Source organism: Talpa occidentalis, unplaced genomic scaffold (genome assembly GCF_014898055.3).
Source record: "Talpa occidentalis isolate TD23 unplaced genomic scaffold, MPIMG_talOcc4v2.1 talOcc4.2, whole genome shotgun sequence".
Classification (NCBI taxonomy): Eukaryota; Metazoa; Chordata; class Mammalia; order Eulipotyphla; family Talpidae; genus Talpa; species Talpa occidentalis.
Genome location: NW_023602073.1, coordinates 89,513,743 through 89,802,100, shown reverse-complemented (window position 1 = coordinate 89,802,100; position 288,358 = coordinate 89,513,743). Strand labels below are relative to the sequence as shown.

General features: G+C 36.5%; 2 protein-coding genes across 2 annotated transcripts; both read right to left on the bottom strand.

Moving 5' to 3' along the window:
• Nucleotides 1-73,677: 73,677 nt before the first annotated feature.
• BCKDHB (branched chain keto acid dehydrogenase E1 subunit beta) lies at nucleotides 73,678-252,166 on the bottom strand. Its single transcript, XM_037520002.2, has 11 exons — nucleotides 251,950-252,166; nucleotides 239,430-239,507; nucleotides 237,967-238,035; nucleotides 207,957-208,090; nucleotides 207,583-207,738; nucleotides 205,324-205,432; nucleotides 187,121-187,218; nucleotides 184,947-185,057; nucleotides 122,732-122,818; nucleotides 75,371-75,519; nucleotides 73,678-73,967 (listed from the first exon to the last, which is right to left on the bottom strand). The coding sequence occupies exons 1-10, from the start codon at nucleotides 252,143-252,145 to the stop codon at nucleotides 75,379-75,381; spliced, it is 1,179 nt and encodes a 392-aa protein (XP_037375899.1). The 5' UTR covers nucleotides 252,146-252,166; the 3' UTR covers nucleotides 73,678-73,967; nucleotides 75,371-75,378.
• Nucleotides 252,167-283,365: 31,199 nt separating this feature from the next.
• On the bottom strand, nucleotides 283,366-283,800 carry LOC119253373 (60S acidic ribosomal protein P1-like). Its single transcript, XM_037520929.2, has one exon. It carries the CDS (start codon nucleotides 283,742-283,744, stop codon nucleotides 283,400-283,402), a length of 345 nt encoding a protein of 114 aa, XP_037376826.1. The 5' UTR covers nucleotides 283,745-283,800; the 3' UTR covers nucleotides 283,366-283,399.
• Between the last annotated feature and the right edge of the window lie 4,558 nt (nucleotides 283,801-288,358).

Sequence of the window (288,358 nt, the reverse complement as noted above, 5' to 3'; positions counted from 1 at the left end):
TAGTAATAAAGAGAATGCAGTTATAATTGAAAATGCAATACGAGGCCAAAGGCTACTGTGTCTAAAATAAGTAATAAAAATGTCATCCACTTCCTCTGGAACTTGTATTCTGTCTATTACTATAAATTTAAGACTTATTCAATTCATAGGCAGTGTCTTATTCATACGAATGAAGAAAAATGAAAACGTATAGTACTCGCTGATGATAAATGGAAGAAATAACAGGTACGCAAAAACAACTCCTTCATAAATAAACAAGATCAAATACAGTATTAGAAGTACCAGATATCAAAGAAGGGATACCAGAAAACTGGCACCAGAAAAGAATTCCCTTTTTTTTTTCCTTCTTATCATACTTATAGGTGAGCTTGCACAACCTATTTAATACTCTGAGCCTTGAGCCTCACTGTCCACTTGTATAAAATGAGAATACTCGTAATACCTATTGATCAGGTTGCATTGAAGATGAAATAGCACCATGCATGGGCAATCACTAAGTTTACAGATCAGTAGTTCTCTTTTGTTCTTTTTTTTTTAAACTGAAATTATTTTTTTAAAGACTTATTTATACATAGATGAACTGGGGTGTAGGCCAGAGGACGGTGGAGGGGCAGGACGGGGGAGGGGGCTATGAAAGTATTCACCAGAGACAGAGTGGGGAGCAGAACAGGCAGACTGACTGAAACACACTGCTGAGGGGAGCAGCTGGTGAGTCAGGAGAGGTCTGCTGAGCCCTGTGGGCAGCTCCCTGGCTGGGGATCGAACTCAGGCCACAGTGGTGATAGCATGATAGTGCTGAGACTTATACCTTATGTCACCAGGAAGCCCCAAGAGATCAGTAGTTCTCAAAGCGGGTCCTTCAGAGCAGCAGTCCCAGCAACATCTTAATAGAAATGCAGGTTCTCAACCCCTGCCCAAGGCATATTAAATGAGAAATTAGGAAAGTGGGGCCCAGAAATCTGCATTTGAAAAAGCCCTCTGCATGTAAGAATCACTGCTTTTTTGATAATAACGATCTTTGTTATTTTCATCACCATGAATGTATATGTGGAATATATACATATATGTATCCATATGCAATTATAAAAATTCTGAAACTTGTAAACTTATATATCATTTTATGAATATGAGAACTAAAACATTTAAGTGGTTTATCCAATTTTATTTAACTTTTTTAAAGACATCAAATTATAAAATTATACACACATGCAAATGCACACATATAATTTTCTCATTGATTTTCTCTGTAACCTTGGAGATGCAGGCCTATAAAAAAAAACAAAAACTTCAACATACTGAGTTAACAAACTTGTGGCAAATCTCATAGCCTGCCAGGCACTATAATCTTGAGCTTGAGCATATCAATTTGGAGATGTCATTCTTTGTTGTGGACATACTATTTTCAAGCCCTAAATTTCCTTCCCTTTCAACAGTCCCGCTTTCCTTCAGTTGATTTAATTTTCTCTTGTTCTCAGTGATCTCTTTGCTTTAGTTTTTAACTGCTATTGGAATGCTCTATATAAAGAGCTAGAGACTCACACTCTTAGTCACCTTTTTTATTCAGACTGAATATTACTAAAACGTAACCTTCAGGTAAAAGAAATAGCACAATTCCTCCACATTACAACTTTATCAGATGATATTCACACTCAACAAAGATTCATTCATTAATTTTGAGTTACTATCTCCATGTAGTGGCCTTTCCCAGCCACGCTTTCTTAGTCTTTCTCAACAAGCATATAAACAATTTTGAGGGGTTTATTTGTAAATATGATTTAACAATTATAGCATGAACTTGAAAAATAATAATTTGGATTCTAAACATAGGAATTATTAAATCAAGTTGAATTCTTTCTCCAAAACCTGGTGAGGACCAGGAAGAATATGAACAGCAAGGGAAAAATCAGAATCCAGATTCAGTTTTCAAGTTTAAGCTTTATTTGCTAATGTAACAAAGAGTTTCCAAATCTTTACATATGCAAGTTAAGAAGAAGGTTAAGAAAATAGAAGGTGAATTCAGAATTAGTATATTGTATATGAAATTTTCTCAGTCTGAGCACTACCGACATTTTGAGCAAGATAAATGTTTATTGCAGGGGCTATTCTGTGCAGTGTAAAATGTTTAGTAGCATCCGTGGTCTCTACCCACTAGATGCCAGTAACATACCCTTCAGATGTGAAAACAGAAATGTCTCCAGACATTGTCAAATGACTCAGCAAACAAAATTGCCCCTAATTAAGAAGCACTCCATTAAATGAATATTTCTTCTCCTAGAAACCAAAAGTCAAGAAGTTAAAGCAAGTTTACAAAAGGCAATACAGAAAGCATACCATACATTTTTGCCTTTATTCTATATAACACAAATTATATACAATGCATAAGGGGGAATCAGTTGAACATAAAACTTTCTTTTATTTCAAAGGACTGGTTGCAATCCAAGTGGATGAGAAATGTGGTTTTGATGGTTCCTCTATAATCTGTATCTCAGAAGCAGAGCCGAGGAATTTTTAGAAATATTTTTTTGTTTTCTGTATTCTGATTCTTTGACATATAGCGCTCTGCCCACTCTCGAGGGACTGTCCCTCCAAGGTTTAGCCAATTCCCAGAGAATGTAAACTATTGACCCACAAGTTAATTTTTTAAATACAAGCCAATTCAAATTTCACACCTAGACCTTTTTTTTTTATTAAGTTCTCATACTCTGGACCGCTATCCTTCTGTCCTAAACATCAGGGTCATGTACCAGATAGTTCAGGACAGTCCCTAAACTCTAAAACCTGCTGATATTATTCAAAGTAGTCAATCCTAAACCTACTTACCCCACCTTGCCTATTCTTCCCACAGAAAACACAGCAAAATTTCTCTCTGCAGTTCTTTTCTCTTTCCTCCTAATAAGCCACCCACTCCAGTATTTCCCATGTGACCCCCTAGAATGATATTCCCTTCCTCTTGGGAACTGTGAGTAGCAACCATCTTTTCAAGAGGAATAATCTCCTGATCTACAGCTAGCCCCTACTATCTCTCAGATATTAATATATAGATTTATTTATTTTTAAATACTGTTTGAATGAACAAAGACTTAACCACTGATGGAGAAATTTTCAACTATATTTTCTTTAAAAATCACCTTAATCCCCTTCCAAATTTCTTTTTTCTTTTACTTTGCTTGATATTGAATTGAAAAAATCTTTCCTTAATAGATTAAATAATTCTCATATCTTGACTTTAAAAAAGATTTTAGTTACAAAACATATATTTGCTAAATGTTTCCAGGCACTTACTAGAGAACAGTATGATTTGTAAAAGACAAAGAAACATTGTTGAAATTATTAAATATATATATTCAGAGCAGACAATTTAATTTTTTAATCTCAATTCTTATTTCAGGAAGAAGAGTAATCCACTAAATAATCTCATACATCTTCCTGTAGGATGAGGAGCAATCTAGGAAAATCTTATTTTTTAAATAATAATTTAAAAATTAACAAATTGAACATATAATAAAATTTACCATGTGCTAGGAAATCTAAGTGGTTAACATTAATTGACCATAAAGTAGGTACTACTATTATCTTCATTTATTAGCTGACAAAATAAACACAGAATAGTAATAATTCACTCAAGTTTACACAGCTAGAAAGTGTTGGAGAAATAATTGAATCAAATCTAGGCTGAGTCCATAAATAATTACCCAATACCAATTTTAAGTCTAGGAGTTACACAAGTCACAGAACTGCTATAACTGGTAATAGTATTTAGACTTTGCTTGAAAAAAACCTCCAAAACAACTAGTTTACTTGCAGTTTATTATTTTCATGGACAAGAAATCAAGTAAAAATAAATGCCCTCGTCCCTCAAAAACATTCATGTGTTGCTTCAGTGTTTTTTGTTTGTCTGTTTCTCTATTACCTTGGCATATGCATAAACGAATTACAAAGCACCATAAATTAATTGCTTGGAATTGTTTGAAAGTAGGCTTTATTAAAAGCATTAAGTAGCTATTTTATTTTTTCTATTAGCTACTCATTTAGGATCACTAGGTTGGGGAGGAAACAAAGATGTAAGATCAAGAGAAATATAACAGAATAGAAATTTACATTAACTAGTGAAGGACAAAACCAGATACCAACTAAATGATGCATAAGAAGGTGGGAGAGCTATTCATGGCAAGTATAGTAGGAGAGAAAAAATATAGAGAAATAATAGAAACTAAGATATCGTTGAAAAAATGTTTTCAAAATATAGTTCACTTTTTTAAGCCAGCACTTGCCATGTTTAATCCTATCTAGCTTCTGGACACTATAGAAATGCATTAATGACTAAGCATGTTTGGTTTTCTCTGCTGCTGACCTCCACCCAGTCATCATGTTTTATGAAACATTGGAATACAAAGTGACAGTGCATCATTTCAAAAATCCCTCTCAGTATTTCTGGGAAAAACAGATATCCTGGTATACTTTGTTAAAATGATAAATTTTTATGAAAGTATTTTAAGGAACAAAATTGGCCCATTTGAAAACATTTCTGCATAAAACAGCAAATTTTTATGTTATGTAAATATCACTGAAAGGAAATATATCTGCTGAAAGTGGAGTGATTCTGATGACTTTGGATAAATTACTTTTAAGAAAGTTACTATGAAGTTAACTATTGGGTCTCACACTGGAGATATTAACTTCCTAATGGTTTGAAGAAATTGCAAGTTTGAAGAAACTTTGGTGAAAATTCCAATTCATTTAGAAGAGAAAAACCTTGAATTGGGGCATGGGGAGGGAAGGGATAGCCCATGTTTCAAAAGAACATTTTCTTCCACGGTTAGTGGCCAAAGCTAATTTAGCTCTAAATATCACTCAGATGTGTGACCTGTGACCTGTGAAACACCTATACATCTTATATTTTCACAGGGTGACAAAAAAGTTTCTAAGTTATGTTAACTATGGACAATCTACAGATGACTGCTTTCCCAAAAGAGCCCCAAACTGACTTTGTAAATATCAGTCCCTAAACTTCTAATTTTTAATTGTTTAAACCTCTCACATATGTATGCATATGTTTGCAATATAAACATACTGCAAAATGTTTATAAAGAATAGAAAAAATATGAAGAAGCAAACAAACATTATCCATAATCCTACCTCCATAGACAACTAAAATGAACTATTTCCCTCCAATAATTGCCCAGTGCATTTGTCCTTACATAACTAAGATCACTGAAATAAAAATTGTGAAAGGACTTTCTTTCTTCATTTAAATCTATTTGTGTTGATGATTTTAATGACGAAATGTCAAATGGCATCTCAGGATCTAGTGAAAAGGAGCCTTTGACTATTTCCAATTTTGCCTACAACACATATTATTAAAATAGTGCCAAGGATGGGGGGAGATCACAGGGTGTGTGTTCTCATCCGTGCACTCACAATCGCAATACACTACTCAGGCTCAGGGTTCAACAGCAATAGGGTTTATTAACAAAATGGCAATTGGCAAAAAGAAAGTGTTTCTAAGGCCACAAATGGCTGGCTACTCTAGCCCAGAGAGTGCCCATCATGTCCACAGTGTCCACTAGTCCACAGCAGATGCTGTTTATACTAAATGGCATTGCTCCTTCAAGAGCCTGGATCTGGTGACACACAAGTAAGTGGTGGACTTTTCTCAGTCTTTGTTAATTCAAAATGTTGCAAGGATGGAATAAAGTCTGTCTTCTTTGATATTTATCCCTGGAATTCAGTATGCCCTTTTAATTTACATCTCTAGGCCACCCCCCCTTTTTTTTTTACACTTAAAAATAAAACTGTCTCAAGAATATCTTTCATTATATTCTCTCTCAATTGAGATTTTTTCCTCAGAAGTACATATCATTCTCAGATAAAATTTCCACTCTCCACTATCACCTTGACCTTTAATCTCTTATTTTTTTTGTTTTGTGGCAATAGTCTCAAAGACCCCTCCACATCACTGCTTCAATTTTGTTTTAACATTTTGCCTTCATTATAAGTGTTAATTCATATAAATCAATTTCACTCTTGTAATTTTATTTATTTATTTATTTATTTATTTTTAGTTTACCAGATCTTGACCTTATGCCACAAATCTCACTATAACGTAGCGGATATGCCTATAGGTACTGAGATCAAAATACGTGTATTCTAATGCCATATCTACCACTTCCTCACTGTGTAATCACTAGAAAAGTTTTTACATTTTTAAGTCTCATTGAAAAGATTATAATGATGGTACCTCCCTAACAAGTTTGTTTGAGGTTTAAATAGTCTATGAAAAGTACTTAATCGATTGCCATCAGCATGTATAATAATAAGCAGTTCCCATATTAACATCTCATGGTGCCCCTATGTCTCAGGGGAGTCACTCCTAATGTTTTCTCCCCTTATAAATCTGCTGAGAACACACATCACAACAGACTGATTCTACAATGCTTCCATTCTTGCTCTTATTCTTCTTGTTTTAAGTGTATTTTGGTTGCAAAATTCAAACAAAAGGTTTGGGTTATAACCTTTCCAAAAACATGCTAAATTTGCAATAATGCTGTTTAGTCACCATAGGGTATAGGCAGAAAATCTCATAAGCATCTGATGAAATATTCCAAGGTCATCTCATGCAGCATCTTTTTTTCTCTGAGTCCAGAGTCAAATCTGTAAATGAGTTTTCTCAATAAGAATTCCTGTGATTAAAGCACATGAAGAAAAACTATTGCTTGCAAGAGCAAAGAAAAATTCTTTATGGAAAATTTGCTGAATTGGTATTATGTTAACAATTTAAAATGTTCCTCAATGAAATCAAGGCAGATGTCATGTAATCATGTAATGTGAGAACCAAAAATATTTTTAAAAAGTCATTTAGTCTAATTCTTTCATTTTTGCATATGGAGATTTGGAAGTAACAGTTATAACAAAGTGCCTTGCTTGAAGTTCCTCACATTTTTAGTGAACCAGAGCACTACACACGGTTTCTGTGACTGCAAAATGCAGACGACACAGCAAGCCATGGCATGTCACTCACTGAGTACATACAAACCTGAGGGCATACAAACTCGCATATATCTAACTGGCTTGTGAGCAAAGCCTCACTGAATAACTACAACCAGTTCAAGAACATATAAAACCCAGTAGAGAAAGAACTTCAGACTAAACTGAAAATTTTGTATTGTTATTCTATAGTTCCAGAATCCTCTTTAAATAAATATAAAATTCTTAAAAACAGAAGACCTCACAGATTTATGTGAGGTATTTTTTTTTAAGATTTTATGAGCTGAGGTGCAGGCAGAGATGCAGGGGTGAGAGGATTCACCAGAGACAGAGTGGGGAGCAGAACAGGTAGATCTACTGAAATACACTGCTGAGGGGAGCAGTGGATGAGTCAGGAGAGGTCTGCTGCATCATGTGGGTCACCTCCCTGGTGGGGAATGGAACTCATGTGCAGTGACTGTAGATAGCTTCATAGTGCTGCATCTTAACCCCTTGCCCCACCAGAGAGACCCTATGTGAGGTATTGCTGATTTAGTTCTCTTCTATGTAATTCAAACTTGCAAATGCTAATTCCTCCTCAACAAATTCTCTTGAATATGTACTCCCTTCCTTCAGGTATTAGCTTGATTGACCCCAACATATTTCCAGTCTCCACTTATTTTCCGTTTCAAATTTATTTTCCTCAAATTGTTCCTCACCATCTAATATACTATATACTTTATTAATTTGCTTATTTCTTACCTGACCTATCTTCTTGTACTTGGTATGGGTTCTGTTGTCAGAATAAAATAGATATTTTTGAATAAACACATACATGAATGAATATCCAAAAGTTTTATGCATTTATGAAAGTCTTATTCTACTATGCTTTAAGAGATTATTTCTGAATATTAGTTGATCTAATTATTTAAAATGCTCCAGAAGGATTTCTTCCTGCTTAACTTCACATAGTACATGACAATCTTTATGATAACATCATGACATTGAGCCCTTAAAGGAAAGGAAAGGGAATCTCTTGATACAGAGCAAGTAAGTTCTAAAAAGAAAGTTCTAGGTCTTTCCTTAGTTGATTTCAATCAAAATTTAAATAATCTGTCCTTGAACTCTGATCCTATTGCCCAGTCTAAGTCTTTATTCTTCCTTTATATACTATAGCTGGGATTATCCTCAGTGGATCATAACATATTCTGAAAAGTGGGCCACATGGAAATCACTTGTGACCCATGATAGTAGCGAGGTTTTCACCCTGGCTTTAAGGACACAACAGGAAAAAAAAGTCCACTTTCTAAAAATAACATCATTTAATCCAAATGTCTACTCATTCTCTTTATTCATGTTTGAATCTATTTCAAAGCACACTTAAATTCTGATTCACAGGAACTTCAGTATATTGGGACTCAAAAGGCTAAATTTGACTTTTCTCAAAGTACTCCACCCCTCACTTCAAGGTTTGGCTTAATAGGCCAAACTAAACTACTAGTTAAACTCCTGACATGAAGTGAGATTGTTGCTTTCAGTCTGGTTGTAAGTGAGCAGTGCCACAATGCAAACCACTGGAGCCATCAGTACTTTTTTTTATGTTGTGAAAAAAAGGTTTGTGAAAAATTTTTCTGTGAATTGAAAAATAACCAGGAAGATACTAAGTATTAATGAAAATGTTCCCTCTAGCACAACTCATTTCTGGATCTTTATTATGAGAAGAGTATTGCTTTTCTTATTTGAAGAGATACATTTAATGTTCCATTAGCATGAAATTGGGATTGAAATTGAAAATTTCTCATATTTGGTCAGTTTCAAAAATTATGGGAAACGCTGAAGGGGTTCATATCTGGGATTATGTGGAAAGACCTGAAAGAGATCTGAATGACGTATATCAGAATCTGCCATAAGTGACACAGATGATGTACTGGAGAAAATATCAGATGTGTGTGTTTTATAGACATTCATGTGTGCGTGTCTGTATGTGCTAAAGGAAAGCATCCAAGACTGTCATAAAGATGAGGCATTTGAAAACAAAATGCAGAAAAGATAGTATTTGTGGAGTACTTATTCTGGACACACGCTCGTTTAATTCTCCTATGTATCTTTGAGTGGATTAGTACTACTCATTTTATGGATGAGGTTTGTATTGGTTTTCTAGGCTGCTGTAACAAAGTGCAACAAACTTGATAGCCTAAAACAATGGGTATTTGTTCTTTCACGTTTCTGTGAGTAAGAAGTCTGAATCAAGTTGTCAGCTGGCAAGTTCTTTCTCTGAAGATTATGGAGGAGGGTGTGTTCCAGGACCCTCTCCTAGTTTCTGGTGGCTGCTGGAAATCCAGGAAATTCCCTGGCTAGAGGAACTCTTCAATATCTTCTTGTGTTTTCTTATAATATTCTCCTCATGTGTCTGTCTTCATGTCTTCTTCTCTTTATACATGAGGCTCTATGTCTCCTGTCTTCTTGTGAAGAGCAGTCGTACTGTACTGAGGACCCATACTACTCTTGGTGACCTCATGCTAGATAATTACATGAAGTGTAATCGAGGTGCCAGGAGCATACGAATTTTAGGGGGACACAATTTAACCCAGTGCAAGATTTGATATATGAACTGAGTACTGAGATTTGATATATGAACTACTGTGCTAGAAATATCCATTAAAAATATAACACATATTGTTTAGGAAAATAAAATGTGGGGTTAATATCTGATTAGGGTATAAATACTAAAGAGCCAATCTTAAAAAATATAAACATAAAACTTCTTTAGAAATAAAAGCTTTAATGACATTCAAAATATACAGTATGTAAAACATTAAGGCAGTCAGAAATGAAATTTATTAACTAAGAACACTTATCATAAAGTGCCTAAGAGACATGGAGAATGAAGTAGGAAGATCCAGCATTCATTTAAATAGAAAAGAAGGAGATAGAAGATTAATCAGAAGAAACATTTGGAGGGGGATGCGTAGTAAATTTACACAACTAATAATTATTTTATAACTACAGGAAGACTAGCAAATCTCAAGGAAAATAAAATGAAAGTTACATTTAGGCACAAGAATGTATGGAAAAAGCATGTAACAGCAAAGACACTTTAAAATCAGTCAGAGAAGAACTGTAGGTATTTAAAAATAATTATATTTAAAATATATTTTAAATATAGATATTTGAAAAAATATTTAAATTATTGACAATTACATTGACAATTGATTTTTAGGAACAATAGTAAAAGTTAAAAGAGAAAAAATAACTTCATTGTGTTCGCAGAAAATAAACGTTAGGCTAGAATAATTAGTGTCTACGTGTTATATCTTTTTCCATTCTTTCATCTTCAAACTTTCTTTGTTTTAATATTTAAGACATTTTTTAAAAATGGAAAATAGTTGGGTTTTGCTTCTTTCTGCAGTATATTATTCATGAGGTAATTGTAGTATTTATGTAAGTACTGACATATCTTATTTTAACACTACCATCTTACTAAATTTTTGTGTGCATTCTGCCTGTTTTGTGTCCCTTTTTCACTTCTTTTTTTTTTTTTTTTTTTTTTTTTTAAATATTAAATTTTATTTTTATATTCCCCCATACAATTGCAAACGCCCCATTCTGACCCCAATCCTTCCCCTCCCGCCCCCCCACCCCCAAAAAGTGTCTCTGGTTCATAGTTTTTTTGTTGATTTTGATTTTCACTTTCTTATATTCATTTTCCTGGTCCCTTATTTAAGTTTTCTAGATTCCTGCTATGAGTGAGACCATCCGGTATTTTTCTTTTTCTTTTTGGCTTATTTCGCTGAGCATGATCCCTTCCAGTGCCATCCATGTTGCTGCAAATTGCATGTGTTTATCTTTTTTGAATGCTGAGTAATATTCCATGGTATATATGTACCACATCTTCTTGATCCAGTCATCTATTTTTGGGCATTTGGGTTGTTTCCAAAGCTTAGCTATTGTAAACAGTGCTGCTATAAACATAGGAGTGCAGGTGCTCTTTGGAATTGATGTTTCTGTGTCCTTTGGGTAAATACCTAGGAGTGGAATTGCTGGATCATATGGAAGCTCTATGCTTAGTAGGTCCAGAAATCTCCACACAGCTCTCCATAGTGGTTGGACCAGTTTGCACTCCCACCAACAGTGCACAAGAGTTCCTTTTTCTCCACATCCTCGCCAACATTTGTTGTTGCTAGTTTTTTTAATATGTGCCATTCTCACTGGTGTGAGATGGTATCTCATGGTAGTTTTGATTTGCATTTCCCTGATTACAAGTGATGTTGAACATTTTTTCATATGTCTGTTGGCCATTTGCATTTCCTCTTCAGAGAAGTTTCTTTTTAGCTCTTCTGCCCATTTTTTGACTGGGTTATTTTCTTTGTTGTTGCTGAGTCTCATCAGCTCTTTGCAGATTTTTGTGATCAGTCCTTTATCATTAGTGTTGGGTGCAAAAATGTTCTCCCAGTTGGTGGGGTTTCTCTTTGTTTTTGTTATTGTCTCTTTTGCTGTGCAGAAGCTCTTTAATTTGATGTAGTCCCAGCTGTTTATCTTTGTCTTCACTATCACTGCTTTGGGTGATGTGTCTGTAAAGATGTCTTTGATGTGCAAATCCCGTAGTGTTTCGCCTATATTTCCTTCTATGTATTTTATGGTTTCAGGTCTTATGTCTAGTTCTTTAATCCATTTTGAGTTGATTTTTGTGTATGGTGTGAGGTGGTGGTCAAGCTTCATTCTTTTGCATGTAGCGACCCAGTTTTCCCAGCACCATTTATTGAACAAACTTTCTTTGCTCCAATGCATAGTCTTTGCTCCTTTGTCAAAGATTAGTTGACCATAAATCTGCGGGTTTATTTCTGGATTTTCTATTCGATTCCATTGGTCTGTATGTCTGTTCTTGTTCCAATACCATGCAGTTTTGATGATTATGGCTTTGTAGTATAGTTTGAAGTCTGGGAGTGTGATGCCTCCATTTCCTTCTTTTTTTTTCAGTAGAGCTTTGGCTATTCGGGGTTTTTGGTGATTCCATATGAATTTCATCAATAATTGTTCTATTTCTTTGAAGAATGCCATTGAGATTTTGATTGGAATAGCATTGAATCTGTATATTGCTTTTGGTAGGATGGCCATTTTAATAATGTTTATTCTTCCAATCCATGAGCAGGGGATGTCTTTCCATTTCTTTGTGTCTTCTTCTATTTCTTTTAACAGTGTTTTATAGTTTTCTTTGTATAGGTCCTTTACCTCTTTTGTTAGATTTATTCCCAAATATTTGATTTTTTTTGTTTCGATAATAAAAGGGGTGGTTTTTTGATTTCTTCTTCTTCAGATTTATTGTTTGTGTATAGGAAGGCCACTGACTTTTGCGTGTTGATTTTGTATCCTGCCACTTTACTGAATTGATTGATGAGTTGAATTAGTTCTTCTGTGGAGATTTTGGGGTTCTCTATGTATATTATCATATCATCTGCAAATAGTGATAGTTTGACTTCTTCTTTTCCTATTTGGATTCCTTGGATGTCTTTCTCTTGTCTTATTGCTCTGGCTAGGACTTCCAGTATTATATTGAAAAGCAGTGGTGAGAGTGGACATCCTTGTCTTGTTCCAGATCTTAATGGAATTGCTTTCAGCTTTTCACCATTGAGAATGATACTGGCTGTTGGCTTGTCATAGATGGCCTTTATGATGTTGAGGTATGTTCCTTGTATCCCAAGAATTTCAAGGGCTTTTATCATGAATGGGTGTTGCACTTTGTCGAAAGCTTTCTCAGCATCTATTGATATTATCATATGGTTTTTATATTTCTTTTTGTTGATGTGTTGGATAACGTTGATTGATTTTCGGATGTTAAACCATCCTTGTGCCCCTGGAATGAATCCAACTTGGTCGTGGTGAATTATCTTATGGATACATTGTTGGATTCTGATAGCTAAAATTTTATTGAGGATTTTTGCATCAGTGTTCATTAGGGAGATTGGCCTATAGTTTTCCTTTTTTGTGTTGTCCTTATTCGGTTTTGGTATTAGTGTAATATTGGCTTCATAGAACGTGTTTGGTATTGTCCCTTCCTTCTCAATTTTTTGGAAGAGTTTGTGAAGGATAGGCACTAATTCGTCTCTGAATGTTTGGTAGAATTCATTTGTAAATCCATCAGGTCCTGGGCTTTTGTTTTTGGGGAGATTTTTAATTACCATTTCAATTTCGCTGCTTGTAATTGGTCTGTTTAGGTGTTCTATTTCTTCTTTATCTAGCTTTGGGTGATTGTAGAGTTGTAGGAATTTGTCCATCTCCTCTAGATTGTTGAACTTGTTTCCATATAACTGTTCATAGTAGTTACTGATTATTCTTTTGATTTCTGCTGTGTCCGTTGTGATTTCTCCTCTTTCATTTATGATTCTGTGTATTTGTGCTTTCTCCCTTTTTCCTTTGTGAGCCTGGCTAGGGGTTTGTCTATTTTATTTATTTTTTCAAAGAACCAGCTCTTGGTTTCATTGATCTTTTGGATTGTTTTTTTAGTTTCAATTTCATTTATTTCTGCTTTTGTTTTTATTATTTCTTTTCTTCTACTGGTTCTGGGGTTTTTTTGTTGTTCTTTTTCTAGATCTTTGAGCTTCGAGATTAGGTTGTTTCTTTGAGTTCTTTCTTGTTTTTTGATGTGAGCTTCTATTGCTATATATTTTCCTCTTATTACTGCTTTTGCTGCATCCCATACATTTAGGATATTGGTGTCCTCCTTGTCATTCAATTCAAAGAATTTTTTAATTTCTTCTTTGATCTCCTCGTTAGTCCAGTGGTCTTCCAGTAGTGTGGCTTTTAATCTCCATGAGGTAGGATAGTTCCTTGCCTTCTTTTTATGATTTATTTCTAGTTTGATGCCTTCGTGGTCAGAAAAGATGGTTGGTATGATTTCAATCTTGGTGTATCTGTTGATGTTTGTCTTGTGCCCCAGTATGTGATCGATCCTGGAGAATGATCCGTGTGCGCTTGAGAAAAATGTGTACTCCGTTTTTTTTGGGTTTAGTGTTCTATAGATGTCTGTTAAGCCCAAATGCTCTAGGTCCTTATTTAGAGCTTTAGTTTCTTTACTTATTTTTGTCTTGTTGATCTATCCATTGTTGATAGTGGTGTGTTGAAGTCTCCCACTACATATGTGTTTTCTCTGATGTCTGTTTTCAGAGAGGACAACAGTTGTCTGATATATTTTGGTGCTCTTTCGTTTGGTGAGTATATGTTAATGAGTGTTATTTCTTCTTGAAGTATTGTCCCCTTAATCATAATGTAGTGACCATTGGGGTCTCTTTTTATTTTTTTGAGTTTGAAGTCTGTTTTATCTGATATAAGTATAGCTGTTCCTGCTTTCTTTTTTGGCCCATTTGCTTGTAGGATTGTTTTCCATCCTTTGACTTTGAGCCTATTTTTATCTTTTGTAGCTAAATGTGTTTCCTGGAGACAGCAAAAGGTTGGGTTTTGTTTCTTAATCCAGGCTGCAACTCTGTGTCTTTTTATTGAAGAGTTTAGTCCATTTACATTTAGAGTTAATATTGATATGTTAGCATCTGTATTTGCCATTATGTTTGTCTTTCCTTTGATTTTATTTATTTATTCTTTTAATAACTTTTTTTTTTTTTTTGGTCTTCTTTCGTTGTTATTCGTCCCTCTGAGGTTCTGGCTTTAGGATTCCTTGTAGTATTTTTTGGAGTGGGGGTTTAGTCGCAATGAAATTCCGGAGTTTCTCTTTGTCTGGGAAGGTCCAGATTCTTTCTTCATGGAGGAAAGAGAGCTTTGCGGGATAGAGTATTCTTGGTTGGCATCTGTTTTCTTGGAGTCTGTTGACTATGTCCCTCCACTCTCTCCTTGCCCGTAGTGTTTCTTCAGAGAAGTCTGATGTCAGCCTGATTGGTTTTCCTTTGAATGTTATCTGTTTCTTCCCTCTTGTCAGCTTCATTATTTTTTCCTTGTCCTGGATTCTTGGGAGCTTTACTATTATGTGTCTTGCTGTGTTTTTCCTTTCGTCGTGGAAGCTTGGTGTTCTTCTTGCTTCTTGTATATCAATTTTCAGCTCCTTCTTCTCATTTGGGAAGTTCTCTTCAATTATATCCATGAATATTTTCTCTGTTCCTACATCTCTCTCCTCTCCTTCTGGAATTCCTATAACTCTTATATTTCCTTTCCTCATGGAGTCAGATAGTTCCCGAAATCTTTCTTCATTCTTTTTCCTTCGTACTTCTCTTTCCTTTTCTGTTTTGGTTCTTTTTATTTCTGTGTCTTCAAGATTACTTATTCGTTCTTCCATTTCATCTATTCTGCTTTCATTGCTTTTCCCAGAGTTCTTTAGTTCCTCCATTAATTCTTTGATCTCCTGCATTTCTCTTACTTCCCTCTTTAGGGACTCAATTTCCTTCTTCTGATCTATCACTTTTTTAATCATGGCAATTTTAAATTCTCTTTCTGGAAGGCTCAGAAGTTCTTCCAAGTTGCTGTCGTTGCAATCTGGGGAGTGGTTTTCTTTTTGTGGTGTGCTTCTTTCCTGAGGAGTTTTTAGGTTGCGTGTGGTTCTTCTACTCCCTACTGTCTGTTTTCTAATTTGTCGTATGCGTTGGGACACTGTGTTGCTCGGACTGACTGACATCTTGGGTGAACTTCTCCGCTCCCCTCTGGCTCTTCCAGGAGCCATCTCTGTCTTCTGGGGGAGCTTTCTGCTGGTTTTAGGCAGTTTTTACTGAAGAAATGTCCCTGTTCTCAAATGGCGAAGCGGGATGCAGTCCCTGCGCCTCCGGTTTCAGGCACACTCTTCTGCGCACCCGGTCTGCCCCGGACGTGGGTGCCTGCTCCCTCTGTGGGCTCAGACTGCTGGTCGGAAGGGGCCTGGCGTGGAATAACTTCCCGGCTGGCCACTGGGTCCTCCAGAAACCTTCTGCCCTTTTCAAGCAGTCTTAAGAAATGTCCTGTTTTATAGGGTGTTAGTGACTTTTTTTTTTCCTGGTCGCTAGGTGGCGCCACAGATCTCTCCTATTGTCCTTGGGGGGCTGTTTTTCGCCTCCCCCCACCCCGTGGGACAGAGAACAGAGCGGGAATGGTAGGGTACACCTCAACAGCTTTGGGGTGCTGTGTCTGCCTTGTGCCCCACCGTCGTGGAGAAACCACGCCCCGAATTTTCGTGCCCCGGGTCTCAGTTCCAAAGCCCTCAGTTCCAGGACGCGGGCTGTAGCCCAGTTCAGTGGCGCGGGAATGGCGCCTTTTGCACCGCTCCCGTGCCTGGGCGCCTGGATCCTGCTTACTCAGGGAGGGACCTTCACCTCAGTGAGGACCTCCGCGCGTCTCCCCGCAAGCCTAGGTCGTCTCCCCGCAAGCCTAGGTCGCAGGCGCGGGGACCTGGGCAGCCGCGATCCTGGTCTGCACTTGCTTTTCAAGCGTGCCGAGCACTCCGCGTTTCCGCGCCAGCTTACCGGCAGCCCGGGCTGTGTGCGCGTCTCCCGGGGTCTTTGTTCTTCTCTAATGGCGCCCGGAGCCGTTCGCTCACCGCCGCGGCGGATCCTGCAGGGTTCGCCTCAGCTCCCGTTCACAGGGTGTGGTGGCTGCAATAGTTCCTTTCCGCTCCCAGTCCCGCTTGCTGCCTCGTTTGTTCTTGTGGGCCGTTTTGGTTTGTTGTTTCCTCCTCTCTGCCGGTCGGAGAGTGCCGCTTCTGTGGGCGGGGGAGGGGAGCAGGGTTCTGCGCTTCCCTCCCTTCTAGTCCTCTTTTATGGCCAGTTTCTTCTTCGGGCAGTTCGCTGGCGTCACCCGTTTATCTTCCGTGGCCCAGTTCTCCCTTTTTCACTTCTTTCTTACATTCTTTGGATTAATAAAATGTTTTTCACTTTCCTTCCTCTATTAGCTCCCTAGTGACACATTAATTTCTTCCTCTATTAATGAGTACCTTAAGGTATACAATTTAATAGAGCTTAACAAAACTGTGATCAATATCTCAGCCTGGCAGTGTAAGTGTCAGCAAATGCTCACAGAAGAAAAGCAGTGAGTAATATTTGCTCCACCTTTTTTCAATTCTTTTCAGAATTGACCATGCACATCCCAGCTGTGCAAATAAATGCTTATCTCATGTATTCACATAGATGCTTCACATGAACACAGCTTTTCCAGATTTTCTCAGAGATGATTGGTCTGTTACAATCTAATCCATAATTGTGCTTCAGTCTAGAATTTTATTCCCAATAAAAGTATACTTTTATACTTTTTTATAAAACCATGATAAAATTAAGGAATTAAACAAGCAAATCCTGACAGCATTGATTTCTAAGAGAACTTCCTTAAAGACAGTTCTAAAGGATGTATAACAGGCAGGATAAAAGTAAAATATTTGTCAAATTCACAAAAATTAAAATACCTTGAGTAAGAAGCAACATTTAATGTGTCTTATAAGGTCAGGAAAATATTTTTAAAACTGAAAAAAAAAGAGAATTACATAAAAAGAAATATTACATCTGTGTTCATCAAGGATATTGGCCTGTTTTTTTCTTTTTCTGTTTTTTTGTGATGACTATGCTTTTTGTATCAGAGTAATATTCACTTCATTAAATGTGTTTGAAAGTATTCTCTCTTCAAGTTTTTCAGAAGAGATTGAGAAAGGTAGGTATCAGTTCCTCTCTTTGAAGTTTTGGTAGAACTCACAAGTAAAACTGTTTAGTGTTGGGCTTTTTGTTTTGGGAGGAGACTTGATTATCAATTTAATTTCCTTGCTTGTAATTGGTCTGTTCAGTTTTTTTATTTCTTCCTGATTTAGTCTTGGAAGGTTGTACGCATTTAAGAATTTGTTAATTTACTTTAGGTTATTCAGTTTACTGTCATAAAGAACTTCATAGTCATCTTCTTTTAATCCTACATATTTCTGCTATATCTGTTATAACATCTCTTTCATTTCTGATTCTATATATTAGAATTTTCTTCCTTTTTCCTTAATGAGTCCAACTAGAGGTTTGTCTATATTAATTTTTTCAAAGAACCAACTTGTTTTCATTGAACTTTAGACATACCTCAACATAATAAATAAATAAATACCATCTACAACAAACCCACAGCCCACATCATACTGAAAGATTTTCCTCTAAGGTCTGGGACAAGAGAAGGCTGTCCACTCTCACCACTACTATTCAACATAATACTAGAATCATAGCTAGAGTGTTTCATTTATTGTAGCATATATAGAATAAAAGAAACTGTCAGATAAAACCAAAGTAATAACAAACTCTGGAAAATAGACTCTGGAATGAGACTACCAGAGGTGGGGGGAAAACAGTGGTGGGAGGGGCACAATGGACTAGGGATGTCTTGGTGGTGGATGCAGTGTGAATGAAGAAACAATGGATATCTTAGCATCCTTGAGAGCAAAATCTGTGCATAATTATCTTTGCAACTGTAGACTTCTTGGAATTGACCCAAATGTTGCATAAATGAATTGAATCCAATAACCTTAATTTTGATTCTAAAGAAAAACTTGGCTAACCCTGACATCTCAGATTCAAAAACAGCTGCTGCATTCAGTTCTAATACTTAAAATTACTACATATTTTTTATTCTCTTTACTTCCCTTAATTCTGCTAGCAAAGTCTTCATAAGGAAAAAGGGAAAAAAATTGCTGCAAAAGGAAAAAAATAAAACATCAAGTCCACTTGATGACAGGTTCACTGAGAACATACATTTAAATGAGGTAATGCTCATGCAAAGTACAATTTCCATGAGGGATCAGAAGCCTAACACCTTCTTCATAGAGAAAATTAGATTTTAATGGGAAGTGAATGTTACATAAAAAGATCATGGAATAAACCTGCCCCTAGAATGCCCTGACCTTTAAAATCTGAGCAAGACATAGCAAAATTAAAAAAAAAATCATTTCTTGGTTCATTAATAGATAAATCCACTTGAAGCACATAAGTTAAGCATACTTCTGAAGCTGATCCATGTATGGAATTAGAATTTCCATAACTACAGAGAGCTTATCAGTAAGATGAAAAGGCCATTAGAGATGATTCAGGCAAAATATCATTTCTAAAGTCTAATTTTCTTTTTTGCTTCACAAAAGGCAGTTTTTCTATAATTGGGAGATTGAATAACAATATGAACAAATGGTGACTAGCTCAGACCAAGTCTCTGATAAGTGTTTTGACAGTTGAAATGGAGAATTGTTACTATTCTGTTAAAGAAAACAACCTTCACTTGCCATTTTTCACATTTCTAAAATTTCCAGACTTCCAATTCTGACAAACTTTTTCTCATAAAATTTCAAAAGTTTACATATATTATTCCTACAGGCTTCAAGAATTCCTTCATTAGTAATATATAAGGAGGAAAAAACAGGTGAGTATTGTGACAAACATACTTGACTTTCTTCTAGAACTTATCTCCTTTGTTGGAAAAGGTAGAAATTATTTAGCAAGAACTTGAGAAATTTTACAAGCCCCAGCACTGGACTGAAGGTTAGAATCAATTTAAGTACTTAAGATTTTGATTAAAAATTATTCTTCTCTATATTTTAAAATCATTGCTTGTTTGCTTCATTTCAGGGCAAATTTTGCCCTCAATCTATTGGTTTCCCTCACATCTACATCAGAAGGAGCACAGCCTGTGTGTAAGCCTGTTTGAGGTCTACCAAGTCATAAGAATCTAACATCCTCGCCACTGCCAATAAAAAAATGTGATGCCAAACCCAAACGCAGCTTGAATTCAGATGGAGTATCCTTTAAATTCTGAGCAGTCTTTCAATTTGGCAAAAAGACTAGAATCCTCTGAAAATTCAGCAAAGCAAGTCTCTTGCTTGCAAGTCTCTTTTTACTTCACACATAAGAAAAAGGCAAAATGGCTATTTAATAACAAAACCATAATTCATACCAGATCATTCAAAATATATTTGCACATATTTATATCTTACAGATAAATCTAATTTAGAAAAATATGTGATTCTCAGTTCCTTACTTACTCATCCTTTTTTGTTTTAATTGTGAGTGTGTGTCATTCCAAGTCCTCAGAAGAGTTTTGTAGAATTCAAAAACTTCTCTGCTGCACATTTGATAAGTTCCACTTCTCATGCAATGACAGCAAGATGGAAACCTGAGAACATGTCCATGGTGACTTGTTCCCAACAAATCACAATCTGAAGAGGCCCCTGGCAAAACTATAGACAAGTAATCCCAAGGTTCATTTGAAAGAAAAAAAACATTAAGGAAATATCAAGCCCTCTTGGCTGTCTTTAGCTATCAACAGCCTTGATTTGACTCACACAACTCATGGAACGTCAGGTCCAAAGTTTGGATTCAACATGAGTTCACAAAAGCCATAATGTGGAGTTTAATATTTCCCTGGCTTCAGAAACCATGAGGCACATAATGTCTTCAAGAAGATCCAGAAGTGAATGGTCTCTCTTTTTTTCCCTTAGAAGGACAAAATTTTGGTTGTAGACTTTCAAAGTCCAGTTTGGGGTATTATAGTCTCAGTTTCGTTGTCAATTACCTCCCTATTACTCTCACATGTAGAATATGAGTAGTGGGTACAAAAGAGCTGCCTAAAGATGAATCAGACACATTTCTAAGGAAGACATATAGATGGCAAACAGGCACATGAAAAAGATTTTCATCACTTATTATCAGGGAAATATAAATCAAGACCACAGTAAGACACCACCTCACAACTGTAATGATGGCCCATCCCCAAAATACAGAAACAAGTGTTGATAAGATTGTGGAGAAATGGAACCCTCTGTTCCATTTCTGTTGGAACATTTCTGGTGTTCCATTTCTCACACTATTGGTGAGAATGCAAACTCATCCAGTCTTTACAGAAAGCTGTATGGAGGTGTTGCTAAGATTAAAAGTGGATCCTCCATAATACCCAGTAATTCCACTCCTATGCATATACTCATAAAATTTAGAAATATTAATTCAAAAGGAGACTTGTGCTACCATGTTTATTGCAGCACTATTTACAATAGCCAAATCATTGAAGCAATTGTCCCTAATGTCTCCAAAACAATCGAATGGGTCAAGAAGATGTGGTCCGTATACACAATGGAATATTATTCAGCAAACAGAAAGGATAAACTCGTAATATTTGCAGCACCATTGATGGAACTAGATGGGATAATGCTGGGTGAAATAAGTTAGAAACAGAAAAATAAATAGTGGTTGCTATTTATCTGTTATGTGGAGTATAGAAAAATATAGAGAAACTAGACCTTTGAATCACAGTCTTCTCCATGAGCTATAATGAACAATTAAGTAGTTCTAAAGAATATCTATTAAAGTCCTCCTGTGTCCCAAGTACTAAGAACCAAGGGACACAATGTTGAAAATATATAGCTCCTGGGCCTCCCCTGGTGGCGCAGGTGGTTGAACGCTGCGCTGTGAAGCTGTCCTCAGCCTCTAAAGCGCGGGTTCAATCCTGCGACTGGCAAAAGTCCCACATGGCGTGGCAGACCTCTCCTGCCGTGCCCGCTGCTCCCCTCAGCAGTGCATTTCATCAGTCTGCCTGTTCTGTTCCCTGCTCTGTCTCTGGTGAATCCTCTCACCCTCCGGCGCATCTGGCCTGTACCCTGGTTCTTGTATAAATAAATAAATAAATCTTAAAAAAAGAAAATATATATCTCCTGACCTCAAAGAGATTTTGAGGTAACAGATAAGTAAATAAGCATTAAAAATACTTTTCTTGGTAAGTGCCATGAAATGAAAACGCATGAGGCATTATAGAGGTAGTATTATAGAGGAACAAGGAGGAGTATCAAACTCAGATCAGGAACTGGAAAAATAGGAGAAGCAGGGAAGAAAATAATGAGTTCTATCTGGATTTACTAAGTATGCGGTATAGTGGAAAATTCTAGCAAGGAAGTGGAAATACAGATTTTGATTCATAAAATAAAAGTATTTGATTCTTTACCCCATGTGTAGTGGTTAATCTCATAAATGAGTAACATCACCAGGAACTCTGTCTGTGATGTGAGAAGTAACAAGATCATGGTAAAAATCACAGGAAGACCAACTCTTAGGGAATCAGTCAAGCAAGAGCCATTCCCAGGCAGAGTGGAGAATATCCTTGACAGTGGAGATCACAGAAGCCAAAGAACAGCATTTCACAAAAGAAAGTCTGATCAACGATGTCAAGTATCATTAAGCGGTTAAGTAAATTAAAGCCTGAAAAGTGTCTGCTTGATTGAGTGTAATTTCAAGCCAAGGGATGGTCTTGGTCCAAAGTAGTATCTCAGCAGAGTTTTGATTCACTCTGGCCTAGAGTTCACCAGCTCTTTACAATAGCAACCGGTGCTTTATGTCTTTAATTCACAGCTGACATATACCACTAAGCCACAGAGTGCCAAGTCCCTTCAGCTTCAGTGTATTTAGAATAAACTTAAAATCTGAACTGTTCATAAACAAAAAGAACTCAGAGTATTTTTGTTTTTCTTCCTCTAGCAAGCAGTGAGCCAATACTTGACGCAGTCTTTGCTTTGGGGATGTAATAAATTCACCCTCTGTTTAGGGTGGGGTATTCCAGACAGTTTCATGCTGTGTGTCCTTGAAGTGAAGGTCAAATAGAGTTCACTGGTAAATATAAATTAAGCAAGTGCTTCAGCATTAGCATTTGTTTTGTTCCAGAAATAGCATTTTTAATGAGGAAAACTGCTCCCCAAGTTTGCTTTTAAAAGACATTGTGGGCAATCTTACTATTCATTATAACATGTGGTCCTTAGTTTATAGTTGTATAAGACATACCCAGTATTATTTATGATGTCTCATTTGGAAAAATACAATGTGAATTTTCCAGACTGTTCAAAGCTCTATCTTTTAGTCAATTTTGAAGAATTAAAATGTCATGATAATTGTATTTCTTACATCTATTGTAATATGGAAGGCATTGGGGTAAATTCTATACCTTCTGATAGTTCAGTATGAATCAGCTTTCGAAAATTGTGGGAGCACATACAAACCATATCTTCATCCAATTTTTTAATCTTAGTCCCAGTTCTATCGACAATTGATCTTTATCTATTTGGGATGGCAAGGGAAATGGCTTATGAGTCCAACTTGTCACAATGAGTTTGAATCACTCAAATCACCAAGTAATTCCATGCAGTTACATAATGTAGAAAATTCAAACTTTGAAAGAGCCAGTAAGAGCACTAGTTACATATTTGGTAATAAAGTGATGGAACAATTCTGTCTTCCACAAGAGCCACATGTAGTCAGTTTTCTATGAAGTGAAGGATTAGCAATAGGCCAATGAGCGTGTACCAAGCATTTCTATTTAGCTTACCTTAGTTTAGTTTTCTTTTTCCTTAGTATTTAGTCATTTTCCTCTTTTCTCTCATACTGAACTATCCAGGAATTTAGATCAACATTAGGAGCAAATCAAAACATGAGTATCAGCCTTAACTTTCCCATTCCTCAAAGTCTGCATTTAATCAAACACCACGAGTAATAACAGCTACCATTTACTGGGTGTTTATTAAACATCTCAGATACCTGGCTAAGTACTTAACATGAATCATTTCACTTAAATCTAACCACAAATCTATGAGGGGATTTCTACATTACCCACATTTGATAAATGAAGCACCCGAAACATAGAGAGTAAGTGATGTCACACATAATCATTCCGCTAGTGTGTGACCTAGAGAGAATTCAGTCTCTGACTCCAAAACCCAAGATCTTAATCACTGCACACAGTGCAGAGGCCCCCGCTGCCTCTTCTGTCCACTAAACAATGAGTGGAAAATTTAGACATTTATACACATGCACAAATTCACAATTATCCAGTCTGTTGAGTGCCCACACTTTTTCTTCAAAAATCCATGCTGGCTACTTGCTTGACCCATGAGGTGAAATTAGGTTACTGCACTTTGATTTATTATGCATTTTTTTCCTATCCAAGAATAAGAGAAGCTTTCCTTTGATGGTGTAGAAAGTTTGTGGAAAAAATTAATATGATTGGCAAAACAGCCTTTCCTTCAACATACTTGGCTTTTCCATGGGAGTTTGCCCCATTCACTCTTTCAGCAAACCTAGTTTCTAAGGCTGCATTGAACTCGACCCAAAACTTGGCTCTGGGGCAGACACAAAAGAGGTTGGTGACTGGATTCCTTTTCCCAGATTATCTAAGAACAGAGTTAACTTGCACGAGATCTATGTCTGAATACAAGTTCCAGATAATGCACTCCAAACTACACATAAATGCCGAAGATAACAGAGAAGGGAGGAAAATTGTCCAAATTTCCAGATATACAAGCCTTTTGTTTCCCATCTTAAAACAGAGATGAAAAGGGATACATTTGCCTTTGATTCCCAGACCAATGGCACTTTCGTGTCTTTTCCATTTGTGAGGTTTCTGTACAGTGGGAAGCCACAAGACAGCGCAAACAGGTTTAGTAAATAAAAACAGGTAGAAAGTAGTAAAGATCCAGGTTACTATCCCCAGAGAGGTGACAGATCCACTGTCTTCAGTCTCATGGTATGTTTTTCTGCAGGAATCTACTCAGTTGCATATCAGTTTGAGTGACTGCATTAACACGGGAGCGCTGAGTCGTTCCACAGAGAAAATAAGTGAGCCAATAGCTACAACTGGCTGCCAGGAAAGAGAAAATGTGCTCTGAACACTCAGTGAGTCACCCAAACAGACAGAGGAGGGTGTGTGCCAATTTAGCCTGATGCGCTGCCAGAGCGCATACACTCAGCAGGGTCAGGATTTGCATAGGAGGTGAGTTCTCCAGAGTCAGGCAGTAGCCCCAGGGGACAGAGATGATAGGGTTATTTCCCACTGATGCTAGTGCTATCTTCCCATTGTTCTGAGGGTGCTGGGTCTTGCATCCAAAAATAAGGCTAAAGTCTGGCAGAGGTCGTGGATCTCGAGGGCCCCACCCTCATGACCTGGGCTCACACTAGGTGTATCATATTCAATACTTCTGGCTGCAAACAACGTTCCAACTGAGGTTGCTTCTTCCTGGATCATTTCCTCCGGTGGTTTAAAATGCCACCAAATTCATCCATAGGCTGCATGTTTGCTCTCCAGCTACTTATTTGAAAAGGTATGTGTTGGAGACAATTACAATGGAAGAGGCAGTGAATTCATGATTAATAAGATTAAATGAATTGTTCTTAATTATTTGTTGTGGGCAACATGGAAACAAAATAGGAAAGCGTATTGCTTTCAACACAGAATAAACATAAATGGGCAGGTGGATCACGATAGACAACCTGCTTGTCCTGACAAGAACTCTCTCTACACACTCCAGCACACACAAGGGTGCAGAATGGACTGACAGCACAGTTTTCACTATTTAAGCACACCCCCACCCCTGCCACATAACTTATTAAGTAAGTAGTAGGAACATTCACAAATTCTGAATCACTAAGATTCTGTATTTTGAACAAGGACCCTAAGAGATGTTGAAAGAGGTCTGAAGACCCACTTGGAAAAATGTTGTCTTACAGTATACTGGGTGAAGGAAATGGCATTTAGGCAAAATTTGGCAGAACCTTCTGTCCTAATACAGTCCTCATACTTAGGCACTTGTCTGCTTGACTTTGCATCATGAAGGCTTTACTGTTTTCTGTTGGGTGATGAAGAAGTAAATGGGGGCAGCATGTGCCTTATGTCATTTCAAGATAGGCTTTTATATCTCAAATTAGGTTTTTAATTGTTTTAAATTAAAGGCTTAAAACGATAACCAACTAACAGGCTACACACAGCAATGTGAAGGCTGAGAAAAACGTGGGGATGAGAGACCCCAAATTTTGTCGGAGCCACAGCTTTTTCCTGAACAGGGCAATACCTTGGGCTTTGTTGTCATTTTGGTCATTCCTTTCTTCAACATAGAGGTGTGAAATATTTACTTTGTGCAAAGCGCTAAGCTTGGTGCGCCAAAAGGATACCAAAACAAATGAACAAAAAAGTTGGATATAGATGGAAAACTTGCTATTTAAAATAACAGCCTGAGCTGCTCTTGTCCCTGAGGGAGTAGACAGCGCACACCTGTTCTCCCATTTAAATGGTCTTTGCTTTTTAGCTTGCCGCCTAGAACAACTGCATTGAGTGTAACAGATGAGGTTCCCAGCATGTGGTTGGATGTGCTAATAATAAAAGAGATGGCTAAATTAGTTTGATAGGAAGGGGAGTTGGGGAGTGAGGATTTCTATGCTGTTGTATACACATGTGGCAAGGAAAAGTATCTGGGTGTACAGGACCCATCCTATTGCACAGGGAAGGTCGAGTGGGGAAATGTTAGCTAGCAAGAAATTCCTGTGTTGAGGGTATTTAAATGACACTGAGGAAAAGCAGTATCAAATGTGCTCTTTTTATTGCGTGGTGCCAAAAGGAGTCGAGGTACTACTGGGACCTCTATATGGTCTGCTACTAAACATGCCTTATATGAGCGATATCATCAGAGAAATCAAAGAAAGGGAATCATTTCCAAATCTAGGTTCATGCAGAGTTGAGATAAGATAGAATCTTTGGGAGATGAGAAGTATTTGAGATTGAGGTGACTAGAAGATAGGAATAAGGATAACTAATTATGGGACTGGACTATCAACCTTCCAGAATTTGTAGAAATCATAGGGGAGGCCCTGAACCTCCCAGAGGATGTGAGATAATTTTATTTATGATTTAGTATTAATAGTAACCTCAGCTGATAGCCATATACATAGAAGAATGCAAGATGTCTTTGCATATGCACATTTTCCCTCCAACTTCCCACACATATAACCCTGGTCTTTTAAGAAAACAACTCTTGGGTGTATGAGACACATTCACAATGTTACGTGTAAGGAGATTTTATGAGCATGAGCATGTAAGATGGTTTTATGAGCATAAATAGGAAGTTGTGAAGAATGAATATTCTGTCAATTATAATGGGGAGAGAGAATGCCCCTTCCAACAAGAGTGATTAGGAAGAATTCATGCACAAAGTGAGGTCTGAACTCAATCTTAAAGAACAGTTAGAATCAGAATGACCATTGAAATTGAGAGGATAATGTACGAGCCAGGCAGGAAAGCTCAAACCACAATGCAGGGTCACTAAATAGGACAATTGGGGCATAAATGAGGACGGATAAACCAGGGCCAGATAGCAAGAGGGACTGCAATTGCTTCTGAAAAGCATGGAAAGATCTTAATCAACCTGGCTGGAGAGAGCTAGATATGTGCAGAGTGGGGCTGCTGACACTGTGTGTGGCCTTGCAGACAAATCCATATACATGTTACAAGGGTCTTCTGGTTTATCTCCTGGGGACCCATCTGGAAAGATAGCTATTCAACCCATGCCTTGCAAGCAATACTCGCTCCATCCAGGTCTTTGTGTAAGATCAGAAGCCAGGAGGTCTGCAGTCTTAACTTCTATTATTTAAGAGAGTTACCAACAGTCTACTATCCACAGTATTTCATGCCTGAGATCTTTCCAGTTCCATTACTTTGTTCAACAGAAAGTATAGGTCTTTACAAGTGGACTGGGTTATATTTGTGAGCAACAGTGACTTCCAGCTCTACAAGTTCACATAACACAGTTTTATATGGCCAATATTTCTCTCTGTCAGGTCACCAAGGAAAAAAGTGTGACTAATTGTAATTGGAAAGAACAATAGTCTAGAAACACCCTTTGTGGGAGGACCAGAGCAGATAATTATATTTTGTTCTCAAGAGACAGAGCTATGTCCAGTCTCTCCACTGTGTGAAGCTTCTATGGGCTCATATCCCAGGGTTCTGCTTCTTGAATTCCTTTCCGAGCTTCCAGAACTGTTTCTTCCCCTTCCAATGTCCACAGTGTTGATTTCTCAGATGCCCCCTGTGCTCAGTTCTGATTTCAAAGTCACCCTTTCCAAAATTAAGAGGAAATGGTTCAGGTAAAAATGGATCAGGTAGAATTTTAAAAGGAGTCCAAATCCTCACATCACAGAAATCAACAGAAAGAAAAAAATGAAATGCTAAGCAGAGCCTTTCTCAGACTTCCACTTGTGAAAAAGCAAGGCCATGGAGTAGAAGGTGAGGAGTCTGTTGACCCAGAGAGCACTGAAAAAAAAAAAGAATGGAAATGGTGGAAAGGGGAATGTGAGGGGCTTGCAGAGCTACTAAGTCTCCAACCAAGTAAAGCAGAAAGAACAGGAAGAAAAGATTTTAATACTCTAAAATCTTCAAAGCTTGAGGGACTTGCTCTTACCCCAAGGAAACCCACACTTACCCACATTGGAAAATGAAGTAAAAAAAAAAAAGAAGAAGAAGCATAGCTTGGTCTGTTCAAACTGATAAACATGTGCATTAAAATAGTGATTTTCCTGAGGATGCCCACATCGAAATACTTCGTACTACTACCTTTTTTCTGCCAAGTCACATCAAACCTCACAAACCCAGTATCACAATCCCATAGTTTTGCACTTTTCTCAGAGCCAGGCAGGATGTCCAATTAAGTTCTGTATTTCCAAGGGCCCCAGACATAGAAGATCATTTCTGTTAGTCATCAACATCCTTCACTAAATATTTCTAATTCTTCCCCTTGGACATAAGGCAGAATTATATTTTCCTGCCCTTGAAGGGTCCTATGTTTTTTCCCTGTTTTCCCCCACCTATTGAAGTGGCCTTGTGATTTGCTTTGGCCGTGAAATGCGGAGAAGTGACATGCAGCATGCCTAGAGTAGAAGCTTCAAGGGCTTGTCCATGATTCATCTTCTACTTTGCCACTTTCATCATGTTCAGCTGAAACATTTACCAGCCAGAAACCATGAGTAACTATGGTAAGCAAACACTCCACCCTCTTAACCATGTTGGAGAAGAATGAAGCATGAAAAAGAAATAAAGCTTTGTTATTTTCATCCACCAACTTTGAAGGAGTTGTTTGTTACTGCAGCATAACTTGGTCTGGCCAGACTGGTATGCTTATGCATTATAATAGTGATTTTCCTGATAACAGGAACTAAATGCATGTGATTTTCACATATAAGGGAGTGTAAATACATGTTTGTGTGATGTCTGTGTTTCTGTCTAGCGGGGAAGGGAAGGCATTGGGAGATACAATGAGAAGACAGCACTGACAGGGACAAAAAAGCTTGATGTGCCCTAAGGAGTGCTAAGTTGCACAAAATTGTTTATCCCTACATCATCCCAAATATCTCTGGCTTCTGAGATTTCATTTGTCCTTGATTTAGTTATTCTATGACTTCCTTTGCTCTTGACAGTCCCTCTTTCTTTTTGTCACTATCTGTCTTTGAAGTGCTCTATGCCCACCATTATCTACAGCTGTCTATTGCTAATCTTCTGAAAATTGTAAATTAAGAGCAATTAGATTTTTAAATGAGAAACTAAGGGATACCTCTTTGATTAATGAAGTGAAATTGACACACAGAGAGAGTCTGAAATAATAATAAAACTAGCATTTCATAATCCTTTTAATGGTGTATTAAAAACTTCTTTATCTGTGACCACTTTTGATTCTTGTATCTCCTGCATCAGTTTTGACTATTTAGAAATTATGTTCTCAGAAGGCCATATTCATGTCTCTGTTCCCATTATGTCATTATCAGATAGTAACAATCTGCAATAGATTGTGTATCTTCCCTACCCTCTGATTCCCTGTAAGAAAACTTTAATTCCCTGAACTTGTGTGATATGCAGTATCTTCTATTGGAGAAATATACATCTCTACCTTACTGAAACTGAGCTTGGTCATAAGACATGTTTTCACCAATGGAGTGTGAGCAGATGTGGTTATACCACGCCTGGAAAATGTAAGAGGCCTATTCATATTCTTCCAGTTCTCTCACTCTTTCGGCTCCACCACCAGACTGGACCAAATAGTGACTAGTCCTGCAGCCTGGCTTCCAGATGAGAAGACACATGGAGCAAAGCTGAGCAGATGTCCAGCAACCGTAGCCAATTCATAGCCTAAGACCATATTTTGAGTAAGGAGTACATGTTTGTTGTTTCAATCCACTAAGAATTGTGTATCATTTGTTAGCACAGCAAAAGCTGAATAATTTACATTTTATGCAGGATATTATTATAGAATTATATGCTTAATATTTAAAGTCCTTTTATTTTCACACTTCACTATAGAAAGAAATAGGAGTTATAGAAGTGTTATCAAGTAGATGAACTGCTTCATCTTGGCAAATATGGAACATGTTCCCATAACAGTTTTTCCTCTACAGCTCTTTCTGTCAGCAGCAATTTTCTCTTTGCAGCCTCCCCATAATCCTATTAACGAACTTGCACTCAAAAAGGCTACTGACTGTAAGAGTTTGAAATAAATACATCATTATACTAAAATTCATTCATTATACTAAAGTTCATTCTAAAAAAAAAGTTTGGGTGAGAGTCAAATATATACTCATGATTGTCAAAATTAAGATAGTTTCGGCACTAATTCTATATGGAAAATTAGTGGGAAAAATAAAAGCTTAAACATTTCAGTACAAACTGTTTTCAATAAAATAATGCTGGCAGATAAGGGAATGTTGTTCTTGACACAAGAATCCCAGATATAAGTGTTAAAGAAATGATGATAACATTATACAATCACAATATTACAACCCCTAATAACATATGGTTTCAAGAAATGATTATCAATAAATTCTAAAACCATTTAGTGAAAGGTTGTTAGGGAGCTGGGGGTATTTGCAAGATGCCAAGTTTTTACTGTATAGATTGGTAGATAGTTAAGAAATGGAAAACAACTTTACACAGCAGGGATCAGGCTGTCCATATCATCACACCTGAAAGTGGGAAAGACAGATTTTATGAGCATCCCTCATGTAAGGTGATACAAATGCCCATAATACCTAGGAAGATTTTTTTTCCAGAAAAAGATGAACCTGAATCTAATCAGGCCTTTAGAGCTAACTTTAATTTTGTAGAAAATATGGGGAGTAGTAACAAGTAGAATCTATTTGAGATAAGCTTATCTTATTTTTCTATATAAATATAAGTCAATATTATTAAATTGTATTTATGTGCTTATTTTTTACTATTCATCTTCCCCTGTGGAATATGAACTCCAGTGGGGATCAGTTGGTTCATGACTCTTTTCTCAGGTTTTATTACCATGTTTGGCACATATTAGGTGTTTCATACAAATGTGTTCAACACGAATGAACAAGTAGTTTTAATACAGTCAAATTTATTTCCCCATCTGTAAAATGAAGATGACAATATTTACCTTAGAGGGCTCTTCTAAGTGTCAAATGAGATAATAAACAGAATGTCTGGTCCAGTTTCTGGGGCACCATAGATGTTGAGTAAATGGTGCCTTTTTTTCCCTACATATGTCAAGCATCTGGTCAGCACAATAAAAGCATGTTATAGAGCAGAAATCATTGCCCCCAGTGGGCAGATGAGAAAATTGAGGCATAAAAATAACAGATCAGAAAGATGACTCTTGCCAGGACTTTCAACACAGTCTACCACAGCCAGAAAAACCTGCCTTTTATTCTTGAACACCTGCAATGATCCCTAGCTGAGTTCTCAAGCTTCATCACCTCTGCTCCTCCGTCCCGCTCCGGATTTGCTCATTACTGTGGTGGAAGCCACTGGACCTGATCGACATCCAACTGGCAGCCTCTCAGTACAGAGTTGGTGGTCCAGGTGCCAAGGGCCCAGCTGAGGCTGCCACTGAGTTCTCCTAAGTCAATAGTAGTCCTGTTGTCTTCGTGTCAATGCACACTGGAAACCATATAAATTGTGTTCTATACCTTCTCAGGAGGTGGTGTGTGGGAGCAACCCAATTATCCCACCACATCAGACAATACCCAGGGGACAGGCTATGGTGCTGTGCACATAAACATGTGCTCACGTGTGTGCACACACATTTCAAAGCTGAGCAGCTAAGTCAAATTCTCATGCAGTTGTGCTACTAATATAATTGTTAAAATCTACTTGGACAGGGGTCTTTTAACTTATATTGGACTTGGGAAGAATGAGTAGATGTTTACTTTCTTTGACAGAGCCACTTTTTGTGCCACTAACTCCAGAGGTTATTTTCATTCCTAGTGTCTCCTTGACACCAATAAGCTCTACAGCCGCCGAAATTCTATTGAATTCGTCTTTCCAAATAAATGTCATTCCTCTGCTCTTTATGCATATTACACTCCAGTCATGCTGCACTGCTCACTGTCTCCTGAACATTCTTCCAAGTATTCCTTTTCCAAACGTTTGTTTCCTTGAAAAATATAGTACAGAAATGACCCTTACTATTTATTTACTTATACGCCCCACCACAGACCCAAAAGCTTAATGTGACTTATTTGCAAAAGGCAATAAAAAACTATGTGTAGAATTTAAAAGAGCATAACTTGTGAAAAGGATGTTTCATTGTGTGGGTATCATCTCAAAGAAAAGTTGAGGGCAGTGGGGTTCACAGGGCCTATTCGATGGTCCCTGCCATTAAGATGTCTCTACAAGTGTCGTGGTCCTATGATACTGCACATGTGCTCTCTTTAAAGTCAGCCACACCAGAACATGCAATCTATCAATACGTAGTGCTGAAATAACCTTAAAATAATTACAGATACAGATATGCTTGCAGTTGTGCTTACTTCTTCTGCCCGCTGCCTTGTCTCCTGCTGTCTTCACACAGATCCTGTGGAATAAGGCACTGTGGGAACAAGCACTCAGCAATATTCTTATCAGCTTTGCAAGCCAATCATCATTGGTTTTTCCCCTTAGGGAAAGAAAATAGCAACAATAAACACAAATCAATTTCAGGCAATGGTTTGCTATATATATATATATATATATATATATATATATATATATATATATATTTATTTATTTATTTATGCAAGCACTGGGTACAGTAAGAAGTGCAGGAGGGTGAGAGAATTCACCAGAGCACACTGCTGAGGGGAGCAGCAGGTGGCAGGAGAGGTCTGCACGCCACGTGGGACCATCCTCTGGTGGCTGGGGAGCACCCGGGGATCGAACCGACGCTGCAGAGGCTGCGGGCAGCTTTGCAACCCAGCGCTCAACTGCTGCGCCACCGGGGAGGCCCCGGTTTGATATATTTTTGATGAACTACAGGTAGGTACATGTTTATTCTTGGCAACTAGAGGTAATCTAAGCAAGAGGCAAGGCATGTTTGCTTCATACTAAAAATGCTTAAATGAAAAACTTACAGTTTAAAAGGACTCGAAAGATAGTTTTAGACTTTTCATTTCTATATATAACAACATTAAAAATTTTGGGTCCTCTTATATTAAGCAAAAGAGGAAAGGAAAACTTGGGCTATATTACAACTCACAGGTTTATTAAAATATAAAAATACAGGCTAACATTTTTGAAAGAAAAATGGAGACATGTGATATGACAAGGAAACATTTGTTCATGAGGACATGGAAAACAAAATTGGAAGCTAATATTTGCCCTAGAAAAGCAGGATGTTTTAGTAGCCATATCTGTATGCAAGATGTGACAAAAGTAAAAAGTTGTTGAATTCCATTCAGTTCACTAGTCATTAAGAAGTTATTATTTCATGTCTGCTGGCACAAAGACAATAAAGGTAATTTTATGTTAATTGCAATTTTAAAAATCTAATAGTCTTGTGGCTTTAGTTATTTAGTTTCAAATAGCAACTATTAGTACTATTTTAAATAATTTTAAACAAAGACTTAAGAGTTTTTATCATTTGTAGCTGATATTTACTATGTTGGATGTTGACAATTTTAGGCAAATATAGATCTAAAGGTTAAATTTTTAAAACAAATACTGATCATTATAGTCCAATCAAGGGAGATTGCATAACTGCATTAGCTTCTTAGTGTTCTAATTGCCACTGTTGTATTTCCTCTCCATTTTTCCTGCTACAAAACTTACCAGAAACAATCTTCCTAAAATTCTAATTTGATATTAATTATCTGTTTGAAACTCTTCCATGAATCCCAATGGCCTAGAAGTCAAAGTACATTTTTAAATCATGGCATACAAGCGCCTTCATTTAATCTTCCTGGCTCATTTTCCTTTGTTCCAACCTCTTCCAACAAAAAATCTATCTTTTTAGCTCACTAAAATTCAAAATTCCTAAGCATTTTGTAATAAGGTCATTAATTTACCCATATCTCAATCTGGAGAGTAATAAAAATGCAATTTATTTATTTTGGCTTTTAATACTGGATAGAGAGGAAAATAAGTTTTAAATCTTTAGCTTGGTTCAATTATTCTTAGATAACTGAGTCTTGGTGTAGAGGACTCCAGCAGACACATTCATCTTTCAGCTATCTCAGTATGTGAGCTTAAGGGAGGATCTAGCACAAATATTCCTTAGGCAGAATCTCAATAACTTTATAGTCAATTGTTAAAATTTTTGATGAATAAAAGGTTGAAAGTTATAGAAAACAAGATTTATTATAGCCTAAAAAAATAGGGATTTGCTTGTTTTACATGACAAAAAAAATCAAAGATTAGCAGATGTTACTAGTTTATATGCCAGTGATAATATGAGAAGATCTTTCTGGTTTTCACACTACACACTTGATATATGGCTCTTCTTCTTCATATTTCTAGTTTCACAGACAAGAAAGGATACTTCAGACATATTTCACATTCAAAGAAAGGAAGGAAAATATGCTCCCAGTCATATCCCTATCTTATCAAGATAAGAAATCATGATACACAAAGCAGCCCCAATAAATCCCACTTGTATCTCATAGACCAATAATTAGCCAAATATTCAACCCCAGTCTGTAGGGGAGATCTAGAAAGAGAGTATCTGGCATTTTCAACCTAACGGCAAGGGAGAAATGAATTGGTATGCGACGTTAGTAGCTTACTCGGGGCTCTTTGGAGTTGGGAAAAGGGATCTTTAGATCAATGGTATTCTTAGCATGTCCTTTGCCTGATTTCTGCTGATTTTACACACATTCCTGGATGACTCAAGCTCATCTTAACTCTGATTAGCCTTTGGGCCCCAACTATACACTGAGGTCTGACTATTATCCTCTTAGCCTTTGTCCAACTGGCTCAATCCCACTACAATAGCTCCCTCTATCCACATCACAAAGGATTCAAAAATATTCTCTAAAGATGAACATCATGGCACCCTGCAGCTTTATACTTTGCTATCATTTTATTTATAATATGGAAATGTCCTGCAATTAGTGTCATCCAACTTTTGTCTCTGTCTTTTATCCATTCATGTTCACAGTGCTGCTCCATATCAAACAAGTTAAGATATTTTTTTCCTTCTTCCAAGCCAGATCCTTTATCTTCCAAACTCCATTCTCAAAGCTAAGCTTTAATAATTGTCAATGTTAATTCTTCTATACAATAAGAGAAAAAGTCATAAAACCCAGCAGGCCTTGTCTTTGATATTCAGTGAGAATTTATAAAATTTTAAAGTTCTTATTCTTTCAAGATTATTGGCTGCTGGCAAAGCATTATTTTGAAGGTCCAAAACTGAATATTAAATTTATTTTATTTTTTCCCTGATGACCTTATTTTTCAAAAAATGATCCTGTTAGAATTTAAGTTCCTACATTTAGGTGTGTATTACATATGTTACATGCCCATGCTGTTGCCTTTGTTTCACTTGTACCTTTCCATATTTGGAAATAATCCTAGGCATCCTTAAAAACTCTTAAATGTCACCTCCTCTGTGAAACCATTAACAACTTAGAGGGTTTTTTTCTGCCTGTACTTGGGAATCCAAAGCATTTTGATGGTATTATTTATAGTACTTTCACATTGTATGTATTTAACTAATACTCTTTTTCCCTTTGAGAGAAATCTATAGTTTATTTAATTTTCTTTCCCTGAGTCCATGTAGTGATCCAGGAATGAGTGTTGAATGAGTGCCAATAGCATGATTGCCTTTTCTAAGAATAAATTTTACTTTTAAGTACTGAGACAATTCAAACTGCAGGTTCATTGTCACCACTTTACTGAATGCTTTGGCAGGGCAGTCCAGAACTACCCATGCCAAGCACTGCTATTTTCCAAAGTAGTCTGTGGAATAACCTTTGGATGTAAGCTTCATTTCAGTTTATTTAAATTATTTTAGCATACTTACCCTTAATATTATTAGATGAGGGGGAAAAATTGGTTATTGTTTTTTTACTTAGTGGTTAAGAGCATTTAAAATACAATTTGGCTTGATACAACTGAATGTGAATTTCTAAACTTTGGAGTTCTACTGTCTCAGAAGTTGAGACCTGTCCTTGTGTTCACATTACAGCTGGTCCTGGATTAAATATTTAAAACAACCACAAATTTCAGTAAAGAAAAATTCCTAGACAGTTAAAGCAATAGTCCGAGGTGTTATGAACTTGAACTTTGTATCTGAAAAGGAAGCTTCAAAGCATTGTCATTAATCCTACCAATACTCATTGATCATTAATCACTAATACTCACTTACCTAATCTTTGAAAGCCTAACAGTTTGGATACTTATCTGTCACCCTTTTTTGTAAAGGACATACTTTTTAAAAGCTACATTTAGGGGGCTCACAAACTTAAAAACCGGGCGTTGTCATCAAGTCCCTTCAGAACAACAGTCTTCCAGCTGCAGATCTACATTCAGCCTGGAATCTCACAGCTCACAAGATTTTTCTCTATTATTCCAAAATTTACTAATAGGGAAGCTACAGTGTTCTCCCATAAAAGGCCAAAATTTGCTTGAAGAGATCCAGTATAAGTCATATTTTCCATTTTTATTTTAATTTCTTTTTGACCCAGAGCCTTCCTTTTATATCAAAACTAATTTCTTTGAAGCTTGTGGTTTTGAGTTATTAAATCCCACCACAGCATTAGCATCTGACACTCTTAAAAAACTCCTATAGTGGATACATTTTCACCAAACACATTAAATACCTTGTGGTTCTTAGTTTTATGCTATATTTGAGTCAAGGAGCCATGGGACACATTTAAAAAGTCAAAGAATAGAGAAGTACATAGAATGGAAAAGTGATAGTCCCCTCTTGTGTTCCAATCTATGCTGTAAATCCCCTTTGCCTTGCCAGAAGTAACCTTGCTGCATTGTCTAGCTATGCTTTTTTCCTCACAAATCTGTTTACTCATGTGGATGCAGCTTTTTATACTTTGGATGATAGGAAGGATGAAACTCGTTATATCTGGGTCAACATCTGGCTTCCATTATATGTTGGATACTGCAAAAAATGAAGGAGAACAAAAGCAAATTGCACTCTTCTCTCAGTCTCAATTTTTTCCTCTGGTCACATACACACTGAGAAACACACAAATGCACACATTCACATGCATTTTTACTTTACAAAATGCAGTGTCCGATGACATTTTTTTCTTACTACTGCCTAGACCTCTTCCCACATCAGAACATATGATCGTTCCTTGTCTTTCTTAACAAGAATCTCATAGCATAGATTTTCCCATAATTTATATAATCATTCCTAATTTGATTGATGTTTGGGTTGTTTACAGTTTTTCCTATAACAAAAATATCTTTGAAAATCTTGGTTTTTTACAGCTATGTTAATGCACACATGCAAGCATTTCTGCAAAGTAGATCTCAAGAAGTGGAACCAAAGGAGATAGGTGCTTTTGTTTTTGGTACCACCAAAAAGCTTCCAAAAAAACCAAAATTTATATTCTGCACTATACATATCTAGATAGATAGATAGATAGATAGATAGATAAATAGATAGACATAGATATCTGTATATATAAGTCCAAGATTCCTCACACTCTCATCAACACTTGATAATAAAGGAAAAATATTCATATATATGTATGAACAATTCATTTATGAAAAATGTACATTGGCTTTTGTATCTCCAACAAGAAAAAAAATGTTCAAAGTCCTTGCTTCTTAAATTTTGAAGCCATACATAAACTTCAACATAATCAGTATACATCATTTCCTAATTAAATGGAGTTACACTGTGTTAATTATATTAAAGCCTGAACTCCTATAGCAAAGAGGATACAAAATATGATGGCTTAAAGAACATGAGCATTTCTTTCTTTCATGTGTAACAGAATTGAACTGAATAGTTCAGATAGATAAGACAGAGTAGCTACAGGCAGTCATTCAGAGACCCAGGTTCCTGCTACCTATTGCTCCTCCATTTTCTGAACCACAGCCAGAAGCAGACAAACACTTGTGATTACATTGGGTTGACTAATCTGTCTGCAAAGAAAGTTGGGAAATGCCATCTAGTTCATAGATTTGGACTCAACTACAACTCTATTTTCATGGAAGAAGGGAAGAACAAATTTGGGAGAATTCAGTCCTGCCACACTTACTAAACTCCCCAAACCATAGTAACTATTCAAAGAACTGAACTAAATTAAGGAAAATACCTTTTCTAAAGTCAAATCTAGGAGAAGATAGAATCGCCATATTCAAAAAACATTTTTAAATATAGGTGCATTAAATTACATAGAAATTTTCTTCCAATCATATATTTTTAAGTGTTTACTACCAGTTGGTCCATCCTGGGTAATTTAAATTAACTAGCTATTTCTTTTCATCTGCAGAAATATCTTATAAATATTATAATGTCTTAGAAGAAAGTTCCCAGGATACCCCACTTGTCACACTTCTTTCTTCAATTTGTAACAGTTTCATCTCATGATTGTTGAACTCTGAAACACTTTTTCAAAAGGCTAACCAAATGAATTTGCAATTAATTAATAGCTTGAAAGCATATATAAACAAAACTAAAAAGAATTTTTTGTCTAAAAACAAAAGTCAGCAAATACATGCTCTTGGGCAAGAAGTCAATTGCAAAGTTGTGCCTGGAACAGACAATAGAGGAAGCTGTAATCCCCTCTTTTTGGATATGAGACTGCACGGGAAGACATGCCTGACTCCTGTCTTGCTGGCACAATGAACACATTTGACTAAAGGCATACGGAGGGACCTTTATTGTTTCCTGGAAGATGATAAGACCAGCTGAATAGTTTAATTCCTTTTTTTTTCCTTTTTGGCAATAAAATATGGAGTTATGAAACTCAGAGGGAACAATAAGATGGCCATGTGGAAAAGGCACTTAAGAAATATAGTTATGAGAGCAATATAAGAGGCATGAATGAGATCAAGATCTACTGCTAGAGAGGTTATGATGGCTTCGGATGTACTGTCATTCTCTACTTAGTCTGGCAGCTTCTTAGAGGAGGAGGGAATCAAAATTAAATACCAATAAAGATAAATTCAGGACTTCAGCCTGCAACCTACTTCATTCTTACCTCATAAACAAGATATTCCGTGGAATGTGCACATGAGCCAAAAATTGCATAAAAGGCCATACAATGACTAAGTACTCAACATAAAACAGAAGAGCAGGTAGTTTACTATTTACCAGATGGTTTCTTTTAACACAGTCATAAATAATGAATGAAAGTCATCTAAAAATAATCCAAGGAAGAGAATGAATGGATGGTTTATTTAGCATGAACATTTTACAAGGTTTCTAAAGAAACTGCTTGTTTCTCTGGAGAAGTTCGCACCTCAATCCTATACCCCTTTTAGATTACACACATTAGATTAGTCCAATTCATGCTCATTAACATCCCACTTGCACATGTTTGTTACCTAAAGATTTGTTTTGCTTCTGGTTTAGCATGGCACATTTTTATTTTTGATAATGTGACTCGAGGACTTCCCTTCATTAGTAACTATTCTGCTTCAAGTTGAATGTAAATTACCCATGGCCAAAGGTTCATTAGCATTTAATGGAAGCATTATATAGAATGGAAACTATGCCCAATGGAAACTCTATTATGTCTGCTCAAGGACCTGGCTTTAATCTTCTTGCCACCCCAACCTTAATCTTCCTTTAGGACACTGATAACAGGGTTAAGAGTGGGCTGTTTGTCTGTTAGCTTCCTGATAGGGAGAGAGTTTGCAGAGAGTCAGAATTGAGAAGGCCAATCTCATGCACACATGTGACCCAAACAAAATTACAGTCCAGATGGCTGGTGGTGACAGGCAACACATTAACCTGCGGTGACACCTGTTCATCTGACACACCTTCCACCAACTCAAAAGGTCTGTTTACTTTGAAATATTTATGGCACTGAAACTAAAGTTTATTCAATTCTCATCTTTAAGTTTACCAGATGATTAAAGCTGACACTTAAAATAATGAAATCACATTCAAAGACAGAAGGCAAACATACAAAGATGTGTCCTTTATGCCATGAGAGAAAGGAAATGTACATAGAGGATCCAGAAAGATACACTTTTACCCAATTTTAAACAGGCATTTTATTCAAATATCCAAATGACAATTTCCATTGGCCCTCTTCAATTAGTTCATGCTAACCAAATCAAACATATTGCCGTATTCTATTATGTGTATGTCCTCTTGACTGTCAGATTCTGGAGAATTCAAAACAAGTGTGCAAGCAAAACTGAAAGAGGTTAATATCACAAGAGAAACTGCCATTTATAAAGGTCTTCTGTGTGCTAATTCTCAGAGACATTAACGGCCAAATTAATAAAAATAATTTTATAATTTTTTACCTGACAGTATAGATTCAAATTTTTTGAAGCTTAAAAAAAATAGTCAAGCATAAAAGGAATTTGTCATTCTGAATTGCAAGTATTTGATTTTTCATTTCTTTTCTGTTTTTTCAACAATTTTTGCCTGTCCACACATTCCTAAGTCTTTTCCTATCAATTCATTGAAATTGCTGTCAATCTGTGTATTAATGACATTATTATTTAATTCAAGTTACATTTTCAGTCCTTAATCTACTTTACCTCTTCCACATTCATCCAAACATTTAAATCCATATTACTTGCCTAATACAGTTTTTTAAGATTTTAGATTTTATTTATTTTACTTTTGTGGAGAAGAACTGGGGTATAGGCCAGAGGTGTGGGAGGTTAGAAAATTCACCAGAAACAGAGTGGGAGAAGAACAGGCAGATCTACTGAAATACACTGCTGAGGGGAGCAGCAGGCAATACGGGTAAAGTCTCCTGTGTCCTGTGGGTATCTCCCTGGACAGGGATCAACTCAGGCAACCTCAGAGGGCCATTTCAGTAGTATTGGCTAATACAGTTTTAATGCTTAGAGTATTTTAGTATTCAAAACTTTTGAAAAAATCTTAATCATATGTAGACTTTATAATCTTAATCATATGTAGACTTTACTTAATCATATGTAGATATTTACATTAATAAGTCTCCCTATTTCTTACATAGGTTGTATAGCAGTATACTTATCAATCACACCAGAGATTTCAAGCAGCAACACGGAGTTTTGTTTTAAACCAAACAGAGCCTAGCAGTCTTCCTGTACTTGAGATTATAGTTCAAAAAGGTCAAGATAGCTAGAATTTATAGGAATAGTACTGGAAAGGAAACAGTTACATGGAGAAAAAGCTCCAAAGATCATTGAGTCTCTAGCTGAGTACACATCTGTGAATGCATGAGAATAAATTACCAAAAACTAAGGAATGAACCACTGAAAAGCAATACAGTGAAAAAGTTGTAGAGATGAAATAGGGTTAGGAATGGTCCATATTCCCACCAGTAGAGTAAAGAGACTAATACACAGGAAATTGGGTGTATCCTGCAGAAGTCTGTTGCCTTAATAGTGAAGCTAAACTAACAAGAGAGTTCTATTGACCTAAGAAAGCTTCAGAAGGATTAAACTGGCTTCAAATAGTTTAACTGTATATCAGAACAAAATTCAACACTCTTAAAAAGAAATTTTAATAAGTAAAGCTCCTCAGAATCTGGGCCTCCCTGGTGCTGCAAGGGGTTATGACGCAACCTATGAAGCTGTACGCAGCCCACTGCAGCATGAGTTCGATCCCCAACCAGGGAGCTACCCACATGGTGCAACAGACCTCTCCTGACTCGCCCATTGAGCCCCTCAGCATTGTACTTTGGCCAATCTGCCTGTTCTGTTCCCCACTCTGTCTCTGGTGAATCCTCTCACCGCCCCCCACCTCTGGCCTGTACCCCAGCTCTTGTATGCATAAATAAATAAATCTTTTAAAAAAGAATAAAGAATACTGGAAATGGGCAAACATAAAATCCTTCAACAATTATTTTTCTTACTTGTATATCTCTTTAAAAGATATTTGTTTAAAGCAAAAATGATAGCAATATATTTTAGAGACAAGGACAAGGAAAAGTAAAATGAAGGACTACAATAGCAAAAGGATCAGAAGAGGGGAAATGAAAGCATACTACTATAAGACTGCTATATCTTATTATATAGTATGTTTACATATTATGTATGTAGTGGTATAGCACTATTATTTGGAAGTGGACTACAACAATAACTTAAAAATGTGTACTGAAAATATTCAAGCAACCACTAAGAAAAATTAAGAGGTAAAGCTAATAAATCAATTAAAAAGAATCATAAAATACTTAATTTAAATGCTGGGGAAAAGTAGGACTAAATTATCAAAGAACAGATGGTACAAATAGAAAACAAATAACAAGATAGTAGATTTAAACCTTAGGTGAATGGCTAAATGCTCTAACTAAAAGTCAGAGACTGTCAGACTGACAGTCTACATTTACCATGCAGACACTAAGCATAAGAAAGCTGGAATAGCTATAGTAATTTCAGCCGAAGTAGAATTTAGAACAAGGACTATTATTACCAGGATTAAAGGGGGATATTTCACTATCAATATATAATCAATTAATCTAGAGATAATAATTCTAAATGTGTGTGTACCCAGGACATATACAAATACATTTTGAAATGTAAATTATATGAACCAAATATTGACTAAACTGTAAAAACAAATATATAATCAAATTTATAGCCCAACTATTTCAAAAAATTTCTGGCAGTAAGATAACCTAAACAGAAAATTGATAGACTAAAAAAATATGTGGAACGCTATCAACCAACTTAGCCTAATTGATATATATAGAATTTTCTCCCAAACAATGGGTGCATAAGGAACATTTACACAATAGTGCATATTTTAGGGCCATAGAAAAGTCTCAATGGGTTGAAAAAATAAAATTCTTTTAGAGTGTATTCTCTGACCACAAGATAATTAATCTAGAAATTAAATAACAGAAAGATAATTGAAAAAGTCCTCAAATCATTGAAAACTAAAAAAAATCATGCTTCTAAATAACTCATTAGTCAAAGATATCCCATGCAAATTAAGAAAATTTTAATAAATGAAAATTAAAAAGCAACATGTTTAACTTGTGAAAGGCAGCTAAAGCAGTGTTTAGAGGAAAATTTTTAGCATTGTATGATTACATCAGAAAAGACATTTTCAAATCAGTGATCTAAATTTTGTCTTAATGAGATGGAAAGAGCAAACTAAACCCATACTACACAGAAGCAAGCAAGCAAGTAATAAAGGCAAGATCAGGTGGAAATAGTTACACAATAGAGAAAATAAATGAAGCTGAGCTCTAGATTTTAGAAATGACCAAACCCTGTCAAGGGCTTCCAATGAGTCAACAGATTACAGGATAGAGTATTAAATCAACTTCATATAAACATTATCACTAATTACAGAGAAATCCTCAGTCTCTGGCAGACAACATTCTTATTACTTTTCCTTGTTACTAGAAAACATTTTTCTTCATGTTTTTCAAAAACTTGGCACAGATGTAAGTAGCCTCGCTTCATCTCGCCTGGTTGCAAAGTGGAAGTTGTATTTATAATACTACTCTGCTAAAATATAATCCAAGAGGAAAATAAAAGCCAATACCAGGTTCATGTCAGCATAAGTCTTTTGCCAGGAAGATCTGAAATGAAACAGAAAAGTAAGTTTTATTTTTCTCAGATACAAATTTGTAGAAAAAGGTTGCTCTTAGCCTTCTGCAGAAAAGAAATCCTCTTGCTCTGAAAACAGCATAGATGTTACATGTCTTATTATTTCTCAAACTAAGAGATAGCAGTTTCATTGCACAGTTATTCCTTTCCCTCTTTATAACACCCACTATTATAGACATTATAAAAGAAGATGTTACTGGAACATGAACACCAGAGATGGTAGTCCGAAGAAACTTGCAGAAGATCAAACTAAAATGATGAGCTTTCTTGGAGTTCATTGTCATCAGCTGTGTGGCGACTAAGTGTCCAAAGCTGTTGGTACTTTCTTACAAATAAAATAAGCCATTCTGCACATGCTATTTTAAGCCCCTCCATTTAATACTGCTTTTGAAAATACTTTATTTTCAGACACTCCAGATGTAATCCCTTCACTGACCACACAGTGGTTTACTATGAAAAGTGCTGTTCAGAGCAAATTCTTTGAATCCCTATTTCTCAGTTGACATGACCATGCTGTTACAATTTCCCAGTGACATGTGGCAGTTGCATCTGTAACAAGTCATAACCAGAGGAGACTCTGGCAACTCAGTGGTTGCACAATTTATACTCGACCATTGGAGAAATTGTGTATTTTGGTCTTGAATTCCAGTGGAGCTTAAGGAATGTTAGCAGTGTCTTTTTCCAAAGCTGTGGTGTACATACAAGCAGTAAGTCCCTGACACAGGGCTTAGTCATTATCCCCTGTATATTTGGAAAATGTTTTGTGTGTGGCATATTAGTGTAAACTCATCTTTGCTTGGCTTCTTTCAAGCTGTAATTCATTAAATTCTCTATCAGTGAGTTGCTCTACTTTTTCAGTCTGAGAAAAGTCTCGTCCAGACAGACAGTCATCTGTAACTTTGACCATTCCTCTTCTTTGCTTAAATACAATATAATTAGTCATAAAACAACACAGAGGGGTCCATTCTGCCTCACTTTGAAGCAGCAATGCCAAGAAGATGATGTAAATCTCTCTCTGTCTCAGGATCCCACATCTCTGAGATCTTCCTGACTCTCAAAGTCTATGATTCTAATTATGCAAAATTTCAAGGAGTTGAATAAGGAGAAAAAGTAATCATTTTTCTTTATTTTTTTTATTGTGGTGAAACATACATAACATAAAATGTACCATTTTAATTAAGTGTACATTTCAATTGTATTAAGAACGTGTATGTTATTTTGTGAACATCACTATTTTCCCATCTCTAGAACTGTTTTCATCTTCACCTAAATTTCTTAAATGGCAACTCTCTTTTCTCTTGTGCCCACTTCCTTAAAACAAACTCTTTACTTTCTATCTCTATAAATTTGACTACTCTATATATCACATATGAGCAAATAATATAGTATTTGCCCTTTTTCAATTGGCTTATTTTTTTAGCATAATGTTTTCAAAGGTCATTCATATTGTAGCATGTGTCAGAAATCTTTTCCTTTTTTAAGACTGAATAATATTTCATTTTATATAAACACCATGTGTTTATTAATTCATCTGTTGTTGAAGCTTGGGTTTTATTTTTTTTTCTTATGTGCTATAATATTAATTTCCTTTCAGACCAATTCTTAAATGCATGACAAACTCCCTAACAGTTTTAAAAACAAAGTTTACTGTGTTTAAACCTAGATGCTAAATCAGGATTTCCATAGTGAGGCCATTTTAAGAAACCAAAGTCTAAGTTCTTATTAAACAGTAATTGTGTAGCTATCCCCCTTCTAAAAGAGGTACTGCTTGTGTGAGCATCAGTTCTATACCACACCTAATATACTATTAACCAGTTCCAACTTAAACAGTGAAACAAATCATGAATAAATGCTCACTGGGCCTCCCCAGTGGAGCAGCGGGTTGAGCCGGCCAGCCAGGGATATTCCCACATGGCATGGTGGACCTCCCCTGTCTGTCCATCTGCCTGTTCTGCTCCCCACTTTATCTCTGGTGAATCCTCTCACCCTCCTGTGCCTCTGGACTGTACCCCAGTTCTTGTATAAATAAATAAATCTTAAAAAAAAAAGAAATGCACATGTGTAGAAGGAGTGAATGAGTGATTATTTCTTCTGTTCTAAGATAAATCATTGGTAATGGAGCAGAAACAGGACAATCCTGGCAGAAGTAAAAGACTAGCTTTTACTGGAATGATTGAGTTCATGATATTGAAGGACCAGGTAGTGAGAATAACATAAAGTTGTACCTTGATACAGCTAAAAGTTCTATATAAAACATAGACCAGATACTAAAAATCTTCCAATAGGTAAGGATCCTAGAAAGTGATTCATTCCCAAAAAGAAGTGCAGAGTTTTCAGATAGCTCGTCTGTCGGCAATATCCATTCTGCAAAAAAAAAAAAAAAAAATCATTATTCTTTAAAAGATGAGTAAAGACATAAAAATTTGCATGGAACTCATAAACAGAATAATACAAAGGAAAGAAAACATTGTACCAAGATTCAAATTATATTCAGAGAAAACTATACAAAGCTGGCATTCTCAAAAGGATATCAAAGATCTGACTTATAAAAAGAAAGGCAAAAAAAAAGTATAATTAACAAACATTAGCCCAAATGACTATTAGTTAATACAGCACTCTCTATTATGTTATATCAACTTCCTGCTTTTCAATGGCTCAAGAAAATAAAATTTATTTCTCTGGAATGTGAGGTCTGTTTTAGACAGATGTTCATGATTAGCAGTGCCATCTGCTCTCTCCTCCAATTGATAATTCAGAGAACCAGGTTCTTTCCATCATGTGGCTCTACTATTTTTAATGGCTTTTTTAAGGTCACCTTAGAATGGGAAATAGCATGGGAGATGGCATGTGAGAGATTTTCTGGAAATAGATTGGGTCAGTTCTTCATTTACTCCATTGGTAAAATTCAATCACATGGATGGACATACCTAACATTGAGAAGGAATAAGAAATGTTATCTAGTGGATATCCAGGAGAGATGTGTAGCAGGTTAGTCTCTCTCTAACATCTTAACTACAAAAGACCTATAGCGTGAAATGTACACATAATAACCAGGGGAGAATAGAAGATGGGGTGAGATAAGGAAGGATCAGATGGAAATAAGATAAAATAATAACAGAAATGAAATACACATGTAACAAACTTATGAGGGCTCCCCATAGTGCAAAGGAAAAGGAAACGGGCCTGGAAATAATAAAAACATATAATAATTACAGAGAAGTGAGAATGGAGCTTTTTATTTAAACTTGGAGATGCTCCAGAAGAAGAACCCAGAACAAAGAATCAGTATGAATAACAAAGACATAACTAAAGGAAATTTTTTCGAAACATGACAGCCAAATATACAGATATGAATGGCCAACTATGGTTCTAGTAAGTGTAGTGAAAAGAAATCCATGCTGAACACATTATGGAAGGATTTTGGAATTAGGAGAATAAGAAAAAGGGAATGCTATAAGCATACTTTGAAGCAAACAAATTAACAATATATTATAAGCAAAGCAACAAAATAAGATTGGCAAACATTTTCCTCCGAAGTTGGCATGCTAAGAGAAAATGTTGTAAAATCTTTTGATTCTAGGGGAAGGCACTTTGATGAAAATTTTCCTTTGAAGAGTCAGTTTATCACTGCTCATATACTACAACAGCAGAATGAAATTCTCAAACACTTTAGAGTCAAGAAAAACTTACTAAGTGCTACCTCAAAAGGAAAAGAATTAAGGAACAAAAATAAACATTTTCACTGAATTGCATGCTCTAACAAAATGGTAATAAATCAAATTAAATGCCTCAGGAATGGACGTTGCCTCAAGAATGGAAGTTTTATGATTAAAAAATAGTATTGAAAGTAAATGCTGTTGTAGCTGAGTCCACAAAGACATCCCTGAAGCCAATGTCATGAGGTGTTTTGCCTGTTTTCTTCTATGTATTGTGGTTTCAAGTCTTACATCCAAGTCTTTGATCCATTTTGAGTTAATTTTTGGGTAAGGTGGAAGAGAGTGGTCTAGTTTCATTTGTTTGCATGTGGATATTCAGTTTTTCCAGGATCATTTGTTGAAGAGATTTTCCTTTCTCTCTTGTGTACTCTTGGCTTCCTTGTCATAAATTAACTGAGACAGATTTTTCGTCATGAACTTAATGTAGTATATACACATGTTGATTTTCAATGATGCACACCTGAGACTAATATAAAGCTATAATGCAGTGCTACTTCAATCAAAAAGAGTCAATAAAGTGATGTTCAGAGAACATTGAAGAAATAAGGTTACAATCCCCACATTTTATTCCCTGCCAATTTTTAGTTCATAAGATAGGACAGAGATATTGTCACTTACAAGTATTCATAAAATACTAACTGAATAATTTTCTAGTACTTCTGTAACAAATTACCACAATCTTTGTGGTTGAAAATATCAAAAATTTATGTTCTCACAATGCTGGAAGCCAAAAATTCAAAATCAAGAAAATAGCTGTATTGTGTGCCCTTAAAGACTCAGAGGAAGAATTCATTGCTTGCCTTAGTGAACTGAGTATTTAAAAGTGAACTTTGAAACTGAAAAACATTTGAATTTACTATAAACAGGGGCATCTGAACTACATAATCGTTTGAAGATAAAGCACTTATCTAATTTATATAATGTGTTAGATGCAAATTAAGTTTTCTGGATCAAATGGCTAAATATGAGGGCCACAGGAAGAAAGGGGATTGTTTTTTAGAAGGAGGGAGGAAATTTTCTCTAAAAATAATCCCTAATTCTGCCTCACACGTGTCATAATCTATAAAATGGGTCTTAGAAGCATCCTAATACAAGTACTGACAAAGGGAATGGGATTATCCCAATTGATTAAGACCAATGAGGGTGAGGGATCACTATCCCCTGAAGCACACATCTATGGAAAGGAAGAGAATGGAAAGTGGGGAGAAGGTTGAGTCACCTAAGGACCTCCTATCTATTGGTCCTCATCCCTTGTGCTTCACCAGAGTTATCCAGTTTCCCAAGAGGACAAACTTTGCACCTCTAACTTATTCTAGGCACCCAACAGAGCTCAACATGATACGCTCCCATCACATATAGATCCTAGCAGCTAATTGACTTAGCAAAAGCAGAGTAGCTGTGAGTTCAGGATGAAGAGGAAAGGAGCTCAAATCACCATGTGTCTAAAACCCCTCTAACAGTAGTCTTAGAAAATAGTCAATGGAACTGTGATTGTTGATTATGTTAAAATTATGTGCAAACTTCCTCTTTGAGAGAATTAAACATTTCCACCCATTGCATTTAACTTGCAGTCATATCTCTAGAGCAGTGTTTACTTCTCCATCTCAGTGGCTCAGCGTTAGCCATGTGATGAGTTTTAGCCAATAATATTCAAATCAAAGTGATGTATGCGCCTTCCAAACAGAAGTTGTAGGAGTCAACACAGTTTTTGCATTGCTAATCTCAAAATAAAGACATGGCATTACAGCTGGCCTTAGCCAACATGTAGAGGAGAGAAACAATGGCTGGTGATTATGGGCCACTGTGATTCCGAAGTCTGACTTAGCAAAAACTAATATACAGTTATCATAAATGCAAAAATAGTGAATGACTGAAACAAATTACATTATCAAAGAATTGGTCAGCTGTTAGATGAGGAAAATATGCAATGTAAATCTATGAAAAATATTATAATTCAATTTTATCAGGAAAAAAATCCTTTGATTACATTACACTGACTGCCACATTGTTTCCTTCAGTTACTTTTTAAAGAAAAGAGCCATTTCAAATTTTAGTGTGTTTGCATTTATCACTTTTAATACAGAAGAGACTTCCAGGAGAGTGGTGGAGAAAAGAGAGAATTGAGAGACTGTAATAAACAAAGAGTAAGATGAACATTTGGGTACAGGTCAGAGCAGGAAGTTGAGTGCAGAACTGGACCGCCTACAGAGATTCCACGTAAACCCGAGGCATGAATATCTCACTGATGCCATGCAAAAAAAATGATTTGCATAGGAATTTTCAGTGAAATGCATTCAGAGAGTAGATGTTAAAAAAATAAAGAAACTATATTTGAAATCTAATGAAGAAAATCTTTTTTTTTAAAGATTTTTTTTAATAGAGGCATGTTTTATTTATTTATTTATTTGTTTTATTTGTTTATACATGCACTGGGTACAGTCAGAAGCGCGGGAGGGTGAGAGAATTCACCAGAGCCAGAGCGGGGAGCAGAGCAGGCAGAAGGACCGAGGTACACTGCTGAGGGGAGCAGCGGGCGGCAGGAGAGGTCTGCGCGCCATGTGGGACCCTCCTCCGGGGGCCGGGGAGCAGCCGGGGATCGAACCGGCACATCAGAGGCGGCGGGCAGCTTCGCAACCCAGCGCTCAACCGCTGCACCACCGGGGAAGCTCTAATGGAGAAAATCTTGGCTCCATACAATTAGAATCACAGTATCTCGAGAAGAGATTTTAAATGCCATTTATTAATCTCAGTGTTACTTCAAAACTTCCTTACTATTTCCTTTGTTCTACAACTTTCTGAGAACCAAAATTGATAAACCACAATTTATGTCTTAATATTTCTTAATACTCTCACCCAAATCCTATTAAACATTTTAGGGCTGAAAGGAGAAAAAGAAGAGATGCTTTCTAGTGTGGGACCAATCGTGAAAAATGCATCCAGGATAAAGGTAAATATTTTCGATATTTGCTTCCTTTTCATGAATATGTTATCATAGTCATCAAAATAAATCTATTGGTCAATGTTCTTTACTGCATGGATTGTAATTTACCACAAATTATACTGCACTTAATAAAAAAACAAATAATATTAGCTATTTATCTTATTTAATCAGGCGTCAGTAATTTCACCAGGTCGCAAAGGACTACATTAAATATGCAAAATATGAAACACCTTTTCTAAGAATAGAACCATTGCTTTTTTAGGGTTGTTAGTAACATAGATACTATGAAAATTATTGGGCTCACCATTTTGTATCTGCATTTTGCATTTCTATGAAATGAAGCATAAATCTTATTACTGATGGTTAGAACACCCTTAATCAAGGACATGAAAATTATTTAAAAATTTTAGTTATCAAAAATAACCATAGATGCATGATTTAGCTTAATATTTTTAGATATAAAACTGGCAATATGCCACTAAAAGAATGACACAGCTCAATGAAAGTTTTAAAAAATGTCTTTGTCAGAAAACCTCTTGACCTCCTCAAGTGGGTTAAATATTTAAATACGATGAAGTAGGAGGAACATGAATGGCAAACATTGTGAATGGTACCATCCAAAAGGTAGACATATAGACCAATGGAATAGAATTGAGTGTCTGAAATTAACCTATACATCTATGGCCAACTGGTTTTTGACAAGGGTATTAAGACCATTCAATAGTGAAAAAAAATCTCATCAAATGGTAGTGAGACACATGGATAACTGCAGGCAAACAAATGACCCAGTACTCTTATCACATACCATATACAAAATTAATGCAAATGGATCAAAGAATTAAATTTAAGAATTAAACTGTAACAATTTTAGAAGAAATCTTAGAAGTAAATCTTCAAAAATGGATTTGTCAAGTCCTATCACAACAAAAGCACAAGCAATAAAAGATAAATGGATAAACTGAACTTCAAAATTAAAAAACATTTTTGTTTTAATGCACACCATGAAGAAAGGGAAAAAGATAAGCCATAGAATGGGAGAATGCTGATTCATAAATCATCTATCTGAAAAAGGACTTTCTTCTAAAATCTGTGAAGAACTCCTACAACTCAATATCAAAAAGACAAACATCCCAATTAAAAAAATAAAGGACCTGAATAATCATATCTTTTCTTTTTCTTTCTTTCTTTCTTTCTTTCTTTCTTTCTTTCTTTCTTTCTTTCTTTCTTTCTTTCTTTCTTTCTTTCTTTCTTTCTTTCTTTCTTTCTTTCTTTCTTTCTTTCTTTCTTTCTTTCTTTCTCTCTCTCTCTTTCTTTCTTTCTCTTTCTCTCTCTCTCTTTCTCTCTTTCTCTCTTTCTCTCTTTCTTTCTTTTATCTTTTTTGCCCTCCAACACCACCACTCCACTCCCTTTACAAAATAACTTTTTACCCTATCAAGAAAGTCACACTTTCAAGTCCTTAAATCCCTCCATAATCCAGGTCACATCCCAACTCTTCACTATTCCACACTATTTAGTCTTTGGAAACAAAATGTCCTTTTACAGCTAGAGAAAGATAAAATGTGGGGCCTCCCTGGTGGTGAAAGGGGTTAAGACACAAGCTATGAAGCTGTCTGCAGCCGCTGCAGCACAAGTCAGATCCCTGGTCAGGGAGATACCCACATGGCACAGCAGATCTCTCCTATCTCGTCCACTGCTCCCCTCAGCAGTGTATTTCAGTCAGTCTGCCTGTTCTTCTCCCCACTCTGTCTCTGGTGAATCCTCTCACCCACCACACCTCTGGCCTGTACCCCAGTTCTTGTACACATAAATAAATAAATAAATCTTTTAAAAAAATCAACATTAAAAAAATAAATATAAAAAAATAAAGAAATATAAAATGTCATGGGACATCTACTAATGTGCAAAATCCCTTAAGCATTAATTTTTCACAAGTCTCCTGAGGATGCCTTCTTCGGTCCGCAACTTTCCAAGGAGAAAAACAGTTTAAGCCTCACTTTCTTCTCCCCAAAGAGATCTGGTTTCATATTCTTCTGACTTCTTTTTAAAAGAGAACTATATACTATACTGTCCTATAACTATTCATATGTCATTATGTTATTGTTACTTCAAAAAGATTCATTTTCTGAATAGAACCCTCTTGTTCTGTTGGTGGGAATATGAAATAGTCCAGGCACTATACCAAATAGTATGGAGGTGTCTCTAAACATTAAAAATAGATCTGCCATATGATCCAGAAGTTCCACTTCTAAGTATCTGCCCAAAGAATTCAAAAACATTAGTCTGAAGGTGTATATGCACTCCTATGTTCGTTGAGCATTATTTACAATAATCAAGCTATTGTAAACAACCTAAGTACCCAATGACACAGGAATGGCTAAAGAAAGTGTGGTTTATATACACAATGGAATACTATTCAGTTATTAAAAGGGAAAACTTACCATTTGTAACAATTTGAATGGAAACAGAGGGGATTATGCTAAGCAAATATATCAGAAGGAGGACAGACAAAACTAAGCCAAAATAAACCCTTGGAATCTGATTGCAGAACTAGTTACCAGAAGATAACCAGTGGGGAGGGTGTGGGTAGCCAAAAGGGGTGTGGGGATTCTCAATGTACTACAGTTGAAGATTATTGGTACTTTGATGGTGGGCATGGTATGACAACATACATTTGAAGTGATGTGAATTTATACCCCTAAGGGATGTATAGTGTTGTAAACCACTACCTCAATAAACATAATTACAAAAAAAAAAGATTCATTTTCTGAAAGTAGGAATTACTAATTTTATTGCTGTTTTATAGTAGTGCTATTGCATCAAAAAGTCAATGTGTTTAGACAGATTGATACCTCACTTTATTGGCTCTGATATTGCATAATGAAATATCACAGAACTGTTAATACTTTTTGAAGGAATAATTTAAAATAGTTTTGGATAGCTCCAAATTATCAGATTACTATTAAGTACCATAAATAAAATATATATTAGAACAGCATAGAAGTATCTTTATTTAAAAAATTGCTTCCAAATTTCACAAATAACTAGTACTTTAATATCTGCCAGATTTGGATGGAGTGGTTGATACTGGAATCTAAGTTGGCTTCCTATTTCTTGTGCCTAACAGCTCTCTGGGCCATTTTTGGAAGCCACATGTTATTCTGGCATTTCTTTGGATTTATTATACACATAGCACATTATTTCCAGTGCCTGGGCCATCTGAAATAAGTAAAAATTCTACCTCGGTGTTGTAGGCAGTTAATGACTAGATGAGCCCTATTCAGGCTAGAAGGCAGTTTATAGTCTTTCCATATGCCAAACCTAAAGCAAAGATGACTAGAAACTGACTTAGAGGGGAGGGTCCCATAAAAACAAGAACTGACTTGAACCTCACTTAAATATAAACCAAATGCCATCATGAGTTTTGAAATAATCCATCCCCCTTCTTTCTTTATTAACCCTGTTTGTCTTTTGCTATTGTTTTTAATACCCTTCAACCTTTCTTGAGTTCTATTCTGAACTGGAAGTAGCAGAAAAACAACACAAAATACTCCATTGTATTTATGGCCTAACCAGAAGTGGGAAGCTCTGGAAATATCAAGACACCATAATTAAAGTCCATCCAATTACAATTTTCGCAACAAAGAATACAAAAAAAACAAGACAGTAGCCAATTTGTCTTTGAAAGGGACGCCGTCTGTCAGCAAAGTTGCTTTTTTTTAAGTTAATATATATATATATATATATATATATTTGGAAATAGAAATGAAGAAATGAAACTGTTTATTTGGGAGTGATTGGAAGGGAAAGTTGTGAACACATGTAAATGAAATCTACTCCAAATCCCAGTGTCTGTTTTAACTATTAATATCCATGTTTTTCCTGCTAGAGGTTTTCCATTAGTCTTAAGTAGAAGCGGATGGTTAAATTTATATTTATTCCCTGCTCCTGTAAAATGCCTTAAAGATATATGTATATATGAATATATGAATAACTTTTGTAGAAAAGAAATAAAGATATGTGTCATCTACCACCAGAGCAACCAATTTCTGAATGATTGAAACTGGACCCCACAAATCTGGAACTGGAGGCAGATTTTCAGTGTGAGCGATAAGCCAGTGGACATTGAGTCACTGCCATATTATCAGCGTTGTGCACACTGTGGATTAAGTGACTGAGAATCTTGGCTGTGGTACTACCAGGGAAGAACCAGGAGAAAATGATGGATTTTATTTTGACACATTATGTGCTAGGATGTGTTTGGAAATCACATGAATATTCAGTTTGAGGTAAAGTTGAGAGTCAAAGACAGAGAGTTGTTAATTGAATCTGCAAGGTTATAATAATAAGGCAGAAAGAATGTGAATAGAATTACACGTGACATTTATGAGGACTGATGATGCAGAGGTCACAGAGAGCATCAGGGTCAGCTTCATGGATACGTGACCTGGGCAGACTCAGAGGCTGCAACGCTCAGAGGTGTTCCAAGTCTATTGAAATGCTCTATTGCCACAGTCTTGACATTTTTCATAGTTTTAGCTTTCAATGTGTGATTTCTAACTCAAGTTGTTTGGGACAGTGAAGCGTGTGCATGGAGAAGAATTATATGCAATACACATGTTCACTGTTCCTCACCTCTCCATCCACATGTGGTATTCACTGTCTGCTGAGCACAGAGTTCCAATCCCCAAGATGTGTGGCAGTTCAGAGGGACTCAAAGTGATAGGAGATGTGTTCCAGCTTTGACTAAGGATATGGGGAGGGGCAGGACGAAGGCTGCAAACTCTGAGAAGTCACAATTACTGCTTAAACCATTATTTTCTGGTTTGAAAGAAATCGATGGCCTTCTAAGAAATACGAATGATCATGAAAGCTTCATGTATTCTTTCTTTGGGATTGCTTCCTTGTATTAGCCAACACTTGCCCTGAAAATGATGACATAGAAGGAACAGTAAAGATAAAGAAATCCCCAATTCCTTTTCATTTTAGTCCTTTCTTACCCACCATTGATCCAAGGTAAGTGTTGGAAGAATGTGTGTATATTAAGACGTAAAATAAAAGCCAGCAGTTTTTTTAGTGCAATGATCCTACTGTTGTGGTAAGAATGAAATGGATACACAATGTATGAGCTACAAAATAGTAATTGCATAATATCAGTGATTCTACATATAAACTAAATGCATTAAATTTACATTTAAAATTGACAATATAGATGTAAGTCCTAACATCACATTAATAATCAAAAATTGTACTTTTTGTTTACTTAGAATGGCATTAAATAGCAAATAAAAAGATACCATCACAAGTGGAGAGAGAAACTGCCAAAGAAATGGATCAACTGTAATCTGTTGTATGTTTAATGGCATTTTTTCATTTTTCAAACAAGGGAACCCATATTTTCATTTTGCACTGGTCCCCACAAATTATGGCACTAACACTGAGAAGGCTATTAGGTTCAAGTGGACCCAGTTATGGCAGTCAAGGAGAAATATTCAGGAGAGAAAGTATTTGGTTATTAGTTCAAGTGCAGCCCTGGAACAGCCCTCTGGTGGAAGGTTGGGAGAGGACAAGACTTTTCAGCTGGCATATGGACAAGGCTCCAGAAAAATATTTCACCTGTTAAGTCAGACTGTTTTTTTTTCTGTCCTCAGGCTAAGGATTGAAAATAGACATTGAAACTGGGGTTAACCTGATAAACTTTGACAGAACAATATGGGAAGTATAGCTAGATTGGAAGCCAGATTTCAAAGGACTAAGCAGTCATTAGAAGAAAACATTAATGCAGCCAGGATAAATTATACTCTCAGGGAGTTTATTGGAAATCTACATGAATGGATGGATGGATAAACTAATATATCTTGCTTTATGTTCTTTATATATTAGATGCTGAGGTGGGAAAATGGAAGATTTTTATAAGCTATATGAAAACCAAGAGAAAGTCAAAGGATTGTATAAGACATCTATGCAAAACAAAATATCACGTTAAGGTTAACAGAACAATTGGGTTGTAAATCAATATTGAACTTGCAAACAGGTAACTTTGTTTTCCTTTAAATTTTTTTTTCTCTTATTATTAAGGGATAATGTTGATTGTGTCTATAAGCAGGATGTTTGTGTTGTGCTATCAAATAGATCATATTTGTGGCTCCCCTGCCCACTTATAGTATGAGCTACAGTACACTGAACATCTCTACTCTTCCTCAAGATCAAATTGTGTTCCATGATAGGCATCTGTCTGATGTTGCTTAGAGTACTGAATTCAATCTAGGCCTTTGAAAATGTTTCTCTCAATAGGAAGCCAACTGGCCCACATGGGACTTGGCTTTACAACTTATGCCTCATTAACAGCTAATGAGTAGAGTTCATTGCCAAATAACAGGGAAATTCCTGCTTCGATTAGTCCAGGTTCAAGGTTATGGTATTGGTCTGGAGACAGCAACTGACTTGCAGAAAAGTGAAATGCATCCACAGTAATAAAAACACAAACTGCATGGCAGAAGACATCTTTGAGTGATTTTACCTGAAAGATTAATAACAGTTGCAGTGAGATTGTTCACTTTTCAAATACTTCCAAGGGTGTCACGTTGTAACCTCCTACTCAGAACGAATTCCTGACCCCAAATTTGCTTTCAACATGTTCACTCATTGTACAGGGGAAGCCAAAGTAGGAGCAAATCTGGTTTTCTATGAATTGCCAACACTTGTTCTTGTGATCATGCGTCTGTTTTTACAGCATGAACAAGTTTGCATTTTAAACTCAGCTGTGAGCCAATGAGTTTGAGGCTCCTGACAAATGATTAGGGACATTCATTTTGGTGTAAGGGACCATAATGAAGAGGCTGGAAAAATTAAGTGAGGACAAAGGGGCTGTACTTACCTCTGAAATGGGTGGATAAATACCTCCTACTAGTTGAATAGTACTTGTCTGAAAATTACTTTAAGAAATCAGAGAAAAGAACTGTCCTCTCACCGCCATGTCAAGACTCATGTCCCCCCCATACTTTGCAAAGACAGAAACAGACCCGCATGTCTTCCCTCCCCTCCATCCATCAAATACCCTCTTTAGAGTCAACAGCAATGTCTAATTCAATAAACTGTGCATCTCTGCAGGCCTTGTAGCTGCCAGTTACCCATATTTCAGAGCTCCTGATCTTGGGGATGCTAGCCAGCTGTTCTTGTTTTCCTCAGTTGTCCTATTCATTTCAAGCTTGGGGTAATTACATTTTTGAGTTCACAGTAAAAATACAAATATGTAAGTGATAAACACTCTAAATCCTAATGCACATGACTCAGACACACACATGAATTTAAACAGAAAGATAGCAGCTGCAGAACATCACTGTAGGACTATTGTTAGTCATTCCAAACTTTGCAAGGAAGAAAGGATGTTGTGTGCTGGTTGGAAGTATTGGAGTTGTTTGCAACTTTTATCTCAACTGTGTGTGTCCGTGGCATAAACAACAGTATGTCTGTTGTCCTTGAAGTAACCCAGGGCTCACTGTGAGGCAGTAAGATTATAAGGAAGCATAGGGTTGCCCAAATGCTAGTCACCTAAAAGCCACCTTCAGAATTTTTGTCCTATTAACTACTCTGTACTCTTAATCTCTTAATATTTTATGTAGACCTCCTTAGACCTTCAGAGAGACAATTTTATCTATTTTAAAAGAAAACTTTAAAAAAAAACTATTGCGCTTCTGCTTAACTGCATTGTATGTTCTGGGGAGCATGGCCTTGATCTTACATTCCTTTTGTAATCTCCTTGGCCCACAGCCCTGGGCTATGCGCATAATATTGTAGTTCTTACAACAATGCTTATAGAATGAGGTAACCTTTTCTAACTTCAAGGAGCTTAGTACATGAATAATTTTCTATACAAAATACCTAGAAAATTCAAAATATGAATTTTCCTTTGTCTTTGTAATGGGATGAGGAAAAAATTGCACATTGGACTTGTAGGACTTCAGACTTTGGCATTCTATGTGATTTTTTTTTAAATGAAATAAGAAAATAAATATTTCCTAAAGATAGGCCTTTGCAAAAATAGGTTATTTTAATCAAAAACATATTAGCCCTTGGAATTGCATGGTAATCTCAGCCTCTTAAAAATGCTCATGTCAATATACTCAATCAAATTCTCGCCAATGAAAAGAATGGAAAAGTGGAAAATGTAGGGCAGAAACAGAAATAAAAGTGACTTTGTGAAACCACTTTTGCCTTCACTGTTTGTGCCCAGATTTGAAGAGCATTTACTATTTACTTTGCTAAAAATTTTCCAAGTATCATCAAACTGAGAACTTGGGGCATCTTGTCTGGTTTTGGGTAAAGAGTAATTACCATCTGCACCCTACAAATGTGGGTAAGCTTGCACTGAAATAAACCATCCAAATCCATGACGAACATCAAAATTGTAGACACAAGGAGCAAAGCAGAAAATTGTAGTATGACAAAATAGTTACATTTAATTATGTAAAATTACATAGAATTTTAGTCTTCTTTAGAGGTGCTTTATTTAAACTTACATATAAAGGCACGTTTGCTTAATGCAACTTTTATTGCAAGTCATGAAGTTGACAGAACATTTATTAAGCTTAAAATTCAAGCAGGTTGCAATTTTATAAAATTTTAGGATCACTATTTGAGAATGTGAGGCCAACTTGCTCTCTGTTTCACCATCAAATCTCACATGTACCTCTAACTGAAAAAGTTTGTTGCTCTCTGCCATAGTATAGTCATTTTAGGTCCTAGTGTCTATTCAAAACTTTCTCTTCTAGGGAGAATTCCAAAAGATGATGTCCTATAATAGCCCTTAGTTTCCCTTATCTCTGGGGCTCCCCAGATAAGCTATAATAGTGACCAGCACTAGGAAGTATTCCACTAGACCAGCACTAGGAGAGGCACTCTGGGAAGCTTACTGGCCAGCTAGAAGACTGAAAAAACCACTATTGACCTCTGATTACACCAGGAAGCCATTAAACATCATCACGCCTATTATTTATCGTGACCTTATAGCCCCTTACAGAATTAACAAATATTGAAAGCATCTGTCTATCTTCCATAAAACTTCCTTCTACCTTAAATATAGGAAATTGATTGAAGGAAGGACTGGGAGCTCAAGACTGCCACTCTGATTCAAAATGGGATCAGATTCCTCTGTTCTGGGAGATTGAAAGTAAGAGAGGTAATAACCAAAGAGCAGGAAAGAAGGATTGAATGAGTCATCATAGAGGAGAAATAGGAATCAGTTTCCTAGTGCTGTTTCGGACCCCTGACAGTCTGCCAGTTTCAGTCTGTGCCTATTCTTGCAATTCATCATTCCTCCTCTGTCTTAAGCTACAGTCAGAGGCTCAACTCAGAAAGCGCCTAGGACACTGACGGTACACCTAAATAGTGATACAGTAAATAAATGAGCTTTCATTGTGCATCTTTCATTTTCTGCAAAACTTGATGTCTGCAACTTGGGGCTCCTTTCTAGCTCTCTGCCACTCTGGTTTCCTTTCTTAGACTCTGCTTCCTCTTCTAGTCTCTTTCCACAGCATGTGACCTCTGTGTGCAAAGTTGGCAAGCACCGAATCAAAAATTTGGGAACTTGCCAGTCCCACCATGACTTAGGGCAACAGAGGCTCCGTTTTCCAAAACTTCTCTTGGCAATTCCTTTACTAGCTGTTCACATCTGCGTGAACCACCTGAGAAATTTGGATGAAGCAGAGAAAAAAAGTATTATTTCTTGTGGGGTGAGTGCTCCTATTTGATCACAGAGAGAGCAGCACCAGACAGGACTACCTGAAAGGAACCTACCTGATCCCCACTCCCAGGGGCTACTCTGCTACACAAAGTACTCTAGAGGAAAACACATTTGTTCATACTTCATTTTAACCTTCATCTACAAAGTTGGTACTTAGGTACTCTGGATGAAGTATCTCACTTAATAAGAAATAACAACTACAACAATAATAATCAACTCCTTCTTGGGCCTCCCCTGGTGGCACAGCGGTTGAATGCTGGGCTGAGAAGCTGCCCGCAGCCTCTGCAGCGCCGGTTGGATCCAACCACCGGTGAGGGTCCCACAAGGCGCGCAGACCTCTCCTGCTTTTCCCCCTGCTCCCCTCAGCAGTGTATTTCGTCAGTCTGCCTATTCTGTTCTCGGCTCTGGCTCTGGTGAATTCTCTCACCATCCCGCACTTCTGACTGTACCCAGTTCTTGTATAAATAATCTTTAAAAAAAAAATAATCAACTCCTTCAGAAAGAGGGGACCTGCCCAGGGCTCCATATTAGAGATGCCACCTCCCCAGCCCTCCATGAGAAATATGCCCACACACCCTGTCCCAGCTGTGCACTGGGAGGGTACATATGCCCAAATGGGCCACTTATATGCCCGGGAACCTGGAATTAGAATTAACAAATATTGACTTTATGAATGATATGTAGCCAAGCCAGAATGTCAGAGAGAGGCGGTCATTTTTAGGTAGAGTAAATTGAGACGGTCAGAAAGAGAAAAATGAACCTGGCATGTAGGAGAATGGAGATGAGAAAAGAGGTCCCAGGAAGAGATAGAAAGGATAGTGGGAGATTTTCTGAAAATACTGTGTGGTAACTTTCTAATCCTTATTAGTCCTGAAGCTCTTCCTGCAATTTGCTTCTATAGAATAAATTCCACTTGCATAATCCAATATGAGTAGATCTATGGTTACTACAATGAAATGCACAAATACCAGAGGATTTCTGAAAACATAAAATAGTCTCAATAAGTAGCAAGCTGTGAACAGAAAGTTCATAATTTTAATTGCAGCTGATACGGAATTCTAAAGATCACTTTACATTTAGTAACCTATTTTCTTCCATTTAAATTATTATGACTTCCTATAGCGGGAGTGCCATATATGGTACAATCTTTAATTGAACTACTTTGTGCATGTGATGAATAATGCAGAATTTCTTCCTGCCGAGGCTGGGCAGGTGAAAGGTATAAACAAATCATGACAACGTCCCCTGTGCTATTTACAATAGAGGCAGTCCTGAGATTCAGAAGACGCGATCTTGTTTAATTTTCACCTACTTCAAAGAGAGTTATAAGAACTGATACTTTGTAAAAACAATCACACAAGACTGGTAATTATCAATTTCTGGAATTTGCACTTGAAGCCTGAGGCAGCAAAGTGTTGTTCTCTTGACACATGGCTGCCATTTAATAAAAAGCTGCCTGTTTTTTCATGTCCTGCCGTGTCTTATGGCCTTCCAATGTTTTAACAATTAGGCACAAGAATAGAGCAGGTAATTTGTAAACTGAGATCACAGCTTACTTTAGAGATGATCCCTGGGCAGTATTCTTTTCATTCTGGGTGAAATTTCCCCTGACAAGTTTTCAAAAGAAATGGCGGATCTTAAGTTAAACCAGTCGATTAAACAACAAAAAGTTTACCTCCTCTCCTTCCTGAGATGACATTAAAATAATGAAGAAAAAATTTAAATATAGAACTCAATGACAAGAAAAATGGAAGAGAGGTGTCAGCACATTATCAGGAGAGTAAGTGAGAGAAACTTACCAAGAGAGGAAGCTCCAGGCCAGTAGAGCAAGGCGTGGAAGAGGGAATGATCACTGGAACAGGCTCCAAGGCCCTGGTGTGGAACACAGCGGGTTGAGACAAGCAGGTTTCCCTTGTCTTGGCCCATGAGGACAGCCAAGTATCTACCTGCCCCATGGAAACCAGAAGTTTATCCTCTGGAAAAGTTGAGAGGGAGAGCATTTTGGCATCAAGAAAATCTAGCTCAGGGCCTCCCTTGGTGGCGCAGCGATTGAGCGCATTGCTGTGAAGCTGTCCACAGCCTCTGCAGCACCAGTTGGATCCCAGCCAGCCGGTGAGGGTCCCTCATGGTGTGGCAGAACTCTCCTGTCTCGCCCGCTGCTCTCCTCAGCAGTGTATTTCATCAGTCTGCCTGTTCTGTTCCCCTCTCACCCTCCCGCGCATCTGGTCTGTACCCCGGTTCTTGTATAAATAAATAAATCTTTAAAAAAAAAAAGAAAGAAAGAAAATCTAGCTCAGAGCAAGAATGAAAAATGCCCCAGGTCAAAAACAGGGAAATTAGTATTATATAAAGGTCCCAGATCCAGACAGCACTTAATGAACTAGGCTGCTACACTTTAGACAGGCGATAAGTATATTTTTCTTGGGAAAAATGTCCAGAGGAAATCTTTGTAAGTACCCAGAAGATTGGGGACCTCTCAATGTAGTGATTTCTTTGCCCGGTGATTCAGAAAGGAAGGCTTCTTGTGTCTCACACATTCATCCACAAAGCTCCCAGTTTTAAAGATTAATAATTTATTGAGGTGATATTCATGTAACATAAAATAAATAGTTTTTAAACCAAACAATTCTGGGCCTCCCCTGGTGGCACGGGCACAGCACTGTGAAGCTGTCTGCAGCATCTGCAGCACGGGTTCGATCCAGGCCAGCGTGGCGAGAATCCCACATGGTGGGGCATATCTATCCTGTCTCTCGCGCTGCTCCCCTCAGCAGCGTATTTCAGTAGATCTGCCTGTTCTGCTCCCCACTCTGTCTCTGGTGAATTCTCTTACCCTCCCGCGCATCGGGCCTATACCCCAGTTCTTGTATGCATAAATAAATCTTTAAGAAAAATTTAAAAAATCAAAAAATTCAGTGACATTCAGTGCATTGGTAACACCATGCAACCATCACCTCCATCTATTCCTAAACAATTCCATCACTTCAAAGTAAAACTGCTTGCCCATTAAGAGGAGTCCTCTGGCGACCACCAATCTGTGTTCTGTCTTATGAAATTATCTGTTCTGGGGGCCTCCCCGGTGGCACGGTGGGTTGAGTGCCATGCTGTGAAGCTGTCCACAGTCTCTGCAGAGTGGGTTCAATCCCTGCCAGCCAGGGAACTATCCACATGACGCAGCAGACCTCTCCTGCCTTGCCCAGTGCTCCCCTGAGCAATGTCTTTGGTCCGTCTGCCTGTTCTGCTCCCCACTCTATCTCTGGTGAATTCTCTCACCCTCTCCAGCCTCTGGTCTGTACCCCAGTTCTTGTATAAATAAATAAATCTTTTAAAAAAAAGAATTTTTTCTATTCTGGATATTTCCTATAAATGGAATCATACAATACGTGACTTTTGTGTCTGGTTTCTCTTTTTGTGTGTGTTTTTAGAGGTTCATTCACGTTGCAGCAAGTAGCAAGATTTCATTTTTTTATTGAGCTTTTTCTTTTGAGTTAGTTTTGGTTTATTGCTGTTTCCAAGTGTAGGGTCCCCCACTGCAGGCACCACTGCCATGGTGTTCCCCCCACGAAAGAACCCAGAGGGCAGCACCCCAGATCCCTGCTCCTTCCCTGCTTTGTCCTCCTCCCCCTCTTATTGTCCACATTCTACAGTCAGCTTTCAAGGGTTGGTTTTTTTAGTTTGGCTTCATCTGACACTTTTTTTGTTTCTATGTTCTACATGTAAGTGACACAATCCAGTATTTGTTTTCTCCTTCTGTCTGATTTCGCATGGCAATATTTCTTCCAGTTCCATGCACGTTGCCATCAATGTCAAGAATTTATCTTTCTTAATAGTCGAGTAGTATTCTATTCATTGTGTATAAATACTTTATCTTCTGGATCTATTCATTAGTTTTTGCACATTTAGGCTGTTTCTTTATCTTGGCTATTGTAAACTGTGCTGCAATGAACATGGGAGTGCAAGTTTCCTTTAGAATTAGTGCTTTTGTGTTCTTCAGGTAGATACCTAGGAGTAGAATTGCTGGGCCATATGGCAGATCCATTTGTAGTCTTTTGAGAAATCTCCATTCTGTTTTCCATAAGGGTTGGGGCAGTTTTCTTCCCACCATTAGTAGAGTAGGATTCCTTTTCCTCCACATTCTCACCAGCATTTATTGTTTCTGATTTTTTGATGTAGGCCATTCTCACAGGTGTGAGGTGGTGTCTCACCGTAGTTTTAATTTGCATTTCTCTGACGATAGTGATAATGGACATTTTTTTTCATGTGCCTGTTGGTCTTGGGTAGGTCTTCTTTGGAGAAGTGCCTACTTAGTTCTTCTGTCCATTTCTTAGTTGTGTTATTTGTTTTCTTTTTGTAGACATTTTTTAGTTCTTTGTAAATCTTTGTTATCAGTCCTTTGTCAGATGTATGGTATGCAACTATATTTTTCCCATTCGGTGGGATATCTTTTTGTTAGTTTCTTTTGTTGTGCAGAAGCTTTTTAGTTTTATGTAGTCCTATTTGTTTATGTTCTCCTTTGTTTTCCTTACTGCTGGAGATGAATCCCCAAAGAAGTTCCTGAAGCATGTGTCGTAAAATGGTTTGCTTATGTTTTCCTCTATATATTTTATGGTTTCAGGTCTTACAAGACTTCATTTTTATGATTGACTAATATGTTATCATAGGAATATATTACAATCCAACTCAGCTTCCGATGACTTAGTCTTGAACATAAACAATTGGGAATCACTGTACATAGACAAAAGAGAAAGCAAAATAAACAAGAAAATGGAAACAATTCAGAGAACACAATAAAACTTCTAAATGAGCAATAGCTCTAATAAATAACTTGATAGATTAAAACACACACACGTGTGCACATATACATACACATATGTATTGCCATTTGTGTATGTATATGTAAACACACTCGCACACATGTACCACAAATGGCAACCTTAAAGTAAGAGGATATTTTGAGGCAGGAACAAAGGTTAAAAAGAAAGTGGCCAGAATAAATATAATATAGTGGAGACAAAACTAAGAAAGTATCCAAAGAAGTCTGACAGAGACAAATTGTGACAGAAAAAAATTAGAGACTTGGGGCCTCCCTGGCAGCGCAGGCGGTTGAGCGCAGCACTGTGAAGCTGTCCGCAGCCTCTGCAGCACTGGTTCAATTCCCACAGGCCGCGGAGCAACACACATGGCGTGATAGACCTCTCCTATCTCGCCCGCTGTTCCCCTTCGCAGTATATTTCAGTCAGTCTGCCTGTTCTGTTCCCTGCTCTGTCTCTGGTGAATCCTTTCACCCTTCTGGCCTGTACCCTGGTTCTTGTATAAATAAATCTTTAAAAAAAAAATTAGAGACTTAATTGTAAGAAGAAATTTCAATAATGCCTTAACTATTCTGAGACTAAAGTGTTTCTTAATGTAAAATTTTACACTCAGCCTAGTTATTTGTTAAGAGTAAGGCCATTTTCTGACATGAAGAGTGTCACAAAATTAGCTTCCCATGAAGACTTTCTAGAAGTCTTCTGGAGAACGTGCTCCAAAAAAATGAAGGATGAGTAAAGTCTGGGCCCAGGAAACAGCAGACATAAGCTGCTGGCAAGCGGCACAGATCTTCAGCATGGCCACTGTGCCCCAGGCTGAGTGTGCAACCAGGTCAGACATCAGCAAGAAGACTCAGGACTCCCGGAGAATCATGGCAAACACAGGGTATAGATATTCTGCTACAAATTTCCACCAGCAGAAAGCAGTCATTAAAAGTCCAGGTCTGCCTAAATAAATAAATAAATAAATAAATCTACATTTTTACTGGTTTCCTAAACAGTAAATTAGTAGTTCAACAGGTATCTACTTGCTATCCACTATGTCATGAAATAGCAGACACTTCTAATGCTGGTTATTCTCCATTTGCCTCTATATCCATTCTCAACTGTCTTTTGCTCTGCTGTTTGTTACTTGAAAGGATGAATTCTAAGGACTCCTTGGCTTGCAATTACATTTGACAATAGGTAGGCCCCAGGTGTAGGAGGGGAAGGAAGCCAAGATACGTAGGACACCCTCCCCTGCCGCAACCGAAGGTGCTTCCGCAGCTGTTCTGTTTCTCTGTGGCCACATCTCTGGTCTGGCAGGCCATGGCTACAGCTCTAGCCAGACTCCAGGACCACACCTTCCCCTTTTCTTTCAGGTGAGGGCTGCTGATGACTTCCCACAGTCACAGTTGCCAGTTCCCAGATTTTTCACTCTTCCCAATTCCCCAATCTGCCCATACCTTTGTAAACAACCCATTAAACTCAATTCAATTTAGGTCTTAGGTCAATCAGATAAATACAAAGTTATTTAGTACTGGTTCTTAGGGACTAAGTTTTAAAGAATAGGAAGGTTATAAGATGCTTATACTCCCTAACAGTTTAAAATGTATGTTCAGTACCGTATTATTTTGTATAATGAACATGCTAAAAAATAAAATCTTTTATTATAACTTGTGGTCTTCACTCTAACACTGCTGATATGCTCTCTATTCCTGTGCAAGTAAAATCAGAATAATAGTTTTAATCATAAGTAATAATACTTGTAATCATAATATACATATAATTTTGTATCCTGATTTTTCCACTTAAAAGTATATAATGAGCATGTTTCCATGTTACTACATAATTTTCATAATCATTACTTGCAAATTCTACATTGTATCTAATCATACAAAGTACCATCAATCACAAACCACTGCTATTCCATTTTCTCCTAGGCAATTTTCCCATAATCTATATGAAAATTGTTACTGTGCACATGACACCACCAAATAAATCTTATAAACATGAGGTCTTTCCATTGAAGACTAAGCCACATGGGGACATAAAGTGTACTTGCTGGAAGACCTAACTGGCAAGTCAGTCAGTGGTCTAGCTACATGTACTGAGAAACCGAAGCTCAAGCTTAAAGAAGAGAGTTGGGGATACACACAGACCCATAACAATGCCTGCACCCCAGAGATGGACAGAGGTTCCAAGAACAACAAGCAGTTTGTTTCACCAAATAACCACGAGATGCAGGGAACACACAACACAATGTGTTGACATCAATGGGAGGTGGGAGATTTTCTGCTTCCAGGGAGAACACAGACACCGCCACTGCTCCAGAAGTCCAAGGAAGAGCATCAACTGCAGCCACACTAATACCTAGTCCTGTGGAGTCTCCCAGGTGAGCTCCAGGGCAGTGGGTGCCAGCTGCTGATGGCCCTATGGCAGCAGCTTTTCTGCAGGTTGCTGAGTCAGAGATGTAGGTGCACGGAACACACATGTTTTCAAATTGCTGTTCAAAAGCAATCATCTAGCAATTCCCAGAAATAATTTGGAAAATGCTTATGAGGCTGTCAGGCAGTTGGAACATTTTTTTTTTTAAATACTGCTTGTTTCTATTAATGACTTTAATGTTTCCTCTGGCGTAGGGCACATTAGGAAAGATGAATTGCACTTTATAGCTTCTACGTCAGGTGGAAGGTATGCAAACATTCATGATAGTGTTCTCACTCCTTTGAAACACTTCACATAAGAGATGAAAAAAGGATGAAGTTAAATGTATGCTTTAATGGGAGAGCAAATATGGGGAATTAATGCAAAGTATTCTCAAAGAAAAATTTGCTCTTACACTGATGATAGGCATATTACGATTCTTTGAAAAAGAAGACTTGCAAGGGCTGTTTTTTGACTATATGGGTAAGTTTAGCAACAGTTGTAAGATTTCATGACTTCAGTAAAAAATACATTTTATGAATAAACGTCCAGATAGTAATGTTTCTAAGACAAATGCTGCTGCGGAGCTTGTTATGTTCCTGACTTAAGAGAAGGTTGCTAGGATTCAAATTTCAGGTTGAAAGTGAACTTTTTTTAAACGGCTAAGACACCTGGCATTAACTCAGCATCTGCAGCTACTTTGTATGTATTAAGTAAGAAAAAACCAAAATAAAACAAAGCATGATACATAAACTAATTCCAAAGGTAGAGGTTTTTCCCTTAGTAAATTTTATTAGGGGCTTTTTTACCTTCCAACTTAAATATATCACAATGCATTAGTCATTGAGTTAGGATGCTTTTGGTTGCAAGCAACAGAAATCCATATTGAACTAAAAAAAATGATGGAAGGATCAAGGTAATTCTTCACAGAATGAAAGAATGTATTAGTCAAGGTTGCCTGTGGCAGCAGTGGAATAACCTTGGGGGTGACTGGCTCCTAGAGTCTGAACCTTGCTGGGACTCAGTCCATCTTGCACTGCACTTTCCACAGCATGTGAATTCTGTTCCTTTTCAGATAAAGATGGCCTTCCTCCATAGGGAAGGTAACCCTAGATACCTCCAGAAAACATCTATGCAGATGTATTTGACTGGAAAAATCCTGAAGTAGGATTCTGATTGGCCCAAATTTGGTCTTGGTCACCTCCATGTCCCTGACCAAACATGTGGCCAAAGATAAGGTATCCTAACACTGGCACAGTCACAAGTCCATGGATGCTACCAACCACAAGGGGAAACATAGATGGTCACTGGAGGATAACTCTGAGGCAGTCTGACTCTCCATTTGGGACTGCAAGAATAATTCAATCAAACCCAGAATAAAGTTTTGAATGATCATTCTAGCTGTTCATTTGCACAAACATTTGAAGGTACAATAGAACCACCAAAAATGAGATGGTTTTGAAATCTATCTGAAGAAGCAGGTCTAAAAATACAGAAACAATGTTCATCTCTGAGGATGGCTGATGTTTAGCCTTACATGAAGAACCGTTCTGTTCCTGAAACCCTTTATGAAATGAAGTAGAATTTTATCTCTAGTAGTGTATCAATTGGTAAAAAAAAAATACCGGTTACCAAAATATGACTTTACATGTGTCATCTACCCACAGAGGGCTCACCTAAGTGCATCTTAGGTTCATGTATGATTCAAGCATAGAGTTGTATTGCTTTTCATTTCAGCCACATATTGAGTCTTCTGTAGATCAGGCAATATCTTCCAAAATGGAAACAAACAAAAAAAGCCCCCTGCCTTTGGAGCCAGTAAAACAATATTGATGCAGAAAAAAAAAAAAAATCCTGTGATAATAAGGAGAGAGATGCTCCAAATGATCAGGAAAACATTTTGAAATTATTTTAATTCTTTTTTTTTTTTTTTTTTTTTTTTTGGTGGGACCCTCACCAGCGGCCCAGGAACGAACCGGCACTGCGGAGGCTGCGGGCAGCCTCACAGCCCAGCGCTCAACCGCTGCGCCACCAGGGGAGGCCTAAATTATTTTAATTCTTCATATAAAGCCACTGCAGTTATGGAAATACACAGTAAATAAATTACTTATAATCACCAAATAGGACTCAGCAAGAAACTGAGACCCTTTAGTAAATCAAGACCTTGGAAATTTGTAATTATTTTTTCAAATTTTTGAATAAAATATCCTAATAACAAGGACCTCTGCTAATCAATATTATGATAAATGATTAGGTTTTGCTCAAGTTTCTTCCCTTCCAACAGTCAACACCTGCAGTGGCAGGCACAATTACCACATTGCTTTTATTTGTTGATATAATATTACATAGCAATGGACCTCCACCCTCACATGGCACAAACATTAAAGGGAAACTTTTATTGTTATGAAATAACATATTTTCAATTTTACAGTTGCATTTCCCCATTTGCAGCTTCCTTCTTTTGTTTTTACATCATTCTTGTGCTTCTTCCTCCTTTATTCTTGCGTTCTTGTATTTTTAGATTTTCTTAAAAAGATTTAAATTCTGCATATCTACCTCTGAATTAAAATCTTGAAACATACCAATGATCTTTTTCTCTAGATATTTTTTTCTAAATAATTTTTCAATTATTTTACATTTTCTCCTTGGTTCCATAGTTACTTATTTAGCTGGATGTTTCTTTTTCATTATTTCTAAGTAGTTAGAATATTTTTTATTTAAAAAAAATTATTTATATATGTTTTACATCATTGTTGATTTTTAAACAATGTTTGCTTTCCCCTCCACTGCAGGTGTAGTCCCCATAGAATTCCCTTCACCAAGGCACCCATGCACCATCACCACAGTCCCCTGTGCTGCTCCCTCCCTCCTCCTCCCCTGCAGGATGTCTCTGATTTATAACTCTCTGTTTGTTTTTGTTTTGTTGTGTTTTGTGTTGTTATTATTTTTTTCCCCTGATGTCTTATTTGGTTCCCCTATATTCCTCCTATAAGTGAAACCATCCGATATTTTTCTTTTTCCTTCTGATTTAGATGAATGGATAAAGAAGATGTGGTATAGGTCCTCCCCCGGTTCATTCCCCGGCCACCGGGATCGGTCCCACAATGGGAGCAGACCTCTCCTGCCACCTGCTACTCCCCTCAGCAGTGTACTTCGTCAGTCTGCCTGCTCTGCTCTCCCCTCTGACTCTGATGAATTCTCTCACCCTCCCATGCTTCTGACTGTACCCAGTGCTTGTATAAATAAATAAATCAATCTTAAAAAAAAAAAAGATGTGGTATATATACGCATTGGAATACTATTCAGCAATCAAAAAAGATAAACACATGTAATTAGCAGCAACATGGATGGAGCTAAAAGGTATTATGCTCAGTGAAATAAGTTAGAATATTTGTTATTAATTTGGGATGTGGTCAAAAGATATGGTGCCTTTTAATATTCTTTGTGGAATTTATTGTTCCTTCAGTCTATGTGATCAATATCATAACCACTTGCGTATACTTTAAAAAGTGATATTCTCTCCTAATAGAGAAACAAAAGTTTAAATATATTTCTATTGAACCAACCCTATTGCTTATTCTTGCCTATTTCACCTGTCAAATTGCAAGTGGGATGACAAGGTCTTGTACAACGTTCTCTCCATACCTTTTGTATTTACAAGTTTTGCTTACATTTTTATACTGTACATTTAGAGCATAAATGAATTGTGATATATTTACTTTGATGTATTCTTTTTATCAAATATGGAACATTTGCTTCACACAAAAAGCACATATAAGAGATTATTTGGATTATCTTACTTAACTTGTATCCATTTTTGCTTGCAGTTCTTTCTAGCTAGGATATCCTCATTTTTGTTCCTATTTTTTTTTCCTGGCAAATACCCTTAATCACAACATTCGAGAAGGTAATAGGTATTAATGAGAAATTCTAAATCTTTGCTCATAAGTGAATATTTTCTATTTCTTTCCAAACTAGATGACTTAAGGGTGCATATCAGAGTATCCAAACCTCACAGCTCTCTAGAAATTCCAACTTGATGGCAGTTTTGATGCCATGTTCCTCAACCCTCAGTTGAATATTTCTGTTAAAGGTAAGAAGCATTGTGTGCACAGTAGGTTAACACCTGCTACCTACAATCTGGGTGTACTAGAAACAGGTAAAAGTTTGAGAACCAGCCTTCTAGAATGTAATGTCAGACAAGGCCAAGGCTAAGCAAATTCTGTCCTATAACCTGACATTCTATTCTGAGGTATGTGACAGGCCTGGGTCAGAGCCATGTCTGCCTGTGGCCGGCACTGGACAGCACTGGGATTGGCAATCCTTCCAGAGCAGCGTGTGGCGGGGAGAGGGAGTTCTCTAAACAAAGGGCAATGCTGTTACTAGAAGGTGGGGGCAGGGGTGCCAGGCAGCCAGAAACCACTGTGTCCTTACAGGCCAGCTGATGGGAAAGAGATTTAAATAAACTGAGTGTGGCCCCTGTAACGGCCGTCTTCTCAGAAGTCTCACCAAGAGTTTGAGATTATGTGCATTAAACTCAAGGAAAGACATTGAAGTAATTTTCTGGGTCCTGAAACTCATTTCTTTTTCTACTGTAGACTGATCTTCTTCTGTAGCTTAGATGATATCTATCAAGTGTATGAAACATGGGTTATGTTCCTAAAAGGTACTAGACTGAGAGTAGTGGGGGATTTTAAATTCAGTGCTCATTTAACAACCCTTTGTATCTTCTCATCACTATTTCCTTATTTCACAACATGGAACATTAGTTTCCTGTAAGAAATAGATGTAAGACAATGACTGAATGTATAAAAACACTTTGTGTCATACATCCATAAGACTGAGCCTAGTTTTAACTGTGACTTGTTTAGTTTTAAAGAAAGGGAGTACTTACTGGCAGGGATCACAGCCTAACCAAAAGAGGAAATGCCTTCAAACTCAGGCTCTGTGTGCAGGTTATCGCCACAGCTGACCTTAGGCTCACAACAGCAAAAACACAGTTAAGAAAATAAAATTAAAAAGCCTAAGGGAAAATTCATACAATGCCAAACGAGTAGAAAACATAGCATTAAAAAGCTATCACTGACCAATATTACTTAAAACAAGTAACACCAACTAAATTCATAAATAATATCAATTAAACAAGTAAGTTCAGGGCCTCCCTGGTGGCATAGGGGTTAAGTCTCAGCTCTATCACATTATTATCACTGGTTGTACCCTGAGTTCGATCCCAGGCTAGGGAGCTAACTGACATGTTTCAGCAGACCCCTCCTGTCTCACCTGCCGCTCCCCTCAGCAGTGTATTTCAGTAGATCTGCCTGTTCTACTTCACTCTGTCTCTGGTGAATCCTCTAACCTCCACACCTCTGGCCTATATCCCGGGAGTTCTTCTATGCATAAATAAATAAATCTTAAAAAAGGATTCCTTAAATCTTTTCTGAACTTGTTAACAAACTTTATCTTTCCTCATCTTATACTACACAGGAATTTTTCATTTTAAACCCAAAAAATGCCCCTAACAAACAATTTAGTTCTTAACTTCAGTCTATACCTACCTACGATCTGTGATAAAGTGCCTTTATTTCCCTCCATGTTTTTGCCGATCTATATATGCTATTTTATCTTCCTTCATACTTTACCTGATAAAAATAAAAAGAGGCACAACTTTTTAAATTGCACTTTTAAAGTAAATTTGTAATCACATAGTTGTAAATATAATCATGCATCTGTAATCATGAGAAAATGTCTATTTTGTCAGTGTTTATAGATGAATGAAAACACTGTGACTCTGATTTGTTTTTTTTTTTGGGGGGGGGGACAGGGGGGTGCAGAGGGTGGATATTTCTGCTCTGAGACCTGGTGAGAAGAAACTCTTCCAGAATCTATGAGAGGGGAGGCAGGTCCAATAGCGCCATCTCAGAGCAAAGGCCCCAGTTGTGGGCCAGCTCTGGGAAAAGGAAGAAGAGGCAGAGGAAGAAATAACTAGAGGCCCTGGCAATATCCCCATCAGGAAGCTTCTTCCTATCAGAATCTTTCGTTGTTGCTGGATACTGTTTTTCTTTTTAGTCACTTAGAACTTTAAAGAACTTCTGGGAAAAAAATATTTGATTTGCAACATCATGACCAAAACAACTACAGGAAAAAGACAGGCTCATGTTTTCCACCTTCCAAAATGAACAAGAGAGGCAGTGAGGACAATCCTGCCCCACAGCTCTGGAGAAAGAGTAACTATATGAACAGGGCACCTTGTTGAGACAAGAACAAAGAACAGGAAAAAGTATTTCAGAGGTTTTACTTACATACAACCATGTGAGCCATAAAAAGTTAAACAAAATATAATAAAGTTGAGAAAGCAGCATTTAAATATTTTGCCTTAACTCAGATTTAATTAACTCTGTGACAAAAAATCTTACACTAAAAAAAAGACACACAACATGAAGACAATCTAATTTTACTTTATTGCCCATACCCAGTATTTACAGATATAATTAAGTGGAATTTATAGGACTGTGACGTAGAACATTTTAAAAAGTTAATCTGAAACAATGGAAATCAATAATTCATGTGTAAATACAATAACTAATTCATAATTTTCCAGCCAATATCCAAGATGTTTCACTTCATAAAAACTCTTTTCAAGAAGAGATAAGTGGGAGGAAATATAAAAAAATTCAGAAAAATATTTCCATGTCTAGTCATAATCTTCCATTTTTCTGTAAAAGAAATCAATTAACGATTATAGACAGTCTCAACTGTACAACTTTAATGTCATATTTAAGCTTTAGCATATAAGGGATATTCTTTCATATTTCTGTGAGAGGTTTAACATATTTTTTTTATGTTTTTTATATTTTTTTATTGTTTAGGAAGAAAAACATCCAAATTTAAAACCAGCATATAAATATTACTTTTAAAATAGCAACAAGGATGGGCCTCCCCAAGCTGTCCGCAGCCCCTGCACCGCTGGTTTGATCCCAGCGGTCAGCCTGCGAGGATCCCACATGGTGCAGCAGACCTCTCATGTCTCGCCCGCTGCTCCCCTCAGCAGTGTATTTCGTTGGTCTGCCTGTTCTGTTCCCTGCTGTCTCTGGTGAATCCTCTCACCCTCCCACACATCTGGCCTGTACCCTGGTTCTTGTATAAATAAATAAATAAATAAATCTTAAAAAAATAATAAAATAAAATAGCAACAAGGTATATGGTCACCACTGTGGCTATGACTGCATTATGGATGGCCCATGGATGGAAACAAGATTGACAATAAAAAAGATAGAAAATAATCAGGTGTGAGTGTGATTTATCATAGAAACAAGTTACTTTCACAGACATTTAAGAGAAATTCAGAATGTGCTGTCTACTTTTGCATGTCTAAGATATCTCTCTGATTTTAACTGATCTAGCATTACTGTCCACACAGAGAATTCAAGATTTAGAGTATTTTTTAACTTTAAAAAGTATGATCTGTGTATATGGTCTATTCTCCCTTTTCTCTAAAAGACATGGTTCTCAAATTTTATTTTTTTTAGACAACCTTGTATACAATGCAAGCATTTAAACCCTTTCTATGCTTTTTGAACCATTTCAAAAATGCCAAAGACAAAATAAATCCATGATTAACTTCTATATTAAAATCCTAAAAACTAGCTTAATAGTTTCCAGTGGTATTCATTTCTGCTTGAATAGCAGGGCTGAAGGGGCAGATAAGCATGACTAATCTTTTTAATAACAGAAATGAATTAGGGCTACTTTTTAATAACAGAAATCACCCCCTACTTACAGACAGTTCAAATAGTTCAAAAATATATTGAAATGAAGGTAAAAGTTGGAACAACAGAATAAGGTATATTTGCAATCAAACCAAGGCAGAGAGCACTTACATCTTGTGATTGTTAAATATCAACATAAGCACCATCTGTTTTATAGAAACTATATAACACATATACTGGTATATGTAAATATACTGATAGAAATTTTCATTTTTTTTCTGAAAAGCACATTATGTTTTAGAAGTTGCCATGTACCAAAACACAACATACTGATGATGACTGCTCTTCAGGAAACACCACATTAAGGTCAAGAATGCATGCCAGCTTTCTCGAAATGCAAGGATGCTTACCTATGTGGTCAATAGTTAATCATTTTTCTTAGTGCATCATAGCACTTCCATTTGTCTGGGATGTAGAATGGCTCAAATATGTGAGGAAATGGTGTGTCATACCCACATACTCTTGATATAGGAGCCTCGAGGTTCAGGAAACATTCTTCCTGCAAAGAAGAAAACAGATGGTCAACTTCAAGAACTTTTTTTTTTGGTCACAGAGATGAAATATTTCAGCTAAAATATAATTGCATCAAAAAAGCATTAAAATAATTAAGTACATTGTAATGTTGGGGGAAAGCAGGTTTTAAAAAAAGCAAAAAACAGCATGCTTGGCAAGATTCTAACTTAAAATATTTTCATATATGAGTATGTATTTTATGCCTATGTAAGTATCCGTTGTGAAAGTCTAACTGGGATCACACCAAATATGCTGTTCTGCAAATACAAATGTAAGGCATGACAAAATCATAACAAAACTTTCACATTAAACTTCTGCAGCTTGAAGTTAGTAATGGGATAAGTTGTATATGCAATAAGCATGTATTACTTTCCTCATAAATGTGTGTAGTTATTCCATTTAGCCAGAGTGAACTTCAACAAATTACTGAAACAGTGTCCTAATGTCTTTTATGACCAGTTTTTTGTAAGTCCTGGCCATTTACAGTCCAAGTCCACTGATGTTTGCCTAATGATGTGTAAGTCTGTCAGATATCAAATTAGGAGTCACCTCTACCAGGAAGTCCGCCTTGGTGGCACCTTCCCAATCCTGCACCACCAAGGAGGGGAGGACTTTTGTCCTGTGCTCTCACAATGAACTCAGCATTATCCCCTATAGTTGCCAAATGATCTGTCTCCTGTGAGAGGATATGAATTTCATGAGGCTAGAGATCTGTTTTAAAATGTAAAATTCAACTATAGATCCCCATAAGAAATTACCTTCAGAAAAACTAAAAGCTATTCCCATGACAAATTCAAATTTGTAAATAAATCTTTTTAGAAAATGAAAAAGAAATCTAAAAAGAGAGGGATGTTGATTAAATATCCTTAGAAAAATGGTATTAATTTTACCACTCATAGTTTTTAAGTGAAATAAGACCTTTGGGTTTTTTATATCCACTTTCTTCACTGCCTTACATCATAAAAGATTTGAGGAGATCCACCATTTCTTATATATTTTACCATATTCTATTTTAAAATTTTCAATTGAGCAGAAATTTTTACATGAAGAAATCCTGATGCCTTATATAAAATTCCTGTCCTCTGTGTATTTTCTTCCAGTGACAAGTGTACCAGGGCAAAAAGGGCACAGGAACAGAACAAATTAGATCCAAAGAGAGCCAGCTGACCATTTATAGATCTCTCTCTCTCTCTCCCCCCAAACCACAGTGATTTACAGGATCAAACACCAAATAAGTGTTAACTTATCCTGGCAACAGGAAATCTTCGTTAACAACTTCAGAACTTCGCACAAAAAAGATTTAAAGAGTCACCTAAGAAATGCCACTACTAATAAATTCAAGAGATGACAGTTTGGGTGGATTGTTGCTTGATTGCAACAAGTAATTTTAAAGGGATTTAAATAGCCAAGTTGGGATTAACTCAGTTTTATTACTTTAGTTGACACGGGATGTTTTTCCATCTTCTCTGAATATTGCACTCTTTGTAAACTAATGATCCATGGACACTGCAAAATACAGAGAATGAGGAGCAAAATATTTCACTAAATGCCTTTGAGTTCATACCTGCTATAAAATACTGCTCTTTTGAACTAGCACCTTGGAGAGCTAGCCCAACAAAATAATCTGTCAGTGTTTGTGAAAATCAGTTTTTAACATAATTACTAACATTATCCCAGTGATTTTTTTCTTTCAGATAGCAATGTTTCTAACTCCTCAAGAACATGAAAATCACTCTTTACAGGAATACATCTATATTTGGAAGGACCTAGAAAAAGGTCTGTGAGGTCACTCTTGAACTGTAAACAATGATTATTACCCCCTTTGAGGCCAGGAATGGCAAGGAGGTGACAAAGAACTCCACTGCATACTTTATAATACTGTTTTAAGTTTTTATGAAACAGCATTACTTTTGTAATGAAATGGCACTGAAATAAAGGAAAAGAGTAAAGTGAAGAATCAACTTCTTACATGAAGTTCTTTTTCTGTGTTATATAAATTTGTATTTTTATGTAGCATTTCCTTAATTTGGAATAAATTATGATGTATCAAATTATTGTAAAGTACTATCTCTCAATATACAAATACATTTATTATAAGATCAAGGATATGTAATAGAAAACTATGATTCAACGAACAGTTTGAAATATTAATGCTTGGCTAACTTAAGTGTATTAAAGATTCTTATTTCTCCCTTGCACTATGTCAAAACTTCTTTTAAAGCAATTGGAAATGTTTGGGACAAGCAGCTGTGGAACATTACTTCCCAATGAAATATTTCACATGATTTATGTGTGAGTTTATGTTTCTTTGGCCAACTATCAAAACAGGCATCATTCAGCCTCAAATTTTTTTTCCATACAGAAGCTGTACACACACACATACATGAACATACACACACTTAAAAAGAAATATTTGGACTTCATTGGCAGATTTGTAGGGTAATGTACCTGATCAGTCTTCCACAAAGCATATATCTCTTTATTATATACCATAGAATACCATAATTATCAAAACCATGGGCCCTGAATTTCAAGGCACTCCAGATGAATCACATTCTTCTTTTCATTGTCAATATAAGGGCATTAAGTTTTTTAAGTGTTTGATGATTTTTGGCTCAGTAATAATAATCCACATGAAATTAGGAAGAAATAATTGGCTAGCCTGCAGGGTTGTTGTAAGGATGACAGTCAGAACATGGGCTAAGATAGGGAATGTCAGTGTCTGGTCTTTCTCTCTCTAGAGAGCTCATATGTGGACTGCCTCAGTCCACATGGAACAATGGCAAATGTGACTGTGAGGTTCCAAAGCACAAGTAACCAAGAGCAATAGAAGAGAGCCAAACAGGTGCCAAAGAGAAACTTTTCTCCAGTTACTTATAGCCCAAAGTCTTTTCTACTCTGGATCTAGTGAAAAAGACTGAAAGTGAAACCTAAAATAATCCTGTAGCCATGCCTACATATATTTCATTGTGGTGTGTGATTTCACAAAAGCAACCACATGCTTAAAGAAAAGTAAATATGCCTTTCAAAAAGTCCTTGTGTAAGATTCTAGTACATGGCATTTGAATTTACTTCTTTTTTATATTTAAGTATAAATGACATATAGCTCTATATCCACTTCAGTGAACATTATGATAGCACTTTTGTACATACTGTGAAATAATCACTGCAATAAGTCTAACATCTGCCATGAACTTACTTCTGAGTATCTTTGTAATTATGAGAATTTTCTTTTGCTAATGCTAATAACACAATAGTAACAAGAGATGTAGCAGGGATGACTGATATTTTACACCCCTTAATGATTTTAACAAATCTATGAGGTAGGTATATATTCCATTTTGCAGTTGAGGAAACCAAGGTGCTCAAGTTCCTTGGGCAATTTCACAGGCAACTAAAATTCAAATCTGATTCCAATGTCCATGTTCTTAGGCACTTTTCTGTAAATACTGAGGTACCACTATTGAGGATAGTATAACAAAAAATAAGATAGGAATAAAAACAAATATTGGTAAAATAAAAGGCAGAATGGGGTTTTTTAAGGTTATGTATGTAAGGTTAGATAACAGAACTTCCAGGGGCATAATGGATTAAATTCAATCTCAGTAGCCTATTGTATGTAAATAAGGAAAATAGAGTGAAGACATGATGAAGCTGAGATTACACACTTAAGCATAAGGTAATGCAGAGGAGTAAACAGATGGCCCTCAGAATTAGGAAACTCCTAGGTTATCCTAAATGATTTAAATAAGAATGACTCAAATTGTTTCTATATTAGCCATCTGGGTTGTTGCTGTGCATACTATAACCAGAAAAGAAAGCAGAGGATGGGAAATAACAGTTTCATAATTGGAAAAACCATAGACGTGGGCAAAATAAATCATCTGTCTATTCATGGTAACAAACCAAATTTCTAAGGATCTTGGTGAAATTGTGAAGGATAGAGATCCTATAAATTTTCTAGTATGTAAGAGAGGCTAAGTAATAATGAATGGAATAGGATCCATTATTGTTTTAGAATAAAATAGTACTTACAGGTTTTTAAAGTTAAGTATTCTGCATTTATTCCTATATTTTGATGATTGCAATATAGGGTGTATATTCTATGTATGTGTATGTAAATACAGATATAGGGACTTTCGTGAAGTCGCTCAATATCTCTCAACACTTAACCTCATTTCCTCAATAAAGTTCCAAGTAGATCAACCATAAATTCTCCTTTCACCATGTCATGGGAGTCCTTGAAATCAGTCTCAGGCATTCCACACTGCAACTTGGTTCACCCTTAATAAATCTATGTTAAGGCAAGGCTCTACAAGGCGATTGATACAGCATGGAATTCTGTCTGGACGGAATCTGATCTATGACTTAAACTCTCTGGATTTTTGTTTACATAATAGCAAAAGTTATTAAAAATTATGCTATTGTCTTATCTGATGGTTTTGTAACTACGCTATCCTTGCCTATTTGGGGCTCCACATTGTGCAGTGCATATCAAAAGTACCTGATGTGCTGGGCTTCACATACCATAGTGTTCAATAATGGCTAGTTTTTTGATTTCCTATTAAGATTCTCCAAGTCATAATAAACACAAAGTATTTGAAATGATAGACCAAACCATCACTGAAGACAAGATTTTGGTGCATAGAACAATCAACACGGAGAAGTAATACCCTTATAGCACTGTGCTGGGAGCGCTATCACTTATTAAACTTACTTAGCCTTACAAAATGTAAGATAATATCAAAAATAGCTAAATGCTGTACAAGGAAGGAGGGTGGAGACCACTGCACGAAGAAGCAGCCAGGGTTGCACACAGGCTTCAAGGAACAGCAGGGTCCAGTGCTGCCCCCTCGTGGACAACACGGAGCCTGGACACTAATTGCAAGTTCGTGGACTAGAAGGGTACATCAAGTGTGGTTACAGAGCTAAGTCCAGGAGCTCCAGAAATGGCTGAAGTCCCTACCCCAAAGAATGAAGAAGGATATAATTTGCAAGCATTGCTACCTAGAAAAGTAAACTGTCAGTCTGAATCTAGAAGGTCACAAGTAAAAGAGCCTAATAAATAACTGAATGTAATCAAGACGTACACATTTTGAAAAATAAAGTCAAGAATAAAGGGCATACAACAGCATTGAATATATTTTTAAAGCAATCATTTTGGTATTTTATTAATTCAAGATAATTCAAGGCTCATATTTCTTTCTATAAACAATTTTGAAATAATTTTTTTCAGTTCTTTAGAAAGTCGGATATACTCCATTATGCAAGACTATGTCTCATTTAGTTCCCACTTTCTTATAGCTGATCTGGACTGATAAAATCACTTTCATTTTCCTGAGAAACCATTTGACTAATTTTTCTGAACATTTAATGGAAAGTCAGAAAAGCAAGGCTTTGTAATGAGAAACACATCACAAGTTTAAATGGCATATGTTGCTTACATGATTAGCTGATAAATCAGTGTATATTTCTCCACTGAAAAATGAGAAACATCAGTCCATGACTTAATTTCAAAATAACAACTAAGAAAACTGATTTTCAAACTAGTTTGGAAAAGATAGGTCCAGATTATAATGATCATTATTAAACTACTATAACACATTTAAATTATGAGGATATATTTTGTTTCCAAGAAGGGGGTAAGCTATAAATATAATGAAGGATGACCAAGATACATAGATATCTTTTCTTCTCTAGGAAACAATTTTAAGAGAAATACTAGCTTAAGTGATTTGTGAATGTGATTAGCTTCACACCTAAATTCCAGTATCATTTAGTCCTCATTCATTTTTCTTAACAATAAAATAACACAGCTTTTGCTCTATGTGAAAAGGTCATAATGAACACTGTAAAAATTAAACCAATGCAACAATGAGAAAAACCTAAACTATTATAACAAAACAATGTATATTTGATAGATTAGAATCCATAAATATAGACACATATTTTGGTTAGTCCTAGTTATTTATGTAAGATTAGACAGCATCTAGATTCCAAATATTATCAGAGAATATCTGCTTTTAATGTGCCATGAAAACTTGCCCAAGGCCAAAACATGAGTTTTCAGATGAGAAAAAATGATTCTGGTGTCTTGAATCACACTTTCTCAGTAAATGAGTCACAGAAACCTGTAAAGGCACCATGCCAGCAACTCCAAATTAATTTCAACACTGAATTAAATAAAAACAACTTTACTAATATAAAATACTTTTCATCTAAGCTAATGTTTTGAATAGTAGTATTGTTTTTAAAAGCTTAAAATATATATTTTTCTGTCTATATAGTACAGATCTATGAAATTAATTCTTCAGACAGCAGGGTCCCTAAATTTACACCTAAAATAATAGGTTGGTCTCCCAAACATGAATTGTTTATTTCTAATAGTGTGCACATGAGATGTGCTGAAAAAACACTTGCTGACATGAGCCTCTCACTTTTGAAACAGTTGAATCAATGTACCTAATTAAAATAGTATATCAAAAATATAATATTATGCAGTTTTGTATAAAACCTTAGACATTAGAACCAAGCACGACTATTTCAGAAGAACTTCTATGTAAAAATCATAACTTTTACTAAATTTAAAACAATGATCTCTTACTTTGCTAGAACATCTTCAATGCTTGCTAATTTAAAAAAAATTCATTCTTTCCTCTTTAATGCAAATTACTGGAAGCCTGATACAGTTTTTGTTTTCTAAGATTTTCTTTTAATTAAAGAAAAAAACAGAATTTTAAATTAGGATTTTCATATAAATTCAAATTCTATTTTTAAAACGGAAGCTTATTTTTCTATTTCAGACAGAAATATTATTTCCTATATAAATGAGTTTTCCTGGATAATGGATACAGTTTAGCTACCTAAAACAAAGGTGGAGAATAAAATAATACTAAAATGTGCATAGAAATGACTCATAGTTCAAATTCAATGTTAACATAAAATGACCCATGAATTTCAATATATTAACAGTAGAAACTGAACAATAAAATTTTAAAACCAAAATTTAACATTAAAATGCTTTATATATAATATTGCTTTTTCTTAAAATGATAGTTTTATATTTCCCTATTTTAATATAAAAAATAATGAAAGCAAGTGATAAGTCATATAACTATACTTTATAATCTTATCTGAAATCACTTTTTAAAAGTACATATGCTTATTATGATCCAGTGACTGTACTAAATAGTAATTCATTTTAATTTTCACAAAAACTAAATCAGTGATCACAAAAATAAAATTAGCACCTATCCAAATTACTGTTGTTTTGCACATAAAACCTATAAAGTACTGCTTTCAAACTTTCCCCTAGATACACTCTTGTGCTATGACCCAAACCCATATTCACCTGAAGAGCACTGTGAAAACAATGGCTAAAATAATCTTTTCTTCATTAAATCTTCCTGTTTATTTGCTGCAATCAGTCACCTAAGATGTTATAAGCCTTTTAAAAATACAAAGTCTAAAACTTGGAAATATATTATGTGCAAATTTGACATTTAAAATGTACTGTGGCTACAATGCTTTTGTTAAAACATTTTTATTCAATAAGGGGGGGGAGGCAACGGCTCTCAAATTTCCACAGACGCTGAAGCTTCTCAAATTTTATAGTACAAAATTCTTCCTATAGACGAAAGCATCAGCGGCAGCAAAGTTTGAAAGTGGAATTTCCGTATAATGTGGATGCATAATGATAAACATAAGCGACGTGCAGCCGGGCGTCATCTCATGAAAAATCGCTCTCTGTAAGGTAGGATTTTTGCTTTGCTTGGCACGAGGAAATTTAAAATAATCCTGTAAAAATTTTTGATGATCTTATGAAGCATTCGATTTTTCTGCTTGTTTTTCTATAGAATTCTTCATGTAGCATTCTAACGGTGGATGGAAGGCAGAAATCAATCCTGGCCAAAGGAGCCTCACGATTTCTTTGTCTCATGACATAGAAAATATGTTCTTTTAGAATGTGGGGAATTGAAACTGCACTAAGAAAATTTCCATTAGCACTCATCACTGCCCCGATTTTACAACCTGTTTGTAAATTTCAAGACTAATTAACAAAATGAAACTAGTAGAATAGACTGATTCTGCTAGTCTGATACTGTTCCTGAAAAATCTGAGAAACTGGATAAAAAATGACAATTTAAATATTAGCTGTTTTATAAATTATACTCTTGTTACAGTGTAAGGTATTGTTTTATTTTTTTTTTTACTGCTTTTTCCTTCTCTTTAAATAGGTTAAATTTCTACTTTTACGTTTATGTTTAAAAGAATGATAAAACAATTTGCTAAATGTAAAAAACAAAAGGCGGGGGTGGGGGATCAACTTCATCTACATAATGTAAAAAAGAAATGTGCCAATGTTTTTACTGAAATTAATTTTTTTTTGAAAGTCAATCCTGGGTGTTACAGCATGACAGCCTGTAAATGCAGTTTTGCTGAACTAATAAATCAGACCAAATTATTTTTCAGCAGTTTAATTCTGGTCACTATATCACTGCAATTTTACCAAGAAAAGCACAGCAAAAATAAATGTCCTTTGCTATAAATTTATTAGGGAGATGTGGTCAAAAACTTGTTGATTGCATCTTAGTAACAGTAACATTCCCAAGGTTTAATAATTTAAATGATTAACAAAGCGAAAAGTTTCTGTCAGGAATATTTGACCTAAGAAAGGAAAAACTTGTAAAACTCTATGCTAATAAGATAAATCCATTAGGTACATATTCTCTCAAAATCTATGTTGCATGTCAGAGTAGAAAATTTCTAATAGCCTGATAAAACCATAAATGCACTAGCAAAGGAATGGCTAGTGACTAAGACTAGTCTGGCTAATTTTATCATTTAGTATGAAAATAATAGAAACATCCAAAAGATTTTAATTATTAATAAATTCAGATGAACTAAATCTAGTTTGTGTAAAAGACTGCTTATTTATTTGTACCACAGCATTTAAATACTATTTGCTATTTCTTTACTTGAGACTGGATGCAATATCTTCAATCACCTCTCTGAATTTGGAATCAGAGGGTCAGACCTATAGCACTGATTCCCCAAAAGAGATCACAAGAGTTTCCCTACTTGTCATATACCACAGATAACACTATACATAAGCACACAGCCAATAGTCCTATATTTAATCAACACATCCTGGGGAACAGCCCATGAAACAAACGGATATATCCAGAAAGAAAGATTTATTGGTTCATACGTCTACAACTTCATTCGAAAGGACTATGTACATGCATACAAAGTGCGGAAAAATCATTTACTACACGGTAACCAAAGCGATGATCTTATTAAGTGATGAAGTATAACTATTTGTATAGTTTCACAAAATCCTTTCAACAACTCTATGTGGTAGCCACAAGTGTGGCGCCAAGGCCGGCAAAGGTTAAATGAGGTGATCAAGGTCACGCAGGTGTACAATTTTGTTCGGATTTGCACCAGCTTTCCTGGTTAATCTTGGGTGTACTGCAAAGGATTTATGACTTAAACGTGGGCAAAAGAGTCTGGCTTGGATACAAGGTAAAATTTGTATGTAGTGCTATCATCATGGCTGTGAGGGAGAAACTGGAGGAGTTGCCTACGTGTTTATGTCAAACCCAATCAAGAATTTTTAAAAAAACTAATAAAAGTGTAGCAAGAAAAGTATAGTTCCCTTTTACTTGGTCAGGCGGGGATAGATGGGTCTCTTTCATCAGGGTTTACAGTAAGTTAAACTTGGATTTGAATGTTTTATTTCTTTTAGATACTTGCTGGGGAGATAAGGTAGCGATGAATGTGAGTGTAACTTGTTTCTAGTAAATTACTAGTAGTTTACTTAGGAGAAGGGCATGAGTTGCCGCTTTGATTTATGAAGTTGACATTCCCAAGAACATGTTCACCTTGTGGTAGACTGTAAGATTAAAGTTTCTTCTACTATAAAAATAAGAAAATAATTGAAGTGCTTCATCATAGTTTGCTTCCGTTTATTTCCCTAAAATCTATACAAATTTAGGTAGCTAAGTAACTGACAAGAATATGACAGCTTTTGATAGATTAGAAAAATATTTTAAATAAACAGATTATAAATTTTATCCTAGCCTTAACTTAAACTATAATCTGAATTTTAATCCTGTCCTCATAGCAAATATTTTATAGCTATTCTCCATGGTTAACTCAGTTGGCACAAATCCAATACTACTGAAGAAAATTTCTGGATTATTTAAAGAATTTTTTTAATAAAATGAATTTTTTTGCAATTAAAACATAGTAAGGACATTAGACTTAAATTCATGTTAAATACACGTTTAAGTGTGATGCAGTGTCTCCTTGTTTCAGACTGTATTCACTGACTTTAATTAGTGATTACTGGCACTGAGTCCACTGCTGGCACTGGGCTGTTTATTAAATGCCTGTAGGCTCTCCTGATAGGTGTAAAGCTAGCTGCACACACAGAGTGCCATTAGGTACACGCGGCTGGCTGTTGAAGGGTCTACCCCGTGGCATGAAAGCACACGGGTTCCAGTTGTCCGGCACAAACATTTTGGTTATCCCTGGCAAAGTATCACTTTTAAAAATGCAATTAAAAATACACACACACACACACATATATACACACACACAATATATATGTATCTGGGTTTACAATGCATTGGAATTTCATCATTTTCAATTCCTAGCCCCCTAAATGAGCATACTTATATTTGACATAACAAATAACTAACCCACAAGGATTTTCCTTAGGTTCCCTCAAATGCTAATTATGTAACAAATCTAATTAAGTTCATATGACTCACTTCAGCAGTAGGTACTTCAGTTACTGCAGAACTGCCAAAAGGGATCTAAAGTGACTATTCTCCCTCCAAAACAATCATGCAGCACGCCAAACTGATAACCGTTAAACACAGCTGCAGAGCAAATGTGCGGTCGTGGTCCTGTAAATACAGTGTTCACACATCAATCTGCGCTGCGAGCAATCCTGGATTCGGAACTACTGATTTCAGGCTCAAGTTACTGTTATTTTTGAGTAGTATGTATGTGTACTAAGTCACTTGTCTCGCCCAACCTGGCTTGAGCAGATTTCTATAAGCCATGCAAGCTTTCCCCACCTAAAAACATTCACTGAAACTCTCAACACTCCAAATATTGAGAAATACATTTGATCAGTATTGTATTGAGTTAGTTGTTAAATTCTGTAGCTTGGCTGAAAAGAGACTAAAGGTTATACTTTGTGTGTTTAGGAACACATTTATGGAATAATTATCAAGCAATATATTTAACCTCACCTCTGAAGGAAATCACATATATAGTGGTCTGTTATAAATGATTTTCACTATAGTAGATAAGTGTACAAAATAACCTTGGACATATTTGAGCTACAGAAACTGAACTGTTTTTATTTCAGTAACTCGAATAATTTCCATGGAAGGAAATTCTTTTCAGAGGGGCTTTCCGAACTGATTGGGCTGCCGGATGCTGAAGGCCATGACCGCATTCCCTCCAGAGGCTGCCGGATCTCCATGGCAACTACCCTTGCCCTATCAATAAGCAACAGCTCTGAACACTAATATTCTGGAGGGGGGAAAAGTTTCCTTTTCTGTGGTGATAACAGTATGAACTAATTTCAAGAGTGAAATATACCACTTTTTGTGCAAAACAATTATCTTTGCTGACTGAAATCTTTCCCGTAGAACCCAGCTTTGTAAATAAATGCAAAAACACCAAAATCAGCCACTGCACTCTAGTTTCAAAACAAGGTAAGATTTGTGACCTAGTAATCTAGGAATGTTACAGCTGGAATGGATCATGGTACAGGTCCAGGCAAAAAAAGAAAAGCCAATCTACAGAGAGCAAATGACATATCAAAAGCAAAACTGTCAACAGGAAACCTACATATGCTTCCATGCAGCTCTTAAAGTTTCCTAAAGAAGAACATGTTTCAATAAATATATTACTGATATATAGTTGTTCCCAGATTTATAATTATTATATGTTAATAGGTAGGTTTCATTTATGAAATCTATCTCCCTCCTGTTAAGAGAGACATTTGCCAGCTTTGCCTTTTGGTTCAAGTATCAATAACTAGATCTTCCAGTTGTGTCTCCAGTACGGTGTGTAAAAGCAACACTGCAAAGTATACCATTGGTTGTCACAGCCGCTATATTAGAGGTGAAATGCCTGACAGACTACACATCAGGAAGTATTTGCTAAACAAACAGTGCCAGTTTTTCTTATATTCTGCTTCACTCTGGGGCATTAATAAGCTTAGTCACTGATGAGGCAAAAAAATTCAGCAAAACAGGAAGTGGAGTCTGGAGATTTTTACTCCTTACCAATTACCGAACACTGTCTTACTCATCTCTCAGATGCCACACTGTTGTCATCATGATCATATCTGTCCCCTAGTTAAAAACTCTTCCTGACTCCCCAAAGCTTGATCTTTCTTTAGCCTTATTTCCTGTCCATCTCAGTACAGACATGCACAGGCCCAGCTCCATTCCAAATTTTAGCATTTTAAGTACACCTTTACAAAAGTCTCTCTCTCGCTGAACTCTGATTTTTCTAACCCCTATCTTCACTTTACACTGTCCACTTTTCAAACTCAGCTGACATACCCTCCCCTCCAGGAAGCCTTTGAGTCCTAGGTGTTGATTTCTTTAATTGATTGATTCAATCATTCATCAATCAAATATTTCAGAGCCCATAATACTCCTATTTCAGAGAGATTGATGCTCTAATGGGGGAAATACATAAGGAGAGAAGAAAGGAGGGGCCTGGAATAGATGATGACAGGAGGCTTCTAAGATGAAGAGGGGGCTCAGGGAGAGGTACCTGCAAGGAAGGAGGTTCCTTTGCAAACTGTGAAGAAGCAGCTCTGCCAACAACCCAGAAGGAACCTTCTTGCTCGATGACACAGCACAAAGGCACAGAGGTAGAAAAGAGCCTGATGTGATGGAGAGAAATTGGGAGAAGGCCCCCAGGGCTGCAGCACAGGGAGGCGGGGAAGCGTGCACACCAAAGGCAGGACAAGGGAGCAATGGAAGGAAGAAAGGCCAGATGGCCCACAGACCAGCCCTGGCAGGAAGACAGTCACAGATGGTTTTGATATTTAACATATCTGTATTTCACAGAGCATATAGAAGGTTCTTCAGGTAAACTCAGTGTTCATTAATAGATCAGAAATATCATTAGAAATAAATACCAGAGTTGCTAGGGATCTGAGTGAGACATAAATTGATACAGGGGTGAGGGTGCAATACGAACAGATAATTTTTTGTGTGTAATTTGGAGAAAATTACTTCAACCAGTAGAAAAAATTTTAAGTATCTATGGTAAAATGCCTATTGCTGAGGGAGTTAGGAAAATAAAAATGGGGGGGGATTACAATTGAGAGATTGTTTATAACTTATTATATTATAACTTATTATTATAACTTATGGTTAACTGAAATCCTTTCCTGGCTAGTATTCAACTCATTTCTAGTAATCTAATATATTTATTATCACATCTGGTGCCTTAATAATAATATCAATTTCCCATTTATTCACACTACTGATATTCTCTCCCTATTTCCTATCTCTACATTTTTTAGTGATTTTTTGGGATTCTGTATTGTCAAGAAAAAGGCTCAAAATTGAGTAACCTAGCAACATTCACAAAGATCATATTTTTGTAAATGTTATCTATTGTTCCTTTGGCAAGGAGTACGAAACCACCACAAGATAGAAACAGATTTTTCACATGCTTCCTCAGGAAGCAGCAGAGAAAAGCTCTTCTCTTCATTCACGTACTCTCTGGGTTTTCATTCATCAAGACTCACTACAGCATAGCAAATTCTGAGCTAGTCCCATAATAATTTTGCTACCAGGCAACTTAGGGTGATGCTGAGGTAAAGTGAAATGAACAAAATAAAACATAACCAAAAATGAAGACAATATATAACCAAGAATGAAGATAAAATATAAGGAAGTTTTCTATGAAGTCAATTATATAAAATTCAGAAGGCTATATACATAAACACATATACAGAGTCATTTATTTTCATTCTGACTTAGTTATCTTTTTATGCTGTGAAAAAAAATGTTCCTCTTGTGAAAACGTCAATAATGATAAACACCTCAGCTTCTTTAGGTTTTAGTCCAGTCCTATACTAGAAAGCAGACTTGGGCCCTTGTCCTGAATCTCTAATCAACAAAGTACATGACAAGACAGCAGAGTTCTCACCTTTCCACACAATCATCCACACTCCCTGTGTAACAGTGAGCAACAAGATAATAAATGAAATCAAACTTCAGTTGCTGAAAGAGTAAATGGCCTTCTTGAACCCCTTTAATAGTCGTCTGTGCACACAAGACGCACAATTCAATGCTGGCACACAGTGGATATTCAGTAAGTAGAGGTTTATCTGAAAAATCCCAGTTTTCAATTATCTTCACATCTCTCAGGCTAGAAGAAAAGTAAGAGCTTTCTTGCCTTTAATATTGGCCTCAGTTCTTTAATATTGATAACAGAAGCCAAAAAGGTTTGAACAGGGCCCCCATGATGGCGCACTGCAGCATGAGTTCAATCCCCAGCCAGCCAGGGAGCTACCCACATGGCACAGCAGACCTCTCCTGACTTGCCTGCTGCTCCCCTCAGCAGTGTACTTTGGCCGATCTGCCTATTCTGTTCCCCGCTCTGTCTCTGGTGAATCCTCTAACACCCCCCCACACCTCTGGCCTGTGCCTCAGCTCTTGTATTCATAAAATAAAATAAATCTTAAAAAAAAAAAGTTTGAACAAAAAGAACCCTTACCTCTGAAATCTTGACATAGCTTAGACTTAGAAGGATGTCATGTGATCATTTGATGTTCTAATGGCATGAAAAATGACAAAATATAGATAGCCATAGAGCCAAACTGAGAGAGAGAGAGAGAGAAGGAAGGGAAGGGAAGGGAAGGGAAGGGAAGGGAAGGGAAGGGAAGGGAAGGGAAGGGAAGGGAAGGGAAGGGAAGGGAAGGGAAGGGAAGGGAAGGGAAGGGAAGGGAAGGGAAGGGGGAAGGGAAGGGAAGGGAAGGGAAGGGAAGGGAAGGGAAGGGAAGGGAAGGGAAGGAAAGGGAAGGGAAGGGAAGGGAAGGGAAGGGAAGGGAAGGGAAGGGAAGGGAAGGGAAGGGAGAACATGAGAACGAACTAGCCATATTGGTAAAAATAATCTTATCATCTATAAACAAAATGGGTCAGTACAGACATCCCCAGAAGGAAGCGTCAGAATCTCCCCACTAGGGAGTTCAAGGAGGGTAGGAAAACTATTTTCTTTTGTAATAAAACCCCAGAAACTTGGACTTCCGAGTTTCAAAAGTAGAAACTTTCTCCCCAAGGTAAGATCAGACCTTCTAAGAAATGGTAAGATGTTACAGGTTTACTAAAAATTAAGCTCAGAAAAGACTGAAGACAAGAAAATTACAAAGCACATATCTGAAGATCTTACAGCATTTGTAAACAATGCTCAAAACTCAAAAACAACAACAAAAAAGAGCAGTTCAAGTAGAAAATGGGCAACTGACAGGAATACACATTTTACCAGAGAGGTAATAGAGGACAAGAACATGAAAGGATGTTCAACACGATTGGCTATTGGGGAAATTAAAATTAAAACTACAACGAGATCTCACTACTCACCCATTAGGAGAGAAAGATAACAGAGTGACAACAGCAACACTGGGGAGGGTATGGCGATCATTTTTATTTCTTCAGTGGCAAGAAAGAAAAAGGTACAGCTACTCTGGAAAACAGTTTGGCAATTTCTTATAAAAACTAAACAGGAGCTTACTTTTTATCTATCACCTAGTAATTGCACTTTCAGGCATTAATTCCACAGAAATGAAAACTTACATCCACACACAAACATGTACAAAAATATTAACAATTGATTTTTCTTAATTGCAAAAATTCAAATGTTCATCCATGGGGGGAATCTTTAAAAAACTGGATTATCCCCCATATGTATCATGAAAAGCTCATCAACAGTAAAAAGAACTACTGATAGACAAGACCACCTGCATGCAGTTCAAGAGCAAATTATGCTCAGGGAAAAACTCAAGTCTCAAAAGATAACGCACTGTATGATTCCATCTCTATTAACATTTCTCCCTCTCTCTAGAGATGATTGCCAACATATTGGGAGAGGGAGAGGATGCAACAAAAGAATATCATGATGGAAAGTTCTGTATTTTGAGAATCTTGATTGTGGTGGTGGCTACATGGGATAAAACAGCATAGAAGCACACACACAACTGTTAAATAAATGGTGAAAACTGAGTAAGTTCTATAGTCTTATATTATAGTATTATACCATGTAGTATTATACCACCGTCCGTTGCCTGGTTTCGATATTACCCTGGAGTTATATAAGAGGACACTATTGAGGGAAGGTGGGTGAAGAGTTCACAGTAGTATTATTTTTTGCAACTTCCTGAGTTGCAAAAACTTCCTGAGTTGCTGTCATTACTTCAAATATTTTTTAACTTAAAAAAAATAAAAGTAGGTACACATTAAAAAGCATATCTTGCTGAAGTGCTTTTTTCTCAAAGAAGGCCTAGATTTACGGAGGCAGAAAGTCCTGGAACTGAGATAATCACCAGGTTCTCATGTACAGTCTGTCAGTAAACATCTCAATGGCTCTGGGCAAGTTAACAAAACTTCTCCGTGTGTCAGTTTTTCTCATTTGTAGAAATAGTTGGCTTATCCCATAGCTTCTAAAAACTGGATGTGTTAATTTTAATGAAATCAAATAATGCTTTGGAACATCTTGAACTTTAGTTTTCCAGGTTTTAACCTATGGTAATTGACAGTGAAACCGAGACAAAGAAGAGGAGGTCAGGGACGCAGTACAATGATGCAATACTCCAAATCTAAGGTGTGTTCCAGAGAGGGCCCCCAAAACCACAGAACTTTTGGTTTTAGTCAAGCATTGAGGGTAGCTAAGTTGCATTGAGGGTCTGCTCCAGTTACCTTGTGGCACAAACTCCTTCATTTAGGCAAAATTTACTCTTAAATTAAAAAAATTAAGATAGTTTCTGATATACAGAAAAATTGTGAATGTAGTAGAGTGAATTCTCAAATGCCCCACACCCAGTTTTCATGATTAAAATTTCACAATAATGTGATACATATGTCACCAAATTAATGAATCAATTATTATTAACTGAATTATATCCTTTATTTGGATTTCCTCAGTTTCCCCCCAATGTCTTTTTTCTCTATTCCAGGACCCCATCCAGGAGCCTACAATAAATTTAATCCTCTTGTTTCCTTAAGATTTCCTTGACTGTGACAGTTTCTCAGACTTCCCTTGTTTTCAATGACCGTGGCAGTATTAAGGAATCCTGGTCGGGTATTCTGCTGAATGTTCCTGGATTAAGATTTGTCTGATGATTCTCTCATGATTGGATTGGATATATAAGGTTTTTATTACTCAAGTATTTTTAATCCTAAACTTTAACTTCAAATTCAAGCATATGACTAAACACACACAGTGTGTGTGCCCCCTGGTGGTGCAGGGGTTAAAGAAGCAGCACTGTCAAGCTGTTGCCAGCCACTGCAGCACAAGCTCCATTCCCCGCCAGGGAGCAACACACATGGCGCAGCAGACCTCTTTTGTCTTGCCCACTGCTCCCCTCAGCAGTGTATTTCAGTAGATCTGCCTGTTCTGTTCCCCACTCTGTCTCTGGTAAATCCTCTCACCCCCTCGCACCTTTGCCCTGTACTCCAGTTCTTGGATGCATAAATAAAATAAATGTCTTTGAAAAAAAATAATAAAATGTGGCAATTTAATCTTTGATAAAGTAACAAGTGGTTTTCTGTTCACTCACAAGAGAAGAAACTGCTTTGGGATACTGAATAATAACATTCTCATTCTCATTAAATAGACCACATCTATTATTTGTTAATTAGAGCTTTACTCAATCTGTGGCCCAACTCACAGCCACCTCTGGACAACTTCTCTTGAACCACCTAGGAAGACTGGAGAACTTATCTTCCCAGATGTCCCCATGTATGTACATAAATGAATAAACACAAGCACGTACCCATTTAATATGGCTCATGTCTCAATTTGCTGATCTGAGACTATGGAGAAAGTGCTTATATTTAGTACATATTAAATTTAGTAATAAATTTATTGAGCAGCATTTATACAATGTTTTCTATTAAAGATTTATATGGAAATATGTGGCTTACAACAGCATCCTCAAAGGAAATGACCTTCCAACTCTGTCTGTAAATATTTTAAAAGAAGCTCCTTTGAAGGTCACTTTTATTTAAGGTTATAATTATGTAACATAGTCAGAATAAAAAAATAGTTTTGCAAATATTCTCCATATTATCTCATTAGACTGAAAATAAAAACATAATTCTAAAAATGAACAAGTGATATTGCCATAATATAAATTAAGCATTATAAAACTTTCTGGTAGGAAACTGATAAATCCTATCTAAATAAATGCATTCCCATGCATCCGCATGACTTCACTCCACACCTACTTAAGCAATACAACTGGAGAACTACAAGATACTTCAGACATCTAGAGTCAACCCCTAAACAACATATAAAAGAGAAAAGCTGGCTTGAATCAATGCATTTGTTTCATCTGATGATGGAAGAAAAGTGATGAGTAATTCAAGCAGAGATTATGATGATAAATGATGACAAAGACATATATTATCGAATGTTTTCTGTATGCCATTCTAAAAGTTTAATATTGTCGATTCTTTCAACTTTCACAAAATTCAGGGTGTAGGATACTATCAATGGAAAAATTGAGGTCAAAGAGATAAGAAATTTGAACAAGCCCACACTTAGTATGAAGTCAGCCAGAGTTCTGATTCCTATTGGCTCCCTTTGAAAGTATGGAGTGAGAAGAAAAATATGGTTGTGACATATAATTATTTTCCAAATCAAAAATTCCACAGCTATAGCTTTTTCCATATGAATTGACTTCTCTGGTTAGCATGGTCCTACAACCTGCTGCCACACCACAGCCACTTCTAGACAACTTTTCTTGAATCCCCTGAGACTTCTGGGTTCACATTTCCTAAGGTTCCATTCCACACACACACACACCCTCCCACAAACACACACTGAGTATATAACAATGATCAAATTCAAGTCTATCTTTTATTAGGCTGATAACTGCTTTAGGGAAGGGGCCATATCTTTTTTATTGGATTATGCTTTAAAAACTCAATCCTGGGTCCACAGTAGGGAGGGAGATAAGGGGTGTTAGTATACTCAAGTTTCTAGACCAGTGTAACCCATTTTAAAAAGAGAGAGAAATTATAGTAGGAAAAACAATTGCCCTGAAAAAATATCCATATCCTAATCCCTAGAAACTTAATTTGGTAATTTCATGCAAATGGAATTCTGTAGATGTGATTAATGAGATGGGAAGAGGACCTATCCAGGATTATCCAGGAGGACCCAATCTATGACATGAATCCTGACATTTGGAAAGTTTGCCCTAGCTGTGGTCAGAGGAGGGAGCAATGACTACAGAAGTAGACAAGGAGCTGCAACATTGCTGGCGATGAAGACGGAGAAAGTGTCATATACCAGGAAATGTAAGGTGCCTTTAATAGCTGAGAAAGGCAAGAATGATCCTCTAGAGAATCTTCCAGAAAGAACACAGCACTTCTGATACCTTGATTTTGGCCAAATCTGAAGTGTGTGGGACTCTGGACCTATAGAACTGTCAAATAATAAATGTGCTGTTTTAAAGCACTGAACTTGTGGTAATTTGTTATGGCAACTACAGAAAACGAAAACAGGAATCTTCACTTTCTATATCAAGTTTGCTTCTTGGGAGGTGGTGGGGAGAAATCGCAGAGTTCCCAAGAGTGTCAGAAGCACAGGCAGAGAGGAAGACCAAATCGGAATCTGACAGCTCTGAGAGGCTGAAAGGAACTAGATGGATAACATTTTAAAGAATTTAAGCAAGCCCAGTGAGAATACCTAATGTAAAAAAAAAAAAAAAAAACAAAAAAAAAAACCTTAATAGGGTAATTTTTTTTCTGCCTTTGGAAAAATACTGCTGTAATCTAAACACACATGCCCCACCCCCCACCTCCCTTCCCGGATTCTCTTCTGGGAAGCCCGATTCAAGCCAAGTCAGAACAGTGAAAAACAAACAGAAAAGAAGCCACACTGTTTGGTGATCCTAAATGGTTTCTGCCCTTCACAGCAATCCAAGGTCAGAGCAGTCAGAGAGAGACCAGGAAGGGGCCTACAAAGCATTCTGTAACAAAGGCCAAGTACAGGCTGCAGGTAAACAATAAGCTAATCACTGAGGTATTAACACAAATAGGATCCTTTCCTCCAGGATTCCTAGGCAAAGAAAGCAAAAATCACAAGACAAAAAAGTCAGTGATATGAAGCACTTTATTTTTTGAACTCTTAGTGGAAAGTATCTTGAATTCATAATTTTCTCCATTCATTAGGAACGAAGTCAACTGAAGGAAGACTGGATGCCATAAACATTGGCTTATGCTGTTACCATCACACTGTCATCTAATAGGAACCAGTGCATGTGGAGAAGGAAAGTTCTAATGGAAAGGACCATACTTCTTTCCTTGCAAGAATTAGAGTAATGTCCATGTAATATGGAAAAAAGATGGATGCAAAATGAAAAAAAAAAAATATAAGGTCTGTGTTTGAGTGTCACTGAATATTTTGTGGCATAATGATACAGAACTGGAATTACTTCATATATACAAACTACATACTTATTCAAGGAAAATCTAACAGAATCAAGTATTGCTTAAGTTTTTAAGGTTAATTGGACTCAATTAAAAAACAACTCATTGAGGTTTGTAAATGTTTTAACATCTGTTTTATGATTTAACTGTTAAGTTTAAGAGACTGTATTACCCAACGAAGACTACCTACCAATTACTGTCACTGTTTCAGAATCCTAAAATCATAGCATGCATGAAATCTTAGAAGTCATCCCAGTCCAGCTTTCCTGGGGAGAGCAATATCCCAGATAAATGTTTTCACTGTTTAAAAGGCTCCCGTTGATAAAGCACTTTTCCTTACAGAACTTTCTTCAGATCAGTTTATGTTCTAACTAATGATGCAAATAGGAAAGAAGAGAAGGAAGATGTGGTCATTTATCCTGTGTAAACCATCTGTAGTGGCAAGCATGTTGCATATTTTTATAAAATGTACATTTCATGTCTTTCCAGTAAGACAGTAAAGATAGCTAAATCCTATAGATGAAAACAATAATAGGCTAAAATACAATTTGCCACTATTTACTCTCTAACTAAAAATCAGTTATGCAACAAACAAATATCTCAATGAGAAATATTTTAATATTAATGATGAGACTATAGAAATCTGAGATGAAAATATTAAGGAAAATGCTTCTCCACCAACCTCCCAATAACCCAATTTATTGTCAATAATCTATATTTTTAATAGGAGACCAAAAATAACCAATGTGTTTTTTATTAAGAAATATTTTAATAGGGCCTCCCTGCTGGCGCAAGGGATTAAGTACCACACTGTGAAGCAATCCGCAGCCTCTGCAGCATGAGTTCGATCCCCAACCAGCCAGGGAGCAACCCATATGGCACAGCAGACCTCTCCTGACTCGTCCACTGCTCCCCTCAGCAGTGTATTTCAGTCAATCTGCCTGTTCTTTTCTCCACTCTGTCTCTGAAGTACTCTCACCCCCCACACCTCTGGCCTATACCTCAGCTCTTGCATGCATAAATAAATCTTTTAAAAAAAGAAATATTTTAATAAATATTAAATAATAGGTACATGATAAACTGTATTATTTAATTTGGGTAAATTTGTGAAAATTGTTGAGTGTATACATATGTGAATGGCAAGCTAAATTGGTAAATAAGGAAATCTACTTATGGATTTTTTTTGTCATTTAATCTGGATACTTCTGTTTAATAATGATAGGTATAATGTTAAAGAGTACAATGTAATGAATTGGTAATAACCTTTTCTGATGGACATAGGATATATGGATATATTTGAGTAGACTTAATGTTACAAATCAGTGCTACTGATATCCTGTTCTTTCATTTCTGTTTAGGCATGAAGTGGTGAATAGCAAACTAAAAGATCAACAATAGATGAATGTTTAAACTATACTCAGACAATCGAATACCTAAAAAAAAATTAAACAGTATTTTTGAGCATAATTAAGGATATGGAACAATGTTCATGATAATAAAACCAAATGACAAAAAAGCAAGAAACAAACCTCATACACAGTATAATACCAAAAGTGTAAAATTAAAATAATATACACATACACTATGTACACAGGATCAAATACGGTAATAAATGGCCACTGCTCCATGAATCTTACAGTTTACTATAAGTTTTTCTGCTTTTTCAATTTAGCTTTTCATTATTTTCTATTTTGTGTTCTAATTCATTTGTATATTTACTTCATCTCTCCCTTAACTGTAAACTTTTTAGTTGCAATTGTAGCTTTTTAGTGTACCCTAAATGGCATTAAAATTTTTTGCTAGGTTAAATTGAATGAAACCTAAGGTAGTTTATAATTTTACTTTGGGAGTAGCTGCTATATTTTTTAAGTTAGTTTCTATTTGAAGTCACATTTACAGTGTTAAGTAGTCCAAACACATCTGGATTCAATTCCATTTGAATGGATTACCTATAATTCCAGTAAATTTTCCCTTTAAATGGTTTTATATCCTAATAAAAAATTCTACTTCATTGTAAAGTGTGTACTTTATATTTTGTTAAAAAGAATGAAACAATGAAAACAGATGTCAATTTGGAAATTTAGATCATACTCTATTAAAATAAAAAATACCTAATGCAAATACAAATAATTTATAGATATTTTAAAAGTGTCTGCATACTTTGTAGGTTTTTTTACACTTTCAATAAAATACTTATATTTTTCACCAAAAGGTATTGATGGACATATCTATAGTCTTCTAAGTTTCAATTTACCATACTAAATTTAAAAGAAAGGCAAGTTCTTTCATGGGGATACATGTTTAAAAATGTAAAGGAAATTATTAGCATGGTGAAGCAAGAACAGTGACAGAGAAGGGATACAGACACTTAATATTGGATATAGTCCACTTTCAGAATATGTAAGGAAGAGAAAATATAAACAACTTACTTTACTCCTATTATGCATTTGGTGAAGCACTAAGCACTTTGCATACATGATCTCATATACTCTATGTTAGATTTAACATTCCCATTTTATAGACAAAGAAACTGGGGTTTATAAAGGAAAAATAATTTCTCAAGAAAACACTAATTTTACCAAGCAGTTTCTAACTTTAGTTTAATTAAAGTCTTTTTCTCTGATACCATTATGGCTGTTTGGTAAGAAAAATTAGTGATGATTAGTTTAAGGACTGAGGAGCAAGTCTCAGAATAAGTTGCTAATATCAAGCCACAGCTGCATGACCCCATGGGAAAATGCAAAGTTATACTTTCATTTGAGAGCATGCTGTGTCATCCACCTGATTTGTTTCCTTAAGTTTCTGTATCATTCTCCATTAATGAAACTGATATCTTTTATCTGTGTTTGATGGTGTCTTTCCACAATGTTGCAAAGGTTATTTAATAGTGACTTCTTATGAACTGAATTACAGTCATATCAGCAGTGGCTGGCTTATCTGCATACATGCCCAGGACACTTACTCACTCTTCAAACCTCAGAGAAAATCCTATATCCATTATGAGTCTACTGGATTGAATTTCTTAGGTTTATTCAGGAATCCTTTCTCAATAGTAGTGTGTACATATCCCCATTGTTCTGGTATCTCATTAAGCAGATTGTTAAATGAAAATCTCACTTCCCATAAAAATGATTATCTTTGACCTAAGAGTCCTTAAAAGTGAAGCCTATTTCTTTGTCATGGTTTTCACCTCAAATGATCAAATGAACTCCCAGGAAGCAGTCCTCTCAGGTGTCACCAGAGGTTTAGTGGGGATGTGGTTTTCACACATATGTGTTAAAGCAAAACATTTAAATAAGATCTAAATTCTCATAATATTAAATATGTAAAACTTCCAGGATTCAATAAAAAAAATTTGTCATATCAAGAACTATAACCACAAATTCTAATTGGGAAAAAGAGAAGCAGCACACGTAAACACCAGGATGACACAGACATTAAAATCATATGACAAGGATTTTTAAATAGTCAATATAAAAATATTTCAGTGAGAAATAGTGAACATCCCAGAGCAAATGAAAAAATAGAAAGTCCCAGCAAAGAAACAGAAATTTTACAAAAGAATTAGAAGACATAAGGAGGAATCAAAAGGAAATTTAAGAACTGAAAAATCCAAAAGAACCTCAATAGATGAGTTCAATAGCAGAATAAGGTGACAGAAGAATCAAACAGTGAACCTGAATCGAGAAGGATAGGAATTATCCAATCTGACCAACAGAGAAAAGACTGGAAAACAAAAATGTACCTCCCTCCAGGCACATATTGGGCTATTAAAAAAGGTTCAACTATAGGTGTTATTTAAGTCATGGAAGAAGAGAAAAAGAACTGAAAAATTCCTCAATGCTAAATGCAGAAATAAAAAATCTTAATAGGTACCAGAGAGAATTGGCACTTACTTATAGAAGAAGACCAAATCTATACTGCACAAAAATTGAAGCAGAGGTAAGTGGATGAAATATTTCAAGTTTGCTATGTTATTCTTAAAGTAATAAAAGTTAAACTATGGTAACTAAAAAGTACATATCAAAAATTTTAAAACAACCAATAAAACCAAAAAAGAAATGCCTAAAACATTCTCAGATGAGATAAAATAATGTTTCATAGATACAGATTATTACAAAATATGTGGAAAAACAAAAGAACTAGAATAATAGATAAAATACTTCTGAAAGAGAATAAAATACTAACCAATTTCAAGGCATTTGTATGGCTACATTAATATGAAATGTGTGGGATTAATGGATGAATAGAAATATAGATCAATGAAATGAAATAGAGAACACAGAAATAGTCTCAACCAGATACAGCGAAGTGATTTTTTACAAAGGTGCAAAAATAATTCAATGGAAGTACTGTTTTACAGAACTTGTGCTGGAATGATCCATAGCTCTGCCTCCTCCATTCCCCCAAATGAAATTCAGTCTAAACCTTACATCTCAGTTCAAAATTTAAATCCAGGGCCTCCCTGGTGGTACAAGGGGTTAAGCACCGCATCATGAAGCAATCCGCAGTCTCTGCAGCACAAGTTCGATCCCTCGCCGGCCAGGGAGCAACCCACATGGCGAGGCAGACCTTTCCTGACTTGCCCACTGCTCCCCTCAGCAGTGTAATTTGATCAGTCTGCCTGTTCTGTTCCCCACTCTGTCTCTGGTGAATCCTCCTCACCCCCGCCCCCAGCATCTCTGGCCTGTACCCCAGCTCTTGTATGCATAAATAAATAAATCTTAAAAAAAAATTTAAATCCAAAATCAACAATAAGCTTCAAAATTGAAAGTATAAAATAACTTTTAAAATATAAACTCAGATCCTACAGCTTATTGAAGAGTTCTTAGAAATGGTACAAATCCCCCAGTCTTTAAAATGATAAACAATCAATAAATTGAACTTCCTTAAATTTTTCCTTTGTGACTGTTAAAAAGATAAACAAAGTGAAAACTGGGAGAAAATATTTGCAAACCATATAGATGAAAAAGGCCTCATACATAAAAGTATATAAGTTCCCAAGATTCAACACTTTAAAAAAGAAAAACACAATGGGCAAAAGATGTGAAGAGACATTTCACCAAAGAGGACATATGGGTGGCAGGTAAGCACAAATACAAATGTTCAACATCTTTAGCTATTAGGGAAGTGCAAACTCAACTCACAATGAGTTGGCACTTAATAATTATCAGAATGGCTAAAAAATACTAACTATCGATGCTGGTAAAGATTTGGAGAAAATGGATCACTTGCACATTGCTGGTGGGGATGTAAAATGACACAACCACCATGACAGTGTTTGGCAGTTTCTTCAAAACTGACATGTTTTTACTACACGCCACAGCAACTGGATTCCTAGGCATTTATCCCAGAGAAATGGGAATTTATATTCACAGGAAAAAAATTGTATAAAAATGTGGGGTTTAAAAGGCCTTTTAAATGTATAGTTTATAGCAGCTTTATTCACAACCCCAAATAGGATGTACCCAGCAGTCCAGGTGGTACAGCTTTCCCATAGAATAGTGTCCAGTAGTTAAAAAAGACCATACTACCAATACACCATGTGGCTGTATCTCATAAGCAGTACAGTATGTCGAGAGTCTGACTTTATAACATTCTGGAAATATTAAAATTACAGAGCTGAAAAACACACTAATGGTTGCCAAGAGTTAGAGGTAGAGGAGGGAAAGAAAGTGAGTGTACCTAGAGAGATCTTGGTGATGATGGATAGTAGTGTATCTTGATCACTGTGGGGATTACTATATAAACCACCACATGTGATAACGTGACATAGAACTATACACATGGCAAATCACATCAATTTCATGACTTTGATATTGCATTACAGTTACATATATATAACCACTGGGGGAAGCAGCTAATAGGTAGGGTACATAAGACTTCTGCACTACTTTTGTAATTTTCTGTGTACCCATAATTATTTGAAAATAAAAAGTTTAGATGCTCAGTATTCATTGTTAAACTATTTTAGTCTATTTTCCATTCAGCAAGTCACTGGCTTTTGACTTAAGGTACATTTTGTTTGAATAACAGGAATTTTACTGAATTTAACCCAGTGCAAAATACTGATAAAAGACTCAACAAGGATGAAAGCATCCTGAAGAAACACAAGAGTACAATGAAATAAAAACAGTAATAGCTATGCCTCAAGAATATCTATATTCACTCTAACTAATAATATTATGCAAAAATAACTGCTATTTCTCCCATTTTCCAAATGAGGAAATGGAAAGCAAAGGAAGATTGAATAACCAATCAGATCGTAGTAGAAAGGGGTAAAGCTGGGAATAGAATTTCATAGTGTGGCTCTGGAGTTGTTGCTCTAAAGTTAAACCAATGTGCCAATCCCAGGACAAATGCAATCTGGTTTTGAATATTTCTGATTCAGAAATACCGACTAAGAACTATGCCTATAAATGTATGATTAAGATTGCACTGCACTATTCTGTTCTTGAATTGTCCTTGCTGGTATTGTAGTTATATGAATTTCATAAAATAAGATGAGCCAGATTCACTCTTCAATTTTCTAGAAAAGAGTATATATAAAAATTAAACACCAGTAAAACTTGTCTTTGAAATTAATTGGGCCTGATGTACCCTTTAAGGCAAGATAAGCTATTGCTTCAATATTTTTCAAACTATAGGAAGATTTGAATTTTCTTTTTATTCTTGAGTCAATTAGACAATTTTAATTTTTCTAGGAAAGTTAGAACTACACAATTAATTGATATTTACAAAATTAAATATAGAAGTTTGGGGAAAACATTAGAGAACAAATAAAAATTTATAGCAAACCCACTAAATCAGATCTAGCAATCCAAAGTGCAAAATGCAGCAATGGTAAAAGATATCAACAATCTCCACCCACTGAAAATAACAATGTCAACCCTATCTGCCAAAATCCCCTTAAAAATGAAGAACCTATGGAAATACCATTAACACTGCTAAGATTTCTACTTTGTTGTAGTCTTCTGACAGCTTCACAAATGCAACTTAGATATTTGATCTTAGGGTGGTAATTACTTTTGGATATACCACTTACTATTACTATAGCCCTCCTATGTTTAGGAAATTATAGACTATTTTATAAATTTTAATTATCTCCACTATTCCTTTATGTTCACATAAAACAATCTTTTGGTTTGGTTCCATTTTTTACTTTTCCCCATTAAAGTAGCATCTTAAGACAGATATAATGAAGGAAAATTATGATATTAAGTCATGCCTAACTCTAAACTGAAATTGAGCATAAGGTTCTTTTATATATATATATAGGTCAGTCAGTAATAAGATTATAAATCTCTGTGTAGTTGTGTGTATCTGATTTGCTTCAACAACATATCGTTTCTTCATTCAAATTTATGAAAAGAAGTGGAGTATAGCAAATACATTTAAGGAACTTATTGAATTAAAATTTTACATAGCATCACTTTCAATTCACTCCCTTTCCAATCAAATTTTCACACTAGAGAACTGACCTATTAACTTAAAGAGTGCTTCAGAATCCTGGAAGAAAAAGGTACTGCATGCTATATTTTCTACACACCACATAAGGGATTTGGAATATAAAACATATTTTCTAAAAAGCACTCAAGATTTTCAGATAACATTGTCATTCTTTAAACAAAATGACATGTGTTCATCTTTCAGATCATGATACATTCAATCAATAGTCACACTGTGCCCAAAATTCTATCAAGCAACTTAGTTCCCCAAAACAGAAGGGAAGTTCAATTACACCTAAAAATCCCTCAACATAACACTTAAATGGCCTATAAACTAATTATTGTTTTAAAGGCATATAGAGAAAAAATGAAAGTCTAGAAGGTCAAAAGTAAGAAAATCATGCATTTAAAAAAGACCAAAAAAATCTTTAATTGAGAGGAACGAGGAAGAATAGTAAAGAAAGAATATGTGACGTTCTCAAAAGCACTCACAGATGGTGTTAAACTGCATCCAATTTTCTTGAATTGTTAAGGGGTCACGTCCAATTTTCTTATTCTGATATTTTAGGAGATCCTGCAATCTCCATCAACATAGTTTAGGTTGAAAATAGAGTTAGCTGATTTCCCAAAAATATCAAGAACCTAATCAAAGAACCACTATTTTATTACCTTTTCTTGGCACTGAAGTAAGCACAATTAATAGGAAATATAAAGATAGCCCATTAACAAAAGCGGCATGGCAATAGGTAGTTAAAAATAAAGTTGAAAGTAAAACAAACCCAATATGAGAAGCTTATTTCCTTCTTGCATGTTTATAGGGAAAGGTACAGCTCAAGGATGTAACAGCAGTCTCTTCTGAGGGCTCAAGTGGTGAATTCTGCATCAGCATATAATACCCAAATGGTTTCAACATCCCAAAATACTCAACGCCCCAAAATAAGGGTAAAGTGTTTCCCTTAAGGTATTCTAAACACTTCGATTACGTTCATAATTAATTCAAATAAAACAATCACTAGTAAAACTAAATATCAGACACATAATGAGTCCAGAGAAATCAATGACAAACTACATGGCAAGGAAGAGTCAATTGTGCTTTCTTGATGCTGATTTTTTGAATGGAATACTTTTAACTGAAATAACTAGGTAACAAAAATTAAAAACCTATATTCCTTTCAAAGAATCTGTATCACCACAATGAATCTTATCAGTAAATACCTTTTTTGTTTGTTCATAGAGCAAAAATAATTTTTTAAAAAGGTAGTACATAACTAACTTGTTAAATATTTCACTTTTACATTTTACATTTTTAAATTAGTTTGTCATTCTTCCACAGCAGAGTGAAGCAAAAGTTTTAAAGGGTATTTTTTGAAAGATTACTGAGATTATGCTTCTATTTTTCAGCTAAGGATCTGGTCAGCTCACAAAATAAGGTTATTAACCACTGTTGGGAAATAACATTACAAATAGAACATCAAAGACCACACTCAGTACTCACAACATAAGATATACCATCTAATAGTTATTTATATTTTCTATGAAGAGCTGTAAACTTCAGAAACTTTGCCTACCACATTTCACCTAGTAGTAATATGGAAGTTGACTAGTATATGAAAACTTAGATTACCTGCAACATTTTAAAACTATATAAAATGATACCTTCTAGTCCATGAGGAAAAAAAACATATAATAGTAGCATAAATGTGATGTTATAAATAATGCCTACATGTGTTTTTTAAAAATGGCCAAAATATATGATATAAATTATTACACAATTAATGATTTTGTAATGCTTGAAAAAAATCTTGCATTTAATTAAAAGAAGATGACACCTGAGTGCCGCAGACCAGCACTGGTCTGCAGCACCTGAGGGGAGAAATGCTACGTTGTAAAAAACCAACAAGGATGTAAAATAATGATGCATCATTAATGACAAAAAAATCTACAAAAATAAATTTCAAAAAGATGATTCAACTGGGGATTAATTATAATAATTGTTTTCCTATCAATAAAATTTTTATCAGCCATATATTAAAACAGACTGAAAAACTATTATAAGAGTAATCCCAGTGGTTCCAATTCCTCATAAACATGCTCACAAATATTTAATAAAGTGTTACTTAACTTTTACTAGAGACAATCTATCTGGTTTTCTACCAGTGACAAATTTTAGGGAAATTTAACAGTCAAGAATCAGATGACCAGAATTCAAATCTGCTAAGCTGCTAGCTATGTGACCTAGATCAGATTGTTAAAACTTCCCTGGGCCTCAGTCCTTTCATTACTATTTTATAGTAATTTTTGATTTGGTTTTAATAGTACTGTAATGAAATAATAGTATTGTAAATGAAATAACCCAGGTAAAAGCTGAGAATGATCCAGGGAATAGAGGCTAGAGAAATGTTGGCTGTACAGCCTTTATTTTTACTTTTCATGTTTCCTACTTTCCTTAAATAGAACACCAGCAAAACAATAACAAATGCTCAAAAAATGAACTAATGAGGGAAAAAAAACCTTCAGAAAAAAATGTATCACTTTCAAATTACCTAGTTCAGACATCAATGGCCCAATGTTACCTGTCATTAAATTCCTTTGTTACTTAGTTCAAACCTTTTTAAAACGTTGAAATATGTAAAAAAAAAAAAATTTAATTACTGAAAAAATTTGAACAGTCTTGGAACATTTCTTTTAGGACAGGCTGTTCCTATTAATATTTTCTTGGAGACCCATCTGAAGTGAACCTTTTAGTTGTGTAATAAAAAGCAACAATAAAATAGAGACATAGTTCTAAGGTTCTTAAATGTCTACATGATAATAATTAAAAAATTGGTCTGTAACACCTTATTATAAATCATTATAGTTTGCAAAATGAAAAGAAGAATAATGAATATCAAGTTGACTTAATAACAAAACATTAAAACAATACCATCAATTGATAACTGAAAAACATAATAAAAATAAAAAATGTAATAGAAATAAAAAATGAGCAAAAATCACAAAATAAAGGTTTGTCTTCTCAGGGAAAGATGTGGATGTCTCAAATGCTTCTATTTCCATGAAACACAAGAGGGCAGGGAGAGGGAAAAAGGGAGATAACCCTCTTACTGCTCTTTTTTTATTTAATGTTTTTATTTATCTTTTAATATATTTATATATATATATTTTATATCATTGTTCATTTTTGTACGTTTGCTTTCTCCTCTCAGGTGTAGTCCCAATAGAATTCCCACCATCAATTCCCCAGTGCACCATCGCCATAGTCCCTCATGCTCTTCCTTCCCCAGTTTTGATCCCTCTCTTTCCTCTTCCCCTGCAGAATGTCTCTGATTTATAGTTGCCTGCCAATTTCTTTGGTTATCATTTTTTTCTTACTGCTCTTATTTTATTCTACATTCATTTTTGAAAAAGAGATCTGAGCACAGGCAAAGTTGATTCTGTAAACTCTTTCCTCAAGAAAAGCATTTAATTTCTTAACTTTTTCAGGTCTGAAGGCTCTTCCTGATTCTTAGGTAGATGCCTGTGTCTGCCCAAAGGTAGATTCCATGAGCATACTAGCAGACATGTAAAGAACTTACAAGGGGGATCAAAAAAAGCAGGGAGAGAAGATAGAAATTTAGATTGGGCAATCTCTAAAATTCTTTTGACTTTAATTTCATAAATTCTGACATAATTTTTAGTTTATTTTGTCTTTCTATTTTTTTGTCAGACTTTTTAAGCTATAACTCCTAAGTGGATTTAACTAGCTTTGATAATACTTTCTTTTCTACATGAAGTCTGGAAGATTTGTTACAGCAGCACTGTACCTCAACACTGTAGGATCTTGATACAGGACCATGTAAATCCCACTAACTGAAGTCATAAGATACAACAGAAAAATCCTTTATCTTCAAGTAATATCATGTAAAAGCTTTTTTCTGTCTGATTTTATTTCACTTTCTACTTTTAATAAAATAAAGTCCTATGTTCACTTCTTACCATACACACTGGAAATTCTGCCTTTTTCAAAAAGCATTATCATCCCACTTAAGCTAACACTGATATTGTGAATCTCAAACAAAAGTAGCATTGCCTGACAGATCTTAGTTTTCTAATAAATGCTGCTACATTCCACATGCTCACATAAAATATTTGTTTCCCAAGTATAGATCATATGTCATCTTATTCCAGAATTTTGTTTCAGCACAACTGCATGTAATATTTTCTCTTTAACAATGTAACAAAAAACCCAACCAATTCAAAATATAGTTTAAAGCTAAACAAATATAAAAGTTTGCTTAATGATAGAAAAAGTTGTTCTGAAGTCTTACTAGCTAGAAAATTCCAGTTCCTCTGGCTTATGCTGGCATATAACAAACACACGTTGTGCTAGCTATGTTAGAAAATGCTTCTATCACCTACTCGACAATATATGGCTTTGCCTGAAAAGCCAGCAATCCAAACATCCAGTCCTCTAACACATCTACTGCCAATTATATCATGATTATAGAGCTAAACATTGTGCAAAATAATAAGCTATCTAATAAACTTTTGACATTCAAGAATTCATGAGATCATTTACAAAAACTTGTAAGAAAAACTCCATGATTTGTTCTCCAAAATAATTTGGTATAACAGTTTAATTATATAATTAATATAAAAAACATTTAAATGTCTGCAAAGATACTTTTCTCCTATAGTTTTCAACATGAGCTTCACATACATATTTCAGAAAAGAATCACTGAACCACTATTAATTCATCTTCTAAGGTAAATGCTTAAATATTAATTATAGCTTAATCTGACTAAAAAAAGAATAATTATAAAAATATACTTGGGGAAGTGGGTCAATTGAATAAAAAGGGTCACGTGTATATTGAAAGATAAAACTGGGCTTTTAGTGGTGAACTAAATACGTATATAGTCAATGACTTACAAAGATCACAGCTAAAAGTTACATAATGTTATAAGTTACTTCACTAACTTTCATTTTTTACATGGCTGAAAGTATTTTGTATTCTACAGCCAGAAACAATCGTTTCCTGATACATTCTACCTGCCAGATAAAATGTTCATAAAATGATGCTGAACTATATATGCCATCAAGAACATTCTCCCACAAGTTTTGTGTAATGCAAAATATACTTCATCTCATGGATTTTAAACTAACTTTCATTGCATTGTAACTTGTTATACACACAAACATACAATATGCTATATAGTTTGTTTTCCTTAAATCTGGACAAAATGCTTATGAAACTGCCAAGCCTTTTCACACATTATCCTGTGGTTTTCACTGCCTGGTCTTTGTTCATATATGAAGTACCAGAAGTAAAACATAGCATTGGGAAGCTTAGGGGTAGGGGTTGGGAGCACACATTGAGTGTTAAATGGAAATGGGAACACATTTTTTAGCACTTCCTTACTTTTTACCAGTTTATCTCTCCATAGCCTGATATGAAAGTTGAAACTCTACTCTATTTGTATGTTAAGATAGATGTCAGCTCTTCTATTTGAAACACAGAAGATCAAAGGCTTCATGAAAACCAATGCATTTAAGATGCTTGCCTTGCATATGACACAAAAAGATAATTATTACAGATGATCATACTCCAATCTAGGACAAAATTAAACTTTCACGGATAAAAACTGATTAACAAATGACTTTAGATTTTATTTATGAAATAGTTATCAATTTTAAAATGTACAGAAAATAGACTGCTGGAGCTACAGTTGTAAGACAAAAAACATCCAATGAACCAGTGTTCACCTGATAATCCCACCTCACCTTCCCAATATCAAAGGCAGCATCTGCGATTGCGTAACACGGGATTCTATCCCCTCAGAAAACATTACGACTAAGTATTCCAGAGGAAACAAACTCATTAGCTGGTAGCAAGTCAGTCAAGTCTTGGTGCTAAAAGAACCTTTTTAATAAAGGTAACACAATGATGATGCTAGCAATAACTCTGCTTTGAATTATTAACTAAAATGCTTTTCATCCGTGAGAAAATAATATTTGTCTCAAATTTGAGTAACAAGGCAAGTTATAAGAAAGGTCACATAGAATGAACTTCTCAAGTACCAAGCAAGTTTCTTTAAATAATATCACCAACATTTCAGACTGGGACTTTTTTTTTTAATAACATTTTTTCTGAAGGGAAAATAAAAATGGGCTTACTCTTTGGGAAAAGGCACTATTAAACATTTTATGAATTCCCACTTGTGTTTTTCTTCATTTCAGATTTGGAGAAAATGTCTTTATGTGACATAATGATCCTTCTAGTTTCAACTTTAGCAAATTACCTTCAAACAGCATCATTAAAACTGTTAGCCATGAGATCTTTAGAGCAAATTAACATACAGGCATAAGTTTCATGTATAACCCACAACACCCCACTTTATTACACCATTTTAAAAAAAATCAGTAAAGAAGTTAATTTGTATGTTCTTTAGAGGGAAAATACAATGTAGGGAAAATTAACCTTATTTATGCACACACTGCATACTGAGAGACGATCTACTTTTAAAATGCTACTTAAATGGTATCAACTAATTATATAATTTTTATACCACCTTTGATCAACCATTAAAAAAGAAAATATCCGCTTACATCCAAACTCAATCCTTTACCTTCATCTACTAGTATAGAGAACTTCTAGTTCTTGCCTAGTAGGTTGGCAAAGTCTTTAACCTACACAGCCTACCTGGAAAAATGCTTAGTTTGTCACTAGTGAGAGAAGAATTACAATTTCACTTCAAAGACATGCATGTTTGCTGAAGCTGACATAGAAAAAAAAAAAACCATCAGGAAAGCTAAAAGGAAAGGAAGAAGAGGATGAAAAAAGGGCTCATATTTTTCTGCGGTCTAAAAAGGTATCCCAAGTGGCACATTTACTAACAAGGAAGATTTAGTTTCACTTACACTGCTGCGGCTCACGTGATTCTGTATACAGGTGAGTCAAGACCCTAGCTTTGTTATGTACATGGGTTTTATTGAAAAGGATACGACATTTAATTTATTAGGTAAATTGATAGCTACATACATAGCATATTATATTAAAAAATGCTACTCCATGATTTTAAAAAACTGCTTTATCAACATTTGTGTTAATATACCTGGACTATGTTTTTGGAACTGTCACAAGAAACCTGGTTTTAATACAGAATTGGATGATGTTAGAATATAATTCACAAAATATATTCAATTTAGTGTGCTATGCAAACGTAGGTAGAAAGCTATGTCCAGAAAAGTTCATGGTTAAAAAAATAAAGTGTAAATTTATTGTCAGGGCACAGAGGCTGGAGAGTCATCACTGACAATTGCAAAGGGGAGACTGGGTTTCATGTGTTCAACTGATAATATAGAGTTAACCAAAGATATTTTTAAATGCTTGTAGAAAAAATGAAAAAATTGCTACTAGAGCACTGAAAAACATAAGCCACTTCAGGGAAAACGTAGATTCCATCTGGCTAGTTCAGAAAGCATCCAACAATATAGGCATGCTATTTTACACTACTCTGTATTCTAAGCTGTATTCTGTTCCAATGCCAGGAAAGAAATGCAGAAATGTAGCTATTTTAAAAAGGGTGAGAAAGCATAACAAATGATAGGAAATAATCAGGACTAGATTTAAACAATCACATAAATGTGGATTTTGAAATGTTAGTCATCCCAAGGCACTTCTATAAACACATATAAACACATATATTTAAATCCTCTTAAAAGAAAAATCATGAAATATACTTTTAGTCTAATAATTTTGATTAAAGACAAATAGATGTTTGGTGCCATCGGTACTATAAAACTATCTTAAATAGTAAGTAGTATTATATTAGCCTCTAAGTGAATAAAACATAGAAGTATGTCTTTGCTAGTAGATCAAGAATTAAAAATAAAGTCCCTTCTTTAACATAACTTGAAAGAAAATAATCAAATATGTAATACTTTCTTAATCAAATGCAATCTGATTTTCAGACATTTTTGCAAATTAAAAAAAACATCTTGAACTTTCATTAATATTGATATATTTTAAAATCAAAACAATTATAAACGATGATTTCACATATAGCTTTCATCTCAACTGCTTGTTTTTGCAATAAGTGTTGATTATAACTTGTCTAAATTTTCATATTTAAATTCAAATTGAGCAGAAAATTCATTAACACTAGTTAATCTCTATTTTAATGTCTATTTTAAACTCAACCATGTTTTAGTGATCTGTAAACTAATTCACAAAAAGAGACTCTGGCCCTTGCAACAAAATATATCTGAAATGAGCTATAAATTTCATTACACTAAATTATCAAAATAAATGAGCTTTCAGCAGCAACTTTCTGCCCACCAAGAGGCATGACAAGTTTGCTGATAAATTTAGTTCTATCTCCAGGAGGCAGGCATAGTCCCTTCATGATTGGTAAAGCAATGCTGACAAAAAATAACCAATATTTCCTGACAAATCTTTTACACCTGTACATATTTGCTGAGGATATTGTACAAGATGGCCAAGAGTGCTCACAGCTCATATATAGATGCTCTCTAGTCTCATGAACAAAAATTTAAATAACTTTATTATAGTTTGAAACACTTTAAGATAAAGTTGTACACAGTAAAAATTTTTTGAAATATGAGAAACTATTTTAAAAATAGTTTAAAGGAATGAAATATTTTAAATCCAATTATAACTATTTTGAGGATACAAATAGATGTCCAAGAATTATTTTCCTGAAAGGAAACTACAACTGCTTAGGTGATAAAATATAATTTAAAGGTACCAAATCATAGAAACCACTGTAACTTTCTAAAGAAAATACCACTTTATACCTGTGAAGTATTTTTAATAATTAGTCTATTCATTCTATGAAACTTCATTGGCAACGATATAAATAAATCTAAACGTCTTTAACATGACAGGAGGATTATGAGGTGGATGAAAAAGTACCATCAGCTTATTCACAAGTAATAACAATTTGCAGAAAAGATATAAAGTAGAAATGTAAAGGATAACAGCATGCAATATCAGTGCATCACCAGGGAGGCCCCTGAAGTTGTTTTAAATAAAAATACCCATTTTGCTCATAAAGTTGATTTTTAACATTGCACAATTTATTTTGGTCTACTTCTTAATTATGTACTTAATTATGTACTTAATTATGTACTACTTAATTATGTACATAAATTATTAATTTATGTCTACTTCTTAATTATTTAGCTTTTGTGAACTGTCACTTATAGTGATAGTGGTTACTTAGATTTGTGATATGAGGGCCTCCCCGGTGGTGCAGCGGTTGAGAGCTGGGTTGCAAGCCTGCCCACAGCCTCTGCAGCGCTGGTTCGAACCCCAGCCCCTGGGCGAGGGTCCCACATGGCGCGCAGACCTCTCCTGCCGCCCGCTGCTCCCCTCAACAGTGTATTTCGTCACTCTGCCTGTTCTGTTCCCTGCTCTGACTCGGGTGAATTCTCTCACCCTCCCACGCTTCTGACTGTACCCAGTGCTTGTATAAATAAATAAATATATCTTTGGGGAAAAAAAAAAAAGATTTGTGATATGAAGTAGTTTTAAAACCAGTTAATTTGAGAAACACTAGACATAGCTTCTTTGGGGGAGGGCAGTAGGGGGTGGTCAACAAATTGAAATGGTGGTGTATAAAGGACACCAGTACAATCTAGCAGGTTCTGTGACTAGGAATTTGCATATACAAAATAAACCAATAAGAATATCACTCTCCTTCAAAGAATTGGCCAACAGTAAAGCTTTGGGGTGAACAATTCATTTCAATTATTTATTGAGTACCTGCGTACCGTCAGGCCAGGAGTAAACAAGCCAGATGCAGTCCTCAAACTCATGACGGTTGTCTTCTAATGTGGGAAAAGGACACTAAACAAACAAGACATCCATATACATTTCAAGGAATCCGAAGACAGAGTAATAAGAGGGAGGAGGAGTCTGGAATGGGGATGCTACTATAAATAGGGCTTTTCTAAGGAGGCATTATATCAAAACTGAGGAGACTGGAGAATCCACATATTCCTTTAAAGAATTTCTTCCTCATGATTAAGGATTATACTTTTATAATGTAGCCCTTCAGTTGAGCACATTTCCTTTCAACCATTCCAGCATAGTTCATTTTTCCCATCCAATTGGCAGATCAATCAGTTAAGTCTTAAAGTGTGGACAGGAATGATCTTGGGACATCACAAAAAGAACACAAAAACATTAACCAGAAATTATAAAGGGAGAAAAAAATGCCTTTGAATTCAAATTGCTTATTTCTGACTAGAAAAATATTAAGGATTATGTGAGAGAAGCTGCAGTTCTTTATCATTAGCCAGAGGGAGATAATGTGGATTATCTTTTTCTGACCGGCTTACATTCAGAAAGATTTCAGACAGAACAATGGCAATTCATCAAGAAGCTGATACCAAAAGAATGAAGGAAAAATAAGTAGTAGATCCAAAGTTACTATCATTACATGTCAGTAATGTTAGTCCTAATATTTGACCAGTTAGTACAAGAATTAAATGATCTAAATATTTCAATATAATGCTACTTTCAACTTCATGATGATAGAATGAATCAAATATCGCGTGCATGCTAGGACAAAACTACCCTGCAGAATAACCAAATCTCCATACAGGGGTCTCTCAAGTTAACTGGTTTTAAAACTACTCCATATCACAAATCTAAGTAACCACTATCACTATGAGTGACAGTTCACACAAGCTAAATGTACATAATTAAGAAGCCGACCAAAATAAATTGTGCAATGTTAAAAATCAACTTTATGAGCAAAATGGGTATTTTTATTTAAAACAACTTCAGAGGCCTCCCTGGTGACACAAGGGGTTGAGTCTCAGCACTATGAAGCTATCCACAGACACTGCAGCAGGAGTTTGATCTCCAACTGGGGACTACCACACATGGTACAGCAGACCTCTCCTGCCTCGCCCGCTGCTCCCCTCAGCAGTATATTTCAGTAGATCTGCTTGTTCTGCTCCCCACTCTGACTCTGGTGAATACACACACACACACACACACACACACACCCACCCCGCCCCATACCTCTGGCCTATACCCCAGCTCTTATATGAATAAATAAATCTTTAAATAAAAATAAATAAAACAACTTAGGAAGAATTGGAAGGCTTACCATGTCATATAGAAGAAATATCTAATTATAATAAGCCTTTAATGACCACAAATCACAGTATGTACACGGAAATTAAGAAAATATAAATCAGTCTTATTTTGTTATACAATTCCGTAGATACATGTATATGATTTTTTTTCTTTTCACAAAATAGGAAGAATAAAATAGCTGCAGGTTACACAGTGAATGTGTCACTTAAATTATATCCATAGAAATGTTATGATGTTGACTATTTTAATGATTTTAATAAACTAAAATTTTTGCATGGATAACCAATGTATTCAACTAAATTCCTATTATTCTTTTTAATACTGTTTTTAATATTTTCTTACCAAATGAATACCAATGGGAAGAAAATGCCCTTACTCATTTTTGTGTATAACTCCAAAGTGGTATTCCTAGAATCTCTAAGTCAGAGGCAGTACACACTTGCAAGAGTCTTGGTACATTCCTAAACTGATTTACTCAAAAGCTAAATCAATTTGTACTATCACCTTGCATTATTTCAACAGTAAATATAATTCAATTGTAAATGATGCCACTGTTATGGCACAAATGATATTGTATTATCTGTTAAATTTGCATTTTTAATCACAAAGTGATTAAATCACAGGTAGCATATTTTCATGCATAATGAAATCATTAATAGTCCTAAAAAATGTTTGTTTCTAATCTTTTAAATAAAGGGGTTCTTTTAATTTCCTTATTGATGTTTAATATGTTGAAACTAGCATACATATTAATCTTTTGTCATGTGTTCCAACTTTTTCGCAATTGTCATTTACCTTTCAATTATGTTTGTTTGTATCACAAATCTGTACTATGATTGCTCTTGTTGACTTTTTTATCTTGCTCATAATTTTCTTAACCACCTCAATATCAATTATTTTCCAAATTTTTCTTTTAGATTTTGTATTTGTTATTTGTTTGTTTTTAGTTCAGTTTGAGTTTATTAGAGTAATAGAAAACAAAAACAGATCTGAGAGATATTTATAACCTGATGGTTATATGGGCTGGAGGGAAAAAGGAGAGGAGGGAAATAGGAAGGCAGTGGTGAGGGGGAGGGAGAAACTTAAGAGGATGCCACGGAGAGGCTCACATTGAAAAATTGGCATTCCCTGCTAAGCTGAACATTAAGAGCTTGAACTAATTTCTAAATGACTTTATTGTTCTCCAGTCTGTAAGCCGTGTTTCTTGACATAGTAGCCTATATTCCTTTTTTCAAATCTTCACCACTCAGTTACTCACCAGCCCCAAAACAATGAAGTTCCCATCCTGGACACCTCTGCATTCACCAGTCATCAATGTCTTTTGGCTGCTATAGTCAAGTCACAACCATTAGTTCTTAAGTGACTGAAACTCTGAAAACATTTCATATTGTTGGATGTTGGTCATATATGCTATGGTGAAACTCTTACTTGTATTCTGTTGGGATCTCTCCTTCTTGCTTCTTCTCACTGGTGACTCTATCTCAGCCTCGTTTACAGCTCTCCTACTTTAACTCTTAAATGTTGGTTTACCCAGTGGCTACTTCTATAGAAATATTCCCCTCTTCTGACTACCTTTTCGTGTGTGGGATCATAACCATACCCATGACCTCAGTCATCACCCTAAGATGATGATTCCTTAATCTTTTCCCACACTGTAGCTTTTTCTGAATTGCAGATATACACTTTCATCCTCCCCCCCCCATCAAATTCTATAAGTCTAAAATGAATTCATCATCTTCCACAAAAGATGTGTTTAGCTGGTCTTCCAGTGATATTCCCCAAGTCAAAAATGTATTCATTCATTCAAAACTCAGCCAACCTAGAAACCAAACTAAGTCTTATTCTTGGACCCCTTTCTGCTCTCCATTATCCAATTCAATCCCTGCCCCACTCCACCTAGTCAATAGGAAATCTTTCTTCCTGATGCTTTGTCCTTTCGCTCTAAAATTCATCTCTCCCTGCAACTCTACACCCAAGACCTGGATTGAGAAGATCCTAAATCTCTCATCTAAGTTACTCAATAGTTTCTTAATTAATCTTTTTGACTTCCTACCCCATTTTTCTCCATTGCAAACAGATTTTTTTCTAAATTGTAAACCTCTCTGTGTTGATCTCTTACTTAAAAATCCATTCAATTATACTTTTTTTGTCTTAAATAATAACTGTAACCACTGTAGTTTGTGCTTCTACTTCCTTTTTTTAAGATTTATTTATTTATGTATACAAGAACTGGGGTACAGGCCAGAGGTGTAGGGGGTGAGAGAATTCACCAGAGACAGAGTGGGGAGCAGGACAGGCAGATCGATTGAAATACACTGCTAAGGGGAGCCTTGGGTAAGTCGGGAGAGGTCTGCTGCACCATGTGGGTTGCTCCCTGGTCGGCCAGGGGATCGAACTTGTGCTGCAGTGGCTGCAGATAGTTTCATAGATTGGGTCTTAACCCCTTGCACCATGAGGGAAGCCCTACTTCCTATTTATTAAGAGTATTATAAGACATATTTTTAAAACATAGGAGAACTAGAATGTGAGTCAACTCTAAGTTCATATCTATTTTCTCTATACAAAAACTAATTTACATAGCATATCAGCATATGAATCATGTGTAAATTCATATGCATATGTATAGAATATAAGATACTTTCAGACCTAATACTTTTCTGTGTTGATCTTCACATGCAACTCTTCAACCATACCAAGCACTTTAACCCATAGAATAGCAAATGTCTTTTCAAATTCCTCATTTATTTTGTTCTTTTGCCTGGAATTCCTACCAATCTTCACCCCTAGGTTCATACTCACTCTAAAAATGCTAACTCAGCTATCCCATCTAAGTGAGCAAATATTTTATAATTCCATAGTGATCTGAATATTTATCTTCCAATGCATTTATTTCTTCTACTAAACTCTTAAACAAGAACCTACAACTCTATTTTTAAAAATAAAATACCCTAATTAAGGCTGTCCTTACAATACTCAAAAAAAGTTGATTGCAATAGTTAATTAACTATCATTCAGGAAATGATCAGTAGGTCAGTGTGGTCTGCATCTTGGAATCATAAAATGAGGTAAGAAATAACACTAGGATCATTGTTTTGAGCAGATAAGGATCTTGAATACTGACAAAGATTTTACTTCAATAGATAAAAGATCTAATGAGGGTTTTCAAACAGAGGAGGGACAAAATGTGATGTGTGTTTTAAGAAAATAATGGATAATGATAATAAGCTATGAGAGGCTAGAAAAGTCAGAAAATAAAAGGTCCAGAAAGAATTGAGGAGAAAGTTCACTTTGAGATTAAACTGATTTCTATAAACTGGCAGATGTCCACATGCTGATGCTACCTTTCTCAGCAGCTCATGTTAAAATCCTTCCACATAAACTTTTGGTCATATAAATTTCTTATCACTACCAAAATTAGCATGAAGTAGTAATTTTGAGTTTGATGCTTAAAAGGCAGAGCAAACTTTGAAGATTTGAAGAATACAAATGTAAATGGTTGAGACTGCACAGGAAAAGTGGAAGGTAGACCAGGAGGCTGATGGTTGTAGGTTGGCCACATTTACATTAAGGGGGGGAGGGGGAGGAGGAGGAGGGGAGGGGAGGGGGAGGAGGAGGGGAGGGGAGGGGAGGGGGGAGGGGTGGGGGAGGAGAGGGGGAGGAGGAGGGGAGGGGAGGGGAGGGGAAGGGAGGGGAGGGGAGGTGCTGAAGGGCTGAAGGCAACAAGGTATGGTGAGGCAAGGAGGAGGATGGGTAATGTGGGTTTAACTACAAACCAATGGATTCACCCATGATGCATGCTTGGAAAGATTCAGTCTTTGATTTTTATCTATAACCACAGAAGTTTTTTACTGAACATGCTAAATGGATTCAGAGCAAAATTCTGTTTTATAAAGGCTATTCTATCTAAGAACACATGTTAAATGGCTTTTCTGATGCTCTAGCTCTATTAAAGTAGATTTTAGCACAAAGTACACTTTTCCTGATTGCCATATCTGTTGTTATCAACAAATGCTCTTCATCATGGTTAAAAAAAAAAGATAATACAAATGCAGTAAACTATTCATCAAATTACTACCCTGATAGTTTTCTCTGATGATTCTTAATTTATCAACAAGATAATTTTAATTACACATATTTTCAACAATAGTGAAAACTCGACTACTTAGGACCTTTTCTCTCTTCTTCAGATTGATGTTTTTAAACAGAACTTGAAAATTTGCTAGTAATAAGTTTATAAGAAAAGAATCCTTCTGTTTAAAGCTTTCTACATCCATTACTTGAAATCCTTTATTTAAAAATTATGAAAGTTTTCTTCCACACAATAATTTGTGTAAACCCTATAAAAATCCTCTCAAATTATTAGAATCTGATTATCTTAATATATATATATATATATAGGTATGCACAATTTCTGAATTCTTATTCTAGGAAAACAGACCGCACAGAAAGGATGGAACAATGGTGTGGAAACTTAACCATCCTCTCCAGTTGGACTCTTTGTTGCAGATTTATTGCTTCCATATGTTAAAAAAAAAAAATCAAATCTTTAAGCCAACCACAATCCCTAAAATTTTTGGCCCTCTTATTAAGCACTGAATCCAGAAAAAAAAAGCCACATTTTTATTATCACCAATCTATCACAGTCAAGATTTATTTTATTTCATCATTATGAGAATGTGTTAGAAATTAATAATAAAGGTTCATTTACAAAAATATGCTATTTAAAGCTCCTAAAATGCCACAAATTATTTGGTCTTAATATTTAAATGAGCAATGCCGATTTTAAATATTGCATGTATAAATTAATTTGGGGAAATATTAAAATGGATGAAGTTAAGACATTTTTTGCACAGTAAAGATTTTTCTTTTTAAGCCATGGTTTCATGGAACTAAGAAATACAAATATCACATAAAATTAATTCACATGACTTTTTGAAGCAATGAAATCTGCTTAAACTACACATGAGGTCATGAATTCCCTAAACTGTGTTGTCTGCACTTTTCCACAATGGGGTACACAATGGAATGTGTAACTCCCTTAAAGAAGCCCACCTCCAAGTTTGGGGTTTATGTTAAATAAAAGAAGGAAACAGTTCCCTCACCCCAAAGTGAGAACAGATGAGAATGTAAAATTAGATGAGAAGAGACAGTGAAGCTTTGGATGACCGACCAAGAAATCTCCCCATAGGGAGACCTCGATTTTTCCTGCTCCCCAATTAACTTCCAAATTAAATCCAATAGGAATGCAAAGCAGTTCTCACATTCATACATCAGTTTTTATTTCTGTTAAGTATTTGTATAAACATTACAAAGAAATTATTGATAAATATTAGTAAAAAAAAAATGATGCTTAATCACTATGAAGTAGCCTCATAATCACTTTTGTGAGTTTAACATTACTTCAAAATAACTGTAACAGTGAATATTTTTTTAAAAAAGTAAATGACTTTATGAAATACAAGCAGTAGTCATGCACAAACTTAAAATGTGGACACTAAACTTCTTGTATGATGAAAGAGTCATCTGCCAAGCACCAGGAAGTTATATACATAAAATGTAAATACATTTTACATGCATTCTTTTTATATTTTATACATGTAACTAAAAATAACCTTAAAAGGAATGCTGGAAATACTTCCCAAACTTAGCAAAACTAAATTCCTTTACTTGATATTCCTTTACTTAATATTTTATATAACATGATATAATTTTTCTATCTAATAATACCAACACAAACTTAAAATACTCTTTATAGTAATGTATTCTCATTAGTATTTTAATATGGGTAATAATTTAAAATTTTAGGAATACAGAAAATGATGCTCTCAGATTCGAATGTATTTAAGAAACAGCAGTTTTGTTGCTAATCATTTTCTTAAAATATTATTTTAAAGTCTTTTTTTTTAAGTTTAACCACGATTTTTAGAGTTACCAGTTACCTTCACAAAACAGTATTTGTAAAGCAGATTTTTGTATGTTACCTTCACTTTCTCATAAAATTTTCCTTCGTTGATACAGTAAGACTAACTCAAATTTTAATCAGCAATTCTCAGACACCAATCATTGCCATCCATAATTTCAAACTTCTTTTCTGAGACAACAATGGAAAGTTCTCTGTGCACCTTTTTCTGACATTACAGAAAACTGGTTTTCAACATCTAAACCCTATTTTATGTTTTTTAACCTTACAAAGTATACATAACAAAATCACATAAAGAAATAGGAGTTATTTCACCTGGTGAAAACAACTTCACCCCCTACTTAAGGAAGTGGTAATTGATATAGGTTTCACTTATCACAGGGAAAGAAGCCGTCCTAAATAAAATGCCCTGTATAGTAATTACATTTAGTTGAACATATACATGAAACAATTACTGAAAAGTAGATTGTATTACTCAGAGTATCCTAATTTATATGCAAATATTACTCCCACACCCAAAGAAAGAAAGAAACTCTCAACGTGTCTAGCTTTCTTTTTTATGTTCCCTCCCTTACCAATACATAAAAGGGGAAAGGTAAATATTTGGGGATACTTGATTATATTTTATTAAAATTAAAGTCCCACATTTTACACGTGTACAAATAAAATCTGAATTAAGCAAAACATGAACATTTTCAAGTTTAATCTCATATTAATAAATCCAAATTCTAATTCCCCAAAATATCAAATGGAGATCCCTCTACAAATTTTACATTATAGCCTTTTTTTCATTTTGGTGGTTAGTTGGTTGAACGATTTTAACATGAAAAAACAGAGCATTTTATAATGAACCAAATTTCTATCTTCCCCTCATGGGGCTTTAAGTAAAGAATACTTATGTACACACTCAATGCTTACTCAAGACTCCCATCTCAGTCTTGGACCTTCCACGAACTTTTTTTAAACTGGGTAAATTAAATCACAATCACTCAGGATGACAAAACACTGCTCTATAAAAAAAGGTACACTTTTGGTATAGGTCAGGTTTTTCTCAGACAGCAGACAGAATTTGTTTCATCTAATTTAAAATTATAAAGTCAATTCACACTTCAAGACATTTTATTGAAAGAAATTGTTGTTTATTGGTTAAAGCTTAAATATTAAAACTTATCATTATTCATTCCATGAGGTTATATCAACTTTTTAAACCATATACTCAAAGGAATTCTCAACTTACATACCTTAACAATGGATTTTAACACAAGTAAAAAGAAGTAAATATTTGCAAACTACAAAGATATTCTGATTTTAAAATTCAGTTACTTTAAAAATAGTTAATGTTTAATTTTAGAAATTAAGAGAAATGAAACTCATTTAAAATCATCTTATTCATATCTCTGATAAAAGTGCTAATTCAGTATTAACATTAACTTTCATAAAGAGGTTGAAAGGATTTTTCTCCTGAGACACATCTTCTTACTTAATACCTTAAAAAACAAATTTTTAAGCCATTTCTAAAGTATTGCCAATAGCACAACACAATATAATTATGAGTTCAACTAATAAAACTGAGGTTATTTATAAATTATATTGAATTTAAATTAGAATTTTGGCAGCATTATTTTTTATAAGGTGAAAGTCATAAAAACCAAAGATCAAACAATTTTGTAACCAATTTCATAACAATTTTATTAAAATAGAAAAATCAAATTCAATTTTAAAAAAATTTTCTTTTCCTGTTATCCAGCAAATATAACAGTAATTTATTAACCCATTGAAAATTTTCTTCTTTCTATAAATAATTTCTCAGTTTTTATAATTTTAGGATTTCTTTGTTAGAAAATATAATTTAGATCACTGACTGAAGGGCATTGGAGTCAAATGGAAAATATGCATTTTCAAAAAGTGCATATTTTCATATATTGTGATAAACGATTTTCATCATGGAATAAATATTTGCAATTGCACAAATGCTAAAATCAGTGCCAAAATGTTACTCTACCTGAACTGTAGAGCTGATCTCCGATGCAAAGCCGCCTGTCAAGGGAGCCTCGTGACTGATTAGGAGTCGCCCTGTTTTGATCACAGACTAAAAAAGAAAAGGAAGCATGATGTTGGAGAGAATACATATTTAGAGTATATGATGGCAGCTTTGATCAAATAAAAATTATTTAAATTCAATTCCTAATATAAAAATTAGTGATTCTATTTTATGCCAAAAAAGTTACAATTCCCTTTCAACTAGCATCGACTTGACTTTTGCACTGTAAATTTTTTTTTCAATGTATCTTATAATTCTAATATAAAAGAAAAATGAGATTTGTATTTCTACGTATATCTTTAAAACCACATTTCCATTATAAAATGTCTTTGGGTTTTAAACTAGATTATTGTATGTTATATTTTAATTGTCTTTCTTCATGTTACTTGAATAACTGCTTTTTGGCTTCACTTTAGGGTATATCTACATATAAATGAGCAGTCTTAGAAATATTGATTTGTAGAGAAAGGAAACACATAAACAGCATGTAACATTGCCAGGAAAGAAAAAGCTCAAGCTACCACATATTCAAGGAAACCTATTAGTAAGAAATCATTGTAAAAATAAATGGAATTTAACTGTCATTGATCAATTCACATGCACTGAAATCTAGCTAGCAATTATATTCTGACACAGAAAACATTATATACCATAAGGATGTATTCTCAATACTGTCTCAGTGTGATGGTTTACATTTTACATGATATATGTACAATAATAAATCAAAATCAAAAAAAGTATAGCTATGATATCACAGTAGGACACCAGCTGTGTTTGGAGGTAAAAAAAAAATTAAAATCAACAACGAATAACTACACAAACTATGTTGAACAACTACCATATTACCAAACAGGCAATTTCTTCTCAGTATCTCTAATATTTTGATATTGCCTTCCTTAAATTCTATATTACTTTTTCACAAATGTAAAATAAACTCTTTGAAACAAAAATATGCATATAAATTAAGATCTTTTCACTCTAAGCAATTAGAGTTTAGAATTTTAAAAGTATGTAGCAGTTTTAGTTAGCAGACATTTAACTCCAAGATATTGCCTGTAGCCATGACAAAAATAAGTTACTGAATCTGCTATGTAAATAGTGATGGAAAAACATAAAATTTTATGAACACCTTTATAAATACCATTCATACCCCCAATAAATGCTGACTGTGGGATATTGATAGTTAGATTTTATAACTGATTAATTATGTGACTTATCAAAGTCACAATTCAAATTCAATGCAAGTTGTTAGAATATAAAGAGACAAAAATATCCCACCATCATTCAGAAACAAATGCATTTTCAAAACATTCTCTAAAAGATGTGCTGATTTTAAGGATCACCAATTAAAACAACAAATTTGACAATCAGACCTTTCTTAGAGCTCTGAAATCCAGAACTCAGCCAACTTAAGTGTCTAAGGTTGACATAACCGAAATCCATCCAAATTAATTCACTACTATGTAGAAATGAGAGACCTCTATAAAAATGCTGCCATTACCTAAAATCCCACACAACAGAATTGGTGCCTTTATCTGAGTTGAGGTCTATCCAAATTAAAATGAAAACTTTGGAATGATCCCTGAAGGCCAGCAAGCAACCAAGGCAGACTGTCTAGGCTTCCTGTCACCTGCAGAGTATAGTAGGGAAATTAAGCACAGAGGTGCCCAGGTGAAATACTTCCAATCCTTGTAGTACATGCAACATGATTTGTAAGCAGATGAAAGAGACTTGAGTGTACTTCAACAGGAGAAATTCCTAATAAACCAAAGTACATCAACACAGAAAAGTATTATGCAGCTGTGTAAAACACTGAGGACATGAAATAATGCCCATGAAAGTTAAGTGGTAAAATAAGAAATTGCTAAACAATATAATTTCATTTCATGAAAAATAACCACCAATAAACAGATATATATATATGTGTGTGTGTGTGTGTGTGTGTGTGTGTATATATATATATATATATCTCCAGCATGTAATAATAATCTCGAAGGATTCCTTCCAAACTATCAAAACTTGTTCCTTCTGAGGAGTGACAGTGAAATTGTGAGGAGGTGAATTTTGTTTTCCATTGTAATTAAAAACTACTTTTATATTATTGAGAGTAGTCTAAACAATAAAAAATAAAAGGAAAGACCTCAGGTTAGTGCTGAAGGTAACAAATACATATTATGGTGCAATCATAATCTCAAAAAAATTATAAATCATCTAACTTTCATTTTGCTTCTTAAAATCATCTCTGATATATGAAATTTATTAAAATGTATAACATAAACTTACATCAAAACTTCAAAAAATGCCACAATTTATAATACTGGTATTTTCAAAGTCATATCATCAAAGAATCAGCATACACTATTAAAGATTGAGTTTTTAAATGTAGCTTCATGATTTTCTAAGTTATATTACAAACCAACTTAGAATGTGCTTTTAATCATTCATATTTTAATTTAATAAAATTTCTGAAGATTTGTTCTTTCTTACACTTTTGAAAATCACTTACACTTAGTTAATATTTTAAGGAGATAGTTTCAGGTCTACACAATTGGAAGTGTTACTTCATGATTTAATAAGATTTTCTGATTAAATTACATATTTTTGTCAACTGTAATAAGCATTTAATTTTCAAATATTTAGGTGCAATGATAAAATTTCTCTAGGAAAATTTAGCATTTTAGCATACAGGGTAAAAAGTAACATGTTTTCCATGTTACTGTTCCACAGCTGTTAACCCTTTTAAAGTAAATAGATAAATATGTTAATAATGTTTTGAATGTTGTTAACTTTCAGAGAAATATTTTTTAGGTTTTCAAGTCTTCTGAGATAAAGGTTATTCTCCACTTGAAAAATAATTATAGTTTAAGCAACTTTTTAATATGAAAGCTGAACCTATCAAAGCTAGGAAAGATCTGATCTTTTTCAAAGATACTGGACTTTTCCAGTATCTGCTTCTTCATCTTTTCACCATTATGTCCTGCTCCGGGATTCTGGCTTAAGGCAAATGGAGCACCAGTGAGTTAGTGATGATGAATGGCAGCAGAAAAAGCTGAGCAATGGGAGATGAGGACTGTGCCTTCTACCACAACAAAAGCACTATCCCTTCAAGGGTGCCAGAAAATTGGTCAAGAGAACTTAGACAATGCCAAAAGACTAGGAGTAAAACTGTGGCTGCAGAGTTAGTTGACACTGGTTTACCCTGGATTTCTCTTACGTAATCTCACTTTGCCACTATTTCAATTAGTCATCCTCCTGTCCAAAGCATCAGCAACATTGTATCACAAGAGAACTATGGAAATATCAACACTAAACACAGGACACTGCAAACAGAGAGGTCACAACAGCCCTGTTCCAAGGGTACTCTGAAGATACTTAGCTCCTGCTTTAGCCACTCGGTGACTTTTCCCCATTGTCTACCTTCTACCCACACATCATTAGCCAGGGCCACAAATTCGATTACCTATGCAGGATGCCTAGCACAATACTCTGAATATGAAAGGCACTCAAGAAAAGTTCATTAGAAAATTAAATATGTTCTTATTTAAGTTAAATAATCTAGCTGTCTTAAGCATGTCCTTGTTTTTTTAGCTATTGCTTTCTTAGCAAAATCCACTTTTAAGATAGTGAAAGAAAACACATTCAGCGAGTCCCAGAACAATTTAAATATAAAATAACAGACTCCAAATTGAGGATATTTTAATGTAGCTTTAAGAACAAGTTATCTGTGGTAATGGAGCTGCTAAGTTATAGTCCATTAAAATGACTGCGGAGACTTTGGCTGCCTAAACATTGGACATATGTTTTAGTGAATCTAGTGTTTAAAGATTTTAACACAACCCAACCGGGAAAACTGTTAAGCTGTCATTCCAAGAGAAAATGAAACAGACAGCTAGACCATTAAGCTTCCATATGCCTGAACATACGACACTGACATTCAAAAAGCAAAAAAAGTACATATATTTTATTTCTTACTCAAAATCTATAGCAAGATTTTCTCCCTATGGAGCAATTCAACCTGACCAACAGGAACTTCAGCAGCCTTTTCTGATAAGATAAGGAGAATAACACTTTCAATAGGCATTTTATAGCCCTTTTAACATTTTCTACTTGAATTTAAAGCTAATGAAAAACAGAAGCAACATCAAGGTTGCACTTTATTATTTTCTTTCAAAATCAAAAGACCCTCATCTATATATAAATACATATAAGCAGAACTCATGACAAAATCATATACTTGTCTTTTGCTAATCAAGAACATATTAATCAATACTTGCACAATCTAATACCATTAAGAGCAAAGTTTTAATTAGCTTCAAATTTCACTGCAAATGAAGTAAATTTTCAAAATGTTTTCTTGTCTAGTAGTCCATTTGAAAACTTAGCCAGAATAACACCACAGTGAATCACAAACTAACAAACACATTAATATATGCCTAGCAACGATTATTAATTAGGATGACCTTCAACACAATCAGACCACAGGCTGATATTCGCTAGAGAAATACCAATGTTGAAAGAGAAAGATCAGTCATGAACTCCAGAGAAAGTTTGGAAAAGTCCCTTTTGGCAAAGCTATCAGTGATGGGGTTACACATATTTTGGTATTGTAGGAAAATAGTGTAAACTGAGCAAAACTAAATTCTCAGAGCTTTATCACCCAAGTGGAAAAAAGAGGTAAGGCAGCAAGCAAGCAGAGTACAAAGAGAATTAAACAGAGTCGACAGGACAAGATTGAGCAAATATTACCAACACAGGCATGAACTGGTTGGGAAAATCGTAGAAGCGGTCATTGGTTCATTCTTGTCTAAATTATTTATATCGTCAGAGCTGAAACACTTGAGGAGCTTAGGAAAAATCACTTTTGCAAAAATTAAAAGTGAAGATCTTTCTGAAAGTTACTTCAAAACATGCCAGACCAACATGTTTCTGTTCAGCAACCTTGCCTTCCCAGCTTCTTTCCCTGGAGTCTCCAGTCAGATCAGGACACTGGCTACATTCACTCTGTGAATGTGTCCCGTGCTTTGCCTTCTCTGATTTCCTTCTCCAAACTAGCAGGCACTCTATCAATCCCTAAAGACTCATTTGATACAACCCTCCTCCCAAAACCCCCCAGTGAGCTAGGTTTCCCTTATTTTAAATCCCATGGTACCATTTTCCTCCTTTTTCTTATAAGATACCTGCTAGCATCCATTTCCTAGTAGAGTTTGAGCAGCCAACAAAGCACCAATATTCTATGAAATCTAAAACCAGGGTGCAAGGGCAAGAGTCAAGTACTAGGGTCAAGACAGCACTCACTGCTGACCCTCTTAGGAACACTGAAAATTCTGCTCATAGGATAACTCTATGTTACTGCTTAGAATCCAACCCTTTGCAACCACACCCAACATTAAAAATTTGAAGATGCGGAATCTGTGTCACTTATATTTGTGTCTACTTTAGAACACAGTATATGCATTTAAATAAACAAATTATGCTTGCTTTAGTATTTGGGGGCACGCATATATTATTAAAACAGTACGAAAGTATCTAAATGTCTTTCAGTGTCTGTTTTGGGGAATATCCATTTTCATAGGAGTTTGTATATTTCTATACTATCTTTCCCAGCATATTCTAAACAAAACTCAGATAGTATCAAGTATTATGTACCTAACCACAATACTTAACATATGGTTGTGAGTGTGAATATTCAATAAATGTTCTTAATGTTGATTTTATTTTAAAAACATGTAGACACAGTGTTTTAAATGAATCACTAACAAGCCTCCAATTTTCTGATGCCTTTAAGCTCTTAGGAGTAACTAATGATGCTATCAAAGACATTGAAAGGTAAGTCCCCCAAACTAATCTCTAATCATTATTTTAATTATGATAAAGAACTAACAAACCAACTCTCTGCCCCTATTTTCTCTATTTCAAATTAATTTTAGTATGAGATGTTAACAGCACCAAACATGTTCCTGTTCTTATATACATCATTTTAAAATGTGTTATTGTAACAAATACAGAAGCACAAAGAATACTTCCTTTCCTTTGCTTTGTAGTGAATATACACTTTTCTATTGACAAAAGGTACAGCACTATGATGATAAAAGTACTGTACTGAACTGATGGACATTTATTAAGTATTTAGTTAAACATGGATAAATAGTGAATAAAGCTGTCTTAACTTTCTTTTTCTCATTTTCCCTGTTAGCTTAAACACTATACCAAGCTAATGACTCTAGGCATCAACAATTTTTCAAAGATTGATGTGACTTCTCAGATTGTTTTTGTTTCTTTATCACTGTTCTATCATTTTTAGGGAAGGTTTGAAACATTTCCATAAGCTTGTACCCAAGCACCACTTCAACTCTATCCATATTTTTATGAAAGGAATAAATAACAACATGCCATTTGTGTATTCACACTGTTATTCTCCTTGATACATAATTTTAGATATCTCTTAAGAGGGACTTTTAGAAATCTAAATTATGTTGTAGAAATACATTCAGGGTGTTGTATCTTGTACATCTACTACTTTGAGAACCATTCTGAGCTCCTCCAGGCTTCTTCTTTGGAGTTTCCAATGGCAGGAAGCATTCAGAAGGATGTCATAAAACCCTACTATAATTGTGCTTCTGTTCTCCTCATAAAAGAAAATGCACGAGTACAACAGGTACTACACAAGACTTGGCAAATCTAGAAACAGACCCAACAGTGAAGGCCACTAGCAGTACAATTCCACAAATTTATTATTCATTAATTCAGTCAGTTTACCTTCATTCTAGTTACCATGGTGTTAGATACATAGTGTGTGTTTGGGGAAGGGGCTGACAGATCACAGATAACTCTTACTTAGATTGCATGTCGGTTATATTATAGGCTGCCTGAAAAATCCATACAGAGCTTCACTGGTTTGTTTTACCATTTTTCAGTGCACATTTCTGTAGCACGTTTACAAAGTCATACAACCATCACTACCATATACCTCCAGAACTTTTCCATCTTCTTTAACTTAACTCTTTTTTCATTAAATAGTAACTCCTCATCCTTTCCACTACCACCCCCATCCCTGACAACCATCATGCTACTTTCTGTCTCTAGGAAAATCAAAGTAGAATCATACAATATTTGTCTTTTGGTGACTGATTTATTTCCCTTAGCATAATGTCATCAAGAATCATTATGTCATAGCATGTCAAAATTTCCTTTCTTAAGGCTAAATAATAGTCCATTTTGTGAATGCATCACATGTTAATCTATTCATCTCTAGGCCACGGGTTACTTTCACATTTTGGTGGAATAATGCTGCTATGAATGCAGGTGTCCAAATATCTGCTTCAGCTTCTTTTTTCACAGCTTTTGGATATGCATCCGGAATTGAAATTGCTGGATCAGGTGGTACTCCTATGTTTAATTTCTTGAGGAGGAGCCATACCTGGTTTCCACAACAGGGCTTCTAATTTCTTTACATCCATCCTTACCTCACCAATACTTGTTTGGGTTGTTCATTTTTGTTTTGTTTTTAGAAGACCTCTTCATGAATGTGTAGCAGTATTTCACGGTGGCTTTGATTTGTAGTTCTCTAATAATTTAGTGATGTTGAATGATAAATAATATTTTAATCTCTTGCTTAAGGATTTTAGCCAGGTTGTTTGATTTTTCTTGTTAACACAAAATAGTGTTTTAAAAATATATCTAATTTCTTAAGTTCCCTTTTTTTAGTTAGAATTTAAATCTTCTCAGAATGTGATATTCTACATGGAAAAATATATAACAAAATAACTGTTTCCCACATTCTCTGTCCTGAAACAGCATCACATTGGGTATTTCCTCACCACCCTCTAATCTGAAATTGACACAAAGACACTTTTTCCTACAATCACTAATGTCACACAGATCCTTTACCAGATTCATTAGCCAAGGCAGCATTTCTCCCTGAAAAACTTTCAAAGATAAACCAGCTCATCAGAATTACAAAGAATTAATGCAATTATTAATCCAAAGAATAATTTATCATTAATTAATAATTCAGAATTATTAATGGTAATAGCTTCCCAAATAAACAAAGGAGTCTAGTTACGCATGTAGAATTCTGTGAGCCTCCTCTCACATTTTTGCTTCATATTCTGCCAGTCATTAAGAGACAGAATGATGCCATAGGAAGCTTGGATCATTGGTACCCAGCAGAAAATCATTATCATCCTATTTTTATATACAATTCCCCAACTGACTTTTCATGTTGTATAAGTTCCAAAGGGCACCAGTTCATGTCAAAAACAATTTCTTGAGCTATTCACATGTGCCAATACTGGGGAAACAAAGATGAGTTAACTCAGGTTTGTAAAGGATGGTGATATAGACTGACATGATATCCTAGGACAAAGCATACACAAGAAAGAATTAAAGATTGCTTTAAATTATAATAAATAACAAGGAAAAGCAAAAAAGTAGCATTAAAATCCAACTCCAGAAGTATTTTCTTAAATAGCCTTGAAAAAAAGATGAATTTTTCTCTTCTTAAAACTAACAACAACTACTCTTTTTTTTTCTACTCATAGGTCTCCATTTGGCAAATTTTTCTCAAGTGTTGACAACAGAGGGAAATACTACGTCTGGCCCTCATAAGGGTTCTAAAGGGTAGAAGCTGACATCATCTCTAATGCTCCCAGCATAGCATGAGTAATAAGAGAGCGACCGTAGTGAAAACCAAGTTTGTCAGCCAGCTACATTTTACACTGTTGTTTTAAGCACATATATGGAGTACAATTTTCCTTAAAGCCAGCTGGTTGTCTACCAAGGTAATATTTTTCTCTAAGGGATGATCAAAAATATAAACACTGCTACATTTGTGCATCACCATGGATAAATGCTTTTATTTTCTAAAGAATGATCCAATTCTGTTGGAGTAAATGGATTTTTAGTTCATTATGAAACAAAACTCATAGACATGGGTAAGGTTTAAAATCTTATTGGTATGACTCAAAAAAAGCGTTATAGAAATAACATTTTAATGAAAATTATACACATATTTTTGAGTATATATATATATACATATATATATATGTATATATATATCTCCAAGATGGCATAAGAGAGAAATAAAGTATATGTATTTCATGCTCTCATAAAATCAAGATGATGGTTAAAAGCTATTATGTCACAGGTGAATTCAAGAAAAGAATACCTTTAGGAGAAATAGTAATATTTGTCTACAAAATATTCATTGATTATTTTGATAGAAAAGGTAAAGCAACAAAGAGATATAAAAATCTCAAGGTCAAAAATTATACTAAAAATGTGCATTGCTAACAGAAAATTAGTGAGAAGACACAATTATAACTGCCCCAAAATAAATTCAATAGTAAAAAAATCTATTAGATTTCTGTACTATCTTTTTTCAGGGAACAAAATTTTGTTTTCCTTGTAAACACACACAATATCAATAACTCATTCCTGCTTGATTTACAATTCTCTAGCCTGTAATTTTTTTATTGACAAGGAGAAAAAAAATAAAGTTGGGCCCATTAAACAACAAAAAATGGGACTTACCTAAAATAATGTATATGGTAAATAAGAAAGTTAAAATGAGTAAACAAAACAGAGTAAAATACAGAACCTATTGGGGGAATGCTGAAAATCATCCTGATCATTCAAAGGAAAAGCATTCTTCTGAAAATGAGCAGCTAAAGATTCAGAAGAAAGTGTTAAAACAATTGCTATTCATTCTCAGGAGAATACAGAAGGAGCCTAAAAGACACAGGACAAAAATTCTTAGGACACTATAGGGCTAGATGAAAAAGTATACAATGAGACCTAAAAATCTCACATGGAACTAAAACTATCTTAATAAAACTAATACTCACAGTGGTAACAGATCCAGATGTCTGGGTACCTTCCCCTAATACTTCCACCAACCCAATATATTAAGCAGACTTAAGAGTGGAAAAAATGGCCTCTACCCTGAGTGCCAAAAAATATATATATGCAGGGTCAAGAAACAAGCAGACAGAAAAGCAAGGCATCTCTTTCCCTGGATACAGCATGGCAGTGAGGAAGTTTCCCCTGAGCTGTCATCTCCCCTTAGACACCCAACAACTTGAGGCCTGCTGGTCCCAGAAATGGGGCTGCAACCAAGAAGACCCAAGAAGGTGAAAGGAAGACAGGAGCTTCCTCTTTCCAGTCTGACAACTTAAAAGATAAGGCACAAAAATCAGAGACTGTCTCTACAAATAGCTTTCCTCTAGAAAGGGGCACAAGATCAAAATTTTGGGGCCCCGAAAATGAAAGAAAGTAACCAAGGCAGGGCCTCCTTGGAGGTGCAAGGGGTTAAGACACAACCTATGAAGCTATCCACAGCCACTACAGCACCAGTTTGATCCCCAGCTGGGGAGCTACCCACATGGTGCAGCAGACCTCTCCTGACTCGCCTGCTGCTCCACTCAGCAGTGTATTTCAGTCAATCTGTCTGTTCTGTTCCCCACTCTGTCCCTGGTGAATCCTCTCACCCCTCACACCTCTGGTCTGTACCCCAGTTCTTGCATGCATAAATAAATAAATCTTAAAAAAAAAACAAAGAAAGCAACCAAGGCAGCAAGGGCAGGTTAACACAGACAACCAGAGAATACAGTGTCTGCTGACTTAGGTAGGCAAAACTTTTTTAACAGTGAAAGTCAAGCAAAATATGTCTCCAGGCAGGAATCTACCGAAGAGCTTGCAACCTATACTTTAAGGAAACATCCTTCTGATGAAATGATACTTTTTTTTTTTTTTCAAATGTTAAAATGCACTTTCTGCCATGTTATCTTTACCCACAAAATTATACACTGAATTAGGCAACCTTCCATTCTGGCCTTCCCAAACATTTTGCGGATATTTACCACCATAAACATCATTTCATTGAATAGTACATTTAGCAGAGCAGATCCATATTTTCAAAAGAAAGACATTCAAGCTGTTTCTTCGCTACATGTTTTTAAAACCCAGAAAAACAACAAGCTATCCAAGATAATGTGTAGGTTTTCAGTATTTCTGCCTATGTTCCAAAATGACATCACAAGTAGACAATTCCAGCATTTGAAAATTTAAATGTACCAGAAAAAAAGTAGCTCTGAAGCCCTTCCCACAACATACTTGGTAACATGCTGTATTCCCGAAGCCTAATGGTAACTTACCTTCAAGTCCTCACCAGGATACCTCCTAGATGAGATATATTTTTTTATTGATTAAAGGAAGTCAAAGTAATTATAGAAAACTATAAATTTCTAGAAGATTCCTTTACATAAAAGAAAACCTATAGAATTTTTCATAACCCCCACTATCTTTCACACGCCACCTCCACCATCACCAGTTTTGAAAATGCAAATTGCCAATTTTCACCAACATTTTTGTGAGTGTGCCAGACCTCAGCAGACAGAGATACGGGAAGCTAGTGTATCTGTCTGAGCCACAGGGAACAGGTGAAGAGGAAGAACAGAAGCCATGATGAACATTTTAAAGTAGAGGAAGAAAATGAAAGCAGCACAATGGAAATAATTAGGCTTATTTCAGGATCCACACTGGAGAAGTGCTGGGAAATCCAAAGATCAAACTCATGGGGATAAGCCTATGTGGTTCTCCTCAGAGTGACAATATGGGCACAGAAGGTGGGTATTTATCACTTCACCACCACTATGGCCACCCGCTTAGAAGTTTTCAACCCCCTGCTTAGCACATATTAACTAGATTAAAAATTAATGTTTATTATAATAAAAATTATTACCATTGGTTTTGGCCTTTACTATAAGTACATTTCCATTAAGTACATAGTTTGATGTTTAATCTATTATATACTTTGCTGTTAGTTCTGAAGGAGATTAATTTATGATTATTTCCAATAAATTAAGGGAAACGAGCTAGGGTTTTGTTATTTTTTTGACAACCTATAGTCCTGAAAAACATATAGGAAATTGTTGATAGATCTCTATCTTAAGAAAAACAATCATCTCACATTTACTATAAAAAAAAGCATGGCATAAAATATGTGCTTTAGTTTACAGACATACCTGTTTTCACACTTTTTTTAATCTACACTATTGGAAGCTCATGTATTTTAAACCACAGCTTCTAATGAAACCAGGAAACCTACATAAGGGTGCAATATTAATGTAACCGTCAATGTTATTGCTTCCCGGCCCCACAGCTTCACAATGCCAGAGCATATCACCTTACACCAGGCAGCCAACCATAATTCTGAAATTGAAACATGGCTGGCTCTGCATGACTGAAACTGAAGCCATAATATTGTAACTGGCCTGGAACAAAGAGCTACCCTGATCACTGACAAGGCACTGGGGAGGAAGGGGTGGCTGGAGAAGGGCATTGAAGACATAAATCCGCAGATTCTCAGCAGCTGAAGCCATTAAGGGTCCAGTATTCCATTGCAAAAATGTCAAAGACCAGTTCTTTGAATAAAATTAAGCAGTGAGATTAATAATACTAATAGATATATGTGTACTATCTTAAATACCAAATGATTAAGGAATCACTTTTTAAAATCACAAGAACTCAGGCAGAACACAATGTCAGGGAGCTGGCATCTATTTTGAAAAAAACATTTTTATGCAATGATCTCTCCAGTTCTCAAATAACATAGTATTTGAATGTATGTCTAGCATACATTCCCATCTTTTGAAAAATATGCATCTGTTCTGAAATATAGGCATTGTAATCCATAAAATGCACATGGGCTTCAGCCTGGGGGGGGGCTGGCAAAAAAGGCTCTGATTGAAAATAAAATCTATCCTTTCTATTTACCATTTCTATTTAATTTAAGTAACTTCTCTGAGCCTAGGATTTTATATGAGATTTGGGTATCATATAACCTACTTCCAAGGGTACGATGAGAAAATCTGATTCCATATATGACAGGCCTGGCCCCTAGAAGGCACTCATTTTGCTTGTGTTTTCATAGGCACCATATAATAAGCAAAGTTTTGTGCTCAGGAGGCCACAAGAGAAAGGTTGCCAAAAATAGAAGAGGATCTGACCTAACAAAGGTTAAAGATCTTCGTTCTTGTAATACAGTTCTAGTTACTCTGATCATAAGCTAGCATTCCTAGGACATCTTACAGCAATGCTGATATATTGGAAAAAAAGCACATTCAATAAACTGAGCCAAAACTGGAAGCATAATGACATCCATCTGATTAGTTCTAACTTGGGAGAAAGTTCTGAAGTGTCATGTGGAAGAGAATCATGACCCAAACAGTTATAGCAGGAAGTTGAAGAACATGGTTTACAGTTTCATGTGTCAAATTGAACTTCAGTGATAGATGTACTAATGCTGAAAACAGTTGCTCCTCATCATGGAATAAACATTCACACTACCCCAGGTTGTCTACTCTACTTATGAGGAGAGCTAGGTAGGGATAACGTTCAAACCAGGAACACTGGGCTGGGAAAAGGCAGATCCTCACTCTCTGCTAGTTCTTGTTGAGGATCCAAGTCATCTGCCCCTTGTGCTGCACCCCAGACCTATCTTTAAATCCCACCCAAAAAGCAAGGCATAACATGTTGTCAGCATGTGCTAAATAGCGTAAAAGTGGTAGACAGAAATCATTGTTTGTTGTCTCTGAACTTTTTTATTCCAAAGAACTACAGTATAGTGATAAAAATATGTTTACAAGGTTGACTTTTTTAAAGAAAGACAACAAATTTTTGTTGAATATTTTCTCTGGTATCCTACTAACCAAGGAAGGAAGTGTCAAGTCAATGTGCATTCTCTTCTTGTAATCAGAACTCTATTGATTATCTCTGAGTTAAAAAAATGAATGTTAAAATGACTTCAAGCTCCAAAAGTCCCTGAAATTATGAATCCCTAGTTTAGTTTGGTGACCTTTTCTCCTCAGGCTACTGGACTAGATAAAGCTGACAAAGCGCTGAGGCAAAGTGAGCCTGCCTCATATCTATGAACACTTCTGGACTACTAGGCAGAAATACTGCCTCATCAGCCCGTCTGGTTTGTTTCATTCAAATAAGACAAAGGCAAAAAAGTCTGTTAGCAAATTACTGTGGAGGACAGACATAGTATAAAACCAGAACATTAAGCAAAAATTTAAAGGCAAATTCAAATCCTTAAAATGTGCATTTTGTTGTATATAAAGAATTCCTAGATTTAAAGATTTTATTATAAAAACATCTATGTGTGTAAACACACACACACACAAAGTACTGTGTGTGCACACATCATATATATATTTTGATGGTGGGTATGCAGGTTTGTATCAGGGAGGACAGGGAGGGGAGAGAGAGGGAGAGGAAGAGGGGGAGGGGGGGAAGAGGAGAGAGAGAGATTAAAGAGAAACTAGGATTTTTTCTTTTTAACACAAACTCATGATTATTTATTTGAAACTAGAGCTATCACTAACATTATTTAATACTCCCTTTTCTTATCTGACACCGGCAGACACCTTCTCTATAGACCTGCAGTGTTTTCTATTCAGATAACCTGTTCCTTCTTGTCCAGGCAGACTTCTTCAGACATGCAGAGAGACATTCCCATCTCAAACCAAATGTCTTTTGTCATTCCTTTACAGAGTGTGGCATAGCCCAGCTCATCTCTTAAAACCCTATATAGTGCAGACCAGCTTATGTTTTAAGGATGAAGTAGTGAGATTGTCCTGTGTCCATGTTTCCATCCTTATCACAGTGTAGCTTACCTAGCAGTCCAGCATAGCTCTTCTTTTCCCAGCACCCTAGCTTTTCATTCATTTATATTCATAACATCTAACGTAAGCACAGTATTCTTTTAATGGCCTTTTTTCAAATCAGAGCAAAGATTGAGTAAATTCATAAAAGCTAGGAATTTATACTTAATAAAATGAAAGGAGATACTCATAAAAGCTTATAGTGAGAGAGAAAATCTTTTCTTTTTCATGTAGGTTCTTTAGCTTGTCTAAAGATAATTAAATTGACACAAAATAGAGAGACAGGAAAAAAAAACAACAATATGATTCGATATGTAAGGGGTGAGTGGGAATGAGGATTTCCAGTGATTTGGAACTTAGAAAATCAGGAAAGTGACCCACTCAGCCAACCTTTATACCTTTTATACAAACAAAAAAAAAAATTGACAAGAAACTAGGATTTTAAACCAAAGCACTCTACCAGTCCTAGGGTAAGAATATAAGCCTCAAGACAGTAGAAACTTTGGTTTTGGTTGCTTCTTTTTAATTTTTTGAAGTAACCCTAGTATAAAATATTACAAGTTTCACTACATCTCCATCATATAACCTTATAACTGGGAGTTTGTACCCTGTGACCACCTTCATCCACTCAGCCAACACTTACAGTGGCTTCCCACCCTTGGCAACAAACAATATACTCTTTCCTGAGTTGAGTTTTTAGAGTTCATGTATAAGATTACACATTATTGATCCTTCTTTCTCTGAAATTTATTCTTAAGGATATCAGTATTCACATTTGTAAATAACTATAGAAGTAAAAATTGCATCAAGAAACTACTAGATTTTAGGCTAAAAATTGTCCACCATAAGAACACGAATTTGAAAACATCCTCTCCTGCCAGTCAGTAATTGTCTAATTAGAAGTCTCTGTTTCAAACCATATTGCTGTAAACACAAAAATGTTCTATTAAACAACTACATTTATCATGGCTAAATATTATTAACAGTTATATATACTATCTGAAAAGTTTAAGCCAACAAAAGATGCCAACCACAGTGAATTTAATTTAGAAAGAACAACTGAAGCCAAAAATAAGGAGCTCCCTGATTTCCCAGAGAAATCAGTGTAGTGAGCACAGTGCTGGAGAGCACAGAAAAAAAAAGTGCTATTCAGTCAAACATGGGAAGAAACTATCACAAGACTGTTTTCTTACAAGTAAAAAACTAAACTGTAAAAACTCTTTACAAAAATTGGTGATTTTGTATATTTAAATCAAAGTTTCCTTAATAAAACACCTTTACACACACACACACACATAAATATAGGTTTATATACATATACGTACACACATGCACATTACAAATGTATAGAAACATATATGAAAGTGACATTAAAGGAGGAAGTTCAAGACTAATAATCATTTCTGCCAACTTTGAATTTTATTGACTTAAGCTCTTTATGTGCTGGCAATCTAATGGCCCAAAGGGAAATGAATAGTTTCTCGATTAAAGACAGGTAGGTTATAGAAATTTCCAAACTTTGTGGGTGTGAAGTAATAGAAAATATATATTGGTCTCTTCCATTAACTTCTGGCACAGAGTGCTTGAAATCTTTGTAATATCTAAGTGATAATAGCAGTAGGAGAATCTTTTGTTCTAATATTTGGCCTGTGTGCTATAAGACAGTGGTAAAATACTTCTTGTTATACAATCCTACAACAAGGAAAACTAACTGATTTCTCCATATTTAGTTTCTACCCACTGCATGCTATGCAGTAACATCAGGGTCTTTAGTGATGAACTCTTTGTGATCTGAACTTTTACCCTTTATTTTCTAGAAATTAAAGTATTTGAGAAATTAGTACCAAATGGTTTCTAAATGCAGAAATATAGAAGTCATGGTCAATTGAAAGAAAAGAAATATGAAATATGAAATCATCACAAGGAAGATTAGTTTTTGGAAAACTGCAGGTGGTGACTTAATAGATTGAGAAAAATAATAACAATTACAATGATATAGTTCTCATAAAGAATTATACATGGCATTTTTCTCTTTTCCATGCTGCAGGTAATGGAGATGCAAGGAATAGTCAGCAAAAATAGTAAGTTACAAAATCAATACAAACAGCACTGGGGCTCAGTCTTGAAACTAAAAGTATTGAATGCAATTTAAAATCATAGAGAAAAAAATACATATATATGTGTGTGTGTGTGTGTGTATATATATATATATATATATATATATATATATATATATAACCTGCAATATAATATAACCAGATTCATTTTTAAACGTTGCTTTTCAAAATTCTTACCTAAAGATACTGTTATTCTAACTATAATGCTTTTGGGTTAACACATTTTTTAGAACTTTTCTTTTGGAATTATCTTTACAATTAATTGATAAAAAATAAAAACCAATCACATTACTTTGCAATTACACTTTATAATAGAATCGGAAGAGAAAAATCAATTCTCAAAAAGAATCTAATTTAAAAAGACATGAGACATGTGAGAAAAGAATAACAGGTGCAATAAAAGAGTGGAGATATATTAGGATAAAACAGTAACAGATAAAAAATATACCATATTCAATATTATAATATCAGAGAAGTTTTCATTCTTAGAGTTAATTATAAAAAGCTAAAAAGTGTTCTAGTGGCCTGTACTCAATGGCCCTATAAGCACGTTGCAAATGTCTGAATCTAAACCACTAACACTGACACAACGACCTAGAGAACTATGCTGTAATAACTATTTCAGCACAAAAATTACTTAAGAATTGTTACCTAAGGATAACTTAATCAACTTAATTCATATTTTAAAAATATATTTCAGAGAATTAGTAATCTATGAAAGCTAAAACTTACTATATTTTCCTCCAGGGCTAAAAAATAAACTATGGTTGAAAATCTTCTTTCATCAAGGTTCATTATATAAATTAGATAATATTCAGAAAAAAAAAAAAAACACTGGACACTTAGCCATAGATTTTAGGCCAAAGATCACCCATGATAAAACTATCAAGAGAAAGATTATTCTTATGCAGAGTAAAGTAACATGCATGACATGTTGCTATTTATGGTACTATCCTCCTCTTTGGAAGTTTATCATTCCCCACAAGATGACATGCTGGAGGTGCTATCACTCAGAGCCACCCCGCATTCTTTTGTCCAAGAAATGAGCCCCATAGTAAAGCTAATAAAACCCCTAAAAGCTGATGTACAATAAACAGCATTTGCACAAGGTCAAAATTTCATTCACCTAAAAGGTGACACTACTTCCACCCACTACTTCCTATAATCTTCCTCCATGCCTGGGTTTGCTCTCTCTCTCTCTCCTGTTCTATTATGGTACTTCCCAGCCATTTTTAAGTCTCACACACAAATAAGATCTATGGTGTTATGTACTAGACTGCTCAGGTTTGAAAGTAATGGTCCCAAGACCCACCCCACTGACCTTGTACTGAGGAGTCAGTCTCTACTCCCATCCAAAACCACTCTAAGTGCATCAGAGTGTCTTGGCACAGTTTTAAAAGGCCTGATGCTTCAGCTTGTACTCAGATTAAAAACTATACAACATCCTCCAAATACACTGCTCCTTTGCTTAACAATGCCTGAGTAAGTTTTTTCTGTTTGCATTTAAAGTACTGATATGCTGCAGTACTGATGTCAGGAGGAAATGGATGGAAAGAACAGCGATGAGGATGACAATGGTCCTGGTGATGTTCACAATTCTGACATGTGGAAGGTGAGGAAGAAAAAGGACAAGAAAGTCTAGACACTAAGGGACTTTACAAACATATCTAAATGGCTTTGGTTTAAATAGTGTGACAGGTTTTAACTGCATGATTACATTTTTTATACCTAATATTTATTTTACTTTCAGTACCTCTTATTCTTTTAGTGTCTCTTAGATTTACATATTACTATTCTTTGCAAAAGTTTCAATGTTAACAAATTAGATTGAGAATATTTCAAATATTAAGCATTCTCTCAGGATAAGCAACCATCAAAGATGATCACCGACTACCCTCGTTTTATACAAAGCACATAGCTCTCTTTTAGCTTCAGTCATTCAATGCTTTTTAAGAAACAATTTAAATTTTTTCTCAGTTTCCTTTCAGAAAATTTAAGTTTAGAAAAGTTGCTCAAATAACTTGTGACCCGTAGCCCTGTCAATATGTGGTTTTACAAGCAAAATGTCTGTGATTAGAGAATTAAGGGACATTCCTAATTTTTTGTAATCACATTCAAGGCATGACACAGTCTTATTCAGTAAATGCTATTGAGAAAAAAAATTTTTAATGATGTTAATAACATTGGATTTCAACTTCTCCAGAAGCCACTCAATTTACCACTTCATTTGTTATAGACAAGAATGCTCCAGTGGTATTGGAGGGTAGTTCTGGTTATTTAAAAATGCAGCTTCAGCTCAGACTGTGGACTTGGATGGCTCAGATCAACTCTAGCTCTACTGCTCTGCTGCGCACTAATTCCATGAACATGAACAAGTTGCTTACCTTGAGCTTCATCTTCTTCTATAAAATGCAAGTAGTAATATTACTCACCTAAGTATTGTCAGGATGCTTAAATTTAGTAATTATGTAAAACTAACATAATACCAGCATTAAGTGAGCATTCTAGAACTTAGCTATTACTGTGGAATAAAATGGAGTGGCTACTCTGTGTCAATTCATAATCTCTCTGCCTTTATTAGCTTTAAAATATTCATATGATAAAATTACCACTGATTTTTATTTATCAGCAAAGTGTTCAATAACTTAATCAATAATCTGTCTGCAGCTTCTGTTCAAAGTGATTTTGTGGGTTAGAGCTGAGATTTAACGACAACTCCCTATTATAACCTTAAAAAATTATATATGAGAGAACTAAGCATCTGCTGATGTTGCAACATTGTAAACAGAAATTCATAAAAGAGAAAGATGGTGTTTAAAACACTAAGAACTGTTTTCCATGAGAATATAGAGTGAGTGATACTTGAAAATCGAGGCCTAGAGTAAGAGCTGTTCTCTTTTCATTGTACATAATCTCCCTGGTTTATATAATAAACATATGGCAGAAGGAGAAAAATCTAAACACAGCAAGGATACATGACTCACCTCACTACAACAACAGATTGTTTGGAAATTAAGAGCATTTGGCTACCAATACCATCTTAATAGAATTTTTTTCTTTCTCACATATTCCTGTGTTAGGCTGAGTGATCTAGAGATATTTAAAATAAGCTTACACTATCCTCCAGCCTTGAATAAAACACTTTTAATACATAATGAGCACATATACCTTAAATGATAGGATTATTTATAACAGACTTCACAGCTGCTCTGGCTACTTAGACATAGTAGGTGAGTCAAATTCCAATTAGTTAATATAGGTATTTTTAACAAAAATTGACCTAAGTTTTTTAACAATAAAAAGGAAAAAATACAATTTCAGAGCTTAGAGAATGAAAGCTCACTGATATCCACAGCTTGGATCAAGAGATCTAGGGTCAAGAAAACTAAGTAACTTAACAACAGTGAGTGGTAAAGTCAAAACAAGAATCCTAACCTCCCTGAACAGTCATAGCAATCCTTAAGTAATTATCTGATACTCCTAAGCAAATAAACAATTTATGCATTCACAATTTAAAACACAAAAACTGCTGCTATAACTACTAAGTACAATTCTGAGTGGACAGGATTAGAGAGGTTAAGTAATTTACCCAAGTGCACACAGGGTACCAGTATTCCAGCGTGGATTGGCAAATGCTATCTGCTGAATAACAAAGACACTGTGGAATGAGACTCATGGCTACCATATTATATACACTCCACGTTCCCTATACTATACAAGACTAGGTGACCCCAAGCCTATTTTGTGTTAAATGATAGACTACAGGTGCTGATTCCAACATGCCCTTAGTCAAATCAAGGGATAGCAAAAGTAGATAGAAAAGTCCCTCCCCTACCTCAGATATCCAGATACCACTCTATCTGTCCTCAGAGTATAAAGTAGTATGAAGGCCCCCACACTGATATTCCCTCTTTATCTCCCTCTTTTTTCTATTTTTATCAAATTAGGGCTCTGGTCAGATTGTGCAAAGATGTGCATGGGCCTCTGAGTGTGGACTGAATATAAGTTGAAAGGCTAGAAATCCATTTCTTTCTCTCTCCATTAGACTGAAATTAAGAGTGAGTCTGGAAATCGACAGACACAATTCTATAAGAGATCTAAAATATACAATAGCCACAATTTTGAGTTTAGGAAATAAATGCTGGAAGATTCATCACTGGGGAAGAAAGAAAGAAAAAAAAAAAACTCCTACCTGGCTTCAACTCTTACCCAACTGGATTATCAAAAGTACTAAGTCAATTATCAAGAGTACTAAGCAACACTAAGCTGAAAAAAGATGCTCAGTAGTCTCTGAGACTGGTCCTAGGTACAAACTCTGCACCACATGAGCTGTGACATGGAAGACCTATGGGACATGAAGAAAAGTGAACCAGTAGGACAAAATCCCAACCCCACATAATATACCCTCTAACAGAATAATTAATGGCATCATAACAGAGCCACAAATACACAAGCAAGTGCTCACAGTCAATATAATATTTCTGTAAACTTGCATCATTCTAAGAGGAGTTTCAAGCTATGAACTAATTCAGCTACCATGGCAGGTAATTTATTAAGTTACTTTCTTATATTGTGTTTCTTTATGAACTATCAACAGATATAAGTCTTAAAAAAATTAAGTAAAAGGTCTTAATATTGGGTGGCTGCTGCCATAAATATTGGATACTTAAAGAACTGATGACAATTCCTTTAAAAAGACTGAGTCATAACTATAAACTATTTCATATTTAAAATATAGCATCTCCCACTCATCCCCTTTCATTATATATGATACACATGGAGAAAAACAAGATTTAACTGGAAAAAAAAAAAAAAAAACTAACATGACTGGATCCTCCACAGTGAGTGAGTGGCTTCCTAAATGGAGAGGAAGGGATGGGGTAATTACAAAAGAGAATGTATTTTTCAACTGTCCTAAGACAATGCAATTTTTCAACTCTCCTAGAACTGTAAAGTTCTTCTAAAAATGCTTCATAAAAACTTTGAGAAGAACTTACGCAGGTGGCATTATCTAACCCATGGACATTTTGGATATTTTTCTGGTTGCCTAACTGTGGGTAGCTAGGGTAGGGCAGGGAATGGAAACTTTTAGCATCTAATGAGTAGACACTAAGAATGATGTTAAATATCCTCCAAAGCACAGGACAGACCCCCAAAACAAAAGATTATCTGAAATAAATATAAATAGTGCCATGGTTGAGAATTCTAGTCTGTTTATTTTTGGCTTTCAATAATGTGGTTTCCATAAAGTCTATCGGAGATACTTAAAAATACCTCAGCATCTCTTGAACAATTTTGAGGAATTTCTACTGCCATCCCCATGGATGCCTGTTTAAAGAAGAATAATCATGGCAGATCTGATAGTAACTCACCAGGGAATTCATCTTTTTCTGCTGTCATTTACTCCCTTGGCTTCAGTCACTTTATACTAATGACTCCCAGATCTGCCACTTGGAGTCACAATCACTTCCAAGTACCATAACCTGGGCATTCACACTTTCCCTATATCCACAGTCAATAACAATCTCTTGTCACTCTCTCCACTGTACCCCATTTCTCCCCTCCTTTTCACTCAATTGCTTGTATCCCCAGCCTTGGTAAATGGCACCATCACTGACCAGTACAGGAAATCCCCACTACTACCACTGCCTTATACACATAATCTGCTAACTTAATTCAAATATTGAATTTAAGTTCATCTTTTTTCAATGATAAGTACATAAATGAGAGTCAAAAATAAACAGAACCAGATAGTAGTTTATGTGGTCCAGTATAAACCAGTAGCACATTTGGAAACACAGTCTATGTTTAAAAGACACAAGAAGAGTTACAGACCCAAAAAGAACCAAAGAAACCCCAGGACATGGATAAAATGGTGAGAAAGATGCTGAGATAGGAAATCATGCTAACCAGCTAAGGAGCTGACTCTAAAGGAAAAAAACACTTTCTTGAAAAAAGCAAGTTTTCCAGGCATGAATATCCCAAAGCATTGAAAAGAATGATATATATATAAAGGGAAAAAAGAATAGAGTAGGAACATTAGTAGAAATTAATAATAACAACCACCAATACTTGCACAGAGTTGAAGTTTGCAACATTCACATATATTATTTCTTTTTATTCTTCCAAAAACTCTGAAGCAAAACAGGCCTTATAATTATTGGGCAATGATATTTGGAACTCTCATTTATAAGACACTGAGGATTTTAATAGCAATTTAGGAAAAGCCATGGATCTTTCTGAATGCTAAGCGGCAGGAAGCATCAAAATCACCCTGCCACAGCCAGCATTCAAGTGGCCCTCCTTGCACCAGGGCCTGGAACTACACAGTCATCAGCAGCAATTCACAATGGTGATTGTTTAAAGAGCCTATATTTCAGGAACTGAGCAGGGGTCACTTGAAGAACCATTTCCATTCATTTTATGTCTCTGATAATAGAATTTGCTCGGCTATTGACATCCTTCCAAAAGTCTCCAAAAGCACAGATAATGTGCTTTATTGTCATCAATGAGTCATTATGCCTGCTTTGGAGATAAGATTCTGGAAGGTTTAAATAAATTGCAAAGACGTGTGAGTGAATTAGACAGGAGTCAGAATTTAAACTTTGACCAATAGATTCCCCTCTACATCTAACATTAGCTCACCTGACATATCTTTGACAAACAAGCAATTCCATTTATAAATAAGCATGAGTATCATCAACCTGGCTTATTATCACTAAGTTAGGGCTGTAGAAGGATTGAATATTCCTCTCGTGTGGTATAACAACTCAGATCCAGGCACTACAATTTAACAGGATAGTATTTTTGAAGTATTATGTGTTATTAACTCTTAGAGATTTTGCTGACCTACTCAGCAGAGCAGAGACAGCTCAGTTTCAGGGAGCTAGCAGATACAGCAAAGTTGATATTGTTCAATCCCAAATTTCCAAATAGAATTTTTTAAAAAGAGATCAGCAGAAACAATTGAATTGAAATCTACATTTTCTATTGTAAAAGCTTGACAGAGAAATGGTGTGTTTTGATGCTCCAAAAGCATTTCACTTCAAACATAATGTACGGCAATAGCATAATGTACTACATTGCCTGACTCGGAAAAGAGACAAAAGTTTGATTGGCTGGTAGCAAAAGGTAAGGACCGAAGTATCTAACTATAGTTTAGACACTGTCTTGGTCCAACTTACATATGTGCAAGTGTGTGCCCAGAGGCGGATGAACAGAAGATGGGGTGGTTACATGGCAAAATTTTCAGATACACTCTTGGGGTGGGCAGGGGGTTACCACACACATTAAGGGCTTGTGCACATCTTCCATATGATTCTCCGGGAGAATCATTTTGATAGACCTTCCAAGCCAGTTTTCTATAAATACCACAGAGCAGCAATGGTGGCAAAGTTTACTGGATTAGAATGAGTTTGACTATTTTGAGCATCCCTGTTCACCTGGTCACAGTGACTGTCAAAGAGATCTGAAAACATTCCCTTGGTTCCTTCAAGAGAGTGTGGCAGAGCTTTTGGTGGAGATATCATCAACCAAAAGATGACCCAGCTTCAGCAATAGAGTATAACATAAAAACAGGGCAAAACCCAAGCTGGATAGGCCTCGCCGGTGGTACAGCAGTTGAGCGTGGGGTTGCGAATCTGCCCGTAGCCTCTGCAGCGCCGGTTCGATCCCCGCCCACAGGGCAAGAGTCCCACATGGCACGCAGATCTCTCCTGCCACCCGCTGCTCCCCTCAGCAGTGTACTTCCATCAGTCTGCCTGCTCTGCTCCCTACTCTGGCTCTGGTGAATTCTCTCACCCTCCCGTGCTTCTGACTGTACCCAGTGCTTGTTTGTATGTATGTATGTATAAATAAATAAATGAATAAATGAATAAATGAATAAATAAATAAATAAAAGATGAGATATCCCTGTTCTTAAAAAAAAAAAAAAAACATAGGGGTGCAGGTGCTCTTTGGAATGGATGTTTCTGTGTCCTTTGGGTAAATACCTAGGAGTGGAATTGCTGGATCATATGGAAGCTCTATGTTTAGTAGGTCCAGAAATCTCCACACAGCTCTCCATAGTGGTTGGACCAGTTTGCACTCTCACCAGCAGTGCAGAAGAGTTCCTTTTTCTCCACACCCTCGCCAACATTTGTTGTTGCTAGTTTTTTTAATATGTGCCATTCTCACTGGTGTAAGATGGTATCTCATTGTAGTTTTGATTTGCATTTCCCTGATTACAAGTGATGTTGAACATTTTTTCATATGTTGGCCATTTGCATTTCCTCTTCAGAGAAGTTTCTTTTTAGCTCTTCTGCCCATTTTTTGACTGGATTATTTTCTTTGTTTTTGTTGAGTCTCATCAGCTCTTTGTAGATTTTTGTGATCAGTCCTTTATCATTAGTGTTGTGTGCAAAAATGTTCACCCAGTTGGTGAGGTTTCTCTTTGTTTTTGTTATTGTCTCTTTTGCTATGCAGAAGCTCTTTAATTTGATGTAGTCCCACCTGTTTATCTTTGCCTTCACTATCACTGCTTTGGGTTATTTGCTAATTTAAAATGGGGAAAAAGCAAAGAGGGGTAAGAGAATTGTGACATTCAAACATTTGGATCCAGGAAGATATTTCAAATCAAACTGTGCTTTGTAAATGCTTAAGGCAAGAATAATGTCTTTTTGAATCTGCACAGCCCCAAGGATAAGCATGAAATAAAATAGCAATATTCAATTAAAAAAAAAAAAAACCCAAGCTGGATGACACCCACAGGAAAGTACAGGGAGGCCCAGAGGCCTGTGGACTGGGTAGACGCCTTCTTTCTTCCAATGCTAACCCCACACGGAGACTCCACCTGGAGTATGTTGGGGTGGTATGGAGTAAGGGGAGAGGAAGAGCTGCAGAATGGGAAAACAGCCCTAAAAATGACTATCAGTTTTGCAGAATACATTACATATTGAATGTTTGACAGAACGCTTATCCCAAGTACTAAGGAAATATTAGCATAATGTAACAATATTGCATATTTCTCACTACCAGGAGAAAAGGAGCTTCCAGAGCTAAGCTGAGTTCAGTTATAGAGAAAGTCACATTTCTACACATCCACAAATATATAAATTTTATATGTTAACAGTTCATAGTTTTCACATCTTAGAAAGTTAAAGATCATTACAGATTCAAGATTTGTTTAGAACATGATTCCCACAAAGTGGTCTTAAAATCTTTCTCTTTTATACTTAATAATCTAATATTCACCTCTTTTCTTAATTCATTAGAACAAGAAGTAAAAGAACTAAGACATAAAAGCACTGCTCATTCTCCATGACACTCTCAAACGCAAGCCAGATGTCAACACTTTGCCTAACAATGTGAAAAACTATGCTTAGGAAAAGTCATTTGCTATTTTTAAATAGACTATAACTAAGAGTACAAATGAAAGTATTATCTAAACTTGGACGATCTTTCCCCTCACAATCTTCATCTACATTTGTTTGCTAGACTTTGGGAAGGAATTTTTTTCATTTTTCCTGCAGAAAATCTTTCTTGAATTATACTCTGGAAGTCTACTTAAGTAAGATGTTATTTTTCCAAATCTATATACCCACAGGAACCTTTTCATAAACATTTTCCTAGCATTATCAGAAAATATTGAAATTTCTGGATTACTTACCTGTCTCTTCCATGAGAATATCTTTAAAATCCCCAGTCTCTAATTCAGATGATTTTCTGTGTCAAAGTGATTAGCATGATTTCAACTACTTTACATACATTAAAATTTAAATCACTTTCAAAATAATCAGAGTGAAGGACTGCTATTATCATCCACATTTTACAGATGAGGAAATAGATGTACAGAGAGGTAGCAAAACAGAGCTAAGAATCAGACTCAGGCTGTCTGGCTCCAAAGTAGATGCTCAATAAAAGTCCACTGAGTCAAATTGAACCCACATTGGAAAAACTATGATTCAGAGAAGTCCAAAGTTCTTTTCTCCCAGACACTGCTTTTGGTAAGCATATTTAAAACCAATAGTCCATGAGAATCCAATTAAAGAAACACTATATCTTTTGTCTAAATAATTTGTCTGTTGTATTACAGACATCTTTCTTTCATTGCCATACTCCTTCACTTTTTCCAAGATATCATTATTTTCTTGAGCCAAAAATCATAATAATATAATGACTTTTGTCAGCTTCCATAAGGCTAGCTTCTTTGGTAGAGAAGAAACTAATTCTTTCCATAAGCTGCTAAAAGATATTATCTATTATTGTTACAGTACTTGTACATCAAGTCTAAACCACAAAAAAAGAACTGTTACCCATTTTTCCCTCAGAAAAAAGGACAATTCTGTTCTCCATTTACATAATAGCAATAAAATTGCCTAATTCTTTTATGGTAATTTTTAACAGATATATATATATACACATATACATACATACATACATACATACATACATACATACATTGGAAGCCTTCAGGATTTCATTTATGAGCAACTCCTTTCAGAATTTCTATGGGATATTACTTCCAAAGGAAGCTTAATTGTCTAGATATTACTTCTACTATGACACACATTTCTATTTTATTTTATGGCTCAAGATACACACCTATCACAGGCAAAATGATCTTACAGCTTTGACCTTCCCTCTCCATACCTTTCCACGCTTTCACTTCCATCAGTCATCAAACACCATAGTCTCCCCCAAATATCAGTACTTATGTATTTCTTACATGAAACACAACACTGCCAAAAATCAATTCTTTTTTTTTTAATTTATTTATTTATGCATACAAGAACTGGGGTACAAGCCAGAAGTGCAGGGGGTGAGAGGACTCACCAGAGACAGAGTGGGGAACAGAACAGGCAGATTGACTGAAGTACAATGCTGAGGGGAGCAGAGGGTGAGTCGGGAGAGGTCTGCTGCACCATGTGGGTTGCTCCCTGGCCACCCAGGGATGGAACTTGTGCCGCAGTGGTTGTAGACAGCTTCATAGGCTGTGTCTTAAACCCTTGCGGCACCAGGGAGGCCCCAAAAATCAATTCTTGATCTTCCCTCCACAAAGTGTATCCTAACAGTCATATTATTTCAGCCAGTAGTAATTCCACCTTTCCCATGGTTGTGGTCAGAAATTTGAGTCACCCTTAACTCCTCCTACCATCTCTGCATTGAATCTGCACTAAATGCTATTGTCTCTGCTTTCAAAAGCAACCAGAATAGAACCACGTCTTTCATCACCTCTACTACTACCCCACCTTGGCCCAAGCCACCATCATCTTTCTTGCAAATTACTATGATAGGCTTCTAATGGGTCTCCCTGAACCTACTCTGTATATTCCAGCACAACCTGACCAAGTCTTTTGCAGTATGTTTCATCATCTCACTTCATAATCGTCTCTATTTCACTTAGAGAATAAGGCAATGTAGTAAAGCTCTACTCTCCAACCTCTCCCACCTCCTCGCTGATCATGCATGCTTTATTATCAAAACTCCCAACACAGAACTTCCGTGATATTTTCCAAATACACCAGCAAACTTTTGCCTTGTAGCTCTGGCAGTGACCATTCCCTCTCTCTGGAACACTTTTCCCCAGAAAACTGTACAGCTATTTCTCTCACATGATTCAAAATCTGCTCAGTTCCCCCATTTAATGAGTTCTACCCTAATCAGTTTTTTTTTTTTTTTTGGAATTACAAACCACCATCACTTCCACTTTTAATATGTGTTGAGCCACCTTAGCCTAACCTACTTTCTTTTTCCCTCTAGTGTCTCTATTGGTAAACATGCATTCAACACATACAGATAAATGAGGCAGCACTGGTTACCAGCACAGACTCTGGAGCTGAATTGCTTGGGTTCAAAACCTTGTTCGACCTTTCTTGTGACTTGGGGTTAGGGGATGGGATGCTACTTATTTAATCACTCTAAACCTCAGTATTTTCACTGAAGTTACCTCATGCTAATGGGATAAGGAATAAATGACCCAATATATGCAAAAATGCTTGAAATGGTCATACAGTGATGGTGCTAGCTTTTTTCCAATATAAACAACAGACAATCTTGGTCTATATATGGAAATATATAAGACCATGAGACCTAAAGTTACATTAATATTAATAGACAAAACTTTCATTTTTCTAGTTAAACTAAGATCTATAATTTGGGTTAAATTTAAATGAATACATATGTACATTCTGAATAATAGAGTCAAAACAACGGACTTAGATTTTACAGCTCTAATCAGTTCAATATTAACCAACCACCTAAAAGTCTCTCACTGTAAAAACACACAATTGTATAAAAGTCTTTCTTTCAAACAGTTCATGACTAAGCTATGAATATGCATACAAATATATTATCATAATACGGGAAATGCATTATTTGTATTAAGTGCTGTGAAAATGGCAACCAACATTAAAGTTATGGAGCAATAATTCCCAGCCTGATGTTTTATTAAGAAATATCAGAACATCTAAATTTCTAAAGAACAATTGCTTTGAATCTTATTTTGAATAAAAGTGTATCAATAGATTAGTGTATATCTCATATCAAATCTGAAGGGCTGCAAAATACAATCCCTCCACACAGAGAACGGGTTAACTGCCTGTCTCACCAATACATCCTGACCATTGAGAGAGTTCCCAAAGCTAAACAGAGCCATTTGCATCTGCAGTGCAGTGGTTCCCAATGTCAGCTCAGACATGTTCATTTCCAACATAGTTTCATTGCTCTAGAAAACAATCTGACTTTTGTTTTGTTGCCATCTGATGCTGTATGAAAGCTCAAAGATGACAAAAGATCAATCAAGAAGCAGAGTATTCTAGGTTATCCTACTTACTACTCAAGCAATGCAAGGAGAACTGCTAGGACCCAGTTTCATTCCACATAATTAATATTATAAAACCCACTAACTGACATTGGCCTTTGGACAGAATAAATGTGACAAGCCAAGTAATAAGAAATATACCTTAATGACAAAGAACATGGGCTTTGGTACCATATTAACCTCAAGTACCAGTTAAGACACCTATTCAAAATAATCTCCTCAATTTTGTAGAAGACATCATTTTAGGAACTGACATTTATATATTTAGCAATTAACAGGTTACCAACTTGTTCAAGCATTTGTGTCCTCAAAAGTAAAAGGGAAATAATGAAATCAACTATTTTGCCTTAAAATTGTGACAATAGTAGAATGTAATTATATGTGTTTTGAATGCCTCATACCAGAAGTATTAGCTATTATTATTGTTACTGCTATATTCTGAAAATTAAAGAACAATATAGATTTAAGATATCACTTGTTATCAAGTTACTGAAATATTCAAAATCTTCACCCCAGCTCTGAATTTACACACAGATATACACCCATACCCCCTCCAATGAAGTACACTATACTACCTCTAACAACAACCAACAAAAGGTTAAGTGCTCAACTAGTAATATCCAACTTAATAACTATAATGTTCTTGAAAATTATTTTCTTAGTTTCTTCATAGAATAATAAGGCAGGAGGCTGTGGTTACTAATGCTAAGCCCTCTATACAACTATTGTAATATAGGTTTTGTTTGCATTATTGAAGTCAGAATTTCAGGAAACAAATAACATAACTCTTTTTAGGGCTTCTGAAGCAAACCTTATATACATTTAGAATATGAAAGAGAATACCAAACAAACTGAGACCTACAGTACTGTAGGTATTTCACTGGTTATTTGGCAAACAAAGTAGATAAAATGAAGAGATCAAGAACTACAGATAAGGCACTTGACTAAGGAAATTCTAAAGAAACCCTTGAGCTAGGGAAGCTTATTATGAATATGTTCTGAGTAATAAGCATTTTCTTCTGCAAATAGCTGGAAATTACCCATCTAGAGAAAAATAACTCAGAGTCCAGTAAAAAGTATAATGGTCTCCTCCAAGATACAAAAGAATGTAAATGTTTAAATGAAGGTCACTAATTTTGATTCCCCAGTGGAAGTGAAATCAAGTAGATTTCATTGTACAATTATAGGATTCCATTTTGTAAAAGTCATACCAAAATAATTTGAAAAAGGCCTTTGCCCTGGAGACAACTAGGTTAATAAATACTATGAGCCATCTAAAGAATCAGATTAAAGAGGAAATCAGAACTGAAAATAAAACAGGATGGAATTTTGATTTGTTACTGGAATTAGGACATCTTAGACTTGCTATTGAGATAAGAGCAAAGGTTGTGTGAAAATGGAAATAATGATTAAATCTAAGAAATCACTTAGTGCTTAAAAATATACACATTAAGCTATATTACCATTGGACATATTGGTGGGGGTGGGTGGTGAGGAAAGGGGAATAATTTTCAAAGCAAAATAGGATAGAAATGCATTAGATGAAATGTGATATATTAAATTTTACCTATGAGGTTGGTATATACTAATATGCAAATTACACATTCATAGAGTGATATAAACAGACGATGATAACATCCAGATTAAGGGTTACACACCTGGATAATTTTTGTTATAATTTTTAAGTATTTTTTTCTTACATTGTTGTTAAAATTTAGACAATATGATTTCTCCAGTCAGGTGTGATCTCTGTAGTTCTCCCACCATCAAAGCACCCATAGTTCACTACCATATTCCCTAATGCTAGTCTCCTGGGCACTTTCTGTCTCCAATTTCTGCTGTTAGTTTTTTTTAATGTGCTTGTCATAAAATGAGAGAATGAAAACATTTATTTTTATTTAAAGGAGCCCCAGGGGAAACCCTGATAAACAAATGTCTATTGTAGATCTATAAAACAGATCAATACAGAATCATAGTTACTTTTTAATTTTAAGGAATGCCTACTTTTCAATCTCTGTTGACTGTGCAATGGAACTAGTCAGTCACCATTATGATGTGAAATTCCTGTGGCTGCCTTAAGTATATACATCACTGTTATGTGTTAATAAGTGTTAATAGTAGGCAACAATCAGTGACACTTTTTTTCTTTTATTCTTTTGCAATATATTTTATTATCTCTTATTTCACATATATATATATATATATATTTTTTTTTTACATTATTGTTCCTCTCAGGTGTAGTCCCCATACAATTCCCACCACCAAGTCACCAAAGAACTATTACCTATAATTTCTTGTGCTCTCCCTTCCCCTCTCTCTGCTGAATGTCTCAAATTTATCTTTTGCTGCTAGTTTTGTTTTTTCCTGATGTCTTGCTTGGTTCCCTTTTATTCCTCCTATAAGTCATGCCATCTGCTATTTTTCTTTTTCTTTCTGGCTTATTTCACTGAGCATGATCCCTTCCAGCTCCATCTATGTTGCTGCAAATTACAGTGGGTTTATCCTTTTTGATTGTTGAGTAATATTCCATTGTGTATATGTACCACATCTTCTTGATCCAGTCATCTATTTTGGGACATTTGGGATCTAGCAATTCCACTCCTAGGTATTTACCCAAAGGACACAGAAAAATTAATTCAAAAGGGCACCTGCACCCCTATGTTTATAGCAGCACTATTTACAATAGGTAAGCTATGGAATCTTTCTCAATTTTTTGAAAGAGTTTTTGTAAGATAGACACCAGTTCATCTTTGAACATTTGGTAGAATTCATTTGTGAAACCATCTGGTCCTAGACTTTTGCTTTTGGGGAGGATTTTGACTACTGTTTCAATTTCATTGCTTATAATTGGTTTGTATAGGTTTTCTATTTCTTCTTTATCTAGTTTTGGATGTTTGTTTGTATATTTGTAGGAACTTTTCCATCTCTTCTAGATTATTGAACTTATTTGCATATAAATGTTCATAGTAACTGATTATCTTCTGGTTTTCCGCTGTGTCTGTTGTCATTTCTCACTTCTCATTTGATTCTATTTATTTAGGTTTTCTCCCATTTTTTTCTTTGTAAGCCTGGCTAGTGCTTATCTCTTAGATTTTTCTTGGAAATGTACTAAAACATTTAGCTAGTTGTTTGTGAAAATGGGGTGAAATAGTACAACTCCATTGTAACCTCCAGTATGTCATGTTACTTCTTTTCTTAGAAACCCATTTTTTTTCTTATTTACTTTTTTTGGAGATAGTACATACTTTAGACATCTGTAAGAAGAAACTTTTGTCTCTCTTTCCCTCAAAGAGAAATGCCCTTCTTTGAATTTCCCTTTGTATTTTCTAAAGTAGGCTATTTTATAGTGTAAACAATGCATTCATTAGCAACTAGTTACCCATATTTTTTAAAATCTGCCTTTAGAGGAGCTCTCAGATTTCCTCTTTATAGGAAGTAAAGTTAAATATAGGAATCTCATAATTGGGTCTTCACACATCAGTAGACCTGACTTCAGTTTACTTGCTAGTAAACCTTGTTACCATGAACGTGAGCTAAAAATTTTCATTAATGTAAAAAGATTATAGTATGTAGTCACACCGTTTACAGATCTAACCACTTCAAGATCAAAAGCCAGACATCTCATTGTTTTGTCTACTTTATTAAACATTGTCTCTGACATATAGTAGGTACTTCCCAACCCTTTTATTTTAAAGAAAACTTTGGTTACTTTTCCATAAGGTCGTGCCTTGAATTATCTTCTGAACACAGAACAAAGCATTCCCGAGAAAAACTTTCTTTATCAAGTTACTCAAATACTTGGTGTTTTCTGCCCAGTCAGTGTGGTTTTCAGAAAAAGGTGGTTGTAGCAAAACAGCTTTCTGCATCTACCTTCTTTTCAATATGTTTTGATTGTATATTCACCTTAACTAGAAATTTACTTTCTCATTTAAAATGTTATTTACTTTCCCTTCTCAGAAATTCATAGTATTTTCAGTATCTAGATATTTTTATGGGACTTGAATTACCAAAGGTTTACATTTTAAAATAAAACCACTATTTAAAAGTGAAATTTCAACTTTAAAGTATTTCTAGCAATTTTAAGATTGACTGGCTTAGAAAACTTTTTTTCTAGATGTAAGATTCGACTGCAAAATGACAATTACATAAAGAATTCTCTGAAAACTAAATGTCTACTACTAGGGACTAATCTACAGCATTTTAAAAGAATCAATAAGACCTTTATTCATCAATAGATAGAACATAAAAACAAAAGTATAGACTGAATACACAAATTTCAGAATATTATGTTTATCATATAAATGTTAAACAACTCTTAATATCACACACCGTATAATGCTTATGAGTGTATGTTTGTACATATGTGTGAATAATGAATGGATTGACTATTAAAAAAAAAAGACCTTAAGACTAAACATCAGATGGTAGAGTAGAAGGCTACAATGAACTAGAGTTCATTTTTAGAATGTTCTACATCAAAACAATGATTGTTACATATAGAAACATTTCAGTGTCATATAAAAACATATCAAAGTATTTGTCATATATAATTCTAGGCCACTGAAATCATACTGTCTATATTACTATAAAATTTACTTTTTTCCTGAACATTATAGCATAAATCACCTCCTAAACCTATAGGTAACGAATTATTTAACTGCATAAAACTCTAGTAGTATACAAAATTTATCAAATTCTTTCCCTGCAATCCTTGCCTACTCATGCTTTCTTCTCTACCCAGTAATAAATTAATATTTGTGGAGTATATACCTTAGTTGTATTACCTGATTTAATCCTTTGAAGACCACTATGATGTGGGTGTTATTATTGTCCCTTTTATTAAGGAAGAATATAGCTTCTGGTGATGATGAGTATCTTGTCTATCACCACTGTCCATAGGATATCTCTTTTCAAGAACTCTTTCTTGGCCCTGATGCTAGTGGCCAAGCATATTACCAATATCAGCCCTTTTCTCCACATGTATTACAAATATTTTTCACAGACTTCCATTTTTATTTCTTTGTTTAAATGGTATATGTTATGATTTTTATTAGTTATAAAGTTTTGTAACTTAACCATAAACAAAATATCTTTATTTAAGTCAGAACATGGTAAACTTTATGAAGAACAATGAATTTTAAAGGGATAATGAAGTGGAAGGAGGTGCTGTTTTGACAGTTGGTCAGGGATGAGAACTCTCAGGTGCCTTTGAAGCAGATATTTGATGTAAGGAAAGAAATTCTCTTTCTCTCCCCCACCCCTACACTCTCTCTTGTAATCTCTCCCAGCAGAATATAAGAATTGTAAAGGAAAAATATTTTCTGTTCTTTTTGTTGTTACAGTCACCATTTCTAGAACACCTATTTTAGAAGATAATCGGTGACTATTCAAGAAAAAATTGAATGAAAACATATTTTTCAAAAGAATACCTGTAGCATATCCAAATTTGACAGGATATCTACTATGGAATTGTAGTGAAGAGGCCTTAACTAGAACTACTGGGTAGGTGCCAGACCTCTGAGGAATTCTCAAGCTTCCAGACAACTTTGCGGTTCAGGTTCTCACACTGACTTATTCTGTGACACTTATTTTCCCCCTACCATCTTGCAGAGAGCAGGGAAATGTTCCAAAGCCTTCTGGGAGCCCAGGGAGGTGAGAATACTCATCAGGAGTACACACATGCCTGTCTAGCTCGGATCTGATTTGAAGAGCAGAAGAGCACCAAAGGCTAGCAATGACACATATGAAACCTTATATCCTAGGCACACCTAGATAAACATGTAATCCAGGTAAAATCACTGTGTTTGAAAACAACATTTTTTCAGAGCAAATCGTCTAAACACCAACCACCAATCAATCCCCCAAGTTCCTTCTCCTAGAGATCCTTTTTTTTTTTTTTAAATTGAGACAACATTGTTTACAAGACTGCATATGATTTAGAGGTATAAGATCACACCTTTCAGGTATTGTGACCATACCACACTCTCCACCAAGACAGTCATAGTTCCCACTGTAGTTCACTGTGCTCCCCACTCTGCTCTCCTCCCTCCCCTTCCCTCTCTGGTAGCCTCAGGTCTAGTCAGTTTTCTAGGGTTTGTTATAAGTTTGACTTTATTTGACCCTTTGTTTTGTTTCTCCACATCCCACATATAGGTGAAACCATCTGGTTTCTGTCTTTCTCCTTCTGACATTTCATTTAGCATAGTCCCCCAATTCTACCATGTTGTGGCAAGAATTTATTTTTTTTTTAAGCTGAGTAATATTCCATCGTTATATAACCCACATCTTCCTAAACCACTCATCTGTCTTTGGGCACTTAGTTGTCATCTGTCTTTGGGCACTTAGTTGTTTCCATAGCTTGGCTGTTCTATACTAAAGAGGCACATGAAAAAATGCTCATAATAATTTATCACCAGGAGAGTACAAATCATAATCACAATGAGACACCACCTCACACTTATGACAACAGTCCAATAAAAAAGACCACAAGCAACAAGTGTTGGCAAGGATGTGGAGAAAACAGAACCCTAGTACACTGTAGACTGTTTCTGGCCCAATGGAAAACGGTATGGAAGTTTTCAAAATATTAAAAATGGATCTATACTATGATCTAGACGTTCAACTACTAGGTATCTACCTGAAGAATGCACAAGTAGTAATTTGAAAGGATATATGTACTCCTGGAAAGTCTAAAGCTTCTGTTTTTAGGTGGTTTAAAGGGAAAACAAACACACAAGTTTAGATGCTACCTTTCTAGCAATCCCCCAGGAATCAGATTTTACTCTGCTATATTTGAAATAAAATTTAATAGGCAAAGTTAGACTGATTACTAAACATTCAGTAAAATCAATCACAGTACACTATCTGCTTAAATGTTTAAGTATAGGAAACAAAGATTTTGTAATAGCTCAAACAGACCAATAGTCCACTGAAACATTTAGATTTTATCAGCTAATGAATTCTCTAAGTGTCAGAACTCATGAAAACAAAAATAAAACATTCTCACCTAAAAACAGGAAAGAAATTTGTTTATTTCTAATAGCATGACTGCTTTCTTAGTCCATGTAGGCATGCCTAAAATTTTCCTATAGGAGCTCACTTTAAATTTATTCCTCAACTATTTGAACATTACATCTGGCTGGGGAGGGGGAAGGGAATCTTACATGCTTTATTATAATTTATTTGGAAGGCTGTTTGCTGTTTGTTTAGAAAGTACAGCAATGCCATTCCAAAGAGCCTAATTACCACATATGGTGGTTGGAAAAATCAACCACTGTCATAAGAAAGAATATTTCCAACCCCTCACAGTGGGTTCTTTCTATGGCTCATGGGAGTAGAGAGCAAGAGAACTACAATGAGTCATAGACTTATTAGATAAGAGTTTCAAAACTATCTCACATAAGACTTTAATACTTCAAGTATAACACTTTTAGATCCATAAACAGAGAATTCCTTTTAAGGGGTTTTATGGTCATACACTCAAGAATAGATTGCATTATTAACTTCAGATTGCATCTCAGGTTACTATAGGTTTACAGGGTACTCAAATATGAGAAACAGAGTGTTAATGAGCTAGTGAGATTTTCAGGGCATAGTTGAAATGCATCTGGGGTATAAAAACTAGAATTAAATTATGTAAACCTGAACCCAAATGCTTTTCCAAGATGAGCAGAATTCATCTACTATTTTTAAACATAGCAAAATTAAATTAAAAAGTGAGAGCCCTAAAGAGATGAAATAACCCTGATGCAATTTAAAAATTTGGAAAATGGATAACTGTGGATGATCAGATAGGAATCAACTAGAATCCCTGAAGGGAGTTTAAGATTTAAGTGAGTAAACAAACCTTCCATGTCCCATAAAGTTCTCCAATACTAAATACAATTTACATGCATAAAACAAATGACTACATTGCTTTTCTTCAAAAGAGACTGAAATAATTTATACAAATTAGACCAGACTTACATCTTTCATTTTACATTGACAATCCAGAATATAGTGGCCCCATTTAAGACATTTTGTCTCATTTATTCTCTGACAAGTCACCATACCAATAACTAGACTATCTAGATGGGTGATAACTCACTCAAGAAACCAATTACTTTTCTTTATTTGTTGCAAACATATTTTAAAGGTAAAAAAAAAAAGTGTCAGTTTTATAAAGTAGTAAAGTAAACAGAGAAGAGGTTGACTCACTAGCCCAATGTCATCCAACAACCAGGGCTGAGATCCCTCTCCCCACCCAAGAACTCTGTGCCCAAGAACCAGACCATGAAGTCAGCTTTCTAGCCTCGGGCCTACAAAAGCCAGGAAGTAGTATGCCTAATAGTAGCAAAAGAAAGGAGTATATCAAGTTATTCTCACAAAAGTCTAAAGGCAGGAGTCTGATGTAAAAAAAAATCTGACAGTTCCAGCTGGAAGCCTTTTTTACCCCTTCTCCAAAACAAGCTAAGCGATCAAAGCGAATTCAACTTCTTATTGTATATTTCTAGTGAGTGACTTTGGGGGAGACACTGATAAAATCAAGAAATGAGAAATATTCATGACTCATACCTTATACTTAATGGTCAAAGGACCCAACATACCTTCTATGTACTCCCACCATCTTCATTTTGAATAGTGGGCCAAAAAGGGATGCAAATTGATCCTACTTTTGAAGATCTGACTTGATAAGATGGCTAAAGGCTTTAATCCAAAAGACCATAAATGCTTTTTCTCAAAATTAATAGTCATGGAAGTTTCAACGAGCCTTCCTTCCCCAAGGGTGGAACTGTTACAGACCACAATTTATTTGAAAAATTTTGGTTTTTTAACATCTTTTCCTTGTAACACAAGAACCTCTCATTGAATGTCCTTATGTACAACTTATTATTGGGCTAACTATCTCATAAAAGCCACACATTTCAAAAATTAACTCATGGAAAATAATAAGATTCTATACATTAGGTGGAAAGTTGTTTACATAATCACAAAGAATTACTTGTCTTAAAATTAGACACCACAAAAACTTTCAGTGCCATAATTTGGCAAAATCCATCTACTATAAAGCTCCAAATATATATTAAGGCTATATTTATTTTAATAATGATTTTAGGAGGAGGAATAAACAATATTCCATTTACCAAAATGTCATTGATAAATGTTGGGGTCATTTAAAAAAGCATAATTAACATTACTCTAGGAAGGGAAATGGATGAGTAGCTGTAATAGACAAAATAATGCTAATAACAATACTGGCGTTAATAAGGTTTTGTTTTTTTAATTTGTAACAACCTAGTTGTATTGTCCCAAATAATTACTCTATAAAGAATAACTATACAATGTGGGCAAATGTGGAAAATATGAAAATTATCACATTTACATGAAGGGAAAATATGTTAATGGAATTTTTGTAAACTTAAAAAAATTTGACAAAAGATGCAGTCATTCACTGATGCAAAATATTACTGCAAGATTATTTGGTGAGTGGTCAAAGAACAAGGTCATCTAAACGCCCTTCGAAGAGAAGACTATTCATCCAAGATTTATCCACAATATTAAACACTCTAACACACCCTATATTTCATAGTTGGTCTTTCATAAAGGTGTTTTCAAAAATAGCCATTAAAATTTCTTTTTGTAAGGATACAGTTTTTATATATCACACTCTTCTGGTATATGCAGATGCCTAACAAATTCAAAGACATGGAACCCACTACCTTCCCAGGTATTCAAAGCAGAGGCAAAAAAAGCACAGATCTTCTTCCAGGTCCAACAAAGCTGAGGCCTCAGGAGACAACAAGTTCTATTAGGCATTTAGTTAGACAAACAATATCTGAAATACAGTTTTTAAGTTATTTGAAATTAGAAAGGCTACTGAGCACTGAGAGTAAAATCCAGAGAACATCAGTCAGTATAATAAGGAATTTGGAAATCAGAAGACTTAAGTAACAGCTGAAATGGGATGGACAGGGTATTTGCCCTAGAGATAAGAAAGCTACAGGGAGGGATTAGAAGCTCTCCAGATATTTTGTTGTTGTTGTTGTTTGTTTTTTGGGTTTTTTTGCTATCTAGATATTTTAAGACAAGTATTATACAAGTAATTACAAAGGTGGCCTTACAACAGAGTAGAATAAGAATAGGTGTAAGTTACAGAAAGCAAATTTCAGCTGAAAACCCTCTAACTACTAGAACTGCAGAAGACAGAACTGGTTGCTCATTTCATCCTGGGAAGAGTCCAGTAGGAGCTTCATGAGCGCCTGTCAGAACATGACAGTGAAGTGTACAAGGAGCTCACCTGGGAGGTTTCCAAAGTCTACTCACTTCTGCCTACTTCTCTATTTTTGTACAGGATCCTGAGGAAAAACACCCAATGTCTGACTTCCAAGCTGTAAAACTGTGCTAATACTGTAGCACTGTGATTTTATTATGGTAAAAGAGAAGAGGAAGGGATCTTTCTTGTAGAGATAATGAAGTGTTATGTAACCCTATGCTCGTAGTGGAGATCAACTGACCTGATTAAAATGCATACACATGGGTTGGAATGTTGAAGCTTCTAGAATGCACATGATGGGTTGATGAAATCCTGTGAGGCTTTGGAGCCATTAAGGAGGAAGAAACATCAGATTCTCATAAGCAGAACCCCAAAGCAGTTCCAAAGGGAACTGCTGTGCTCCAAGTACCAAGTACAGGTTACCCATGAGTCTAACTCCCAAAGAGCGGCTTAGCCACTGGAAAGTCTGGCTTGTGCTCCTGGTTGTGAAATGTTTTTCATCTGCCAAAATTTTTCAGTCACATGGAAACTGAAGTTGTCAGGCTTCCTTAAAATTCCATTCTTCAAAAATAAGCCTGTCATCCCTAGAGAGACTAATTAAAAACAAAAATCCATATTTCCAACCATTTATCCTCTTGGTCAAAAATACTAATGAGAAACTAGATTCTCAGATAAAAGGCTACTTTACAGATTAGTCAACCCCCTCCACCCTTTGGCACCACCAGCCCAACCTCCCGTGGAGGAGTTTAACCACACTGAGAAACATAAGAAACATGTCTCAAGTGATTCACACCAAAAAGATGAATAGCTCCAAGCCCCAGCACAAGGACCTGTAGTAGTGTTACTACACATGGTATCTGTCACACCTCAACATCTTAATCTACAGAAATGGACAGTTAATGTCTCCCCCCAACCTCCCCACCAATCCAGCTAAAGGAAAGTTGAGAAAATGTCAGAGGGAGTTAAAGCAAAATAGTATCATAATTAATGATATACAGAGCATTCCATCAGAAATTCATAAGCAATTTCATGTTTAAAAGAACGAAAGAAAAAGCAATAAAGCCAAGGGAAAAGGGTCATTTTTTTATTTTCCAAATGTGTCATGGGAAATCAGAAATTAATAGAAAAATGCCCTAACGGCAGATCACTATACAACATTATTAGTAATGTGAATATAACCAGAGGGAAATTAATGATTAGAAGCAAAGCACTAGCACCCTGCAGCTTTTAGAAAGAAACTCAGCAAGAACTCATTTATCTAGCACTGCAGGGGGCTGAGTTACTCAACATACTGGAGCCTTCACCACACTCATACCTTTAAGCAATAATATTGTATTTCAAACACAGCATATAGAAGAGAAATTAATCTCTTCGTGATGACAGATAGAATTCAGAATGCAGGGGCCTCCCCGGTGGCGCAGCGGTTGAGCGCTGGGTTGCGAAGCTGCCTGCGGCCTCTGCGGCGACGGTTCGATCCCCGGCTGCTCCCCAGCCACCGGAGGAGGGTCCCACATGGCGCGCAGACCTCTCCTGCCGCCCGCTGCTCCCCTCAGCAGTGTACTTCTGTCCTTCTGCCTGCTCTGCTCCCCGCTCTGGCTCTGGTGAATTCTCTCCCCCTCCCGCGCTTCTGACTGTACCCAGTGCATGTATAAACAAAACAAACAAACAAATATAATAAATAAATAAATAAAAACATGCCTCTATTAAAAAAAAAAAAAGAATTCAGAATACAGAATTTATAACACCATGCTAACAAGGTAAATGTCTACCTTGTTTCTACATTAAATGACTACAAACTTCTGTGATATTTAAAAAATATTCTTATGTACTTTTTATTTTCCGTTTCTGTAAAGTACTTTGTTTTCAGGCTATCAGTATATACCATCTTCTAATGTGTGGCTTCTAATTTAATGTAAGTTATGATACTAAGTAAACAAGTTACTTAGAATTCTATGTAAATAAAAGCTGAAGGGATATTATGAAGGGACCCCTGGCCTCACCTATAGTGTGTGTGTGTGTGCGTGTGTGTGTGTGTGTGTGCGCGTGCGCGCGCGCACGTGCACTTTTATGGACAAACTTAAAGCTACTTAGAAATCTTTTTCTACCTACTTCAAGATTCTTAGCGACATCATGAACACTTAAACTGACATCGTTGTCAGTTTAAGATTAAGAAATTTAAGATTTGGGGAAATGTCTTTTGAGTTCTTCTGCCCCTTTCTTGACTGGATTGTTTCTTTTGTTTTTGTTGAGCCATGTGAGTTCTTTGTATATCATTATGATCAGTCCCTTATCAGTTGGATGGAGTGCAAAGACTTTTTCCCAATCAGTGGGGTATCTCTCTGTTTTGGTTAACGTCTCTTTTGCTGTGCAGAAGCGTTTCAGTTTGATGTAATCCCAAGTGTTTATCTTTGTCTTCACTATCACTGCTTTGGGTAATGAGTCTTTAAAGATGTTTTTGAGATGTATGTCTTGTAGTGTTTTACCTATATTTTCTTCTATATATTTTATGGTTTCAGGACTCATGTCCAGTTCTTTTATCCATTTTGAGTTGATTTTTGTGCATGGTAAGAGGTAGTGGTCTAGTTTCATTTTTTTGCATGTGGAGGTCCAGTTTTCCCAACACCATTTATTGAACAAACTGTCCGTGTTCCACTGCATATTCTTTGCTCCTTTGTCAAAGATTAGTTGGTCATATAAGTGTGGTTTTTTTCTGGGCTCTCCATTTGGTTCCATTGGTCTGTGTGTCTGTTTTTGTTCCAATACCAAACTGTTTTAATTATTATGGCTTTGTAGTATTGCTTGAAGTTTGGAAGTGTGATACCTCCTTTCTCCTTTGTTTTCATCAGTAGGGCTTTGGCTATTCATGGTTTTTTGTGTTTCCATATGAGTTTCATCAGTATTTGTTCTATTTCTTTGAAGAATGTCACTGGGATTTTTATTGGAATAGCATTGAAGCTGTATATTGCTTTTGGGAGGATGGCCATTTTAATAATGTTGATTCTTCCAATCCATGAACAGGGGATGTCTTTCAATTTCTTTGTGTCTTCTTCAATTTCTTTTGACAGTGTTTTGCAATTTTCTTCATATAGGTCTTTCACCTCTTTTGTTAGGTTTATTCCCAAGTATTTGATTTTTTTGGTTTCAATTATAAAAGGGATGTTTTTTTTGATTTCTTCTTCCAACTGACTGTGTATAGGAAGGCTACCAATTTTTGTGTATTGATTTTGTATCCTGCTACTTTACTGAGCTGGTTGATTATTTTGAGTAGTTTTTCTGTGGAGTTTTTAGGGTTCTCTAAGTATATTATCATATCGTCTGCAAATAGTAATAGATTTACTTCTTCTTTCCCTATCTGGATTCCTTGTATGTCTTTCTCTTGTCTTATTGCCCTGGCTAGGATCTCCAGTATTATATTGAAGAGCAGTGGTGGAAATGCAAAAGGCCAACAGGCATATGAAAAAATGTTCAACATCTCGTATAATCAGAGAAATGCAAATCAAAACCACATTGAGAAACTACCTTACACCAGTAAGAATGGCACATATCAAAAAAAACAAGCAACAACAAATGTTGGTGAGGATGCGGTGAAAAAGGAACTCTCCTACATTGCTGGTGGAGTGCAAACTGGTCCAACCATTGTGGAAAGCTGTCTGGAAGTTCCTCAGTCTACTAAAAATGGAGCTACCATATGATCTGGCAATTCCACTACTAGGGATTTACCCAAAGGACACAAAAACAGTGATTCAAAAGAGCACCCATATGCCTATGTTTATTGCAGCACTATTTACAATAGGCAAAACCTGGAAACTACCCAAATGCCCAAAAATAGATGACTGGATCAAGAAGATGTGGTACATATATAACATGGAATATTATTCAGCAATCAAAAAAGATTAACTCATGCCATTTACAGCAACATGGATGGAGCTAGAAGGAATTATGCTCATTGAAATAAGTTAGAAGGAAAAAGAAAAATATCGGATGGTTTCACTTATAACAGGAATATAGGAGAACGAAGTAAGACATCAGTGTAAAAAAAATAATGAGTACAAAACACAACAAAGCAAAAACAGACAATTATAAACCAGAGACATCCTGCAGGGGAGGAGGAGGGAGAGGGGTGAGAGGGAGGAAGGGAGGAGCACAGGGGACTGTGGTGATGGTGCACGGGTGCATTGGGGAAGGAAATTCTATGAGGACTCAATCTGAGAGGGTGGAGGGAAGCAAATATTGTCTAAAAAATGTAAAAAATGATAAATGTTAAAATAAAAAAAAGAAATTTAAGATTAAGAAAACTAAAACCTAATCTCTGCTTAAGTGAAAAGTTTAAATATAATGGAACGACTAATTCTTACTTCACATCTACCATATGCTGCTATGCCTTGAGTAGATGTGAAAGATACAAATATAAAAGGTAGAGTCTATGAGAGAAGCAAATAAGAACATTAAACCCTACAACACAGAGGGGAATCTGCTCTGTGGGAGACAGTTGTTAGGCTTCCTGTGAACACCATGGAACAACTCTAATGCAGATCTAAAGGACAATGGAAAAATAAGTCAGAAAAAGCTTCCCAGAAGAGGAAATTCTTCTAGGAAGAATTAGGAAGGGTAATCAGACTTCAGATCCAATCAAGGAAAAAAAGGACAGAGGAAATAGCACATGCCACAGGACTGTGGTAAGAAAGAACAGGATGTTTTCGGGGAGCAACAATTTGGTTTCACTGGACTATATCACATATGCATGGGGGTTAAGATGGTAGAAAATGATGTAAGACAGCACACCTGGGATAATCCAGCTAAAGAAAAGTTTAGAAAATGTCAGGGAGGGATAAATCAGGGAAAACCATGTATGTCATACTAAGATTTTATATTTTGTCTTGAGGCAACCTGAAACCACCAACAGAAATGAACTATAGGGGTAGCAATACAAGCAGTTCCTCAGTTTAGAGAACTTACCCTGGCAGAAAGGAAGGGCTTCAAAGTAGAAAGAGGACATTATGTCCCAGAGAGAAACCATGAAGGGTGGAATAAAGCAAAAGGAAAGGAGCCCATGGATCGAGAGGTACAGCCAGTGACTTGGGGCACTGGGGTGGGGGAGGGCAAGGAGCTGGGGGGGAAGATATTGGTGACACTAGCAACTGTGTAAAATTAAAAAGGCAGGTGCCAGTGATGTGATTAAAAAAATGAAGAATCATGTACAAAATATATAAAATTTTTTAAAAATCATGATAAAACGTGTCTGGTAAATGTCTGGTCTACTTATAAAACAGGGAAATAAAATGCATTTTATTACGGTAAAAAGAAAAAGAACAAAGCTAGGAAAAGAAAAGTCCAAAGACACAAAGGTATTTACTAAAAATATGAAAGAAAACTTCTGTGTAAAATATAAAAGATAAGTGATACCTTCTTAAAATAACTGTACTTTTATTATGTTATTTAATACTAAAATATAATCATCATATTCGAAAATGCTAAATGATAGTTCTCCTTAATTTCATACAATCTTAGACACAGAAGAGATTACTTCAGTCATCCTCCCCAATACTCTCTTAGCCTCTCTGCCAGATGATTATCATAAAGTGTCTCCCATTAATGAGTGTCGCATGACAAGAGGCAACTCATTTCATTTATGACAGTTTCAACTGATTTTAAAGTCCCTTTACATATAAAATTGAAATCAGTTTTTTTCTATTTTGAGTTGCTTCTGAGCAACTTCCACCAAATATTTCCAATTCTACATTCTGGACTTTTACGTCATAAATCTGTTTTAGTATGCCATGGTAATTCTTTTTTTTTTTTTAATGGAAGTACCATTGTTTTACACCTTTCTTAATGTTTTGTCAGTATATGATTCCCCACTCAGGTGTAGTCACCATAGCACTCCTACCACCAAATCACCCATAGTCCACCACCATAGTCTGCAAGTGGTGATTCCTAAAGAATCCTTAAAAAGTAAAGATCCATGACTTGTAAAATGACTTGCTTCTCTTGATTTACTCTTTAGAAATATTAATTTTGCTCCTTACTAATGATTTACCATCTTTGTAATGTAAAATTTGGTAAATTCTATTGGTAGGATTTATTGTTTTAAAACACAAACTTTCCCTCTCCCTTCATCTCCAATTTTGAATTATGTTCATTGGTAAAACAAACAGAAGAAATACTCAGGGTGTAAGTGCCGAATCTATTCACCCAAAAACACTGCCTGTACAGGAAATTTCATTCTCAATAAGTCAGAAAAAACTATATAATGAAATTGATACTTTTCATTTTCTAGTTATCCATTCAATCAGTTCAAGATTGGGCTTTAAAAATATCACATGTGGGGCCCCCCTGGTAGCACAAGGGGTTAAGACATAACCTATGAAGCTCACTGCAGCCACTGCAGCAAGAGTTCAATCGCTGGCCAGGGAGCTACCCACATGACGCAGCAGGCCTCTCCTGACTCGCCAGCTGCTCCCCTCAGCAGTGTACTTTGGTCAATCTGCCTGCTCGGTTCCCCACTTTGTCTCTGGTGAATCCTCTCACCCCCCACAACTCTGGCCTGTACCCCAGTCCTCGTATGTATAAATAAATAACTCTTAAAAAAATAAAAAATATCACATTTAATATCTGTCATTATCTCTGTCATTCAACATTGTACAGTGGTTCCAGTCAAATGAGGAAAAAAATAAGTATATATATTTAAAAAAGAAGAAACAAATTTAGTCTTTGCAGAATAAGATTACCAACTAGAAAATGCAAGAAAAGCAACTAAGAAACCACTGACGTGAGTAAGATTTTGCTGAAATGACCATGTATAGACTGAAATACACAAATCATGCTTCCTGTTAAAAAATGAGAAAAATAGAATAGAATAACATTCCAGGTCAGATGATGGATGGAATGTAAGTTTCCCTTCTCTCCCAAGACAGGAAATGAATATAGAAGGAAAAAAACCTTTAACTGCAAATACAACAAAGTTACGGAGTTTGACAAAAGAAACCTCTTGTGGATGTGTAGTGAAAATGTAAACCAAGAATAGGGAAAGCTAAAGCTCACACACACATGTGTGTGGGGCAGGGAAGGGTGTATACAAGGGAAGAGGAAATTAATCTCCCCCAGAGACTAATGATGGGTTCATCAGCAGGTGTGGAAGGTGGGCGTATGAATTTGAAATGAAAACAGAGAATTAAATAAAACAGCTATACCAATTGAACCACACTTCCCAAATAAAACATATCTTTCCCATCCTTCACCCCAGAGAAAACTCAGGCAAAGCAGCTAGTCTGATAAAACCATTTAAGTTGCCTGCAAACTTAGGCCTATTCCAAAGTTGCTTAAGAGCAGTCTGTAGTTCATTTGTGCATCTAGAGGCAGTGCTTCTGTGTAAGGGTATGCTTTGTATCCGTTACCTTAAAGCAAAACCCTGTGCACAAATCCACACAACTTCTACCACAGGGGAGATGTCACTAAGAACAGGCACCTACTGGAAATTTTCACACCAACTATCCACTACACAACGAGCAATCACAAAAAAAAATTATTGAAGAGACAGATAATTTATAGAACATATATAAAGCCACTATTATTTTATATACTCAGAAGAAGACACAGCATAAAATAGAATGCTACAAAAAGAACTAATCATAAGGCAAAAATGTTCACTTGCTAAAATTAAAATATTCTAAATGAGAATTTTAAAAAGAAAAAACAGAAGAAATGTCCAAAACCTTGGGGAAAAAAAAAAAAAAACACAATGGGAAAAAAAACCAGGACAGAAAAGATGAGAGCTACAAAGATGAACCTAAAAATTCTACTATCTAACTAGTAGCAAGAATTTTTTTGAAAAGAAAATACATGAAAGACAAAGAAAAGAACAATCTGTAAGTAAGAAGTTCCTACAGGAAAGAAAGGGAAATAAAATGAGTAAAACAGATTCACATTTCCACTCCTACCTGTGGCATTTCAGTATAAAATGATGAAAAGTCATAAAATTTTGGAGAAAAACATACAGATACATCACTTACAAGAGAGTGAGAGCCAGGCTGGCATTAAACTTCCTTGCCACAATGTGACAAAGTATATAACGAAGCATTATCTTTAGAAAGTCCTGAGCAAAAATTGAACCAGAATTATATATCCAGTCAAATACTGAAATCAAGTGTGAATGTAAAATACATTTTTTTCAAACACAAGTGTCAAAAGCCTCTCTTGCCCTATTAACATTTGCCAGAAGAAGTTAATTATATATATATGTATACCCCTCAACAAAATAAGTGCGAGAACCATAAAACAAATAAAGGACCCACAATTAAGGTGTTCAAGATAGAGATCCCTGAAGACAAGTAGTGCAGCAATTTAAAGAAGGGTAGTCAAGACTAAACAGATCAGAGAGCTCCTGGAGGTAAAAAAAAATAAAAATGTGAATTCCAAATGACAGTAGTGATCTTCATGATAAGTTAAAGGCGTATTATGTTTTTTTTCCCAACAAGAACAGGAAAGGCCACAGAAACCTAAAAAGTCCAAAATGTTCTAAAAGAAAGCCATGGCCCAAAAATGATGCTTCTAAAATATGATGAATTTTGAAGAATTAATGCACAACAGGAAGGGGCAAACCACTTGATTCAGATGCCAAAAGACCTCTTTATAGAGGTTCAGGGGCAGAGCTGAGTCTGAAGTAAAAAGAATAATCTTACCACCTAGCCAGCTTGGTGATGAAAAATATTTATGCTACCATAATAACATCAATAACACTTAATGGTTTTTAACTTTTAAAATCAAACTACAGGGGCATCCCTGATGGCACAAAGGGTTAAGCACCACACTATGAAGAGATCCATAGCCTCTGCAGCACAAGTTTGATCCCCGGCCAGCCAGGGAGCAACTCACATAGCGAGGCAGACCTCTCCTGTGTCGCCGCTACTCCCTTCAGCAGTGTGTTCCAGTCCATCTGCCTGTTCTGGTCCCTACTCTGTCTCTGGTGAATCCTCTCACCACCCCCATCTCTGGCCTGTACCCCAGCTCATGTATGCATAAATAAATTAATCTTTAAAAAATAAAATAAAATAAACTGCAGATATAAGATTAGAAATTTTAATTATGGTTCTAGAACAGAATTTAATGTAATCAGTTTTGACAATATAGGAATAAATACCTGACAAAAAAATGGGAACTGGAATAGAGATAGAGATAGAGGGTATTAATGTCACCTCCTGACACAGGGAAAGGTCAAAAGATACTGAGAAAAGGTAACAGAACAAGATAATAGAGATTTAAATAAATAACATAAATCAAAATGTAATGGTAGAAGAAATAACTCAAAATTGGGGATATGAGGTGAGGATAACAGGTAATGCAAGCACAATGAATCTTTATGTACCACAGTGAGTAATAAAGTTTAAAAGTGATTGAAGGTAAACATATACTGATATATACAGGATACATCTACACACACATGCATATGTTTGTTGAACGTCTCATATTCTTAGCTTAATCTAAAACTCTGGAACATATTCTCCCCATTTGGATAGTTTCCCATTTTTATAAGGTAGAATGTAAAAAAATTCTTTTCCAATTCCCTTCATTCCTATGATAAAGATGAGATCTAGACAAACAAACCTAATTCAGCCCTGAGACATCTGAGGGAATTCACCCATCAAGAGGAGTCCACTTTTCTGGCACAAGGTATGAATGTATTTTTAAATTAGAGGCATCAACTGACCTAGTCAAGTTAACATACATGCCATCGGCCCAGCACATTGCTTTACAGCACTAAGAAGCCCAGAAAAAGGCAAAGCATAATCACATTGCTGCAGGCACTATGCTTCCTGGCTCAGTCTGGCCCATCTACCCTGTTTTAGAAGTGTTTATTACATGGTTCTCCCCAACTTTTATGCATTTTGCCCTTAACTTCCTAATTAGGCAGGTTCACCCCCTTCCTGACTAGTTACAAACCCTTCCCCCCTTCCTTCTCTAGTTATAAAGTTAATGTGGTCTATGCTACCTACCTTCTCTGTAAACCCTGTATTTTCAGTGAGTAGCTGTACAGAACCCAGGACTTAGCATAATACATTGCATTACAGCCAAAACACTTGTACAAAGTATTCCTTGGAGACAAGCAAGTCATTACCAGAACAGAATAGCGAAATGGTTAAAAGTGGCTCAGTTTAGGGAGTGGGCCCAGGGACAGGGATGGAAAATGTTGCTTTGAATTATAAGTTCTGCTATACTACATGTGTTGTTGACATGTTAATGTATCCTTTTAATATTTTTCTTATTTCTTCTATTGCCACATTCAAAAAAGGAAAAAGATGGGGTGTAGGAGAGCAGGAAAAACTATTAACACTATTCACAATATCAACAAAAATATACAGAACACTGAAAAAATAAACTTAAGATGTGGAACAGCTATGCAACGTCATTAAATTTATTAAAGAAAGTATAAATAAGCTGGAAAAAATTTCTCATTAAAAAAAGCCACAGAAGTGGCAATAGGAAGTATTTAGTTTAAAAGGTTGATTATCCATGACTGATAGAGTAGTCTCCGTTTTGGTTTATATAAACTAGAAAGGTAAACACAATTTCGGGGGTTTTAAAACCTTTGTGAAGGTTTCAATATTAAATATTCAATATTCGATAACTTAAGTTAAATTATAATAAACACCACAAAAACCAGGGTAATAGAAATACAAGAAAATCTTATCAATTATTACATGAAGGCTACAATGTACTTTAAACTTTCTCAGTTTACCGAAAAACTTTCTCGGTAAACTGAGAAAGTTAAATAGCCATCAAAGAAAAGAATACCATGTCAACAAATGTGAATTTCTTACATTACACCTAAAATGTTAAACTAAGAACACATTGTACCTATGATATTTTTTCACTGTGAAATGAGGTAATGTATTTTTTTCACTGCTGCTACGAATAGTAAAAGAAAATTGTTAAATGAAATGAAAATCTTGAGTGAAGTCAAATAATTTAAGTACATAAGGGGGATACACCAAGAAGATTAGAAATAGAAATATATAGTAATATAATTTAATTTTGCTTTCTCCAGGTCCATGCACAAGAAAAAAAAAAAAACTAATGAAATAAAATGTGGTAGTGTGATTTACAAGGTGTATACAGTATTTAGGAAAGTGATTTTTTTAAAAAGTGCTGTACAGGTGGGCATATGTGAAAGAAAATTCATGAAATGTTATAAAATATGTTGCAAGCTCACATTTAGAAGCATTTCATCAGTAAAACTCAAATAACTTTGAAAGCATGAAATTAGTTAACTGCAAAATAATATTCTAACGCAAGGCATTCTTGTACCATGAAAATATCAGGGTTTAAGAGCTTGAGATTGAACTGCAGTTCTACCAATTATTAGTTGAGCAACTTAGGGAAGTTTCTGATCTTTCTGAGACTTGGCTTTGTGATCTCTAAAATGGGAGTAATAATTCTTAGTATTCAGGACAACTGATGTGATTAAAGCAGAACATATACAATTCTGACAGAAAGCCCAGAACAAAATAAATAGAAACTAAAATGTATGATCCTCCCAATAAATGCATTTCTATTACCAATATCTTTTATATTTTCAAGCTATATTCAGGTCACATCACAAATAATAATTTTATCACCACACCTAAATAATATTTACAAATTCTACTCAAACGCTGTGTGAGAAGCTGCATGCCATAATAAAAAGCACGGGATCTGAAATGCAGTCATCTGGGTAGTATCAACCCTGCCCATCACTAGCTGCATGGTCTGGGGCAAGTTACTCTACCTTCTGTAAACCTCAGTTTTCTCACCTAGAAGACAAAGATCCTGGTGTCTAATTAGAAAAACCATGGTGGATATGAAAGGAAATGCACGTAGAATGTGTCATTTGAACTTTTTTCATTTACCATTCACCAGGCACTGCGTGAAGATTTGTTATATGAAATATTATGAAGACTTAAACCAGAACCCCGTTATTATTTTAATCTTCAAAACATACCTAAAACATTAGTCATACCAAAACAGACCAGGTGGCGGGACTGATATTCTCAGTGTATTTTTTCCTACAGGAATTACCAGTTTCTCTTTTAATTTCTGTTACAGTAAAAAGTCAAATATTACTAATTATTTTCTTGAAATTCAACAAGATCTACTAATATATATTTACTGAGTATCTACTAAATAGCCAATACTCCTCAAGACTCTAAGGGATAGAACAATAAACAAAACATAGAAACTCTCTTTATGGAATGCACAGCAATTGACTGTGGGTCACTAAAAAGAGGATAGTAGGAGCTTAGCATAATTGTGAAAGAAATACACAAAACTAACATAAACTTAAAATAACTTTACTTAGACTCTACCACCAGAAAAATATAACTACTCTCAAAGATTAAATATAACATGTTAGATCAGTAATAATTTTAAACCTAAATATCCTTCTACTTTTATTTTTTTAAATAATAAATTTTATTTTTATATTCCCCATACAATTGCAACCCCCCCATTCTGACCCCAATCCCTCCCCTTCCGCCCCTCACCCCTCAAAAAGTGTCTCTGGTTCATAGTTTTTAATTTTCATCTGACCATACTCTTTGATTACAAGCTTTTAGTAAAAGCTTATTTAGAGAGGAAAAGACAAAAACAGAAAGGAAAAATTCCCAATTTGTTTTCAGTCTAAGACATCACCAGTGGCTCTGGTGTATACATTAAAGAAAATATTTGGGTTACATTATAATACATGGTCTATCATCAACATGCTGTTATGCTATTTATTTAGAACTATAACATAAAATATGCTTAATCTACAGTGACAGAGCCAGGCCCCGCTATGGAAACCTGGTGTTATTAATCACGAAATCTGGCTGAAGAGAGGCCTCTAGTGGTTATTAATAGTTACTAGATCCTCTTCACACCCCCAACTCCCACTCTGTTCTAATTCTGATTCATCCTCACATTCTCTGCCCTCTCCCTCAGAAATTAAAAGCCTCAGGCAAAACAGTTAGAATTGAATCAATGGATTATTCAATTAAGTCTAAGAAATTAACCCCCCCCCAAAAATATGTAACTGGTAATGCTAAACCACTGGAGTCTCTAATATCACCTTGCCAGTGTTAACAATTTTAACAGAAATGAAATCTATGAGTCTAAATCAAATCTATAAAAATAAAAACAAAGTTAAAGGCAAAAAAATTAGGATTAAAATCATAAGATACAACTCATCTGTTTTTATTTGTATCTTCAGTGTTACTAAGCATGTTCTTCTAACATGTTTTGCACTATTCACAAATACACTAACACCAGATACAAATACAAAGACTAAGCACACTTGGTTTCTTAGGTAGAAATGATCACCCACACCCAGATGACCAAAATTTAACTCCTTCAATTTCACTCCTACAACAGTCCCTTTCTTTTAAAGTGAAAAACTCTCTGCTTCCAGAACCACCCCACCTGCCTCTCTTTTACCCAAGGTCCCAGTGAAGTTTTTTGTAGCAAAAATAGAAAGAGTTGGAGGGTCAAAGACAGGAGGAAAGTATGTTAAATATAGGAACACAGAATGCTCCCTTAACTACAGTCACTCCTGAATTACTGAATTACTTCCAAGGTTGAATTACTTCCTTCTTATGTAGTAACCCAGAGGCTTTGCCCTGCTCTTATTGTAACTTACATCCAAAGTACTGAGTATATAACCTCAATATATAGCCAAAGAACAATCATATGCATCTATAGGCACATCACCATCTTCTGCTACATAATTTAGGTTTAAAAGAGAAAGGCAAGGACACACAAGAGAAAGAGGTAGGAGGAGACTAGAGAGGGTTGAGAGGAAGATCCTTTCTATACCATTTCCTAGTTTTGTTAAAATATTTTTAAAAACCTTACCTCCCACCCAAGTACCTCAAGAAAAAGTTATTTTTGATGGCTGTAGACAGGAACTGGGAATGAACCGTGGAACAATATGTTGTGCTGTAGTGTGCTCGAACAGAGGAAATAAATACCCTGATCAGAGCTGTACATATCACTTTTGATAAAAGTATAAGTTGCATATCATTCCTGGGACCAGCAGGAAGAACAAAGGAACAGCCCCAATCTGACCTCCTCCAGCTCTAAATTCTATGACAATAACCCACCTGGAATGCAGGCAAGGAAATGAAGAGAAAGATTCTGAAGAGTCCCAATGGATATTATAAGGTTTGAAGAGCATGTGTTATTGATTCACGCGAAGACATGACAGGCCTTGTCTGGCCAACACACAGGCCTTGGTTATAAAGTTGGGCCATCTGGGTCCCATGCAGAGCCAGTGATAATGTGACAGAAAAATATAAGATAAAATTTTAAACAGCTTAAAACCATGAAAATTAAGCATGGAAACATATCAAGGAAGCAAGCAGCCATAGACCTCAATAAATGTAAATGCCTTAAAATGGTATAACAATACAAGTTTTTTGGACTGAATTATTTTTAAAAGATGAAAAAATACACACTATATTTTTCTTGAGAAAATAGAAGTAAAGTTTTGAAAATATTGCATCCAAAAGCTTAAGAAGATTTAAAAACGGCTATGCAGAAAAATCATTATTCTGCATAACAGTTTTTCTCTATGTAGAAAATACAGTTATAAGGACTCATTTCCAAGAAGTTACAGGAAGCTGATGTTTACTGTGTTCAATATTACTTTGCTTTTCAGAATACAAAAATTGACCCTGTTCTAATGAGTATCACATGAGTAACTTCCACATGACTGTATTAAGAATGGAAAACTGTTAAGAAAAATAAAACAAAGCACAAGGTCAAACTAAAACTTAAGTCTTCTCAATGTTTCAACATAGAATAAATTAACGGATGTATTCAAGAACAATATACTAGAATTATTTTTAAAACATGTTTTGTTTAAAGTATGAAAAATAGGAAAAATCACCAAATTCAAGGCATTTCAACATTTTAACAGTTTTCATAGTATGTTGTCAAACTTTCTCTTATTGGTAGTCATAATAATTTTTCAGCAAGTATTTATTGAGCACTGATCCTATGCCAGGCATTGTTTCAGTAATGAACAACAGACAAAAATCCCTAACTTAAGAGAACTTAACTCCTAGAGAGAAAAGATCGGTCAACAATATAAATAATAAAATTGTATATTAAATGGTATTAATCTCTCTAAAGAAAGAGAAAGTAGAGGTAAAATGGAGTCTTGGTAGGGCTGACGGGATTCAATAGGGAAGGCCCTAAAGAGAAAATGACATGTGGTACATATACACCATGGAATACTACTCAGCAAGCAAAAAAGATAAACACATGCAGTTTGCAGCAACATGGATGGAGCTGGAAGGAATCATGCTCAGCGAAATAAGCCAGAAAGAAAAAGAAAAATACCGGATGGTCTCACTCATAGCAGGAATCTAGAAAACCTAAATAAGGGACCAGGAAAAAAAACAACTATAAGAAAGAAAAAATCAAAATCAACAAACAACTATGAACCAGAGACACACTATGGGGGAGGGGAGGCAGGGAAAGGAGGGATTGGGGTCAAAATAAGGGAGTTGAAATTGTATGGGGAATATAAAAATTAAAAAAAATGAACAATGATGTAAAACATATATTAATTAATTAAAAAATAATTATCAAAAAAAAAAAGAAAATGACATCTGGCAGGGGATGGGAAGTGAGATCAGCTAAATCCCTGTAGACCTTGGTAAGGATTTGACTTCCCCATTGAATTTAACGGCAAGCCATTGAAGCCTTTGGAGACTAAGATCTGATATGACTCAAGTTTGAAAATATTGACTCTGCTAATGGCAAGGAACAGTCAGAAGCAGAGAGAACAATCTGAAGACTTTAACAAATCCCAGGTGAGAAAAGCTAGTGGTTTGGCTCAGAATCAAAGGTAACAGCAGTAGAGGCAGTGGTCAAATTTTAGGCATAATTGTGTAGGCACAACCAGCTGAATTTGCATTGGAATTGAATGTGGGGAGGAAGAATCCAAGAAGAGGAGAGAAATTAAAGATTCCCAAAAAAGAAGGCAAACTACTCTTTAAAAATTAGCATAATTTAATCTTCACTTACCGTATAAGAATGTCAGAATGTGTCGGTTTTCTATATAAACACATGGAAATCACCTACACCTTGCAAATTGTTTGTCTTGTCTTTTTTCTGCCATGTTGTATGTAGTAAGTTAAATGACCATGTGATTCTTGAAATTCCTAGTCTTTCAGTCTGTCATTTGCCTGCCAAAATCAAGTTCTTATTTTCCATAGGCAGTTTCTCTGTATTTCTACTCATTAAAAAGTAAATCTTCCTTTCAAGCTGGACAGCACCTCCAGGCTAAATCTGTCTGGTATAGAGGGAGGTGTTAGAAGGAGGTGTTTAAAGAGAGGTTATAGGATGGGAGATTGCTGGAGAGGTTACCGTGCAATACGGGAAGATCGAGAAATGGAATGTGCATTGGAAAGGGTGTGGGAAGTTTACACAAGGCCTCTTAACAATTTCGGATGGAAACTATGAAGAGTAATTTCTCAGAAAAATCATGTGCCTATATAAAGAAGCTACTGGTTTCCTTTGGGACTTTTCTCTTTGAGATTATATGTAGTTATAACTTGAAATCTGGGATTATTACCAAGATGGGCATTGAAGGTAATAGTGGTCGAAAGAAATCCTCTGTTCCCCTCACTGGACCAAACAACTACTTTCTCTTGTAGAGGACTCTTTTTTTTTTTTTTAAGTATTCAATATTTCTCCATTTTTTTTTAGGAGATTTTAGTTGGTTATTTTGTTTTAACCTATAGCTTTAAAAAAATTCAGAGGAGAATGTTCAAGCAAACCTGGGATTTGAAACCTCAGCTCTGGTTATTAGGTAATAAAAGTTATTACTAGTTTGTATGTTACTTTAGGGTCATCGCAGGCTTGTTGATGGCTTGCCATGTCAAGTTACCCTTGTTACCATGTTACTATAGTGTTATGTCAAGTGCCCTTAGAGGACTTGAGTCACCTACAGACCACATTTAAGCTAGTGTGAGTAATGTGCAGTGTGGGCCCACACTTGAGTATGAGTGTATGTGCACTGTCACTTTGTTCTGGGTGGAAGTATTGGTAACTTGCTTCCTCTGTGTTCCTATAGCCCTGTTTGGATTGATTGTGTTAAAACTCTGCCCTCTGTATAGAAATAACACTGCCTCTGTTGGGTGGAATTTGCATCTGGTTTTCTTCTGAACTGTACAGTTTTATCTCATCTGGCTGCCTTTCCTTGTTGGAGAGTGGGAGGGAGGAGCTCCCTAAATCTTGAGATTAAGGTGGAGGACTCCACCTCACTCTAGACTCAGGTAATGGGAGTAGGGAAGAGTGAGCTTGGGATATGTCACCTTCTGGGGGTGCAGTGGAGGAGTCTTAGGAGAGAGGGAGGCATTCTATTAGGGGGGGAGAAATAAGCTGAAGACCTCTAGCACTGGAGCATCTCAGAGAAGTGGATGAGATGGAGGCGTTAAGGCCTGCCACAGCTCAACAGGACACCTCCATGATCATCTAGTTTTCCTGAGTTTGTATAAATGGAGATTAGTACCTGAAGATACTTACCCTCTTTTGTCTTTTCCATAGTTTACTTGATCTCCTTCCCTCCTTGGTACTCACATATTTCAGATCAATTAACCAAATCCTTGCCTATGACAGTATTTTAGTTCTCATTCCCTCTGGTCGTAGTAAGCCTTATAAATATGAAATGGGGCTTTTCTGGAACAGTTGAGGTTCCTCTAACTGCACCTTTGCTTCGGGCTCCTCAAAAAACGGTGGTTGGTAGTAATGCATTATGGAAGTTTTCCCATTGTGAATATTTCCAAATGGATATTTCTATTAATGTTACTGTGGTTCTTTGTTTTGAAATAAAAATTCTGAATGTACATACGACAAAAAAAAAAAGATTATAGCTCACTTTTTAACTCATGCTGAACGTGGTCTGACTCTCAGCAGAAAAATCGATTAAAACCCACTACACTTACTTACTCCTGGGAAAGTTTGGGAAGAGCAGCTCTACTTAGAAGCTCCTGGTTTGCATCAATGTGACAGCTGAGCTGGGTTGTGAGGAGAAATTAAATGAAGGGTGTGGAAAGAGTTGCATGAAGAGAAACTCCCCCTGGCTAGAATACACCAAGCCTCTCCCTGAGGGTATGAAAAGGTTCACTACAATACAAATTGAAGAAAATTAATCAACAGTAATCAATGGGAGCACAGTGCTTTTTCCCCTTTCCACTTTCCATTTAAATGTAACATATACACTAAAAAGTGCACAAAACAAGTGTTTAGCTTTCAAAAATGGAACCTGTGTATCAATCATTACTCAAAACAAACTCTTACCAGCAACCCACACCCCTCATAAGCTTCTCCACTTATTAACCATAATGCTAATCACTGACGTGACTTCTACCATCATGGATTGTCTATTTCTGAACTTTATATAATCATATGGCATGCACTCATTTAAGTCTGGCTTAAGTCAGATTGTGTTTGTGAGATGAAAACATGTTCCATTAAATTTTTAGTTCATTTCTCATTGCTGAATATTCTATTTCTTTTTCCATTCTCTGGTTGAAGCACAATCAGGTAGTTTACAGACAAAGGCTACTAGATTACCTCTTCAGTTCCTTTTTCTCTCCTGTTCCTAAGCACGATAATCATAAAGTCCTTGTCTGCTCACTCCGATGTATGTGTCACCTGTGTTTCTGCTTTCTATTGTTTTTTTTCTTGGCTTTTGATCAATGATCCTGTCTTATCATATACTTGGTTATTTCTTATTAAATGCTGCTTTAAAAAGGTTCCAGATGATGGGAAGACTAACTCCTTGTTCTGCTGAGCAATAGAACAGAAGGTAAACTGCATTCATCCATAGGAACTGACAGGGATAGAGACTACCTTGTGGGTTTAGGAAGATTTGATCTACTTCTGAATTGCCTCTAATCATAAGAACAGAGTCTCCACAGCTTTCAATTAACACTATGATTTGCCTTTATGCTTCAGCCTCAAGTTATGGCTTGGGATTTCAGATATTTTCTGCTTAGTTGCTACCATACACTCTAGAGCTTGGGAAATATCTTGAGAGGAGATTGACTGTGTTTAAGACCCTTCAAGTTTCCAATTTTATCATTACAGTTTATGAAGCATGTGTCCTACATATCCAAATTTTCAGCTTCTATTTGAGATTACACTAGAACCTCATCCTCCCCACCACCCCTAAATAAAAAGCAGTGGCAAATCACTAGTATCTATTTCCCACTCATTTCAGAGATTTAATCTCTCATCACTGGGGCTCATAAGCCACTCTGCTTCCACCCAGACCCGTAGGCCTCAGGAAGGCCTGTGTCCAAAGCACCTCAAAACTCAAGAATTTCTATTCTGCTTTAAAAAGCCTTTCACCTAGCTCTTTAATATCAAGCTCAGAATTGAGTGATAAAACTAGCTATGATTTTTAGCCCCCAAGCAATATTCAAAAATTCTGTTACATTCTCTGTCCCCAAGCATTGGGTTTATAATTTCAAAATAATGCTTTAAGCAAAAGCAAAAAACATGATTGTGTTTTAAAGACATATTTAAATTCAGATCTCATTGGGCCTCCCCAGTGCCACAGGGGGTTGAACGCTGCATTGTGAAGCGCTCTGCAGCCTCTGCAGTGCAGGTTTGATTCCCAGCTGGCCAGGGAGAAATCCACATGGCGAGCCTGCTGCTCCCCTCCGCAGTGTCTTGGGTTGGTCTGCCTGTTCTGCTCCCCACTCTGTCTCTGGTGAATTCTCTCACCCTCCCACGCCTCTGACTGTACCCCAGTTCTTGTACAAATAAATAAATCTTTAAAAAAAAGAATTTAAGCAATTCCTCAACTATCTCAGAGTCATTTTATTAAGCAGAACATGCCATTGTATATGTTCAGAAATCACTTTTACCTTAATAGGTTTTGATTAGTCTAAGAGACCCATATTGGTGTTAAACTTAACATTTAATGAATAAAGCTAAGGTAGCTAATTTTGTTCTAAGACAAAAGCAAGTGATAAAACATAGCACTTATTAACTGAGAAAGATAATAAATTTGTTTTAGTAGAATTCAAAAGATGAAGGAGAAAAGCTTATCTGTAGTTAAGCAAACAAAACAAACAACAAAAAAAAAACCCTCATTTTAAATGAATACTTGGCTCTGGCATCCTCTTCAAAATCATCTCTAAATCTTCAAAAAATAAGTTGAAAATAAAAAACTTTCTTTTTTGATACATGAAAGGAAAACAGGAGATATACCATGATGCTCAATGAAAAGAGTCACAAATAGAACCAAAATAATAAAAAAATGACAAGCTAGCTTTCACTGCCATAACTAGAGGATCATCAAGTAGAAAAATAACATGATGAAAGCATCCCAACACAAAACTAAAGTAATGATGCTAACAAGTCAGAAGTTTGATGCATCACTTTCTCATTTAATAGTATACTCTAGACTCTTCTTTCATCTTTCCCAGTAGTATAGAGCCCTAAGGAAATAGGCTCCACATTCCAGAATCATATAAAGCTGCAATCAGTAGATTTAATAAAGGGGGGCTCCGCACAAGCAAATTGACATAAACAATCTCCCATCTTTCTTCCTCTAGGTCTCCTTAATTTGTTACCATGGTTACTGAATTGGAATGTTATTTTAATTATTGTGTAAACATAGAAACACACATATTTATGTCTTTCACCGTAAGCTCTTACAAATTCTTTTTGGATACACAAGCATATAAATACATAAATAAAGGTCTAATCCTGACTGTGTATTAGTACTCCCTCCAGCACTGTAGCAAAGCTTCATCCTCACAGAATTAACATTTACACTACAAATACAAACCCCAAGATAAGTGGGGGATACAGGTTGCAAACAAGAAGAATGCTATGGAGCAAAGGCTATGAAGTTCCACTTTAAACATACTTTGGAACATTTGACTATTTGAAAGAAAACTCAGTGTCTGATATGATTTGAAACTATCTGTTAAAAAGCATTATTTTCATGATTAGAAAAAGTTAATCTGAAATACTGCTCTTAATTATATAATCTACAAGCATAACAGCTTAGAATATTGTTGAAACCACCTGTAATTGCATCAAGTGTTTAGACAGAGTCAAATGAGTCTCAGAACATTTACCACAACAAATCAAATTTCCACTAAATTATAAAACAATCTTCACCTACAAACACTCTATCCACACTTTTACAGCAATAGTAGATGCAGATAATTTTCATGTAACTAACCTAAGAAACAGCCCCACAAAATCTGTAAGAATGCCAAAGTTCTTAGAAGTAGTAAATGTAAAATAAACTAGGTCTTGGGACTCATTTGCTATGACAATAAATCAAGAAAAAAAAATAAATGCAAAGTTACCAAAGTTTTAGAATAAAAACCATCACCAAAAAAAAAGGTGAGGGGTCTTAACTCTCCTTGTATATTAATGTTGGAAAATATATACTTTCATTTTATCTAGACATTAATATAAAAGAATGGTTACAGACAAGGAAGTGAGAACTAAACTATATTCTTAAGAGGGAACAATGTAGATCCTATTAGTAGTAAGAACAACATCTGCCTAGTCAGGACAAAGTTTAAGAGACTGTTTCAAAAACTGTACCAGAGCAGCCAAAATTCCATAACATTTGAACTGTCATCCACAGTATTAAAATCATACAAGGGGGATTTATCCTTTTTTAATAACCCATCACCAGCTATTTTGAAAAGGAGACACATAGTGTCTGGTGGCCTAGGGGTTAAGTCTCAGCACTATTGCTCCCACCAGGGAGCAAACCCACATATGGAGCAGAAGACCTCTTCTGTCTCATCTGTTGCTCCCCTCAGCAGTGTATTTCAGTAGATCTTCTTGTTCTGCTCCCCACTCTGTCTTGGATGAATCCTCTCACCCCACCCCACTCTGACCTATACCCCAGTGCCATCAAGCTTTTTAAAAAAAAAAAAAGGAGACAAATGAAAATCAGCCAAACCAATTATCTAACGATATCAAACTTGACTTATCGAACCATAACTAATCAGAAGTTGAAAGTGCAGGAACTTCAATAACCCTGAAAAGCTCTTTATTTGCACTTGTCCTTACTCAACAAAGCTCAGTCCACGCTAGCTGCATGAGGGACACAACTCTGCAATATTTAAAACATATAAGAACTATAGGAAGAAAAAACCCTAAAGTGATTTATTTCCTTGAGCATTAAGTTGATTATACAGCACACATTTCATTCAAGCATAAATATTAAAATTTTTAATTAATTGAGGATAACATAGCCAAAAAGTATTTGCATATATCCAATAAATTTGGTCCAAGATTTTGAAGATGCAACATTCTCTCAAGATTATATTCATACCTTGCAAACTGTATCCACATCCCAAGGTAGTATAGTCCTCAGATCAATGACTTCACAAGACACTCCAAGCTTTTCTTGAGCCATGGAAGCCACCTCTCGGATCACATGTACCTGAAACAAGGAGAAAAACAGGCAGAGATTCAGACCTAAAAAATCACTTGAATTCTGACAAGATTAATAGAAATTGTATTTAAAATTAGAGGCTTTATCTGGAGAAATAATGATTTTTTTAGACATTTTATCAAATCGAGATGTCTAGAGAACACTTAGAAAGCTATTCTTAGAACTCATGAGAGCAATGATTGCTTAGAGATACTGATATTAAAGATATTAGCACAAAAAAAGTAAATAAAGTCATAGAAGTAGGTGTGATCTCTTGGGAAAACATGTAGGGGGAGAAGTAAAGCACAGAAATCATGGAACTTGGTAGATGAGCAACACTTAAGGGGAGAACAGTTGAAGAGCTCACTAAACAACATCCAAAAAAGAATAGTTAAAAAAAATGAAAACAAATATCTGGATCAGGAGACAGTATATCACAGATGCTAAGAAAGAAAATATCTGTTAGAGTAGCCAGTGTCATTTACTATAGCAATATGGAATAAGGGTTGGATTTAACAATTAAAGGATTATGGGATGTTAGAAAGTTTTACTAAATTAGTAGGAACAGAATTCATAGGGTATAAAAACAAAAGGAGGATAAGGAATTAAGGACGAGTGGACAATCATTCTAGTTTGGTGATAAAAGGAGAAAAACACACAGGTATTTAAGGAAAATGTCGGGCAGGGAAAAAGCACTTTTTAGATAGTGAAAAGATACACATTTTTTAAATAAAAGGAATATGGAAAGTAGAAAATGAAGGTGCAGTAGAGAGGTGGAACAACTGATGTAGTACCATTCGGGAGAAGATAGTGGCGTGCAGTCTAAAACAGATTTGCAAAGGTAGCTATGGAAACTAGACCTCTGTTCTTTGAGAATAAAAGTAAATGAGAAATGGGGTAGCAGAGGAAGTTCTGGGTGTGAGAGGAAACTACACAGTGAGAGCAAGCATCAAACACATTCTAACTTTCCCTTTTAAAGTGAGGAGTTAGCGGGCCTCCCTGGTGGCGCAAGGGGTTAAGACGCAACTTATGAAGCTGTCTGCAGCCTCTGCAGCACAAGTTGGATCCCTGGACAGGGAGCTACCCACATGGCACAGCAGACCTCTCCTGACTTGCCCACAGCTCCCCTCAGCAGTGTATTTCAGTGGATCTGCCTGTTCTGCACCCGCCTCTGTCTCTGATGAATCCTCTCACCCCTGGCAACTCTGGCTTGTTCCCCAGTTCTTGTATGCATGAATAAATAAATCTTTAAAAAAAAAAAAGTAAGAAGCTAGGGTGGGCACAGTATGAATAAAAAAGTTTTACCCATGGGAGTTGAGGAACCATGAGGAGGTGTATCTCTCCAAGCCAAAAATCAAGTGGACGACAAAGTAAAAGGGTGTGGTATTGCCAATGATTTTCATTATCTCCTTTATATTATGCTATATTAACCTTTTCTAAAGCAATCAGGTCAATAATTTACTCAGAAAAAAGAAAAGCTGACCACTTCTTTTAAAGAAGGAGAGATTGATATATAAGAGGAGTAGATAATCAAGAAAAAGAAGAAAAGAATCCTGAGCGTAAGAATGCAGAGCAATGTGACAAGTGCCAAAGGTAAGATTCACTGAAAAAAATAAAGGTATGGAATCACTGGGTCTGGGTCCCTGGATGGACCACACAGCCGACAAAGCCATCACCAGAGATGGCAGCAAACAGGATGAAAAGGGAGACTATGGTAAGTGAAGGACAGCAACATGCAGTGAGGATGTCTAGTGTGTGCTTCAAAGGAAACTGTTTTTAATGACTACATTTTTGTAAACTCTCAGTGTATTTTGAATGGCCTCACCATATGCATATATATATATATATATATACACACACACACACATACACACATGCACACACACTCATATGTAAATTTGAATAAATAGGCACACTATCTTGGTACGAGACATAGATGTAGCACCAAATATGACTTAATTCTGATGTATAAACAGGAAAACAAAATTTGCAATTCTTCATATTATCACTGTTAAAAATTAAATTTTCTAAGCACAACGTGGACATCACCAGTTGGTATAAGTTTGACTGACCTGCGTGCCCCAGGCAACCAGAGTGACATCACTCCCTTCCTGTATGATTTCAGCCTGGGACAGTGGGATTTTGTATGGTTCTACAGGAACTTGTTCCACTAAAAAGATGACAAAGGAAAAAAGGAAGGGTTAATTGTTTTCTAACATGATATTTGTGCATAAAAGAATATAAGAACTCATTGTAGTAAAGTTTTTACTTATTCTTCCCCCAAATGCTATAAGTTATTTATAACAGAAATAGCATTTGTTAAATGATTCCATGATATTATTAGACAGATAATAAAGCACAATATAAATGTATTATATCTATCAGTTATCCTGGCATAGAAAAATATTTTTGGTTAAAAAATAAGGAAATCTCAATAAAGATGGGCTTGATTAAGATGGGCTTAATGTGGTCATTCAATGTGGTCATTTACATTCAGACTAATGTAAAATGTTAATAATAGGGAAAACTGGAGCAGGATACTGTTGTCAAACTTTACCTGTAAATCTAAAGCTGTTGTAAAATATGTTAAGAAAAAAAATTTAATGCATCTGCTAAAACTTTATTGGACTGAATTAAGTTCTCAGAAAAATTTTCTATAAAGGAGAAAATTAGGGAGGCTTGAGAAATTTAAAAAAAAAAATGTATGCCCAAATACTTAAGTACATTTTATTTTTAAACCCTGTATCTGAACACTTCATCAATCATAGCAATTAACAGTCACCTTTATTCTTTTTAAAATAAATTTTAATTGAGTAAATACTGGCTTACAATGCTGTATATGATTTTGATATAGTATCACAACTTTCAGATGTATGTTACTACACCACACCCAAGGCACCTTAGTCCACTGTGCCCCTTCCCCACTTTTTTCTCAACCATCCCTCTCTCTCTCTCTGGTAGCTTCAGTTCTGCAGTCAGATCTCTAAAATTTGTTAAACAGTTTGGTTTTATCTGACACTTTGTTGTGTTTCTTTATATTCCAGATTTAAGTAAAACCATCAACATTTTATTTTTCAAAGCTGAGTTCTGTACACCTCAAAGAGATAAACTAATCCGCTTCACCAGGACAAAAGGAAGAACAAGACACTGGCATTCCAGAGAAAAATATTTCATGACTTGTCTGCCCAACCAAGTATATTCAATAAACATAAGGTTGATTGAATCGAAGAGGAAATCACAAGGTCAATTTAGTATTAAGAAATTAGGTATATGTTAAAGAAGTGCCATTATAAGTCTCTGAATTACTATTTGAGAGGAGGTAACAATGGAGTGGTGGGAAAAAATTGTTGTTCCCTTTTGTTTATTTTTCCCATGGTCTGTTTTTTAATTCAAAGAACACAAAACAATAAAATTAAAAGTTAGTCTATGCTTATGCTCCCTAGTCAGCCTTTCTAACTTTATTCCCCAGAATTAATCAGTGCTAACAATTCCCTGGGTATCTGCAATGGACAGCTATCATTCTTTCCTGATCCCAAGTTGAGTACTCCTTTCCAACACTGGGAAATGCTCCGCTTTATAAATGCCCTTTGAGCACATAGAAGTAAATTCCTATATTCACTTTCTTGGGTTCCCATGCAACTAGAGTTCAAAACGTGAAATCTGCCAATCAATGCATACACACCAGATTCTACATTAGAAGCTGATGACACAAGAGCAGCAGGTATCCTGGATCCATTTCAGAGCACTAACAAAGGAGGCAGATTCAGCTACCAGGCTCAGTGGTGCAATGGTTCAGGCTGCAGTTCCATGTTCACTGACGGCCGCTGGTTTACTGTGGAACTGTGGGCAATGCTCAAAGTATATGGCCTCTAAACCTAGTTCTTAAGCACTCCAGAGATTTCTGAGCTATGTATTCAATAAATCTTTCCTGCTTATATTGACCAGAGTTGATCTCATCTCTTTGAAAATTAAGAACACAAAGTCAGTATCTTTTCAGATATTTTTTATATGTAAGTGTACACATACACAGACATGTAAACCTGCTTTTATATTTTTACAAATAGAGTGACATTGTAGAAGAGTTCTAAATAGCATGTACAATCTCCTTTTCTCACTTAGAAACATATCTTGGTCATGTTTTTCAGGTCAAAAATAGTTTCTTAAATCATATTTTTAAGGATAAACCATTAAGTTTAATGGCACTATTAACAGTAATGTGGTAGATAATGCTATGTTTTGATTTTTGTATACTCCAATCCATTGATATTACTATAATAGTGCCAGGGAAAGATGAATACTTTTTAAATATTTTAAATAAAATGGCCATATCTATAAAAACTACTTTTGTGACTAAATATCAAAACAGATACTTAAGTTGATAAGCCTGAGACAGTTGCATTAGAAAACTTAGAAGCATTGAAAACACTTTTTAGATTTTTTTATATAGCATACAAATGTGTTGAATCAGTTACTTTCACAAATGTGTTGAATCAGTTACTTTCACTGTTTAAACCAGGGGCAGGCAACCTTCATATTGTCAAGTTTTTATAAACAAATTTTTATTAAAGCACAGCCAGGCCTATTCATTTACATACTGAATAGGGCTGGTTTTGCTCTCCAACAGCAGAGTTGTGTAATTTCATGAAACAGCAGAGTCTACAATCCTAAAATATTGACTTTCAGTCCCTTCACAGAAAAAGTTTACCAACCTCCATTACAGATTATATGTTCAGCAGTTAATTCCAGTCTAATCATCAATGGCTTAAGTTCAGTATCAGATGGACATAGACAAAGGAACAGATAAACAGGGGTACAGACATTCAACTGGAGCAGAGTGTTCCCCTCAGTTCTCAGCTACCAAATCAAGTGAGGATCAAGAAGGATGTTGATGGCATCCAGCAAACATGCCAAAGAGCTCTAAAAGCGTGTTATTTAGAGCTCTTTGCCCTGGCAGCAAGATCTGAACGGCAACAGAAAATGCTTGAAGGCAATACACACTTGCTTTTGCAAGTGGCCACCATTCAAGAGTCCTATCTTTCCCACCTTACACATCAGTTGCCAGGTGGTGATTAGCAAATCCCTGAAATACCTAACTCTAAGGGTTGGCATACTGAAAGAAATAGGTTGGCATCTTGACCCACGCTACCTTTGAAAAGTTTCCACTGAGTGATTAACTACTTCATTGTACTAAATAAATTACCCAGAGTAATAAGGCCTCATTATTTTAAAAATTAAGCAACAGAACAGCAAACTTAATCCTCCATTTAAAAATATCATGCAGAGAATTAGATTCAAGAAGTCTTATATTAAAATTTTTTAAGTAAAAGAGTCATATATTAAAAAGAACCATAAAATCTCCTCTTAGGTTTGCATAAATTTAATCCTGACAGCAGGAGATTAAGAATACAAATTTAATATGTTCATTTATTTAAACTTGGCAAATAGGTGACCTGCAGAGCAAGCTATAATTCACAGGTCCTTTTTAGTTACATTGATATAAAAAAGTTTTTATTTCAAAAGAAGTTTATTATTGCAAATCAATATTCTTGCATTCCTATCACATGGTTATGTGCTCTTTGACAGAGTGGATAAGAAAAATTAGAGAAAGAAACTTCAGGAATTGAAAAGCACAATGTATAGACAGGAGTCACATTTTCATTAGTCCCATAGCAATGGGCTAACTAAGGCCTCTATTTTACCACTTTCTGATTACAGTCTCAATTTAGCACTAATGAGCAGTCCACAGAGAAACATTTTAGCATCAGATATATGTTAGCAAAAAAAAAACAACTTCAAAAAATAATAAATCTTTCCAAGGTCAACATTTTTATAATGCAGTTTTTTTGCCCAAATTGCAGATAAGACAGATTTTTAAGTGTAATCAATATAGTGTACATTATATTCATATTATATATACATCTTCTACTCATGATGTGAATTAATTCATGCTTTGCCCCACTTTATTTCCTATCATTCCCCTTTTCCTTTCAATTTTCTTCTACTTTGTATATTGCTTTTAAGTTTAAGAAAACACATTTTAAATAAGGCAGAATGTATAAATAATACATATACTATGCACCATATACATGTATTCATTTAATAGCTATTGTGTACCCAGTATTTGCAGACATCATCTAAGATGCTGGAATATAAAATTGAAAAAGGCAGTCCCAGGACTTAAGAAGCACACACTAAACAAGGAAATTATAAAAATGGAAAGTGGTAATGAGCAAACAAATCAAAATGCAGCAGTGAGGACAAACTGTTCCAGGAGTACAGAGCAGCGACAATCATAAGGATCAAGGGAATTTCATCACCAAGGAAGACACAACTGATAAACAGAAAAAATAAAAAATAAAAAGAGGGCATTCCATGTAGAAAGAAAAGATGCATACAAAGAAGTAGAGGAGCAAAACTCTGTGTGTGTGTATGTGTGTGTATACACATCTACAAACACATGCAAAACACAAGTTACAAGCTGTTTAAGGAAAAGGTAAGTACTGAAACCTTTACGTTATATTCCCGAGCCCCTAGAGAGAACTTTAAAATTCTTTCTGATTTAACATAGTAATACTCATGTAGAAAGCATCTGCTAGAAAATAACAACTCACTCTTACAGATTCAAGTCTCCCTGTGAGGCACAGTATTACCATTACAAAGATAATAGGGTCATTTTTTTGCCATGGCACTAATCTACAGTAATGCTAATATTCTCACAAATGTGAAACTCTCTAGGGTTTTATTCAATTTGCATTATACATGATGCAGTGATAAAACATAAATGTTCTTTTTAAAAAGGAACATATTTCTAAAATATATGTTATTTGATGGCTGCGTGGTTACTAACAGCACATTCTAAGTCTCCACACCTAAGAAAGCCTATCAACTCGTTTGTCAGAATTTATAGTCTATCAGGAGAGGATGAGCAAATCCACCCACCCAAGAGCCTACTCTCAACCCTATCACTGCATCTGGTTAATTTGGAGATCTCTAACTTAGCATTACATTACCTTTGTGCCACAGTATTCCATTCTAAGCAGTGGTATATGTGAATACCAAAAAAGTCAAACAAATGGCAATCACCACTTTGCACAATGTGCTGAGAAGCACAATGTGTCACTTTTATGGCATTCTTGCAAAAATACATATACATATGGATTTAATTGCGAAGAAAAATACATATGGATTTAATTGTGAAGAAGTACATTGAGGGACATTCTACAAAACAGTGGGCAGTATGTAAAAATTATGACAGAGATTAAAAAAAAAACAAAAACAAAGGAACTATCTCTCGTTAAACAAAGGAGATTAAGGGGAGATAACAATAAAGATCCTGGATTGGATCCTGACCCTGAAAAGGACAACAGTGGGACTAGTAATGAAATTTAAATTAAGTTTGTAGAAGAGTTAACAGTATTATATCACTGTTATTTTCCTGATTTTGATCATTATTACTGTATGAAGTTAACATAGGGGGAAGCTGAATAAGGAATATATATAAATTCTTTGTACTATTTTTGAAATTTTTGAACTTACCTCAAAATGAAGCATTTAACTTTGTAAATAAAATTATTAAAGGAAGCTGACTCCCACCATAATGCTCCCCAACACATTTGGGGGAAAATAAAGTATGTACGATAGTGAAATACACCAAATTATAAATCTCCTTGAAAATCAACTATGAGAAATTGTGTTTAATACAAGGCATGAAGGGGCACTGTAGATTGATACTGCTATGAAGTTTGTAAAACAAGCTGTTTTAGGAAATGTTAGTACATTTAGAGAAAATGATATTCATAAGGCTATCCAACTGTAAAAGGGCAGTTATCCCAGAAATATAAGAATTATTTAACAAATGTAAACATGTTAATGAAACCACCTCATCCAGAGAAAAGAAGAATCTCCTCCATATCATCTTATCAGACACCTTAAATGAATGATAAAATTCCACACCTTAGATGAGGTGGGAGGAAGGGGTCTCTGACTAAATTAAAATATAGATAAGTTTCCATAACTTAACAAAGAATTACAGACCAGGGCCTCAGTTAAGAAAGAATGAGACACATTTCTAATAAAGATAAAAGATAAAAATGCCTTCTCTCACTAATTACTGGAAAAAGAGTAGTAACTACCATTAGCCATAAACAATAACATGTTCACCTAAAAAAAATCTAAGGTAATTAACATTATTACAGAACTCAGCAAGGCCACCAAATGTAATTATTAACATGCAAAAATCAGTAGTTTTCCTATATACCAGTAATAACCAATTAGGATGTACTGAAAAACATATATGCTATTTACAATGCCGAAAGAAACATAAAACATCTAGTAATAACACTAACAAATATGATAAAACTAAATGAAAATATCTAGACAATTTTTTAATGGATGTAAAAGATATTTGAATAAATGGAGACAACCATATTACTGGAAAAAAGTCATTACAGTGAGATACAAAGAATAAAAAAACTGTTCTAATGTTTTCTGCCCACTTTGAAAACTATACATATAAACATATTACATATACGAATATACATGTCTCTAGTTATTAGCTATAAAGAGGTAGATTAGTAATCCATCCCCTGTTGTTCAGTGATTGCCAGTTGGTGAGCAGAGATATAAATAGTGACATTCTTTCCCAGAAAGTCACAGTGAAGTGTTAGGATCTGGTTATTTCAAGGTGAACTTCTAATAAACAGACTAACAAAAATACTTTTCATGATAAAATTAGGGGAAAACTTTTAAAAATTACAAGAACAGGCAAGATTCTGATACATAAGAAAATAAAAGTGCAAGGCATTTTTTTTATTAGTTCTAAGTAAAATGACTTACAAATATTGCCAGTTTTCATTCATTCTTAGCTTTCAGGCCATAAATAGTGAGTTGAGTCCTATATTCCCACAATACCTGTATCAACAGTTCCTTATCCTTCTAGTTTTTTACTAACAGCTTTTCAGAGACTTGTAGTATCTAACTTCATCAATCAGTTATTACTCAGAATTTAAAGGATATACAAGGCTTTATAATAAATATATATATGAATAACAACAGAATTAAGAAATATAGGTTTTATAGTTTATACTATAAAGAACATAGGCTTCTAACTTTTTTTCTACATGCCCAAATACATATACACAGGATGTTTATTTTTAACATTGTTTAGAATAAGCAGAATTTAGAAACAACTCCAAGTTCCATAATAGGAACAAGTATAAATTATGGCACACCCCAAAAAAATTTAGGAATTAAAAATCTTTGTAAACTAACCTTGAAATATATTCAAAATAAACTGCAAAGAAAATCAAGTTACAGAACAGTTATAACGTGCTCTTATTTGCTATATGTATTCTATACATCCATATATTTGCATAATGTAAACACATCAGGAACGATTTACAAGTTATATCAGCAAAAGTTGTATAGCATGATCTTATATAATTGTTTATATGTATATGTATATAAGTACATACACAAAGATCTGAGGAAAGGAATTGAAGGGCAGGGAAAGGAACTTTCACTTTTTATTCTATATAACTATGATGCTTGATACTTTACAAAAACTATATATAATTCATAACTTTAAATTTTGTTAAAAACACAAATATCACCCTTTAATAGGTAGTTTAAGAGTAGTCATTGGAATGCATTCAGTTGGACTAGACCAATGATCAAAAATAGCTGTCTGTTCAATGTCCAAAATAAGCTTGAAAGTGAATGTGAATAATATAAAAAATATGCCAGAGTATAAGAAAATTCCACTGGGTCCTATTTCATGAATATTTCAGCTTACCAAGTCAATCAACGAGAATATATAAACAAGTTCAAAGGTAATTCTGCACTTTAAGTTAATTGAAAATCTTTTGATTCTTCTTGCTACTCAATGCTAGATGGAGATCTTATCACAAAATAGACAACTAGCTTCATTCCCTGACTATTTTAGATTTACAATAAATGTTATTCCTCTGAGGTTAAGACAGCAATCGATGTGAACAATTCATAAAAGAACAAATATGAAACAAATAAATTTAGAATGTAAAAGGTCACTTGCAGTGAAATAACTGAAAACAAATAAATTTGCAGTAATGTTTAAAAATGTAGGCTAACAAGTTTGGTGATATATACAAGAAAAAAGTCAATGGTAGTTAGAGGACAGATATATAAAATGCTTTGACCTTCTCTTTTGCACTTTTCAAGAGCTTCAATAAGCACATAAGAAAGATTGAAAAATAGCAACAACCCCTTCAATCTCTCTATATCCATACCCTTTGCACTGTAACTTTCCCATGAAGAAACGGAGTCTATTTGCCCTCTTCTGAAACTTGTCTGACCTTGCGACATTTTGGCCCACAAACTATAGCAGTAATTATTGTGTGTCAGCCAATTTCTAGCCTACGCTTCACAAGCCCTGCACGCTTCTGTCCTCCCTTGATACCTCTGACTACACCATGTGAACAAATCCAAGTTAGAGGATGAGAGGCAGACCAAAGGCTACCACAGGCACAGTCCCAGTGATCTGAGTAGGTCCAACTAAGATAAGCACATCCAATATGCACACCTGACCTCAATTAAAAGTAGAAACCAGAACTGCTCCGTTGAGCTTAGCCTAAACGCTGGCCCACACTTGAACTCTACAAAAAAACTGTTGATCTAGGCCAATGAAGTTCAGGAGTACCTTATGGAACATCAACAATTACTAATAGAGCAAGCATCACTTTTATAAGAAAAATAAAATTTCTTGAAAAATAATGTATGGCATTGTAACAACTAATTATAACATCGTATTTATATCAAAATAGTAAGATTTCTTTTAGTAGCTCTTTTTAATTGAAAAATGAAAATTAATTCAATAGGGTAATCAAGCTACTTCTTTGTAGATAAGTTTCCACGTTGACATTTAGCAACTCTTATCACTGCCCTTATACAGATACATCGATAAAATAACAGCAGATATTACAAAGGACTAATGACAGAATGATGTCAGTCCAGGAGAGCACAATCACATCAACCACCACCAGCACTGAAAATTGTCACTGTGTCAGGTTGGAGGATAAATACCTTTAAATCTGTTTATCCTTTCATCATTAAAGTAACTTGATGAAATGAGTATTATCATTGTATTCATTGTGCAGATGAGGAAACTGAAATGTAGGAACACTGAGAGCTCACCAGTGTCACCCACCTAGTAAGTAGCAGAACAGGATCTCAACCTCAGGCAGTCCAGTTTCAAAATCTAGACTCTTAACCATTTTCTCAGACTGCTCAAGGACAGAGTGTTGCTTACAGACAAAAAAAAAAGAGGGCCTCCCTGGTGGCACAGCGGGATGAGTGCTGCACTATGAAGCTGTCCGCAGCCTCTGCAGTGAGGGTTCGATTCCCAGCCAGCCAGGGAGATACCCACATGGTGCAGCAAACCTCTCCTGCCTTGCCCATTGCTCCTCTCAGCAGTATCTTTGGTCCGTCTGCCTGTTCTGCTCCCTCTCCGTCTCTGATGAATTCTCTCACCCTCCCATGCGCCTCTGACCTGTACCCAGTTCTTGTATAAATAAATAAATCTTAAATAAAAAAGAAAAAGAAACCTGACTGCCTGCCTAATGTGTCCTAATATAATAAAAAAGGATTACATTGAGGAGTTAGGTACTACATTAGAAACATGAGAAATTAAGCAAATAAAAAGGAAAAATGTGTTTACAGAAAATGAAAACTTGTCCACCAAAGAGGAAATAAAGAATGCACTTCTCAGTTGTGAATCATATTAATATTGTCAGAGAAATGTAAACATTATATAGTGATTGGATAAAAAAATTACACAATAACTCATAAAGATGTTGGGGAAAGTTTGTATATGTTGAGGGAGGAAGACGCTGGAAAAAATGAGGTGCAACAAAATGGCTAAATTCTAGCATGAAGTTAAAATAAGAATGGCCAAAAAATTAAAAAGCAGGATAAGCACATTATTTACAAGTATAGTTATAAGTTACTGGAAAAAAAAATCCTAAAAAAGCTGAAAATGATTGCCTGTGGGGAGAGAGACATGAATTTAGTGAAAGCTGAAGTAAGGAAGAGCTATTTTTGGGTACAAGACATTTTTTGGCTTTTTAAATTCTGCACAAGTATTATTTCAATTTAGAGACTAATTCAAAACTAACAAATGAATTAAATTTTCCATACTGAATTGAACTTAATTCTAGTCAGTGAGTGTATCTAGTATTAAATGCTACGAGCATGCACAAAAATAATCTGCTTAATGAATCCAACCAAAACAAATTTAAAATACAAAATACTAATTCCTCTCTTCTGTATACACTGATATTTGGCAAAAAGTAGTTTTAATGTCTCTACCATTCAAAAGCTACTTAAGACAATTTTCTTGTCAGAATGTATGAATTCATATATAATTGGTATATTTATTTTAAAAATCCTCAATATCATTCTGACCTATTTTTTGCCTGAAAGGGTAATCTGAATCCTGAAACAAAGTGGCTTAAGACCTTTAGTTTCTTTTATCTCGCTAGAAAAACCATAAGATGAAAGTCAGCATCACTAAAATCATGAATCATTCAATTAAATAACAGAACCAGAAAGTTCCAAAGACATTCAAGAACAGCTTCTTCACAAGATGCCTATATCTGATAAGGTCACAGTGACTCTTTGAATCTTAACTATTTTGTATATTTTTGACAGTGTCTAGATTGTTCTTCCTTATCCACCTTTTTGAAATATCCCTCTACCTTTTTTAAAAGTTCAAGTGCATTTAAATGTCATAATTACAGGGCCTCCCTGGTGGCGCAAGGGGTTAAGATGCAACCTATGAAGCTATCCACAGCCTCTGCAGCATGAGTTCAATCCCCAGCCAGGGAGCAACCCACATGGCACAGCAGACCTCTCCTGACTCGCCCTCTGCTCCCTTCAGAAGTGTATTTCAGTCAATCTGCCTGTTCTGTTCCCCACTCTGTCTCTGGTGAATCCTCTCACCCCCACACCTCTGGCTTGTACCTCAGTGCTTGTATGCATAAATAAAATAAATCCTTAAAAAGAACTGTTTAAAAATAAATAAATGTCATAATTACAATAAACAATCTAGAAATGCAGAAATATTTAGCTACCTTTTTCTTCCAAATATAGAAGACACAGTCTTATACCTACTATGTATTCAAAATAGGAACAAAATTCAAGAAAATTGCTGCATTCTTGCAATGTAAAAGAATACGTTATGTAACTACTTTTACTTTCTTTTTTTAGTTTATAAAGTTATTGGCTAGTTTGACAGAAATCATTTCTAAATGCTGTCAACAAAACTGTGAGAGAGCCACCAACCACACCAAACATACTTGAATGCATAACAATATATAGGGACCAGATCCCAAAAGAAGGGGGTCAGAGAGGTCAAGAAGAGTGACAGAGACAATACTGTATATTCACCAGGCTTTCTTCCCTTCCCCCAAGACATAGTAAGAACACATTTCTCAGCCGCCCTTGCTTCTAGTTGGGGACATGTGACTAGGTCCCTTAATGACTACATGAAGCAGAGGCTCCCAATCCCTATCTGTTGGCCTGATGCAGTGACCACACTGAATTGTGACATGTGCAGGTATTATAACTTTCAAAGGAGCAAATTAATCCTATGCCAGAGGAGAAATTATTCCAGTTATAGCCAAACCATGGACTACATACTATATAAATGGATGTATTGCCTTAATGCATGACGATTGATAGTATATATTTCCATTCAATTAAAAAGCTGATCATTTTGGGCCTCCCTAGTGGCCTAGGGGTTCAGTCTCAGCACTGTCACTGTTATGGCCTGACCTCCATGCCCGGCCAGGGAGCTAACACACATAAGGCACAGCAGATCTCTCCTGTGTTACCTGCTGCTCCCCTTATCAGTGAATTTCAGTACATCTGCCTGCTCTGTTCCCCACTCTGTCTCTGTTGAATCCTCTCACCCCAACTCTAGCCGACATCCCAGCTCTTCTATACAAAAATAAAAAAAAAATTTTAAGCTTATTTTAATTCTGTGGAAATTTTTTTAGATAGAGCCCATTTTTTGGCATGAACCTGGGGCCCAGAAGCAAATTGTTTCATTTATACCCTCCAACAGATGTTTAAATAGGATGCCAAATAGGATAATACTAAAAACATGGTGGCCTCTAGGATAAGAAGATCTGGGTTTGAAACCTAACTATCACTTTTATCTCTGATAGTAAATTTCTTATGTTCTCTTAACTCCAGTTAAGAATAATAATACCCCATAACTTTTGTGAGGATTAACTGGAACCATCTATGCCATATATGTCCAATATCTGATTCTAGAGACAATGCCTGGAGTTCAATCCTGCCTGTGGTTTGGGGCAAGTTGCTTAATTTCCCTAATGACAGCTTCCTCATCTATAAAGTGATGATAATGACAAAATGTCTGTTAAGGTTGTTGTGAGGATTAAATGAGATAGCACATTGTCTTCTTAATAAAGCCCTTAGTGTAGCATGTAAGTGCTTAATAAGTGCTTAAAGACTAGGTGGATACACACATAGCTTATCTCACTTAATCTTCTCAATAACCTTATGAAGTAAGTACATTATATATAAATAGATGGGGCTCCCACTTCAGTCATTTGGACAAAAGTAGCATTTATATTAAGTTAAGAAAGGCTGCAATTTATTGTGCTAACCCAACTGGTGACGTTTTCGTCTTAAAATGGAAGTACCTTTTCTCGAGCCAAGATGACATATCGCATAAGTGAAGATTACCTATGATATTAGTAAAGTCTAAGGGGACTAAAAGGGGTAAAACTCAAAGGAACTTAAACCTGAAAGGTGACATATGGAAGAATCTGGGGGAAATATATTAATCAAAGGAAGATGAAAGGAATAAGTAACTCAGGGAACTTAGGAACTACCCAAATGAACTGAAACAGTAAGAATATTCATTTTGACTTCTATTTATTATGTCCTTCTTACCCCTAGTGAACATGTCAGTCTGGCCACATATTCTTCTACTAGAGACCATCATTCACTAAGTGGAGACATGGCCCAAGTCCCACATTATTACAGGCAAAGCACCCAGAGAAAGTGCAGCTCTGTTGCCACATATGAACTCCCTGAAGGAGTCAGAAAAGCTTGGTTTGAGCTACCTGTCCATCACCTGAGACCATGGAGGTGAGATATTATGACTGGCAGGCTCTTCACAACCAGATAAGAGTAGGGTAAGAGGAGTGGTCATGGAAGAATATGTCTGACAAGGAAATTAAGGGAAAATAGACACTAAAATATTAACTAATAAGAGAGCTATGGACTACAACTAAAAACTAAAATCTGCAATAGCTTATCTCTATAACCAAATCATTCTTGAACAGGATTGAGTGATATAAATGATATACAGATGAAAATTACCTACCAGGGGGAAATTTGTCTTTGAGTTAGCAAGTTTACTTTAGATACCTGATATTTTACCTCCAAAGAAACTCTTTACCCTGTATCCACTAAATTCTATATTTTAAGAATTATTTAAGAATTCTATATTTTAAGAATTCTATATTTTAAGAATTATGTATAGAATGCTGTTCCAAATTTGGGAAATCAGCAAGAAAGAAAATGCAGGGGAAAGCAGGTAAGCAGCAAGTACCACACTTTCCTGTGGTACTTATCCCTGCATCTGTCTAGTGTCAATGGTGCAAAGTGGCAAAAATATGCCACTTTTTACTGACCTTGTCAGCAAAATTCTACCAATGAGCATTATTAGAAAGCACACTCATTTCTATTCCTTAGATATATTTAGACCTCATTCCTCCGGAGATCTTTTTTCTTTCATTTGTTATATTTTCCTTTTATAGACATTCTATCCTGCTTTTCAAGTTTTCTTGTCTCCTGCTTGTATTCTCAAGTATCTTCTTTTTAAAACATAAAACCTTCTTTCTTGTATTCTCTAATACAAGTTCTAATAGATCTAATAGTTCTAATAGATAGTTCTAATAGATCAAGTCTTAATGAGTCTGTGTCTGCCCATTTTGCCCTTGAAACTTTTTCTGTGGGACTCTTCTGAGGGCTGGGATGAAGTGACTCCAGAGAGAATTGTGTCTGCTCTGACAGCTCTTTAAGTTAAACTATCTATTTCAGAGTTTTAATACCATACTGCTAGTATATGTTTAAATCATAATCCTGTGTAAAAGTTATCTTGTGATAAAATTTCTCAGAATTTTTTTTCTCACTACAAGTACAGAGTCAAGAGAAGAAATTCTCTTTACCATTACCCTTGCATCTCATGTGAAGTCTTAGTTTCAAGTAAGGGCTCCTAATATATTCTCTACCATAAGTGGGCCCTGAACTTTCTTTCTTGTGTCCCATGGAGTCATCAAAGCAGAAGCTCAAAATCTGTAAGACCAAGAAAATACCTTCGGGAGAGTCTGGTATTCACTTACCTCCCAGGGTATTGAACTTCATTTCAGGACTCCAACGTTCTAACCTTCATGCCAGCTCAGTATATATTTAAAACATACACAAATATACAGGGTATTTATTCCTGGTTACTAATCTATCATTCCCCAATGCTATAGACAAGCAAATCTTACCCTACACTTACCCTTCAGACTTCCCTCTTCTTTCCCTTCCTTAAATTCATTTAGATGCCAAGATTTTGTGCAATCTAAGAAATTTCTAACCTATCTCCTTCCATCAATGCAAGCCCTCACCATTTCTTAGATAAGCTATTCAAACAGCCTCCATGCACAATCCCTAACTATCAATCTAGACAGGCATAAGTTCTTGACTGTCCTTGGGGTCCAATTCATTTGTACAGGTTCCAGTTCATCCTTACTTACCCTACTTCATATTGTTCTTCTCTTCCTGAGTCTGCATAACTTCATATACAACACCAACATGGAAGCAACAACATTTCATAGACTGCTAAGTGTCTATACTGCATATTTTATTTTTTATTTAAATATTAAAATTTGCATATATTTTAATGCCTATAAAATTCCTTGTTACATCTTCTAGGGTTTTGCTTCTCTGATCAAATCTTGACTAATATAACAATATATAGTGATCTGTTTTGTTCCTTTAAACAGCTCCAGTATAACCCATTAAATGTGTGTAGCTTAGTTTACTCAACCAATCCAGTATCTCCTACTGAAAGGAAATGGATCATTTCCAGTCCTTGTTATTATAAATGGTGCTGCAATGAACAGCAATGTTTCTTTCAGATTTGTATCAGTATGTCTCTGAAGCAGCAGTAGACTATGAATCAAAGGTTAAATAACCATATTGGTTCTAATCATTCTACTCCTTCCTTAAAATTTATAACTTTATTTGGAAATCATGCATGCAGCTGTGGCAGAGATTGGGAGTTGTCAGTACATGTCTCCGCTCATTGTGTAATATAATTTTCAGTTGGGCACTAAGCTAAAAAATGCTTTTTTCAGCCTCCCTTGTGGGATGTGAGTAAATTTAATATGCACAGCATCCAAGACATTCTTTAAAGAGAACAAGAATTCCTTTCCCTCTACTCCTTTCCCCTTTCTGGATGAAAAAAAATGTCTGTGAAGCTGAGAGCAGGGTAGCCATGTGGGAGCAGGAGCTGGAAGTCACATATTGAAAACAGAAACCAGACAGAAGGGCTCCAGTACCTTGATGACTGAGGAGTTGCCACAACATCCCTTGTCTGCCAACAAGGATATTTATGGGAGAGGAAAATTCAACTTTCATTACTTAAGGCCTCGTTGGTTTTATTGTTAGCTAAATAATATACCTAGATTTTTGTAAATGTCTAATTCATGAATATATCTATGGCTTAAGATACCATTTCATAAATGAAATATAAAGACTTAAATGCATAGATTTCATAAATATTGCCTTATTACACAGAAGTTTTCTCTCTGTATCCTTACTTACATTGCTATTTTCCATTAACTGCAAGTACTGGACAATCTAAATGAGTTATGTAATCAACACAATAACCAATTAACTCCCAATTATTTTTACAAAGAATTATCAACTATTACTTATAGAGATAGTATACATTCATGTTTATTACTCAATGAAACTTCCCAATGTGAACTCCTCTTTAAAACTTTATATATAACTAATGTCTTTAGTATACCCTATCTTAATTATTCCCAAATAGATTGATTTGAGAAGAATATAGGGAAAAGGCAATCTATTAAATAAATTATTATTAATGGAAATGACAAATCTTCTTAATAGTATCACTTAGAGATTGGATCAGGTTACTCTGGTCTTTGAAACAACTCAAAAGACCTTCTTTTATCTTGCTATTTGACTCTGTCAATACAGTAATGTCTTCTACAAGGCATCTGCTATTATTCAATCAAAATGCTCCATTTCTTTATGTAGTACTCCTAACACTGTAAATTTAGTGATTGCTCCACCAGTGTGAAGTAGATCTAAGAGAATAACAGATAGGGCTAGGGAAGAGTGGGCTGAAGTAATGGTGTCAAAACAGAGCCCCTATCCCCAACAAAAGCAGAAATCAAAATGTGGTCATGCACAAGAAACTAATTTGAACCAGAGGCCAAGTATAAAGAAAACCACGGTTTTCTATATAAGAACTAAAATTAAAGGTAGATAAATGAAAACAGGCAACATCAGTCATTGCTTCAAAACTGATGTCAAGCACTGGTTTTCAAAATTAGAGACCTGCATACTGCTCTCAATAGTTCTAATTCAGTAGGCCTTGAATGAGGTCTGACAACTTAGATTTCTCTAAAATGCTCCCAGGTGATGCTTTTGCTGCTACACAGTGACCAAATTTGATAACTACCTAGAAAACACTAATATGAAGAATTAAGTGACTGGAGGGGAAATCTTCATTAACTGATTTCCTTTAACAGCTGGTTGACTTTACAAATAGAATAGCCATCAAATATCCAAAGTATCAGAAATCAAAGAGCTACTCAGTGTATACCATCAGTGTTTTCCCATCCACCTCAAGGCTTTTTGTTATTTTTGGATTCCATAATGGAATATAGATCACAATAAAAAACATTTAAGTGTTTTTTAACTTAAGCACAACAGGAACTGATAAGTTTCCAAAAGAATGGTGAAATTGTATCAGACACTTATAAAGTTAAAACTACATTTACTCTGTGACACACCAGTTCCACTCCTGGATATTTCTTATTCAAAGGGAACTTTAAAATAGAATCACAAAAAACACTTGTATAAGAATGTCCATAGCAACTTATACAAAATAGGCAAAAACTGAAAATAATGAAGAATATTTGTTCAAAGGAATGTATAAATTATGATATATTCATATAGTGGAATGTTCTCAGTAATGAAAAAGCATTACTGATGCATGTAACAACATGAATGCATCTGAAAAATATTAGACTGATATAAGTAACAATATGAATGAATCTGAAAAACATTAGTTGAGCAAAAAAACTAAACACAAACATTTATATTATGTGAAGCCCAAAAACATATGCAATAAGGGCAATCAGTGGCAAAGATTGGGGTAGGCAGCACTGATTGGCAAGAAAGAGCCAGGAAGCAGCTTCCTAGAGTGATAAAAATATGGTAGATCTTGTTTTTTATATAGAACTGTCATAGCTATCAAATTGAACACTTAATATCTGCATTTCATTATATGTAAAATACTTCATTATAAAGTGTTTTTAATCTTAAATATTTAAGAAAAAAAATGATTTGCCAAAGAAATGCTTCCTGAATTCAAAATAAAATGTACTTTAAACATAATAAATATTTTGCAATTTAAAATTTCCATCACAGCTAATAAATAGATACAGATGAGTGTATAGAATTATGGTTTTGGGTTAATAGAAAAATGACCAACATCTCATGATGCATTAGACAGACATCCCAGTTTAGACCGATATCAGAGCATTAATTGGGCCTCCTTCACTATCAAAAAGTCTCCTAATTTAAATGAAGTCCTATATAAATACTATAGCTAAAAGGGCATTTGATACCAATTAGCAAAATGAGCTCCTTCACTTTTTCATTCACCCCACACTTACTAAGGATCTACAGTATGACTAAACATAGACCCTATGTTTTACTACCACTTCACATGGCTTCTTGTTTCCACAATCAAAATATAAAGCAATTAGATAAATTTTCTCTGAACTTGACATAAAATATACACCTGGGGACAAACTATAAAACAAATCAGAATTTTTTTCCTACAAGGTAAATATAAATCAAGCTAATGGGGGGAAAAGCTACACTTTTTTTGAGCTGTGAAAAACAAAATATATAAAAATATTCACAATTGTAAAATAAAAGAAACCTTTACCTGCTGCCCTGTAAAGTATTTTAGGCTCAAAAAATATACAAGGATTTTTATCCTCTATGCATGACAAAAGAAGTCCCTTGGCCTGGAAAGGGCTTCTGGGTACAACCACCTGTAAAAACAGATTTTTTTAAAGATAATTTTAGTGAAAATGTATCCTAGTAAACTCACTTACAAGAAGGATTGATATTTAAACCAATTGTTACTAATTAAAAGTAAAAATCTGGTATTTTAATCTAATTACCATTATAAAATTTACATAATATCCCCCAAAATTCCATTTGCTCAACAAATATGTATCAGATGCCTACCATATTCTAGTAACTAGAGCAGTAACGAAGATACTGCTCTTTTCTTAAGGAAATAAACTTGCCTATCTATAAACAATAAAAGGAATCCACAAAGTACATCAAAACTAAGAGGTTATCCCTATCTTCCAAAATTTACCTATAAATTTTTTTACTCATACTCTTACTTCTTTCAAAAGCCATTTAACTTTCTTGCCTGATTTTGCTCCTTTTTCACTGAATTTTTCTCTGCTCCAAAATTTCTTCCTTCCCCATAAAAAATATGGTCTTCATTTCCTAAGTGGAAAAGTAATCCACTAAGCTTTACCATCCAACCACTATTGTGGCCGTTATTGCAAAACTAAAAGAAAAAGTGTGGGTACTGCACACTTCCAGAGGAAAGGGAAGGGCTCCAGGATCTTCCTGAGATAAAGCTGATCATGAGGAAGAAGATAACCATAGCATAACAGGTGGCAGCAGTCTTAACTGGGCTAAGCACTATGTGCATTGATTCATCTACTAGTCATAGCAACTCTGTGAGGTACCCACTATTTCCCAATTTAGAAGGACAGGTTAAGGTTTAATGAGATCAAGTAACTCACCAAGATTACAACTCTTGATAAAATAGGGATTCTCACCCAGTTCTGACTGACACGAGAATCCAAGCTCTTAACATCTACACCATTTTGCTTCCAAACATAAACCAGTGTTTATTTTTTAACGACTGTTAAGTAGTTGCAGAAAGACAAGTGTTACATTAAAATAAGCCTGAATTTATCACAAAGACACATATAAGAAAGATTCCTTTCTTATATAGAATACATTTGGTTTTCAAAATCATTCTGATACCATTTTTATTGCAAGACTTTTATATACAACATAAAATAGCTGCAGATAGCTCACTATTTCATTCTTTGTAAACTGACTGCTGAACCCATTCTTACCATCCACAATGTTTTTAACTTATGGTCCTGACTTTGAGAGTCTCTTCATCTGCTTTCTTCATTTATTTTGTATTTATTTTTAGACTTTTATACTATATATATTTTGACATTTGGAGATAAAACAGAGGGGGAAAAGGTAGGGGATTGAAAGAAAAGATCTGCTTTTAAAAATACTGGGTAATATCATAAACGTTAATTGTAAATTAATGTGAAGCTCAGACACAAAAATAATTTTTATTTCAAACATGGCTTTAGTCTCAATCCCATTTTTAGTTTACACTGAAAATTATGTAGCTTCTACTCAAGTAAAGAAAACTTTATGATTTTGATCTGGTAGAAAAAACAAGTATATAAATGACACATGTTCATGACCAATTCATTTTGTAAAAAAAAAAAAAACAAACCTATAGCCCTCGGTAGACATACCTGAGTTTCCATAAAGATTCCCTGGAAAATTCTTCAAAAATATAAAAAATTAAGACATAAAATGCACACAAAAAATTTTTTTAATCTGAGACCTAAGCTATTGTGCAAAACCAATTATTACCATGGAAGGCTATAAAGGAGAGGTACTTAATTGAGCAAATACTGTCTAATCTTAAACTAGAAAATATACCGAGGTAACAAAATCTTCTATTAGTCTATTTAAAGGTAAGAAATAAGACTAAAAGCAAACATTTTATCCCTCTGACTTTGATGTAAACATGGACTAGATAGCAAATTTATTAAAATTACCCCAGAATCAGTTCAGTGATAAAGGCTTAGGAAAGAAACAGACCTTTGAAAGAGGGGAGCTAAACCAGTTACAATCTTGGTCTTATTCTTCGAAATCTATGAATTATTCAACCCAAGTTGCTTCAGAAGAATATTCTGTAAGCCTGGGCACTAGACAGTTCTTCTAAAGGAAACATTGAGCTCTCCTCCTCACAATTAAATTCACATAAATTCCAAAACTTCCATTTTCTCTAGGTAAGTATAACCAAAATGGAAACATCAAATGAGAATCAATTAAAGTACATAAATGAGGATACCTTGATTCCTGGGCAGTGGGCAAAAAAAGCTTCAGGACTTTGAGAGTGATAGAGAGCCCCATGGCCAACACACCCCCAAGGGGACCGGATGGTGAGGCTTCCACAATTAAAAAGATCCCCAGAGCGATAGCGATACTTGGCAGCTTCATTAACAATCTGAGGAAAAATAGAAAGCATATGTCACAGTGAGTGTTTCAATTCCATTCATTTTCATAAGCCATTTTATTTGCTGTTTGAATATACGCACTTAACAAAATAGTTAAAGGTAACAAAAAGTTCCTAAAATTTGGGTGGAAGAGTAGAGCAAACAATTCAATACTTCATGGACTTAACTGTAGAAATGCTCAATTATATAGTAAATGTAATCTTTTTACCTGATCAAAAGCAGGGAAAATATAATCTGCAAATTGAATTTCTGCAATGGCAGTAGCACCAGTCACTGCAATCCCAATTCCAAATCCAACAATCCCTTGTTCACACAATGGAGTATTAAAGACTCTATCTTTTCCTAAAAAGAAGAAAATGAGGTCATCTTTATTCAACAAATGAGAGTAACATGATGCATAATATAATACAACTGAAAATTCAATGAGTTGTTAATGGTGAGATGGGAAAAGCATAGAACAGGTAAAGGAAGTGGGATAAAAATCATATAATGGTTGGTTAAAAGTAAACAAAGTAATTCTATGAACTGTAAATAATCAAAGTTCCAATTAAAAGAAAGGTTATCACACTAGAATAAAAGGTCCAGTATCTAAATGAAACACCCAATTAACAGAAGTTTTGAGAAAAAGGGGGGAAAATTCACAATAAAAAACAAATGAAACAAAAACTAATGCTACTACATTAATAACAGACAAAGTAGACCTTAAGGGAAAAGGTACAACCAAAGATCAAGAAGAAAAATTTATACAGCTAAAGGGTTCCATTTCACAAGGAAGATAAAGCAATTCTAAGCTTATATGCCTCTAATAACATGGCCTCCAAACAAACAGGAAAAATTTAACAGAATTAAAGGGACAAGTGGAAGAATTTCCAGTAGAGTTTAAGATTTTAATGTACCAGGCTCAGTGACTGACAGAAAAAGCATACTAATATAGAATGGTAAAAACTATAGAAGATTTGAAATAGTTAATAAACAGACCTAAATGATATACACAGGACATGGCACCCAACAGCTAAGAACACTAATCCTTTTCAAGTAAACAGACCACTGATATTAAATGACCACAGACTGTGCTATAAGCCTAATCTCGACAAATTTCAAAGGATTATAATCATAGCAAGTATATTCTCTCTCCATGAAGGAATTAAGCTAGAAATCAGTAACAGTAGAAAATTAGAAAATTCTTATGTCAGAAAAAATCATAAATATATCTAAATAATTCATGGCTTAGAACAAGTTATAATGAAAACTGGAAAGTATTTTGAGCTCAATGATAATGAAAAACTAATCAAAATTAGTAAGGTTCTGATTTCACTAATGGCACAATAGTAGTTTCGTTTTGTTTTTTGTTTTTTGTTTTTTTTAAATCAATCCTCCCATGGCTAATGATTATGAACTTTAGACAAATAGAACCACCAACTACTTAAAGGCACTGAGGAGCCAAAACACAGGTCTAAACTGAAGTAGACTTGATTCTTAAATGAAGGAAGTGCAGTAGAGCAGCATGACATTTCTAAGGCTTGTCCCCTAAGGAAATCCCCAGTTTCTTAGTATGAATCAGCTAGAATTCAGACTCACTGGCTTGAGTTGTCAGAAAATGGAATCTAGAGCTGCCAGTGGCTGAAAATTGAGAGATTAAGTCTCTCAAAGATGGAAGTTACATGGAGGCACCCCAAAATCTGTGCAAATCTTAAACTGACCCCTGTGCCTGCCAGGAGATTCCAAGAGCCAAACAGATAAAAACAGGGGGAAATTTTGAAGAGCTGAACAGATATTTCAGTTCTGCCCACTAAAGGCTACAAGAGACCCAATTTAGAGTTTGAGACTCTTCAGATTAGAGGAGCTTGATCAACACCTTAGGTTTTTCCATTGAAAACAAAGGTATCATATTAACACTGTGCAACTCAATTCTCACTGAGGTTTCACCACCTCTCAGCCTGTATCAGAATTTCATTAAAAATTCTGTTCTGGAGCTAGACAGACACAAGCAATGGCCATACTCTGGCTAGACGATCAAAAGTTTTGGGCAGATCTGAGATTCATATTTCAGTTCCATAATCCATGATCTAAGGTTATCAGTTCTTCATACATAGAATTCATTTTCAGCTCAATCATTCCCTTTGAATGTGAACCACAAATGGGACAGGTGCCAGAAAATGCCAACTAGACATCCTGTAGTTTGCACTCTTAAAAGCAGCTGCAAAAACTTAAAGCATGATTCATACTCATCAGGATCTATGACTATCTTCTAAAATTGTGACCTCTAGCCTTCTTCAGTTCCTATCTTTCATCAGTTCCTATATCAAGTAGCTCAATAATTTCTGGAAATCTATGATTTCATAGTACTAAGAATAATTCATTGGTAGAAAATGAACATAGATTCCAGCTATCCCCATGGGATTCATATACCTTAACCAGGTAAGATTATTCTTATTTATTCATTGCTGCTTCAAGTTCCCTGAATTCAGACCTTTTTAATCTCATTAAGCATAGCCTTTTTTGTTGATAGCGCAAAAGTTGGGTTTCTCAGGACTGTACTCTAAAATATACTTGCTTTGGGAAAATAACTACTCTCTCCAATAAGTTTCTATGATCAAGAAGAAATTGCTTCAACATGAACAAAAGGCTTAAAACCTGTTTCTATTTTCCCCAAAACAGGTTATGACTGAGGGTATGAGAACAAATAAGATACACAATACTGATGACTTCCTCTGTCTTATAAGATACACAGAATCTCAATGGGTGGATTAATACCCACAGGGAGTGACTACATCACAAGCCAATACAGACTTGGGTTTGTACCAATTCCACAAATCTCTAAACTTCCTAAGAGTCAATTTCTTATCTGTAGCAAAAACATAATGATACTTAAAAGACTAAAATAATGCATATATTAATTCCACAAGTATTTATAAGGTTTCTAATACTATATAGGCATTATTCTAGATGCAGAAGATATTGTAGTAAACAAAACAAATTTATCCTAATGGAGCTTACTTTCTAATCAGGAAAACAGATGACTTAAGTGTGTAAAATACATAGTGTTAGATGATAGTGGAGAATAGTAAGGCAGGGAGCAAGTGATTGGGGGAAATGGGACTACTATATCTTTAAGAAGAGATTAGAGGGCCTCCCCGGTGACACAAGGGGTTAAACACTGCACTATGAAGCAATCCACAGCCTCTGCAGCATGAGTTCCATCCCCAGTGGGCCAGGGAGCAACCCACATGGCTCAGCAGACCTCTCTTGCCTTGTCTGCTGCTCCCCTCAGCAGTGTATTTCAGTCAGTCTGCCTGTTCTGCTCCCTGCTCTGTCTCTGGTGGATCCTCTCACCCTCCCACACACCTGGCCTGTACCCCAGTTGTTGTATAAAATAAATAAATAAATCTTTTTTAAAAAATAAAGAAGGAAAAAGAAAGGAGCAGCAACTAGCTGGATAGGAATATGGAATTAATAGGAGGAATTTTTAACTTTTTAAAATTAATTGCCAATAATTTATACAACTACATAACTGCAATTGCAATTTCATACCTTCATATATAGAAGGATTTTTTTTAAGATAGAAGAAATAATAGCAGGCCGATGGGAATGATCTGTAAAGAAGGGGATATTGATAATTTTGAGAAAATGCAGAGAACGCTGGAACCATATCTACGAGAAGGTGCTAGAGAAGGAAGGGGTCTAGTGTGGGCAGGGTGACAGAAACCCTTACACCCATTCAGAGTGCAGAAGAAGAGAGCATAATGACATAGATGCAAGTAAAGAGATCTATGCAGCAGTGAGACCAAACATCGAAAGAGATGAGGCAAGAAATGATGGTATGAACAGTCATCTAGGAAAATGGAAGAGTGAGTGGACCAGGAACATGCAGCATGGAGGAAGGCAGCTCCTAGACATGCGTGTTCTTGAAGTGAGATCAGCTAGCAAGATGTTTTGCTCCAGCAAAGATTAGCTCTGAAATTTAGATCAAGATAGATTTAAGTAAAATTGGATTTTTCCAAGCAAAAAATGACATGAATTAATGGACTATAAAGGGAAGGCCAACAAGTGAATGATAGACCATGAGGGTCAGTGGAATTCATCAATTTTAACAATCAACAAGGCTAAAGGATTGCTGGAGTGAAGGACCAGAAACAGAGTGCTGCGGAGGTGCAGGTGACAGTCAGCATTGTGGATGCTTCAGATTGAAGTCATGGAGGTGCAGCAGTTACTGATAATGACGAGGTCTGGGGTACGTCCAAAGAGGCTGAGGCAGGATGGAGGACAAGATCATTAGAGCAAGAGAAAAAGAAACAAGAAGCCAGAGTACTGAGACCATCCATGTGGATATGACAGGAGTACTAATAGAGTGACTGACAGAGCCAGGGCAGATGAGAAAAGATTGCCTGGTGACAACAGATGACAAGGAAGGACAGTATTAGTGCTTAGTACTCGCCTGGAAAATTGAAATCATTCAATGACTATTTTGAAAGGATAACTTCATGAATGAAAGATAGGTTTCTTTTCATTTAAAAATCAAATTTATAAGTCTCTTTTTTAAACTTTTTGAAATAACTGCACTCAGCTTTTTAATATATGAAACCCAATTTCTCAAATTTACATAAGGTACTATTATGTGTTCACATAATAATCTCACACAGGTCACGTCCTTTAGTTCAGGTGGCACATAAGACAAATTATAACATTTATCCAGATGATAAATAAAATCTAAGATTAGGTCCAATTCATATCTTTCAAAGGCAGTTGAGTTGTATACTAATAATAAATTTCTGAGGTTGAAAGAGAATTGCAAAGAGGAGGAGCTGGTATGAAAGTGCTGAGGTCAAGCCCTGAAAGAGTTCAGTGAGGTATTTTGTGGCTTTGATTTCAAGTAAAGGAAGTAAACACGCCTCCTCTGAAACAGTTCTTCAATGACCAACAATATTGATTGAGTCAGAAAAAAAAATTAAATACCATCTGAATTACTTCTTTTAGAAAACTGAATAAAGATAAATTAACATTTTAGATAAAATTGCTTTTGATAATACAGACAACTAGAATAAAAGATTCATACAGGGCCTCCCTGGTGTCCCAGCAGGTTGAGTGCCTCGCTGCGCTGTCCGCAGCCTCTGCAGCACCAGTTCAAATCCCAACTGGCCGGAGAGATTCTCACATGGCATGGCAGACCTCTCCTGTCTCACCCGCTGCTCCCCTCAGCAGTGTATTTTGATTCTTCTGCCTGTTCTGCTCCCTGCTCTGTCTCTGGTGGGTTTCTCACCCTACTACGCTTCTGGCCTATACCCCAGTTCTTGTATAAATAAATAAATAAATCTTTAAAAAAAAATTCATATAATATGCCATTTTCCTATATCTTGCTTAATTTTAACTTTGCTTAAATTTTATTAGGACTGTATTTAGCTCCATGATTTTATGTCAATTAAAACATGTATAGAAAGCCAGATCATTAAGTTAACTGACTTGTTCATTTCTCATTGTTGAAGATCAAGCATAAAGTCATATCACCACTTTATAATAGTTTTCTTCTTCCCTAAAGGGAACATAATTAAGACATTTTACATTACTGGCAGCATGATATCTATGATATTGTCCATAATAAAATGCCAAATATCAAAATAAAACTAGCAGTTAACTTCTCTGACCAAAGATCACAGATGGGAACAAATGAGACCACCAGTTAGTCCCATTCCCTATCACAACATATAGGCCACAACTGTAGACCAGAAACTCTGAAAAGAATGGAGGTGGAAGGGCTCATGCTCAGAGAAATAAGCCAGAAAGAAAAAGGAAAATACTGGATGGTCTCACTCGTAGCAGGACTTCAGAAAACTTAAATAAGGGACTAGGAAAAAAACTAATTATAATAAAGTAAAAATCAAAATCAACAAGCAACTATAAACCAGAAACACACTGGGGAGCGAGGGGGAAGGAAGTAGTATCAAAACAAGGGTGGTGGGAATTGTATGGGGACTATAACCAAGATGAAAATGCATACATTGTGCAAAAATGAAAAATGATGTAAAAAATATATAAAATAAAAAAATATATAAAAAGGCAAAAAAAAAAAAAAAAAGGAATACAAAGAAACAGGAAAAGAAATAGCCATAATTTAAAGGTAACAAATTACTTCTTGATAGGTTAAAAATAAATCATTTCAACTTTTCTTGTCCTAGCCATTTTTCAGAGACTATAACTAATTTTAGTTTTAGAGTTTCTCTTGTGAACAAAGTGGTCCTGCAAGTTATTATGTCTACCTTCTATAGAATTAAATTTTGGTTTTCCCTATAAAAATGTTTTGAAAAGTCAGCTTCAAACTGCCTATCGTTAAGCAACTGGTCACTCCCTTAGGACACAAATCCAGGGGGGTAAATCAACTCCATCAGGGAACCAGCTCAAGTCCCAGAGTCCCTGAACAGAAAGATAAATAAGGACATAAACATTTATGACTAATCTCCAAAGTAAACCGGGGAGAATAAATGTCACTATAGACAATTTTAGCAAGGGTAGACAGGGGTAATAAATCCCACTAATTTTAGTAACAGATTTTCAGGAATATGTTGTGATTTCACAATTAAAAGTTTACTGATAGAGGTGAAAGCTTTTGTTAAAGGTCAAATAAATTAAAAACACAAAATTAATCCAGAAGATCACTTCTGCCTTTTAAAACAAGTAGAAAAGAATAGACCACTCCATTCATTAGCTAAATAGGTTAGAAACTCATTTAAAGAGTAAGTATGCAAGCAATGTTTTAAATACCAAGTAGGATGACCATTACAAATTATCTTCCAAACTGAAATGTCTAGAAGTATTAACAATACTAAGAATAATTAACATACTTAATACTTAATAATACTTAATACAATGAATAATGCTAATAATTAACAATAATATTAACTAAGAATAATTAACATTATCATCAGGCCTAAACTAAGTAGTCCCAGGAAAACAGACCAGTCTTGGTAAATCAAGACTTACAGTTACTAAATCAAACAATTAAATAATATTAATACCTAAGTGAAAAGTATTAAGGAATAATATAAACCAAGTGTTCATCTTAGCCACAAGTACAATACTTATGCCTAAAATGAACACTTGGAAGGGAGGAGCACAGGGGACTGAGGTGATGGTGCATGGGTGAATTGGTGGAGGAAATTCTATGGGGACTACATCTGAGGTGGGGGGAAAAAAGCAAACATTGTTTAAAAATGAACAATGATGTAAAATATACATAAATAAATGAATTTTTTTTTAAATAAGGTGACTCATATCTAGAGCTAAAGAATGAAAAAGTGATATGAAAAAAACACCTTACGACCAAGGTAGTAGTCATAGTTTAATGCCTATGGTGGGCACAGGCATGCATGCAGCCCACATCCCCCAGTTGCAAAGACTGTGTTGCCCCAGTTGCAGAGAGTACTGTCTGCCAGCTGACATCACTTGGCAGCCCCCTCAGGGACTACCTCAACTCCAGTGAACTTCCTAGCTCAAGAAGATCATGGTTGGTGGCCAACATCCAAGGACTGATCAGTGTAAGAATATAAAGGCCTGGTCACTTCAGTCCAACTAGAAACAGGATCATTAATAACTAAAGATCCCACAGGGTTGGCCAAGGTTGCCCTTGGGCCTAGACTCTCCCTCTGCCCATCCTGCTTTCACTAAAAGCAGCACTGTATTTATGGTTCCAGAAGTTACTGGGTTCCAAGGTTTTCAGATCTAGGAAGTTTACCTGTATTTACAATTATCTTACAACAACACTCTCCAAACTGTAGCTTCTGGGCAACAATGGCTAGAAAGGGTTACTTCTGAGCCTTATCCTCTGTTGTTCTGAAAACTCCTGAGAAGAGAGATCTGAGTCATTCTATTGAATAAGACAGGAAAATTAACGAAGAGAAAAATCAACCAGCAGTAAATATGTTTAGTAAACATTAGAAGGACAAAGTACAAAAGCACCACTGTAATTGAGTCTACAATTCTGGGTGCAGATCCAATAATGCCCAAGTATTCATTGACTAGATTAAAATTTGTAAGCTCCTCTAATAAGAGCATAGAATGTGCCTCATTTATCTTTGGACACTCATAGTACCTAGTATAATGTCTTCAATTGAGTAGTCATTTAATAATATTATTCAAGTGAACAGATTTGAAAGATCCATTTTGCTTGGCTGAAAGAGCAATAATCTATGGCAATTGAGATGTGGTAATGTCCCACCAAGTACTCAAGATATAGCTGTGACAGCAAGGCAGACAGGACTTGATATAGATACAATATTTACATGAAAATACTCATTTAAATAATGGGAAAATATAAAAACAAAGAGAGACCACAGACTCACCCAAGCACAAAGATAAGAACTATGTACAGTTACTATGTCTTTAACACCTAGGATAGTTGTTGGCACATAGTAAGATTTTTTAAATATTTAAAATATTGGTTTAATGCATAAGTGAAACAAAATGAGTGACCAAAATAATTACATTAAAATAGAAATGACAACAGAAATCATGATAAATTAGAAAATAAAGCTAGATCACATCTTGAAAATACATTCAAACACAAATCAGTGGATTATTTACTTGACGGCTATATTTTAGGTGATCACATCTTATAGAAATTTTAGAAAATACATTAACATGTCTTATTTTTAAAAATCCATTTGCATGGACTCCCCCATATAAGTCCCTACTTTTCCATTTCTTGGCTAAGGAATCAAACCCTCTACTGCCTAAATCCTGTTTCAAATGCCTTTCCTGGGTATAAAAGAATTCAATTGGTCAGTAACACTATTGTAAAGCTATAGTCACCAAAACAGTACAGTATTTGCACATGAGGACAATGTGCAAATAGAGAATAGAGACTCCAGAAACATCCACACAGGTATGGTCAGGTTAGGGGCAGAGGAAAAAAAAGAAATTTTGAAAAGACTAAAAGGAAAAGAATCAATTTTAAGCAAGTCATAGAAACTGAAATAGGGAAGATATGTTTGAAGATTAGCCACTGTAATTATGATAAAATAATGTCTAATATCATAAGCCAGGGATTCTCAAACCAAGTACACAATTTTTATATATGTATATATGTATTTGCTTTACTGAAGTAAATTTAGTTTACAACACTGTATATGACTTAGAGGTATAGGGTCATATCCTTCAGATGTTACCACAACATACCCATCACCAAGGCACACAAAGTCCTGTACCATCATCCAATCTGATCCCTCCCCATGTTGCTCTCTAACCTACCCTTCCCCTTCTGGTAACCTTAATTCTACAGTCATATTTCTAGAGTTTGTTATTGGATTGGTTTTAGCGAATCTTTGTTTTATTTCTCTATATTTCACATGTAAGTGACACCATGTGGTAACTGTCTTCCCTCTTCTGACTTAATTTCAATAGCATTTCCCCCTCCAGTTCCAATAGATACACAACTTTTTTTTTTAAAGATTGATTGATTGATTGATTGATTGATTTATACAAGCACCGGGTACAGTCAGAAGCATGGGAGGATAAGAGAATTCACCAGAGTCAGAGGGGAGACCAGAACAGGCAGACTGATGAAATACACTGCTGAGGGGAGCAGCAGGTGGCAGGAGAGGCCTGTGTGCCATGTGGGACCCTCACCTGGCGGCTGGGGATCGAACCGGCGCTGCAGAGGCTGCGGGCAGCTTCGCAACCCAGCCCTCAACCACTGCGCCACCGGGGAGGCCCTAGATACACAACTTTTAAAGGCAATATGTACTCTTACACTTCTAATGTCAACCAGCTTTAATATATGCTATTTTAATACAAAGTTAAACTTAATGACCTGATTTACCAGGACAAAAGCAAAAATAATTTATAATTATATAGCCAATTAAATTCTAAAAATAGACGATAACAAACAATGTTTTTCCACTGAAATGACAGCTCCAATTTAGCTTCAGGTCCACTTCTGATTTTTTTTTCCTTTAATGATTTTAATGGAAAAAATGGACTTTTCGATTCATTCCCTTGTACAAAATATTATGGATAGCCTTCTGTCTTTATTAATTGTATATACTCAGACTTCATACTAAGTAAAACCACCTACAAACATTCCTTGAATGCTGGTTTTAAAAACATTACTTCAAGGTAAACTTGGTATTACAACCATATCGAAATATGTGTTAAATGATATCCAATTATTACCAGAATCAGGTGCAGAAAATTCTTCAGTGAGTGTTAACATACTAATAAACTTACTATTGGATACTACATTAAAAAAATGGAACAAAGTACTCAATTTGGCACAACTTAGGTCTTTAAGAAATGAGTTGTATCCCAAGGGGTGGAATAAATGGAGTATATAACACAAAAATAAGATATCAAGTATACATTCTTTTTTTTTTTTTTTTTTTTATAGAGGCATGCTTTATTTATTTGTTTGCTGGTTTGTTTGTTTGGTTATACATGCACTGGGTACAGTCAGAAGCGCGGGAGGATGAGAGAACTCACCAGAGCCAGAGCGGGGAGCAGAGCAGGCAGAAGGACCGAAGTACACTGCTGAGGGGAGCAGCGGGCGGCAGGAGAAGTCCGCACGCCATGTGGGACCCTCCTCCGGTGGCCGGGGAGCAGCCGGGGATCGAACCGGCGCCGCAGAGGCCGCGGGCAACCCAGCGCTCAACCGCTGCGCCACCGGGGAGGCCCTCAAGTATACATTCTTCCTAAGCTCTTTGTATGGATGTGGCAGGGGATGAATATCAAGCCCTCCCAGATCACCTTCTGACACCAAAGGCTTTGATTTAGACCCAGTGAAAAATACAATTTGGTATAATTTGTTTTAACAAGGGAATATGCATTAATTCAGCATGTACTTGTCCATGTACAAGTCACTATAGTTGGATGCGCAAATGATGACAAGATAAATGAGACACCACTAAGTTTAAACTTCTAAATATTAAAACAACTTATAATGTAATCACATAACAAATATAAATAACTATGAGAAAGTGATATAAAAAATAAGAAGAGAAGGGAAGGAGAGATTCAGGTGTAGGAATCATGCAGTTTCATTAAAGAGAAAACACTTGAAATGGGCAGTAAAGCATGGGCAGAATTTTAAAAGGCATATGTAGAATAGGGGACTGCTTGACCAACAGGATGAAGACAAAAAAAGAAGTGCAAGGTCAGATCTGGGAAGTGAACCAAGGAAGGTGAAATACAAAGTAATTGGAATAATAGTGGGAATTAAAGGTAGACGTTTGGTTAAAAGTGTGTGCTTTGGTGAGAAACACTGGGTTAAGATGTAGCTCTACCACTTTCTGGTTGTGTGATCTTTATTCATAAAGTTAGAATAAAAGTAACCTGTTGACCAACCAAGGTTGATCTCAAGATTAACTAAGGTATGCACAAATGCTCTGTAATCCATAAAGCAATATAATAATGTTAAGTATTATTATTAGGTTAGTAGTGAGGAAAATAATGAGAATCAACATGGTTTAATAGGTGTTAGTTGAGAGGAATGTTCAAGAAATGAACCCCCTGAGGGCTGGCACTGAGAAGTACTGGGACCATATGTGGTCTTTGAGATCCCAATCTCAGCTGGAGAAGCCCGCCCAGTACTGCTTATCCTCAATCTCAATGTATTACAGTTAGAAAATTTATATGGTACTCTGAGTCACTCCATAATAAGCACACTCTCTCCATCCGGGGTGAAGGTGGGAGTAGGGAAGGCAGGTCATGGTGGGAGAGTTATGACAAGCAATTCTAAATGAACAAAAATCCTGTTTGATTAGCAAAACCAGGAATAGACTCAATAAGAGGATAACATGCGTACCTGCAGCCAAAGACCCTGAAATTTACCACTGGACAAAGGGATTATAAACAGGTGACTAAGCGATTGCTAACCTTCGAAAAGACATAGCCCAGGAGTGGAAATGAAGAGTTGATGACCAAAGACAACTCCTGGATTAAGGAACATATGCTGTGTATGCAGAGGCTTGGAGACTAGGCATATCAAAGATTGAACCCAAAGGACTCAAAGCCTTCCAACGTACTACTTGGAAAAGAGAAATACTGGATTCCAATAGATGGCAGTTCTATTCAAGTAGATGTCTGCATGGAAGCAGTGGCTCCACACTATTCACATCTTCAAGGGTATATGAGCAAACAAAATGAAACATGTGCTGAGTGCTACTCGCCATACGTTTGTGTTAGGGCTTTATGACAGGGTAATCTGCAAATGCAAATGTAATAGCATGACCTTGACAATACAAAACCAACATAGCATTCCCAGAGCCCCAGACATCTTCAGGAATTGCCCAGCACTGGCTGAGATAAGGGATACTTAATCTCAGAAGATATAACTAGTAAATTCAAATAGTAACGCTTTGACACTTGTACCTAAGGTAAAATTTTGTTTCTATACATAATCTTTCAATCAAGGAGATTCCATAAATGGGAAATTTATCTAAAATAAAAGTGAATTTAAACAAATAAATGTTCAGAATCTGAATGTTCAGGTTTTAAGAAGGATGTACACAGCTATTTAAGTTAGACTCTCTTTTAAGTAACATTCACAAAGAAAAACACAAACACCATTTCAGTCAAACTGATATATACTATGTCTCAAAAAAAGAATCAGTTTTGCTGGGAGAACAAAATAGACAAACTCTTTGGTTGTTCTACCTTTAATTATTAAAGTCACATTGATATGTTTATTGCTCTAACTATATAAATTTCTTACATGAAGTTATCTAAAACATATTGAGAGATTAAAGTTGCAATTTAGAGAAACGCACACTAAAAATGTAATTTTTCAAATAAATGAATATATAAATGATGCTAAAAAAAGATTGCAAAAAATGAATACAAAAAGTATTTCTGAATAAACCTGTAATGACTTCCCTGTACTTAAATACAACCAAAGATGTTTTTCCAGAAAGTCAAAAGATTTTCATCATCCTGTGATACCAGCTGGAATTTAAGGGCATGCCATCTAATTTTTTTTTAATCTTCCTTCATTTATATGGAAATGAGATGTTTCCTAAAACATATCTGTACTCAGTACCTACGTCAACAGTAAAGCTCAAAGCGCACAAATCCCTCCAGCTGATTCCTGACTGTAAGTGAAAACAGCATGCCAACATCATCTAAAACCCATGTGCGTCATTCACCAACAAGGACATTACCAAGCTGTCAATTTCAATTAACCTGCCTAGCTTTATAAATAGCCTAAACTTCCCTATCTAAATAGGTTGGTGCCCTTTTCTCAGAAGCAAAGGAACAACATGACAAAGATGCATGAAAAATAAATGAGCTTTCCCCTTTGTAAACAGAAAAAAGTTGACATTAAACCAATTCGAAGTCCAAATTGAAGAGCTATTAATAAAATAAAGCTCAAGAGAATGAAGAACCAGTTTTAACCAGAAAATAAACATTCACTAATTGTATCTACTCTTTTCAAAATATCTGAATCCCACTGCTTATAGGAACTAATGCAAGGCTCATAGACAAGCAGAGCATGATCTTTAAAATGGTTTCATAAGTAAGACAGTTTCAAAGCCCAGGAGATTGCTACCTGCCCCCTCCAAAAAAAATTATTTTGAAAATTCATTTGTATCATTCTATTCTAAATCTGAAATGTGAATGGTTTTAGAGCATTATAATTACTTCTGCTAGCTCTAGATTTTTCTTCCTTTAAAATCAATTTACTCCATGGATCCTTCACATCATTCCTACAATCTAGTTACTTGTTTACAGCACCTTTCTACTTCACACTTCAATAAGTAAACAGAAACAGAAAACACATCAATGAAATTTACCAAAGGACAGAAAAGAACTGGCATTGATCCTTAATCAAGCTACTGAAGTCATTAATCCATTTAACTAATATCCATGTGTTGGAAAACATGGTCAGCCAACATACTAATTTCAGGTAAAATATGTGTGAATTCATGTGTGTGTGAGTATACGTGTGTCATCCAGGTGATACTTGACAAGCTCACTAAGACAGCATGACAAAGCGACATCTCACACACAATATGGATAATATTCTGCTCACTGAAATACCTAAGACATGATCATAAACTAAGAAGTTAAAAAAAGATTTCTGCACAATGAAATAAAGACAGGACAAAATGGATAGACTATACTTAAAAAAGGTCCCTTAAACTCTCACAACTGCTTTAAAAAAATTTTCATTAGAAGTCAACTCCTTGATGGTGCAAGGGTGCCTTGGGGAAGGAGATTCTATGGGGACTCAATCTGAGGTGGTGGGGGGAAGCAAATATTGTCTAAAAACATGTAAAAAATGATAAATGTTAAAATAAAAAAAAATGAAAAAAAAGTCACCTCCTGATATGAAATACTTACTGTGTCACTTAAAAATCTTAAAGACTTAAATCATTTTATTTGCACTAAATCATGGAACCATTACTACTGTGACCACTCCATTCATTCAACCAATTTCCATGTTTAGTACCTTTTTAGCCTCCTGGAAGATGTAAAGATGAACTGTGTATAAAATACAGTATGGGACAAAATAAAAATAATGACATTTTTGTGCATGGTGCGAAGTAGTGGTCTAGTTTTCATTCTTTTGCTTATGGTGATTCAGTTTTCCAGCACCATTTTTTGAACAAACTGTCCTTGTTCCATTGCATATCTTTTGCTCCTTTGTCAAAGATTAATTGGCCAACAGGCATATGAAAAAATGTTCAACATCCCTCATAATAAGGGAAATGCAAATCAAAACCACAATGAGAAACCACCTTGAATGGCACATATTAAGAAAAACTAGCAACAACAAATGTTGGCGAGGATGTGATGAAAAGGAACTCTCCTGCACTACTGGTGGGAGTGCAAACTGGTCCAACCACTATGGAAAGCTACGTGGAGTTTCCTCAAACTGCTAAAAATGGAGTTACCATATGACCCAGCAATTCCACTTCTAGGAATCTACCCAAAGGACATAAAGCACCTATCAAAAAGATACCTGCACCCCCATGGTTATTGCAGTACTATTTATAATAGCTAAGACTTGGAAACAGCCCAAATGCCCAAAAATAGACGACTGGATCAAGAAGATGTGGTATATATACACAATGGAATACTATGCAGCAATCAAAAAAGATAAACTAAAACATTTGCAGCAACATGGATGGAGCTAGAAGGAATTATGCTCAGTGAAATAAGTCAGAAGGAAAAAGAAAAATAGTGGTTTCACTTATAGGAGGAATATAGGGGAACCAAATAAGACATCAGGGGGAAAAAATAATAACAATACAAAACAAAACAAAAATAAACAATAGCAAACTATAAATCAGAGGCATTCTGCAGGGGAGGGAAAGGGATCAAAATGAGGGTGGGAAGAGCACAAGGGACCATGGTGATGATGCACAAGTGAATTGGTGGTGGAAATTCTATGGGGACTACACCTGAGAAAAGAAAGCAAACATTGTACAAAAATGAACAATGATGTAAAACATATATAATAATAAAAATTAAAAATAATGGCATTATAGAGGCAATGCTAGGTGGAAATGACAAGAACAGTTGAGAGAAATTACTTCTAGTAGCAAAGGCTGTGGTGAGGAAGATGTGCTATGTTTGGAGGTGCAGTTCAGATTTGAAGCAGAGGGAGGACTTTGTGAGGGGCAAAACAGTATTAAAAAGGCAGAGGAGCAGAGAAGCATGAGTACAACTGGTCAGTAGAATGGACATAGCCAAGGGTATGGGAATAGGGGGTTGATTGCGGGGAGGCCAAAGTTAGAAAGAAAAGTCAAAACCAGATCACTTAATATCTGAGTTTAGAAAGCTGAATTTTATTATTAAATATGTGGGAGGTTTAAGCAGGGAAATAATTGTGATCAGTGCTGTTTTCTGGAAAAAATAATCTCACCAATGTAATATAAACTAGACTAGAAAAGAGAATGAGATCTCAGACTCACAACAAATATAATCATTCAGATCCAAAGTAACGAGGGCATGAACTATGATAGTGACAGTAGGAACAGGAGAGAGAAACTCAAAGGAAAAGAACTTGATAGGTTTAAAATATTAAATCTGAGGTGTTTTGAGGACCCACAGCAGAAATGCAAGGAAATCGTGTTCTACATTCATTGAAAACTAATACACATATATGCAGAAGGATGAGATTTACTTGAAATGAACTTAATATAAACTTTTTTTCTTTTAATGTTAGATCAAATTTTTAAAGAAAAGGTCAGAGAAAAGCCAGAAAGAATCACAAAGCATAACTTGATAGTTTGGTCCAAATCAGATGGCCAGCTAAAGAAATGGTAATCTAGTATTTCAAAATTAAAGAAATTGATATGGATGCTACATGACAGGATAATTATATCACCTCAGAGGCTCAGTCTTCTCATCTACTTCTGAACCACTTTTACATGAAAATTGATTTTATTTAGGTTAGCAAGTCATTATCTGTCTCTTTAATTGCCACGCTCAGGGAAGGGAAATTTTGTTTCATACAGACTTAACCCCTGACAATTGTCTACATAGATCCTTTCCTTTCCACTTGTCTTGATTTTCCAAAGAATCACAAGTTCTATCGGTGTCCCTGACTGACTCTTCATTAACCCCTTCTTGAGTCATTTTGCATCCAATGCCTGCCAGAGTTTCTCAATTTAGATACAATGGTTCTCAATGGTCATTTTTAACAAAGATCTTAGCAGACTTAAAGTGTTAAATTACTTGAATTAATACAAACATAGAATCATTTTATTAAACTTGCAATTCCTTATATCCATCAAGTATAAATGCCAGTATAATCATTTTTTCCAAAGAACACACAAACCAAAACATTAAACAACATTCATTAGAAATCAGGTTTTTCTAAAACTTACAATGTGAGGTTTAATCACAGAAAGATAAGGTCTTAGGTCTGGGTCTACCTGTGAAACTTAAAAGAAGTTACATAACCTTTCTGTGTATTTAGATGCGTTTCTACATCTACACAATGGGATAATAAAAGAACTTCACAGAATTGTGAAGTAATCAGTATGTGGAAAGGCCTCAGAACAATGCGTGTGTAGGCAGTACTGAAAGAGTTCACTGCTACTATTGTCACCATCATTATCATTACTATTATATATTAATGTAGCAAATACATGTGCATATAAGCATAGTACTAACTGCTAATTACCTCTCAATATTCATTCTTCCTTTCTTCTACAGTAACAGAACCCAGAGTTTTGGCTGAGCATGTATCCAAGCAAAATAAAAACAATTTCCTGGCCTCCCTTACCTCAAAAATAGCTCTCCATGAAGAATTAACCTCTAAGATTCTGCCAGGTGGTGGCAGGAAGCTGGAAATCTGAGGGCTTTCTAAAGACTCAATTTTCCTTATTCCAGATATCCCCCCCCACTTCCCCTTCTCCTTATTCCAGTAGAACCTGGTTTTGCCAATTTCTGAGCCTTTGAATGATTCTGTGATGTAAACTAGGCTGGTTTTGGCTACCCCACTGCCCATTCCTCTGGATTCTGTTTTTCCAAACCTACTAAGTCCTTTACCTTCCAGCTTCCAACATTTTGCTCATGTTTTTTCCTATCCCATTCTTCCTGTCCTAAGTACTTAGGTCTTTGCAAAGGAAGATCTTTTAACATTTTAGTAGGGTTTTAGGAAGGAACAAATGCAGATACCCAAGTTTGTCTCTTCATCTAGAAATCTCTACCATTTTCTATTTATTTATTTGTTTGTTTGTTTGTTTTTGTTTTACACATGCACTGGGTACAGTCAGAAGCGTGGGAGGGTGAGAGAATTCACCAGAGCCAGAGCGGGGAGCAGAGCAGGCAGAGCAGGAGTACACTGCTGAGGGGAGCAGCGGGCGGCAGGAGAGGTCTGCGCGCCATGTGGGACCCTCCTCCGGTGGCCGGGGAGCAGCCGGGGATCGAACCAGCGCTGCAGAGGCCGCGGGCAGGTTCGCAACCCAGCGCTCAACCGCTGCGCCACCGGGGAGGCCCTAGAAATCTCTACCATTTTCTATCAAAATTTTCAGTGCACAATTTAACTCATCCTTTGTCACTTAAACTCTGGACTAAATAAAATAAACAATGTTACTGGACAGTTCTAACAGTTTTGTATTGCTATTTTCCCTTATACTGTTATTTTACTTTTCATGTAATTATGCTTTGGCATTTCAAGTGTACTGGGATTTCCTTAAAGGCAGCAACCACATCTTTAAATTTTTAGTACCTTCTAGAGCAGTTCTCAAAATTGACTGCAATTTGAATCACCCAGAAACCCTTAAAACCCCAACACCCTGACCACACCCCAGACCAGAACTCAGTCTCTCAGCTGAGACCTAAACATCAGTATTGCAATAAACAGCAAGGCTGAGAAGCAGTGCTATGTAATGAATGGTGGTGTCACTATCTGGAGACCAACTATAAAGATTTATTCCACATATGTACACACATGCGACTGAAAGGCCTCTCTACCTTCCTAGCATGGCTTTTCCAACAAGTTCTTAGGACTAATAAACTAGTCTCTATAAACAGGAAATAACCTGAATACTACCAGGACATACTAAAGAAGTGCCTCAGGTTAAAAAAAAGCTTGGGGATGTTTTCTACTTGTCAGATGATAGTTTAATATTAACTACCTATGCCCTGTGTCCACTGGCCAGTGTGCAAGGATAAGTCAATATCAATCTTTCTCTAATGAATGTACTTTGGTCTATCACTGCCTTCATAATCCCTTAATTCGTTGCAAGCAACTGGCCTAGCACTCACACCACGTACTTAATGGACATGGGACTATTTTGAATGGCCAGCTTCCAGTTCTGCAGAAACTATAAAACTCAATTGAACAAAGAAACTGATGGAGTTACCAGACAGCAGAGGCTCCAAAGTATCTATGCAGGAGTTTAGCAGAAGCATTTTAGTTGAAGATTAAAGCCAAATGGCTTGTCTTAATCTTAAATTTTCATAGCTAGCCCATTGTTTTTACTTACATTTTATATCCGTGGTTTGGGGGAACTGATGGAGATTAAAGTCAACTCAAGCACCTAATGCCACACCAATTAGCAAAGGCAGGGACCACGGGTCCATATGTCACTGCACCTCACCTTTTCATTTCCTTTTTTTAACTGTTCTTCAAATAGAGTAGAAATCAGTCCACTATGACCATGAATAGTGATGGCATTAAAAGAATTAGAAACAAATGTTATTCAGCTTTTACTTCACTAAAATATTTAAGGGTAATAGGAGCTAAAGGCTGAATAGTGCAATGTCTTCTGTCCGTATCTTAAACAGCAAGAACTAGATAATAAGGCAAATAAAGGAAATATGGCAAGAACTGAATGAAAGGAATGCTGCATTGAGACTACTTGGCTCAATTTGACTTATAAGATCAAAGAAATCAAGGGAGGCTGGGTAGTTTAGAGACACAAAACAGATCTCGCGCCCTTTTGATTCACTTTCACCAAATTGTGTGATAAATGGAACCTTTAAGTAGAACATGGTGCAAAATTATATGTCAAAATCTAACATATTTCTTTATATAAAGATTTAAATGTTATAAACAGAGTTGTAACCTTTGATCTATACCCACAAAATAATCAAAAGCAAAATGGCTAAAATGCTCTTCAGCAGAAATTTCACAGAATATTTGACAAGAAAGCATGTCTTTTTCAGGCAAATGATCAGTTGCCCTTACAAATTTGTTGAGACTTGTGAATTTGTTGAGAATGTAGTGGAACTACCTTCTTTAATATCTACGCTAACAGTATTTAATTTATTTTGAATAGTTAGAGTGGGTTTATGCATTTAATAATGTTCTTTCTTCCTTTGATTAGAGAATTAAAACATGGTTCCAAAGTGATTTGAAAGCTCCCTTTTGAGTTTTGAGAAATCTCAACTTTTTAAGAGCAAAATGCTCAACTTCTATGTACAGGATCTTTATTAATTAAAAATGTAATAATATGTTTGTGTGTGTGTGTTCCATTTTGGTTTAGAAACAAGTTGGTTTCTTCTGGACTCCAAATTGGCAAAGAGTAAAGAGGGTTAAATGAGCAGCCTGCCCAGAAGTTGAAATGAGAAATCCCTTACTATCAATGAAGCTTGAGTGTTTAGGAGCCAAAATTAAAAAAAAAAAAAAAATCTTTTGGCTAATTTAAGGTTGGCCAGATGCCAAAACTTCTGGCTGGTGACCAGAGGACCTTGGGAAGTGGATGGCATGACGCCACTAAAGAAGGTCAAGCACTTTTGCTAAAGCGCCTTTGGGTGTAGCTGCTCACTAGGAAAATGAAAATTTCTTGCCTAACAGGTTTCCCAAGTGATTCCTTAGCACATGTCACTTGCCAGCCTTGACCTAACTGATCCTTCAGCCCCTTTGCCAATCAAAGCAACTGAGAAATCTCATCTACACTAAACAGGAACAGAAAACAAAGCACTATGCTCCAGCCCTTTAAGACTTTACACAGAAAGTCTCACTCAACAAATATCTGGCAAATTATATTAATGCTATCCCCCATACAGAGCTGTTTTTACAAGTCCCCAATTTGACTGGAAAATTATTTTTCCTGGGGAATTATTATTATGTGATTTTATAGTTGAACTGAAGGTGATGAAAGTGGAATTCCAAGTTACAACTGAAGCACAGAATGTCAACTATTTAATATCAAAACATTTAGGTTTGAATTTTCTGAGACAGATAAGTAACAACGTTGGTTCAAGTTACAACACTGATTCGATATCTGGGTGCAACATCAATGTGAAGTTGCCATACACAAGCCATAGACTTCAGTCATGTAACATCTAGAAGGAAAAGCACTCTCAGTTGAAATTTAATGATCTTTGTGACCAGTTTCCTCAAGACAAAGGAGTGGGGGGGGAGTTGTGAGAGAATCCAGGGATTCTCAGATATTGAGCAATCTCAACTGTCTATATAAAATTTATTATACTGATCCCCTTTCAACCATGGTAACTTCTGGGATCTAAAAAGAAAAGTCTTACCATTAAAAATGATACCTGAATCAAAGAAGTAGCAATTCAGAATAAATAAAAAAGTAATTTTTTTTAAAAAAATGACTGTCTTCAATGTGTAAATATCAGAAAGTGAGCAGTTCAAAACAAAAGAATTAAAAATGTCTATTGCACCTAGTTCAAGAAATACTAAAGGCTAAATAAGGAGTTTGTGCTCTTCCCCATTAGAAGTATGACTCTAAAGACAAGATTTTTCATAAGATTTGCTACCAAGTTTGGGAAGCTAACTTAGCACCACCATCCCTGAAATTAAATGCACATATATGTTATATTTGACAATAAAATGTAAAAAAAAAGCAAAGATCTTTTACTGCTTGCATTATTCTGAATAGTTTTATTTTCTATTTTTTAATTATGTTGTTTCAAAAGCTATATGAATCAATTTTATACTTTCCGACAATGACCTGTAATTCCATTTTTTTCCAGTCTTCTTTAGCCCAAGCCTATCTCCTAACTTGGTGCTCACATTTCATAATATTAGAAGTCTGCCACATATTGTCAAATAATGTTGAGAAAAACTGGCTTAAGGGCATGATGCTCTGATGCATAAAATGTTAAAGAGAACACCTGTTGGCAGCTCTAAAATTTATTGTTTAATCAACTAAGGAAAAAAAATAAAAAGTCAAAGCAGCATTTGCCACCCTGGAACAACTTAATGAACTAACCAAAAAAAACTCATTCACAAAAGAAACACAAAAAACAATTTTTAAAAATCTTTTTATTTTTTTTTTTATAGAGGCATGTTTTATTTATTTATTTTGTTTGTTTGTTTGTTTTGTTTATACATGCACTGGGTACAGTCAGAAGTGCGGGAGGGTGAGAGAATTCACCAGAGCCAGAGCGGGGAGCAGAGCAGGCAGAGGGACCGAAGTACACTGCTGAGGGGAGCAGCGGGCGGCAGGAGAGGTCTGCGCGCCATGTGGGACCCTCCTCCGGTGGCCGGGGAGCAGCCGGGGATTGAACCGGTGCCGCAGAGGCCGCGGGCAGCCTCGCAACCCAGCGCTCAACCGCTGCGCCACCGGGGAGGCCCATTTTAAAAATCTTTTTAATATGTTACTAATGACTAGCTGCTTCTTACTCCATGAATAATCAAAACCCTGGAGCTTAATTTCTTTTATTCCTTCTTATGTTTTTATATATATCTAAATTACTCATTTATAAATAAGTCAAATCCGTGTAGTACAGAAAGCTCAGGACTGGGTTTTAGAATGGTTTTACAATCTGGCTCACCTATTTGCCACTGGGCAGCTTAGTAACATTTAACCTCTCAGGACTTCAGTTTCTATAATATGTGGAGATGGACTAGATCAGGGTATTTCTACCTTGGGGCTACTGGCATTCAAGGCCAGATAATCCTTCATTTAGTGAACGAGTGCTGCCCTGTGCATTGAAGGAAGTTTAGCAGCATCTCTGGCAACAACCAGTTGTGACAATCAAAAACATCTCCAAATGTGTCTAAATGTTTCTGGGTGAGCAAAATCACCCCCAGTTAAAAACCACTAGACTACATGTGTCCTTATATTCCTTCCAGTTGTGATATCCTACAAAATATATTAAATATATTCTTAGGGGCCCTCCCTGGTGGCGCGGGTGTTAAAAGTCTCAGCATTATCAAGCTATCTGCAGCCACTGAAGCATGAGTTCAATCCCCAGCCAGGTAGTTAACCCACATGGCTCAGCAGACCTCTCCTGCTGCACGCACTGCTCCCCTCAGCAGTGTATTTCGTCAGTCTGCCTGTCCTGTTCCCCGCTCTGGCTCTGGTGAATTCTCTCACCCTCCCACGCTTCTGACTGTACCCAGTGCTTGTATAAATAAATATATAAATCTTTAAAAAAAAATTTTTTCCTAAATGTTAATTTGCTAAGTCACTGGCAAATATGCCAACTGTGCGAGTACACAGTTTGATTTTTAGAGAAATTGAAATACATTTGTAACAATTCTAGTTTTATTAAATTTTACATTTTTTGAAATGAAAAACTACAGAAGATCATGAAAGCAATATATAAGGGAAACTAATGTAAATGAAGTATATTTCAATATTTTCGTCCCACTTTCTAGGGTAACTACTTCAACTGGATAAAAAAGAGATTAAACAAGTATATTAAACATATTCCTTATCTACTTTACCACATGTGCGCTTTTAGAAAGCAAAGGAGCTTTGTAATACTAGGAGCAATTTAAAGTGCATGACTTTTAGGAAGAAAAATACTTAAAGCTACTAACAATCCTTTAAAAATAACTTTCAGAGAGGAAAAAAAAAGTTCATAGCTAGTATTCTATCTGTCCAGAAGTTAAATGTGTATCTATCTATCTATCTATCTATCTATATACATCTATATGTATATATATGTCGGTAGGAGAAATAAACCATGTATTCTATTCTAATAAATCATATATATTTTCCTGGATACTTATCATGAATTTACAAAGTTGATCCCAGTTTCAATTGCCCAGACACCAAAGACTGCCATTCTGCAATGGGACCCAGACATCATCCATGACCATGATTATCACCCAATTTACCCTTTCTTTGTAGTAGAAGCACATTTTCTTTCTGTTCAAGAAATTAATTTCATAATTGATGTGAAAGTATAAGATACTTGTCAAAAGATTTGCTACCAGTCTCCAAATTTAAAATTTACCCTGGAAAAGGGACTTATGAAGAGAAAATTAAATTCAGTGACTAAGGAAGCTGATGGTTCTAAACAGATAAATAATTGTTAATTCAGAAAGCCTTTAAATGTAAAGGAAACCTAGGCATAAAGTAAATCTGTTCCTTTTCTTAACAGAAAATAAAAAGCAAATAAATAAATAAAGCAAAAATTAAAAGCACAAGAATACCTAAGTGTGTATCCATGAGAACCAGCTGGTCTTTTCCTTTCACTTTACTGATAAAGACACATTACTCATAGTCGCTCCCAAATACTAGCACATTATAAATGAAAATTCATCTCCACATGCCTGTCCTAGTTTTCCTCCCTCAATTTAGTGTTTCAATGTATCTGGTCATAAATTTCTATGATGTTCACATAAGAAAATAATGCCTGGTTATTTTCCCGAATTGCTACAACAGGCCACAGCCGTGGTGTAGAAGAATGAATACAATAATGGGAAACATCTACTCTAGTGAAAAGACAGATGTTTCAGCCTGTACATGCTTCAGCAACACCTTTACTACTCCTTCTCTCACCTAAACTTCCTCCAATGAGTAGACTAAAACATAGTCTGTAAACCACAGCCCAGCAACATTCATTTTAGGACAGAACAGTGTTAAATAAAAACATATCCAGAACTTTACATACCAAAATCTTATTGACTAAAACACACACAAACACTAACATTCAGGTAGTGACAATAGTGAGACCATGTGGAATCTGTTACACTGTTTATATAAAGGGACAGGTGGGATTCAAATAAAATCACATACACCCTAAAAACAAACACCCTGGGATTGCCTTAGTTCCACTTATTCCTCCTGATCAATGGATTTCCAAAGCCGCCCTTTCGTTATGAAATACATTGATAATTTTTTTTTAACAACTGATAAATTTCTTGTCAATTTTCAAAGCACTCACATTATTTTGTTGTATCAAAGAACAAGGAAGGAGGAGAAAAGTATAGTCACCCTAAACCTTCCCATCTGGATTATATGGAATGCAAAATAGCTCTAATCTCCCTTCCTTTGATGATAGCATTGCCTCTAATTATGCAAATACTCCTTTTTAATATTAAGTAATATTTAACTTACTATTATTTCAGTAACCTGCAATCCTTCATATTCTCTCTTCCGAGGGAATTTAAAATGCATCTTAGTAGTTCCAGAGTATTGGTATAATGTGAATAGGGATGGGCTCATTTCAAAGTTTAGGCTGCCACCTACTGACGGTGCTCCCTTCACACTCAACCCTCAGCTCTTCCCAGGAAAGGACTCAATTCCCTCCGCAGCAGTTCTCTTTGCTTTGATGCAACATACGCCACTATTTCAATACAATCTTTTAATGCTTTTCAACTTTTAACTTTTCAACTTTTAATGCTTTTCAACTTTTAACTTTTCAAGCTTTTAACTCCAAAAGACATACTAAGCACACATGTTCTGGATAGCTAAAAATTTTAGCCTGTTCACAAAAGAACAGAATTTTTTTTAAAGGCGTGTGCTATTTTTTAATATGAGCAAGCTCTATTTTAATATTTCTCTTCACTATTTCCTTTACACTTTACTCCTGAAAACTGAAGCTCACTCACTAGGAAGTAGTGATGATTTAATTGTTTACATTGATCAACCTGGATGGAATATTCAAATTTTGAATTTACAGCCCTAAAGGCTACTGCAAAAATTCACAGCAGCTGCTAACAATAAAGCTAAGATTTAATCAGTCATTAATTAGCTCAACTCCCTGTCATGTAAATAGAAATCTGAAGGTGCCCCCTAAGAATAGTGAACTTTTTCAATTAAATTTCTCCTTATTTTAATCTATTTTTGAGAAAATAAATCATTATTAAAGGAAGATAAAGACATCCCCTTTTTGAGGCAGTTGACCACTGTCTTGATGAAAGTAAAGGGTACATTTGCTCAATATTCATTTAATAAATAGTGCCTGACACTTCTTTAGGGGATAGGAGTGGAGACCTAATAGCTCCTTTGCCTTTGTAGGGTAAAGAAAATATCAGGCTTTTCTGCCCTTCCGCCATCAGGATAGATGATGGATCCTTGTCCTGAATGCATGCCTGATGGTGGGCACCTGGACTAAGTTGTGGGCATAGGTAGATGGGATTCAGCTGAGCTAAGACTGTGCTTTTTAAGGGCGGCATCACGGGGACGCCAGCAGCAGCAGTAGAAGCAGAAGCCGAAAGAGAAGAAGCCCGAAGCAGAAGCAGAGAACGCCAGAGAGTCCAGCTAGAGTGAAGATTTGCTGGGGGCTGGGGGGACTGCCAGCCTCCCAGCCCCCCAGCACCCCTGTCTGCCATATGCCTGGTGAACCCCAATAAAAAACCTGCACAACCACTGAGGACTCTGACTCCTTCTTTACCCGGTCTGCATGGGATCAGAGAACCTGCACTGTGTCCTGTCCTGTCCTCTACAGCCTTCCAGTCCCTGTCTGCTGCAGTGATCTGGTAGGGAGACATTACAATACAATTAGCAAGGCGTAAATGATGCAATCTGAAGAGTGATAAAGTTATGACTGAGTTGGCTTGGAAAGTCAGGAAGAGCTTTATAGAGGAAGAATAAATAGGTATTTACCAGGTAGTCAGCTGGTATGTGCAAAGGAAGAGAGAAAAAACAGGGGCTTTGGAAAAACACTGAGTAATTCACTATTTTAACGGCAGGACACAGGGCAGGTTCTATGATTTGAGCAGACGGGGTAAAGAAGAAGTCCTAGGGCCCTCAGTGGCTTTTCAAGCTTTTATTGGGATTTACCAGGTACACGGCAGGCAGAGGTACCGGGGGGCCGAGAGGCTGGCAGGCCTTCCAGCAAATCTTCACTCTTTCTGGGCTCTCCGGCATTCTCTGGTGGTCTCTGCTTCTCTTTTGCTCTCGTTCTCTCTGCTTCTCATGGTTCTGCTGGTGTCCCCGTGACACCACCCTCATAAGCTGTCTTTCAGCCCAGGTGTACCCACTTATGCATGCCCACACCCCACTCCAGGTGCCCGCCATCAGGCATGCATTCAGGACCGCAGGGATCCATCATCAATCCTAATGGTGGGAGGGCAGAAAAACCTGATACTTTTTTACCTTATCCTACAACTATCAATAAAAAATAAAGTGAATGAGATCAGGTAGGTAAGGGCCAGATCTCAAAGGCTTGCATATCTTCTGCCAGGAAATACACATTTTATAATGATCACAGTGGCAACAAGGTAGGGAGTTTGAAGACTAAGGAAGTGATGACTGGTCAAAACAGAGATGACCAAAGATATGAAGAATCACGGAATAAAATTGAAAAAGTAAAAATGGAAAGTAAAAATGTAGGGAAAATGGAGTTTCTTAGGTTTTTTTTCCACCACCCTCCACCAGCCGCTATGGCTGCTACCTGCGGCCTTACTTTCCTTCCAGGTTGCATTACCAGCATGTGGTATTGTGTTACTTGCAAAAAGCACTTCGGAGCACAAGCACGGGGCATGAATACCTATGATTACGGATACCAGAAGCCAGAGCACATAGGGCACGCATACCTGTAAGTACAGATGCCCAGGTGGAGATCATAAGGAGAGAGGGAGACCAAGAGAAAACACCAGAGAAAAGGGAGAGAGCAGAGATCATGAGGAAGCTGGGAGGCTCGGTTGCCGCCAGCCTCCCAGACTCCCTGTTTGCCTGCCTGCTTCACTACCTGCTGGTATGCCTGTGTACCCTGGTTCGGCATTAAAGACCTGCCAAATCTACCAAGAGCTCTGAGATCCCTTATCCATCTGCACAAATCCACAACGAACCTGTCCAAATTGTGCCTGTTTTCCCTACAGAGGGGTCATCATGTCAAAGACAAAATTGTAGGGCCTGACCAGATATGAGGAATGAGAAAGAAGAACACTAGGATCTCCACAGTTTGTGGCTTAGGTAACTGCACGGACAATGGTTATTCACCAAGATAGGAAATGTAGTGGGAGGCACGGTTTTGCTGGGTGGACATCATGAAAGCCAGCTTTGGAAATGCTGAGTTTGAAGTGACTGGAACATCAAGGTGAAGATGTGTAGTGGTATGCTGAATATACAGAGCTGAAGTGCAGGCCAATGCCTAGGCTGGAGATAGAAATTCAGCAGTCACTAGTGTGGGCTCAACTGGGGATGAAATGCCTCAAAAAGGGTACAGTGAGGAGAGCACCTCAGAGGAGTAGCTGGGCAGACAGCCAACAGAAGAATCTCCCGCTTGAATAAGCACCTGGCATGCTTCCACATCGGTTCAGGCAGATGCAATGATGAAGGCTAGAAACTGCTCAGCAGTATAGCTAGACCAGGTACAGAAACGTTACAAAAGTGTAATTCAACTTCTGGTTTCTGGTTCTATGTGTCAGGACTTTGAAAGTCACCATTCCATCCTAACAAGTAAAAAGCTGAAGCAAATGAAAAATCAGCAACTCTTCTCGGAACCACAGACAAGGAGAACATGGGGAAAATTGCTAACCTCAAAGCGGAAAACACAGATTTGATTTTTCTCTAGGTTCACATCTGGAAGTATGTGTAATTTTTATTTTCTCCTTTATGATTTTCTACAATGTGTATGAATTACTTATGAAATCAAATGTATAAAGGTTTTTAAACTGTAAAAGATGTAAACTTTGAAAACAAGAACAAATCCTTAGATTCTGACAACAGGGTGGTTACCAGAGAGGAGGGAAACATGAGGAGGGTGGAACAAAGGGGCAACTGGATCATAATAGATGAAAACTAGACCTTTGGTGACAGTCATACAGTGGTATCTACAGGCATCGCAGTATGAAGCTGTACACACCTAAACCTTAGTGTTGTAAACTAATGTTACCTGTATTAAGAAAAAAAAAGAATCTCACACTTGCAACTATTTAAATAATAAGAAAAATCTAAAGTTTATAGGATTTGAATTAGCTGGAATCAATATAGTCTAAGCTATTTCAGACTGGCCCAGTGACCTCAAATGCTAAACAGTTGTTAGAGGGCCAGGAGCAAGCAGAGGGACATGAGCCAGAAAGCCTACCTACTATCTGGGGAAGAGAGAAGAACTACCTGGGAGTTTTTGATAAGCGACATGAAAGCTGCTATGGTTCCCTGGGTTCATGTATAACAACCTCAGGGAAGAGTAAACAAGTGGGAACAATAATCAGGAAAAAAAAAAATGTGGTGCAGGGGTTAAAGACACAGTGCTATCAAGCTATTGCCAGCCACTGCAGCATGAGTTCAATCAGCTGCCAGGGAACTAACCCACATGGCACAGCAGACCTCTCCTATCTTGCCCGCTGCTCCCCTCAGCAGTGTATTTCAGTAGATCTGCCTGCTCTGCTCCCCATTCTGTCTCTGGTGAATCCTCTCACCCGCTAAACTCCAGTTCTCTTACCCCCTAAACTATTATACCACAGTTCTTATATGCATAAATAAATCTTTAAAAAAAATCTTGGAAGACCCTCATTCCTTGCACTGCATGCAAGAATGAGCTCTACAGGGCAATGGCAGACGTAAGAAGAAAGGTAACTATCTGTCAACTCTTCCCCCTAAATTTAACAGTTTTGCTGACTTCTGAAGGAGATAAGACTAAGTAAAGAAATGAAAAGTCAAAAGCACCTCCAGAATATCCCTACCAGTAAAAGATTGACACACATTTCTTACACGGCAAGTCATGGTTTCACGTCTGAGTTAAATGAAATCAGTGAAAGCAGCAGGCAAAAGTCCATCACTCACCAGGCAAAAAACACAAATTAGCTGGGGTGAAACATATAAAAAGATAATGTGATGGTTAACTTAATGTGTCAATGAGACAAGGTTGTAGAACCCAGTTGTTTAGTCAAGTACTAGTCTAGATATTGACGGTATTTTTTTAGGTATGATGAGCATTTACATTAATGAACTTTTAAGTAAAGCAGATTATCATTCATAATGTGGGTGGTCCTCATTCAATCACTTGAAGGTTATATGAGATAAAATTGAAGTTTCCAAAGAAGAAATTCCACCTCAAGATTCCAACATAGAAACCCTACCTGGATGTCCAGCCTGCTGGCTTGCCCTTACACATTACAGACTCGGCAGCCCCCGCAATCATGTGAGTCAACTCTTTAAAAAGTAAGTCTCTCTTACCTTGTCTCTCAAAACATATAGCTATAAATATAGATACAGATTTATAGGTACAGATGCAGACATGAAAACATTTAGATACACATAAATGTAGATATAAAAATATATCCTATTGCTTCTCTTTCTCTGGAAAACCCTGACTAATGCAGGTTGAAGCAGAATAAGGCAGAATCTTGAACTAAAGGAAATGGACTTGACGTGGACTAATGCAGGCAGTGAGATCAAAGATTTCTGAACATGAGTGACAGGATAAACAACATATTTTATGAAGATGATTTTGGAATCCATAATATGTGTAATACAACCTAGAGCTGAGAAATGTTACAGTTAGGATGCATCTGGAAAAATATAGGCCAAAAGATTCTGTGGGTGGTTGTGAAAACATAAAAGAACTATCCACAGAACAAGGACAAGCAAATAATTTAACAAGAATATTTTGTATTTTCAAGATCTTTAAGTAAAAATTCTACAAAATAATGTTAATACATAAAGATATTAACTTACCATATTTGTCTCGCAAGCCAACAGTACATCTAAAAACTCCACCAAAGGCAACATCTTCACCAAATATTACTGAAAAACAATGTTTACATAACATATTTTATTTAATAATTCCTAAGTGATACTAACAATGAGAAATAAGTAATTTAAATATTAACATGTTTAAACCTGAAAATAGAATGAATCACAGATATGAATCAAAGTCTCTCAATGTCAACATTATTGACACTCTGGACTGGATGATTCTTTCATTGCAGGAAAGAATTAAAATCACCCCAGAGAGAAAGAACCAGTGACCTAGAATGTCATTTTGTTATTACCCATGAAGAAAATAAGGCCAGAGACTTAGTAAAGTAACTTGCCAAAGTTTTTTTATGCATGATAAGAGTTAACAATCTGAAAAGTTGAAAAAGTATTTCAAGCTGAAAGAAAGGTGATTAGATCATTTGAAACAAAGGAGACAAGTATGGTAGGTTTTAATGAGTAAGGCAAATAATGGAAAAGGAAGAAATTACAAGGAGCTTTGTAGTAAGGCAAAGAAAATAAAAGAATGAGTATTTACAATATTGAATTCTAGTCCCTAATGTACCTAACCAGTTTTCTAGATCTCAGAAAATGACTCAAATAACGTCTAATCATCCACTAGTCTAATACTTTCTCCTAAAAAAATAACCTCTTTCTCATTTGCCTTAAAAATAGGGATTCTCAACATACTGCAGGGGAGGAAGAGGGAGAGGGATTGGAGGGAGAGAGTGAGGAGCACAGGGGACTGAGGTGATGGTGCACGGGTGCATTGGTGAAGAGAACTCCATGGGGACTACACCTGAGGGGGTGGGGGAAGCAAATATTGTTTAAAAATGAACAATGATGTAAAAAAAAAAGTATTAAAAATTTAAAAAATTAAACAATTAAAAAAATAGGGATTCTCAAGTAGAAGCCCAAAGTATATTAAAAATATATGAAGTAAAACCAATCAAATTTTAAAAATACACAGCACAATATAATGTTTTTTATCAATAAATTATTTCAATAAATATTAACTTTCTTAAAGTCACTTATAAATATTAAAATTATTTCCAAAAAAAAACTTACAAGTTAAATGATAATATAAAGGAAAGGAAAACAGAATCAAATCTTCATTTATAGCTATCTGAACAAAGTGGCATTTACCATGTTTTCTACCTGCTAGTGAAACAGGAGTACACAAAAGGTATTAGTGTACTATCAAGACCATACAGAGTATGGGAGAAAAGTTAATGATGTCAGATGTAAGAACTAACTCATAATGGGGTGATGAATAATTCATGAATATCAAAATTCGATTATTTGACCTTCAGCATTTGATTGGGTCTTTTAAAGAATTCAGATAGATATAATGCTATCCACTGAGCCCCAGACAAATATTTCCAACAAATCTTCAATTCTGAATTAACATGGCTACCATAATCAAGCACAAAGGAGTTTACCTGCGGTGGGATCTCTGGCCAATGAGTTGTCCAAGGCACTTGTTACTGCCTGGAAAAGATTCATTTTCTGAGTTTGCCCTGCGAAAAATGGAAGGAAAAAAAAGTAACATTCCATGCATTGTAAAACATATTAAAATTATGCAATTTCTTAACAGGTAGCTACAACTTTATTAAATCAAGGTAGCAAGGAAGGTATAGAACGTACTCTGAATTTATTGAATTATTTGTAATGATGCTGGCTCTGTGGAATATACAAAAGCAATGCAGACTTCAAAACACTTGTTGATGAAGTGCAATTTATGCATATTTTAAACAATTTTAAAATAAGTACAAAAAAAGGAAGACGGAAGATATCGAGTGACCAGTTGTGTGGAGAAAATAAAAGTTATGGAAAGTTGGAAAAGGGAATCAGTCAGTGTGAGAGTGGTCTGGCAAAATACCCTGGATGGAGGTTAGGAACATAATCTGTAACAAATGCACATGACCGGTGGCATGTGTTAAATATGCCAGTAAGAGCAAATGGTCATGGGCCATAAAACAACGAGGAAAGTTAAAGATAAACAACAGTACCCAGAAATGCTTGTGTGTGGAGAATAGTACAACTGGTGCTGAAACACATCAGTATTGTGCCTTTCTACTGTCTTACTGCTCGGGTAGAATCTGCAAGCCAACCTCTCTCCCTCCATAAGTTATTGGGAGGGTTAAATGGAACATTACATATAAAGTACTTATGCAGTAAATGCTAACTAAATGTCAGCTATTAATTATTAAATTCTGGACTCTGCCCATGTCCATCTTGACCTTGGCATTATTCTGAATGGTATAAAGCTTTATTTGATAAAATTCCAAATGTTAGAATTCAGAAACATCGTGACTTTAGAGCTTCGATTTAAGCCCTGGTGCTGCTTACTGCCCACAGGCATCCCAGGCTTTAGGTCAACTCCTCTCCAAAAGCACGATTCAGAGCATAGAAAGGCTTCTGCCTGAATCTTTTCATCCAGTAGCCCAGTCTTCACTACTTTTTCTATGCACTATTAGATAAACTTCAACCTAAAGCCATACTGATATCAAACACTTCACCACCTGCTCTTAGCCGAACACTGTCAGACTGGAGAGTCCCCAAAGCCAAAGTCTAATTCCCAAGATAGGTCACAATAGCTACAACTGTTGCCTTCAATCCTCTAGCCCAAAGTCAAACGGTCACCCCTTCTTTCCTGAAGACCCAAAGCTTGGCCTTCTTCCATTGCAAGCTCTGACCTATGACAACTTGCATCTTCCATTATCTGCGGGCACAGGACTTTTCGAATCTCTGTCCGCTCTGCCCCAGCCATCTCTCTGACCACTTCAGCACTGCGGAACAACCTGGCTTTAGGTTTGGCAATGACCCATCAGCCATGTTGTGTTATCCTCTGTGTTCAACATAAAGGCCAGTTTCTCTACTCTTATTTCTGGTAGAGATAATAGGAATTTATTCAAGAGTGTATCGTTATATCACCCATGTCAAAGAATACAAAATCACATGTCCATGATTACTTTATAATTTGTCTTTCTTCATATAAAGGAAATGCCATTTAATAACTACTTTCCTAAAAGTCTCCATTCTATAAAAATTCTTTAAAGTGTTTCTGGTACCTAGCATCAGAAGATAATGGTTTGGAAAAAACTTTTTTCCCAAACCATCATAGCATTCATACTTTTCCCACTTCATATATTTCTAAGAAATATTTTTATTTGTCTACTAGGATTTTCATAGTTAAGAACCTAGGATGAATGAAAATGTATAAATATTAAAGCTGTAATTTCAAGTCAAATTAATACTGAGATGCCATCTTCATCTCATCATATTGCAGCTTAGTGAGTTTTCAGTAGGAAGAAAGCAAAAGCTTTAATAATATAAAATCATACAAAATCTGGAAAGTATTATTTGATAACCACAAAAAAATTACCATCTTGTATTATTTTCTTTTACAAATAACAGTATTTAAAAGTTTTTAAAAGTATTTAAAATGGTATTTTAGCAGTATTTAAAAGTAAAAGTATTTAAAAGTTATATTTACATGTAAGCACAGAAATGTTCACTCCTAAATACTTTTTTTCAAATTTTAAGATTTTGGATTAACTAGCTTTTAAGTTTTAAATGACAATTTATAATAGAACATCTACTTTTGATTCCTTTTAAAGTTACAGTATAGTACACTTTGTGGATGGGCCAGGAAGAACTCAAAAGTTATTCAAAGGTAAGATCATTTCAGATATATAGTTTCCTTAAAATTACTTATTCTCCTGTAGGTTACACCAAAGACCATTGATAAGACCTGCCTATGTTCCCTTATAAGCACACCTGTATAAAAAGCAGGGAAAGGGTGATTGATGAACACTAAAAAATTATCAGCTACAGATGCCACATCATACAATTACCAGTAGTAATAAAAACTGCTAAATTTCAAAATGAAACTGACAAATCTTCCAAGATAAAAAGTTAAAACAAACATAAAATATACATATTAGGGCAATTTCCAAGTCAAGAAGCAAGCTAATGGGTACCCATTGGTAAAATGGGGCTTTATGGTTGGAACAGCACCACTCACTCAAATTCTTCTATAGAACATCATGAATAATTGGGTCATCATCATTACTGCAAAAACAAAGTAGCATGTCAGCAGAAGTTAAGGGACACAAACAGAACATAAGCTCCATATGGTCTTTTTTTTAATGGTGAAAAAAATTATATTTAGAATTAGCCTGCTGGATTCAATCTAGGTGATCCCAATTTTGTCAGCAACATCCAAAGTATCATAGTCAGGAGCCAGAAACATATGCCTTCTTCTCTCCGTCAGGGCTGGCCAGGGTGTTGGCCTTGGCCATGTCAACATCACAGAGCTTCTTCAGAGCCTGGTTGATCTGGTACCAGTTAGCTTTGACATCCAAAATGAACACAAGTGTATTGTTGTCTTCTTCACTGCTGACTCTGTGATCAGGAGGACTTAGTAGGAGTTAAGCTTGTTTCTGCCAGGGGTACTCTTCCAAGGATATCTGGTTTACCTTCAGAGTCACATTGTTGGGGCACATAGAAGGTGGGTAGGGATCTTCCTTTTGTGGCTTTGTAGCGCTGCTTTCCTCAAAGCTTTGGCTTTGGCATGGGCTCGGGCAGGGGCAAGGGCTTCCTTCTTTTCTAGAGATACCATCTTCATGAAAAAGGTTCCCAGCATAGGGTTTTTTATCTGCCTTTGATCAGACCTATATGTTCATCACTTACAACAATGCTGACATGCAGTGCTCAACAAATATTTATTGAATGAGGGGGTGGTGGTTGGCAAATCAGGTAAAAGGAGGGGTGAAATGTATAGTGAAAGAGTTGAAGGTTTACTGGGGAATGCAATGTGGTATACAAACATGTTAGTTTTCAATGATGCACGTCTGAAACTTATAAAATGTTATAATGAAATATACTATGTCAAGCAAAAAATCAATGAACAACACATGAAGCTATGTCTTCAAGTAAAGATAAAATATGCAAAGCAAACTGTTAATCAACCACTTAAAGAGAATGAAAAAAATATCTACCAATTTCACAACTGTAAAACAGATTGTAGAAGAAGGGAGGCAAGAGAAAGGTGATACTGTAATGTGGTCTTTTGGAAAATTCAGTTATTCTAAACAGTCAATATGCAGTGGCACTGAAGGGAGAAAAGACTTCCACAGAGATAGAGCATCTGAGAAAACAGTACGGGGTTGGGGGAACATATGGATGCCCAAGGAGCAATCTTCAGAAATAAATAAGGTCAAGATCAAGACCTGTTAACAGCAAGTGGGATGGAAACTTGGAGTAGAAAAATCTAAGATGGAAGGTCTCACAAGGACAACACCAGAGTTTGGGATAGGGACAATTAATAAATCTTAACTAAAGCAGTTATGAAAGATTCCAGGAATCTAAGGTGGGGTAGAAAAGATTATCAGCCAGAAGTGGAGGTAGAGAGGATTATCAATCTTAGAAGACCAATCCAATCTGACCCCCTAGGTGATGATAATTTCCACAATCATTCCATCAAAAAACATTATAAAAGAACACCCCTTGCCCTGGCAAAATGCATGCCATATTCTTGAAGACTGCCAGCCTGTGTCTATGCAGGCATCTCTCTTTCCTTGTTCTCCTTTTCTCAATAAACTTGCTGTGTGCTGATGAATGGCACAACTGCCAAGTCCTTTCTCAGAGGGACCCAAGATCCCCATGCACTGAAGCCCATCATCCGAACTCCCACAAATTTGTAGTTAGACCCCAAACAAATAAAAACACGCAGCTATGATGTGGAAAATTAGGGTCTACTTTCAGAAAATGGCACCGGCCCTCCTCTGAGCTGCCTGGTACTTGCTGGAAGCCTGTGTATTAATAGCATTTCCTTGTTATGTTTCCCTTAGAAATCTCAGCATTTAGCACAGTGCCTAACATGCACATGATCGTTATATGTCTGTTGAAGCATGATGAACAATGGGTGGATACCCAAGAAACTACTTATTTTCCCCCAACAAGAACTTCCATCCCACCAGATATCCTTTTCTCCAGGAATCCCTTTCCATATGCCAGTAAATACCTCTACCCAACTCCGATCCCTAGTAAAGGATGTGCCAGATTCTTTATCCCATAAAGTGAGCTTCAGGGAGAATCTGGGGGCAGAATATTTTACATTAAAATATAAATGAAGATGCTATAAAAACAAAAGTCTCAAAGGTGCCAGTGTATACTGCAAATCCATGAATGGGAAGAAAGGAAATAGTATTTAAGGCAGGGGGCAAGGGAGCCACATGAGGCCAAAATAGGGAGATACAAAAAGATCCTTAAATTGGAAGAAACTGTGGCTCAGATCCCTGGGTTCACCCTTAGGGACCCTGGAAATTTCTGTCATGGCCTGACAAGCTACAGTGCTTCCCTTTCTTCTGCTTGCTCTTTTTCTACTCCATCTCTGCATGGTTTCTCAACTTCTCTTAACATGCTGGTGATTCCCAAATGGGAATCTCCTCTAAACTCCTGGTATTTTTACACAACAGTCATCAGTTCTCTACTTGGGTATTTGGGCTTTTCTAACCTAATAAGCACAAAAGTGAACTCATAATATCTGCTCCCAAAACCAGTTTTTACAACGTTAGCAAACAGCACTATCCATGACAGAAACCAAGGACGTATCCTTCGTCTTTCTTTATTCATTGCACATCCAGTCCATCAACTCCTATTTCCAAATACATTTCCAAAATATAGCTTAAAATATAACATTAGCAGGTCCTATTTCCAAAATTCGTCATTTCTTTCCTGTTGGAGGAAACCGCCTCCTAACCATCTGTCTTAGATGGTTCATGATGCTATAACAAATCACCGAAAATTGGGTGATTTAATCAACAGAAATTTATTTCTCACCATTCTGAAGGTTGGAAATTCAAGGTGAAGGTGAGGTCCTGGTGAGGACACTCTTACTAGTTTGCAGAAGACCTCTTCTTGATGTATCCTCATAGTGTGAAGAGAGAGAATTTTTCTTGTGTCTGTTCTCATAAAGGCACTAATCCCATTCATGAAGATTCAGTCTTCATGATGTAATTACCACCCAATAACCCCACCTCCAAATATCATCACACTGGGTACACTAGGGCTTCCACAAGGGGCCAGGGAGAGTGGGGCACATACACTCAGTCCACAGTACTGCCTCCTCTTTCACCCCTCTAAATTATTCATCGGAGCCTCTATAATGAGGAAAACTATATGTTTACTTCTCTGTTCAAAGTCTTCAAAGCTCTGTGAGTGCACTTAGCATAAAGCCCTGCACTCCTCAGCAAGTCCACAAGGCTATGTGAGCTCATCCCTGCCCACCTCAGCCATTTTGCACCACTGTCCCAAACTCATCACCTCTCTCAGTTCCACCGAACCTGGTGCTTGCCAATGATTCACAGTTCCTCAAATACTCCTTTATGAACTCTCAGAATTTGGTTAAATATTGTCTTTTCTTAGGAGCCTTGCCAGGTCTCTATTATTCTTTCCTGGAACTTGGACATTCCTCATGGATATTTATTGAGCTTGGGATAGATTTAAATATGGATATGCTTGTTAATTTTTGTCCATCTCCTCCACCAGACTTCAAATTCTTTAAGGTCAGGTCCATCTCCTTAGCCCAAAGCTAGCACAATTTGGCATCAAGGAGGAAATGATGAGAATGAATGAATAAACAAACCCACACAATTACACATTACCTGAAATCAGGGGTAGGGTGAGGACTGGATATGCTGTTCTTGAAACAACACAGTATAATGAAGAGAGCAAACACACTGATGTAAGGCAAGCTTGGCCTGCACCCCAGTTCTTCTATGCATAAATTAAATAAATAAATAAATAAATAAATAGATCTTTTAAAAAAAAATTCAGTTATGTTTGATCCAAAAACCCCAGCTCTTGGGCCTCCTCGGTGGCGCAGCGGTTGAGCGCTGGGCTGCGAAGCTGCCCGCAGCCACTGCAGCGCCAGTTCGATCCCCAGCCGCTAGGTGAGGGTCCCACATGGCGCGCAGACCTCTCCTGCCGCCCACTGCTCCCCTCAGCAGTGTACTTCGTCAGTCTGCCTGCTCTGCTCTCCACTCTGGCTCTGGTGGATTCTCTCACTCTCCCATGCTTCTGACTGTTCTGACTGTGCCCAGTGCTTGTATAAATAAATAAAAATTTAAAAAAAAAACTTAAAAAAAAATGCAGCTCTTAACTGCTTTGCAATGCTGCCTCTAGAATATTACAGACTTCCACAATGATAGCTGAAAAGGAATAAGGAAGAAAACTATGAAACAAGTACCCAGGTAGCAGATTAGAAATGAGGTTGTTAAATTACAATGATAGAGAAGGACAGTAGTCTGCTCAAATGAGATGCAAAAGCAGCAGCATATTTGGGGAAAAGCGAAGCAGCATACTTGGGGGGAAAGCCAGCCTTGAAGTAGGATTAAGAGGAAGCAAAATGTTTTGTGAAGAAACTGAAGCATATGTGAATAATGCTAGAGAATCATAGGAGAGTTGTTACAAGCCAGACTGAGTTGGATGATTTAAAAATGGAGCCTGGCTCCCCTTCTTACAAGTGGTGTGATATGGTGATAGTTTAAGGTGAAAATGTAGATTAATCTGCATCTCAGTTCTTCATCCATAAAGTGTAAGTAATAAAATTGCTATCACCACATTGTTATATAAGGACTGAATGAATGAGTCCATATAAAGGATTCAGAATAGTGTCTGGCAGACACTATTTATCAGTAAGCACTGATAAAAATATCTGCTGTCATCATTGTTATCATTCTGTGGGCAACCATGGAAAGGTTTGGATGAGCAGGGCTAAAGTGAGTCAGAAACAGAGAGTAGGAAGAGAGAAGAGAAAGACATATTTGGCGCAATTCTGATTAAGATGAATAAAAGAGACATGGAGAGAATTATCTAGTGTCAAGTGTTTTGAACCTTGACACAGCTGTCTTGGTGCCAGATTAGATTCAGCTAACTTGCCTCACAGTGCTAGGTTCTGCCAACACTTCCAATACTATAGACTGAATGTTTGTGTCTCTCCAGAATTCGTATGTTGAAACCTAATCCCCCATAAGATGGTACTTGGAGGTGGGGCCTTTGGGTGACATCAGTGGGATTATGAAGGAGACCTCAGGGGCTCTCTTGCCCATTCCTCTGTATGAGCACACAGAGAGAAGATGGATATCAATGAACAAAGGAGGGGGGCTCACCAGACACCAAATATGCCTGTGTCTTGATCTTGAACTGTAAGAAATTTCTCTAGTTTATAAGCCACCCCAAATCAACTTTCAGAAAGCTATCTTTTCTGGAAAAAAATATGCTTCTCCCGCAGGATTTCTCATTTGCCTCAGGGAGACCACCACTCTAGATCCTCTTGACCTCCCAAATAGAAAATGTCTGAGGACGTGTGATACCCCTTCTCCTTAGCCCCCTGTGACAAAACAGTGTGAAATCTCATCAATTCTCCAAAATATACCACCATTTCCACTGACACTCTCCAAATTCAAACAATTATATTCTCTCATATAGACAAGTACAATATTCCTGACAGATCTCTCTGCCTCCTTACTTGCTCTTCATTAATCCATTCTATAAACTTTCCCAGGACTACAACTACAACATGAGCTTATCACTGACTTTCTTGCCTTAAAAGCCACCCACTGTGCTCCACAAGCACAGAACAAACTCTGAACCTGAATGGAATGCACCCAGCACAGCACAGCGGACTAGATACTCAAGCTTTTCTTTTCTTTCTTGAAACCTTCATGCTGACTTTCAAGGCTCCATTTACCACTCCAAACTTATTTTCTACCCCTCCTCTTTTTCTTTAAAACAAACTTACTACTTCTACCCCATATAAACTCCATGCTTTCTAAGCTCTCTTTACTCATGTTGTCCTGTGTCTAAACACCCTAATACTGGAAAGACATTCCTCCCACAAAAAAGAACTTTTTCAATCTACCTTTGATGTTGAGAGAGCTACCTATCTCCCCTCCTCAGAACACCCCAACTACAATGGCCCTACAGTGCAAGCTCACCCCACCTCAGACCCTTTACCCTTATTCATCCTTATTTCTCACTGGAAAACAACTGTTTCTCCCTGGTATAGATGATTCTGTGACAGGGTGGTCCCCAGGAAAAGGGGAGGTTCCAGGTTCCCTGCTTCACCCAAGGGAGGGTGGAGCTGAGCAGGGAGAAGAAACTGGAGAGGAGTTGGGGAAAGATGGAAGCAGGATGGAGAGCAAGAAGAAGACCTGGAGGAGGCACACAGAGCAGAGAGACATATAAGGAAGCTGTGCTTGCTTCTTGGTCCTGGACTGGGTGAAAGGAATGTGGGTGAGAGACCCATGGTGAGATTAACAATTGCAGATTTTATCTTGATTTTGATTTTGCTCTTTTCCTTCCAGACTTGTTTGACTGCTTCTGACTCTTTTCTATGGGTTCCTGCCAGAAGGTGCTTTAGACTTGTGGCAGTCTCTCGGGCCTTGCTTTGGGCCAATCCTGTTTGGGTGAACTTTTACCCATGAGGGGATGGATAACTTTGGGTGCTTGATTTGGAACCTATATTCTTTGTTTTTTCTGTATTGCACACAAATTGTAGTAAAGTTACTTTCCATTAAAGGTCTATTTATTTTGTCTTGATGTGATGGATGGAAGAACCTATTTAGAGCAAGCAGGTTTGGGGGTTCTGGGCCCCTCTGCCTGCCTTGTAACAATTCCTTTGTCATTCTTTACTGTGCAGCTTAAATATCACCATTACTGAGTCAACCCTGACCACTACTTTATTTAACTGGTACATTCCATGTGTCAAAATAATCAAATGAAAATGATTTGTAATGCATATGAAAGGCAAGATATTAATATCTTCATTAAAACTTTTAATACACAAAACAATAATACAAAAGTACAGGAGGTTATAGAGTTAGACAAATTCTGGCCCACTACTTGCCAGATTTGGGCAGCCCATTAACATATCTGAGTCTCCATTTTCTCATTTGTAAAATGAGCTAATACTCTCTCACAAGATTACTGTGAGGATTATAGACTGATATCTACCATAATGATAGAATCTTAGAGTAGAAAAGTTTAGATGGACAGTCTCACAAGGACAGACACCAGAGGTGGGGGTAGGGATGATCAATAATCTTGGACTGAGCCTGGCTATGGAAGTTTCTAGGAATCTAAGGTGTGATCAAAAAAGATTATCAGCCACAGGTGATATACAGATGATTTAAAGGGTATAGGAGGATGTGCAGAGGACATATGCAAATATTATACCACCACATATGGAAAGATTTAGCACCCTCAGATTTTGCCATCTTAGGAGACGCTACAACCAATCCCCTGCCAATACCTATGGATGATTCTGTGTATTTGTACAGAATCACAATATCTGTGATTCTAGCAAGATACCCAACTATACATTAAAAATCCATTTCATATCTTCAAGTCAAAAACCATATACTGGGGTTTGGGGGGGCCTCTCTCATGGAGTAGGGGTTAAGCCTCAACACTATCACCCTATCACCCCTGCCATCTGAGTTCAATCTCCTGCCAGGGTGCTGACCCCAATGGTGCAGCAGAGCTCTCTTGTATCGCCCACTGCTCCCCTCAGTAGTGCATTTCAGTGGATCCACCTGTTCTGCTCCCCACTTGTCTCTGGTGAATCTTCTCACCCCCTGCACCTCTCTGGACTACACCCCAGTTCTTCTATACATAAATAAATGTTTTATTTTTTTAAGATTTATTTATTTATTTATACAAGCACTGGGTACAGCCAGAAGCGCGGGAGGGTGAGAAAATTCACCAGAGCCAGAGCGGGGAAAAGAACAGGCAGCAGGCACGGCAGGAGAGGTCTGTCAGCCATGTGGGCCAGGGATCAAACCTGCACTGCAGGCACCTTCGCAACCCAGCGCTCAACAGCTGCGCCACCAGGAAAGGCCCAATAAATGTTTCTTAAAAAGTACATATACCTGGGAATTACTCCTAAAGAAATAATCTCAGATACATAAAAGATACATGAAATGATTCTATCTGTAACAACAAAAGCATAATGGTAACTATTAAAATTTTCCATTTATTGAGTGCTTCTTATTAATCAACACTGGATGAAATACACTATATACATTATCTTTATTTTAGCCCTCAAAACAACCTTGCTAAGTATTAATTCCTTATGTAGAAACTGAGTCTTATCCACGGTAACTGATGAGTCCAAAGTCATTGATAGCAGGGTCAACTCAGAGCCCAGGGTCAACTCAGATAAACTGATCCCAGATCCAATATTTTAATCACTGAATTCAAGTGTTTCTACTTCAAATAACATGTATTCTTTTAATGAAGTTTATAAAAACTACATCACAATATGGCAAAATGTTTCTGATTAAGTAATGAAGATTGCATTTGCATAAAATTATTATTGTGGAAAATACCTTGAAAGGAAAGAAATAACTGGCAGGATACAGTCCAAAATAATAGCAATATTTACAGTAGTAGTGGGTGGTATGATTACTTTATTTCACTTCTATTATCCAAATTATTTGCAATGTGTTTTTATTACTTATATAAGAATACATATAAAGAAGTGATTATCACTTGACTCAGATTTTAGCAATTTCACAGTTGCAGAAGGTTAAAGGACACCTGTGTTATATTTCTCAAGTAATGGGTTGCAGTTTCTTTGCTTGAGAAGTTCATCTTGTTGGAAAGAAAAAAAAAAAATTGCTCTTCCTCTTTACAGCACCTACTGAATGTTTCACAAAACTGGAACACTCATAGTAAATAATTTCTACATGCATGTTAGTTATCAGTTTAGAATGAAAGCCCTAGAGTCTGAATCATTAGATTCTAAAGCTGACTACTGCTAACTTACCTGGGTAACCCTGGACAAACTATCTCAAGAACTCAGTTAAAGTAACAAAAACAAGAATAAAAACACTAGCTACCTCTTTTATTGAAGGTTGAAAAGAAATATATTTTCTCTCTTACACAAACCTAGTCCTACTTTCAATGTGTTTTGTCCTTATAATTGTGTGATTTATCCATAAAAACACCACCTATCCCTTAAGGTTGTTCTAATTATCAAATAAGATGAAAGTAAATTTCCCCATACACCGCCTGCCCTGGTAAGCTCTCAATAAATGTTCATTCTTATTTTCCACAAGACATATTTCCAAATACGTGTGCTCTGTCTTTAAGAATTTAGTATACAAAAAAGAAAAGGTGATTGTTTTCTTATTGTTTCTGATGTTCCAATGACAGGCCCTGGATCTTTCATAGGTTACACAAAGCTTTCAGAAGACATGGTAAAAGTGATGTAACTCATTCTGTGAGGACTTTGCTGCACGCCCTTCCTCACCGTGGAAGCATTAGATGAGTTTCTCCTGTCACCTTCATTGATTACCTCTCACTGGCGAAGCGGCAGCCCAGCTCCCCACTAGGCTCAGAGAGAAATCTGGACTCTCCCTCCTCTAGAAGAATCTGTTCTGTGACCTTGGGAAAATCAATTGTTACTGTTCCCTCCGATGCTTCTTACCTGCCAATGGGGGGTAATGGGGAGAGGAAGAGGACTCTTTCTTTTAAATATCGCTGCCTGTAGTTAGTGCCCCAGCCGGGGCAAGCTGGGACAACGCCGAAGGCCAGGAAAAGCAGAAAGAGAGAACCGAGAAAAGGCGGCTGCCCTAGGCACCACCCTCCAGTCTCAGGCCCTTCCAAACAGCCTTGCGCCCTCTCACCCATCTGGAAGGTGACTTGGGGCGGCCCCTCGGGGACTGAACACCCACAAAAATGCAACCCGGAGGAGAGCACAGTCTCTAAGCCACTCCCTAAGACAGGGAGGACCCGGGGAGCGGGGTAGGGATTGCGAGGAGATGCAAATTCAGCCTGCGCCCCACCCTCGGCCCCAGCGCCCACAGGCGAGGCAGCGCTCCTCGAGAGCCCCGCGGCCGGGGTGTCTGGGCTGCAGCGGAAGAGGACGAGGCGGCCCCCGCTCACCGTATTCTTGGGGCTCGGGATCCGGCTGGAAAGTGAAGTGAGCCACCAGACGCCTCTGCGCCGCACCCCGGCCGCCCGAGACCGGCTGCAGGAAGGCGGCCCGCAGCCCCGCGCCGTGCAGCCGCCGCCAGCGCCCCTCCGCGCGGGCCCCGCCGAGCCCCAGCAGCCGGCCCGCAGCCGCAGCTACAGCCGCCATCCCCGCTCGCCGCCGGGGTTCGCCGGCTGCGCTGCAGCACACGGCCCGCAGGGGAGGCGGAGCCCCGAGATGCTCTCCACATTGGTCGGGTGCAAGGGGCGGTCCCGGGAAGCGCACCAGTCGGAGCTCGCGATTCGGGGGCGGGGAAGGCGACCAGACCCGCTGACCCGGGTGAGTCAGTGGCGCGCCTGCGGGAGACGGGCTGCGGCCCGCTTAAGCCGGCAGGTGAGGCCCAGTGGGATTGTTTCTGGAGGTGGAGCCTCCCCAAGTCAGTAGTGTGGGTCAGAGCCGTTCTGCAGTGTTCTGCGCCTCTCCTGCATTGGTTCTTTTCCAATGTCATTCGCACTGTCGCTTCCGATGACTTTTTCATTTTTTAACTTGTACTTTTCTTTTAAAGTGTAAACTTTTTTTATCCTCTTCTATCATTTATCTTCATTATCCTATATATATATATATATATATATATATGTAAGGAATGGATGTAAAAAGGTTGCTGGTTGGCATTGGTTATTGGTTTTGGGTTTTAGTAACTGGGAATCGCGGCTAAAAGCACCTCCTCTTGTCCAAACCCTTCTAGAACGCTTAAGTTTTTTATTGATTTTTTTTTTCTGAATTTAGTGTGAATGAGAGATAAATTATATTTCATCCAGTCACTCAGATGCGGTTTTTGCTCACGTTCAGTGAAGATGACCTGATTAGCTGGGTCTGGTTAGCATATTAACAGGGAGAATTTGAACCATTAATTTGCATTTGTAATCATATACTTTGCAAGTTTTCTTTTCAAAAATCCAGATGTCAGGGCCTCCGTGGTGGCACAGGGGGTTAAGTCTCAACACTATCAAGCTATCATCAGCCACTGCAACATGAGTTCGAGCCCCTGCCAGGCCGTGGAGCAACGCACACGGCGCAGCATATCTCTCCTGTCTCACCTGCTGCTCACCTTGGGGAGTGTATTTCATTAGATCTGCCTGTTCTGCTCCCCACTCTGTCTCTGGTAAACCCTCTCACACACCCCCATCCCCATCCCCACCCCACCCCACCCACACACACCTCTGGCCTAAATCACGGTGAACTATGACAGAGACAAGGGTGAAAGTGTTTCTATCAGATGAAGATGGGAGAGTGGGAAAAAGCAGGCCCAAAAGATAATCTGAAGGGGAAAGAGGGCAGAAGACTATTCCTCTTCTGTTATTTCTGGCCCCCTAACCCTTGGTTCTTCAAAGAAGATCAGGGAAAGGAAAGATGAAGTGGAGGAGAGGACAAATAGCTGCACCCACTGACTGCTTTCTGGTTGAGATTAAGAGACAGAAATTAAAAACTGCTCAAAGGAGAATCAGAATTATTTCTTCATCATCCTTACTCCTACACCAAGCCCCAAAACACAACACTTACTGGATTTTTAATCTTAGCTTTTATGTTCAACTCTATAATGGTATCGTGTGTGAGTCTCTGTGTTGTATTTTTTCATTTTTATGTGAGTGAAGAGTCTTTTCTGTTTCATTTTAGTGGAAAATAAAAAAAAAATAGAATTGCTTAGTCAAATTTTACTAAAAAAAAAAAAAAAAAGACCACAACCACGGGGGATAAATATTAATCAAACTGCATTTTCTCAGTTTGCTGATAGTCTGGGGACCTGGGATGCTGAAATGATTTAAGTCTGGGAGAGGGGAGAACTAATAAAAGGTACACTGAGAATGTATTAAGCCTCTGCTATGTCCCAGCCAAAGACACTGTCCATGGAGGAAGAGCCAGGAAAGTGTCTTACTTTGCAGATGTACCTGAGGAGTGTCTCACCCACATGGCATGGCACAATGCTCTGCCCATATGGCCAAGTGAGATGCAGATATGACATTAAGGTCCAGAGAATTTAAGGAGGCCAGCAATCAGATTGATAAGGCACTTGTACCCAGTTAAACTAACAATGAAAAGAAAAAAATGCTAATTAAAAATAGGCAAATAACTCTCATTCATTGTTAATGGGAATACAAAGTGGTACAGACACTTTGAAAGGCAGTTTGGCAGTTTCTTGCAAAACTAAACATACTGTTTTATCCAGTATGCATGTTTCTCATCATTTGCCCAAAGAAATTGAAAACTTATGCCCACACAAAAACCTGTACACAAATGTTATGGCAGCTTTATTCATAATATCAAAAACTGGGAAGCTTGGCCACCCTGGTGGTGCAAGGGGCTAAGATACAAACTATGAAGCTATCTGTAGCCACTGCAGCACAAGTTCAATCCCCGGGCAGGGAGTTACCCACATGGCACAGCAGACCTCTCCTGACTCACCTGCTGCTCCCCTCAGCCATGTATTTCAGTCAGTCTGCCTGTTCTGTTCCCCGCTCTGTCTCTGGTGAATCCTCTCACCCCCACACCTCTGGCCTATACTCCAGTTCTTGTATGCATAATAAATAAATCTCTTTTTTAACTTTGCATGAATAAATTCTTTATATAATTGAGGTATAGGCCAGAGGCACATGGGGCAAGAGGATTTACTGGAGACAGAGTGGGAAACAGAACAGGCAGAAATATACAGCTGTGGGGAGTATCGTGCTCAACCCCCTGTGACACCAGTGCGGCCCTGTAACTTTTATTTGCTAATCAGTGATTAATTTGGAATGATTCCTCATTCCAAAAGGAAATCCAAAACATAGTCAAAACCAACGTGTGCTACAATGCTGTAACAAAGGAGCACAAATTGGGTATAGAAATTTATTGTCTCAAGTTTTGGAGGCTAGAAATCCAAGGTGTTGGCAGAGTCATAGTTGCCACAAAGTCTATACAGTAATCCCTCCTTGCCTGTTTCAGCTTTTGGTGATTTGCAAGAAATTTCTGGAATTCTTCAGTTTGCAGATGCATAAATTTAACTGATTTCGCAAAAGAGTTTTCACCTTTTGTAGCCACATGTTATTCTCACTCTTCTTACCTTCTTGTCCCTGGCATCTTTACCTGGTCATCATATAAGAGCACCAGTCATAATGGATTAGGAGTTCACCCTACACCAGGTCACATGCTAGGTGCTAGGAACTAGGAGTTAGAGCCAAGATATCTTTCAGGTGATGCACACAATTCAACCCAGAATAGCCAGAGACTTGGTGGCAGAATAGAAACTGAACAGATGGATGCTTTTGATGAACTTTCTGGAGATACTGCATTTTAAAAAAATATTTATTTATGCATACAAGAACTGGGGTACAGGCCAGAGGTGCGGGGGGTGAGAGGATTCACCAGAGACAGAGTGGGGAACAGAACAGGTAGATTGACTAAAATACACTGCCAAGGGGAGCAGCAGGCAAGGCAGGAGAGGTCTGCTGTGCCATGTGGGTAGCTCCCTGGCAGGCCAGGGATAGAATTGGTGCTGCAGAGGCTGAGGGTAGCTTCATAATGCTGTGCTGTGCTGCTGTGCTTAACCCCTTGCGCCACCAGGGAGGCCCTGGAGATACTGCATTTTTAGAACTTTATAAAGCATTTAAAATATTTCTTCAGTTTGGAAAGTTAAAGAAACAAGATAATTGATCAAGATAAGATTTTAAAATAAATATATTAATTCTCCTTACGTGTGTTTTTTTTTAACAGAAATGGGGTTATTTATTGAAATGCACTAATAGAGGAGCAGCAGGCAAGACAGGAGGGGGCACATTCCCAATTCTGCTTAGGTATTTGATGGGCTTTCTTAGAGAAAAAGAATTAAATTTTCCTCCTTGCCAAGCATTCAGGTGATTTCTCTCTGGCTTCTTATCTCCTATAGAGGCTTGAGACACACTGTAGTCAATCTTGCAAGAAACTGAACCATTCTGTGTGGACAGAAACCCTGTGAGCAGTAACTTCAGAAAGGACATCCTTCCATGTGAGGTCATCTGGCATTTGTGATCTGGTGGGAGGGTGTGGATATGAAAGGATGGCCCAGAATGCTGCTCCAAATCCTCATGTCTGCCTATATGTACAAGAATGTTTAATAGAGTGAGTTATCTGTAAATATAAATAGACGCTAGTCTTGTGGTGGTCTTTTTTTAAATTCCCAGGAAAAATTGTTAGTATTGCTACGAGTTTTTTTTTTCCTCATCTTTTTATTCTTTATATTTTTTACATCGCTCCTCATTTTTGTGTAATGTATGCTTTCTCATCTCGGTTATAGTCCCTCTGAAATTCCCACCACCAATTCATCCGTGTACCATCAAATAGTCCCTTGTGCTCTTCCCACCCCTATTTTGATTCGCTCTTCTCCCCCGCCCTGCAGAATGTCTCTGGTTTATAGTCGCTTGTTCATTTTGATTTTCACTTTATTATAATTACCTGTTTTTGCCCTGATCTCTTATTTGGATCCTCTACATTCCTCCTATAAGTGAAACCATCTGTTATTTTTCTTTTTCCTTCTGGCTTATTTCACTGAGCATGATCCCTTCTAGGTCCATCCATGTTGCTGCAAATGGCATTAGTTTCTTTCCTGACTGCTGAGTAATGTTTCCTTGTGTATATGTACCACATCTTCTTGATCCAGTCATATATTTTTGGGCATTTGGGTTGTTTCCATAGCTTAGCTATTGTAAATAGTGCTGCAATAAACATAGGGGTGCAGGTGCCCTTTTGAATTAATGTTTTTGTGTCCTTTGGGTAGATCCCTAGGAGTGGAATTGCTGGGTCATATAGAAACTCCATTTTCAGCAGTTTGAGGAACCTCCACACATCTTTCCATAGTGGTTGGGCCAGTTTACATTCCCACCACATATTACTAGGTTTTTTTAGTGTGATAAAAGTTATGATTGATGATCTTAATTATTGGACCAAACGAAATTTTTGAGACTCATCTTATTCTATTTCCATGTTTTTTCTGTTGTGATTTTTATCAAACTATCTCATTCCCAAAACTGGCACTGCTGGAAGCTTCAGAGACTTTGTGAGGATGTTGGAAACACCGGATGATGACCAGTGTAATAAAGGAAGGAAGAGAGCAAGTGAGGAGTGTTCACCAGGAATGACCATTGACAATTTGTTTCCCCCTACTACACATAGCATAAATAGAAGTCCACATATGTCACATCAGTCACACATTTTACTGCACAAATCAAATGAGAGTGAGTAAGTCCCTCCCTTCCAATCAGAGTATAAGCTTGGGGTCCGTGGGACTCAGCCTTGATTTCAAGTTAGAATCCCTTGAGGAACTTTCAGAACATGCTGATGGACAGGCCCCAGGTGGGAGATATGAGTGATATTCACAAATATTTCACAAATATTCCATCTGCTTCTAAGAACACAGACAGATGCAGTTATATGAGTTCATTCTAGATCTTGTGTTGCAAATATTTCCTCCTATTCAGTGTGGAGTCTTTTAATTTTATTGATAGTTTCTTTCACTATTGCAGAGACTTCATAGTCTCATTTGTTTACTTTTGCTTTTATTTCCCTTGCCATGGGAGTCTAGTCCCTAGATCACTGAGGCCAACATTATGGACTGTTTTGTCTATTTTTTTTCCTATTTATCTTATGATTTCAGATTTTACATCCATGTATTTAATCCATTTGAGTTAATCTTTGTATGTGGTATAAGATACTGGTCCAGTATCATTCTTTTTCACGTGGCCATCCTAGCACCACTTGTTAAAGAGACTTACTTTCCTTCGTTAATTTAGAGATTTGCAATACTTCTATTTTTCCAGAAGATGGCACTGTGGACCTTTTTATTTTTAAGATTTTTCCAGTTTTAAGTGATTTTTGATGTTTGGCTTTTCTGGGCTTCCATAGAGCCAGAGACCTGATCTTGCCATTCCTGATTGAGGAAATGAGGGAGAGGTTTGGAAGGTCCCAGATGCTGGTGGGAGTAGGAGCAGGAGCCTATGGCACTACCAGCAGCCCTCCTACCTGGGGTTATGGACACAAGTCTCTACACAGTACACACTGTCAGTGAGCCCACAAGTTCACTGCCATCCCTGAGCAATGGGGGAGGGAGACATAGCCCACTATACTGTCCTTATTCCTCTCACTGGGAACCTGGCCCTCTGGAGCGCCATAGCTTCTCCACACTTATCTCCCTTCAGTCAATGCTGTATACCTCCTCATCACTGATATCTCTCCCCTTCTCAGGGCCACCAGCCAGGCGGCAGAGCCATGGTTTGTAAGGCAGCCTCCCATCTAAGATGGTAACCTTCAGGTATTCTCTCCATCTACCTCTTGCTTAATACAATATGAATATCCAATAGGTATTACAGTTTCTTCCCAAACCACTGGACTTAACTTCTTTAACTAAAAGTAGAAATAATTTTAGAATGTAATGTGTGTGTGGATTTTTTTCTTCATAGAACATAGTTCCAAGTAAAAGTCAACTACTTTACATAGTATTCAGCTATTCTAATATTTGAAAATCAATAAAGGCAATTTACCATATCAGCAAAATTTTTATTTTTGTTTTTTGTAAAGATAAAAAATTAAAAAGAATTTTTTAATACTAATATGTGTACCTCACATACATACAATGGGAGAAGCCCAGCATGACTGAGTAACTTACCCACATGGCTTTAGAGGCCCTCATAGATAGATAGCTTAGCTAAGACATAGGAGGTTAGAGGGGAAAATGATAATTTCCGTTATGGAATTTATCAGGAAAAGTACATTAGACAAAGATGTGCAGATTAAACTTCTTTCTTCGCCAATAAAAAAAAGATAAGGAAAGTTGGTCTTCCTGGGAAAGGACCTACAGAGACAAATTTACATAAAAACATCAAAATCAAACTCAATCCAGCCTCCAGAGGCCCTCTCATAAAATCACACTTTGTTAAAAAGATCTATTTTGGGGTGGCAGATTTTTGCTACCATACAGTCCCACATTTGGAATTTATCAAAAAGTTCCACAATTTAAAAGTTGAGTTGATTATTTCATGGGACTAGTCTCTCATTCGAATATAAAGCTAGTCAAAAAAATAGTTGTGTTCTATTTGTCAACAGATTTCTGCATGTGGTTATTTCAATCGTGGCTGAAAAAGCATAGACAATCAAAAGGCAGAAAATTTCAGACTGAATTTAAAAAATAAAATCCAACTAAATATTTTCTTAAAAGAGACACAATTTAACTTGAAAGATATGAAAGTAAGTAGATAGGAAAAATAAAAGATCATGCAAACAACAACCATAAGCAAGGTGGAATGATATACTAAGGCCAGATGAAATAAACTTCAAAACAAGAAGTTACAAGACATGAGTAACATATTATAAATATATTATATTATAAAAGGGCCCATCCATCAGGAAGATACAGCAAGTATATAAACATAAATATAAGCAAACAACAGAACACTAAAATACACAAAGGAAAAACTGGTTGAAATATAGGGATAAATAGACAATTCAACAATAACAATAGAAGCTGTCAATACCCTACTTTAATAATGGACAGGAAAGCTAGGCAGATGGTAAGCAAAAAAAGAGATGACTTGAACATTCTCTAAACCAGCTAGACCTACATACATCTATAAGACACTTGATCCACAACAGCAAACTCAACAGTCTTCTCAAGCGCACCTGGAACATTCTCCAGAATACAACAATTTAAGCCATAAAATAAACTTCAATGTCTTTAAAAGAATAGAAAGAACACAAAATATATCCTCTGACCATAATGAAATAAAATTAGAAGTCAATTATACAAAGAAATGTGGCACTCACAGTAAATAAAATTGAATAACACACTCTTATAGTTGGATCAAAAAAATAGAAAATTAGAAAATATATTAAGAAGAATGAAAATTAAATAAAATATATCAAAATATAAGATACAATTAAAGCAGTGTTTGGAGGGAAATCTGTATTTTCATATTTTAAATCAACTACCTAAACTCCCACCTGACTCACTAAGGAAGAGAGAATAAACTAAACCTAAAGCAAGGAGAAAAGGGAAATAATAAAGACTGGAGTAGAAATTAATGAAATGGAGGCTATAAAGAATTATAGAGGGAAAAATCAATGAAACCAAAAGCTGGTTCTTTGAAATGATTAAAAAAATTGACAAATCTTTAGACAGTGACCAAAAAAAAGAAGAATCAAATTACTAGAATCAGAAAGGAAAGAAATAAATAATATCAGATTAAGGAATGAAAAGGATCAAAAATCAGTAAATACATGAATAAATATACAACTCTTTCATTTCTTAATTCTATCAAAAGAAAAACTGATTGTTCAAAGTAAAAGTTACAACATTGTATCATGGAGTTTACATGCATTTAGATGTAAAATATATGACAATAGCACAAAGGATGAGCATGTATATGGTGTATTGCTCAAGGTTCTTACATGAAGCGATAAGATTAAATCTGAGTAATGATGATAAAAGTTAATCTTTTCATGAAAGAAAATGACTGAATTAATTGTAGTAGATTAACTATCGAGGCTGTGAGAGAAGTAATTGACTTAATATGCCAGTTCTTCCATCTCTGGCTGTATGACTGTGTGCATAGCGGTACTTACTCTGAGTCTCATGCGGAAAACGTTAAAATCTTACCCAGACACATGTCATAATGATAAATTCACATAATAGTTACTGCTGCATAGCATTTACGTATTTTTAATTAATTTAATAATTAGTTAACATACATAAAAGGTCCTATACAGTGCCTGGCCCAGAAAAGTATTTAATAGATAATTAGCTGTGATTATTAACTCACAATTATGAGTTGTAGTAACCTTGTCAAGACACCAGGTGGCATGAGATTATAAAAATTATCACCGCTTTATATAGTGTTCTTCAGAATACAATTGTACAATTGCATACATGTGTTCATAAGAGGTTGAGCGTCCAAGTAACAATTTCATTTCACCATCTCTGTGTACTTGCCTTTGTCTCTTATGAGGGAATATCAGACAAAGCCCCATACATTACAGATATTATTTTATCCTCAATTCTTCACACAAGTAGGTTAACCCCAGGTTATAGATGAGAAAACTGAGACTCAGAACAAAAATAAAACTCAAACCAAGGCTTAACAGAAATATCTTTTATTTTTTATTTTATTTTATTTTATTATAGAGGCATGTTTTTTATTTATATATTTGTTTGTTTTGTTTATACATGCACTGGGTACAGTCAGAAGCGCGGGAGGGTGAGAGAATTCACCAGAGCCAGAGCCGGGAGCAGAGCAGGCAGAAGGACCGAAGTACACTGCTGAGGGGAGCAGCGGGCGGCAGGAGAGGTCTGCGCGCCATGTGGGACCCTCCTCCGGTGGCCCGGGAGCAGCCTGGGATCGAACCGGCGCCACAGAGGCCGCGGACAGCTTCACAACCCAGCGCTAAACCACTGCGCCACCGGGGAGGCCCAGAAATATCTTTTAAAGTTATGTTCCATGGTCTCCTGTGGTCCTTAATTACCTTCAGAGTATGAATAGAGAAATACTTAATGTAACCTTTTTCAGTAAAATATGATACTGTTAGGGGGAAAAGGATATCCTAAAGCTAATTCCATACGGGCTTTGTGGACTCCACCCCCACCCCAGGCCAAAGCCAAAGACACTGGGAACTCCAAATCCCATCACCACCAAAGGGAAGGTAGCTGGGACCTGAGGGTGGGGTTAAGCAGCCAGGTTGGTATAAAGGCAGACTCGTGGGCTTTGGGGAAATCCCCCATTTTGGCTCTCGGCCAGCTCGAAGCAGTCCAGCCAGCTCTGAGAGTGACTTTGGGTTTCCAGGTCGGCAGATTGGGTAGGATTAAAGACTTTATTTCCCTATTTTCTCCCTGAGTTGTACATTTTCCTTATTTCCTTTTCCCTTGTAAATAAACCTTTTATTAACCTTTTGTGTATGCCTGTAGTGGAGTATTAATAAGCCCCTTTTTTAAGCGCACGGGTGAGAACCCACAGCCAGGAACCCCGTTCAATATCGGGACTGCTCTATAACAATACAACCTCCAAGTTTATTATGTTTTATAATCTTAGATGTAGATGTGTTATAGGACAGGGAGAGGGGCAGCCCAAAACCCCGCAAACCTGCCTATTCTAAATGGGTTCTGCCATCCGCCGCATCAACACAAAACATATGAGACTTTAATGGGAAGGAACTTTAATACAATTAGGAAACAATACAGGAAAAGCAAATAATCTAGTTTCTAAATGAAACACCCAAAGTTACCCATCCCCTTGTGGGTAAAACTCCATCCAAATGGGATCGGCCCAGAACAAGGCCCCAAAGCCTGCCACAAGTCTAAAGCATCTTCCAGTGGGGACCCACAGAAAAGGGTCAGAAATAACCGGACAAGCCCGGAAGGAAAAGAGCAAAATCAACATCAAGATAAAAGCTGCCATTGTCACCTTCCCACGGGTCTCACCCACATCTGTGTCACCCAGTCCACGACCAAAAGACAAGCGCAGTTTCTTCACGTGTCTCTAGGCAAAATGCGCCTCCTCCAGGTCTCTTGGCTCCATCCTGCTTCCTTCCTCAGTCTCTTCTGCAGCTTCTTCTCTCCCTGCTCAGCTCCACCCTCCCTTGGGTGGGGCAGGGAACCTGGAACTTCCCCTTTCCTGGGGACCACCCTGTTACAGATGTACAGTATTGAATTTAACAGACATACTACAAAGCAATTTTAAGTGAAAGTTTATCAATAATGCAAATATTTTATAATTTCCAGGTCCAACATTTTTAAAATACTTTGTGGTTAAAGTGATTAATACGTCTTAAACAAACATCATAATTTTCCTTTTATAAACAAAATAACACAGTGTATATCAGGATAAGTCATTTAATGAATGTCACGTCCCTCCAAACCCATCTTAAGTTGGTTCAGCATACTCAATGTGCTTGGTTTTCCCGACGGATGTCACATTTATTTACTCTCTCTTTCACTTAACAAACACTTATCAAACCTTGTGTGGAGACTAATATAAACCATACACAGATTTTCCCAACAAAAGTTTTCATCTCTGAGGTGACAACTAGAATAGTTGCTGACTGCCTGACCCACCCTCAAGACCATCCTCCATTCACTCCCACTATAACTGGCTCTCCCATTCAGATGATGCCAGGACTCAATTGTGTGGCTCCAGAGTTGTACCAATATCTGCCAATAGCCCCATATCTACCATGCTGAGGGAGAAACATCCCCGAACCTTGACAAGACCCTGTCATAGGATTTGGAATGGGAGGATAAGAAGATAAATATTTCCATCCATGTTGCTGCAAAAGGCCTGAGTTTATCTTTTTGATTGTTGAGTAGTATTCCATTGTGTGTATATACCACATCTTGATGCATTCCTCTGTTCTGGGGCACTTAGTTTCTTTTATAATATCATGGGGGCTCCTCAATATACCTCCATGAAAAATAAATAAATTATTTAAAAAGAAGACAAATATTTACTGCTCTTTCCTTCTTTAGATATGGTTCACCAAACAATACAGACCTCCTTTCTAACTTAAAAATTTTTGGTATAGGGGCCACCACTAACCAGAGGGGCCTAAGTGGGTGAACCATACACCAGACTGGGTCAGTCTGCCTGCTTTCCCATCTGTGATCAGTGCTGCCCTTGGCATTAATCAGTCATCCTGGGCACTGTATCCAGCATGGAATCCCACTCATCAGAGAGCCCAGGATATCGCCAGTAAAGCTCTATGACTAGACAGGGCACAATCCAAACCCCAGACAGAAATTAAGATAAGCTGGGCCCAAATATGCCTTGGAGAGAGTACTGTGGGCTAAACCACAGCAGCAAGGAAAACCTACCTGTATATAGGACTGAAACTCTTGATAGATGATGCTGCCTCTGCATGATACAGCAAGGCTCAGCTTCCAGGGGAGAGCATGGATGGGAAGACCATCAGTCTTGCAGCTACCAAGACCCTCTTGATTAAATGTGTGAATGAAAACAAAACAAGAGACCCTTGGTGCACAAAACAGCCATCCGTTGTTAACATGTGTAAGCTATGACCAATATAGGCGAACCAGCCCAGAGACAATTCTGTACCCCACATAGTGTGTAATACAAAGCAACAATATATAACATCCTAAAAGAATGACAGTGTTTCTTCATGTGGTCCTTGACTATTGTGTTATTATCATCAGAATGCAAGTCAACACATGGAGTTCTAGATACAACCCCAGACCTATCAAGTTAGCAGTACCTCCTGGGAAAAGGACTGGGAATTTACACTGTATTTTAACAGGCTCCTTAGGTGATTGTGATGTAAAATTTGAAAATTAGATATTGGAAATTTCTTTTAGCCAGGAGAATCCCGGAGGGCTATATGAACAGAATAGCACTGGACAAAGGCCTTGTGTATATGAAGAGAACATTCCAGACAGGTAAGCAATAAATAACTTGAGCGAAGGCAGAGTGTGAGCAGAGGAGGGACCTTTGGAATGGGGCAATACGTAATAAGAAATAAATCCAGAATGGTCCACAGGGAGTCTCAGCTTTGCTTCGTTGGGAGATGACATCAATAATCCCAACAAAAAGCCTCATGACCTGAGCCAGGCAGGATAAGGTCTGCTATGATTCCACCCATTGACATATTTCCTGTCTTCACAATTCTCTCAAACGTTCATAGTGCAAATAATGGAGGATAAGGATAGAAAAACTGGAAAGGAGGCACCACAACATCAGAAACTTTTTCATACAATGGCAAGAGCTGGCAGTGGGGGTAGAAGGGATTAACACAGCCATAAATCCAGCTACAAGAACTAAGATCCTCAGGCACCAATGCCTAGATCACAAAGCACAATGCCCAAGCAGGTATCAGACTGCTGTAGGGAGTGTCAGGAGCGCAGACCTGAAGATGAAGACACAGAGATTAAGGGCCATTAAATCTGGCCCCGTTCAAATTCTACATAGTTATACAAAACAACAAACAAACCACTCCATGAAGGAGTGATGCCCTCCCAAAGAGAAGAAGACTGTATCAGTGCAATCTCTGCTCTGGCATGCGGCAGCAGTCCTTCCGACTGCCTGGGCCTATGCAGGTGCTTCTTTTCAACAACTCTCCCTCCTCAGGGCAGCAGCTTCCTGCCTGTAAGTGACCTGAGATCTTGCAGGTACTTCTCTTCACTCACCTCCCTCAGCAGATTCAGCTCTCCTCAAGGCCGCCTGCCTGCAACCATGCAGGTCTATCTTAACAAACCTGTCCCTTTTGGGGAAGGCCTTTCTGCCCCTTTTGTCTATGCAAGTGATACCGGAATTGTCAGGCCTAGTCTCCCAGCCAGGAATGGATCCCAGGCTGCAGGGGCAGCACTGAGCCCCAGCCACTAGACCCCCACAGGTTGGTGTCTCACGAAGCCGCAGCGGGAACTTCGCAGACTCTCAGGCAAGCAAGCGAGAAGAGGCAGGTTTGTTTTGAAAAAGAAAAAGTTTATTGAGGAGGAAAAGAGCAGAAATAAAGTGGGACTCCCAGGCCAGGGAACCAGGCTTGGGAAGGGCAAGGAAGCCAAAGTGGAATTGTGTCTCAGGGAATATATACCTTTTTTCCCTCATTATTCTAAAACTCCACCAGTCTCTTTGTGATTGGTTAGTTCTCGGCTGTCTCACTTAATTTGCTACTGAGTGGGGGATCTTCACATTCCTTATTTAACAGGTTTGTCTTTCCCCATTTGTTATGCTTATTGCTTTATCTTTATGGCCTAGTCCTCCTCCGGGTGAGCATCTCTACATTGAAGTTAAACAGCTGCCCTTCTAAGTTGTCCATAAATTAAACCACTCTCCATTTCTCTAGTCTCTACCTCCCTTTATCACCTGAAGAAAACCAGGTTACCATCGTTAACAATATTGTCCTTGGTCCTGAGATGTTTGTTTTTCCTAGTGGAATTGGTTACATTCCCTTGGTTGTCCTTATCTCTGAAGCCTCCCTAAATTCTTCAGAGGTCCCCTCCTGCACTGTCCCTAAAACTGCATAATTCCTAGCTTGCCCTGTGTCTCACAAGTGTCCTTCATTCTTCTCTCCCTTTCATTATAAACCTGCCCTTTTAGCTATAACTAACGTTTCTGTGTCGTGGAGAAACTCAACTGGGAAACTCACCAGTGCCGCTGACAGGGGAGCTCTGATGAAACCTTTCCCAGAGTGAACCCAAGGACCCCACTCTCTGAACCCAAGAACTCCAAAAATGACATCACAAAGAAGGGGATTCTTTTGTTTAAAAGCATTATAAAATTTTAGAGAGGGAAAAAAGAAACATCAAATAGGCTTAGTTTTCAAACTAAGCTTTGTAAAACCTGGGGGCATGTTGCAGGCCATCAGGAGGGGCCTTCATTTTACTAGAGTTTAACCTCAGGGCTTGAACTTTAACCATAAGCTTCAAATATGCTAGCCCTCAAAGGGAAAGGGACTTCGGCCCTGGCTGCAAGTGATGGAATCTTTCACTGTTTTTACTGTGACCGGATCTTTAATTTTAATTGTGTATAACTCTTTTTTTTTTCACTGATAAATTCTACATAAGATCCCCTACATAAATAAATTGAGATTTATTTATTTATGCTTACAAAAACTGGGATGTAAGCGGGAGGTGCTGGGTGAGAGGATTCATCAGAGAGAGTGGGGAGCAGAACAGGCGGATCTACTAAAATATGCTGCTGAGGGGAGCAGCGGGTGAGTCAGGAGAGGTCTGCTGCGCCATGTGGGCTGCTTCCTGGCCAGCCAGGAATCAAACTAGTGTTGCAATGGCTGGCAATAGCCTGATAGCACTGTCTTTAACCCCTGCGCCACCAAGGAGGCCCAAGACCCTCTTGCAGACTGCATCTCATACTACCCAACACCTCAGGAGACTTTAAGCTTTGTCTAAAATCTCATTCTTCAAAGAAAACTAGGCCAAAGCAGAGAACTCTCCAGCCTATTTCCCCCTCAGGGCTGTTAATCCACAGGTAAAACAGCACATAAAATGATGAGGGTGTAAATGAGGCTGGCAAATTACCGTTCAATGACTATATTGTTAGCCTTGCCTTTAGGAGGTTGCCTAGTGGAATGAATTATTTTGAAGAGGATCTCTTTTTCTTTAGAGTAATAAAGTACTCAATAGATGTCAATAAACAAAGAAACTCACTTTTGGTAAATCCAATTAGAAATAGATCAGTGGTATTAATATGCAAAATAATTTTTAAAATATTAGAAAATAGCATGCAGTTATATTTGCAATTATATAGTTTAAAAAATATTTATAAAGCTGTTTATTCAAACCAAAGGATTCAAAGCCGTCCTGGTTAACAAGGCAAGAAGACTCTCAAGTTGATGACTGCTGACCCTGAATTGACCTTGGCTTCTCACTAGTATTTACAGCAGGTCAAAATGTGGCACAGGGTTATTTAAAAGAAGCACGTCAATAAGAACAAGCAAAGGCAGCCAGCCATGATGACACCTTCCTCCTGTGTAGTGGACTTCTGCCTTCTCTCAGAACTCCTCTTTCTATACTGACATAGAAACATGGGCAAGCCATTTTTTTCTCTTTTCTGTCTGTCACTTCTCTTGCCCCTCCCACTTTTTCATTTCCTCCAGAGGGGTACCTTGTTCCTCTCGCTCCTCTAAATCCTTCAAAGCCCTGATCTAGGACTTCTACTTCTCCGTATCTCTCATTGCTGTCTCCTCTTTCTACTGTCACTTACAAGCCAGTGATAACAACAGCTCTCTCCTCCTGGAAGGCCAACTGTGGACCAGAGTCATCAGTGCTTTACATATATTTTTCGACCTTCAGAGAAATTCTGTCAGTTAGGGACATTTTTGTCATTCTGATAACGTAATTTCAGGCCTAGTCTCCCAGGCAGGAAAGGATCCCAGGCTGCAGTGGCAGTGCCGAGTCCCAGCCACTAGACCACCACAGGTTGGGGGTCTCACGAAGCCGCAGTAGGAACTTCAATGACGCTCAGGCAAGCAAGCAAGAAGAGGCAGATTTGTTTAGAGAAAGAAAAAGTTTATTAAGGAGAAAAGGAACAGAATAAAGTGGGACTCCCAGGCCGGTGGTAGATGGCCAGGGAGAGGCAAGGGAGCCGAAGTGGAGTCATGTCTCAGGGAATATACACCTTCTTTCCCTAATTATTCTAAAGCTCCTCCAGTCTCTTTGTCATTCAGGAATGTCCTGTTGCCCCTATTCCGGGGGTATGCAATTTGTCCCCTTTGGAATTTGTTGCCCTTCTCTCTGGAGCCCTCCTTATTCCTCCAAGGCTTTTCCTATTCTTTTTTTTTAAGATCTCATCTTTTTTTTTTTAAGATTTATTTTATTTCTTTATGTATACAAGAAGGGGTCTAGGCCAAAAGTTTGGGAGTGAGAGGATTCACCAGAGACAGAGCAGGGAATAGAACAGGCAGACTGACTGAAATACACTGCTGAGGGGCGCAGAGGGTGAGACAGGAGATGTCTGCTGTGCCATGTGGGTCAGCTTCCTGGTGGGGAGACTTAACCCCTTGAGCCACTAGGGAGGCCCAGGCTTTTCCTATTCTATTCTGACCCTAAGGGCTCTCTGCTTACCCTATGCCTCACCTCTTCCATGAATACACTGAGGCTCAGAGAGTTAATCCCTGCACTTATGGACACACATCTGCGAGTGATACTTGGGATTCAAACCCATGATAATTCTCAGATGAAGTCCAAGAATACCTGCAACAGGCTGAAAGTGGCAAAGATAGAGCCAGACAGCTTAATGGATAGAAAAGAAAGTTCAGACACAGTCCCAGGCATCTGTAAGAGGTAATATCTGACACAGGTGTTATTTTGAATCAATGAGGAAAGGGTAGATTGCCTACAAATTATATATTGCATCAAAATTTAAATTAAACACCTACCCCATACCATATATCAAAATTTCAATTGTATTAAAATTTAAATGGAAAAACATAACTGTTTACCTATATTCTTGCTATATGACATGCATGTTTACTCATGGCTTCTGTGTTTACTTGTATTTTCTAGGGAAATGTTTAGATAAACTGAAGTTGCAGAAGGACTTTCAATATGGACCACTAAAGGTGGAAAGCATACAAGAGTTAGTGAGAGACTTGGTTACCAAAAACAAAACTTCCACATGGGAAAAAAAATCTCTTACGCCTGTCTATAGCTCAGGACTTTTATTTCCACTTCCCTAGCCACACTGCTGGCTTCCTATATCTATTTATAGTTTTCTGACTTCCCCCAACACTGACCTGTTCATAATCAAGTAGAAGAAAGATCTCCAACGTGGACATCTGGGACTCTGGGTCACTGGGACCCAGAGGGCTGGGACACTGTGACCCTAGGAATGTCAAACTTTCAGGAACTCAGTTCCTTTTCTTATAGAAAGTGTTGACCTGGAGAATTTCTGAGATCTTTTCCGTTATAAAATAATGATTCTCTTTTGACAACCACTATTTCCTCTGTCGAAGTTTGAAAAATATAATCACTAATAACTGTTTCTTTTCCTGAGAAGTAAAATAGAGAAGAAAGACAAATGGTAACCAAGGGAATAATTTTCTTTTTTTCTTTAAAGATTTATTTATTCATGCATACAAGAACTGGGGTACAGGCCAGATGCGCAGGAGGGTGAGGGGATTCACCAGAGACAGAGTGGGGAGCAGAACAGACAGACTGACTGAAACACAATGCTGAGGGGAGCAGCGGGCAAGACAGGAGAGGTCTGCCACACCATGTGGGATTCTCACGGGCCGGCATCGAACTGGCTCTGCAGAGGCTGTGGATGTCTTCACAGCGCTGCGCTAAACCACCTGCGCCACCAGGGGAGGGAATAATTTTCTTACCAAAAGTGTTGAGTTTGAAAATATGCCTGAACCTATGGCCACATGAGCTGGCATTCTTTCCCCACACACATAATTAGACTCATCCACAAAGGCCAAATTTGATGACCACAGTCCCACCCCGCTATGTGGCGCAGGAAGAAAGTAAGGGGAGAAAGTATGATTGAATCAACTTGCTCATTTCCTGCCCCCACCCTCATCAGAGGAAAAAATATAAACTTAGCTGAAGTCCTGGTTTACGAATGAAGAGATAGAAATAAAGTAGCGGGACGTAATGAAAGAATGGAAATGAAGGAATAGGAAAGTATTGGCTCCACTGGGAGTTATTTCTCTCACTCTAACTCCAACCACAAATTTCTTCTTACCATGATAAATGGCCTATTTCAGTCCTCTCTCCCATATATATACAATATTCTCTAAACTGGTCTCTCCAGTTCTGGCCTCCCTATCATTTCATCTATTCAATGTGCCATTGACAGATTAACCTGATAGTTGATATGATAAGATAATGACACAAAATTCGCACTTGAAATCTGGAAATATGGATTTTAGTCCTGGTTCTTTTACTAAATAGTCACACAACCCTGTACAAGTAACTTTACTTTTTTGGGTTTGGGAATTCTCATCCATAGAAAGGCATGGTTTAGACTATCCATTCCTGTTCCTTAATATCAAACACATTTCAAAAACTTTTAATGAAGTTGTCTATGTTTCAAAACCCTTAGAATGGACTATGTCTCTGTATAACTAATGACTTCCAGACTTCATTCCCGGAACTTCCAATAGTTTCTAGCAAAACAGATCTCTAAAACTCTTCATACTTTATTATTTCTATATTGTCTTTTTATCTGCAGGCTACCTCCTCACTCCCAAAATTGCTTCTCAGAGACTGTTTATTCTAAAAGATCCAACAAAAACAATACATTCCCCCAAGCCTTTTTGGACTTTCCCAAGCATACATGATCCCATATTCAGATCTAGGTGAAGGTAATTTATGTACTCACCTGTGTCAGAGTTATTTGCTACTCATTGAATGGCTGTGCCTCACTCCCACTATCCTTGTAGCAAAATGGAACTTCAAATAATTCTAGGTAATGATGAATGTGTAAGACATACATCCTATATCTGAACCAAATGGTCTTCCAGTTCTCCTTAACCCTGTTGTGGCAATCTGCAACTATTTATTTAGATATCCATTTCATAAGATCCTGTGGCATGAATTTTATGGAAGATAATTTGATGAAGCAAGTGATATTTATTACTACAGCATAGCTCAGTCTGTTCAAACACACCATCTGAAAAAAGCCTAGGGTCACATGGACAATTGCTACCTCTTCAATAGTGCACAGAAATATCAATAGACCATGGTAGTGAGGTATCAATATTTATTATACCCATTTATAATCAACAATTGTAATATTTTGTAAAATAATTATAATCTATCAATACAATAGATACTTATAATGGTATTATTTATGATTACATGCTAGCTTATATATATTACATTGTATATCACACATATTACAATATTTGTTATTGGATTGTTCATAATGCACACCAAAGGTGTTTTTATACATATTTTAATTGTTTTTACCTAAAATTCTACTTCTTATTTGATGCATAAAATATATAACTGATTTTTTAAGATTTATTTTTATTTATTTATACATACAAGAACTGGAGTGTAGGCCAGAGTGCAGGGGGTGAGAGGACTCACCAGAGACAGGATGGGGAGCAGAACAGGCAGATCTACCGAAAGACACTGCTGAGAGGGGCAGCAGGTGAGACAAGAGAGGTCTGCTGCACCATGTGGCTTATCTCCCTGGCTGGGGATTGAATTCATGCCACTGTGGCTGATGATAGCTTGATAACTGAGACTTTAACACCTGCACAAATGGGAGGCCCCAATATAAATGAATTTTTGCTCTAAGCAATAGATCAGAAACAAATAGAGAGCTCTGATGTTTTAGGAATTGCATTCCTTCTCATGGTTTGTCGGATTTTGTGACATATTCACCGCTACCTTAACATGTAAGAAGTAATGAATAAAACTGAGGTTCGAAGAGCTGAAGTAACCTCCCTAGGTTCACACGGCTGAGCTGAGGTGACTTATGGCTTCCAGAATGAAACAGTTTTATTTGGGAAATAGCCCAGGGAATAGCCTTGGAAAGGAAACTTTTGCCTCCTATACACATCCTCAAGAATCACTCCTCCTGTTCCTTCCAATTTTTACTATGAAAAATTTCAAGAATTCTTAATGCTCAAAAGTAAAACTTAATGGTCTAATGAATCCCTACTTATCCATGACCCAAGTTAAGAATTATCAAGATTTTGCCCACTTGCTATATTTAATTTTTAAATTTTAAATATTCATTTTTCTTACATAACCACATTGCCATTATTGCACAGTAATATTTTTTAATTCCTACACTTCCTTTTTAACATTAAAATTAACAGGGAAAATTAATTTTGCTGGGGAATTTATTTTGAAACTCAACATGGTATCCTCTTGCAAAATCTGAAGATGCCCTTGATTCCAACAAAACAGAGGTTACAACTGCTTGATGTCCTGGACAGATTTCAGGGCTTGCAAGTATCACCATGTGATGGGTACATGAGGCAGTAAGTCAGCAAGTTTTTCCTCCAGACAAAAGTGTCCATTCCCAAAATAAAGGATGATCTCCACACCTCTCCAATGAAGCCTCTTCCCTTAGTCAAATGTCAGGACGGTTTTTGTTCCAAAGACACTGGATATGAATGAGGCTGCCATAGAGAAGGTGTGGAATGAGATTTCTGAAAACTAGACTTTCTCCAAATCTGTGAAGGGTGGAGGAGCTGGTGCTGGTGTCACTTACTGATAACAGTGTTTGCTATTGTATGTGGATTTTGGTGTATGATTATAAGTATTTCATTTCTGTGGGAAAGGGGTTTAGAAATCAGTAGGAAACCAAAAGAGAAAAAGCAGCAGGAGGGGCCTCTCCGGTGGCGCAGCGGTTGAGCGCTGGGTTGCGAAGCTCCCCGTGGCCTACCTCCCCGCGGCCTCTGCGGCGCCGGTTCTATCCTCGGCTGCTCCGCGGCCTCTGCGGCGCCGGTTCTATCCTCGGCTGCTCCCCGACCACCGGAGGAGGGTCCCACATGGCGCGCAGACCTCTCCTGCCTCCCGCTGCTCCCCTCAGCAATGTACTTCGGTCCTTCTGCCTGCTCTGCTCCCCGCTCTGGCTCTGGTGAATTCTCTCACCCTCCCGCGCTTCTGACTGTACCCAGTGCATATATAAACAAACAAACAAACAAACAAATAAATAAATAAAACATACCTCTACTTAAAAAAAAAAAAAAGAAGTTTAAAAAAAAAAAAGAAAGAAAAAGCAGCAGGAGATGGGCCTCCCTAGTGGCGGAAATGGTAAACACGCAACCTGTGAAGCTGTCTGCAGCCACTGCAGCATGAGTTCAATCCCCAGTCAGGGAGCTACTACCCACATGGTGCAGCAGACCTCTCCTGAGTCGCCTGCTGCTCCCCTCAGCAGTGTATTTCAGTCGATCTGCCTATTCTGTTTCCCACTCTGTCTCTGGTGAATCCTCTCACCCCCCCCCCAACGCCTCTGGCCTGTACCCCAGTTCTTGTATGCATAAATAAATCAATTTTAAAAAAACAAGAAATCAGCAGGAGATGACTGAAAATCACATGCTTGAAGGTGTGGGTCAGACACCTAGTTTGGTATCCATTACAGTGCTCCTAGCTCCCTAATAATCTTGGATAAGTAAACAACAAAAGCTAACATGGGCAAGCTGTGACTTGCAGACTATGTATTCCTAAGCAAATCATTCATCCCAAGTAAACAGAGCCACTGTACAGAGATCAAAACCAGAGAGTTAATATTGATAAATCTATTTCTTAGTATGTAGACCTCTTTCAAATTTTGCTCATTGACCAACAAATATCATTGTTCTGATCCAAGGTCCAAGCTCTGGTTTCCTAATCTAGGAGATGGAGATACTGATGCCTGACTGCCATCAGTTTTAGTGTAACAAGGATTAGAGAAAATGTGCACACCAGGCTCAGCAGAAATTGTCCTCAAGGGACAAGTTTGCAGTGGGTGGATTATGCTTCTAAAGATTTTCCCAGGGTGCTCAGACTTATCTCTGTGATCCCACTTTGGAGAAGGTGTGACTTATGCCCTTTCTTCTCTACCACTGGTCACAAAATTTTACCACTTGGGTCACCCATAAAGCATGATAATGAACAGGGAGCAAATGGCAGCAGGGCAAGAGCTCCAGTTTCACTCAGAGAAGCTTTTTCTTGAGCTCGGTGTCTGACACAGGCCTGCCTACCTACCGGGCCAGATCCGTGAGTGGAGCAGTTCTTAAGGGAAACTAAATGCCAAAAATGCAGGAAAAAAAAATCGCACTCTTCCCCATTTCTTTTAAAATTACATATTATTTTAAAACTTGCATGAGCATAGAAATTGTTGAAGTGTATGCTTAGTATGGATAAATGACTGAATTGTTTTGTTCTCAGGGGAAAAAAACAGGTGATGATGTAACAAGGCTCAGGGTAGGAGAGAAGGGGACACTGGAATAAATTCCTTTTTGCCATCTATAAGGACAGGAGGGAAAGGAGTACAGCACCAAGTTAAAGAGAGGGTGTCTTCAAAGCTAGAACTGTTCCCTCTCCTGATCAGCTTGCTACTCAATTCCCCAGTTAGACACAGCCTAATGTGGATCCCAAACAGTGTCTCTTTGGACCTTACAAACACCCAACTGTCACAGGAATCTGAGGATTTCATCACAATGAAATCAAGGACAATAGTAGTGACAGTAGTACAAATATCAATATAGAGAATGCTTATTATGAGACAGTCAAGTGCTGTTTTGCCCAAGAAAGGTCATGACAAGCATTATTTCCTGACACAGTGTTCAGTTGAGAGGTCAATTGGGTATCAGCCTTTTTGTTTCCCCTTCTAAACTCAGAAAGAATACCTCTAGCATTTTATTCCCTCTCTGTAGAAGTTTAAACCAATTTTTGATCCATAGGTCAAACCTTGTTATGTGATATTCATTCATAGCCCAGGTTTCAACCGGATTACCTGTAAAATATTAAGCTTAAACACAAAGATTGTGGGGTTTTTGTTGTTTTAGTTTAATCAATGTGTTTTTTCAAAATAATTTCAGACTTACACAGTTATAAAAAATTGTACAAAGAATCCCAATATACTACTCAAATTCTTAAAATGCTAGCATCTCACATAACCATAGTACAGTGAACAAAACTACTTCTCTAGAACAAAAATAGAGAATTAATATTGAGAAAATCTATTATCTAGCATGCAGAGCTCATTCAAATTTTCTCATTATCCCACTAATAACATTGCTTTTCTGCAGTTCCCAGATAAGGAGATTACACATATATTTAAAGTATGTTTATGAAAGACTACCTTCCCAATATTTTAAAGTCACAAATTACTTATTACTGGCTGCAAAGATTTGCACTCAAACTGGTCTCCCCAGTGTAAGAGAAGATGACCCAGGGGGTGCCAAGAGGTTATCATCACTAATACCAGAATTCAATGTTTTCACTTGCCCCTTAAAATTTCCATTACATAATAACTACAGATACAATGAATGACCCTTAGTTTTTCTATCTTGTCATAATTAAACAATGAATATGTTCTCTAATACAAATAACAGGATTATTTTGAGAGACTGGCAAAACTTTGATTCATTAAAGAGGTTGTGTTCTGTCCATCTTTGACTTACTCTGAACATTCCTGAGGACAGAATTAATAGCGAACATCTGGGTGATGTATCTGTAAAGATGTCTTTGATGTGCAAATCACATAGTGTTTCTCCTATATTTCCTTCTATGTATTTTATGGTTTCAGGTCTTATGTCTAGTTCTTTAATCCATTTTGAGTTGATTTTTGTGTATGGTGTGAGGTAGTGGTCAAGCTTCATTCTTTTGCATGTAGCGACCCAGTTTTCCCAGCACCATTTATTGAACAATCTTTCTTTGCTCCAATGCATAGTCTTTGCTCCTTTGTCAAAGATTAGTTGACCATAAATCTGTGGGTTTATTTCTGGATTTTCTATTCGATTCCATTGGTCTGTATGTCTGTTCTTGTGCCAATACCATGCAGTTTTGATGATTATGGCTTTGTAGTATAGTTTGAAGTCTGGGAGTGTGATGCCTCCATTTCCTTCTTTTTTTTTTCAGTAGAGCTTTGGCTATTTGGGGTTTTTGATGATTCCATATGAATTTCATCAATAATTGTTCTATTTCTTTGAAGAATGCCATTGAGATTTTGATTGGAATAGCATTGAATCTGTATATTGCTTTTGGTAGGATGGCCATTTTAATAATGTTTATTCTTCCAATCCATGAGCAGGGGATGTCTTTCCATTTATTTGTGTCTTCTTCTATTTCTTTTAACAGTGTTTTATAGTTTTCTATTTCTTTTAACAGTGTTTTATAGTTTTCTTTGTATAGGTCCTTTACCTCTTTTGTTAGATTTATTCCCAAATATTTGATTTTTTTTGTTTCGATAATAAAAGGGGTGGTTTTTTTGATTTCTTCTTCTTCAGATTTATTGTTTGTGTATAGGAAGGCTACTGACTTTTGCGTGTTGATTTTGTATCCTGCCACTTTACTGAATTGATTGATGAGTTGAATTAGTTTTTCTGTGGAGATTTTGGGGTTCTCTATGTATATTATCATATCATCTGCAAATAGTGATAGTTTGACTTCTTCTTTTCCTATTTGGATTCCTTGGATGTCTTTCTCTTGTCTTATTGCTCTGGCTAGGACTTCCAGTATTATATTGAAAAGCAGTGGTGAGAGTGGACATCCTTGTCTTGTTCCAGATCTTAATGGAATTGCTTTCAGCTTTTCACCATTGAGAATGATACTGGCTGTTGGCTTGTCATAGATGGCCTTTATGATGTTGAGGTATGTTCCTTGTATCCCAAGAATTTCAAGGGCTTTTATCATGAATGGGTGTTGCACTTTGTCGAAAGCTTTCTCAGCATCTATTGATATTATCATATGGTTTTTATATTTCTTTTTGTTGATGTGTTGGATAACGTTGATTGATTTTCGGATGTTAAACCATCCTTGTGCCCCTGGAATGAATCCAACTTGGTCGTGAGCTGGTTCTTTGAAAAAATAAATAAAATAGACAAACCCCTAGCCAGGCTCACAAAGGAAAAAAGGGAGAAAGCACAAATACACAGGATCATAAATGAAAGAGGAGAAATCACAACGGACACAGCAGAAATCAAAAGAATAATCAGTAACTACTATGAACAGTTATATGGAAACAAGTTCAACAATCTAGAGGAGATGGACAAATTCCTACAACTCTACAATCACCCAAAGCTAGATAAAGAAGAAATAGAACACCTAAACAGACCAATTACAAGCAGCGAAATTGAAACGGTAATCAAAAACCTCCCCAAAAACAAAAGCCCAGGACCTGATGGATTTACAAATGAATTCTACCAAACATTCAGAGACGAATTAGTGCCTATCCTTCACAAACTCTTCCAAAAAATTGAGAAGGAAGGGACAATACCAAACACATTCTATGAAGCCAATATTACACTAATACCAAAACCAAACAAGGACAACACAAAAAAGGAAAACTACAGGCCAATCTCCCTAATGAACACTGATGCAAAAATCCTCAATAAAATTTTAGCTATCAGAATCCAAGTAGTTTTTAGCAGTTTGGTTTATTACTAGTCTCAGGTGATTACTTCGGTCACCAGCACAGGCCTCAAAGTAGCAGAACTCAGCTTCTCACTCAAGCAATGTGGGTTATCCAAGAATCCAGAGGTGAAAAATACAGCCCAACCAAAAAAATATTCTATATTCCCCTACAGTCCAATTAAAAACTACTATTTTCAAATGTTATGTGCAGGATCTTGACCTTGAAATAATCATTAATGTGACTTTACTTTCACTTGTAAATACAGCTATTTCTGAGAGGTAACTTTGCATGTTGATTCTCATTTCATTTTGGTTTTCTGGGTCCCTTATGCCCACAAATGCCACTGCCACAAATGCCCAAGCTGGAAACCCACAATTGCCCTAGATATTATCATTTTCCACTTGTCCCAATTAAGTGATAGTCTTACTGAGTTTACTTCACTTCTTATTTACTGAATCCATCTTCTTTCTCCATCTCTAATTTATCTCAGAGGGGAGAGTGAAAAGGTCAAAGCCTAGCTAAAGCTCAGCTTGGACACATTGGAATTGGCCATTAAAAACACATTTTATAATATTTATGTATAAGTTATGGGCAACAGTATGTCATATATGTCATAGGTTAAGCCTTCACTATCTCATTCCTAATCTTTAGAGATAATCTATTTACTTATGCCCTAGCTTTCCCATTTTTCTTAGAAAATCAGAGACATTTTGAAGAGCAAATACGGACAGGATTATGTCTCTATCCTGCTTTAAAGTCTTCAACCATTCCCCGTTGGTGGCAGTAAGGAACCAAGCCCTTTGCAAGGTGCACACTATCCTTGTGGCCCTTACTCCCCACTCCAGCTCCCACTGCCTCCACCAGCTTTTGGGCATGATAGATAATGGGCCATTTTTTCCTCCACCTCTAGTACTTATTCCAGGCTTGAATTCAATAAATATTTGCATAATGAAGGAATGCCTGCAGGTACATTAACAAGTGCTAACTTTAAAAGAGTTTTTATGTGCCTCCCTGGTGGCACAAGGGGTTAAGTCACAGCACCATGAAGCTATCCCCAGTCACTGCAACAAATCCGCCTGTACTGCTCCCCACTGTGTCTCTGGTGAATCCTCACACCGCCCCCCTGATCATCGCCCCCCACCCCCATCCACCCCATCCCCACCCCCCCACCGCACCGCTAGACTGTATGCATAAATAAAAAAATAAATGAAAGCTTTTAGTTGTAGGTTTTCTATCAATTTCTATTTCTATAAATATCTACTCAAACTTATTTCTGATTAGAATCCACCTAAAGCCCAATTTGGACATGTAAGAATACCATAAAAAATACTTTGTAAAATATATGTTCACGTGTATATATTGTAAAGGTTTTTATTATCTAAAAGTCTGCACACCTTTTACCAAGTAAAAGGGTTGACCTTTTCATCTTTTTTCTAGGTAAAAAATGAGATGAGTTTGATTAGATAGTATCAATTAAGAAATAACTTTTTTTTCTAACAAAATATTTTGTATTTTACAAAAATAACTTTCCAAACAGTTCTTTCAGTAAATGAATGTATAATGCACTGAGAACATCTAGTAGTGGTTTCATTTTCTGACTTATTTCATTTAGCATAATCATATCAAAATCTATCCATTATGTTCCAAAAGGTACTATTTCTTCTTTTTTTAATAACTGAGTAATATTACATTGAGAATATAGTCCACAGTTTTTGTTATCTAGTCACTTGTCACCTATTGATGGATATTTACATTGCTTCTGTCTTGGTTATAGCGAACGATGCTGCTATGAATATGGGAGTGCATAAATCTTTTTGTATTAGTGCTTTCATATTTTGCAGTAGTATAACTGTATCACATGGTGTTTCCATTTTTTAAAAGGAATCTCCATGCCATTTTTCATAGAGGATGCACCAAATAATATTTGCCTCAATGGTGAGTATTCCTTCTTGTATCCAAGCCAACATTTGTTGTTTCCAGATTTATATAGACCGTTCTCACACAGCTACATTGATGTCTCATCATAGTTTTGATTTTCATTTCCCTAATAATAAGTGATGTGCCTTTTCTTTTTTTCTTTTTTATTATTTATTTATTTATTTAAATTTTATTTTATATTCCCCACACAATTACAACCCCTTATTTTGACCCCACGCCCTCCTTTCCCCACCCCCACCCCCATAGAGTGTCTCTGATTCATAGTTGTTCGTTGATTTTGATATTTTCTTTCTTATAGTTATTCTTTTTCCTGGTCCCTTATTTAAGTTTTCTAGATTCCTGCTATGAGTGAGACCATCCGGTATTTTTCTTTTTTCTTTCTGGCTTATTTCGCTGAGCATGATCCCTTCCAGTGCCATCCATGTTGCTGCAAATTGCATGTGTTTATCTTTTTTGAATGCTGAGTAATATTCCATGGTGTATATGTACCACATCTTCTTGATCCAGTCATCTATTTTTGGGCATTTGGGCTGTTTCCAAAGCTTAGCTATTGTAAATAGTGCTGCTATAAACATAGGGGTGCAGGTGCTCTTTGGAATTGATGTTTCTGTGTCCTTTGGGTAAATACCTAGGAGTGGAATTGCTGGATCATATGGAAGCTCTATGTTTAGTAGGTTAAGAAATCTCCACACAGCTCTCCATAGTGGTTGGACCAGTCTGCACTCCCACCAACAGTGCAGGAGAGTTCCTTTGTCTCCACAACCTCGCCAACATTTGTTGTTGCTAGTTAGTCTTTGAGATAAGTTTCAACATTAGAAAAATGGAGAACAGCGCCCCACCGTTCCCCACAGGCGCCGGTATCCAACCCCCGCCCGCCGCGGGTCGGAACCCGGGTGCGGAGAGCTGCTCCTCCCGGGACACTGGGCGCAGCCGAAAGGTAGTCACCCCTCGCCCGCCACGCACCTGGAGCTAAACCATTCGTAGACGACCTGCTTCTGGGTCGGGGTTTCGTACATAGCAGAGCAGCTCCCTCGCTGCGATCTATTGAAAGTCAGCCCTCGACACAAGGGATTGTGTTTTTATTTTAAAAAATTTAAAAAAGAGAGAAAAAAAAGAACAAATAAGAAAAATGGACAATAAAGAGGACCAAAAAGAAAGCAGGGTACTATTGTAATTAATGGCCTAAGGAGTAGAGATGAGGCCCATGTACAGCACACCTCAGCAAGGTATGGTTGTGACATGGTAGAGTGTCTTTGTGGATTTATGATGTGTCAACTCATGACAGTGATTTCCATCAGCTGCACTCACTAAACTGAGCAGAGGTAGGTGCTCACGAAATAGATCTTGACTTAAGGAGCTCAAAATCTAGCAGAGAGACAAATAAGGCACTGATTAGGGTGGCATATTCAAAATACTTTAAAACACAGAGGAGCTTCTGGTTGAGTGACGGAAACAATGAGGAGCTCACTTTTGAGGTGACATGAATTGAGCCTTTTGAGAAATAACAAAGGGGGATTCACTAGAGGTCTCTGTATCAGCACAGATGTTTGTGAATCCCTGGAAAATAAGACTTCAGATGGAAAGTGAGGGAAATGAAAGAAATGAAGCTGGGCAGGTAGGTTGAGGACAGATGGTGCAGTGTTAAAGGAAATCTAATTATTGAACAGAGGACAGACATCACAAACCAGTATCTGGTGCTCAGAAACCACAGTGGTATCATTTCATGGGATAGTGATTCTTTATCCAATGACTGAACTAGAGTTATTTTTAATTAAATTTACAAATCCGGAACAATGCTTTTTATTCAATGTTGTAGATGTTATCTTCTCATAAGCCATAATGTCCAAACAGGAGGATTTTCTAAATGTGGTCAGGTTCATGAGAGTTGATCTTTCCAGGAAAATATTTTATTTTATGGTTATAGGGTTCTCCCTTTTTACATTTACGTATTTGTCAATACTCCTAATTTTACAACAAATGATTTAATGCAATTGATAGTGACTATAGAATAAAGGTAAATTATGAATAGAGATGAAGAATTATATGACTACAAAACAATAAAAAAGAGCTCAAGATTAGGGAAAAAAGAACATTGATATGCAGGGAATAAGAACAAAAATAGTTCTTTCATAGAGCTTCAAAGCTGATTCCAAGCTTTCTGGAAATCAGGGCAAAAAGAGTTATGTCCCAGTCAGCTGTAATTCTCATTAGAAGAAAGAACAGAAGCATATAAGTGGCTCAGGAGACAAGGGCTCTAGATCAGGTCTTCTAACTTATGTCACCTTGCAACTCACTGAGCCACTCATTTCAGTGTACTCGTCTATAGAATGTTTAATAATATCTCACTTAACTCTTTCAGGAGATTTAAATGGAATTGTAAACATAGCAGTGCTTTAAATAACAAGCTGTCATGCAAATTTAAGGTATTATTTTTTCTAACACAATGGTGAAAAAATACCTTAGACATATTTGATATCTATCTACAATGATGCAATTGCATGGCTCTGTCTATAATGATGCATCTCTGCCAGTATGATAATCTATTTGCCCAATAAATGACTCCCACTGTCGATAATCCCCTCCTTTGCTATATATTTATTTGGAACCTCAAGCACAAACAGCTGAATTAATTCATACCTATTACATTATTGATGAGTCCCGTTCATGGCACATTATCAACACTGCTACATCCAAGTATCTTCTCTTGATTTTTATGTCAATTTATTCCTTTCCCCCTTTCTCCACCACCATTGTTGCACCCCCCAAATATGCACCTATTTCAACATTTGACATTTTATTTTATTGCTATATTTCCTTTTCTCATGTGTGTCTTTAAATATTAGTCTAGGGCCTCTTTGTTGGTGCAGGGATTAAATCACAGTGCTATCAAGTTTTCAGCGGAGTGAGTTCGATCCCTGCCCCTGCTCAGGGAACTAACCCACATGGGGCAGCAGACCTCTCCTGTCTTGCCCACTGCTCCCCTCAGCAGTGTTTCAGTAGATTTGCCTGTTCTGTTCCCCACTCTGTCTCTGGTGAATCCTCTCACTCTCCAGCCCCTACACCCTGGCCTGCACCCCAATTCTTGTATGCACAAATAAATCTTAAAAAAATAAAAATTAGTCTAAATGCTATGTGCTATAGAGTTCATTGTTTCTTACTTTCTTAGCAGTTTTTAATATCTGTGGATGGTGGCCATGGACCTGCAGTCCACTGCAGATAGCATTCCCTCCATTTCCTTCTCCACGCCTCCCATCACAGGCATCCAGGTTGCCTCCAATTTCTTTCCCATAAATGTATTGGGATAAACACTCATGTTTTTCTGTCTCAGATAAGCTTAACAATACTAATTAAATTTACTGAGAAACAATTTAAATGAGAAATTCTCATCATTATAAAATAGTTGAAGTATGAACTCTGCTAAGACAGGAAGAAATGAGTAAAGGAAAAAAGTGAGATAAAGGAAAGTATTTACATGATTAAGTTTAAAATTGTTTAAATTATATATATTTTTTAATTTTTTTATAGAGGCATGTTTTATTTATTTGTTTGTTTGTTGGTTGGTTTGTTTGCTTGGTTTATACAAGCACTGGGTACAGTCAGAAGCGCGGGAGGGTGAGAGAATTCACCAGAGTCAGAGCGGGGAGCAGAGCAGGCAGAAGGACCCAGGTACACTGCTGAGGGAGCAGCGGGCGGCAGGAGAGGTCTGCGCGCCATGTGGGACCCTCCTCCGGGGCCGGGGAGCAGCCGGGGATGGAACCGGCGCTGCAGAGGCTGCGGGCAGCTTTGCAACCCAGCGCTCAACCGCTGCGCCACTGGGGAGGCCCATAATCGTGGTTTTTATTTATTTATTTATTTATTTATTTATTTATTTATTTACTTACTTACTTACTTATTTTAAGATAAGAGTTCAAATTTTTATTGAACGTGTTACAAAAGACCTTTAGTCAAAAAGACCAAAGCCCATGTCATCATCAGACTCCTCAGATTCTTCTTTCTTTGCCTCTACTTTCTTCTCCTCAGCTGGAGCAGCAGCAGTGGAAGGAGCAGGACCACCCGCAGGGGCAGCCCCTGCAGCTGGGGCAGGCCCACCAGCCCCTACATTGCAGATGAGACTTTCAATGTTGACATTGGCCAGGGCCTTTGCAAACAAGCCAGGCCAGAAAGGTTCAACATTTACACCCGCTGCTTTAATGAGCGCATTGATCTTATCCTCCGTGACCGTCACCTCGTCGTCCTGCAAGATGAGAGCCGAGTAGATGCAGGCGAGCTCCGAGACCGAAGCCATGGTGCGGGCGAGGGCTGGACAGACGCTGCCGGGCGCGGTGCTAGTCGGCCGGATGAAGTGAGGGGCTCACCCCAACGCGGCCTTAGCTTCCTCGGAAGGACCGAGCACCTTAGCGACAGCTGAGGAAAGCTAATCGTGTTTTTTAGATTCTCAATTCCATATAGCCTGGTCTTGTAGCATTTCAAATTGATGTCTTTCTCTTTGTCACCTGATTCAAGTTTCCATGCAAACAGTAGACACAAATTGGGAGGAGTAAATGTATCCTAATCTTCAGAACCAAATGTTCCAGGGCAGTAAGTTCATTTCAGTACATTAAAATGCACCAAAAAGCAGTAAGTTTTTGCACAAGTTTTGGAACATTCCCGGGCTTCCATTTCCTCACTATAAGAGGTGAAGATTAGTTACATAAAATCTAAATGTCTTCTAGTTCTCCACTTTTTCCATTGCCCAACAAGCCTCTGCTTAGCATCAACAAGCCTCTCCTCTGACCTTTATCCATTGATTTTGGCATTTCTCTGACACCCTTCTTTGCACAAATTTTCTTCTTCAACAATCACAAAAAAATTAATGTAAACTTGTATATCTCAATACACATTATTATTATTATTATTACTATATTATACATGCTGTTATTGTGTGTCCACTATGTTCTGGGCAATATTGCTCTCTTTACTCCTCAAAATTATGCTGCAAGATATTTTTGCTTTCCTTTGCTTTTTAAAATCAAATTTTATTGATTTACATCATTCACAAGTACGGCTTCACATCTCAATATGTGCCCATGCTTCATTCACCTTCCACCAAAGCTTCAGGCCCAATGCACTATCACATTATCCCCTCCAACCCCCTTCTCCTGGCCCCCTGGTAACCATCCACATTCTTCAGAATCTAAAAATTATTTAGTTACTTTTGTGCTGATTGCTTTCTTTGGTTATTAAATGCGTGAAGACATTCAATAATTTATCGAGTGTTTCTGCTAAGCCAAGCACTGTATTGAGCACATTTCATATGATGACTCAATCAGTCCCCACAACGACCCCATGAATTAAGTAGGGGGTCTTCATTGTACAATGGTAATAATAACCGAGACACAGAACTTAAATAATATTTCCAATATCACACAAGTAGTAGTGGGTTTGAGATTTAAACCCAGGTAGTTAACTCAGACACCACTCTCTTTCCATTGTGTCTTTATGAGACTAATTAGGTTAAAGTTTTGTTGTAAACCAATAATAAATGTAATTCATTTATAACATACTTATCGTATGTCTGGCATTGTGCTGCAATTTTCAAGAATCATTACATTTAATGGCAATCATGCAAGGTATTTTGTAGGCATTTGTAGATTAAAAAAAAAAAACAAGACTTAAACAGTTACGAACAAAATTACACAGTACATGACATAGCCAGACTTCAAATTCAGATCTGAATGACACCAGAGTGAATTCCTTAATTATGCAGAGGAAATGGATTAACTTTCAGGTGAAGATATGAATTCATACAGACCAAAAGAATAGACAGGCATTAAAGGTCAAGTATTTACCAGTTATTCGGTTAGTTGTTTTGCATCATTACTTTAGTTCATCTCAGTTATTAACATTTTTTTGAGATTAGGTCTAACTTCTGAAAATTTGGGATCGTTAGGTATTAATTATTCTTGTCCAGATAAAATAAAACTTTGTAAAATATGAACTCAAGAAATATTTTTTTAGAAAGCTGCAGAGATTGAAAAAAGAAGAGGCATAAGATGGTTGAATCAGAAGACCTGGAAATAAACTGAAAAGCATTGCCCAGTAAGTTAACTTTCGGGGTTCAGTTTCTTCATCTACAAAGTGACAGAAATTAGCCTGAATGATAACATTCTTTAAACAAGACTGCCCTCCTTGGGATTTCTGCAAAGTATGATTCAGAGAGAAGACAATTCCCTGGCTCTTGGTACTTCATGCATGTCAAAACCAATCAGCTCAGAGTGAGACACAATAAAATGTACTTTTATTTTATCATGTCTCTTGGTTCCCCATGCATATGCCCACCTCACTACTTGTTTTCTTTTTCTTTCTTTCTTTCTTTTTTTTATTTAAAGAGCAGGTTTATTAGGCAAAGGGACAGAGGAGTAAAAGACACTTTCATAGACACAAGCAGGCAGAAAGAGCTGCTCCAAAAGGGACAGGTTGGCTGAGAGAGGCCTGCATGGTTGCAGGCAGGCGGCCTTGAGAGCTACCTCCACTGAGGGAGGTCAGTGAAGAGAAGTTCCGGCATGGTGCAGGTCACGGGCAGGCAGGAGGCTGCTGTCCTGCAGAGGGAGAGTTGGAGAAGGAAGCACCTGCATAGTCGCAGGTGGGCAGAAGGACTGTTGCTACTACCTGTTTTCTCACTCATTAAGTGGCATTAGGTTGGCATGCCCCTCCCAAGCCAAACAGGAAATCATTTAAATCAGACTGTCCATTTGTCCAGTTCCTGTGCTGTGCCCTCGGTGTCTGACCTTTATTTGACTTCATTGGTTGTTCTTCCTCACCTTGCTTCACATTTTCCACACACAGAAAGTACTGACCATGTGCTCACAGGGTGGAGCGAATAAAGAAAGGCTTTTCTTTTTGCCTGTTTCTTTTGTCAAAAACTCACTATTAAAAAACCTCAACATATCTAAGCACATAGTGTTTTCAGTGGTGTTTCCCAAACGCGCTTGATGATGGAAAACCCTTTTGATACTTATTCAAACTATGGATTTAGGGCTGTCCTGTGAAGAGTTCAATTGAGAAGGTCAATAGAAGGGTCTTGAGAATCCCTGTTTTCCACAAATGTACCTGGTGTTTTTATCAGGTCAGTTTTAGAATGACTGAAAGTATAAGGAAATAACAAGGCATTGTGTGGTGCTAGGAAGTTTAATACTGTAAAACCTTAAGAAGCTTATTATCTACTTGGGGAAACAATTCATATACATGGGACAAATAAGTACTAAATGAATGCATTAGATCATGTAAGTGCATAAAAAACCCAGTAAGTTCAGGGGAAGGATAAAGCTCTGGACTTGATTCAGGAGTAAAACTTGGTTTATGTGGATGAAGATGCAGAGGATATGAGTAAGTCTGCAAGCATGAAGAGGAGTGGCATGGAATGGCATAAATGTGACAAGGACACAGCTAGAGCTAAAGAAATGCAGTTGGTAAGTTTGAGCTTAATATGGTAGGGAATGGAAATCATTTAAGATTTGAGCTTTAGAGGCCCACAAAGCTCACCTTGACAACCGCTGTTGTACTGATAGGTTGGAGACAAGATGAAGTGGGGACAGCTGAGGACCAGGATAGGGTGATGGTCTTAAAAACGGAAGTAAAGGAGAAGGAAGGAACCACTGACAGGAGTTGGTGTGTACCTGGATAGGAACGGAAAGAGCAACCAAAAAAGGGAAACAATATTATTTGGAGTTCAAACTTACTGATCAAAATGGCAAGGAAGTAAATGGGAAATGGTGAATATAAGGCCATGTGGATTATTAGAAAGATGAAAAATTCAGTCTTGATCATGAGTTGCTGCTTGAGTTATATATTTTGGTCTTCTTCCAGGTTGCCACTGGTCATAGAGGATTAAGCAGCAAAGACCAGGGGCTCCCTCGTGGTGCAGGGGTTAAAATCTCAGCGCTATCAAGCTATGTGGCATGAGTTTGATCCCCCGCAAGGAAGCTGACCCTCATGGCGCAGTACTCCTCTCCTGTCTCACCTGCTGCTCCTCTCAGCAGTGGATTTCAGTAGGTCCACTGTCTCTGGTGAATCCTCTCACCTCCTGCACCTCTGGCCTAGGCAGATCCCAGTTCTTGTATGCAAAAAAAATAAAATAAATCTTACAAAAAAAAAAAAAAAAAAAAAGCAAAGACCAGCTGTTAAGGACAATAAGGTAATAATTTGCAGTAGAGTCAAAGAAGTGTGCTGGCCACTCACTGGATAGATTGGGTAACCAGTGTTTGACAATGTCTTCTAACCTGACCTGACCCACTTAGCCAGCCTGTTGCAGGCTGAGTCCAGTAGTATTGTTTCATTTGTGCAGACCCACACCCAAACCAGAAATTCCTGTTTGGGACCAGAACCACAACTGTTGTCATTGCCACTCCACACCCACCTGAGAACTGTGAACCTTGACTCACTGGGCCACAAATTTCCAAATTTGGGGGATGGGCAGTGCCCTTGGTACTTTGATCACAAGGGGGCCCTTTCCAGTTTTAGGGATAATGAGTCAACCTAGAGTGTGAATGGAAAGGAGTCTCTAGCCTGGGGTGCAGAGAATATCTAGTGAGGATAAAGAATCAGCCCTTGAGGAGTTACCACCAGAGAAGGATGCCAGGAATCCCCCTCAGGGACATAAACAGGTGGGGAAGGACAGCAGTCCTTGCATACCATCCTCACCAAGCTCCCAGAGCTGTGGACACACACAGGCATACTGTTTGCCCCTGGTGTCTTGTCAGTATTTCCATGCATCTGTTCGATGCATCAGTGAGAACTAGTCAGTCAATGTCAAGACATTTGGATTACATCCCAACAAAAAATTGTTAGTCCTCATATCACAGGAAAAGAAACACAGAAATGAGCACCTGTAGGGCAGCGACTTCAATTTACTTCATTTATT

Bases quoted from the DNA above. Each gene is read 5' to 3' on its own strand.
- BCKDHB (XM_037520002.2), bottom strand. From the start codon at position 252,145: ATGGCGGCTGTAGCTGCGGCTGCGGGCCGGCTGCTGGGGCTCGGCGGG. The intron at 185,058-187,120 runs GTCAGTCAAACT...TCCTTGTTTCAG, and splicing joins TGGTTGCCTGGGGCACGCAG to GTACATGTGATCCGAGAGGT. The intron at 122,819-184,946 runs GTATGAATATAA...TTTCTTTTTTAG, and splicing joins ATGTGGATACAGTTTGCAAG to TCTGTGATCAAAACAGGGCG.
- LOC119253373 (XM_037520929.2), bottom strand. From the start codon at position 283,744: ATGGCTTCGGTCTCGGAGCTCGCCTGCATCTACTCGGCTCTCATCTTG.